The 242,172-nt window shown below is 41.3% G+C and overlaps 6 protein-coding genes and 2 long non-coding RNA genes across 13 annotated transcripts; 4 read left to right on the top strand and 4 right to left on the bottom strand.

The window, feature by feature from the left end:
• Positions 1 to 13,182: 13,182 nt before the first annotated feature.
• On the bottom strand, positions 13,183 to 30,673 carry LOC134299993 (cysteine-rich venom protein triflin-like). Its single transcript, XM_062984478.1, has 8 exons — positions 30,514 to 30,673; positions 30,071 to 30,135; positions 29,225 to 29,335; positions 27,789 to 27,879; positions 23,851 to 23,996; positions 21,621 to 21,715; positions 21,282 to 21,370; positions 13,183 to 13,427 (listed from the first exon to the last, which is right to left on the bottom strand). The coding sequence occupies exons 2-8, from the start codon at positions 30,131 to 30,133 to the stop codon at positions 13,306 to 13,308; spliced, it is 717 nt and encodes a 238-aa protein (XP_062840548.1). The 5' UTR covers positions 30,134 to 30,135; positions 30,514 to 30,673; the 3' UTR covers positions 13,183 to 13,305.
• Positions 30,674 to 52,222: 21,549 nt separating this feature from the next.
• LOC103280619 (cysteine-rich venom protein Cau1) lies at positions 52,223 to 79,689 on the bottom strand. Of its 2 annotated transcripts, XR_010007256.1 has the most exons (8): positions 79,635 to 79,689; positions 78,892 to 78,953; positions 77,439 to 77,552; positions 73,566 to 73,656; positions 67,725 to 67,870; positions 65,942 to 66,036; positions 54,652 to 54,740; positions 52,223 to 52,510 (listed from the first exon to the last, which is right to left on the bottom strand). It is a non-coding gene; the product is annotated as a cysteine-rich venom protein Cau1 (long non-coding RNA). The 2 variants fall into 2 exon arrangements; XR_507437.3 differs by lacking the exon at positions 77,439 to 77,552.
• An 11,517-nt stretch (positions 79,690 to 91,206) lies between these two features.
• LOC134299987 (cysteine-rich venom protein ophanin-like) lies at positions 91,207 to 116,568 on the top strand. The gene is made up of 8 exons (XM_062984452.1): positions 91,207 to 91,336; positions 94,874 to 94,935; positions 101,683 to 101,796; positions 103,631 to 103,721; positions 105,569 to 105,717; positions 110,540 to 110,637; positions 113,237 to 113,325; positions 114,936 to 116,568. Exons 2-8 carry the CDS (start codon positions 94,876 to 94,878, stop codon positions 115,067 to 115,069), a joined length of 735 nt encoding a protein of 244 aa, XP_062840522.1. The 5' UTR covers positions 91,207 to 91,336; positions 94,874 to 94,875; the 3' UTR covers positions 115,070 to 116,568.
• Positions 116,569 to 129,578: 13,010 nt separating this feature from the next.
• On the bottom strand, positions 129,579 to 148,696 carry LOC100556950 (cysteine-rich venom protein ENH1). 3 transcript variants are annotated; one of them, XM_062984438.1, is made up of 9 exons: positions 148,678 to 148,696; positions 148,410 to 148,502; positions 144,652 to 144,713; positions 142,432 to 142,536; positions 139,659 to 139,749; positions 138,834 to 138,979; positions 132,579 to 132,673; positions 130,832 to 130,920; positions 129,579 to 130,036 (listed from the first exon to the last, which is right to left on the bottom strand). In XM_062984438.1, exons 2-9 carry the CDS (start codon positions 148,438 to 148,440, stop codon positions 129,909 to 129,911), a joined length of 747 nt encoding a protein of 248 aa, XP_062840508.1. In that variant the 5' UTR covers positions 148,441 to 148,502; positions 148,678 to 148,696; the 3' UTR covers positions 129,579 to 129,908. The 3 variants fall into 3 exon arrangements, with proteins under 3 accessions (XP_062840508.1, XP_062840505.1, XP_062840510.1); XM_062984435.1 differs by lacking the exon at positions 148,678 to 148,696 and having other exon boundaries at positions 148,410 to 148,658; XM_062984440.1 differs by lacking the exons at positions 148,410 to 148,502; positions 148,678 to 148,696 and adding an exon at positions 147,437 to 147,519.
• A 1,762-nt stretch (positions 148,697 to 150,458) lies between these two features.
• Positions 150,459 to 183,422, top strand: LOC103279911 (cysteine-rich venom protein pseudechetoxin-like). 2 transcript variants are annotated; one of them, XM_062984423.1, is made up of 9 exons: positions 150,459 to 150,627; positions 154,312 to 154,410; positions 156,730 to 156,791; positions 165,158 to 165,262; positions 167,535 to 167,625; positions 173,024 to 173,169; positions 173,797 to 173,894; positions 176,466 to 176,554; positions 182,657 to 183,422. In XM_062984423.1, the coding sequence occupies exons 2-9, from the start codon at positions 154,335 to 154,337 to the stop codon at positions 182,782 to 182,784; spliced, it is 795 nt and encodes a 264-aa protein (XP_062840493.1). In that variant the 5' UTR covers positions 150,459 to 150,627; positions 154,312 to 154,334; the 3' UTR covers positions 182,785 to 183,422. The 2 variants fall into 2 exon arrangements, with proteins under 2 accessions (XP_062840493.1, XP_062840498.1); XM_062984428.1 differs by lacking the exons at positions 150,459 to 150,627; positions 154,312 to 154,410 and adding an exon at positions 153,239 to 153,472.
• A 2,458-nt stretch (positions 183,423 to 185,880) lies between these two features.
• LOC103279866 (gallinacin-7) lies at positions 185,881 to 197,869 on the bottom strand. Its single transcript, XR_010007247.1, has 3 exons — positions 197,807 to 197,869; positions 187,680 to 187,778; positions 185,881 to 186,161 (listed from the first exon to the last, which is right to left on the bottom strand). It is a non-coding gene; the product is annotated as a gallinacin-7 (long non-coding RNA).
• A 4,581-nt stretch (positions 197,870 to 202,450) lies between these two features.
• Positions 202,451 to 215,802, top strand: LOC100564897 (cytochrome P450 2K6). Its single transcript, XM_003215329.4, has 9 exons — positions 202,451 to 202,718; positions 203,539 to 203,701; positions 205,271 to 205,420; positions 205,677 to 205,837; positions 207,090 to 207,263; positions 208,578 to 208,722; positions 211,944 to 212,128; positions 213,020 to 213,161; positions 215,304 to 215,802. Exons 1-9 carry the CDS (start codon positions 202,536 to 202,538, stop codon positions 215,486 to 215,488), a joined length of 1,488 nt encoding a protein of 495 aa, XP_003215377.2. The 5' UTR covers positions 202,451 to 202,535; the 3' UTR covers positions 215,489 to 215,802.
• A 1,955-nt stretch (positions 215,803 to 217,757) lies between these two features.
• On the top strand, positions 217,758 to 240,607 carry serpine3 (serpin family E member 3). Of its 2 annotated transcripts, XM_062984400.1 has the most exons (10): positions 217,758 to 218,564; positions 225,619 to 225,686; positions 226,204 to 226,502; positions 229,576 to 229,809; positions 230,818 to 231,015; positions 233,466 to 233,664; positions 235,247 to 235,347; positions 237,039 to 237,125; positions 238,786 to 238,869; positions 240,411 to 240,607. In XM_062984400.1, exons 3-10 carry the CDS (start codon positions 226,238 to 226,240, stop codon positions 240,452 to 240,454), a joined length of 1,212 nt encoding a protein of 403 aa, XP_062840470.1. In that variant the 5' UTR covers positions 217,758 to 218,564; positions 225,619 to 225,686; positions 226,204 to 226,237; the 3' UTR covers positions 240,455 to 240,607. The 2 variants fall into 2 exon arrangements, with proteins under 2 accessions (XP_062840470.1, XP_062840473.1); XM_062984403.1 differs by lacking the exon at positions 217,758 to 218,564 and having other exon boundaries at positions 225,344 to 225,686.
• Positions 240,608 to 242,172: the final 1,565 nt, after the last annotated feature.

Here is a 242,172-nt window from a genome sequence, read left to right as displayed (position 1 = left end):
CCCAATAGTTTTTGTAGTGCCTTCCAAAAACGAGAGGTGAATTGAGATCCACGGTCTGTGACTAAACTCTTGGGCAATCCATGTAGTCTGAAAACATGTTGAAGGAATAGATCTGCAGTCTCTTTGGCCGTGGGGAGACCTTCACAGGGTATGAAATGGGCTAACTTGGTGAAAAGGTCCACCACCACTAGGATCGTGGTGAATCCACAGGAAGGTGGTAGGTCAGTGATGAAATCCGCAGAAATTATTTCCCATGGGCGAGATGGGGTAGGAAGGGGATGTAGAAGCCCTGAGGGTTTCTCCCTTCTTATCTTGGAGCGCTGACATACTGGGCAGGTGTTGACATATTTTTCCACATCCTTGCGGATCTTGGGCCACCAAAAATCCCTTAGGATCAGATGCATGGTTTTAAATAGTCCGAAATGCCCTGCTGGTTTGCAGTCATGACACAGACGAAGCGCTTTTTCCCTGCCCGGTCCGGGTGGGATATAAACATGATTTCTATAGCAAAGCAGTCCATCTTTAAGCGAAAAGGGAAAATGCAGACCTTGACGAAGTTGGTCCTGCGCCCAGGTATCTGCTTGCTGACTAGCCCTGATTTCTTGAGCACAGATGGGTCCTGGAGTAGAGGAAGTTGAACCAATGGGAGTGGATTTGGTGTTCCCTACTGTGAGCGTGGCAAAGTTCTCGGGTTGTAGTAGTTGGGATTCAAAGGTCTCCTTGCGTCCTGCAGCGTATTCCGGTTTACGTGACAGGGCGTCTGCTTGCTTGGTTTGGGCTGGGGTCACATAATGAATCTGGAAGTTGAAACGTTCAAAGAATAAAGCCCAACGTTGCTGCCTCTGATTTAGTTTGCGGGCAGTTCTTAGATGTTCTAGATTTCGATGATCAGTGTGGACTTCAATGGGAAATTTGGCCCCTTCTAGCCAATGTCTCCAAGTTTCAAAGGCTGCCTTTATGGCCAGTAGTTCCTTTTCCCAAATGGTGTAATTTCTCTCTGGTGTGGTTAGTTGACGGGAGTAAAAGGCACAAGGATGAAGGTGATCTCCCACCGGTTGTAAGAGTACAGCCCCAATTGCCACATCCGAGGCGTCCGCTTGCACAACAAAAGGGGTTCCAGGATCTGGGTGCTGTAGAATTGGCTGAGACGTGAATAATTTCTTTAGTTGCTGAAACCCTTTCTCTGCTTGATCAGTCCAGCGGAAGGGCTGTTTTCCACGGATGCAGCTAGTGATTGGGTCAGACCAGCGGGCAAAATCTGGAATGAACTTGCGGTAATAGTTCGCGAACCCCAAGAAACGCTGCACCTCTTTCTTGTTAGTTGGCGCCCGCCATTCCAATACTGCTGAAACCTTGGCTGGATCCATGGAGAGCCCTAGAGGCGAGATACGGTAACCAAGGAAATCTACCTCTTGTAGATCGAAAGCGCATTTTTCCAACTTGGCATAAAGTCCATGATCTCGCAAACGTTGTAACACCATTTTGACGTGGTTCTCATGTTCTGATTGTGATCTAGAAAACACCAAAAAATCGTCCAGGTAGATTATCAAGAACCGATCTAGATAGTCCTGAAAAATATCATTGACAAAATGCTGGAACGTTGCGGGGGCTCCGCATAATCCATAATTCATAACTCGGGACTCGAATAATCCGAATTTAGTCTGAAAGGCAGTCTTCCACTCGTCCCCTTCTCTGATGCGAACTAGATTATAAGCCCCTCGAAGATCCAGCTTGGTGTAGACCTTGGCTCCTCGAAGTCGGTCCAGTAGATCCGAGATTAAGGGCAGGGGATAACTGTTCCGCTTGGTGATATTGTTCAATGCTCTGTAGTCCACCACCAAGCGTAATTCCCCTGACTTCTTCTTCACAAACATCACTGGGGAGGCGGCTGGGGATTGAGAGGGTCTGATGAATCCCTTGCGAAGGTTTGTCTCTATGAATTCCCTGAGAGCTTCTTGCTCCGGTTCAGTCAGGGAGTATAGGTGCCCTCGCGGGATCGGGGCCCCCTCCACCAAGTCAATGGCACAGTCATAAGGTCTATGTGGGGGTAATTTCTCGGCTTCTTTTTCATTGAATACATCCCAATACTCGGAGTACTTCTTGGGCAGGGTGATGATGGGCTCGGTCTCTGTGGCATGGCAGACCTTGGCTACGAGGCAATGGTTTTGGCAGTACTTTGAAGCAATCTGCAGTTCTCTGTTGGACCAGGAGATGTTTGGGTCGTGGAGAGTCAGCCACGGGATTCCCAAAATCACAGGGAAATGGGGAACCTCGGTAACAAAGAAAGAAATCTCTTCCATATGTTCCCTTATCCACATCCTGGTGGGTTCTGACCACTGGCTTACGGGCCCCGTCTTGAGGGGGCGGCCGTCTATGGCTTGCACCACACGGGCATTCTTGAAGTCATGATATTGTAATCCCAGAGAGTCGGCATACTCTCTGTCAATGAAGTTGTTGGTGGCTCCGGAGTCTATCATGGCGTGGATCATGACGGGTCCCCTTTTTGCTGACCATAAGGTGACCACTAGAAGGAACAGGACCCCGGTTGGCGGCTCTTGAATGGGTTTTCTGACCGGGTTGGCGAGCCTCTCTACGCCCGGTCGTTGGCTTCCCCCGCCGGCTGTGTGCCAGCCGGCTCAGACGCCTTCGTCTCCGTGGAGGACGCCGCCGCAAGACGGGCGGCGGGCTTCCCTTTGGCTGGACACTCTCTGGCGAAGTGGCCCCCATTTCCGCAATACCAGCAGAGATTTAAGCGTTGGCGACGGGCCTTCTCGGCGGCATCTAACCTGGGTCGCACGTTGCCCAACTGCATCGGCACCTCCTCGCTCCCTCTGGGGTATGGGGTTGGTGGTGGGGGTCTCCACACTGGACGCGGCTGGACGCTGGCGGGAGCGGGGGGTTTTGCCCCAGTTCTACCGCTCTGACCACGTACCCATTGTTTCCTGTTGGCAATCAAGACTTCAGCCCGTAAACATTGGTCAATGAGTGCTTCGAGGGACTGGGGAGGGTCCACCTTGGAGATTTCTTCCAGCATTTCAATGTTGAGACCCTCCCGAAATTGCCCCCTGAGGGCTACATCGTTCCAGCCGGTGCTGTGGGCCAGCACTCGGAACTCAGCTATGTACTGAGACATGGGTCTGTCTCCTTGAAAGAGGCGCCGGAGTTTATGGCCGGCTGCCTCCAAATTGTCCTCGATTCCCCAGGTCTCCTTAAGGTGATCCAAGAAGCGTTGCGCTGTTCTTAGGTGGGAAGAGGCTTGATCGAATAGGGCCGTCGCCCAGCTGGCCGCTGGTCTGTCTAGAAGGCTGTAAACCCACGCCACCTTGATGTCTTCTTGGGGAAACTCGGCGGCACGGGCCTCTAGGTAAGCCTGGCACTGGCGGCGGAAAACTTGGACCTTGGAAGCTTCTCCAGAAAACTTAGTTGGCAACGCCATGGCCGGGAGGCGGACTCCGCGCTCCCTCAATCCTTTTATTTCTCCATCCTGCGCGTTGAGTCTGTCACGGATGCGATCCACTTCATCTTTGCTGATGGTGTAGCTGAGCGGCTGCCCAGCCGGCGCGGCTCCGGTCGACATTCTGGCCTTGGTTAATTGGTGCTTATGGGTGGCGGAGTCAAACTGTCAGGACCCAGGCTGCAAAGGCACCAATAACCAAACACAGAGGCCAGAATCTAACTAATATCTTTATTGAAGGAATATATAAAGTTAATAAAAGCAAGTATATGAAATTGTCCAAAAGCAGACCTTTCAGGAAAGGTCTCAATTAGCCCAAAAAAGCGATGTCCAATATGAAATATTAAGGTCCAAAGTTGTAATCCAATAACCGAAACACTCACTTTGCCAGGCAAAGTGAGGGGAGATGACAAGGTCCTTTAGTCCATAAACTTGAGCAAGGCTAGGAAATAACTTGATACTTGAAACAAGGCTTAAAACGCGGAACAAGGTAACAAGGAACAAGAACAAGGTCCGTGGAAAAACTTGGTAAAATCCGTGATACAAGGCAATGTTTAGTCCTGGGAAGCAAGCAAGGTCCGTAGGTAAACAAAGGCAAAACAGGAGCGAAGGCTGGAAAGCAGGGCAAGGCTTGAGCAGGAGCGAGGCTTGAAACGGAGCGCGCTGTCCAGACACAACTCGCTCCGGAGGTTGACGAATTGACTCCGCGAAGTTACTTCGCGGGTAAATCACCTATATAGAGTCTAACTTTCCCGCCGAAACAGTTCTCTGGGAACCAGAAACGAAAGCTAATCTTTGAGACCAGATGTTTGACTCCTTAAGGATTCTCACGAAAAAGGAGACTTAATTGGCTGAATTCTTGGCTGCTATCCTCGCACTCCTGCGCGAAGCAGCTTCCAAACCTCTCTGTTGTTTACAAAACTCATGGCGGGAGAACACAGGAGAAGTGGGCTCCGGAATTGTTTGACATACTTCTGGGTCACAACTTTCTTGCAGGTGCAAGGTTCCCAGATCTGCCTGGGAAAGATCTGGCTGAGAAGATTCCAGTTCAGACTGGGAAGGTAAAAAACCCAAGTTTTCTTCATCATCAGGTATTACAGTGTCATAAGCAGGACTACAAGGCCCATGAGTCATCACACTAATCTGATCTCTTTTTTCGATAGAGTTGGGTCGATACAGGGAATGCCGTGGATGTAGCGTACCTAGATTTCAGTAAGGCCTTCGACAAAGACCCCCACGACCTTCTGGCAAACAAACTAGTAAAATGTGGGCTAGACAAAACTACGGTTAGGTGGATCTGTAATTGGCTAAGCAAACGAACCCAAAGGGTGCTCACCAATGCGTCGTCTTCATCTTGGAAAGAAGTCATGAGTGGAGTGCCGCAGGGCTCCGTCCTGGGCCCGGTTCTGTTCAACATCTTTATTAATGACTTAGACGAAGGGTTAGAAGGCACGATCATCAAGTTTGCAGACGACACCAAACTGGGAGGGATAGCTAATACTCCAGAAGACAGGAGCAGAATTCAAAACGATCTTGACAGACTAGAGAGATGGGCTGAAACTAACAAAATGAAGTTCAACAGGGACAAATGCAAGATACTTCACTTCGGCAGAAAAAAATGGAATGCAAAGATACAGAATGGGGGACGCCTGGCTAGACAGCAGTACATGTGAAAAATATCTTGGAGTCCTTGTGGACAACACGTTAAACATGAGCCAGCAATGTGATGCGGCTGCTAAGAAAGCCAACGGGATTTTGGCCTGCATCAATAGGGGAATAGCGTCTAGATCCAGGGAAGTCATGCTCCCCCTCTATTCTGCCTTGGTCAGACCACACCTGGAATACTGTGTCCAATTCTGGGCACCACAGTTGAAGGGAGATGTTGACAAGCTGGAATGCGTCCAGAGGAGGGCTACTAAAATGATCAAAGGTCTGGAGAACAAGCCCTATGAGGAGAGGCTTAAAGAACTGGGCATGTTTAGCCTGCAGAAGAGAAGGCTAAGACGAGACATGATAGCCATGTACAAATATGTGAAGGGAAGTCATAGGGAGGAGGGATCAAGCTTGTTTTCTGCTGCCCTGCAGACTAGGACACGGAACAATGGCTTCAAACTACAGGAAAGGAGATTCCACCTGAACATCAGGAAGAACTTCCTCACTGTGAAAGCTGTTCGACAGTGGAACTCTCTGCCCCGGACTGTGGTGGAGGCTCCTTCTTTGGAGGCTTTTAAGCAGAGGCTGGATGGCCATCTGTCGGGGGTGCTTTGAATGTGATTTCCTGCTTCTTGGCAGGGGGTTGGACTGGATGGCCCATGAGGTTTCTTCCAACTCTACTATTCTATAATTCTATGATTCTGTGATTCTATTATTTATTGACGCTGAAAAAACGTTCGATAAAATAAATTGGGGATACCTATTCATATTACTTCAAGAATTGGACATAGGACAAAACTTTCAAAATGCAATAAAAGCAATTTATTTCAACCATGAGGCAACAATTATATTAAATGGTAAAGAAAGCAAATTGACAATTAATATAAAAAGAGGCACAAGACAAGGCTGCCCCCTGTCTCCTCTACTATTTATAATCATAATGGAAACCCTAATAAAAGAAATAAAAGAGGACAAAACTTTGGAGGGATTAAAAATAAAAATCAATGGTTATAAAATTAGAGTGTATGCAGATAACGTGGTCTGCATAATTGAAAATCCACTTAAAAACCTGAATTGCTGGATTGAAAAAATTGAAAATTTTGGAAACTTGGCTGGTTTTAAACTAAATAAGGGGAAAACTAAGATAATAACCAAAAACATGGAGAAAAAGAAAAATAAGAAATTACAAAAGATATCAGGACTTACAGTAGTTAAAAGTATTAAATACTTAGAAATACAATTCATGGCAAATAATTCAAAATTACTAAAAAAATAACTACGAAACAACATGGAAAAAAATACAAACAGATCTAGAAAAATGGAAATTCCTAAATATTTCCTTAATGGGCAGAATCACAATAATAAAAATGATGGTCCTACCAAAATTATTATACTTATTTCAAGCCCTGTTAAATTATTATACTTATTTCAAGCCCACTTCAATGGCCTCCACGTTGCACCGGGCCTGTACAATGCCTATCAAGTTTCAGAATGTTTCATTTATCCACTGAGTTTTGGGGAATTTTCAAAGTTTTTTTTAACAACATTTATAAAGCTATTCCAGCTATCTCCTTAAATTTTCCATACAATGACACAAGATAACAGGGAATTATTTCCCCCAACTTTCAGAAATATTCATACATCTACTGATTTTAGGAATTTTTAAAAAGTTCAACGCAAACCTTTTTTTAAAAAAGCCACAACTACTATCTCATGTCTGTCATATTAACCAATAGAAATCGATATTAACCAATGTTACATTTTCATAGAACCCTAAAGTTGGAGGGGACGGACCCAAGGGCTATCTAGTCCAACTCCCTTCTTCCAGGTAGAAGGGCACTTAATGGGCGAAGATTCTTTCTCTTTCTACTGATGAGGCAGAAAGAAAAAAACGGAAGCAATGGCGGCACCTGCCCATTATATACCATAAGGATGGTAGGTGGAACTACTACCAAAAAGTATCCTTTAGAGCTCTAGAAGGTTCTAAATTGCACTGTATGAGAACAGTTAACCCTCCGGTGTGCATTTATAGAAACCAAGAAGAACTGTCTTTTGCAGTATATCATTTATTTATTTATTTATTTATTTGCCCCATTTATACCCCGCCTTTCTCACCCCGAAGGGGACTCAAGGCGGCTCACATATGGCACAATTCGATGCCCCAAAACACATATAAAATCAAAGCTTAAAATATTAAATATTTAAAAATAGACATAAAAATGTAAACATTACAACAGTTAAAAATCATGCCAACCAAAAAATCATGGTCTAAAGCCATTCCAAGGTCATTATACATTTTCGACATCCATTCTTGCACTGCACAGTTATCCAAAAGCTTGATCCCAGAGCCAGGCCTTCACTTTCCTTCTGAAAGCCAAAAGGGAGGGGGCTGACCTTACATCGCTGGGAAGGGAGTTCCACAGCCGAGGGGCCACCACCGAGAAGGCCCTTTCTCTCGTCCCCACCAGCCGTGCCTGCGAAGCAGGCAGGACCAAGAGCAGGGCCACCCCAGATCTTAATCTTAATCTACGAGGTGGTTCATAGGGACAAGTAAGCTGGGCCAGAACCGTTTCGGGCTTTGTAGGCTAAAGCCAGCACTTTGAATTGTGCTCGGTAGCAGACTGGCAGCCAGTGGAGCTGGTGTAGCAGGGGGGTTGTGTGCTCCCTGTACGCTGCTCTGGTGGCCAACCTGGCTGCTGCCCGTTGGACCAATTGAAGCTTCTGAACAGTCTTCAAAGGCAGCCCCACATCGAGCGCGTTGCAGTAATTTATTTGGGATGTAACCAGAGCGTGGACCACTGTGGCCAAGTCAGACTTTCCAAGGTACGAGCGCAGCTGGTGCACAAGTTTTAAATGTAAAAATGCTCCCCTGGCCACTGCCGAAACCTGGGGTTCCAGGCTCAGTGAGGAATCCAGGAGAACTCCCAAGCTGCAAATCTGCATCTTCAGGGGGAGTGTGACCCCCGTCCAACACAGGCTGTAACCCTATACCCTGTTTGGCCTTACAACTGACCATGAGGACCTTTGTCTTTTCTGGATTCAATTTCAATTTGTTCGCCCTCATCCAGTCCGACACAGCGGCCAAGCACCGGTTCAGGGCCTGTACAGCATCCGTAGTGACAGGTGAGAAGGAGTGACAGAGCTGGACATCATTTGCGTACAGATGACACCGCACCCCGAAACTCCGGATGATTTCTCCCAGCAGCTTCATGTAGATGTTAGACAAAATGGGAGACAGTACCAAATCCTGCGGGACCCCACAAGACAATGCTTGCGGGATCGAGCAGGTGTCCCCCAATGACACTATCTGGGACTGACCCTCCAGGAAGGACTGGAGCCACTGCAAAGCAGTACCTCCGAGACCCATCCCTGCGAGGCTCCCCAAAAGGATACAGTGATTGACGGTATTGAAGGCTGCTGAGGGGTCCAGCAGAACCATCAGGGACACACTCCCCCTGTCCAGCTCCCGGCGAAGATCATCAACTAAGGCGACCAAGGCTGTCTTGGTAGCATGCACCCGTCTGAATCCAGACTGTGCCAGATCTAGATAATCAGTGTCTACCAAGAATGCCTGGAGTAGTGCGGCCACCACACATTCTACGACCTTGCCCAAAAAGGGGAGATTGGAAATAGGGCATTACCTGTCCAATTGAGTGGGGTCCAGTGATGGCTTTTTCAACAGCGATTTGATCACAGCCAATTTAAGGCTCATTTTTCTGTTCAGCAAACTGACTCTTTAGTTGTATTGGATATGCTATCCTTTCAGATAATGAAAAGAGTTTAATTTTAAGAAGTCACATTTATGCATCAAATTGAACACAAATATACTGAAATTGCTTCACTAGGAACTCTACAATCCTCACAGCTCCCTTCATCCATTTCTGGAAGTGAACTTGCTGATTGGGGCTGGTATACGTATTGTGTAATTCCATTGCTGAAATTCTGGCAAAAAGTGGTGGTTATGAACGGAATGTGGATCCTAATCCTTCCCATGTAGTGAAATACAAAACTGTAGAACATGATCAACAGGAACTAGCCAAACAGCACTATCGCCTTCATGTGCCTGAAGATGTTAAAGTAGTGAACTGCATGCATGTAGGCCTTCTTAGTGCTTGAAGTCAGTAACAAGCCAATGACTTTGATTACTTCATTGTGCCAAGATATCTTGCTAATAATAATTCACAAAGATTGCTTATTTTATCCCCGCACAAGTGTACATTCTGCCAAGTACACTGCAGTCTGTTTTTCCTGAACATTTACTGGTTACATGGCCTACCTGAGGACATTGTGTTGGCAGACCCTGTTATGTCTTCTGAAACTCAATCTGCACCCACATGTATCCCCACAGATGGGCAGACAAAACATACCATCCTGGAACAATATCTCAGGTACTACCAACAATATAACTGGATAGAATTGCTATCCTTGGCTAAATTTATGACCGTTCACAACACTCGTCAACCATACAGATCCCATTCTTTGTGAATTATGGGTATCATCCCAGATTCTTCCCTTCAGACTGTACATTCATCGCAGATTAGTTCAGTGCCCACCACAGACTACTTCTTGCATGAACTACAAGCAATGTATGCCATCCTCCAAGAAATCCTTGGGTATGCCAAAGAGGCCTCCAAACAATTTCCCAATGAGAAGTGGCACCTGGGACCTCCTCCCTATACAGGTTTCTCAGCAGGATGAAGTAAGACCACCAAGCCCCTGAGAAAGACTAAGACAGTGGCTAGCACAAACCCTCCCTTACAGATTCAGCAAAAAGGATCTTCACTTTCAGCTCTGAGCCATACATATTAAATATGACCTGGAATGTGGCTATTGCCTGAACTGTCTGTCCTTAAAAACAGGGAATTATTGCTCATTATTCACTAGAAGCAACCTTTTAGTTTACCTCTCAACCGGACCTAGCTAGTATAGGTATCTGATTTATGGACTGTCACTGACTGCCATTTTGACTGTTCAGACTATGGATTTATAGCTTTTGTCCTTGGACTCTTGGATTCTTGGATATAAGGCACCTCTTGTTGCCATGGTTCCTGAACCCTGGACTGATTCAGTGTGAGAACAGGATAGAATAGGCTTGTTTTCTTGAACCGTTTTGAATTCATATAACATATTTTCTTGAATGTAACAGCATACTTTACAAAAGCATAAGGTCCCAGATTATTATGGGGTGCAGAGCTTTATTTCCCTATTCCTTTGTTTAATTGCTAAGTATACAAAATCTTTAGATCAGACTGTGGTCAATGCCATCTAGAATACCACCTAGATATAATAGTTGGATCTATATATTTTTGGGCATGGTGATTGAGAAGGCAGTTGTCCTCTAACTCCACACAGTCTTCTTTGACCCATTTCTAACTGGCTTCACAGCTGGATACGGAGTTGAGACTGCTGTGGTTGCCTTAGTGCAGGGCTGTCAAACTTATTTTAACTGAGGGCCACATCAGCCTTATGGGGCTGTTTGTAATTGTAAGAATGTATTGTAACTATGTTGCTCTGGCATTGAAAGCCTTGTGAACCACGTAAAATGATGTGGTGGGGTTGGTATTTGTCACATGCTTTAGTGCAGGGGTCCCCAAACTAAGGCCCGCGGGCCACATGCGGCCCATCGGAGCCATTTATCCGGCCCCCGGGGTGGTGGCTCCCTCCTCTACCAAGAAAGTGTGGTGTGGAGAAGGAGGAGAAGTTTCTTGTCAACCTCTCCTCATGGGCACTTTTCCGGCCGCTGCCGCTGAGGAAGGGCCTCATGAGGCGAGGAAAAGGTGTGCGGCTTTCCTCCCTCACACCATGGGCAGCTTTCCTGCTGCCACCACTAAGGAAGGGCCGCACGAGGCGAGGAAAAAGCATGCACCTTTCAGCCCTCGCCCCGCGGGCAGCTTTCCTGCTGCTGCCGCCGAGGGAGGCAACGGGAAAGGTGCGCGCGGGGTGAGGGAGGAAAGAAAGGTGCACGCCTTTTCTTCGCCCTGCATGCACCTTTCCCGCTGCCTCCACTGAGAAAGAGCCGCACTGGGCGAGGGAAAGGCATGTGCCTTTCCTCCCTCACCTCGCGGGCAGCTTTCCCGCTGCCGCCGCCGCCGCCGAGGAAAGCAGCGTGAAAGGTGCGCGTGGGGTGAGAGAAGAGAGAAAGGCTCATGCCTTTTCCTCGTCCCACACACACCTTTCCCGCTGCCGCCGAGGAAGGGATGCACGGGGCGAGAAAAAGGCATGCGCCTTTCCTCCCTCGCCCTGCAGGCATCTTTCCCGCCGCCGCCTCTGACGAAGGCCTGCACGGGGCGAGGGAGGAGGGAAAGGTGCACGCTTTTCCTGCCTCCTTGCTCGCCTTGCATGCTCCTTTTCCGCCTCCTCCCCCACCTGGGATGGAGGAGTCAAAACAACAATGGAGGCATGCCTGTGGCAAAAGGTAGAGACCTCCCGTTTTATCTTGCCACGTAGACTCCCTCCTTTGCAACCCTGTCATGGATTCATTTTTCTTGAAGGCTAGCACTCTTCCAACCCCGAACATTACAGTATTATTATTATTATTATTATTATTATTATTATTATTATTATTGCCATTGTTGGTCAGGGGTGCTTTATGTTTTGGTTCACAAAGGGAGAAGGGGGTTGGACTATATGGCCCAAGGGGTCTCTTCCAACCATGTTTATTATGGTGTTGTTGTTGTTGTTGTTGTTGTTGTTGTTGTCATTGGGTGGCTATCTGTCAGCGGTGCTTTGATTATGGTGTGGTGCACAAAAGCAGAAGGAGGTTGGAGTAGATATCCCAAGGGGTCTCTTCCAACCCTCTATTATTTTTATGATGATAATGATGATGATGATTAACATTGAATCTGTATTTGTTCCCTTTTTGTTTTGTTTTTTACTTCAAAATAAGATATGTGCAGTGTGCATAGGAATTTGTTCATAGTTTTTTAAAAAACTATAATTTGGCCCTCCAATGGTCTGAGGGACCGTGAACTGGCCCCCTGTTAAAAAAGTTTGGGGACCCCTGCTTTAGTGGATGATCTCCATCTTAACACTGATAGGGCGAGTGTGTCTCTGTTGGTTCTTCTTGATCTCTCAGCTGAATCTGATACCATCAATCATTGTATCCTTCTGGTACACCTAGAGGGGCTGGGAATCAGAGGTACTGTATTGCAATGGTTCCAGTTGCATCTTTCAGATAGGTTTCAGATGGTTGTACTTTGGGATAGTTGCTCTGCAAAATGGGAACTGTTATGTTGGGTTCCTAGATTGGGAAGACCTAAATCTCATAGTGCACGTGCTGGTAACCTTAAGGTTGGACTTCTGCAACGTGCTGCACATTGGGCTACCTCTGTACCACATTCGGAAAATCCAAGTACACTAGTTCAAAACATGGTAATCAGACTAATTACAGAAACACCCCAGAGTGAGCACATCACACCCATCCTAAAGTTACTTCACAGGTTGCCAATTAGTTTCTGGGAAAAGTATAAAGTGTTGGTTATAACCTTTAAAGCCCTACATCAGGCATCCTCAAACTGCAGCCCTCTAGCTGTTTGGGCCTCCAACTCCCAAAGGTCCTAGCCAGCTTGTTCAATGGTCAGGAATTCTGAGAGTTGAAGGCCCAAGCAGCTGGAGGACCACAATTTGAGGATGTCTGCTCAGCGTCCTGAAGCAGGCTGGCTTCCCTTCCCTCAGCTGTCATGTGCTGCGCTCAGCTTTCCGCTAATTGCTCTTTTGTTTTGCAAATGCTTGCAAGGAAGGTTTTTTGGGACAGGAAAGGTGTGCTTCTTGCAAAATCTTAGAAGAGCACCTTCCTTTTCTATGTAGATGACCAATTTTCTATGTAGATGACCAATTAATGCCAGGTGTTGCTGGTGATGTTTCAGAGGAAGGGACCGGCAAAACTAACTCTAACAAGAAAACACTATAAAAGTCATGCAATTTCTATTAAGTCCATAGGCAAACTGAAGACACACACATAGACACAGGTACACCTCATAATATAAAATATTTTAGGTTGGAGAGGGATTTGTTGGACGTGTACCAAATATTTTCTAAATCAGAACAATAAAAAATAAACAAATAGTCAAACAATACTCTTTTCACATGCTTTATTTTTGTACTATTTCAAATGCACATTTTCAAGTGGAAAATCATTTTAAATTCTTAATTTTCATTCTTTCTCTATTTTTCTTCTTCTATTCTTGTGTATATATTATTTATTTCTGAGGACAGTTGCAGGTGGCTGGACATCTTTCTTGAACAAATGGATATGAACATGTGAAAATTTCTATTAGGGTTTCACAGTCATCACCTTTATCTATAAACTGGCAAGAGCTATCTGAAAAATAAAACAAAAATTAAATTTGAGAAGAACTAACCACTTTCTTCTTTCTCCCTTGGATTTTATCCTTCCTACCATCAAGTTTGCTTTCTGAATTTCAGAAACAAAACTTTTGCTGGTCTGATTCTGAAGCATTGTGTACTGGAAAACGGGAGGCTTATCACTGTCATTTAGACCAGCGGCTCTCAACCAGATGTTTTTGGCCTTCAACTCCCAGAAATCCTAACAGCTGTAAACTGGCTGGGATTTCTGGAAGTGGTAGGCCAAAAACATCTGGGGACCACAGGTCGAGAACCACTGATTTAGACCCTGGAAAGGTTTTTTTTTAAAAAAGATTTCTATACATTTTATTTAGCAATATTCTTGAAAGTATTCAGAAGCTGGAGCACATGTGCAATTAGAGAAATCGATGTGGAGTATGTATGTATGATATATATATATATATATATATATGTTTATACAGTAGAGTCTCGCTTATCCAAGCTAAACGGGCCAGCAGAAGCTTGGATAAGCGAATATGTTGGATAATAAGGAGGGATCAAGGAAAAGTCTATTAAACATCAAATTAGGTTATGATTTTACAAATTAAGCACCAAAACATCATGTTATACAAGAAATTTGACAAAAAAAGTAGTTCAATAGGCAGTAATGCTATGCAGTAATGACTGTATTTATGAATTTAGCACCAAAATATCATGATATATTGAAAACATTGACTACAAAAATGGCTTGGATTATCCAGAGGCTTGGATAAGCGAGGCTTGGATAAGTGAGACTCTACTGTATTTACATATTTATTAGGAATTGGGCAACTTGCAAGTCTCATCTCACCCTAATTCTTGCATGAAAGGACTATTTATGCACATCCAAAGTAAAGACATCTTTAGGGAGTGCTAACTAGGGTTGCCACATTCTAGTTCTTCAAAGCTGGGTAACTGATTGGTATATTATGAAAACAGTTGTAATTATGCATATTCTTCTCATTTGCATTATAACTGGATTTAAATATAATACAGTTTTATTTATTTTCAGTAGCCACACATAAAACATAAGTAATCAGTCAAGTATACTATATAGAGACATTTGGAGTAAATTCAAGGGATAAATCAAAAATTGTCACCAAAAAAGAAAGAAAATTTCATTTTATATTAATAAATCATTCCACAAATCTGAGTTTATTAGATATGAGTGTGAATATGCCTGTGTATTGGTCTTTACAAATAAAATATAAGATTACCATGTTGTTTAAAATTTCAGAATTCAGTGCGTTATTTATCTGACAAGTAATCTTTTCCAATGAAACTAAGGAATGCAACACACACACACACACACCCCGCCCACCACCACTACCACCATTTCAATAATAATAAATTGCTATTTTCCAGTTTTGTGCTATCTGCAGGCAGGCACAGGAAATGTTTGTTTTCTGTATAACAAAACATTGCCATACAACATAATGGACTCTATCTAAATTTTAGATATATTTGTGGCATTGTATTGAGCTCAAATGGCTGAGTTATATTCAGTACATGTATAATATAATTAATGAATATGCACATTTAATTGATTTTGGCTGAAAAAAAACTGTTGAGCCAACAATCTTGGTTCCAAGGAAACTGTAAGTTATAAGAAAGAGATCTTTTCTTTGTGGAGGGAGCCCACCTAAATAAATAGATGAGGCAAGGATTCATTGGGATTTATCCAGAGAAAAACAATATTGAGTTAATTAAACAGATCCCCTGGGAAAAGGGGCTAAAGAGTAAGAGACTACAATAAGGAAATAAATTAACTAAGTAAAATTTAAGAGATTTAAAAAATTGGAAAAGAAGTGTCATATTGGTAACAAAGAAACCAAACTGACCTCGAATAGAAATTGTTTCGTCTAAGTTGGCACACTTCTTCTAAACAAAGAGGATACCATAGAGAGCAGAGAGGGACAACAGAGAAGAACCGGAAGTCACATAGACACAGAAGAAGGAAGTACCAAAGAGAGGTACAGAAAGAGAGACTGAATTGGAAACTGGAAGTGATGAGACCAGAAACATAGATAGACTTAATTATAAGAATATAGAGAAACCATAGCCAAGATGATGAGATAGAGTGACTGGATAGAAACCATAGAAATGAAGGAAGTTATGGAAAAGAGAGATGGGACTGAAATAAATAATGTCCAAAAACATAGATTAAAGCCCAGAAAATACAGAGAACCAGCAGAGACCATGGAGACAGAATCGATGGGATAGGGATAAAGAAACAGACAAAGATTGCTGAGAGAATGGTAGGAAAGAGAAGTGATGACATGGACTGATGACTAAGGGACAAAACTATAGAATTACAGAAATTAGAGAGGTAGATTCATGAGACAAAGAAACCAGACGAAGAAATAAAGAAAGGGAGGAAGCCAAGAGGAGAGGAGGAAGAAGACTAATAAGGAACCAATGGGGAACAACTAAAAAGGTGTATTGAAGGCAGAACCAAGAAAAGAAAGTAGATACCTGACCACAGCTATAAGGAAAGTATAGATGGTAACAACTGACATCAAACAGCATTAACACAGGGAAGGAATAAAGAAAGGGAAGGAAAAAGGAAAAAAGGCAATAGAGATAAAAAGAATTGCCTTCTTAGCAAACTTATTTCAAGAATAAATTTAGAAATAAGGTAATCTGAAAGACATGACCCTTCCCAAAAGCAAAGACATTAAAGATATCAAAGGCCTACCAAGAAGAAGCTCTGTCTCAGAAGAACCAAGCCTGAGAGATGCATTGAAAGAGATACTGAGAATATCAGATAAACAAGACACATATCAAATTTTGCAAAGAGGAACAAAGTAGTTAGGGATATTGTTGTACACTTTTCAAGAAAAAGGGTCAGAGACAAAGTTTTGAAACAAAACAATGAAAATCCAATCTACTATAAAGATAAGAAAAATAACAATTTTAAAGGAATTTCCCATCTTACTCTTACAAGAAGGAAAAAATATGTTACTAACAGAAGAACTGAAAAGGCTTCATATAAGATTTATGTGGGAGCAAATGGGGTGAGTTATGGTGACTTACAAAGATCAGAGATACTGGTTAACTTCAGAGAAAAAAAGCAAAGGACGTTTTAAAAAACTGAAAAAAAGACACGGAAAGCTCTAAACCAATGGATCAAAAATAATTCAAAGACTAAAAAGACACCGGACTGACTCTCCTGAAAAAATAGATACTTATACTGGACTGGCCGCATCAAATTTGGATTCTGTAGAAGAAGAAATAGAAGAAGAGTAAAATGGAAAGAGAAATGATTTGAATTAGATATTCAAATAATGTAAATGGATTAAACTCACCAAATAAAAAATTGCAACCAAATTGGTGGCGCTACAAAAAACATAAGACTGGTAGCCCATCTAATAAACAAAAATTTGGGTAAAGAATTCTATTCATCATCAACTGAAAAAAAGAGGAGTGGTACTTTGTGTCAACAAAGACTTGCCAGCTGAAATGGCCTTCAGAGACCAATATGGATGAATGATTGGAATAATGATTAAAAATAGGAACCCAAAGAATATTAGTACAGTAGAGTCTCACTTATCCAAGCTAAACAGGCCGGCAGAAGTTTGGATAAGCGAATATCTTTGATAATAAGGAGGGATTAAGGAAAAGCCTATTAAACATCAAATTAGGTTATGATTTTACAAATTAAGCACCAAAATATCATGTTATACAACAAATTTGACAGAAAAAGTAGTTCAATACGCAGTAATGTTATGTTGTAATTACTGTATTTACGAATTTAGCACCAAAATATCATGATATATTGAAAACATTGACTACAAAAATGGCTTGGATAATCCAGAAGCTTGGATAAATGAGACTCTACTGTATGTAATATTTATGCCCCAAATGGCCCCAAATCAAACTTTGGGAAAAAATTAAAAGAACAAATAAAAGAAAAGGAATTTGATAACCTAATAAACTTTGGAGATTTCAACGGGGTGATGAATAGTATGATTGACAAAAGCAGGGACAACAAGAAAATCCATGACAAAAAATTAGTACACTCCCAAGCCCTGTCTCCACCACCCAGAAGAAAGGGACTATACATTTTATTCAGATAGGCATCAGTGCTGGTCCAGGATCGATATGCTTTTGGTTACAAATTTTCTAATCACAAAAATTGAAAAAATAAAAATTCTACCCATAACAAACTTGTACCAATTCCCTTTGAAAGTAATACTCAACCATAAAGGTAGCAATTGGTGGTGGAGATTAAATGATAATCTAATAAAAACAGAAGACGACATAAAGAAGAACAAAAGGTTATTGAAAGAATTTTTTTAATTCAATGATACCCCTGAAATCAAACTTCAGACACTCTGGGACACAAGTACGGCTGTAAAGAGAAGCCACTTCATTCAGCAAAACACAACGAAGAAGAAAATGAGAGATCAAAAGATATCAGATCTACAAGATGCAATAGCCACTGCAAAAAAAAAAAAAACTATTGAAGGAAAATCCCAGGGATCAGAAAATTAAACAGGAATTGGAGATACTGAATAAACAGAGATACCATTTAGAGATTGAACAAATGGCCAAACAATTAAAATATATCAAACAACAACACTTCCAAAATGTGAACAAACCAGGAAAGTGGCTAGCCAGGAAAATAAGGAAGAAAATACACACACAATATATTACTAGAATTTGCTCACAATATAAAACTTTTACGATGAACCAGAAATTTTTAAACCAATTTTAGAAATACTATAAATATATATACCAATGATAAAATAAAGAAAGAAGAGATCACACAGTTTTTCTGAAAACAAAAATTACAAAAGATTACGGACCATTGAAGAGAAATCCTAAGTAAAGAAATTTCCAGTGATAAAATACATGAAGCCATAAAAAATTGACTACAACAAAACATCAGGACCAGATGGATTAACAGCAAGTTATTATAAAACAATGGAAGAGAACCTAGCATCATATCTAAAAAAGTTGATGGATCAAATTTTAAACCAACAAAAGCTACCAGAAACATGGAGAACAGCCAACATCACCATGATTCATAAGGAGAATTCAGTCCCTACCAACATGAACAATTATAGTCCAATCTCACTCATGAACACCGATTACAAACTATTCACAATCGTACCGATAGACTGACTAAAATTTTTTCTGAGTGAATGGTTTTAGGAAGATAAACTGGATTTCTCCCGAATAGGCAGCTAAAAGATAATGTAAGAACTATACTCAATGTCATTGAATACTATGAAACAAATCATCAAAAAGAACTGTCCCTAATAACACTAGATGTGGAAAAGGCATTCGATAATATTAATTGGGATTTCTTTAGGATTTTGATGAAGGAGATGGATATGGACCACCAATTTCTGAATGTAACGGATGCAATTTATGATCGCCAAAATGCAAAAATCTTGATTAATGGCCAAGAAAAAAACTATTCAAAATAAACAAAGGACCAGACAAGGCTGTCTCTTATCCCCACTAATCTTCATAATGTCAATGGAAACCTTGTTAAATAATATAAGGGAAGACAAGAAGGGAACCAATATAAGAACTCACGTATACAAACTTAGAGTTTTTGTGGACGATTTGATCTGCATTGTGGAAGATCCAATAGACAACATAAAGAATTGGCTTAGTAGAATCAAAGAATTTAGGAAAGTATCAGATTTCAAAATAAATAGAGAGAAAACCATGATCCTAACAAAAAACATGTCCAAAAAGAACTAAGAAGAACTCAAAGAGATTATAGGGATTCAAACAACAAACAGAATTAAATACTTAGGTCTCTCAATAATGGCAAAAAACCTCCTAATTTATAAAACATAATTACGAAGCCAAATGGAAATTTAAAAAAAGGACTTGGAGAACTGAATAAACTTAAACTTATCTTTAATGGGGAGAATTGCGACTATCAAAATGGATATTTTACCTAAAACATTATATTTATTTCAAAACCTCCCCAAAATTAGGAATGTAAAAATCTTCAAAGAATGGAATAGTGACCTATTAAAATTCAGGGAAAGAAATCCAGAGTTAAAGATTTAATTTTGACAGCCGAGAAAAAAAACAAGAGCCCTAGGTTTACCAGATTTAAAACTATATTATGAAGCCTGTGGACTAACATGGATAAAGGACTAAACAACACTGAAAAAAGAAAAAAAAATCTAACTCTGCGAGGTTTTGACTTGACAACCTTTGGCACAAAATGACAAAAATTGACACAAAATTTGGGAACCATTTTATAAGATCCATCCTAATTAAAATTTGGGAAAGATATAAGCGAAGACTGTATACCAAAACTCCAACGTGGCTATCTCCTCTGGAAGCAAGACAAAGAAGACTATTAGGATGGGAAAATGGCCCAAATACCGAGAAAACAAAATGGAACATACAAGATGAGTACACAGACAGAGATAAACCAATTATACAAAAATGTCTCCTGGTTCCAATACATGCAACTCAAAGAATACTGTAATAAAGATAAAAATAGGTTTCATCAATAAAGAATCCTTTTGGGATAAAATAATACTTACAGAGAAAAAGATTGTAATAAAGATTTACAAAAAAACTTCTGGAATGGTCCACCGAAACAGAACAAATAAAAGAATGCATGATAAAATGGGCAGCCAATATAGGCCACAATATATGTGGAATAAAAAAAATTAAAATACAGATATGCAATGGATTTAAAGGCAAACTAGTACAAGATGATATACCGATGGTATATGACTCCACAAAAATTGGGTGTATTTAATTAAAAAAAACACAGAACAAATGATGGAAATGTGACACCCAAGAAGGTGTGCGAGAAAGCAAGGAAATATTGGAAAGAGATAAAACGAAATATCCCAGAAGATACTCAACATCAAAATACAAATGATGCCAGAATATTTCTAATTAGAAATAACAGATATGGACATGGAAATAAATAAAGATATCCTTTTCAACTATTTAATGACAGCAAGAATCATCTATGCTAGAAACTGGAGAATAAAAGAAGTGCTGATAAAAGAACAATGGCTAACAAAAATTGTATTTTTCTCTATCCCCTTTTCTTATATTCCTTCCCACAAACCCCTTTCCCCTTTTTATGCCCAAATTTGGCCAGCCCTCAACTGTCCACATTCCCCTTTTACCCTTTTCTCAAATACCCCAAGCCCCTCTCTAGCACGCACAATGGAGAGCTAGAGCCATTTAAGAGACTTCCATTACTCTTCCGAAAAGTAATAGGTCATCTTAAATTTTTTGCATAGATGCCCCTTGCGTTCTTTAATATAGTGTTGCATGTACGAATCTTACAAAATAGATACAACAAACAAAGCACAAATGAAATTTTGCACAGCCCTAGTAGACAGCTAGACTTCTCTGGATCATTTTAGTTTCCCACTAGTACAGCAACTGTGATGGATGCTCCATTGGCAATACATTGTGGACAGATCGAAATGGTGGTATTGCAAAAGGAATTGTGAAAAATGTGACAGATATATAGCTAGGCAGGCAGGCAGATGATGGATCTCATCACATTGATGATTTGCCAGCCTTCATGGTGAATCAAGGAGAAGTGGGGACCTCCTGGCAACCCGCAACACCGTCAGCTGATGCTTCCCGATCACACATGGGGAAGCATCGCTGCAGTTTCACCTGTGGTAACCCCATTGTTCCTGGCAGAACACCAGGAGGCTCCTGTGTTGGCAGCAGAGAGTCCTACCACATTGCTGCCCCAGTTTAGCCACGAAGCCCTGCCGGAAGTGAGACTATGTCGTGTGAGGCACAGCTGGGACAGAAGTGTCTTAGGACACTAAAAATTCCCCGTATTATGAGGTTGGATATCACTTACTGCAGAGATTATCCTCACAGCTATCAGCACAGTCGGCACATGGTAGACCTTTTTTGTATGGTTTCTTCTCTTGTCCTAGTATGTTTCCACTGAAATTACAGAAGAGTGTGATAATGTATCTCAGCAGAGTGCAACTTTTAAGAAACAAATAAGATTACATAATGGATCAAGTCTTCCAGATTTCTGGGGGAAGTGCACTTCATGAAAAAAAAAATGAACATAGCAGATAAAAGGGTGACACAGTCCTCTACACTGTTAAATTGGGCCTTCTATATGCTGAGAGCAACCTAAGTGAGAGAGTATTTAAAACACAGTTGGAGCAGTCAAAGCAATACTTACCCTGGACAATAATGGCAAACATATATGAAGGTGTTTGTACTTTGGGGGCAGAAGGCAAGTGCACATCCAATCTGGTTTGAACTATGCCAAATAATCTATGGAACATAAAATGGGTGCACAGTAAATTAGAGTTCATTCAGAAAGACAAAGTACAAGTGGTGGTTTGGACATAAATTGGATAGTTCTGACTTGGACAGAAATGCTAATAACAACATAACAAAAGAATGACAACATTTATTAAGGAACAAGAAGTGTAGCAAATATTTTTTCTGTCACTCTGTGTATTGTTTTATATGCATTGTATGTGTTTCTATCCAAAGTTGGAATATAAATGCTGATACACATGGATGCAATAGGTAGGCATGTTCAGGTATTGATTTGCTAACAACAGGGCTAAAACCTGTGCTTATTCAAGGTCAATGCGTGCAGATCTCTCAGGAAGAAGCACTGCCCCTTCTCCTTCCCTGGCTAAAAGCAAAAAAAATCCTCAACCTTTGGCATACTGAGAAATTTACAGGAAAAGGAAGAAGGGGGTCCCTGCAGCTCTTCCTCATCTCTTGGACAAACTGGAACTATGTCCCATCCTGACCAATGGGAACACAACCTTGCAAATGCTGTTCCTGATGTGGGAAAGGGGAAGATCATCGACCTCATCACATGGAGGAAAATTAGTATCCTAGCACACTGCTAGGATGCTTCTTCCTCAGAGCCCGCCAGCCGTGATCACAGGATGTAAGGCAACTTCAGGCTGGGCTTCATGGAGGAAGCATCCTCCCAATGTGCTAGGAGGCTTCCCTGGGAACATGGGAGGTTTCCTGTCTTCCATAGAGAACAATGGGGGAAGCTGGGCAGCAACGCTTCTATCTGTGGGATGAAGTAAGGGGTGCAGTGGGCGATACGGGGCAACGGTTTCCCCCTGCTGCCTCACGCATTCGCCACACTGTGTGGCGAATCCGACCCCCCCCCCACTTCCTCTTATCAATGCGTTGGGGTCCAATGTCACTTTTCCACCAGGGAAAGACAGAGAGAAATGCACAGAAAGGGGAAGAAGGATGTGCCTGCAGCTCCTCCTTATCTCTTGTACAAGAAAAAACTGGAACTATGTCCCATCCTGAGCCATGGCAACACAACTTCACAGATGTTGTTCCTGAAGAGGGAAAGGGAAAGATAACGTCACTTTCCCACCAGGAATGTTGGGAGCTACTGCATTATCCCTTTAGAGAGAAGATTGATGGGGACTGAGGGCACATTTACACTGACACTATAATGCCACTTAGAATCAGTTTGGGAGGAACCGGTTTCACTGTGTAGCTGAATAGATTGCAACACTTGGAACCGGTTTGAGGCCAGGACAGTGATTACATTGAATATGGAACATAGCCTCAAATCGCTGTCCAGGTTTTTTTCCCCAATTCCCTGCAGAAATGCATATCAGCACACTGGAAGCATAAAGACTTTTCTAAAGGAACATGACCATTATGAATAGAAATAACGAATTCCACGTCCCAGGGGTTCAAGTGGCCCCTTGCTGTCTTGCCATGCACTCCACATTTTAAGGAGCCAATTTCATTCTGGATCTGGGATATACTTGGATCTCCTGCAGCATGTTTTATGGCTTAACTTGGACTTTCCTGTGACTTTTAAAAATGTGCTGTATCCTCTGTAATGAATGCTACAACAAGCATTAGCAGTGTGTATTTTGTGGCTACCATGGCTTCATGTTGTCTTGAAGCCACATTATACTGTCAATGTAGATGGGATCTAAGAGTATCTGAAGTCCCTGATGCCTTCCTTTTCAACTCCCTGAAGTAGATTTATTTTATTTTTTGTTTTCCACAGAGGAAATTGAAGGTAGTACCAGTTGACAACACACGATGTGGGGGTTGGTGGTTGCAATAGACTTTAGAGCAGTGGTTCTCAACCTGTGGGTCCCCAGGCGTTTTGGCCTACAACTCCCAGAAATCCCAGCCAGTTTACCAGCTGGTAGGGTTTCTGGGAGTTAAAGGCCAAAACATCTGGGGACCCACAAGTTGAGAACCACTGCTTTAGTGGATATTAGTGTGTATGATAACTGAGAAGCCATTAACCAGCTTTAGGGTTTGGTCACAATTTTTGAAGTGCTATTCAAGATGTATTCCCAAAATAACAAATATTGTGTTACATAGTGTTAAATCTGCAATGCAGGTCCCTCAGGCACCTTACCACAAATTTATGGCATTTCTCTTCCTACCTGAGTATAAGCATTAACATTTTTTCTTGAGTCAGTTGTTCCAATGCCATACTCAAAATAAATCCGTCCACTTGAGAACATCTCAATTACAGATTGCCACGTAGTAGGATAAGTGGTTTTCAAAGTAAGCTCACCACATGGGACTCCTGTATTCAACAAAATGTAGTTGTATTACACAATGTAACACAATTTTTGTTCTTGGGTTATAAATGTTGTTTCCTAGCTTGTTCTATCATAGAAACATGGAAAAAGTTTATTCAACTGTAAAAGCCTTTTTCTTTTTTTGCAAAATATCCTGCACCACATTTTGATTTGCTATAGTTTTAAATGAATATCTCATAGTCTCAAGCAAGTCAACATAGTTTGTGGCAGCCACAAAAATGAAGTTCCTCAAGTATAACAACTACTTTCAATATTAGTACCACACAATTAAACAGGAAATAACACTTTCAAACAGTTCTTTTCCCAATTTTGTCACATACGACCTCATCAGAAGGGGTACATTTTGGTGGCAACGTTGATTCCTCGTTTTGTGATGGAGACTACTGCTCCCATTCCATGGTGTACAGCTTCTTCCAGCAGGGCTCCATTGCAAAACTAAAGAGGAATCGGTGTATGCCTCTGCGCCAACAACACAAGTCTTTCTGTGTTACATTGGGATAACAGGCAGTGAATACTTCCCTCATGGGATGAGATAGGAGGGAAGCCAGTCAATGTGGTGCATGGGGTGCTGGGTTCCTTCCACCTCCTGCCAAGTACTGCTAGATTTGCCACAATGCGTGGCGGTTCCGTTGGTACATATGATGAAGTCATTAGTGTTATCAAAGGCTATGTGCTCAAATACACTCAAGAAATTTGCATTAAGATTAAGCAAGAAAAAGATCCCAATGTGTGCACCAGACTGATTGTAACATTTTGTTTGATTCAGTTCTATTAATTTTTATACTGATCTGTAGTTACTTTTTTATTCTTGCTTTGGAATCTGACCAGATTTTTAACACCAAATACTCCCCGTCTTATCATTCAACCTCTGATATTTTTACTGAAGAGAATGACTCATTTTCCTTGTTCTGTTCACCTGCCTGATTTCCTCACACTTATTATACTCAGTGAATTAGAACGGTATAAAACAACCATATGCACACTAAAATATAGAAATGAATTATTTGTATCTGTCACAAACTATCCTGGACTATCTATGGATGCTACCTGTTCATCATCTTCATCTCACTGTCTAGAAACACATTATTAAAATGTACTGATGGGCTTTTTGCAAATGTGTTGGAGAGAATAAGATGCTTCGAGAAACCCTCTCCCCAAACCTTAAATTTATAACCCAACTGAAAGTAAAAGCCATCTGACTGTTATGTTTAACATTTTTTTTCTAATTTGGAAGTTTTACTATAATAAGAATGTTATCATTATTTTATATTTTTTGATATTAAGTAAAGTAGTTGTGACATTGAATGTTTGCCATTTTATATGTATGTTAACAGCCCTGAGTCCCTCTGAGGAGAAGGTGGTCTAGAAATACAGATTATTATTATTATTATTATTATTATTATTATTATTGCTATTACTTAATTGGGCAATAAAAAAATCAACAGAGACTCTGGGCCCTTCCAGACAGGCCGCATATCTCAGGATCTGATTCTAGGTTTCTAAGATTCTGAAAAATTGGAAAAGGAAAAATTTGGGCACCCTACACGAAATAAAAGTGACTAAAATGTTTCTGATACCAAAATTATTATACTTATTCCAAGTTCTCTCAATGGAAAATGAACAAAGACAATTTAATAGTTGGAACAGGACTATAAAGCAATGGATCTTAGGAGAAAAGAAATCCAAAATGCCCCCAAAAAAGTATACTTTACACACCAGGAAGAATTGGCGTGTGGAATTCCAAACTTGGGGCTATATTATGAAGGGTTTCAGATAAAACCACTATTTGAAAATTTGAAAAAACGGGAAATGGTTTAGGATAGAAGAAGTCAATAAGGGAGAGGCAAGTTTCGGAGTCTTCACAAGGAATCTGGGAACAAACATTAAAAGAACAAGAGGCCCCAGAAAATCGAAAATCTATTTAAAAAGAAAAAAAAAAAGAAAAGAAAATGGGCATTTAAAATGGCAGCCCAAATGGATGCCAGGAACATCGAAACTGACTCCTCTAGAGAGTTTTAATGGGATGGAGTTTATTCTAGCTGGTGGAGAGAAATTAAAGATAAAGAATACTATATGATTAAATATTATTAACAGCCACCTTATCTCCATAAATAGAATAATAGACAAGATGGGAAACAAAAATTGGATTAAGGTACAGTAGAGTCTCACTTATCCAACATAAACGGGCCGGCAGAACGTTGGATAAGCGAATATGTTGGATAATAAGGAGAGATTAAGGAGAAGCCTAAACATCAAATTAGGTTATGGTTTTACAAATTAAGCACCAAAACATCATGTTATACAACAAATTTGACAGAAAAATTAGTTCAATATGCAGTAATGCTATGTAGTAATTACTGTATTTACGAATTTAGCACCAAAATATCACGATTTATTAAAAACATTGACTACAAAAATGCGTTGGATAATCCAGAACGTTGGATAAGCGAGTGTTGGATAAGTGAGACTCTACTGTATTAGGATTATATAATAAATTGAAACAGGGAAAATATGGAGAATTTATAGGCAGTGAGACTATGATGGAGGATATAATCAGAAAAGCCGGAGAAGGGCTGGCAGGAGTAATATGCAAAGGGATGATCAAAGATGAGAAACATGCCATAAGAACATTGCAAAATAAATGGCAAAAAGAGGGAGTACTTACAAGACAAACTATAGAGGATTTAAAGAGAGAGGCTAGGAAAATCAAAATAGAGAAGTATAAAGAAATGGAAAGGAAATTTATTTGGAAATGGTACTGAACCTCAGGACAACTATCAAATATGATTACGGGGAAAAGTTCAACATGTTGGCAAAGGATGGTATTCTCACATATGGTGGGAACGTCCAAAAGCAAAAGCCTTTTGAAAACAAATAATGAAGAAAATGGAGACATTATTTAAAATAAAACCTAAAATGAATATGGAGTTGATACTGATGGGAATATTAGGGAATAATAAGATCAATGTAAAAAAAATCAAGATTTATTCAAGGTGATTCTTGCAGGAAAGGTGGTAATAGCATGGGGTTGGAAAGATGGAAAATGGAATATGGTAAATTGGAACAACTGGAATCATATGGGGTGGGTTAGGAAAAAAAGAGTGGATAGAACTAAGATATGTATGTATAATATAGAAAGGAGGAAGAGAGAGAAATAGGAAGAGGGTGGGGAAATGTAAAAATAAATGACGTGTATGGAATAAATGTACTAAATCTACTCACATAACAAATAATAATACTGACAGCGCCACATATTTGCTTTTGTGATTGCGGGGGGTGGGGGGGGCAACAACAGCTGGCAAGAGGGGGGCAGTAGAGCACATTTCAATAATATTAACTTTAAAAAGTGTTAATTTCTAGTGACACTAAATACCCTAACAGCATTTGAATCTGTCTAACCTTCAAAGCTAAGCAGGTTCAGCCCTGGTATTTGAATCAGAGAGCACCATTGAATTCCAGCTGGTGTGGTCTGTGTTTCAGAGGAAGGAATTGGCAAAACCAATCCATGTATCCTTGATTTATTTCTTACTTAATTATAGAGCAAAATATAAGACAAACACATAGAGAGGGCTCCAAAAAGATTCAAATGAGGCCCCAGAAGATACCTTTTAAAAAAATATTTTTAAAGAAAAACTAACACCAAACCCCACAAACATGGAATTACAAGTCCAGATCTTTTAATGATGAAAACAGTGATTCCCCCTTCATATCAGCAAAGATCTGCCCTCCTCCCTTTAATACGTGAAAGAGGCTGTAGTTTATTTGCCGCCACTTACCATCCAACATTCGGTCCTCTTTGGAACTACTTGTTCCCAGACATTTACTGGCCCAACTTCCAGCACTCATGGCAGCATTGTCATTCCACACCTTAGCAAAATAAAACAAAAAGGGGATAATCAGCCATCAGTATGAATACAACATCATTTGAATATAACACCTATTTACTCATCAGTTACCCTGATGCAACTTCATGTGTGCAAACTCTATGTTAAAATTCCTGCTAATTAGACTGGTGTCAGAACATTTAGTGCTGAGGGCAAACTGAAATGAACATTCTTGTTTCAAAACCTGATATCTGATTTGCTTTCAAACTCTATGTTCTAATGTTTAGCTTTCTGTTGAACACTTCCCTTCCTGAAGAACGAAAGGTGAAGAATTAATTTAGTTTGGACTTTTAGGTGAGATTACTCAAATCTGCATTTTTAAGAATTAAATGCATACCCATGTTAAATCTGTGGGCAGAACTTCAGACAAATCTGTGATATTCACAAAAAATACACATCTTAGCAGTTTAAGGAGAAATCTTAATGAATTTCTGGGCAGAAATAAAATCTCATACTCTGGGGAACTAAAATAGGACAAGTTTGGTGATGAATAAACAGAACCTCAAACTTCACTGATACGCCCATCCTCATTCTGAAGTTGTACATGGTTTCTTCTGGGAAGAACACAATGTGAGTTTTGCTGACTGATGCAAGAATAACAGAAAACCATCACTGTATGCCAACAAACACCAACATAACAACTATGAAAACTTTCACTAATATAGAATTACTTATAATTTAATAACCAATAATACAGGCAAGTTACAAACAAGATAAGTTCTGGAGGTTTGTTCATTGGTTGAATTTGTATGTAAGTCAGAGCAGGTGCATTTTTAAGTGTAACTCCAGCCATATATATGTATACGTGTATCTATCTATCTAAACTTTGAATACCATAGGGAAGGATTAACAACCCTGTGGTGTGTGTTTTGCGGTCTGTATCCTGTTCAGAAGATTTCATCACACTTTCTGTCTCTATGATACTTGGATTCCGAAAAAAATGACTTGTTGTGGAAACAAGGATTGGTGATAAAGCTTCAATTGAGACACCTTTTCTCCATGCTAATTCTTTCTGAGGAGTAAATTTCTCTAACTTCCTGTTGTCTCACTGTGACTGTGAGTCATTTGTAAGTTGGATGTTTGCAACTCTGGGACTGCCTGTACAAGAAATCATTTAGTGATATGTTTTTTATTATAAGGCCAGCCCCAATATGTGAATCGTGAACTGACAAGAAAACAAGATCCACTTTTACAAGTGGAGTGTCTCAGTAAGACTTTAACAAACTGAAGATATCTGTACATATCACCTTGGAAATTTTGGGGAGAAATATGTCATAGCCAAGCCTTATAATGATGTTAAGGAAGAACATCATTGAATTGCATCTTACCATTTTCATCATATTGCTAGAAGTTGGTTGCACCAGCCTCCTGATTTCATTGTGCATATCAATAATTTCTTTCTTCTGTATTTCAGAGAGCTCACTTAGCAAATGGTCTGCCTAAGGATAAAAGAAGTTGAATGTTTATTTATCCTGTTTTTATCAGTCATGAGTAGTAAACACAATTCATGTTTATGTATTATTCCATTACATTGCCAAAGGTTGCTGAAATCTTCATCTTTGACATTGCCTAGATTTACCAACATGAACTACAATTCATCTTATACATTTCAAAAGTCAGAGACTGGGCATTATGCTGGAAATGGAATAGGCCCTCCACTGTCTTCCTGGATGTTGTCACTTTTCTTTTTCCCATCTATATACTACATTTCTTACTTATTTCCATCTCAACCGACTTTCCTAACAAGAACTGAAAGGGGCTGACTTTTTTTTTAAAAGAGAAAGAAATGGAACAAAGGAAGAGTCAATGAAAGATCGGTCTCTCTACTTTTCCTACAAAGCATTAGGCCAGGAATGGAGCCCAACTGATGAAAACTGAGAACTGGATCTCCTACTTGGTTATATTTGCAGATTCACCTAGGTTCAAAGTGGCTGGATATGGTTTTTAGAAGAGAAAGAGAAATTCTGTGGGATCCACCTATTTTAGTCACTATTCAACCAAAGAAGAGGAGCTAAGTGCTCCTTCCGAAGGAAAACAGCAACATATACGGTAGCCTGACTGCACATATTTCCTCTCTATAGATTAAATTACACCTCAAAGAGAACATTAGGAATTGCAGTTTTCTGACCAGACCATGCCTGGCAGATGTTCTTGACATATTCAGGTGCTCATACCTGTCCTGGGGATTGCTGGAGAACCACGGCCATCAGTAGTAGGAACACATTCTGAAGAGACATTTCTAAACAAAAAAAAACCCCTGTTATTACAATCCCCCCTTTAAAAAAAAGTCAACAAAATCCTGCACAATTGGTTCATATTTCTCTATACTGAAAACAGAAGCAAATACATGAGTGAGAAAGCCAGAAAACCTCCTATTGAAATCTTATGCCTGTGCTGACAAAATATTCACCTAGCATCAAATAGTCAGTCAAGGAGCTGGATGAATATGTTCAGAGACTTCCATTAGATATTTTGTTTCCTGTAACAATTTTTCTGACTTTAAACTTTTCTTTCTATGGTTAATTCAAAGACAGTGAATTAATGCTGAAGCTGTTTTGCAGAAATCTACTTCAATGTCTTCCCACTGCCCTAGGGAGTAGTGATTGGCCCCCAATACCTCAGTTATCTCTTCTTTTCTTTGTCTTCTGATGATCTGCTGGAATTTCACAAAAGTTGAACCAAAGATGTATTTTATATTGCAGGAACTCTTTCTGCTTCATAATAAAATGGCACAAACTGGTTTCTATTTAAATAAAAATGATTTCACAGGAAATGTTTCTGTAAAGCTACCTTTTCAGCAGTGATTTGCCAATCCAGTGGTGATTGACAGGCTTAGCAACAAGTCTATAAAGCTTCATTTATTGGGATAAAACAGGACACACCTTTATTTATTACAGCTTAGGAGGCCTTGGTCTGGACATAGGCATTAATCAGCTCATCTGGAAACCCACCCAACTCACTCACTGGGACCCTTTCCACACATCTGAATAAAATCAAAGTAGAAAATGTGGGATTTTATTCAGCTGTGTGGAAGGGGCCAGAGGCAACTATGTTTTATATCATTTGTTTTTTTTAAATGTTATTTTTTATTCAGGAATACAGAGATACAGAAGTGCAGAAGGAAAAAACCTGAAGAAAACGGTAACAATTTTTCATGATACAGTAGAGTCTCACTTAACCAACATAAATGGGCCAGCAGAATGTTGGATAAGCGAATATGTTGGATAATAAGGAGGCATTAAGGAAAAGCTTATTAAACATCAAATTAGGTTATGATTTTACAAGTTAAGCACCAAAACATCATGTTATATAACAAATTTGTCAGAAAAAGTAGTTTAATATGCAGTAATGCTATGCAGTAATTACTGTATTTACGAATTTAGCACCAAAATATCACGATGTATTGTAAACATCGACTACAAAAATGTGTTGGATAATCCAGAACGTTGGATAAGCGAATGTTGGATAAGTGAGACTCTACTGTATACACAATTGATCTACAACAACTAACACAACTATATTTAACACATTCACCCATACCCACAGTAATAAACACAGTCTAAACATACAACGACTAAAACTACCCTAGAAGCGTCTCACATTACCTATGGATTTTTGTTTGTTTTTCTGCTCCATTCCCACTCTTCCACTTTAAATAACACTCTTCTAAATCAGAAAACCAACCGTTGAGATTTGTTGCCATCTTTGCTTTTAAAAAATGTCCCAGTCTTACTTGAAGTTAGCTATTACCAAGGATTCCTCCTTAATCAACATCATCAGTTTGTCCATCTCAGCTAAACCACAAATGTTTGTGAGTCATTCTCCTTACATCTGGATAGCTGGTCCTTTCCATCTCGGGCATAGATGATCCTCATGGCAATAAATATATATATAGCAGTACTCTTCTAATTGATTGTCCAGAATCCCCAAGAAATAAAACTCTGGATTCATTGTGATTTTAACCTTGACAAATTTCTTCTAGCATCATATTTTATCATATGTATTTGAGTTCAATATTTCTGGGCTTTTTTGCAAGACCACCACATATGATAAAATGTCCCAGTATTTTTTCACATTTCCAACATTTAGTAGAACTTCCTTTATTCATAGGTGCCACCTATACATCATCTTATTTTAAAAATCATTTCAAATCATTACTCAAAGAAAATTTCAGACTCCAGGCCTTCTCCCATTGTTCCAATTGGATTTGTGAATCTATATTTTGTGCTCATTTAACCACACAACCTTTTGCTTTTTCTTCCTCAATTTCATATAAAGTGGTTTGAATCTGCATTTATTGTATCATACCAAAGATAGGAATACATCCCAAATTCCAGACCCTCTGCTTCTAATTGTAATAATCCTTTGTTTCTCAAAGGGTCCTTCCACACAGCCCTACATCCCAGCATATCATGGCAGAAAATTCCACAATATCTGCTATGAACTGGGTTATCTGAGTCCACACTGTCATATAATCCATGTGGATTTTATACAGCTGTGTGGAAGGGGCTTGCGACACTAGAGCACCCTATGCCATAATTCACCCCAAGGTGAAGAATGCAAAACATTGGGAGGCCCATCATGGGAAAAGACTGATAATTCTGGCCTAGCCTGAGAAGAGACTGATAATGCCAGCCAGCTCAGACAGGAAAGGGATGATTGTAGAATTTTCATGAACTGAAGAGGAGGAGTCAGGAGTATATTGGACTAGTAGTTTGTCCACATTTTCTTTAGTCATAACTTTGCTGTGGTGTAGTAACCTAGCATGAAATATATTTCCAAGATTCTCTTGTGAGTGCATTATTTGGAGTTCCAACATATTTTTCCATTTAGAATATCCACATTTGTTATGTAAATATGAAATAAAGTTATAAGCTGGGTACACATAGTAATGCGCAATGAAACATGCTGATAGGTACATAACATTAATAGAGATAGCAGTACTTTGATCAGCTGAAGTTGTTCCAGCTAACATTAACATTACAGATATAATCTTCATATCTAGATTTAACTAATAGTCCTTTTTAAAATTCAAATTACAGGAAAAAGGATTTCACCTAAACATTAGGAAAAACTTCCTGACAGTAAGAGCTGTGGAAGATGCTGCCTCAAAACATGGTGGAGTCTCCTTCTCTGGGGGCATATAAGCAAAAACTGGGTGCCCATCTGTCAGGGCTGCTTTGGTTATGTGTTCCTGCGTGGTGGAGGGGTTGGACTGGAAGGCCTTTTCGGTCTCTTCCAGCTCTATTATTTTATTAATGTTCCTGCCAACTTCTGTGAGGTGCAACCTATCCCTTGCCAGAAGCCCAACTTCATTCAATCTTAGATCATGGTCTAGGAAGCCAAATCTGCAAAATTAGTTATTAACTTCTATCATCTCCCCCTCCATTTCTGGATCACACACTTAAAATGGGAGGACAAATGAAATGGTGGCCTGGACATCAAGGCCCTTAAGCTTCTTACCCATATTTTCATACTTTTGTGGGATCTCCCAAAGTGTCAATGGTTCCCACATGAACCAAAAGGAAGAGACAATGCTGTGGGCTCGAAAAACCTTGGCACCCTATTTACTACATCTTGGATATTTGCTCCAGAGAGACAACCTGCTTCTCGAGCCATCCTGTCAGGTCTGCAAACCTGTCAGGTCAGCTTCTGTTCCCCTCTGCTGTCAAAAATGTGTGGCCTAACCATCTGTTCAAAACAAATTCTCACTGGTTAGCACTTGATAACTTTATTGGTATAATCATAAAATCATAGAATCATAGAATAGTAGAGTTGGAAGAGACCTCATGGGCCATCCAGTCCAACCCCCTGCCAAGAAGCAGAAAATCGCATTCAAAGCACCCCCGACAGATGGCCATCCAGCCTCTGCTTAAAAGCCTCCAAAGAAGGAGCCTCCACCACGGCCCCGGGGAGAGAGTTCCACTGTCGAACAGCCCTCAAAGTGAGGAAGTTCTTCCTGATGTTCAGGTGGAATCTCCTTTCCTGTAGTTTGAAGCCATTGTTCCGTGTCCTAGTCTGCAGGGCAGCAGAAAACAAGCTTGCTCCCTCCTCCCTATGACTTCCCCTCACATATTTGTACATGGCTATCATGTCTCCTCTCAGCCTTCTCTTTTGCAGGCTAAACATGCCCAGTTCTTTAAGCTGCTCCTCATAGGGCTTGTTCTCCAGACCTTTAATCATTTTAATCGCCCTCCTCTGGACGCTTTCCAGCTTGTCAACATCTCCCTTCAATTGCGGTGCCCAAAATTGGACACAGTATTCCAGGTGTGGTCTGACCAAGGCAGAATAGAGGGGTAGCATGACTTCCCTGGATCTAGACGCTATTCCCCTATTGATGCAGGCCAGAATCCCGTTGGCTTTTTTAGCTGCCGCATCACATTGTTGGCTCATGTTTAACTTGTTGTCCACGAGGACTCCAAGATCTTTTTCGCACACACTGCTGTCAAGCCAGGTGTCCCCCATTCTGTATCTTTGCATTCCATTTTTTCTGCCAAAGTGAAGTATCTTGCATTTGTCCCTGTTGAACTTCATTTTGTTAGTTTCGGCCCATCTCTCTAGTCTGTCAAGATCGTTTTGAATTCTGCTCCTTTCTTCTGGAGTGTTAGCTATCCCTCCCAATTTGGTGTTGTCTGCAAACTTGATGATCGTGCCTTCTAACCCTTCGTCTAAGTCGTTAATAAAGATGTTGAACAGAACCGGGCCCAGGACGGAGCCCTGCGGCACTCCACTCATGACTTCTTTCCAAGACGAAGACGACGCATTGGTGAGCACCCTTTGGGTTCATTTGCTTAGCCAATTACAGATCCATCTAACCGTAGTTTTGTCTAGCCCACATTTTACTAGTTTGTTTGCCAGAAGGTCGTGGGGGACTTTGTCGAAAGCCTTACTGAAATCCAGGTACGCTACATCCACAGCATTCCCTGTATCGACCCAGCTTGTAATTCTATCGAAAAAAGAGATCAGATTAGTCTGGCATGACTTGTTTTTGGTAAATCCGTGTTGCAATGACCGCATTTGTTTCTAAGTGTTCGCAGACCACTTTCTTAATGATCTTTTCCAGAATCTTGCCTGGTATCGACGTGAGGCTAACAGGACGGTAATTGTTTGGGTCATTCTTTTTTCCTTTCTTGAAGATAGGGACCACATTCGCCCTCCTCCAATCTGCTGGGATTTCTCCCATTCTCCAAGAACTCTCGAAGATAATTGCCAGTGGTTCTGAAATAACTTCCGCTAGTTCCTTCAATACTCTTGGATGTAGCTGATCTGGCCCTGGGGACTTGAATTCATTTAGAGAGGCCAGTTGTTCCTGGACAATTGTTTCCCTATTTGGGGTTGGATTTCCCCCAATCCTTCGTTCATTCCATGTTGCTGAGGTTGAAGATGGCTTTCTTTTTGTGAGAAGACTGAGGCAAAGAAAGCATTAAGCAGTTCTGCCTTTTCCCTGTCCCTTGTCACCATCACCCCATCTTCTCCTCGCAGTGGCCCTATCGCCTCCTTGTTCTTCCTTTTTCTACCAATGTAAGCAAAAAAGCCTTTTTTGTTGTTTTTTATGTCCCTGGCAAGCCTGAGCTCATTTTGCGCTTTAGCCTTGCAAACCTTTTCCCTACAGGAGTTGGCTATACGTTTGAATTCTTCTTTGGTGATTTCTCCCCTTTTCCACTTCTTGTGCATGTCACTTTTGAGTCTTAGCTCAGTTAGAAGTTCTTTGGACATCCATTTTGGCTTCTTTGCACTTGTCTTATTTTTCTTCTTTGTTGGCACTGTTTGCATTTGCGCCTTGAGTATTTCACTTTTTAAAAACTCCCATCCATCCTTAACTCCCTTGTCTTTTAATATTGGCGTCCATGGAATGCCAATCTGTAATTCCTTCATTTTTTGGAAGACAGCTCTTTTAAAGCCCAGAATGCATGTTTGACTTGTCTTAGTTTCAGCCTTCCTTTGTATTGCAAACTGCAGGAGCACATGGTCACTTGCCCCTAAGGATCCAACCACTTGAGTTGGACTTTGTACTCTTGGCCGAGTTTGTTTTCCAGCAGATATCGGGATAGTTGAAATCGCCCATGACTACTATATCTCTTCTTTGTGCCTGTTTGGTCAGCTGTTGACAGAAGGCTTCATCAAGTTCTTCATCCTGACTCGGAGGTCTGTAGTAGACACCCACGACAAGATCTTTTTGAGTCCCGGTTCCCTTGATTCTTATCCAGATGCTTTCAAGCTGGTTTCCCGGATTACAGTCTTGCATTTCTTCTGCAACGTAACTGTTTTTGACATATAAAGCTACTCCCCCTCCTCTCCCCTTTGTTCTATTTCTGTGAAAGAGGTTATAGCCCTCAATGGCTAAATTCCAGTGATGGGAGTCATCTCACCAGGTTTCAGTGATGCCTATGACATCGTATGTGTGGTGCTGTGCTAAGAGTTGGAGTTCGTCTTGCTTATTTCCCATGCTCTGTGCATTAGTGTAAAGACATGTAAGCCCCCGTGACCTCCCCTCGAGCTGTTTATTTGGGATTATTGTGCTCTCTGTACTTGGTCCTTGCTGTGTTTGTGCAGCCCTCCGTTTAGCCTTTTGGCGGTTCCCTGTGGTCGTGGGTAATATAGTGTTCGCCAGGCTGTTGTTCCCCTCCCCCAGTGGATCTAGTTTAAAGTGCGCCTGATGAGGTTTGTGAGTCTGTGTGCAAAAAGATGTTTTCCTACTTGTGTGAGATGCATCCCTTCACTTGCCAGTCGGCCATCCTCCCGGAAGAGTAGGCCATGGTCGAGGAAGCCAAAACGCTCCTCCTGACACCATTTTCTGAGCCAGTTATTTACCTGCACTATTTTTCTGGCCCTTGTAGAGCCGTGTCCTACAACGGGGAGGAGGGATGAAAAGATCACATGTACATTACACAGTTTTAGCTTTGTTCCTAGAGCTCAAAAATCGTTTGTGATCTTTTGAAAAGTATGCCTAGCGGTGTCATTAGTTCCTACATGAATCAACATAAGGTGGGGAGGGTGATGGAGCTTTAGGAGCCTGGTGAGCCTCTGAGTGATATGGTGCATTTTTGCATCCGGGAGGCAACATATTTCTCGAGCCATCCCATCCAGTCTGGAAATGATGGCTTCCGTTCCTCTAAGGAGGGAGTCACCTACTGCCAAGACCTGTTTCCTTTAAATAACAAAAATAAATAACAAAAGCAAGCAACACACACTACATTATTGTCAAAAATGAGCAGTCTTTGAGAATCAAAGTAACTATTGCACATTCCCACATCTCTGGTATCTTGTTTGTGTTTAGTATTGAGCTGAATAATTCTACCATTGTTTTTTTAAGTTCCTTCTCTTTTTTGTAGCATAAGATGGGGAAACCATCTGGTCCTGGAGTTTAGTTTGAGTTTGACTTTGCTATATTTTTCATAATTTCACCCATAGTTATTGGGGCATTCATCTGTTGTTGAATGTGTTGTCGAAGGCTTTCATGGCCGGGATCACAGGGTTGTTGTATGTCTTTCGGGCTGTGCGGCCATGTTCCAGAAGCATTCTCTCCTGACGTTTCGCCCACATCTATGGCAGGCATCCTCAGAGGTTGTGAGGTATGGAGAAAACTAAGCAAAGAGGTTAATATATATCTGTGGAAAGTCTAGGGTGAGAGAGGTCAGTGTGAATGTTGTGTAGTTAATCACTTTAATTAGCATTGAAAAAGCTTATCTGCTGTCTTCTTCCTGCCTCTGGGGCATCCTTTGTTTAGAGTCGTTAACTGCCCTTGGTTGATTCATGTCTGGAAATCCTCTGTTTTCAGAGTATTGCTTTTTATTTACTGTTCTGATTTTTGAGTTTTTTAATACTGGTAGCCAGATTTTGTTCATTTTCATGGTTTCTTCCTTTCTGTTGAAGTTGTCCACATGCTTGTGGATTTCAATGGCTTTTCTGTGTAGTCTGACATGAGAGTTGTTGGAGTGGTCGAGCATTTTTGTGTTCTCAAATAATATACTGTGTCCAGGTTGGTTCATCAAGTGCTCTGCTATGGCTGATTTCTCTGGTTGAATTAGTCTGCAGTGCCTTTCATGTTCTTTGACTCTTGTTTGGGCGCTGCGTTTGGTGGTCCCTATGTAGACTTGTCCACAGCTGCATGGTATCCGGTAGACTCCTGCAGACATCAGAAGAGCTGCAAGGCCAAGAACAAGCCATGAGAGTCAAGACAAAGATACACCCAGAGGAAAGGTGTTCTTACCATACATCAAGGGAACTACTGACCGCATAGGCAAATTGATGAAAAAGCACAACCTACAAACTATCTACAGACCCACAAAGAAAATCCAACAAATGCTACGGTCAGCGAAGGACAAGAGGATCCTCTCTCCTCTGCAGGAGTCTACTTTTATTGCTATCCCACACTGCAGCAGCACTCTAATTCCCATACACAGACATCTGGCCAAATTGTCTACGCGTAAAACTGTAGCACCAACATTTTAATTACAATACAACATATTTTTGGACAAATGTATATCACTCTCTATCCCATAACAGAACATTTCCATGCCTTAATGGTGACACTGGAGCCCTCGGTTGCACAATGCTTCAAACCCTTGTGCCAGTAGGACTGCTGACTTGAAGGTTAGGTTGCTGACCTGAAGGTTGCTGGTTCGAATCTGGGGAGAGCACAGATGAGTTCCCACTGTCAGCTCCAGCTCCCCATGTGGGGACATGAGAGAAGCCTCCCACAATGATAAAACATTAAACATCCGGGCGTCCCCTGGGCAACATCCTTGCAGACAGCCAATTCTCTCACACCAGATATTTAGTTTGTTTATTTATTTATTTACAGTATTTATATGAATTACAACTTCTCAAGTCCCTCCTGACACACAAAAAATAAATTGGTGACAGTTATGGCATGACTTCTAAGGACTTCAGCAGAGAATTCCCTACTACCACCTTTTTGGAGGTTTGGCAGGGGCCATTCCATGTACTGAGTCTTCCAGGGGCAGCTGCACAATCCCGAAGGACAAGCACTGTTGCACTTCTTCTGCATCATCATTGTTGATGGAGAACACTTCACATTGATTGCATAGCTCCAAACTTACACAGTGATTCCTGGTCCTTCTACTATAGGCATGGGCAAACCTTTTGACACTAATACTATACCATGGCATGATATAAATATTGAAATATGGCAATTAAAAGCAAATGAATACTTTTAAATATAAGCCACTTTGAGTCTCCTTTGGGAGAGATAAAGTGGGTATAAATAAACAGAATAAAAGACCTTCTCTCTATGGCCTAATGGATCAGTCACCCTTGAAGGGTGCAGAAATGGGTCCAACCTGGAAGCAGAAGTTGGGGGCAATTTTGGCTTCCAGTTCTCTTCTGCAGGGAAAGCCCTGCTGGTATTACAGTCACATCCAGCCACTTCCAACCTCCAAGAAGGCTGCAGAGCGAGGGTGGGAAGAGCAGCATTTCCTGTACTGAGAGCCCCTCACCCTGCATTGCCAAGGCAACGGAGGAGGCTGGGGTGGAGTTCTCAAGACGAAGTCAGGCTGAGGTTTTTCTGAAAGCAGCAGGAGTCATCTTGTCTGCCGCTTTTCCTCTCAGACTGGGATCCTCTTGGTTTCTGAGGCAGGGTTCCTCTTTTCCCCGTTACCCTCCACGGGCCGGAGGAAAAGGCCCAAACCTGACTATGTGTAACATTCTTTCATGTGTCCATCTCCTGTTTTGAACTGGATTATATGGCAGTGCAGACTCGTATAATCCAGTTCAAAGCTGATAATGTGCCTTATCTGCTTTAATAATCTGAATTATATGGCAGAATAGATCCAGCCTCAGTGGAATGCAGGGTCACCAGTAGATGTGAACGAAAGACCCACTAAAACCCTTGCTGTTAAAGCAATGCCAATTGCTTATTTTAATGAAGAAATTGAGCAGATTAAATGCTAATAAAACTGAAGAGGCTGGATAAGGCCTGCACAACAACCAGCCTGCTGAGTACCAGCCGTTGTTCCCACCTGCCTGCTGCTTTTCCCTGGCCCTGCTGCTTTCCCTTGCTTCCACTGTTGCAGCTTTCCCCTGCTACTGCCCCCACCACTGCTCCCCCCCCCACTACCGCTGCTGCTCTCTCCCACAACTGCATTCCCCTGCTGCATCTGCTTTCCCCTACTGTTGCCCCTGCCCCCGCTGCATTCCCCTGTCACTGCACTTACCACTGCATTTCCCCACAACCATCCCTGCCACCACTGCTTTCTCCTGCCACCACCCTCACCCCATAGCTTTCTCTCGCCACTGCCTCCACTGCTTTAACAGCTCTGCTCCCACCACTCCTATTGGTTCCCCCCACCTCTGATTCTTGGGGAGTTTCCTGCTGCCTTGCAAGGTGATTCTAAGGCAGTGGTTCTCAATTTGTGGGTCCCCAGATGTTTTTGGCCTACAACTCCCAGAAATCCCAGCCAGTTTACCAGCTGGTAAGATTTCTGGGAGTTGAAGGCTAAAAACATCTGGGGACCCCAGGTTGAGAACCACTTTTTAAGGAGATTCTATTGAAACTCCCAATGACCTGTAGAATGGGGAAATGGCAAAAATGGTGGAATGATTACTCCAGGCATCCCTTACTTCAAAGTCAATCCAGTTCCCTGTTTTCCAGGCAGTAGCAGTGAAGAAACAAGTGAGATAGCTAAAGGAATGACATAAGTAGAAAAGTCCAATTGAATATAGACTAGAAGCTATCTGAAAGATAGCAAAAACAATGTTCTTCTCTGGCATTACCGTATCTTTAAGACCAGCAATACTATTTCAAGGTATTAGAGGTTTCTTTACCAATCACTGTGGACAATTTACCTTGCACTTTGCAAATAAAATCACTGCTCTGAGAAACACAACAAATGTGTTAAATACTTGCCCTTCAAGCCAGAGGAAGAATGCTTGGGCAGTGATTTGAGCAAGTGACAAATGCCTGACTAAACAAGGCGGGGTACTAAAATGTCTTAAGAAGGCACTTATAACACAACTGTAAAAATACATAATAAATTCTCAGTCCCATCATATTGGACAACTATCAACCAGCATCCAGCATTCCATTTTTGGCAAGGAATCTGAGGGATTTTGCGTAAAAACAAATTAGCTAGATCTATTTTAATCTGGTTTAAATACCAGTTAGACAACTCTGGTTTAATTGGTGGATAATGCATGGGAAATATACTTTTGCTGGATCTCTTCTCAGCTTCCGAAACTGTCAACTATTCTTCTGGACCACCTTTCTGGGTACATGTTCTACTCCTTTCCTTTGTCCTGTATGCTCTGGATCTCATTAGACCCCCCACAGAACCCATCATATAACACAAAATGACTTCCACCTGTTGTCCATGGTATTTAGTTGGTGAACCATTTTTAAAGTGTGTAGAAATGGCGGGAACTGGAGCCAGGGAGAAATCATCTTTTGAGAACCTGTGCAGAAGGTGCTTATTTACACATGGGGTGGGATCTGTCCGATTTGTCCAAGTTACATTGTTTTAATGATGTTGAGGAATGGGTGTTCCTATGGGTGGTCTCCAAATGAGCATTGATGCTCAATATCTCACCCAAAATCCTGTTACATGATCCTTTTATGGTAAATTCTTTTAATTAATTTAATCATCAGGAATTGCGTAATTTCAAGATATCACCACTTAGCTCAGTGATGGGCAACCTTTTGAGCTTGGTGTATCAAAATTTGCCAAAAAACCAAGTGTCACTTCAAGAAAAAAACCATACTTGCACGATATTTATAGTTTGAATAACAAAAATGTGCAATTGTAATATATAACTGTATTTAATAAACCAAAAACTAATGATTTGACTTACCTGCTTTGTGACTTCTTTGGTCATCCGTTAGTCGGTTTCTTTTGTTGGTCTTGACATTATTTAACTTGTGTGATGAGCAATGCTCAAACTTACAGATGTTAAATTTGTAGAGCCTTTTACAAATTTAAGAATGGAATTAGATTGGCTCTTATAAAGGTGTAGCTGCCTGGAAATGTATTCCTTCCTTTCATCCTCACTTTTTTTCAAGAGCTGGGAATGATTAGTTTCAAAATGTCTATTTATATTCCACGTTCTGCTTACTACCGTTTCAGTACATAGAACGTAAAATGATCTGCCATTTTTTCTATAATGCCATACATCTCGGTCTATGTCTCTTGAAAGCGTTGGCTACTGCTACTACCAGTTCCTTTACTTTTTTTTTTCCGTGTCAGGAGCAACTGGAGTTGCTTCTGGAGTGAGAGAATTGGCCGTCTGCAAGGACGTTGCCCAGGGGGCACCCGGATGTTTTGATGTTTTTACCATCCTTGTGGGAGGCTTCTCTCATGTATGTCCCCGCATGGAGCTGGAGCTGATAGAGGGAGCTCATCCACGCTCTCCCCGGGTGGGATTCGAACCTGGAAGCTTTCAGGTCAGCAACCCAACCTTCAAGTCATGAGGCTTTTATCCCCTAGGCCATCGGAGGCTCCTAGTTCCTTTACTTAACTTTGTTTTTTATTTTTAGGGTTCTCCATTAGGGGGAAGTGACAGAAGATAGAATTATAGATAGCCTATTAGCCCTGCAGGCAATTAGGGGTTAATTTGCCTAACTGACCACAAGATGGCACATGTAACTGTCTTTTAGGAAAGGGCAGGGTTAATAAGCAGAAATAGGTGTTAATAAGGATGCACAACAGTAATAGTGGTGAAATAGAGTCTGCACTATGCCTCAAGATGGTGCTCATTATGTAAATTAAGATGGCTGCCGCTATTTCTAGTGGCACCCATAGCACAGACCCTCACCTCTCCCTCACTCCCCCTCAGTAATGATGGTCAATTAGAAATCCACGACACCCCAGAACAGTAGATAGGATTATGCAGAGCCGGCCCTAGGTATTTTTCAAGTGTAGGCGAACAGAATTTTGGTGCCCCCCCCCCCCCAAAAAAAACCAATCACTGAAAAATAAAAGCATTGGATAAGTGGAAATGTTTGATAATAAGGAGGTGTTCCGTCCCCCAGGACGATGGTTTGCCTTACCTATTGGTCGTTTGTTTGTTTTCCCTCCTTTGCATCTTGTTTCAGCCTCTGGCTGCAAAGCCCAGGAAAAGTGGCTTGGAATCTGCAAAAGCTGGCTGCAGTTTTCTTTGCAGTGATTGGTCAAAGAGTGCAACATCTTAGGACCGCCCTTTTTACCAGGGTCTAGTCTCCATTTTGGAGCTTCATTCTGGCTATAGTTTTCCAACGTGCTGGAGCTGTGCAAGGCTAACTGGGACAAATCATCCTCAAAACCAGGCCAATCTAAGCCTATCCAAATTAGATAAGTATTGAATTATACTGATCTGGAATAGGAATTCTAGTTAGAGGAGCAGGGTTATTCCATCGCTTCTAGAACTAATCTTTGCTGTAAAGATAGGGAAGGAAAGAGTTTCTCCTTCTAATATAGACAGCGTGATTAGGGTATAGTGGTTTTATAATCACCTTTGCCTTCTGGAACCAGGGATAATTCTGCAACTAAAACCTATAGAAATTTGTTTCATTTTTTGCAACTTTAAGATCTGTGCCAGGTTTACAACCTTGTATGAATAAACATCCTTTTTTGAAGTTATCCAGACTCAGTCGTTCAATATCTATAGGACAGCTTATAGGGATTTGCAGTTCGCCCGGATAAAGGACAGCACGTTTCAGTTTTATAGTTTTTTATTGTCCGGCGGACGGCACAGTTTTGAGGTAGATCAGCGGTTTTTCCGCTTGAGCTAGCTTGCACGGCTTATAGTTTTTTATAGTTTAGGAAGTTTAGTTTAGGCCGCGGCTTTTCCGCCTGAGCTCAGTCTGCATACCTAAAGACTCTACCAGCGTCTGAGGCAGTGGAGCCCGCTCTCAGACCTGAAGGAGTCAAATAGTGGGGCTCTATTTCCTTGCTATTTGGCTCGCGTGTGCACACGTGGCCCAGTGGCTTTCTGGGTTTGCACAGGCTGTGCAGTTCCCAGCAACGTCCAGGGCTCCCTCGGCGGTAGACCTCGAGCTGCGGAGCACCAGCGACAGTTCTTTGGCTGGCTCTGAGGCGTGAAGCCCACCAGAACCAGGCTAGAACCTGGACAGGCCTGGCAACGCTGCTACGAGTTCGGCCGGAGCACTCGGCCGGCTTCGACCTGCCTCATTGTCCTGCGGTGGTGACCTGCCTCATCGTCCTGCGGTGGTGACCTGCCTCATCGTCCTGCGGTGGTGACCTGCCTCATCGTCCTGCGGTGGTGACCTGCCTCATCGTCCTGCGGTGGTGACCTGCCTCATCGTCCTGCGGTGGTGACCTGCATCATCGTCCTGCGGTGGTGACCTGCCTCATCGTCCTGCGGTGGTGACCTGCCTCATCGTCCTGCAGTGGTGACCTGCCTCATCGTCCTGCGGTGGTGACCTGCTTCATCGTCCTGCGGTGGTGACCTCCCTTCACAGCGGGGAGGAGGCGTCTTTTCTCTCCTCCTTTCCAAAGCCAGCCTCGGTGCTCCTTCGGCGGCAGGCCTCGAGCCGCAGAGCACGAGGTGCTTGAAAATTTGGCGAAGTCGCCATTTTGGCAGTTTACGTCACTCGGGCAAGGGAGGTATCAAGTGGCAAGTTGCTGTCAGTTGGCATTTTGCAGCTTGCCCACTAAAATCTGGCGCCAAAGGTCACAATCTTTGTAAAGTATAGTTACTTAGTGATATATATTGCTATGGTTAAGTGTTGTGCATTGTATTATATATTGTATTTGCTTTTGTTGTAAATTTACTTGCTACTAAGAATATATAATGTCTATGCAATTTCAAGATGATACAGATGGTATACCTCCTTCTGAGGCTGAAAGTAGGAATGAAAGGCCCCAAAGGATAAAGCACCCTTCAGCCAAAATGCTAGCCCATCTAATAGACGAAAAGGAGTTCCTCCATGTGAGGTTAGGTTCGGCATGGGAGCGCATCACAACATTGATGGGCAGAATAGAGAGCTTGGGTATTACAAGGGTGCCATCCATATTACAGACAGACCTCGAAGAGACCTTCGGTCTTTGGAGGGGTTTAGTGTCTAAGATAGTCCAGGTCCTCGAGCGCATTAACGCCAAGGATTCAGAGTTAGAAATAGTGAGTGTTTTAGCTGACACTAATGAGAAAGAAAATAGGGTGAGGGCAATCCTAGCTTCCTTATGCAGCCATGAGACCAATCTTTTAAAATCACCTGCTGTGGCACTTAGTCTTAAGTCCAACCGGTCTAGCCAGGTATCTAAACTAAGGGAGCGTGCATCGTCTAAACACAGCCACTCTAGCAAGTCTTCTGCTGCTGGGAGTGCCATCTCTTCCCTAGCTGCCTTGCACATTAAGGAGGCTGCACGTCTGGAGCTACAGAGCAAGGTTGCGGAGGCGGAAGCTGATGCAAAAGCAGCTGACCACACTTTCCACCTTAAAGAGGAGGAACAGCGACTCCAAATAGAACAGACCCAAAGGCAATGTGAAATAGAAATGCTTAGAATAAGGATGGATGCTACTGCCAAAAAGGTAAAAGCTGAGACTTTGGCCAAGGTCCTAAGTGGGCAACTCACAGAAGAAAATGTAAGTCAGTTGCCAATGCAGGACCCTTCCTCCAAGGTGCTTGTGCACCTTAATAGTTTAAACAGCCAGCTTTCTAACGAGGAACATGAAGACTTCTCTCTTCGGTCAGAACAGGGCCCTAAAGTTGCCTTCGGGTTGCCTAAAGTTCAGAGCATCATAGCGGGGAGCTCGTCTTTGCTCAGGTTGCCTGTGCCTCCTACTAAGATTCCTGAACAGTCAGCCAAACCATCAAAGCCTACCACCAATTGGGCCCTACAAGCAAGTCCAAAGGGAACCATCGGTCCATCTACAGACGATGTCATCCCTCCAAAAGACCAAAGGTCGACGCAAGGAGTATGGTGGGATTTCTCCCCACAGCAGCCAACGCCACACTTGTTCCCGTCGACGCCAGAATCCCAACTCGTCTCGATCCTTAGAAGTCCCAAAAGAGACCTCAAAGACAAGGGAGTTGAAAAGTTTTCAGACAAGCCTGAAGAGTTCCTTCTCTGGAAGGTTACCTTCAAGAGGGCAATTAGAGACCTAAAGTTGTTGCCTGAAGAAGAGCTGACCCTGCTAGGCGCCTGGTTGGGTCCAGCATCATCTTCTCAAGTTAAGAGAATATATTCAGCCCACGTAGCTGATCCCAACAAAGCCTTGGAAAAGGCCTGGGACAGATTAGACCAGCGGTATGGAGCTAGCACGGAGATTGAAGCATCTCTAATGGAAAAGCTGCAAAGGTTCCCAACCTTAAAGCTCAAGGACTGCAAGCTCTTGTGGGACCTCAGTGATCTTCTTGCAGAGTTAGAGTCGGCCAAGGAGAATCCAGAGTTGCCTGGACTGCAGTGCCTCGATCAGCATCTGTCCCAGCGGCAGATTCTGGACAAACTTCCCTTTGCCCTGCAGGAAGACTGGGGGAAACAGGTTTTTAACTACAAGGAGGCCCATTCTCAGGCGTACCCACCGTTTTCCCATCTGGTCCAGTTCATCACCAGAGCGGCCAGGGAAAGGAATGATCCACAGACGGGCCTGCCCACCTTATATCAAGGGATCCATACAGGGAAGGCGCCTGAAGTGGACAAGAAACCACCTAGAGAGGCCAATAGACCTGTCAGCGTAAAGGCAGTCGAAACTCAACACAAGACTGACGAACCCAGGTCAGAGGTAAAAGAGTTGCTTTGCCCTATTCACCAAAAGCCTCACAGCTTGGCCAACTGCAGGGAGTTTAGTAGGAAGACATACAAAGAAAGGCAACAGCTAGTTCAAAAGCAGGGAATCTGCTTTAGATGCTGTGGAGCAACTCCGCACTTTGTATCCAACTGCAAAGAAATTGTCAAGTGTGAGAAATGCAACAGCCTCAAGCATTGCACCGCAATGCACAACTCCAATATCATCTCCCACCCCAAAGAGAACGCTTCACCAAAAGAAAAGTCAGCAGTCGAAGACACCGACAAGCCAGCCGCACCAGAGATGCAGGTGGAGGTCTCAGCAGTCGCCTGTACAGAGCTGTGTTCTGACTCGCAACAGTTAAGAGTTTGTCATCCTATCTGCCTAGCGGATGTATATCCAGCCAAGAGCCCTTGGCTTAGAAAGAGACTCTATGTGGCCCTGGATTCACAGAGCGACGCCTCCCTGGCTACTCCAGAGTTCTTCCGCATGTTTGACCTTAAAGCCAAGATGGTCGACTACACTATGACTACGTGTGCAGGAAAAAAGAAGTTGCAGGGTCGCATAGCATCCGGCTTTGTTGTCTCCTCTTGTGACCAGAAGAGACTGTTCAAGTTGCCAGACCTGATTGAGTGTTCCTCCATCCCTCGGAACAAAAAACAAATTGTAACTAGAGAAGTTGTGGAGGCTCATCCACATTTGCGACGGTTAAAGAATGCCATACCAGCCTTTCAGCCAGATGTGGACATTGCCCTTTTGCTTGGCTCGGACTGCCCGAGCTTGTTCTGTGTGAACGACCAAGTTAAAGGACCTCCAGGTGCACCTATCGCACAACAATTGCCATTAGGCTGGACAGTCATAGGCCCAGTGTGCATAAACAAGATGCACCCACCATCGTCGTTGGACTCCAATCAAGCACAGGTGCTTAAAGGTGGACGTCCTACACTTGTGCGCAGTTGCCTAAGTCACATCTCAGTCTACTGCCAAGGAATAACTCCAGAGTATTCCTCCACCTTCAAAGTCTCTGAGAGAGACGAAGCCATAGCGCTCTCGAAAGATGAGCAAAGGTTTTCGGACATTATGAATGCTCAAGTCTCACGAAGTGCAGAGGTGAAAGTTTGCAAGATGACCACAGAAATCAAGATGGGCCAAAGATCTTGCCTGGAACCACACCGTTTTGAATGTTTTTCGGAGTGGCACAGTCTTCTTAGAGCAGTTGCTAGGCTTATACATCGTTTAGCTTGCAAAGATAGTGAGCCTTTACAGGTCCAGGATATGATAAAGGCTAAGAGCGTCATATTCAAGTCAGTACAGAGATCTGCTTTCAAGCAGGAAATAGCTAGGCTAGAGCAAGGGCTCAACATCCCTAATCAAAGTCTTCTAAATGAGTTAAACCCATTTCTAGACAAGGAGGGTATTTTGAGAGTTGGAGGAAGGTTAGCCAAAGCTAAACTCAAGGCGTGCATAAAAAACCCCATCATCATACCCCCTAATAGTCACACTGCATTGCTGCTCGTTCGGCATCACCATGAAAGGATCCATCATCAGGGTAGAACTCTGACTGAGGCGACCCTTAGAAATGAAGGCCTGTGGGTGGTAAATGCTAAAAGTTTGGTCAGCAGTGTTATTTTTAAGTGTGTCAAATGTCGGCGACTCAGACGTAACTGTCAAAGTCAGTTAATGGCAGAACTACCTCAGGATAGGACTTTGACAGACCCACCCCTTTCCCATGTGGGAATCGATGTGTTTGGTCCTTGGGAGGTTGTCACTAGGAAAACCAGGGGTGGTGTTGTAAATAACAAAAGATGTGCGGTTTTGTTTACTTGTTTGTCAGTACGAGCTGTCCATATAGAGGTTGCAGAGGGAATGGACACTTCATCATTCATAAACGCATTGAAAAGGTTCATAGCCCTCAGTGGGCCAATTAAGTCAATTCGATCGGACTGTGGCACCAATTTTGCATGTGCAGACCTTAGCCAACCACTTCTGGAAGAGGTGGAAGGCCGAATACTTAAGCCAGCTTCCAACCAGAAGACTCTGGCAAACCCCAGAGGACAATTTCAAGGTGGGAAACCTTGTGTTGCTAAAGGACAAAGACTTGCCCCGCTATGCCTGGCCTATGGGCATTATACTAAAGACCTTTCCTTGCCCTGACGGTAAGGTTAGAAAAGTTCAGGTAAAGACTCATAGTAAGGACAAAATGTCTGTCCTGGACAGACCAACCAGCAATTTCGTGTTGCCTGTCCAAAGTGTGTAAGTTTTATACTGTTTTATTGTTGTGTATACAAAGGTGTTTGTATGTTTTTGATTGGTAAATTCCCACATCCTGGGAATTTAGCGGGGAGTGTTCCGTCCCCCAGGACGATGGTTTGCCTTACCTATTGGTCGTTTGTTTGTTTTCCCTCCTTTGCATCTTGTTTCAGCCTCTGGCTGCAAAGCCCAGGAAAAGTGGCTTGGAATCTGCAAAAGCTGGCTGCAGTTTTCTTTGCAGTGATTGGTCAAAGAGTGCAACATCTTAGGACCGCCCTTTTTACCAGGGTCTAGTCTCCATTTTGGAGCTTCATTCTGGCTATAGTTTTCCAACGTGCTGGAGCTGTGCAAGGCTAACTGGGACAAATCATCCTCAAAACCAGGCCAATCTAAGCCTATCCAAATTAGATAAGTATTGAATTATACTGATCTGGAATAGGAATTCTAGTTAGAGGAGCAGGGTTATTCCATCGCTTCTAGAACTAATCTTTGCTGTAAAGATAGGGAAGGAAAGAGTTTCTCCTTCTAATATAGACAGCGTGATTAGGGTATAGTGGTTTTATAATCACCTTTGCCTTCTGGAACCAGGGATAATTCTGCAACTAAAACCTATAGAAATTTGTTTCATTTTTTGCAACTTTAAGATCTGTGCCAGGTTTACAACCTTGTATGAATAAACATCCTTTTTTGAAGTTATCCAGACTCAGTCGTTCAATATCTATAGGACAGCTTATAGGGATTTGCAGTTCGCCCGGATAAAGGACAGCACGTTTCAGTTTTATAGTTTTTTATTGTCCGGCGGACGGCACAGGAGGGATTAAGGAAAAGCCTATTAAACATCAAATTACATTAAGATATTACAAATTAAGCACTAAAACATCATGTTTTACAACAAATCAACAGAAAAAGCCGTTTAATACCTTGCGGAGGCAGGCCGCAGGAGACAGGAGTTGCCTTGATGGCGCCCCCAACAAGAAGGCGCCACAGGCAACTGCCTAGTTGGCCTGGTGGTTGAACCGCCTCTGGGATTATGGTTGCTGTGGTTATATAGTTGCAGGTAATGGCGATCACAGGGCCCCCAGAGATGCATCCCTTGCGCCATTCTGCTGCTCCCTGCTCTGCCACCCGGAAGTGAGGTCAAAGATCCCCTAAAAGCCTAACCGGAAGTCCCAGAACTAGACACTCTGTCCCAGAGTTCTGTTGTTTTGGCCTATAGACCTCCGGCAGGGAGTGTCTACACTATACTACAGCAAATGTTTTATCTTCGGCTATTGCACCTGGCCTGCTGGAGCCAAGGATGAAACATCCTTCTCGGTATTCAGCCCCATAGTTCTCCACATGCAGCCGCGTGCCATTAAAAATGGCTACGCATGTCAGTGCTGACATGCGTGTCATAGGTTTGCCATCACAGACTTAGCTGTTGCTTTATTTTTTCCTTCCTTCAAACCTTGGCTTTCCGAATTGCACCATAGCTAGCTTGTTAATACTTCCCCTTTTTAATACAAATTAAAGGAAGTACTAGTATCCGTCTTCTAGAAAACCCTGGAACAATTTATAATAACCTAATTCTGCCTGAAATTTGAGCATACCTTACACATATCACATTGGTAACAAAAGTTATACTTTTAAGATTGATAATGTAATTCCTTATTTTCCCCCAAAAATAAGACATACCCATAAAATAAGCTGTAGGAGGATTTCTAAGTATTTGTGCATACCCTGAAAATAAGTCATAGTGATAGGTATGGCTATGCAGCGTACAAGGTCAGCTCCCCATCAGGTCCCAGTTGTTATGTGTGTGCATAGAGGGAGAGATAGAAAGTGAAAGTAAAAGTCTCCTCAGTGAACTGAGGAGCAGGACGCTCTGCTTTAGGTATTGTATATCCTCAAGGGGAAGAAGTAAAGCTGTGGCTGCTGCTTTAATCAGCACTGTGAGTCTCTCTCCCCCAGCACCAACCAGCAACAGTCTGTAGGTCTCTCTCACCCCCCACAAACACCAGTAAGACTGCTGCTCTCCAGCACTGACCAGCAACAGTCTGTGGGTCTCTCCCACCCCACACAAACACCAGGGACAGGGGAAAGGCTTCAGCAAGCAATCTGCTACTGAGCCCAGAGAGATGATCCCATAAATGCAGATTGTTATACCATACTTAATAAAAAATAAGACATCCCCTGAAAATAAGCCATAGTGTGTCTTCTTGAGGAAAAATAAATATAAGACAGCCTTATTTTCAGGGGAACACAGTAATTTAATATCGACATTTTTATTATTATATAGGTAGACGTTATTACTCCTTTAAAATATTTAATGAAGTCCTTCCTTGTATTTTTTTAAAAGATTGTGTTTTTGAGGTTTCAAACTTCTGCAAGTTTGAAGTTTCCCCTTTTCAAAAAGAAAAAAGTAAAAAAAGAAGAAGAATGTGTAATGGGCTTCCTTGTGTAATCTCAGAATGCAGATGGCAAAAAATAAGAGCGTGTGGTGGGGTTGGAAATATTATCCAATTTTATTTCAAATGCATTGGGATGATACACTATGGTAAGAAGATGATCCCCCAACCGCTTTCCACAACTCATGGGATGAGGTCCTCAGTTTTGTCTCCCATGATATTTTAACAAATACTTTAGACTACTAAGTTTGTCTGGGCCTTGGCATTAGTATGTGGATGATATAAAAGTTTATTCCTTCTTTCCATATCTATGCAAAGAAAGCATCTCAGGGCTTGTCTACACTGGCAGCCAGCTCCTCACCCCCCCCCCCCCCCCCAATACCCCTGAGTGGATCATCCGTTGCCCCCATGATGCACAGACTTTCAGTAAGTATAACTTATTTTGTTGCTTTAAACTGACTTTGTCCCCACTGAGATTGTTGGAGGATCTCACAGTTTTAGGGTTATCTGGAGAACAGGACTAGGTCTGATTGGCCCAATCAGATGTTTATTGCCCCTACCGACTACTGGGCTCTATCTGAGCTCCTGGCTGGTAAAGGGGCCTCTGATGTCAGAGCCCATGTGACCAGCAAAAGGAAGGAAGGGATTATGTTTCTTCTGAAGACACAGATTTATATGTGATCAAAGTTCTGAGCCTAAAAGTTCAAGTTTCAGAAATGGCCAGAACTGTTTTTGTGCCAATTGTTCCCATTCCTATAAACATCAGATGTGGCCACAGTAACACATGCTTGTTTGGTTTCTACTTGTTTTGTTTCAATAGGCCTTTGTTCCAATAGGCTCAAGGGATCTTGCATAATATGATCCATTGTCTATTGTTTTCTTTTTAGAGGTCAAGTTTTTAACTGTTTTTAATTTCACCGAAAGTTTAATTGTGTTTTAAAGTAAATGTTTAGCTGTGTTTGTTTTAACTGTTGTAAGCTGCCTTGAAACTGAAGGGAAAGGCAGACATGAATCCATTGTCACTTTTATTATTATTTCACACCATTACTATTAACTGCAAAATTTTGACCAGTCAAATCAGGAAATGGATTTATTTTTCCTAGTCAGTTTCCATCATTGGCAGTGAAGAACAGTTTTCTTAAGAATATTTGTGGTCTTCTTATATATGTTAGTTAATGCCAGGTTTGCATTTACAGGTTGCTTGGCAGTTATTTTGCATCAAATCTTCATCACATTTGGACATTTGTAGCAGTTTATCACATCCCTTAATATGATCCACATAGATACATGAATGGACTGTAATAAATCAAAACAATACATAATTAGATCCAAATGAAAATAATGCACTTATTTAAATCTTTATTACTGGCTTCATTCTAGACATCCTGCCTTAAATGACATGGGTTTTAGTATTGTTCTTTATGATTTCATATGTATTCTGAACTGCCTTTCAAAACATTTAAAACTAGGTCTTGTGGATAACATTATGGGTGGTCCTTTGTGGTTTGATATTATATGAATTTGGACTTCCTCCAGGGGATTTAAACCTCCTCCTAGCCTTTATTTCTTACATCTTCCTACTTTAGAGGACAGTGTAACTTGGGATCTCCCATGTGTTCTTGTTAGAGTTTTGTTTCTAAGAGAGGTTTGTGACCAATAGGTTTTATTAAAAATAAGACCCTCTTTGAATATCTACTTCTTTTGTAAACAATAATCATGTAAATCCATATTCAGAAGTTGGTCCTAAGCTCTCTTGAGAATGCCATCATATACATACGTATATGTATATGATGGCATCTTCAAGAAAGCTCAGAACCAACTTCTGAAAATGCCTTTACATAGCTATTGTTAACAAAAGAAGTGGACTGGATATGCAAGGAGGGCCATTTTTTAGTCTTGCTGCCCCTGAATATAGAAGTCATATGCCTTACACTTTAGATCAGACATGACAAACCCAGGCCCACAGGCTGAATGCCTCCCCTTTGGGGCTTTCCTCCTGCCTTCCTCTTTTTCCCTGTCCTATCAGCAAGAAAGGATGACTAAGGCCATGTGGCTGCTGAGAGTCCTCTGGAGCTCTTGGGAGCCGCGTGTCTTCCCTGCCTTTCAGCATAAGGATGTGGTGAGTCATCACATCCTTACGCTGAATGGACAACGTGGCAGAGGGAGGCACATGGTTACCTCCCTGTCACATGTCTCCCTGTCCTCGCAGCTTGAGGACACAATGGCCATACTGAGACGAAGACTGGGGTAGACACCCATGGCTGCCCAGGGCTCTCCTGAGAGCCCTAGATAACCAGGTGTGAAATCCTCTTGGCAGGCAGACACAGCAGGACATCATATCCTCCTGCCAAGAGGAGGACCTTACAGGCACGCATGGCTGTGTGGAACTTTCCTGAGAGTCCCACACAGCCACTTGTCAAGCTCTCTGGTTCTCCTGAGAACCCCGCAGTTAGGTCAGACCCCCCCCCTTGCCAACTGTCTCCCAGCCTCCCTCCCCCCCCCCACACACACACACCAATTGGAGCCCGACAAGCAGCCCCATCCAAAAAAGTTTGCCCATGCTTGTTTAGATCATTTGAAATGTATGTGTTCGAAATGCATGCAAAATTATTTTAGCATTGGGGAACATGGTTTTAGCCCTTAAAACCATGTTCCCCAATGCGATACATATTTGCAGTGAAAAAAAAAGTTTTGAAATTTGGTTGTTGGGGAGGAGTCTTTGTCATTGATCCTTGATTCTTATTCCTGGTCTGATTCCCCGGATAAAACTCTTTTAGCAGCCCAGTTTTGTGAATTCATCTCTTGTTTTAACACTTTATTTTGTATGTTGACCTTTTATGACTGTTTTTATCGATGCTGATGTTTTATTGTTGAGTAATTTGTTTTATTGTTTTGCTTTTGGTTCTATATTGCTGTGTCTGGGCAAGGCCCCATGTAAGCCACCCCGAGTCCCCTTGGGGAGATGGGGCGGGGTATAAGAATAAAGTTATTATTATTATTATTATTATTATTATTATTATTATTATTATTATTATTATACCAAACAATGACCCTTCCTTTGGCATAATAACAATACAGCAATTATCCAAAACGGTTGTGAGGAGCCACCTCTATAAAAGCAGAACTAGCTTTCCAAAAGTGTTAGTGTTGAACTCATTATTTCAGTGCTAATATTATCTCAATGCTTTATGAAAGTGTGGTCCAACTCGCGGGCTGCATTTTTGTTGGCCCTTGCCCTTCTTACTGGAAAATAGTCAAATTTAACATTTGGGGAAAAAATCGTTTACCCTTCTTACTGCTTTACATTTCTAAATTACAATATGTAATTTGTTTTTGTTCTGGAATGTCTCTGGCCCTCACATTCCTATACTAAAGTTTGATTGGCCCTCGGATAACTAAAGGTTGGACTACACTGTTTTATATAATCAGTAACTTACCACAGAGGTTATTTTCACAGCTATCAGGGCAGTCTGCACATGGTTTGCCTTCTTTGTAAGGCGTTGGAAGAAATTGTACTATGTTCCCTCTGAAATCACAGCATAAAAACTTTATTTATTTATTTATTTCCAGCATTTATACCCCGTCCTTCTCACCTGAAGGGACTCAGGGCAGCTTACAACAATTGGTAAAATTCAATGCCTACAACATAGTTATAAATCAAAAACAGTACATACAATCAATTAAAAAACTATTAAAATACAATATAAAAATTTAAAACATGTAATTAGATCAATTCATCCAGAAACCTCATGCTTTAGCCTTAAATTGGATCATGTCGACTTTGCCATTTATTCATTAAAAGCCTGGGCACATAACCATGTTTTTACAGCTTTTCTGAAGCCCAGAAGGGTTGGGGCTTGTCGAATATCGCTGGGGAGGGTGTTCCACAGCCAGGGAGCCACCACTGAGAAGGCCCTGTCCTTCGTTCCCACCAGCCGCGCTTGTGAGGAAGGTAGGACCAAGAGCAGGGCCTCACTAGATGGTCTTAGGGATCTTGCTGGCTCATAGAAGGATATATGTTTGGACAAGTAGATTCGGCCAGAACCGTTTAGGGCTGAATTGGGCTCGGTAGCATATCGGCAGCCAGTGGAGCTGACTTAGCAGGGGGGTGGTACACTCCCTGTATGCCGCCCCAGTTATAAATCTGGCTACTGCCCATTGTACTAATTGGCACTTCCAGGCCATCTTCAAAGGCAACCCCATGTAGAGAGCGTTGCAGTAATCCAAACAGGATGTAACCAGAGTGTGGATCACAGTGGCCAAGTCAGACTTCTCAAGGTACAGGCGCAGCTGGCGCACAAATCTTAGTTGTGTGAATGCTCCCCTGCCCACCGCTGAGACCTGGGGCTCCAGGCTCAGTGATGAGTCCAGGAGAGCACCCAGACTACGAACCTGTCTCTTCATGGGGAGTGTGACCCAATAATAATAATAATAATAATAATAATAATACTTTATTTATACCCCGCCACCATCTCCCCGTGGGGACTCGGGGCGGCTTACATGGGGCAGAGGCCCAAACAACATAGAACAAAACATAAGCAACATAATACAAATCACACTATAAAAAGATAAAACAGTAATACAATATAACAATTAAAACAAAAATACAGGATAAAAAATTGCATTTAAAACACATAAATGGTAAAATTGTAATAAAAATGGGATAGATTATTTATTTATTTATTTATTACAATATTTACTTATTACAATATTTATATCCCGCCCTTCTCACCCAACAGGGGACTCAGGGCGGCTTACAATAAAACACATATATAAAAATTATACAGTGCAATATAAATCAGTTAAAGAATTATTAACTTACATCAGTATTCATAAAACACATTATAAAATATAGGTAGGCGTGTTCAGTCAAAAAAAAACCTGGGTCTATCGATTGAGTTCAGCGTACATGATTATAATTAACGCTGCCAATTATTATTCATAAGCCTGGCCCCATAACCAAGTTTTAACCTTCCTACGGAAAGATAGGAGGGAGGGAGCCTGCCTGACTTCACTGGGGAGGGTGTTCCATAGGCGGGGAGCCACTACTGAAAAAGCCCTGTCTCTCATCCCCACCAGCTGCACCTGTGAGGCTGACGGGACTGTGAGCAGGGCCTTATCTGATGATCTTAAGCTTCGAGGTGGGTCGTAGCGGGAGACACGTTCAGACAGATAAGCTGGGCCGGAACAGTTTAGAGCTTTATAGGCTAAAGCCAGCACCTTGAATTGTGCTCGGTAGCTAATCGGCTGCCAGTGGAGCTGGCGTAACAGAGGAGTAGTACGCTCCCTGAACGCCGCTCCAGTTATTAACCTGGCAGCCTCCCGTTGGACTAATTGAAGCTTCCGTACAGTCTTCAAAGGCAGCCCCACGTAGAGTGCCTTGCAGTAGTCTAAACGGGATGTAACGAAAACGTGGACCACCATGGCCAAGTCCGGCTTCCCAAGGTACGGTCGCAGCTGGCGCACAAGTTTTCACTGTGCGAAGGCTCCCCTAGCCACCGCTGGGACCTGGGGCTCCAGGCTCAACGATGAGTCTAGGATCACCCCCAGACTGCGCACCTGCGCCTTCAGGGGGAGTGTGACCCCATCCAGCACAGGCTGTAACCCTATACCCTGTTTGGCCTTCCGACTGACCAGGAGGACCTCTGTCTTGTCTGGATTCAATTTCAATTTGTTGGCCCTCATCCAGTCCGACACAGCGGCCAAGCACCAGTTCAGGACCTGAACAGCCTCCTTAGTGACAGGTGGAAAGGAGTGACAGAGCTGGACATCATCTGCATACAGATGACACTGCACCCCGAAACTCCAGATGATCTCTCCCAGCAGCTTCATGTATATATTGAATAACATGGGGGACAGTACTGACCCCTGCGGGACCCCAAAGGTTGTGGGGCGAAGCAGGTGTCTCCCAGTGACACCATCTGGGAATGACCCCCCCCCCCCCCCGGAAGGACCAGAGCCACTGCAAAACAGTACCTCCAAGACCCATTCTGGCAAGGCACCCCAGAAAGATACCGTGATCAACGGTATCGAAGGCCGCTGAGAGGTCCAGCAGAACCAGCAGGTATACACTCCCCCTGTCCAGTTCCCGGCGTAGATCATCAACTAAAGCGACCAAGGCTGTCTCAGTACCATGTCCAGGCCTGAAGCCAGACTATGCCGGATCTAGAAAATCAGTGTCTACCAAGAATGCCTGGAGTTGTGTGGCCACCACACGTTCCACGACCTTGCCCAAAAAGGGGAGATTGGAAATAGGCCGATAGGTGTCTAATTGAGTGTGATTCAGTTAATGCTTTTTCAACAGCGGTTTGATCACAGCCAATTTCAGGCTCGCTGGAAATATGCCTTCCCGAAGGGAGGCATTCACCACCACCTTCAGCCAATCCCCCTCTGGCTTCTCTCACCAGCCAGGATGGGCAGGGGTTTAGGATGCATGTGGTAGCTCTCACCTCTCCAAGCACCTTGTCCACATCCTCAGGCTGAACCAATTGAAAAGAATCCATCAAAATAGGACAAGCAGGTGCTCGTTCTACATCCTCTAAGACTGCCGTTCATATGGAGTCAAAGCCAGAGTGGATCCAAGTGACTTTGTCTGCAAAGAACCGAGCAAATGCTTCACGGCGGGCTGCCAAGTTGTCAGGGATCCCATCTTGGGAGACGGGATATAACAAACCTCTGACAACTCAGAACAGCTCCGCCCGACGGTTCTTTGCAGACACAATATTAGCTGCAAAGAAAGAGTTCTTTGCAGCATCTATTGCCGCGGCATATGCCCTAAGGTAGGAACATAGCCGTGTTCGGTTTGACTCGTTTGACTCTGAATGCTACATGCTCTCTAGTTCCCTCTTCTTTCACTTCATCGCTGCCAGCTCCTTGGTGAACTAAAGAGATGGTTTAGCTCAGGCACTCAAGAGGGGACGTTCTGGAGCGATTGTGTCTATTGCCCTAGTCGCCTCCTTATTCCAGAGGGTGACCGAGCATTGACAGGGTCACCAGCCGAGGTGGTGGGAAACTCCCCAAGAGCCATCAAGAATCCATCCGGATCCATAAGTCTCCTGTGGCAGACCATTTTAGTAGGCCCTCCATCCCTGCGGGGGTTGGGGGGCACAATAAGTCTAAACCTGATCAGGTGGTGGTCGATCCATGGCAATGGAGCGATGGTAAGCTCCTCCACACCGCCACTTTCCTCCCATCCCTGGCAGAAAACCAAGTCAAGTGAGTGCCCTGCTCTGTGGGTAGGACCAGATACTAGTTGGGAAAGCCCCATGGTTGCCATGGCTGCCATGAAGTCCTGAGCTGCCCTGAAAAGAGTGGTCTCAGCATGGACATTGAAATTCCCCAGCACAATAAGCCGCTGGGATTCCAATGCCAGGCCCAAGACCACCCCGGCTAGCTCAGGCAAGGAGACTGTAGTGCAGCAGGGTGGTCGGTACACTAACAGAATTCCTAAACTGTCCCGGCCACCTACCCTCAGATGGGCACATTCAAACTGCGGTATGGGGCACCTGGTCAGGGGGATAGACTCCTTATAGACTATTGTGACCCCTCTTCCTTGCCCTCCAGATCTTGGTTGGTGCTGCACGGTATAACCTGGCGGACAAAACTGGGTGAGATTGGCTCCCCCCAGCCTCATCCAGCCAGGTCTCCATTATGCACGCCAGGTCTGCCCGCTTTGAGTCCCATTTTACCGTTAGCAGACCTGCCGTTCAACAGCATCACCTTTAGATCGGAGGGTCCGCCAACCTGGGCACCCAGATTTACTGTGTCAGGAGGCCTTTTTAAATCTACAAGCTTTCATTTCCCTAGGCCGAATTAACTTATGCCTCCCTTTCCCGTGTCTCCCCCTCCCCTAGATTACTTCAATGGGGGCCCCCAGGCCGCTAAAAGTCCACCTTCCCCCTACATGGTCCACCATAGTGGTATACTCACTTCCAGTATGAGGATCTTGTTACTACTACTTCCTACTCCCACCTCCTGCTCCTATACTACAGTTGGTATAACTCTATAACTCACTGCCTTATTGCCTTATTCTCTCATGGATCTTAAAGTAGCATGTGTTAAGATAAAACAGGAGGCTAAAATTAAAGCAGTAATATACTCATACTGATGGGGAGAAAGCTTTTCCCCAAAAATGGTAAAACCCAGGCACCTTCCACACTGCCCCATATTCCAGTTTATGATCCCAGATTATCTTCTTCTCCCAGATTATCTGGCGGTGGAGACTCATATAATCAGATAATCTGGGATCAGATCCTGGGATATAGGGCAGTGTAGAAGAGGCCTCATTAGTATCTGTTAAAATAGGAAAATTGTGGGGATGATGTCTGGATCCAAAACAAATCATCCAGTATGTACCTGAGGAGGCAGAAGAAGGTGAGCTTGGGTTTAGGGTATTGGCTAGCAACTACTATGGCCCCTTTTACACTGCCGGATTAAATCCACATTATCTACTTTGAACTGGATTATATGGCAGTGTAGGCTCATAATCCAAATCAAATCAGATAATGTGAATTATCTGCTTTGACAATCTGGGTTATATGGCAATGTAGATGGGGCCTATGTCTATATAACAGCTGCCTCAGGCCCCTTCTGCACTGTCATATAACATCCAGATTATCTGCTTTGAACTGGATCATATGGCAGTGTAGACACAGGCCACTTCTACACTGCCGTATAAATCACATTATCTGGTTTGAATTGGATTATATGAGTTTACACTGCCATATAATCCAGTTCAAATCAGACAACCTGGATTTTATATGGCAGTATAGAAGGGGCCTCATATAATCCACTTCAAAGCAGATAATGTGAATAATCTGCTTTGATAATCTAGATAATATGGCAGTGTAGAAGGCAGTGTAAAATCTGGATAATATGGCAGTCTTTAGAATTCAGCAAAAAGGAATAGGGAAACAGGCATTTTTTGCAAAAATATTGCAAGGTACTTTAAGGGAAAAGTTGTACTGCTACCGTGTTTCCCCAAAAATAGGACATCCCCATAAAATAAGACCTAGTAGAAGTTTGGGGGGATTGCCAAATATAAGACCTCCCCCGAAAGTAAGACCTAGGAGGAAGGAGCGCTGCTGCTGATGAAGGCGCTCCCTCCTCCTCCGCCTCTCCCAACTAAACTCTGGCAGAGTGCGAGAAACACTGCCGCCGCTTGCGAGTGTCTGCTTTTGGTCAGCAATAGGGAAGTTCCGCGCTTGCTGACGAGGAGAAGCCAAGCCCTGGGCTCCTCCTCCCCCTTTGCTACAGGGGGCTTCCGCACTCACCAGTTCACATGAGGGGTGGTGGCAGCGAAGACTCCTTGCTGAAAAGTTCTCCAAAGTTGCTATGGCTACAGTGGTGGGAGCCCCGTGCTGGCTGCTGCTGCTGCTCTTAGCCTCTTCCTTCACCCCTTCAGCAGCCCTCCTCGGAGCGGCCCAGAGACAGTTCTCGGCAGAGGAGGAGGCAGGAGTTGGGGCTCTCCCTCCCTCCACACCCGAGACCCAACTCCTTCCTCTTCCTCTGCCAAGAACTGTCCCTGGGCTGCTCAGAGGAGGGCCGCCAAAGGGGCGAAGGAGGAGGCTAAGAGCAGCAGCAGCAGCAGCCAGAGCGGGGCTCCCACTGCCGGAGACATGGTGACTTTGGAGAACTTTTGCTGCCGCCGCCCCTCTCACGTGAACTGGTGAGTGTGGAAGCCCCCTGTAGCAAAAAGGGGGAGGAGGAGCCCAGGGCTCGGCTTCTCCTCGTCAGCAAGCGCGGAGCTTCCCTATTGCTGACCAAAAGCAGACACTCAAGACACAGCTTTGGAGCCTCCTCCTCTCTTCCCTCCAACCTGGCCCAAATCTGCCCACCTTTGGAGTGGAATAAGAGCGGTTGGAGGAGAGGAGCCCCTGGCACAAAGCTTGGCCTCCCACCTTGGCGCCTGCCTCTCTTCTCAAGTGGTGCTTGTGGCCCCAGAGTTGGGCAGCAACCCCTTCAGCCCCTTCTCGCTTACATGGGAAAGGTGTGTGTTGTCGAAGGCTTTCATGGCCAGGATCACAGGGTTGTTGTATGTTTTCCGGGCTGTATGGCCATGTTCTAGAAATATTCTCTCCTGACGTTTCGCCCACATCTATGGCAGGCATCCTCAAAGGTTGCCGGCCATAGATGTGGGCGAAACGTCAGGAGAGAACACTTCTAGAACATGGCCATACAGCCCAGAAAACATACAACAACCCCAATGTGAATTCTTCTTCTTAAAAAAATAAGACATCCTCTGAAAATAAGACCTAGTACATCTTTGGGAGCAAAAATTAATATAAGACACTGTCCTATATTCGGGGAAACAGGGTACATAGCTAGTATCTGTGCTTTGTTTTCTGGTCAGAGAATATGTCAAACTGTTCTCCGTACCTTTAAACACAGATTGGATAGGTATCTTTCAGAAGTGCTTTACTTGTGTGTTTCTGCATGAACCTAATAACCCCTAAGATTTTTTCTATGATTTAGAAGTAAAAATTTTTAATCCCTAGAAGAAACAAACTTTTAACATCTAAAGACTTTCCCACAAGTTTTTGGTATATACTTCCAGCAATTTGGAAAGTACCCTTGGACTAAAAAGGTACACAAGTATGTAACTCAACAAACCCTTTGGAAAACAATACTGTCTACTGTATCATCTCCCCCATTATCGCCAAGTAGAACAGTGTTTACCTTTTGGGAGAAGACTGAGGTAAAGAAAATGTGAACTAGTTCTGCCTCTCATTCTTTTGCTATTACTTGTAGGCAATGGCCCTAAAATTTCCTTGTTTTTTCTTTAGCTGTAAACATAACTAAATATTTTACCCAGATAACCTGGCTTCCAGGATTTACATCATGGAACTCCTCACAAGTGTAAACATCTTTGATATACAATGCTGCTCTTCCTCCTTTCTTGTTTTATCTATTTTTCAGAAATACTTCTTCTTCTTCAATCACTCAGTTGTTTCCGACTCTTCGTGACCGCATGGACCAGCCCACGCCAGAGCTCCTTCAAGGTCAAGGCAGTCACTTCAAGGATACCATCCATCCATCTTGACCTTGGTCGGCCCCTCTTCCTTTTTCCTTCCATTTTCCCCGGCATCATGATCTTTTCCAAGCTTTCCTGTCTTCTCATTATGTGGCCAAAATACTTCATCTTTGCCTCTAATATCCTTCCCTCCAGTGAGCAGCCGGGCATTATTTCCTGGAGGATGGACTGGTTGGATCTTCTTGTGGTCCAAGGCACTCTCAGGATTTTCCTCCAGCACCAAAGTTCAAAAGCATCTATCTTCCTTCGCTCAGCCTTCCTTATGGTTCATCTCTCGCATCCATAGGTTACTATGGGGAATACCATTGCTTTAACTATGTGGACCTTTGTTGCCAATGTGATGTTTCTGCTCTTCACTATTTTGTCAAGATTGGCCATTGCTCTCCTCCCAAGAAGTAAATGTCTTCTGATTTCCTGGCTGCAGTCTGCATCTGCAGTGATCTTCGCACCTAGAAATATGAAGTCTGTCACTGCCTCCACGTTTTCTCCCTCTATTTGCCAGTTATCAATCAGTCTGGTTGCCATAATCTTGTTTTTCTTGATGTTTAACTGCAACCCAGCTTTTGCACTTCCTTCTTTCACCTTGATAAGGCTCCTCAGCTCCTCCTCACTTTCAGCCATCAGAGTGGTATCATCTGCATATCTAAGGTTGTTAATGTTTCTTCCAGCAATTTTAACTCCAGCCTTGGATTCGTCAAGTCCTGCATGTTGCGTGATGTGTTCTGCATACAAGTTGAATAGGAAGGGTAAAAGTATGCAGCCCTGCCGCACTCCTTTCCCGATCTTGAACCAATCTGTTGTTCTTTGATCTGTTCTTACTGTGGCTACTTGGTCTTTATACAGATTTCTCAGGAGACAGACATGGTGACTTGGTATCCCCACACCACCAAGAACACGCCACAATTTATTATGATCCACACAGTTGAAGGCTTTAGAATAGTCAATAAAGCAGAAATAGATGTTTTTCTGAAACTCCCTAGCTTCCTCCATTATCCAGTGGATATTGGCAATTTGGTCTCTCGTTCCTCTGCCTTTTCTAAACCCAGCTTGGACATCTGGCAACTCTCACTCCATGTATTGCTGGAGTCTGCCTTGCAGGATCTTGAGCATTACCTTACTGGCATGGGAAATAAGTGCCACTGTACGGAAGTTTGAGCATTCTTTAGCATTTACCTTTTTTGGTATGGGGATGTAAAATGATTTTTTCCAATCTGATGGCCATTCTTGTGTTTTCCATATTTGTTGGCATATGGCATGCATCACCTTGACAGTGTCATCTTTCAAGATTTTAAACAACTCAGCTGGGATCCTGCCATCTCCTGCTGCCTTGTTATTAGCAAGCCTTCTTAAGGCCCATTTAATCTCACTCCTCAGGATGTCTGGTTCTAATTCACTCACCATACCATTGAAGCTATCCTCTATATTATTATCCTTCCTATACAGATCTTCTGTATATTCTCACCACCTTTCTTGATCTCTTCAGCTTCTATTAGGTCCTTGCCATCTTTGTTTTTGATCAAGCCCATTTTTGCCTGAAATTTGCCTCCGATGTTTCTGATTTTCTGGAAGAGGTCTCTTGTCTTTCCTATTCTATTGTCTTCTTCCACTTCCATGCATTGCTTGTTTAAAAATAATTCCTTGTCTCTTCTGGCTAACCTCTGGAATTGTGCATTTAGTTGGGCATATCTCTCCTTATCACTGTTTCCTTTCACTTTCCTTCTTTCTTGGGCTACTTCCAGTGTCTCAGCAGACAACCATCTTGCCTTCTTGGTTTTCTTTTTCTTTGGGACATATTATTTTTTGCTGCCTCCTGAACAATATTGTGGACTTCTGTCCATAGTTATTCTGGGACTCTATTTATTAAATCTAGTCCCTGAAATCTATTCTTCACCTCCACTGCATATTCACTAGGAATATTTGTGAGATCATATCTAATTGGTCTGTGTATTTTCCCCATTCTCTTTAGTCTGATTCTAAATTGTGCAATAAGAAGTTCGTGATCTGAACTACAGTCAGCTCCAGGTCTTGTTTTCACCAACTGGATGGATGTCCGCCATCTTTGGCTGCAAAGGATGTATTCGATCTGATTTCAGTGTTGACCATCTGGTGAAGTCCATGTATAAAGCCATCTTTTAGGTTGTTGGAAGAGAGTGTTTGTTATGCACAGTGAGTTTTCCTGGCAAAATTTTATCAGCCTATGTCCTGCTTCATTTTGTTGTCCCAAACCATGCTTGCCTGTGATCCCGGTTGTCATTTGACTGCCCACCTTAGCATTCCAATCTCCTATAATGAAAATAATGTCTCTTTTTGGCGTATTATCCAGTAGATCCTCATAGAACTGACCCAATTCTGCTTCTTCAGCAGCTGTGGTTGGGGCATATATTTGGATCACTGTCATGTTAAACGGTTTGCCTTTAACTCGAATTGAGATCATTCTATCATTTTTTGGTTTGTATCCAATCACTGCTTTAGCAACTTTGTTATTCATTATGAAGGCTACTCCATTTCTTCGGTGTTCCTCTTGTCTGCAGTAGTAGATCTGGTGAAGTGGCCCATTCCAGTCCATTTCAGTTCACTGACTCCCAGAATGTCTATCTTTAATCTTGACATCTAACCAACAACCACATCCAATTTGCCCTGGCTCATAGATTTTACATTCCACGTTCCTATAGTGTGTTGATCTTTAGAACATCGGATTTGTCATTCACCTCCAGCACCGTCGGCTGTTAGCCTTCCTTTCAGCTTTGAACTAACTGCGTCATCACATCTGTGGCTAGTTGGACTAGTCCTCTGTTCCTCCCCAGTAGCATTTTGACCATCTTCCCACCTCGGAGTCCTATCTTCCAATGGTATACCGACATTTCTCTGGTTGTACTGATCCATGTAGTTTTCATGGGAAGAATACTGGGGTGGGTTGCCATTACCTTCCCCAGGGATTGTATTTAGTCTTTAGAAATACTTCATACCCCACTATTACCTCTATTATTACATTCCAATCATAAGACTTGTCCCATCAGGTTTCAGTGATACCACTGATATCATATTTGCTTTGCTGTATTAAGAGTTCAGGTTCTTCTTCTTTATTTCCCATGTGCTATGTAGTTTAAGTACTTGTCTGTTTGGAAGCATGAAAATGCCTTCATATCCCTATAATTTAAGGTTCCAGTGAAAGAAATTGAAACTACATACTATATTCCTTCAGACTTCCAATACTTTTGAATAAAATTATGAACTCCATCTTCTTAATAGTATAAACTTTCATGTAAACAGCTTTCCTGAGCTAGATTACAAGCCTCTCTGATTTTTCAGTTTTGCTGCTACAGAAGATTTGATGAGTCTTTCTTAGTTATACCTACCCTTTGATTTTATGAAATTATAAGTTATTTGGTATAAAACAAAAAGAAAAAACAACCCGCAGATTTGAGAATAATTTCAAAAACATATTTGATCATTTAGCAAGAAAGCATTTTCAAGTCCTATAATTTTGCTGCACTATCACCTTAGAATGTAGTTACAGAATTGCATCTTTGAATTTCCCCACACATAAATACCTCTACATATAAAACACTTCACAGAGTATTGTTTAGAACAGCTATTACATGTATTTCCTTATGTATTTTTTATTTTAGAAAACAAAGGACTGAGAATATCCGAATTTGCATGAAATGGCACATTAAACGAAAAATTATACTTACACAGGGCAATAGTGGCAAACATATATGAAAGGGATAACTTGTTCTGGACAATGAGCAGTTGCACATCCAACTCGGTCTGAATTATGCCAAACAAGCTATAAATACAAAGCAGAGAAAGAGATTAAATTTTAATCCAAGATTCTAGTCTGCAAAATTATTGTAATCAACACAATCAAAGAGTAATTCTAGTTTGGTGAGATTTGTAGTGTGGTGGGGCACTGGCATTCTTTGGCAGAGAAGGCTAAAGATCATATAAAACCCCAACTCCCAGGATTCATAGCATTGAGTCATGGTAGCTAAACTGTATTAAACTGTAGCAACCTGAGGGATCCAGAAAGATCAACAAGGTAGCATCTCCACCATCTTTCTCCTGAGTGGTCATCAGGCATAGCATCTAAAGTCGTTTTAGTGCCATTCCCATCATGAAGGCAGACCCAAAAGGGTCCAAATAATCTATTTCCTCCAAAGTTATCTCATCTTTTCCAGCTATCAAAAGCTCAAGCATATAAAGAAAATATTAGAAATGGGTCAAGGGAGGTCCTAGGCAAGTACCTTTAAAGAAATTCCAATGTGAGAAGGGAAATTAATTAGGGTGAATCTTGATACTGCAAAAAAGGTGATGCTGATCCAGAGTAGGTTGTTCTGGATAAGCATCACTGGAGGCTAAACTTCCTCAAGCTGGTTTGGGAGCTAAACTGCAGGCCATCAACTACCCTGGCGAGTGTGTGACAGCTGCATGGCTGATCAACACTGGAACCAGCTTGCCACCACTTACCTTGTCCTCTTCGACAATCTAATCTGACCCCGTATTGGATTGTTTGCTACACAACTTGTATTTCTCGTGTATAATATTGAAAATGATTCCCTTTTTGTACTCTTATTTTTACATTCTTATACTATTCAGGATTTTGATTCAGTTAAAGTATTGGGGAATTAATTGAAGTTGAAGTTTGTCAGCAAAAGAGAGAGTGGATTTCTGAACATTACTCAGCATTCCCATTTCTGGCCACATAATGCTACCTGATTAAAGCTCACTTAAAGAAGCTTCTTTTGAGCATAACAGGAAGTCAAATAACTTATTATTGCAGAGTTCAAAAATTTCCAAATCTCCACTGTTGGGAGGCTTTACTGTATCCCTCTATTATCAAATGGCCCAAAAATCTCTAGGGCCCCTTATTCAAATCAAGCACTAGAGGCAAGAAGATTGTTCAACAGGTTTATTTGTTCAAATCACCCTGCCAGGTGAACAAAAGGAAAAGGTGCCTCACAAAACTGAGACAAAGCTGTTTTATAGTCAACACTTTGAGCATACACATAGGCTACTTTCTCCCATTTGTGCCTCATCTCTATCTCTTCCTTTTGTTCCTTTCTGGTGTCAGATCTTATCAGGATTCCTGCATCTGCTTTTCCTCAGCAGCTGATTCCCCCTCCTGCACCTCCCCTCCTGCGCTTGCTTGTTACTGCATTTCCCTTTTGAACTCTCTGCTTTGGCTGGTAATTTCCCACTCCAAGTCCCTTTAGTCCTGGCTGGCAGTTTTCTATTCCAGGCCCTAGTCCCTTCACCACACATGGTTTGATTCCCTTCTGCCCTAGCCAGAATAACCACGGGGCAATGATGGAGTTTGTAGTGTAACACCTGGAAACACTTTGTTTCCTACCCCACTTTAAAAGCTGACATGTACATTTCAAAACCTGCTGTAGGATAACACAAGGATTGTTGAAGTGCCTTCATAAGGGCAAATCTTTTAGGGACTATAAACAATTTGGACAGTTTTGTTCATACCTGGGTATAGACATCACTTAAATTAATGTCATTAATTGGCCCATGACCATATTCGAAATTCACTGATGTAGCAGACCAATCTTGAATTATCTTTGACCAGGACACAGGTTTATAAGAGCTTAAAAGTATTTCACCACAGTAAACTCCTGAAACGGGAAGCAGAGTAAACTTGAGCTATATTTGATCAGAAAGTGGATTTGGACATTTTAAGAAGTGCTGCATCACAATAAACTCCTGCAATAGAAATATGCCCAGAGGTTCAAACTCCAAATTGCTTAATATAGTGTACAGTGCTTATTAATTAATTTTCAGCCCATATAGTTATTAAATTAATTAGAGTTTGCGCAGAAATGTAATGATACAGTGCAATCCTAATTCAAAGATGTGCCTTCTGTAGTTAGAAAAAAACAGCATCAAAGTTCTGGCAGCTAAACTACTTTTCTGTCAGATAATATTATGTCACAACTATTCTGTTGGTTGAACCTCTAGACTCTTTTAGTGGTTCAATGCACACTAGTGGTTCATGCACAAAATAAATGAAAATATTACATAAAATTACCTTCAGGCCATGTATATAAGGGGTATATGAAACATAAGATATTTCATTTGGTGTGTATAGTATATGCAATACTAGGTATTCCAAAATTTAAAATATCTCAGTTCCAAAACACTTCTAGTCCCAAGTATTTTGGATAAGGGAAACTCAACTTGTCATTACTCATAATGTCCTTAATTCACTGAATTTTTATATGGATTTAACCTGACATCCTAGATTGTCTAATTATGTGGCCTTCAAACTGGAAAAACAATTCAGATTAATGGACAAGCACTAAAGAAGGCCACCCAATTTGAATACCTAGGGTCACTGGTCTCCATAGATGGAGTCACAATGCCAGGCATATGGTCACCAATTAATGCAGCCTGGTTGACTCAAAAATGCCAGTGCTAAGATCTACACTACAAAGCTAAGATCTACACTACAGTTGTTCACCCAGTTGCCCTGTATGGAGCAGAGTGCTGACCAGCAACAAAGAAACATGAACAAGCCTTTAACACAATGGAAATGGAAATGCTGAGATGGGCACTTGTCTTGACACTTCTTGACCATGTGCTAAATGGGGTTGTTGTATGTTTTCCAGGCTGTATGGCCATGTTCCAGAAGTATTCTCTCCTGACGTTTCGCCCACATCTATAGCAGGCATCCTCAGAGGTTGTAAGGTACCTCACCCTGTGACCTCAGCCATGAAAGCCTTTGACAACACATGTGCTAAATAATGACATCAGTCAAAGACTAGGAATAAAAGTGATGAGCAAGAAAATGCAGGAAGCAAGACTGCAGTGATACGGCCATGTCATGAGAAGAGAACCAACATCAGGACAACAACAGCACTGCATTTGGAGACTGCATAACAATGACTGCGTGGATAACCAAAGAAAAGATGGATGAACACCATCAATGAAGACATACATGATGCCAACCTGAGACCTGAGGATGCCAAAACAAAGCCCTGGGGAAATGGCAGCCACAATGCTAACCCCGCTATTGGGAAAATAGCTTAGAAAAAAAAGAATCCTAGATTGTCCAATTAATGCTGAAATTTAAAATGTGGTTTGATGAATTAAATTGTTAGAGTATGTTAGGCTGGGTGCCATGTTCGCTACTAAAACAGGAAGACTTGCTGCCGCCAGGGGTTTTGGAGAAATGCTAGAATTTGGGGAAAGATGTTTCTAATTCTGTTGGTGAGTTGACTAACAACAGACTATGGCCCCTTCCACACTGCCCCTATATCCCAGGATCTGATCCCAGATTGTCTGTTTATTCCAGATTGGAGATTTGACTTTGGCTTCTTTCTCATCCTCCCCACCCTTCCCTTTTTGTTTTTCACCTAATCCTATCCCTCCTTCTTAGTAAAGGTAAAGGTTTTCCCTGACATTAAATCTAGTCGGGTCCGACTCTGGGGGTTGGTGCTTATCTCCATTTCTAAGCCAAAGAGCAGGTGTTGTCCGTAGATGCCTCCAAAGTCATGTGGCCAGCATGACTGCATGGAGCGCCATTACCTTCTCGCTGTAGCAGTACCTATTGATCTACTCACATTGGCATGTTTTCGAACTGCTAGGTTGGCAGAAGCTGGGGCTAACAGTGGGAGCTCCCCGGATTTGAACCACCAACCTTTCGGATAGCAAGTTCAGCAGTTCAGCGGTTTAACTCACTGCACCACCAGGGCTCCCTGATTTCTTTAGCACCCCCTTTTAATTATACAATTAAGATTTAAGTTTAAAGGGATCAAGAGATATGCCCTTACAAATACCACAAAGTGTATTCAGGATCTCTGGCTCCCACATGCCAAACCTGTCCTAACTTATCTTTGCAGATCACATTTCTTGACTGGGATTGAAAAGGCAGAAAGGATGTAAAGAAACAGTATTTCTTTTCTTTTTTTAAACATTTTATTTACATAAATAAAATACATAAAAAAGTGTGGGAACAAATACAGTAAGTAGGAAAGAAAAAGAACATAATAATAAAAATAATTATACGAAAAATTATAGAAAAGCAGAAAGAAAAAAAGAAAAAAAGAAAGAAAAAACATATGTATATACATATATATCTATGTGTATATATGTATATAGATATTAGCTGGTACCCACTCCCTACCTTTCCAGATCCTCTGCATAGCTAGATCAATTTCCTACTCTTCTGAGCATTGTATCTGCCGATGCCCTTATTTCTTATGATTCGATAATTGTTGTTAAACATGTCCAGTCTGTTTTTTTCCTTGGTGGAATGGTCTGAGAGATTGTTTGTGTTAGTAGGTCCATGTGTCTAATGTCTAAAAGTTTCAGCATCCATTTCTCCATTGTAGGAGTTTCTTGTTTAGCAAAAATATGGAAGACGCAAGAAACAGTATTTCTTTGTGCTGTCTACAGTGGTCAACCTTCCTTGTGTGGCTGTCCCTACACTGCCATATACTCCAGTTCAATGCAGTTAATCCCCATATGGCAGTGCAGATGGGACCTTTGTGGCATCCCTTTGACTCTGGAACTCTTGTCCAAAGAAAGCCTTACTGACTTTTTTTTATTCCAATGGGCTTTCGAAACAGAAGCTTTTAAAAGGATGCTATATTGCTTTAAACCAAACTGTTTTCAACTGCCTTTTTATCTTTTTAATTGCATTTTATTTTTAAGTGTAGATTTAAATTTCTTAAAACTATGAATAATTTAAGCCAAAATCGTTCTCTTTACGTGTAAATGTTTTTATTTTTATGGCATTGAATGTTTGCCATGTTTTCATGTTATATTTGGTTGCCACCCTGAGTCTCTTCAGGAAGAGAGGTGCAGATTAAATAATAATAATAATAATAATAATAATAATAATAATAATAATAATAATAATAATAATAATAATAAGTCAAAGAAGAAGAACATGCCCTGGCAGAATATGTAAAGCAAAGTGAAGAACCTGCTTTGATTGAAGTCAAAAATCAGAAACTCCTCAAAGCACAGCAGACAAAAAACCAGTACAAGAAAACCACACTACAAACTAGAGCTGACAGCTGGCACAACAAAACATTGCATGGAAAGTTCCTTGACAAAATTGAAGGAAAAGCTGATAAGGAGAAGACCTGGCTATGGCTCACGAATGGGACCCTGAAGAAGGAGACAGAAGGCCTGATCCTTGCAGCCCAGGAGCAAGCCATCAGAACAAATGCAATTAAGGCCAAGATCGAAAAATCTGCTGATGACCCAAAATGCAGACTGTGCAAGGAAACCGACGAAACCATGGATCATATCCTCAGCTGCTGTAAGAAAATTGCACAGACAGACTACAAACAGAGGCACAACTATGTGGCCCAAATGATTCATTGGAACTTATGCCTCAAATACCACCTCCCAGCAGCAAAGAACTGGTGGGATCACAAACCTGCAAAAGTATTGGAGAATGAGCACACAAAGATACTGTGGGACTTCTGAATCCAGACTGACAAAGTTCTGGAACACAACACACCAGACATCACAGTTGTGGAAAAGAAAAAGGTTTGGATCATTGATGTCGCCATCCCAGGTGACAGTCGCATTGACGAAAAACAACAGGAAAAACTCAGCCGCTATCAGGACCTCAAGATTGAATTGGAAAGACTCTGGCAGAAACCAGTGCAGGTGATGGGCACACTGGGTGCCGTGCCAAAAGATCTCAGCCGGCATTTGGAAACAATAGACATTGACAAAATCACGATCTGCCAATTGCAAAAGGCCACCCTGCTGGGATCTGCACACATCATCCGAAAATACATCACACAGTCCTAGACACTTGGGAAGTGTTCGACTTGTGATTTTGTGATACGAAATCCAGCATGTCTATCTTGTTTGCTGTGTCATACAATAAAATAATAATAATATACATTATTATATAGTATATTATACAGGATGTCAACACCTTAAATCAAGAAATAGTTTTCTAAGATGTACAGAGGTACTCGCAGGAACACCTCAGCAAGCGAGAGTCCAAAAGTGGCATGCTAAAACCCAGAACCTCAATCAGTGGCTGATGCCAAATGAGTGGCTACCTCCTGGACACACAGAAGACTGGGCGAGTTGGAAGGAGCTGAACAGACTGCGCTCTGGCACCACAAGACACAGAGCCAATCTTAAAAAATGGGGCCACAAAGTAGAGTCAATTACATGTGAGTGTGGAGAAGAGCAAACCACAGACCGCCAATTATAATGCAGTCTGAGCCCTGCCACATGCACAATGGAGGACCTTCTTATAGCCACACCAGAGGCACTCCAAGTGGCCAGCTACTGGTCAAAAGACATTTAGTATAATGCCAAGTTTTTAAAACTTTGTTTGTGTTCTCAAATACATTACAACTTGTACCTTTGGTTTGCTTCTGACAAGATAAATAAATATTATTATTACTATTTTAATGCTTATTTCTAGATGTTTCAGCTGTATTGCTCTTTTTTAAATTGTAAGCTGACTTGGGTCTTGGTTTTGAGACAAATATGGAATCATCATCATCTTCAATAAAGCCTAGGTATCAGGTCCTGTATAGGCTGTAAAGCAGGGGTCCCCAAACTAAGACCCACGGGTCATATGCAGCCCCCACCCTAAACTTGAGATTTAAGGTCACACTAAGTCTGAAACAGCTTGAAGGCACACAGCAACAATCCTAATTAATATGACTCTCTCATTAGCCCAAAGCAGGCCTATACATCCAATTGAAATACTGGTAAGTTTATGTTGGTTAAAATTGTTCTTCATTTTAAATGTTATATTTTTCTTCCAAATAAGATATGTGAAGTGTGCATAGAAATTGGTTAATTTTTTTTAAAAAACTATAGTCCGCCCCCCAACAGTCTGAGGGACCGTGAACTGGCCCTCGGCTTAAAAAGTTTGAGGACCTCTGCTGTAATGGCTTGATGCAATTTACAAAGTGTACAGTGTTCTAGACCGTCTTTAGCTTTCTCAACCCATTTCAATTGTTTGTCATCTTTGTTGTGCTGTCTAGTCTGTGTTATAGGCCACAATATAAATATTTTAATGAACAAAATATAGAAAACAACATTACGGACTGCAATAAATATTGCATATAGTTTGGTTCTTAGAGAAGGAGAAGGAGTGATAACCTGAAGGCGTCTTGTTATCTTTCTATGGAAAATGGTACTAGTTGCATCCAGGGGCAGCGCCAACAAGAGACAAGGAAAAAGAAGAGGAGAGGTAGGAGCACTGAAGGTGGGGAATCCCGGTGAAAGCATATTGCCCAGCAACGCCTAGCATTTGGCAAATCCATCCCCCCTGTATAACATGTGAAATGTCCTTGATCATATCATTTAACTCACCATCCACAACTCGCTCTTCTGGTGGACTTATTCTTCCTTTACATTGCGCAGCCCATTTTTTAGCAGTTTCACTTGCTTCCTGATCCCATCTCTTTAAAAAGCCGATGAGGAGGTGTGAAAACATTGAAGTGTACCATGAAAAGCGAAATATAGCCGATCACACAAAGAAAATAAAATTAAAATCTCATCATCCTGATTTTTGAGTAGAAGAGATTATTTACTGATTCCTTACCATTCTCCGTCACATACCTCATTTCAAATTATGCTAGGTAAACAATATTCAAATACAGATTCTTGTACTAAATATCTATATTTTATCACTGCAGACTGAGGAAATGAAGTAAAGAAGGGCTCATTAGTGATCACTAGAAAGTTATAAAATGGTACAAGATCGAGATCCCAGATGCTTATTGTAAAAATGGCATAACAATTATGTAAAAAGCAAAACAAAAACACAAGAGAAATGAAAAAATATGTGAAATTCAATTTGGGTTGAAAACAATCAAACCATTTCAGCTCAAAAAACATTTTATAAAACCTACATGTTTAAAAGCTTTGTTCTTTCAGCTTAGAAAAAAAATTATGCTAGAAAGAAAAGGATCAAGATCTGGGCTATTAAACATAACTAAGGGTTATGTGAGAAATTGAAGGCACCATAGACAATAAAATAAAATATGAAATTAAAAGGAATAGTTATATTTTATGCTTGTTCATATTTTTATTATTAAATTATCTAGAATTGTCTTGAATAATGTCTATTACAGTTAGGCGAGATGGCAATGTAAAATATCCTGTTCTAAGGGTACAAGGTGATGGTTTTGACCTTTAAAGTCCTACATGGTTTGGGTTCAGGTTATTTGCAGGTTTGTCTTCTTCTGTACAGTCCGCCCCTAACACTGAGGTCCTCTGAGGGGCATTTGTTGTTCCAGCCTGACAAACCAGACTGGTGACCGTCACCCAGAAGACCTTTTCATTGGCCACCCCAAGACTATGGAACAACCTACCTGAAGAGCTCCAATAGCTAAATAAAGTGTCGAAATTTAAAAACCAACTAAAAACCTATCTCTTCTTGCAAGCATACCCAGCCAGTTATAAGCATGAATTTTAAACTCGTGTCTTGTGTTTAATCTCTGTTCTGTGTATTTTAATATGTATTTTATTAAAATACATTTTAATATGTGCATTGGTAGAATTTTTACAATATTTATGTGTTTTAATTATGCTGTAACCCACCTCAAGCCATGAGGAGAGGCGGGTAAGAAATAAAATTATTACTATTACTACTACTACTACTGCTACTATTTGGGGGAAATTCATTTCAAATGCTTAAGAGTTAAAATGTTACAGAAAATGTAGAAACCATCATCATTACATTAAAAGTAATTGAAATTTCCAGCCTTTTAGGGCCATTTTTTAAAGCAATCTGCAAGGCAGCCAAGAATCCTCTCCCTATTTTGGAAGAAGATGAGGGCCCCATCTATACTGAACATTTAATGCCATTCAAAGCTGGATGCAAACTGCAATGGCTAGACAACAAACTCCCATGAAAGGGTGCGAATCAGTAGTCTTAAGGTTTGTGTAATCACTACCTGGGCCTCAAACTGGTTCCAGCATTTGGTTCTGCATAGCAAAACCACTTTCTTCAAAAACAGTTTGAAACTGACTTGCCAGAGAAAGATATGTGCTACGCAGGTGAACAATAAAGAACAAGTGGTTTATTCTTCTTAAACCCAGAACAACATATGTACAATGGACTCAGTTGCACCAACTCACATAATGTCCTTTTATGAGAGATCTAAAATAGTCTTTCCTTTGCCCAGGTGAATAAATTCCTTGTTCATGAAGCTAAAGCACACTTTCTCTCTCTCTCTCTCTCTCTCTCTCTCTCTCTCTCCCCTCCTCCTCCCTCCCCCCTCTCTCCTTCACTCTTCCAACTGAACAAATTGCAACAGTATCAAAAACTCCCAGACTGAACAGCTCTCCAGACATGGCTCAACCAATCAGCTTCATGCATCTTATTTTGCAGTTGACACACACACACACATTAACTGATTTCTTCCATATTGTAACAAGCTGGGCTGAGAAACATTAATGCACTCTCTCCAAAGGCAGCCCACATATTTGGGGCCCCTCCTGCTCATTTCTCAGGTTTGAACATTACTGGCATAACAGCTAGAAAATAACTGGTGGACTAAACAGTATTCCAATAATTAATAGATAAAGGTGAAAACATCACTGAGTAGATTGGAAAAAGAGGACGATGGGGAAATAATGAGGAAAGACTGATAACTGGGACTGGCTACAGGGAGCGTAGAACTGCTCCATAGATTATCAACATGTTTCTGGGCCCAATTCAAAGTGTTGGTTTTGGTCTACAGAGCCATTTAGAGCTCCGGTCCAGAATATCCGAAGGACTGTATCTCTTTCTATGAACCTAGTAGAGTCAACAGGGGAGGACCTTCTTCTCTCTGTCCCTCCACTCTCTCAAGTGCGCTTGGTGGCAGGGCCTTTTCGGTGGCTGCTCCCAGGCTGTGGAACTCCCTCCCAAGAGAGACCAGGATGGCCCCATCTCTGCTGGCCTTCCGCAAGCAGGTCAACACCTTTCTCTTTCAGCAGACATTCGAGGACAGATAAGGAGCACACTGCTGGGGCGGTTGTGGGATGGATTCTGGTGCAGGGGGATTGGGAGATATAAATGCATTTTCATTGTATTTATTGTATTTTATCTGTCTTTTAAACTGTGTAATTGCTTTTAAAAAAGTGTATTTGCTTTGTTTTAAATTGACCGAAGTGTGTGGTTGTTAGCTGCCTTGAGTCCCTTCACGGAGAAAGGTGGGGTATAAATAAAGTATGTAATAAACTGTGGAATTGCTTTTTAAAAATTTGTGTTTGCTTTGTTTTAAATTGACCGAAGTGTGTGGTTGTTAGCTGCTTTGAGTCCCTTCACGGAGAAAGGTGGGGTATAAATAAATAAATAAATAATAAAATAAAATAATTGGCGGTGAACAATTCCGTGGGCAATCAACAGGGACTGCAGGGAGGAAGGTGATGGCTGATAAAATGCAGACCTTAGCTCAGTGGCTCTCAACCTGTGGGTCCCCAGATGTTTTGGCCCTCAATTCCAGAAATTCTAACAGCTGGTAAACTAGCTGGGATTTCTGGGAGTTGTTGGCCAAAACACCTGGGGACCCACAGGTTGAGAACCACTGCCTTAGCTGCAGAACTTTAGAACCTTCCAACCAAAACCTTTTAAACACACTGGTCTATTACGACATGTAAGAAATCAGTTAATGTGTGTGCGTCAACTGCAAAATAAGATGCATGAAGCTCATTGGTTGAGTCATGTCTGGAGAGCTGGCTAAGTCTGAGACTTTTTGATACTGTTGCATTTTTATTTAGGCTTGAGCTATGCAGGCGCAAAAAGAGAGTTTTGAAGAGAGAAGCAGAGAAAGACACAGATTTTGAAGTGTGCTCTCGCTTCATGAACTGCTGAAGGAATTTATCCACGTGGACAAAGGAAACACTATTTTGAATCTCTCATGAAATGACATTATCTGAGTTGGTGCAACAGATCACATTGTACATATGTTGTTCTGGATTTAAGAAGAATAAATTACTTGTTCTTTATTGTTGACCTAAGTGGCACATATTTTCCTTCTTTGGCAAGGCAGCGTGTGGGCTGACCAAACGTGGGCTACACATTTTGATTTTTCATTCCGTCATATGGTCCCCTCATGAACATTACATTTTGGTTAGATCCCTCAGGTAGACTCCCTTCTTATTTTGTACATATGGAGGGGACAAGCTGTGTTTTTAAAAGCCACAGTGAAACTTTTCAACAATATCTAACAACATGGGAGAATTGTATCTTACCATTTTCATCATGTTCCTGGCAGTTGGGTTTACCCCTGCCCTCACAGCATTGTGTGCGTCAATTATATCCTTCTGTCTCTTCTTAGAGATGTTAGCCACGAAAACCGACTTACCCTGCAATAATATTTTAAGTATGTCAGATATGTATTTGATTTTAAGTATTCCTGATTTAACGTGATCTTGTTGATAGCAATATCCTATTGCTTTTGATATAATTATCCTCTGGACACCACAGAATGCTGCTTAAATTCAGCATGACGTTTGAGCTATGAAGAATCTCTAGCTCTGCAGAAAGTTCATTATTATGAATATAATACAATATGTTACAGCAGATCTTTCCAAACTGTGCTGTGACGCATTAGTGTGCCAGCTGCAGTGTGTAGGTGTGTCACACAAACCTCATGAATCTATGTGAAACAAGCAATAAATTATATATTTTAAAAATATTAATGAAATGTTTCCATGAGATATGTTGCTATTACAATTTATGTATGTTTCCTTCTCTTTTATACGGGGTTGGTTTGACTTCCATATTGCTTGTAAAACTGAATAACTGTCGCAAAATGATGGATGCCTAAAAATGATATGTCACTAACATTAAATGCTTGGAAAGATCTGTGTTATAGCATCAATACATTATTGAGGCCTCTCAATGGTAATTCATACAACTAATTTTCAGCCCTGTTGCATGTGTATAATAAATCAATATGGCTGCAAAAGTGAACATTTCACTCTAGAATTCAAAGTGTTGCCGAAGGAAGGTTACTCAATGTATTCTGTGTATTAACGCAGTGGTGGACAACTGCATGGGGCCAGAGGGCAATTTTGCCAACTCTGCAGTCTCTCCCACAATGATATTGCCGCTTTTGAAAGGGAATGCAGATAAAAGCAGAGGTATCGGGATAACATGAAGCTTGAAGTGGATGTGTGGAGTAAACCTTTGGAGGAGTTTCTGTATGGGTTGAAAGCAAAAATTGTTCAATACTCTCGCCAGTTTTTCTTTCTTACCAAATTGGGATGGTGGGAGGCTTTGAGTGGACTTTGGGAGTTATAAAAGTGTGGTCCAGATTCTGCATGTGGTCCACTGGTGGCAGTTTGCCCCCACACCTCAAGTAACGTGTGAATCTATTAACTGTAATGTGGCTCCGCATGAGTGACAAAAGAAACTGCCATTTTTAAAGGCAGCTATTATTTGAGTTTCCTCAGAGAAGTGATGTATTATTATTTATTTTATTTACATCATTTATATTCCACCCTTCTCACCCCGAAGGGGACTCAAAATATTTTTAAAACATATTGGCAGCTGCTCCAATTCTCTTCTCATCTGAAGAATTTAATCTCATCCTCAAATTATAAGCACAACCAAAAAAGCAGATTTTAATATTTAACAGTTGTTAAATCTTAAACAGAACCAATCATTGGTAGTTCAGTACAGCCTTTGTGCAACACATACCTGTTCCAGATATTGCTGAAACACAACAGCTAAGACCAAGAGCTTGATCTGAAAAAGCATTTCTGGGAAAACAAAAAGAATCAACAGATCTGATTAGAATAGCTTATTGCTTAACTTGGGTTTGGAAGTACAGTGCATGTTTGATAAGCATGTTTCTTAGAACAAAGGATTTATTTCCCCAGCAAATATGTTTATGACACCCTCAGTGTGGTTTAGGTTGGTCTTTGCTTCAGAAATACTGCATTTGAATTTGGAAAAAAAATGAAAGCTCATGCATACAGGGGACGGGGAAGCCCTATCTTGATCAGGGCAGCAGGAGTGAGAAAAGTGTTAAAGACTGCTTAACTTGGACCAAACTTTTTATTCTGAATAATTGTGAAAGAAAAACCTTCCACTCAAAAGCAAAAAATATATACACAACATAGCCTTAATCAAGTAGGACAGTTCTTTTAATATGCTGGACACAATAACCCTTTAACACGCTAATACTAAACACATTGATTACAATGATACTTTATATATAAAGTTGTAAATATTTACTATAAAGGAAATAAATCAAAACTGCTTTTGTTCTATTGTGTAATCAACTCTCTTGAGAAGCAATCCTTATTATAAGTGCCATTGGCCACACTTTTTATTTTCCCTTTACTAATCAAAGGAAACTTCACGTGAAATATATACGAAAATATCAATGTGAAAGTATTGCTTCAGGAAGCAGTTTTTCCCATAATAAAGGATTTTACCTTTCCAAGTCTTAACCGTTCTAAGGATATTATTTTCTGTCCTTTCTGGTCACCAGGAAGAGTTTGGTCAAAAATGCAGTGGAGAGGTGTATATATGTAACAGACTTACTTCCTGCTTTGTAAATTACTATTATTCATTTCCTAAAAACCCTGCATCAACATCACACACACACATATATTATAAAAATATAACTTACACCTTAAAAAGGTGTAATGATAAAACTGCCAGTTCAGTTCAGTTCCAGTCTTCTATCACAGCTTTCCAAACAGTGTGTTGTGACACATTAGCAGTACACAAATATAACGAGAAATGACAAAAATCTTGGAAATATGCTATTAGTTTACAAATAATATATTTTTACAACTATAAATGAAAGTTTTTTGTGAGATATGTTGTATCCCAATAGATTTTGTTACTACTATTTATTTATGTGTCGATATCTCTTATAAGGGGTTATTTAACCTTTGGTTTGCTAGTAAAACTGAATTCTGTGTCACGAAAGGATGCATATCTGAAAAGTGTGTTACCAATATGAAATGTCTGGAAAGCTCTGCTCTAAATCCAATGATATATTTGTTAAAAATATGATATAGAGACCCTAAATATAGTGACAGTTGTATTCACCAGCAACAGATTAGTTGCTAGTGAATAAATAATCCACAACTTTACTCAAAACCATGTGTTCACATAGAAAATGTTAAAAATTACTCAAAACCTCAGTCTTGTGACTTGGATCTGCTATGCAATCATTAGACAGATCCACTATGCAGTCATTATATGATACATGGAGCTGATCCAGAGTAATGGACCTTGATCCACTTTCCCTGAAGCCACTAGATCAGGGGTTCCCAAAGTGTGCTCTGTGGAGCCCTTGGGGCTCTGCAAGTGATTGTGAGAGGCTCCACGTTAGGCACCGCTGTGTTGCTTTCCTTCTGCTCCTCTTTCCTCCTCCTCTTCCTCCTCATCCTCCAGCAAGCACACAGATGTGGTGGTGTGTTGCTTCTCTCCTCCTCCTCCTCCTCCTCCTCCTCCTCCTCCTCTTCTTCTTCTTCTTCTTCTTCTTCTTCTTCTTCTTCTTCTTCCTCCTCCTCCTCCTCCTCCTCCTCCTCCTCCAATTGTTAGCTGCTAAACTTTCATTAAAATGAAATTGTAGCTTAAGAGGGGCTCTGTAAGACCTGAAAGTTGTCGGCTATCAACCGCTGCTGTAAGCTTACTTTCAAAGAAGATAGTGTGAATTCCTTTGGCTTGAGTTCAGAAAATGCTGCGCATGATGTTGCTTCAGAGTCTATGATGCCTAGTGAAGAGGTACTGAAAAGAAGTAAAAAATAAAAATTGCAATTCATATTTGGACATGAGATTCATGGAGTTTGCTGATACATGTCCAGAGTGTGTGATATGTAACAAAGTTTTGCCCAATTCCAAAATTCATCCTGACTTCACAAATAAAACTATAGACTATTTCCAAAGACAAAATGACAAATCCTTTCAGTTCAGACAAAATCAGTATCTCATGCAAAGACAAATAATTAGAAAGAACTGAAAGCATTATACTTGGTTAGTCATGACATGTCTCTCATTTTAGAAGAAAATAACAACAATGAATGAATCGTTGCTAGCAATAACAAAAGAACACCTTTACCATTTGCATTAAAATCTGAATTCATATTTTCCAAGAGACACTCAAGATTCAATTCAAAAGAATTATGAGTGGATTTTACATCCATTTTCAGTGACATCAAAGCCAGCAGCTCTCACTGCAGCAGAATATGAATTCCTTATAGACATGGTTTCGGACACCCACTGTCAGGCCTTGGAGTTGTGTGGAGATCCCGTTTTCCTTCATTACATCCATTCTTTCTTTACTTTTTGCCTTCGGGAGCACGTAACGGGAAGCCTCCTCTGGGTACAAAAATCAGCTCGACACGAAAGCAAGCGGGAGTCGATCCCGGCTCCTCGCCTGCTTTTCATGAGCAGCCTTCTTGCCTTGGAAAGTGCATATGGCGTGTAGTCCCTGAAAGCATGTGCGCCTGCCTGCAGCCAAGCAAGCGCCTCCTCTGAAGTAAACTTGCCTCCTTGCCTTCACCTCCTGGTCCATGGGCAAACCTCAAGTTCCTGATCGCTTGCCTTTCTGAAGGTCATCTCCACCGTGGAATGAGAGCAGTATGACACCGCCTTCACTGCCGGCGTTGTGAAAGCCTGGAATGTGTAGTTTAGTGAGGCACCACCACTCTTGGCTCAAGATCTTGCAAAGTTATAATTCCCAGGATAATTCACAGCAGTTCAAGCGGGGTCAAATGGCATTCATTCCACGGTGGAGATGTGCCCCACGCTCCACACATCGGTGCCAGAATGAAGCACTGACCTCACTCTCCCAAGGCACATTGGAGTGGCCCTCCCTCACCCCATTCCCTCTGCCCTTGGGGACTACAATGGGGTCCAGGGGGCTTTGCTGCTGCTGCCACTGCTTACCTAATAGAGGCATGAAGGTGTTGAGCCCCCCTCTAACTTACTGTAACTATGCCCACCAGGCACCAAAATAGAAGCAGACACTCCTCGGTGCCTGGAGCAAAAATATCCAATACGTGGGGAAGACCAGAGAAAGGAGGGATTGCTTTGGATAGCATCATTTCAGGCGCCTCCATTTTGTCTGCCTCCATTTTGTTGGATCAATATCGAGTTAACTTCCTTTTCAAGATGCACCCTTGGAAGCTCCACAACAGAGGGGAAAAAGGACAAATAAATGTTCAGGTTTCTGCAACCAACTCATCTGAATCTTGTACAAGCCACCGTGGATCTTGTACAAAGAGAAAGGCGAGATGCAAAATAAATAAACAAATATTTTTAAAAGGACACAGGGTAGGGCAATTCATCAGAAAAAATACCTCTGGAACATTCTGCAGTGAGAGCGACAACCAGAGCTGGTCCAACAATGAGGTGAATTAAGCGGTTGCTTCGGGCGCAAAACATTCGGGGGCACAGTCGAGACTGCTTTTTCTGTTAATTTCTTGTAAAACATGATGTTTTGGTGCTTAATTTGTAAAATCTTAAGTAATTTGATGTTTAATAGGCTTTTCCTTAATCCCTCTTTATTATCCAACATTTTCGCTTATCCAACGTTTTTATTTTTCAGTGATTGGTTGGGGGGGGGGACAAAATTCTGTTTGCCTACACTTGAAAAATACCTAGGGCCGGCTCTGGCGACAACATAGTGGTTTGAACATTGGCCTATGACTGCAGACAAGGGTTTGAGTCCCTGCTTGGTCATGGAAGTCAGTTGGATTACCTTGAGCAAGTCATGCTCTCTCAGCAAAACCCCTCTGAAAAAATATTGGCAAGAAAATCCTGTGATAGGGTTGCCATATATCAGAAACAACTTGAAGGCACACACAGCAAACAACAGCCATTCAAAATATAAGTTCAGCTGACACAGAAAAAAAAGTCAGTTTGTTCTATCGGAAATAGAACTGACGAAAGCAGATAGTAAAGCTAAAGGTCTAATAAGGTCTCAGCAAAAGAAAGTGAAATTGTTGATATAAGATGCATCAAATACTACTATCTTTACTCATGTAATTCTAAAGTAGCAATCTCTGAATTATAGTTATCTCATGTTAAGGGAAATCTAGGCTACACTCGTCAAATTATTGCAAATCCTTCAATAAAACAATATCCACATAATATTTTTAAGGAATTTGAATATAATATTTAACCCAAATATGCTAAATAAAATAACATTATATAGGACCCTCCCACACAGCCCTATATCCCAGAACATCAAGGCAGAAATCCCACATTATCTACTTTGAACTGGGTTGTCTGAGTCCACAGTGCCATATATCCCAGTTCAGGGCAGATAATGTGGAATTTTATTCAGCTGTGTGGAAGGGGCCATAGAGTGCTGGAAAATATTCCAGTTCTGCTTTTTCAGAAAGCCACAACAGTGGTGGTAGGAAATGCTAGAGTGCCTGCCTACTGAACACTTCTAATATAAAATATTTACTTCAGTTACACAATAACCTCAGTGTGTCTTATTGTAGTGTGCAGAAAAATCTGAAACAAAGGGCCCTTCCACACAGCCATATAACTCAGAATATCAAGGCAGATAATCCACAATATCTGCTTTGAATGGGATTATCTGAGTCTACACTGCCATATCCATTTCAATGTGGATTTTACACAGCTGTGTGGAAGGGGCCTCAGATTCACTGCCCTGCTACTAACAACTGCACAGTTCCAAGGAAGTGAATCTGAAAGGACATCCAAATTGTGTAAAGAATGTGTCTGTTAACTTAAGAGTGTGAAGCCTAACAATTCCAGTTTCTCAGAGTTTTGGAGTTATTGTGAAAATGAAAATAACATGTCTCAGTTGGATTCAGGATACCTGACTACTGAATGGAACAGTGCACAGAATTCCTTGACTTATTTTGTGTTTTACATTTGTCCCGTTAAACTGTAATTGACCTTTAAAGATCTGGGAAAGCTAACCCTTATCAAAACTAATAATACACGGATGCAGTTGTCCAGGGATAGATTTGTAGTATATGATGTAAACATAAAAATAATATTTTGTCAGGCATACGATATAATAAAGATGCATTATCAGATACACTGCTTGCTAATATTTCTTCATAGTATTGTAGTCTATAATTATGGTTTCAGGATTTTTGAAAATTATTTATTATGCTGCACGTTGTGTACATGGAAATGATAAACAGTGAAGCATGTTGTGATGTATATAATTTTGTCCTCCCATTTGTTCCAGTGAACAGTTATATGAGTGGGTTATAAAAACAACCTCACTGATTCGTCAGTGGAACTTAATAATGGTTTTCCTTCTCTTGCAGAAGTAAGTCTTTCTTCTAATGCAGACCTACACAACCTGATCCTTGTAAAGGACAATTTTTTTTTAAAAAAAAATGTGGACCACTCCTCCATCGTTTTCATGCCTGCCTCACCAGAAAGGCGGCATGTGAAGGGCCGAGCAGCAAAGGGGAAGCTCCACCCCGCTGTGGGCTGCAGGAAAGTTCTTTGCAGGCCACATCTGGCCTGTGGGCCATATGTTGTATAGGCCTGAAAAACACAATTGTTTTGATCCCTAATAACTCCCCTGATAGAAAAATTAGGACCTTTGTGTGCAAACCAGTAAGCAATAAATTAAGGGAGGGGTGAGGAGAAAAAGTATCACCGCTCCTCTTTCCATTCTTTTCCGGATCGCCCCATTGTCCCATCCAACATCACTGCATTTAATGGCCAACTGGTAGGACCTCTACTGTGGCTGGAAACATGGAGAATGAGAGGGGGTGGTCAGTGCCATTATATATCCAGGGAGGAGATGTAATTCGATCTCAAATATAACACATCATTAATATATCTTGTTTAAAAGAAGTAGTAGTTTACAACTGCTGGAAAATCCCTCCCTGCATCCCCTGGACCATAATATTCAGGGAAATGTAAAGGTTTTCCCCTGACAATAAGTCTAGTCCTGTCTGATTCTGGAGATTGGTGCTCATCTCCATTTCTAAACCGAAGAGCCAGCATTGTCCATAGATACCCTGAAGGTCATGTGAATGGCATGACTGCATGGAGTGGCATTACCTTCTTGCTGGAGCAGGACCTATTCATCTACTCACATTTGCATGTTTTCAAACAGCTAAATTGGTAGAAGCTGGGGCTAAATGCAGGAGCTTACACCGCTCCTCGGATTCGAACTGCCGACCTTCCGGTCAGCAAGTTCAGCAGCTCAGCAGTTTAACCCGCTGCGCCACTGGGTTACAAACCAGTAAATATTGGGCAAGGTGATCAGGAAGATAGTTGCCCTCCAAGTACGGATAGCCTTAGATGACACACACTTCCTTGACTCATTTCAAAACAGCTTCAGAGCAGGATATAGTGCTTTTCTCACTACATGGTTTTATCGAGATAACAGTGTGAAGTCAAAGGAGATATCTTACATACACTCTTAGTTCTCTCCTTTTAAAGAACCCATGCCTGAACAAAGGAATTCAATTTCCTTTATAGACTTCTGCTCACAGGCAGGTAACATTGCATACCCCGTCATTCTACATTGTAAGAATATCAAATTCTATGTTTTAACATATATGTAGTGTGTGTGTGTGTGTGTGTGTGTGTGTGTATGCATATACCCCAGCATTTCATAGAATCATAGAGCTGAAAGAGACCTCGTGGCTCATCCAGTCCAACACCCTGCCAAGAAGCAGGAAAATTGCATTCAAAGCATGCCTGACAGATAGATTTCTCTATCTAAAAGCAGCTTGTAGCAAGTTACAGACACTAGGGTCAGCTACAGAGATCAGTCAAGGGGCTTCCCTGTACCTGTCAAGGAAAGAGGTTCACTCTCAGTCCATGAGCTGTACCGGGAACTGTCTAACTCTGGAATGTTTTGGTGACAGGTCCGCCTTGCCTGCCCACAAGCACAGGCCACATTCCTGTGTCTGCCTTTGGCTGTCTCTAAGCTCTGAAATGGAGAAAGTCTGATTTTTCTGATCAGTGTGCTTATGTGCATACATTATATAGGTGTGATTATATTTATTTCTAAATGCATCCTTATTAATAGAGAACAATAGTAGGGAATTAAAGTATCATGGAAAGGACAATGTCATTTTCTGGACAAAGTAGGACCTCTATTAGCTGATCATTTAGTTCAGAATTTTTCAGATCCTTTGTAATAATTCACTTGAACAATTTATGCTGTGCTTGTTGAACAGAATGCTTGCAAGTTTTGTTACATAAATGTTATTTGCTTACCAAGATGCTTCATTATATCTATCCACTTTGTGCCCAATTTATGACCTTTAATTTCTGCTCAATAAATATGATTGTCCTAAAGGATAAAACCTTTTTGTTGCATCAGTGGTCTAACATGGTAAAAGGCAATTTCTTATGTTCTTGTAGTACCAATTCTGTAACCATAAAAAGCACTCAAGACTGACTGGAAGTCATAGAAAGTATTGCTTTGGGGATACAGTGCGTTCAGCACTGAGAATTCTTTTCCTAATTCATCTTTAAACCTGGGCTTTACAAAGCCATTCAAAATTAACTATGCTGAGATAAAAAACTGACGAATATTCAGCATATCAGTCAAAATAAATGGCAGAGCTCCTTCAGTAACATAACCTATTCTCTGAAACCAGTTGATTCAAGCTGAAACATCGTATTGATCTGCATCTTGATGGTCAGCGGTTCTGTCACAGAAATAAAGTATTTCAAAAATCGATTACTGCTCATTAATCAAAATTGATATGTATTAACTGTTTACAGTGCAGCCATATAGATGTCTGTTCAGACATCTGGCTCACTGAAGACCTATGATCAACTGGGTAGGTGAGTGTAGGATGAAAATTTCCATGCATCATAGATGATCCCTTGTGACTAAGGATGATTATCTTACAGATGTAGAGTCTTGGAGATAGATCTGTAAAATATTTTGAAGATCTATTCTGGGTCCAGATTATTTTTCTTATTGAGGACATAGATTTCCAGATGAAAAGCAGTATGACAAGATTGCTTGACATGCCTTCCATTTGGCACATTTCTTCCTCTTCAAAATCCATAGCACCACTGGTAAAAGCTAACCTCCAGTTGGACCACTTGAGTGCCAGGGCTTCCCAGTTCTTGGTATTTATACCACATTTTCTTAAGTTAACTTTAAGCCTATCTTTAAACCTCTTTTGTTGCCCACTGACATTCCATTTTCCATTTTTAATTTGAGAGTAGAGTAACTGCTTTGGGAGACGGTGACTGGGCATTCAGACAGTGTGACCAGTTCTGTGAAATTTATGGTGGAGAGTCATTGCTTCAGTGCTGGTCATTCATTCTGTCATCGTGAGAGATTGGCAGGATTTTTTGAAGTAAAGAATGATGTTTATAAACTGTCTATGTTTTGCAGGCATACAATAGAGTTGCAAGGACAATAGTTTTATAAACAAGCATCTTGGTATCCCTACAAATGGTCTGATCATTGAACACTCTCTGCTTCATTAGGAAAAAGGCCGTGTTTAAAGAGCTCAGACAGTATTATATTTCAGTGTAGATGTCAACATTTGTAGAGAGGTAGCTGCCAAGGCAGCAGAAATGGTTAACGTTTGCAATGCCAGCAGAGGGATTGGTTGGTGCTTGCTGGTAGAGCACTTTTTTATGTGAGGTGAAAGGCCAAGCTTTTCATAGGTTTCTACAAAGGTGTTTAAAGTGCTTTGTAGGTCTTCCTCTGAGTGAGCAGGCTGCATTATAACGCTATACAACATGATTTTTGTTCCTGGCTTATAAATGTCATTTCCTAATTGGTTCGGTCATAAAAAACATGGAAAAAGTTTATTAAACTGCAAAAAAAATTATTGCACAACATTCTGCAGCACATTTTGCTATAGTTTTTCAATGAATATTTCATTCAATCTCAACCAATTCAACATAGTTTGTAACAGTCACAAAAACAAAGTTTCTGAAGTATAACAATTATTTTCAAAGTAAGCACTGCACAATTATAACATAAGTTGTTGTTATCTTTCTTTTGGCGTGCTGAAGTTAAAAAACTTTCTGTCTGTCCTATATATGATTTTCGCATCAGTGGGAAACTTCAAATCACTGGATCATTTCAGCCAATCTTGCCCCAGGTTTTTAAAAAGCTTTGAAGACTCCATAGGACTTGCTACAAAACAACCTGAAGAAGAAAGTGGATGAAATAATTGGCTACAGAGGCATCTGCAATCCAGCAAAAGCAATAGAAATTGTATCATGAGAAGTCCCCCTGTTTTACATCAATTTGGAGGAGCCTGAAGTTTGCATAGGCCATTTTCCCTCTCTTTGAAGGGTTTGTTAAATATGTTGTGGCGGGGAGGGGCTAATCAGAGTAAACTTAGTTATCATCCTTTTGTCTGAGCAAGGCATCTGGCTATTTATTGCTCTATCAATACTATATGAATGCCAAACAAAGCATATTTTGTCTAATACTTCTCTCCAGATTTCTCTTTGCTATATACCAGGGGTCCTCGAACTTTTAAAGCAGAGGGCCGGTCCACAATCCTTCAGACTGTTGAGGGGCCGAATTAACATTTGAAAAAAAAAATGAACAAATTCCTATGCACACTGCATATGTCTTATTTGTAGTGCAAAAACAACAACAATAGCAACAACGATAGAAAAATACAATACTTAAAAATAAAAACAATTTTAACCAACTCAAACCGATCAGGATTTCAATGGGAAGTGTGGACCTGCTTCTGGCCAACAAGATAGTCAAGTTAATTAGGATTACTGTTGTTGTGTGCCTTCAAGTCATTTCAGATTTTGGGCGAGCCTAAGTCAGAAATTTATTTATTATTTATTTATTTACTACATTTATATCCTGTCCTCACCCTGAAGGGGACTCAGAGCGGCTTACAATTTATATGTATATACAATATATTATATTATTAGCATAGAACAATATTAGCATTATATATTGCTACTTTGAATTATACCACTATACTGTAATATTATTATTAATATTACATGTAATATATAATATATAATTAATATTATTATATGGTATTATTATTAGTATTAGATTGTATTACATTATAATATTACTATCAATATTATATGTATTATATTATTAAAACTGATATAAAAATATTATATTATAAAACTGAGAGCAGGGGCCAGATAAATGACCTTGGAGGGCTGCATCCGGCCCCCGGGCCTTAGTTTGGAGATGCCTGCTATATACCTTGCAAACCCAGAAGGAGAAGAAAAAGACTTATGATATCTGCCTGTGTCTTGCCAGAACAGAGTCTCTCTTCCTACACAAGCTGCTTCTATGTGATTTCCAAATGGAAGGGAGCCCCCTTTGAATAAATAGCAGATGATGTACTACTTTCAGTACAACTGCTTGCAGTCTTTATGAAATAAATTTAGATCTTGCCATCCTGTGAGAACTAGGGGTGTACGGTGCATTTTACGTTTTTCAAAATGGGATGCAGGAAATCCAGCAGTTTTGGACACCAAATTCTCAGAAACAGAACGGCTTGGTTTGACTTGGCTGAAACGGCTGTCGAAAATGGCTGCTTTCAGTTGCACTGGGGCAGCAGTCATGTGTGTGTGGGGGGGGGATCCCCCCTGAACCTTGCCTAAGCCAATCAGTTCAAGAAAGCAGATCACGTGTCTATTTGCCAAGCTGGTGTTTGTTTAAATATTTTTTTTACCTTTGGGGGTGGTTTAGTGAAGGGAGGGGATAGCCTGACTCCCTTGAAGTCCCCACAGGGAGAATTCAATCTCTCCGCAGCCCTATCTTCTTGCTTCTGTACTCTGTCCTGCATCTTCCCCCCTCAAATTTATTTATTTATTTTACAAAAAAAGCTCTTTCTTATTTTTGTTCACCTCTTTGACAGACTCATTTATTTCCCTCCCCTGCCCTACCTTTTGGTTTGTGTGTATTCCTGCCCCAGTTCACCCGGCTTAACAATCATGTAGAAATGCGAAAGCTTAGGAACAGCATTTCTTTTTATTAGTTAAAAAAAATAACAAATTCCTATAAATTGTGGGATGTGTGGATCTTTATGAAAGTTGGCAGGAATGATGCCCTGCTGCTGCTCCTATACTGTCGCTGTAGAGAAATTCTAAGGGATACCTTGAGGGGGGTTGTAAAGGAGATTTTATTTCTAGAAACTTTAAGAATTTCCTAAAAAATTATGGATGACCCAAATATTCTGAAGCTTGGTGGGCTTGCAGTGTTAAATGTGTTCTCCGAGTATGGCCATTTTTGTCCTGATAGCCCTAAAATGATGGAAAGGGGAGCCTCAGAAGTTCCTCATTGCCCACAATGGGCCAGAAATGAAACTACCAGCTGACAGATCAATAAATGGTATTTTACCCCTCCCGAATTCGGGCAGTTCCTGAAAAAAATGAAATGGCGGCACCAAAAACAGCACAGGGTTTACCTGAATTGCACACATCTAGTGAGAACCCAAGCAAGATGGGTTGCAACAAATAACTTTAAAATATGAGGTTGCTTTATAGAAGGAATTAAACTGAAACCTATTTTAAAACATACTGTAGGTGAAGTTTTTCCCACTCCTACAGTTTTGCTTACAATAGTTCTGCCAAACATACTGTAATCAAGCTTCACTTCAATTTTCTCTACAAATATAGACATTTACCAAATTCTGGATTTATATAAACTAGTTCCAGTTTTTTATCTTCCTTCATCTCAAGATAATGCTATGTTAACTTCTCGCTCTTTTGTGAATGCACAATCTTATAAATAATCACTCAGCAATCACATCCAGTTAAATATGTTCTATAATTAGATAAGAGGTATAGTGCTACAATTTAATGTTGTATATTATTTATTTATTATTTATTTATGATATTTATACCTCGCCTTTCTCTACCCCGCAGGGGACTCAAGGCAGATTATATCGCAACACAGGGAAAAAAATTTGAACTCAGGTGGTAACCTTAAAACATGTTAGCTGAAATGAGAATAAAAATTATTCTTGTTGATGCTTAAGTAGAAGTTTGGCCTGTTTTTGTTTATTTGTGTGTGTGTGTGTGTGTGTGTGTGTGTGTGTGTGTGTGTTTTTGTTTTTTGGGTTTTTTTTTTGGCAGCTGTCATTCATGAAGCCGGAACTGTTTGTCCTATATATACACTGTTCCAGTGCAATTACTAAACTAACTCCGGCAGCCCTTCGGAAGAAATATTAAAGAAAGGGTAATGTAAAAGTTTAAATTTGGGGGCAGAAATCATATTTCCTAAAGCAGTGTTTCTCATTTGAATAAATGGTTTTCAGAAGCACGTAGGTAGGATTGGCATGATCACTTAATGTCAACAAGGGTTTCTTAAAAATATGCCAGGCTTACCTTACTTTATTTTATAGAGTTACAAGCTTGGTAGATGATGTTAATGAAGAAGAAATGAAATGCACAGGTATAGGATGGGTGATACCAGGCTTGAAAACAGTACATGCAAGAAAAATCTAGGAGTCTTGATAGAACACCAAATGAGACTAGTGTTTATTCAGCAGCTAAAATAGTCAGTGTAATTGTAGGGTACATCAATAGAAGCAAAGTATGTTGAATGAGAGAAGAAATAGCCCCACTCTATCCTGCTTTGGTCAGACCTCGCCTGGAATACTGTTTGGGTACCACAATTCAAGAAATATACTGACAAGCTGGAATGTTTCTCAAGAAGGGCAACAAAAATTGTAAAACCATGCCCTATGAAGAGCAGTTTGAGGAATCTGTGTGTGTTTAGCCTGGAGAAGATGAGTTGACATGATAGTCATGTTTAAATATTTGAAAGTCTGCCATATTGAAGATGGAGCCAGCTTATTTTCTGCCTCTACACAAACTAGAACAAGGAGCAATGGATTCCACCAAGTATAAGGAACAACTTCCCTATCGTAAGTGGCAAGCACTATTTGGAATATGCTGCCCCAGAGTGTGGTAGAGTGTCCATCCTTGAACGATTTCAGATAAATGTTGGATGGCCATCTGTTCAGTGTGTTTTGATTCCTGCATAGCAGGGGGTTGGACTGGATGGCCCTTGTGGTCTGCATTTCTAGTATTCAAAATGTAATAGATATTTAACATATATGAAATTGGTTACAAGGAGCAGAACAAATCAAGTTAACAAAGATTGTCTCAAAACTTTAGGTGGGACTGGGTGTCAGAAGAGGCAATATGTAGATGAGCTCAATGACAGGTTGTTGAGAAAGATATATCTCTGTTTGTATGATAAAGTACCACCTGGATTGAGGGGAGATAAGGAGGAAGACTTGTAAGTGAAATATCACCAGAATATCAGAGAAGAGGTAAGGGGGAAATGAAATCATTTATGACTGAAAGTAAACAGTATCTCATAGTAGTTACTAGTTATACCTCATATGAATGCGATGCAATTTATCTTAGAACAAATGTTTAAAAAGACACTGAAATTAATAAAAACGACATTGAGTCAAATAATAAAGATACACAGATGTCAAAACAACAAATTGAAGTTCTAAATGTAGAATTAGTCAAATAACTCGACCATCTCACTCTTTTAGAACAAAAGCCGTTGGAATCCTTCTTGAGAATATGTTGCTTAAAAACACTTAGGAAATATTAGAATATGGATTGTAGATATACTGGTTAAAGTTCTAGTTGGGAAAGAAGAAGACCTGGATTCTGAGGCAGAAACCATGTACAAAGTAAGCTCAGCCATTGTTATCAAAAAGCAGCATCCAAAAGGTGTGCAAATATAGTTCACAAAGAAAGGTATTCCTGGTAGGGCATTAGAAGAACATAACAAAACTTCAGTCAAGAGTGATGGAAAATCTTTGATTAATCGAGACTCCATTTAGCTGCTGGGGCAACTTGGTTCTACACAATGTGGACACCTGCCACCACTGAGCTAGCTAGGCAGTCGGCTGTGTTGACTCCCATGGTGCTGATCTGGACTACTCCACTCCGTATCAGAACTGACATATGGCACTCAGGAAAAAAAGACGGAAGAGGGGGATATTAGAATTAAAAGAAGGAATCATCAGATTACCAAAGAGAAAGACATTCAAAACAATTGTGTGCATCGACGAGCAGGTGTTAGGGCAGTAGCATCTGGTGCAGGTTTGTGGAGCCTTTCCGGGAGTTGGCCAAGATATCTGGCTTCCCTCCCATTCTCTCAGCGACTACTCCTGATCCTCTTTTTTTAAAAACAAACAAACAAACAAATACATAAATCTAAAACACAAATCTAAGATGCACACCTTTCACTGTGGAGGAGAAAAGCGAAAAACTTCATTTTGAGGCAAAGCAGTATGAAAAGATAAGAGAAATTGTACTTGGTGCACAATCGATCATACAAGCTGCTTTATTTTTGTATCAATCCGAATTGAAGATTTAGAAGAAATCAAGGACTTGATTGTACTTTTTAAAAAAGAACAAGTTGGTACGTTGTGGAAAAATGTGTCTTATAATTGGTGGAATACAGTATAAAACCCACTCTGTAAAGGAAGACGATTTCAGAAACTATCTGAAATCCAAGGATCTTCCTGTGGTATCTTTGCACCAGAGAGAAGTATGGAACAAACCAAGTACCAGATAGGAAATATTGTGAAGCTATTACTAAATTAAAGATAGATAAGATACCAGGACCTGGGAGACTACTGACGAAGTACTTCAAATGTTTTAAAGAAGAATTAGTTAATCCATTACAAAGAATAATTAGTCAGGAATGAGTTTCCCACCAGCGTTATAGAACGTCTGCCAATCATCTCAGATTTCCTGCAGAATATGGCCTAGAGGCAACACTTACTTCTTACACAGAAGTTTAGAACTATATTACCAATATACAGAAGAAGAGGTGGATCTGGGAATTCAAAATAAAGTAGTAAAGTATTTATGGATATTAAGATCTGATGTCATTTACAGTGACTTAGGGCTCTTCCACACAGCCATATAACCCAGAATATCAAGGCAGGAAATCCCACAATATCTGCTTTGAACTGGAATATATGGCAGTGTGGACTCCGATAACCCAGTTCAAAGCAGATATTGTGGGATTTCTTGCCTTGATATTCTGGGTTATATGGCTGTGTGGAAGGATCCAGAGTAGGATTCTAACATAGCTATTTTGTGGTATGCAACATCACCTGGCCTGCTTCAGGCCTTTAAAATGAGCTCTGAAGACCATTTGCTTTCTGAGTCTAGCCTTTTTTGTGCTACACTTTATGTGCATCATTATACTGAATTTTTCTTCAGCTACTTTGAATTAACTCAATGGTGGACTACTGTGCTAGCTTCACCCATGCGATTCATAAGAATCCACACTGCAGTTTTGATTTGGAGAGGGATTGTCCTACATTTTTGAAAGGACCAGTCTCCATTACTTTTTCAGTCTGGTTGAACTGATCAATAACCTATGCTAGAAAATGGAGATGAAATATGCATCTCTGTTGTTTTGATTACACAAACCAGTTCTTTCAATACCCTTAGACATGGTGTTAGATGGAGCACTTGGCTGTGAGTTGAGTTGGAGACATTCTTAAAAGAAGCCTTCACTCCTTATGTTGGTAGGAAAGTCCCAGAAGGTGGAGGATGAAATATGAGTATTACTACATACAGTGAAGGATAGAAAAATGAGCCATTTTAGAGCACCTTTCCTTGAAAGTGACCCCTGTGTGGGACTTACATCTAAGTAAATATGTCCCCAAATAATTTAACTAGTGAATATACCTAATCATATTTTCTATTGTTTTTGTTTCCCCAGAAATGCTTCTTCTTATTCACTTCCTGCCCTTGGTTGCTGTGCTGCAAATATCTCTAGCAAAGGTATGAACCTGATGAGATTATCCTAAGATTTACTATTAGAAGGTCATCCAGAGATAAACTTTATATCAGCATAACCACCTGATAATCTATGCCCAGCTGATAACATTGCTGGGGCTATAGTAGAAAACAGCAAAAATATGTGTGAGCTGGAGTAAACTACAGCAGTTGTCTATCAAATATACAATTCCTGACACATATATGAAGAAACCAGTCAGAAATAGTAAATTGGGAACACATAAACAATATAACATGACCCATTTATTCTGCTTTCTACTAGATCCAAGATAAAATTATTCTATGGGAAGGAGATTTATTGTGGCAGCATATGCTTTGGGTCATTTTATACCCTGCCTTTCTCCTGGGACTGCCATCCAAAGCCATAAAAATGAAAAGAATTCAAGAACCTACAAAATAGAAACATTAAAATAGAATTAAATATTGCAATCATTATCAATTATCAAAACAAATTAAAACCTGTTGAAATAATTCCTAACCCCGTGCAGCACCCCTTGGTCCATTTTCTGCTTTAAAAGCTTTCCTGAATTAAAAAAAATCAACCCATTTTATCTTATCACCAGAAAGATTCTAGTCCTTGTGGGAAGGGAATCCCAGTGAAAGCCACTAAGATCGCCCTCTCTCACATCCCCACCAGCTGTGGTTATAATGGTGGTGGGACTAACAGAAGGGCCTCATCTGAGGATCTCAGAGTCCAAGCAGGTTCATACAGGGAGATGCAGCCTACAAATAGCTTTATAAGTTCTAACCAGTACTTTGAAGTACGCCGAAACAAACTGACAGCCAGTAGACCTGTAGCAAAAAAAAAAAAAAAGAGTTGTCCATTCCCCTGTAGCCGTTCCCAGTTACCAATTTGGCCTTTCTGGACCACCAAAAGTTTCCAAAACTCTACAAAGGCAGCCCCAATGAGACACATTACAGTAATCCAAATGGAATGTAACTAAGGCATGAATCATTATGGCCAAATCCAGTGTCTCAAGGACAGCTGGCATACAAGTTTTAAATGTGCAAAGGCACTCCAGGCCACAACAAAAACCAGGGCTTCTGGGTTTAGCACTGAATCCAGGAGTACACCCAAAATGTGAACTTCCATTCTCAGTGGGAGTGCACCCCGTATAATACTGACTAAATTCCTATTTTCTGCTCTACCTTTCCAACTGACCAGAAACACTTTTCTCTTGTCTGGATTAAGTTTCAATTTGCCTTCATCTACTTTACTGATGACAAACAATGGTTTAGGACCAGGATAGCCTCCTTGGCTTGGTGTAGTAGCATTGGATATCAGTCACACGCCAAGGACTGGGGGTTAAAAAGAAGTTCCCAACACTGCCTTCTGGGGCCACCCCTTCAGGAAAGAACACAGACATTGTAAAACAGTGTCTCCAAGCCCCATCTCAGTGAGGTGGCCCAGAAGGGTTTGATGGCCGATGGTATTGAAAGCTACTGAGATGTCCAGGAGAACCAACAGGAACATACTCCCTCTGCCCAGATCCCTGCTTAGGTCATCCAGCAAGGTGACCAAAGCTTTCTCTTCCTCGTAACAAGGCCTGAAATCAGAGAGAAATGGTTTAAATAATTTGTTTAATCCAGAATCTCCTGGAACTGGGAGGGCACCATATGGTCAAATACCTTGATCCAAAACAGGTTGGACACTGTCCAGTAATTGTCCATTACAGAGGGGTTTGGGGATGGCCTTATAAAAATAGGCCTCACAGCTACCCCTTAGACAAGTGGGAATTCTGTCTTGTTTTAAGGAAACATTGACTCTTCCCTTCACTAACTCAGCCAGTCCTCCTCTAGCTTATTTCATCAGTCAGAGGCCAAGGATCTAGAACACATCCTCAGACTGCACATATTGAAAAGTATGCAATGACACTGGACAAGTAGAAATCAAGCTTACATCTACTGGGACTGTACAGTAGCCAACTTGGAATAAATCTGAGCCATTTTACCTACTAAGTGACATGTAAATTCTTCACAGCAGGCTGTTGAATGGAGACATAATACTCTAGGTTTATGTGTCATAAAATATATAGTCTCACTAGCTGTGCCCAGCCACGCGTTGCTGTGGCTTAGTCTGGTGGTGTTGGTCAGTCTACATTAGGTTGTATTTATGCTGTGACCTCCACCCTTCTTTATGCTCACATTAGTAGTAGTATTTGAAGTCTGTTACCTTCTTCAATTTTTGTGTTGATTGATAATTGCTTGAGATCCCTGTTGTCTTTGGTTTGTTGTTAATTGTAATGTCTGATTCTGCTGAGTGCGGTTTATATTTTTATTGTGGTACAATAGTCTTTTTTTTTTTGCCTGTGTAGGTGTTTATTATTATTGTTGTTGTAGTGGTCATGAAAGTTGGATAAGTTAGATGCTACTGTATTGTTTTTTGGAGGCCCACTGTAGCACTGACTGGCCTCTCAGCCTCAGTGCCTGGCTGTTTCTTGCCTGTGATGGTGTTGATTCTTATTGTTGTTGTTATTGTTATTATTGTAATTGTTTTTTTGGAGGCCAAGTGTGAATGTAGGGATTGGGGAGGTGGATGAGTTGTGTTGTCAAATTTTGTATTTGTTATAGTCACAATGCGTTGTTGTAAGTATTGTGGGTCCGGATTGTGGTTTTGTGGTGTGGTTGTGTTGTTACAACCAGGAGAGGCAAGGCTTTTGTGTTGTGTTGTCAAGTGTTGTATTTCTGGGGCGTTTAGTTGTATGCCAAGTTTTGTATTTCTGGGGCGTTTAGTTGTGTTGTTATAGTCACTATGCATTGTCGTGAGTTTTGTGGGTCCGGATTGTGGTTTTGTGGTGTGGTTGTGTTGTTACAATCGGGAGGGAATGCTTTTGTGTTGTGTTGCCAAGTTTCGTATTTTTGGGGCGTTTAGTTGTGTTGTTATAGTCATGATGCGTTGTTGTGAGTTTTGTACGTCCAGATTGTGGTTTTGTGTTGTGGTTGTGTTCTTACAAACTGGGAGGCAAGGCTTTTGCATTGTGTTGTCAAATTTTTTATTTCTGGGGCGTTTAGTTGTGTTATAGTCATGATGCGTTGTTGTGAGTTTTGTGGGTACAGATTGTGGTTTTGTGGTGTGGTTGTGTTGTTACAACCAGGAGAAAAGGCTTTTGTGTTGTGTTGTCAAGTTTTGTATTTCTGGGGCGTTTAGTTGTGTGCCAAGTTTCGTATTTCTGGGGTGTTTAGTTGTGTTGTTATAGTCACGATGCATTGTTGTGAGTTTTGTGGGTCCGGATTGTGGTTTTGTGGTGTGGTTGTGTTGTTACAACCGGGAGGCAAGGTTTTTGCGTTGTGTTATTAAGTTTTATATTTCTGGGGCGTTTAGTTGTGTGCCAAGTTTCGTATTTCTGGGGCGTTTAGTTGTGTTGTTATAGTCACGATGTGTTGTTGTGAGTGTTATGGGTCTGGATTGTGGTTTTGTGGTGTGGTTGTGTTGTTACAACCTGGAGGGAAGGCTTTTGCGTTGTGTTGCCAAGTTTCGTATTTCTGGGGCGTTTAGTTGTGTTGTTATAGTCATGATGCGTTGTTGTGAGTTTTGTGGGTCCTGTGTGGTTTTGTGGTGTGGTTGTGTTGTTATAACTGGAAGGCAAGGCTTTTGCATTGTGTTGCCAAGTTTTGTATTTCTGGGGCATTTAGTTGTGTTGTTATCGCATGATGCGTTGTTGTGAGTTTTGTGGGTCTGGATTGTGGTTTTGTGGTGTGGTTGTGTTGTTGTAACCTGGAGGCAAGCCTTTTGCATTGTGTTGCCAAATTTCGTATTTCTGGGATGTTTAGTTTTGTTGTTATAGTCACTGCGCAAACAACTTTATCATTTTATATATATAGATATATTATGAGCTTCATTATAGTTACATGAGTATATCATGACTGACAATGAAATTTTTCTTTCTGTCTTATTGGTGGCTGAGCGTAGCAGCATAAGGTCTATTGTATTTACGCATTTTAACTAATTCTTATTTTAACATCATTATCATCAGAGATTATTGTTTTGTTACAAAATAAGTTATTATTTTCTGTACTGTGGGGCTTGATGAATCCAAGGCTGGAGTTAAAATTGCTAAAAGAAACATTAACAACCTTAGATATGCAGATGATACCACTTAGATGGCTGAAAGCGAGGAGGAACTGAGGAGCCTTATAACAAAAGTGAAAGAAGAAAGTGCAAAGCTGGGTTGCAGTTAAACATCAAGAAAATCAAGATTTTGGCAACCAGACTGATTGATATCTGGCAAATAGAGGGAGAAAACATAGAGACAGTGACAGACTTTGTATTTCTAGGCGTGAAGATTATTGCAGATGCAGACGGCAGCCAGGAAATCAGAAGACGTCTACTTCTTGGGAGGAGAGCAATGGCCAATCTTGATAAAATAGTGAAGAGTAAAGACATCACACTGGCAACAAAGGACCGCATAGTTAAAGCAATGGTATTCCCGGTAATAACCTATGGATGCTAGGGCTGGACCATAAGGAAGGCTGAACGAAGGAAGATAGACGCTTTTGAACTTTGGTGCTGGAGGAAAATTCTGAGAGTGCCTTGGACCACAAGAAGATCCAACCAGTCCATCCTCCAGGAAATAATGCCCGGCTGCTCACTGAAGGGAAGGATATTACAGGCAAAGATGAAGTATTTTGGCCACATAATGAGAAGACAGGAAAGCTTGGGGAAGATAATGATGCTGGGGGGAAAGGAAGGAAAAAGGAAGAGGGGCTGACCAAGGGCAAGATGGATGGATGGTATCCTTGAAGTGAATGGCTTGACTTTGAAGGAACTGGGGGTGGCGACGGCTGACAGGGAGCTCTGGCATGGGCTGGTCCATGAGGTCACGAAGTCGGAAGCAACTGAATGAATAAACAACAACATATGTTTATTAATGTGTTTTTAGCTATATGGTGACCCACCTTGAGCCATGAGGAGAGCCAGGTAAAAAAATCATTATCATCATCATCAATAATAATAATAATAATTTCAAAGGAACATGTGCTAGGTGCTAGAATTAGCACTGGAGTATTAAAACTACAGATGTATACAGAATGCATTGCAGTTAATGTATCATTACTCCTGCTAAAAAGAGTAATAGAATGTGGTATAAAATACTTCAGAGTCAAACTTTTTAATGAACATTAAGTGCATTCATTTTACAAGAGTTGAAGCCGCTATTACAATATGCAGCATTCAATTATACAAAATAAAAGCTGTTTGTTGTAATTAAAAATGTTCAGATAAAGAAACTATTTAAACACAATATTTGTTGTGTTGGCTGTCACTGGGGGCAGCGACAGCCAACAGGGAGCTCTGGACCGGGTTGGTCCATGAGGTCAGGAAGAGGCGAAAGCAACTGAACTAATAAACATCAAGGCAGGAGGCCACTGGAAATTTCTAAATGCTATCAGGGATTTTGCAGTTGATGGGGATGTAATTTAGGCTAGGTCATTCAGATTATGTAATCATGAGAGGGAAAAGGCTATTGATTCTGGGCACCACAGTTGAAGGGAGATGTTGACAAGCTGGAAAGCGTCCAGAGGAAGGCAACTAAAATGATCAAGGGTCTGGAGAACAAACCCTATGAGGAGAGGCTTAAAGAGCTGGTTATGTTTAGCCTGCAGAAGAGAAGGCTGAGAGGAGACATTATAGCCATATACAAATATGTGAGGGGAAATCATAGGGAGGAGGAGCAAGCTTGTTTTCTGCTGCCCTGCAGACTAGGACGCGGAACAATGGCTTCAAACTACAGGAAAGGAGATTCCACCTGAACATCAGGAAGAACTTCCTCACTGTGAGGGCAGTGGAACTCTCTCCCCCAGACTGTGGTGGAGGCTCTTTCTTTGGAGGCTTTTAAACAGAGGATGGATGGCCATCTGTCGGGGGTGCTTTGAATGCGATTTTCCTGCTTCTTGCAGGGGGTTGGACTGGATGGCCCGTGAGGTCTCTTCCAACTCTATGATTCTACGATTCTATGATTCTATGATATAATAGTTAAGTACAACATTTAGCAAGAACACAACTTGTCCACTGAGGGGTCCAGTTTGTATAATTCTCTACCATAGATGGCACAAGCCATTTATTCTCACCTATATGTATAGCACACACCAAATCTTTCCCACATTATGTAAATTTAATAAAGTTGGTAAAAGAAATCAACCTAAACTTTGTGCAATGCAGCTGAGCAGCTATCTGGGTTGCTAAGTAAAGATAATATTAAGAATAAGCATTTAATCATTCTGTTAAAGCCTAAACAGGATGCTTATAATTTTGACTAATTTCGGCACAATTGACGGAGTCCTTTTACCTCCACCTATACCCAGCCACTGCACTTTATTACTGGCCATCATATTAGTGACCTTGCAATATATTGCACATGTACAATTTATGGCCTTGCCTCCAATTTTTGAACACGGCCATTACGCCCGGCTATTGGTTATTATTAATTATTGTTGTTGAGTTTATGCTTTTATGATTTTATATGGTTTTTTGTATTAATTCATTGCAATTGAATGTATCTTATGTTGTATTTTACTGTTGTATTACTGGCCGTGATCCCAATGTATGCCACCCCGAGTCCCTTCGGGAGATAAGGCGGGATATAAGAATAAAATTGTGGTTGTTATTATTATCATTATTATTATTATTATTATTAAATACTCAATCCATATTAATTTTCATCAGAATAATGAAAGGCAGTTGAATATTTCGTATCAGAAAAATCTATGGAAATCTTCTTTTTTTTCAAATTACAGGAGGAAAAAGGGTTTGTAATGAGCCTCTCCGAGGCTCAACAGCAAGAGATTGTTGACATGTATAATGCTGCCAGGAGATCGGTTCAACCAACTGCTAGTAACATGCAGAAAATGGTAAAAAAAAATCTCAACACCAGTTATTGTTTAAAGTCCTTACTGTGATCCTGCAAGTCAACTCCCCCCAACATTAGTTAACAGTTATATAAATCAAAAACATAGCATAGCTGAAAAAAAAAGTGTGCACAGAATTTTTAACTGAAAAAAATTCCAAGGGGTCTAGTCCCAACTTCCAAAATTATAGTTAAAAGGTTTTTTACGGTGAGCCTCCTGAATCTGAATGCTCTGGATCCGCAAATTCAACTGACCATGGATTGTCATGCCTCATAGAATTAAATGGTTGCAACATGAAAGCGGATTTCTTTCACATTCACATCACTGCTAGTTAATAATATGGGGCATGATAATCCATTAATCAAACTGCTGGAGATATGATGCACCAACTGTATAAAACTGCAAATATCAGAGCTTTTTATTAAAAAAATTATTGAATTAATGCAAAAAGGAGTTATGACTGAGCATGCTCATATAACACAGGGAAGTATTATCTGTTTAACACGATGCACATTTCATGGTACTGACCCATTTTTGTCCAAAAAAATATAGCATTGTTCAATGTAGCAAAAACATCAAGCACAAATATTTGGAATTCCAAAGTTTTAAAATAATGATTCTCATGTCCAAGTTTGCCAACGAGCAGTGGGTGAACCATTGAATTAAATTCTGAGTTCACTCAGTTCACTCAAGATTCCTTAAGGCACTTTCCATATTTGTCATATGCTGTCTTTTAAAAAAGGTATTCATTAAAAGTAATATTGCCAAATCTGCTTCCATAAGAGATTTCCATGAAGGACACCAAGGTGCCATCCCCCTTCTTATCACCAATGGAAAGAAAGAACAGAGCATGCTCAAAACACTAGACTTAATTAGATTCTTCTTATTTTCCTTTGATGACTTAAAGTAGTGCTCTCCCAGTAGACCTGATACAAGGGACCAGCTATCCTTTTCAGTGTGCCAGGGACTGGTAATAAATTATTTTCTTCTGAGTACAATTGTTTCTTTCTTTGTGTAAAACTTGCCAGGGATTGACATTGATTTAAATGACACTTTCCTCTTCACTCCATCTAATGCCCATTGCCCAGCTTCCCCCCTACCTCATCCCATGGGGGATAGTGTTCGCTGCTTGACTTACCCTGTTGATCCCTCCTGTGTTGAAGCCTCCAAGGCAGTATACACTGGTTCCTTTTTAGTTTTGCAATGGAGCCCCACCGATGTAGATGTACATCATAGGATGAGAGCTGGTAGGCTCCATCACAAAACTAAAGAACCATTGTATGCCACTGAAATTTACACCTTCTGATGAGGGCTGTCAGTATGTAAAGAGATACAGCAGCAATTGCTACCTTGGAAAGATAACTCCAGACTAGAATAAACCAATGTACTTTCAGTAGAGTAGAGCTGATCTAACTGCAGCAGAGTGTGATGTGAGATTGCACTGTTAAATATTTATAGAAATTGTTACTTGTCAGTGAATTTATAAAAGTGTGTATATTTTTAAATGTTAGAAAAACACAGGGCATTTAAAAGAGAGGGAAGTATTTACAAGTCTTGGGCCTCTTTCTGTATTCAGACCTGACTGCAGTACAAGCGGGGGCAATGCCCTCCTTCTATGAATATACCCAAATTGGCTAGGGAACCACACATGCCCTGGATTGGCAGGACACTCCAGTTCAGTAGCTAAGTTCTGACTGGTTGCTTGGAAAGGGAAGTTGAGAGCCTGATCCTTTCACTGACTGGTGACATTTAAGCTTTTTTCTGTGTGCTCCATTGTATAATGGGTTCTGTTATATCTAATAAGAAATGTACTTATTTCTTTGTTTGCTTTATGAAGAAATGGAGTGAGAAAGCTGCTGAAAGTGCAGAAAAATGGGCTGCAGAATGCCTAGCAAGATCCAGCCTCCTGAAGGACAGATATGTGGATGGTAAATGATATGATGTAGATAGCCCAAAGGTCATATGCCAGAAACAGGAACTGGCTTGCTATCTCCACATCTGCAGAAATTGCTGCTTTCTATTGTTTTGAGGATGTTCACATATTTATCGTCACCATTTTTAATTCAAGGATGCTTATGTAGTTTTTTTCCTTAGGTAATAGGACTATGGACCTTATCAGATGCAGTCTTCTCTGTGTCTCATCTTCATTTATCCAGGCTGCCAAAATAGAGTCCCATGAAGCCCATCATATGATGCAGGGCAACTTCCAGCGGCACTCTGAGGGACTCCCTTTTGGCAGCATTGAGAAATGTAGCCCAAAGTGCCTTTGGAGGGGTTGGGTGTTACCTGATTCTGAATGGCACAAAGTGGGGGAACATTGGGGAAAGATAGGTCTGAAGGAGGAAAGGACCAGAGATGGCAAAAGAAGAACCTCGACAGGGGAGAACAGGGTAAGATGATGCTTTCCCCTGCTTTCCCGCTGCTCGAATGATGAGGCCCTACCACATTTGGTCTAAAATGCCTTTGAGACAATTGACATTTTTACAAATCATTACATCATATTTATTATCATACGCATTTTATAAATGTAACTAGGCAAAATTTTGAAAAAAAAATGGGATTATGTGAAATTTGTGGAAAAATATTGTTTAACCGCAAAAATTCCCAAACCATTGTGACCATGCTGCTAGAGAGATTTTGGGAATTTTGATCCCAAAAATAACCTTCTCAGAGAAGTAGCAATTTGTGCCAGTCAATGGACATGTTTTTATTGAGTCTTGGTCTGAGTTAGCTCAAATCACTTGTGTGTGTCATTTAGCTACACCTTTTGGGATAAGTGGTCAGTGTAGATGTGCCCAATAGGTCCTGCCCCCATGTGCCAGTGGGCAAGACAATGGGTCCTAATTTGCAGTGATAATAGAGTTTACTGGACAGTGTGCAGTCCCAAAGTTTCAATTGAGGTTGAGCAGGAATGTCAAAGTGGAGTTACTTCAGAAAAAGAGGTTGTCTTTGAGAAGCACCTGAAATTGCCAATTTAGGATTTAACTCGGGTTGAGTAAGTTGGCCCATATGGAGTAGCCTGAGTGAAGAAGCCAACATTGGAACAGTTTGCTACCTATTTTGTTTGAGGAGTACATTGTGCTGCCTTCAAATATCCTATTCATTCAATGGGAACCATTTGGGCCTTGCTCATTTTGCAAGCTTTACATGATTTCCATAAGATTCGGACCAGGTGGCCCAGGATTACACTGGTTTGGTAATCCATTTTGCCACACTAAATTTAATATGGTAAATGGGATCTGTAATGTCTGAATAGGGCCCATAGAAGGATTACCAAAGAGTCTCAAAATGCTTCACACCAAAAGTTGACTCATTCTCTTGGAAATCCTAATAATTCGTTTTCATCTTCCAAAGCAGAATAGGGCCTTCATTGTCAAAATGAAACAATTTGATTTTCCTGGGAATGAGCACCTTATTGGCTATTCTGATGGGGGAAAAGACTCAGCAGACACTTGTCCCTTTTCTATAGGGGGGGGGGAGGGAGGGAGGGAGGGGAAATGTAAGACCTTGGCATGCAGCAAAAAGGGGTCACGGGTTGAAAAAGCTTTAGAAGCCCTAGTCTAGGGTACATGCTTGTCACAGCTAGACCTGCCTCAGGTTGCTACCCACACTTCCTCCTTTTTTGATTCAATTAACTTAAATAGGATATTGGTCAACAAAATTTTCTGAATCTGGTCTCATTATTTCAGAGTTTGTTATCAAATACAAAGTTCATCAGCTGTGAATACCAGTTGAATTGAGGCATTAAATACAATCATTATTTTTTTTTCCACAGGTATCCTTTGTGGTGAGAGTATATCACAAGCAAATTTTGTTAGAAGCTGGAAAGAGGTAATAGAATTCTGGAAATCTTCACAGCCACGTTTCGTGTATGGCAAAAATACATCGGAAGAGGTACGGAGTGCAGCTTTGGGATATACTCAGGTATGAACACAAATTATTTACCTACTTATTTAAAGTATTATTTCTAGATGCACATTCTTATGTTCCGGGGTAAAATCAAATTCAAAACCTTACACAGATTAAGAGCACAGGCGAAAGACTAACCAGTTTTCACCATCAATAAAGCAATTTTCTGAAAACGAACAAAAATGTTGAAAGCATGTTCATAACAGGAAAAGGTTAGATGTGTAATTTGATATTTTGGGATCAGAACTGTGGAAATAATATACAAAATATTATCTCTTTTGATGTTGTGTAAAGTAACTCTCATACTATTCTTCCTGAATTAAGATTTATGATACCTATGGCTTGAGCTTTAGACCTGGTTTGAGAAGATGAACTTCTAAGCATAAATCAATCAGAATTGCAGCCTTTACAACAGTATTTTAATTATGTGGAATTAGGTTCTAATTTCTAGAATGCCAAATATTAAATCATGTACAGTAGAGTCTCACTTATCCAACACTCGCTTATCCAACGTTCTGGGTTATCCAACGCATTTTAGTAGTTGATGTTTTCAATATATCATGATATTTTGGTGCTAAATTCATAAATACAGTAATTACTACATAGCATTACTGCGTATTGAACTTCTTTTTCTGCCAAATTTGTTGTCTAACATGACGTTTTGGTGCTTCATTTGTAAAATCATAACCTAATTTGATGTTTAATATGCTTTTCCTTAATGCCTCCTTATTATCCAACATATTTGCTTATGCAACATTCTGCCGGCCCGTTTATGTTGGATAAGTCAGACTCTACTGTACTTGTAATATTTTGCAGACCAAGAGTTTTGGCACATTAGTATGTTTTTGAATGATGTTGTTGCGGTGCTAATTGGACACTCCCATTGTGTATTCCAGTTATACTTTGGGTATCAGAATCATCTTCTACACTGCCATATAATCCAGATTATCTGCTTTGAAGTGGATTATATGAGTCTATACTGCCATATAATCCAGTTTAAAGCAGATAATCTGGATTTTATATAGCAATGTAGAAGGGGCCTGACAGTCCTGATTCAGTTTGTTCCCCTGAAGCTCAAATGAATTTTAGTATTTTATAGGAAGGCGTTTCCCTAAAGTGAACAAACAAACAATAACAAACACAAATCTTTATCTGTACTCATACCTTCCCAAATCTTTTAATGGACAGATAAGAAAAATTCTCAAAGTAAAAGAGTGCAATGAATGAACACATTTGATGGAATGTTGTTTCTCTTTTACATTTGTTGTTGTGTGCCTTCATGTCATTTCCAACTATGGGTGGTCCCAAGGCAGGCATCATCAAACTAAGGCCTGCATGGCAGATGTGGCCCTCCAAGGTTATTTACCTAGCCCCACCCAACTTTAGATTTAGGCCCTTTCTACACTGCCATATAATCCAGATTATCGAATCTGATAATCCATTTTATCTGCATTGAACTGGAGTATATGAGACCCTTTCTACACTATATAAAATCCAGATTATCTGCTTTGAATGGGATTATATGATAGTGTAGACTCATATAATCCAGTTCAAATCAGATAATTTAATCCAAAGATTTCTGTTTCAATTTTTATTTTATTTTGTATGTGTGTTTTTCTCTACATGTTCAGGTCTGTCCACCCCCCACCCCCCAATTTTATTCCAGACTCTTTCCATTTGCAAAACACTCTTTTGATTTTAAAAAAGTTCTTAACTCTTTCATCTTGTCCAGTTAAATCAGTCTTGTGTTTGTCATGTCTTGTGTTTATCTTTTCTTTGTCCTTTGTCCTTCTTTCTTCCTGTACTTGGTCCCTCTTTTCATCTGATCGAGTCTCATTTTCTCCATATTTCTTCATAAATTCTTTCACTTTTTGCATCGTATTTACTCTAAACCACTTTTGGTTAAGTCAGCCCACTTCATAGAAAAAAATCAGCAATCTTAAACTCAAACCCAATAACAAACTGATCAGTTTCAATATGATTTGCAAATTCACCAAGGTCCCCATAGAAGACACCATTGCACTTATTAATCAGAATTTCCCAAAAGACATCACAACCCTGTTTCAACATTGCCTCACTACAAGCTATTTCCAGTGGGATAATTACTTCTATGACCAGAAAGATGGGGTAGCCAAGGAGAGCCCTCTTAGTCCTGTAACAGCAAATTTTATATGGAACATTTTGAGAAATAAGCCTTGAAAAAAGCACCAAAAAGCCCACTATATCCTTTCTTTATGTGGATGATATGTTCATTATTTGGAGCCATGGAGAAAAAGAACTAAACAAGATCCACCCCAAACATCCCATTTACAATGGAAAAAGAAAATGAAGAAAAACTTCTAGATGTCAGTCGTCTGCAAACCAAACCAAAAAGTGGGCCACACAGTGTACAGAAAACCTACATACACTGAAAGATATCTACATAAAAACTCCAAACAACATCCAGGACAAAAAAGGAGCACAATTAAAACTTTGGTAGATTGTGCAAGCAGAATCTGTAAACCCCACCTCCTTCAAGATGAACCGAATCACCTAAACCGTTCTCTGCGGACTAATTATTAGTCTACTATGAACAACAGAAGAGCTGCAAAACTAAGAACAGGCCATAGGAATAAAAATAAAGAGCCATCTGGAGAGAAAGTGTTCTTACATACATCAAGGAAACCACTGACCACATAGTGAAACTGATGGAGAAACCTATAAACAATCTACAGATCCATTAAGAAATTGCTAGACTCAACAAAGGATAAGAGAGATCCTCTAACTCAGGCATGGGCAAACTAAGGCCCGGGGGCCAGATGCGGCCCTCTGGGAGCTTACCTCAGACCCTTCTTATTTTCCTTGTCCTCTTGACATAAGGACATGGTGGCCCACCACATCCTAATGCCATAAAGACGAGTGAGGAAGGCATGCAGCAGTTGAGAGCCCTCTGCAGTACTCTCAGCCACTGCATGTCTCATCTTCCTCCTGGCATAAGGATGATGTAAGCGGCCCCATCCTTATGCCAGGAGGATGGCTCAAGGAAGGCACGCAGCAGCTGACAGCCCACTGGAGCACTCTCAGCACCACTGCTGTCTCGTCCTCATCCTGGCATAATGCCAAGAGGACAGCCTGGGGATCGGAGAGAAGGATCGGGGCAGTCGTCGGTGTCTTGCCTTTTTCCCAGTATGATGGAGTGAGCAGCCCTATACTTATGCTGGGAGAACAACTTGAGGATGAACTATGCCCCTTCCTATCCTGGCCCTTCCCATCCAGCATGTGCCCAGCCCCCTCTCTCCTGACCAGGCTTGCACTATGGCCCCAAGGCAAAAAAGTTTTCCCATGCCTACTGCAGGAGTCTACTGCATACTGTGCAGCTATGGACAAGTCTACATAGGGACCACCAAATGCAGCACCCAGAAACAAATCAAAGAACACGAAAGTCACTGTAGACTAATTCAGCCAGAAAAATCAGCAATAATAGAACACATGATAAACCAAGTTGGGTACAAAATATTATTTGAAAACACAGACATTCTAGACCACTCTGAAAACCACTATGTCAGACTACACAGGAAAGCCATTGAAATTCAAAATTACATGGACAATTTCAAGAAAAAGGAAAAAACAATGAAAATAAACAAAATTTGGCTACCAGTATTGAAAAATACCAGAATCAAGACAGTAACTAATGAACACCTTCCAGACACAGGAGGTCTTCAAGCAGTCAGCAATCAAGGGCCAGTGAACACTACCCAGACAAAAGAGGCAGTAAACAAATCAAAGGAAGCAAAAGCCAGGTTACTCCTAGGCACTAATTGAATATGCGATCTTCATGCAAAAGTAATCACTACATCTCTAGGGATACGAGTTACATGTATTATACCTGACTATGGACCACATCAGACACAAGATTCCCCTGGTTTCTACACATTTTAAAAACATTTTAAATGGAGTCTCATGGAGCCCATCAAGGGATGCAAGAGTACTGCCATCCCTTGCCCATGGGGCTCCTTCTTTAAAATGTGTAGAAACAGGTTTTTGGAGTTGGAGAGCAATCATCTTGAGAGCTCCTAATTTACGCAGAAACGAATAAAAGTACTTATTTGAATGTGATATGGGAACTGTCGGATTTTCCCATTTTAGATCACTGTAGTGAACTTAAAGAGTGGCTGGTCTTGTGGGTAGTCTGGTAATGCTCATTTTGTTTTCATTGGTTGTTTAAAGACAGTGTGGGTCGCTTCTTTAGTCTAAGGGGCCTGAGGGTTAAACGGTCCCAGGGAGCGTGGTATCTCACGAATGGTACTTTGTATCTCCTCTAGTATAAAGGGCTTGAGGGCAAAGGATCTCAGGGAAAGTCGTTTAAAAAGAATGCTTTTTTTTTTTAAGTGTGCTGGTAATTTTGAAATGGGAGGAGACATCACCTGCCCATATGATGGGAATAAAGTGGATGGTTGAGCTAGAAGCAGGAGAAGGAGATCCTGTGTGATTGTGTGTGTGGGGGGGGGGGGGGAGTAAATTTTTCACCTTCTTTAAAGATGGAACACTATAGGACACCACAGAAAGGAAACTATTCCACCACCACCCCCAACACTCACACACACACGTTTGTGGGATAAAGTTCATAATAGTTTCAACCAGCTGCCCTCACCAGGAAGATAGGACTGACAGCTGGTACAATGTATAAAACTGTTATCAAGGTGACACAGTATGAAAACTCTTGCATAGCTAATTATAAAGTGTGAAAGTAGATACACTTCATATTCTTTGAATAGTCATACTGTTTTGTGATTGTACATAGCAGTTGGAATATTAATGTTAAGATGTATCTGTTCTTCAAAATATTTTTCCCTCATAGATGGTGTGGTATAATTCACATGAGATTGGATGTTCATTTGCCTTCTGCCCAAAGCAGCCTAATTACTCATATTTTTACATATGTCGCTTCTGTCCTGCGTGAGTATCAATGTTCTCAATTTACCCTGAACAAAAATCCCACTTGTTCTCTGCACAAGCACAGAGCTTCTTGTATGCTAGGGCTCCTTCATTTCATCATGTAAACCCAGGGCCCTTTCATATTGGACAATAGTGGTGCTATTTGCAATTTAAAGGCTGTGGCTGTATCCTGTGGAATCCTGGGATTTGTGGTTTGGTGAGAAGCACCAGATGAGTTCTGTGGCTGAGAATTCAGAAGTCTCCTCCTTTCAACTGGAAATCCAGGAATTCCATAGGATGTTGCCATGGCAAGTGGAATTGTTTAATGATGTGAAAGGACCCCAAATCTATATGTGTAGAAAGGAATTTATACGGCAGCCGATTGTTCCAGCAAATGAATGGAGAGAATTTTCTGACATAAGAACTGTATTTTCACTTGTTTCATATTGGATCTCCTATCCCCCGAAACATCAGGCTCAGAAAAAATATATCTCGAATGCACAGGACAGTTTGACATATTTGTACAACAATATAATGTACATGTTTCTGGACAGGGCTAAGCCCACCATTTAGGGACCCTCTAATGGGGGGGGGGGAGGACCTCAAGACAGCGAGGCGGATCATGATGTGTACTTGCATGGGTTTTGCTGTTTTGTGCTTCATTTTTGATAAGTGACAATCTTAAAACAAATCTATCATAGATTTTCTTGGCAAGTTTTATTCACAGGGGATTTTTCCATCTTGTCGTTTGTCCCACAGTACTTTATAACTATATTACTGCACTTTAGGTCAAATATCCCCTCCATACCATTCCCCCTCCATTAACCTGGTGGTTCATTCCATTTTACTTTGTTTTTATTCATTTTATGCTTTTAATGTGTTTTTGATCATTGTAATATATTGTTCTATAATGTCGATTTTATCGTGGTCTATTTATTGTAATATGTTTTAACTGTTCTACTTGTTTTGTTAGCCGCCCCGAGTCCCTGTTGGGAGATGGTGGCAGGGTAGAAAAATAAAGTTACTTACTTACTTACTTACTTACTTCAGGTCTGAATGAGTATGGGTGTCCCAGGGGTTTCCATGTCTAAGCAGGGGCTCCAACACTCTGAGCAGTATATCATGCTATATTTCAGTTATGTTTTTACAAAACAGTAAAATCAACAATAATACCAACTAAGAGTTAACAATGTGTTGTCGAAGGCTTTCATGGCCGGGATCACAGGGTCGTTGTATGTTTTCAGGGTTGTATGGCCATGTTCTAGAAGTATTCTCTCCTGACGTTTCGCCCACATCTATGGAAGGCATCATCAGAGGCTGTGAGGTTAGGTTGTCCTCACAACCTCTGAGGATGCCTGCCATAGATGTGGGTGAAACGTCAGGAGAGAATACTTCTAGAACATGGCCATACAGCCCGGAAAACATACAACAACCCTAAGAGTTAACAATTTGACAGCTATGAAGACAATGACAAATAACAAAATTAAATATTATATATGTCTTTTAGCATAAAGGAGAAGGGAAAATATATAACACCCTACATAAAGACCCTATTAAATGGCTAATTGCTAAGACCTTTCTGATTGTAATTTCCCAGGGGGCTCATTTACCTACTGGTGATCATTTCAAGGGGGAAACCTGCCAGCCTCACCTTACTCCCCATAGTGGGGGATTTTGTTTATTTATTTATTGCATCAGAAGCAAACCAATGGTACAAGTTGCAATGTATTTGAAAACACAAAGTTTTGGGGGTTTTTTAAAGATGAAGTGGCAAGTAGCAGATGCTGATTTAGCAACGAGTGTTGTATTTGTGGTTGAAACTATGGGTGCCTTGAAAGCTGTCTCTCGTCATCTGCTCCCTCCCCTCACAGTAACCTATTGTCTTCAGGAGTTCTGAGAGATACTATCTCTTTGCTACTGTTGATGTAAAATTCAGCTATCCGAATGGAGAATGGGTGACCCCCCCCCCTCCCAATCTTACACCTGCATCTGGACATTATAGAAGAATGGTGAAATAAAACGCAAAACTCTGGAATGTTTTGTATATTTATATTTTGGAAGAATTGCATGTTGATCTTTAAAAGCAAGAAAACACAATCTTTTGGAGATCAAAATATTAGGTTAAAAATGAAATATTTAAAATTGTCAGTCACATTTTCCGTAAGAAAAATATAACTGTATTATAGTCAGAAACATTTAGTTTGGTCTTGATTTTCCATCTCTATCTACTTTAATCTGTTTGAAGAAGGAGTCTCAAGAGTGCCAACAGTCAACTTCTGGGCCGAATTGAAATTTTAAACCTCAATTCTGAAGTGATCAAATCTATTTTTAATCACCGTTATGTCGTATGTAAAGAAGTGAGCAACAATGTCTCTCTATATGTTGTCTTGTAGCTTTTAACAACCCAACATGTAAAAATATATAACGGCACACATTAATTTATCCCGGCGCAAAATGCTGTAAAGGTACATGCATGAAAATTATTTCTTGTGCTTTCTGAAACCAGTAATAAAAAACACACAGTTTGGGTTAAATCAATGGTGCTATAGTATGCGCTATCAAAGCATTTTGAAGAACTGCATTTGATGACTGATATTCTCATATTCCTGTTTGTTTTCAGAGGTAACCTATTAGACACATTACCAAAGCCCTACAAAGAAGGTCAACCATGTGCAGACTGTCCAGACAACTGTGACAATAAACTCTGCAGTAAGTATTTGATTATATAAAGGAGTTCTTCTTCAAGCTTTAGAAGTATTAATTTATTCCAGAAATTCTCACATAGGTTGGGTAATCATTGTTTATTTCTACTAGACCAGTGGTTCTCAACCTGGGGTCCCCAGGTGTTTTGGCCTACAACTGCCAGAAATCCCAGCCAGTTTACCAGCTGTTAGGATTTCTGGGAGTTGAAGGCCAAAAACATCTGGGGAACCCAAGTTGAGAACCACTGTACTAGACCAATAGTGATTAATGCTATATTACAGTTTTCCAACAATTAATTTTACCAAGACAGCTCGGTTTTCAGAATCTACTGACTGAAAGTCAGGGGAACGAGTGCCCTTCTACACTAAACTGAAACCTGAGAATAAGCAGGTTAAAACCCCGAGCTTTCCTGGCAGGGGTGACTAAATGGAATCCTGGGTCAAACAAAAGTTTACCCAGGATGCCATCCAACCCCCATCTCGTCCCCTTCTGGTAAATTTGGGGGGGGGGGTAAAATGTGGAGCTTGAGGGGAGGTGGTGGGTGCCATCTTGCTCCTCCAGGCTTCTTGGAGTCAACAGAAGCGGAGTGGCAGTGGGGACTGACCCTCAGATCCCACTGGCTGTTTGAACACCTCAGGTAAAAAGTGAGACAGGTGCTGCATTTTGGACATGTCTGGAAGGGCCCTGAGTCTCATGTGGAAATAGAAACTTTAAGCCAGTGGTTCTCAACCTGTGGGTTCCCAGGTGTTTTGGCCTACAACTCGCAGAAATCCCAGCCAGTTTACCAGCTGTTAGGATTCCTGGGAGTTGAAGACCAAAACATCTGGGGACCCCCAATTGAGAATTCGTGCTTTAAGCCAATGCTAGTCAGAGTGGTAGTATGTAAAAGGTGCAGGTCCATGAGCTCTTCATTGTTGATAGCCCTAAAGACACACTGCCTTCGATGTTTAATTCTTTTGTTCTTGCCAATAAGAATCAACTTTTTGAATGTTCTTAATGCTGGGCAAGATTATGGAATTTTGTGCATTTTTATGTATGCATTTATTTATATTGGGACATTTTAGTAAAAATACTTCATTTCCCCCCAAAACTTTAAGACAAACCTGACAGAAGCATTATTCAGCTGTTCTTTAGTAATTGGACCTCTTTTTCCTCATACAACTGAGGCCAAATAATTGGGGGGGGGGGAGTTACAATCATGGCAATAGTGCCAAAAGCATGACCAAGTGGTGATTGTGAATATGAATGTTTCCAGAGGGCTATTCTGCCAGTGATTGGCACATGGGTGAATGATGTTTCTATCAGGTTTGGGGAATGAGGTCAGGTCAGGAGAAGTCATTTAGTTAGTACTAAGTGAAGTATAAGATGATACAAGATTCTGGCCATTGTTTGAAACAGAAAAAAATGTTTTCCTCATCTTTTTATGAAAAAAAACCTGTTTTATCTTTATTCACCTTTTCTTATCAAGGGTGAGAAAATTTGTGACTATTCTTTAACATCCTTAGTAAACAATGCTGTAGACATTTCGCAAACTGCTGGAAAAAATCATATCTTAAAAATGGATTTAATCTTCCATCTCATCTAATTGTCTTTTGAAATATATTAATTTCTTTCAGCCAACGCATGCCACTATGTAAATCATCTGAGTGCTAAGGAGTGTACAAACATAATCGACCAATTTGAATGTGAGAGTGATTGGGTTCAGGAAAAGTGCAAAGCTTCCTGCAATTGCGAAACAGAACTTGCATAATACATATGGGTTTCATAACTTCGGCCTTTAAAACGCTCTTCATATTGAAAAAAGATGAAAATTGAAATGGAACAATCCCACCCCCAACTGTTCAACATTAGAATTGTTGTCTAACCAGAACAGGTATATCTATTTTTTTTTAAAAAAAAGCAGTTGCCATTAAAAACATATGTTTAGTTCTAATTGGAAACTAATTCCACGTTAACTACAACTACCCAAATATTCCGAAACCTTCGATCACACATCAAAGAAAATGCAATGTGGCAACGGCAGTGAGGATGACCGTGACAATGCAAATCACAACGTAGTGATAGCAGTTATTCTACAGTTGTCTCAGAACAGTTTCAAGAATCCTCTTCTGTCCACTTGACTACGGAACTCTTCACCACCACTAATTCCCTTTACAGTTGCACACAGAAGTCTTCCTTCAAGTGTGCCCCAGCAACTTAGTGCTAAAATAGAGCACAAACTACAAGAGTGGAAGGCAGCACTGATCTTCGGTCTCCATCCGTCTTTTGTGCCAATCTAAGGTAAAACTGAAGAGTCTCAACTGGCATGGTTAGCCATTGGTAATGGCAGACACATAACTATCAAGTAAGTTCAATTTCAGGACTTTTACACTAAATTGGAGTGAATTGATTCAAGCAACGAAGAGCATTGAAGACCAGGTAATTTTACAGGTTTGCCTGCTTTTGTAAAAACCAAAAGTCCCTCTTAAAGAGTCTTAATATCTAGAGACTCAAAATTAACAGCAATTGTATTAGGAATATAGATGATATTGTTGATGAGAACTTGGAACAATTTACTTCTCATGAAGACTTCATATCAAAATTAGAACAAGAAAACAATTTCTTAATAAGGTCAAAGACCTTGAGAATCAAAATTGATATTTCAATATTGAGTTTAGAAACATTTTGGACTGATTAGAACAAGCAAATTTATCTACTGGCTCAGCAACATAGATCCCAGCATATTAATCACTTGCTTTGAACACAAGACAGAATGCCACCAGAAAAGACATTATTCTTTGTTTATTCTCTCTCCACCCCCACAAAAAAAACCTCAAGTAATAAAGAAACTCAACGCCATCCACAACCTTAAACATCTGGACAAGAATATTAAAATATTTCAAGACCTTTCCTCAAAACGCTTTGAAAATGCTGATCTTTCAAACCTTTCACAACACTTTTGCAACAAGCAAATATAAAATACAAGTGGGAATTCCCCTTCAAACTACTGACTATCTGAGGAGAAAATGTTTTGTCTGCTACATCTAAAACACAACTGATTACTCAAAAATTGAAAATTGAAGCAAAAGAAGATGAAATCAGCCCCTCAACATACACCAAAGACAGCCAAGACAAATCAGACTGGACCATAGTTGAAAGAATAAGAATCAAGCAATAGGAAAACTCTTCTATCTCCACATGTTGTATGATGACTGCACCTATCACAAGTGTAACAGTTCCATATATTAATAATGTTTTGTTTATAACCCACATTGTTTATCCATTTTTTTCTTGCATCTACATACATTCCACCCATTCTTTTTGCTTTTACTATAGGAGTGGTCCCAGAACTTCCCATATTGAACCCCTCTCCTTCCCTTTGCCTTTCTGTAATAACCTCTTTGTGAGCACACTGTCATTTTCCCTAAACTGTACTGCCCTTCATGACACCCGCACAGACTACTAGTCCCCCTACACACACACACACTTCTACTCTTACAGTCTTCTCCGTCAGGGCCGGCCGGAGATGATTTTTAATGTTAAGCGGGGGTGCTGAAAAGCGCCCCCGCAACCGGCCCTGCCTCCCACGCCCTGGTCCCACCCAGCGTGCCCTGGCCCCGCCTCCCACGCTGCGTGGGAGGCGGGGCCAGGGCAAATAGTGCGGGAGGCGGGGCCAGAGTTGGCCCCGCCCCCCGCCCAGCGTGCCCTGGCCCCGCCTCCCACGCTGCGTGGGAGGCGGGGCCAGGGCGAATAGCGTGGGAGGCGGGGCCAGAGTTGGCCCCGCCTCCCACGCTATTCGCCCTGGCCCATCTGGCCTTTTCTAGCAATCGCGGCCTGGAGGGACCTCCGCTGCAGTCTGGCCAGCTAGAAAAGGCCAGACGGGCGAGCGGGAGTAGCGTGGGAGGCAGGGCCAGGTCTGGCCCCCCCGCCCAGCGTGCCCTGGCCCCGCCTCCCCCGCCTCCCGCCCAGCCTAACGGCGCCCCCCGGACCTGCGCCCGAGGCGGAGGCCTCACGTGGCCTCCATAGTGGGGCCGGCCCTGTTCTCCGTTCATCTTCACCAATAGTCAGTATCATCCGCTCAGTTTCCTCCCATATCAACATCTGTTTTCCTTCCCTTTGTTTTCACTTGAATCTGGCATCTTCTTCCTCCCTCTCAATTTCTGCCTCTTTGTAGGCATGCTGCACTCCCCGCCGTGGCACTTGCATAGAATACCAGCCACACTACCCCCCCCCCCCCCCCGGCCGTTCATTCATGCCAATATGCTTCTTCCTTTCTCCCTCTAATGTATACTCTCAAATTGCATACTATATAAGCCTGAGATCTCTTCACCTTCCTCCCCAACATACTTCTGTAATGTTTATCCCCAAGCCCACCCCTAGAGAAGATTGATGTTTGTTGGATTGGAACCTGAGAGTTATCTTCCATGTGGTCTTTCTCTGTTTATTGTTACTATGTTTATACAATATTTTACTTGGGCTATTTCACATGAACTACTCTTTTGTTACCTCCTCTTTCAGCCCTCTCTTTGAAATATACACCACTGGTGAAAAATACACCATTTTGGGCTAGCATTCAACCATCTAAAAAGCTTAGGATCCCCCTTCAAATGGGCTCACAACATCAAATAACTAAAAAAGCTTAAACCTGACATTGTACTTCTTCAGAAAAATCAGAGAAAAAGTATGGTTCATACTCTAAAAATCCCTTTATGAAACACATGAGTCCCTTTTGAAACAAGTGGAAATTCCAATAAATCCTGAAGGGTTGCTATACTATCCAATAGAAACTGCCCACTTCAGTCTACATAAACAGTTGGTGCTCCTTATCATTGCTTCATCCTTTTCATAAAATGTTCATCCTAGCAATACTTCTCCCCAAACTCCCAAAGATTGACTCTATGTATTCTTTAATAACCATACATTAAATAGTAGAAGAGAATTGCATTCTGGGGGGGGGGGGGGAGAGGCATGCAAATTAAGTGCCCAACTTTACAAATCCCATCAACCAAATAAAAAGAAACATCAAACCCCACATCTGGCAAGACTCATTTCCAATGCTGATTTTATTGACCCATGGAAGATTTTAAGCCCACAGAAAAGAATTACACCTTTTATTCCACTGCTCATCATCTGTATTCCATAAAAAGACTATTTTCTTGTACCCAGATCACTACTCCCAGATATTTTAGATGTTGAAATAGAATCTATTATCTAGTCTACTCACTGTCTCAAAATATTAACTTGGCAAATAGGCCCTGATACAAAGAAAAAGCACATGGAGATTTAATCCCACTCTCTTAACAAATGTGGCATTAAAAACATATAAGATGGAGCCTTTATAGCCATACAACCAAACTCCAGAGACATCAAATGACTTTTTATGGGGCACTCTAAAAGTGGTCCTGTGAGGAATCCCTATTAAGAGGGGGGTGAACAGAAGCGTCTACAAAAAGCAACTAGATAATTGTTGTTCTGTGACACAATAGACATTACTCTGATTAGTTCAAATTACGACCCATGGTCTTATTGGTATGAAGTGTGTGGTGGAAAGCTTAACAATGTCTTTATTGAGACATCCTCTGAGTCCTGAGTCCTCTGTCCACAACTGCCCCCTTTCTGCCAGAAGTGAGCACCCGGCGGGACAATGATCACAGATTGTTATTGGGGCTGGGGTGGGGAGACTCCCTTGATTGAACAATAGATAACAATCCCAGGATGATTGGTTTAATCATCTCAGTGTGCATCTTTCGTGTCCATCTTTCAAAAGGACCTTAAAACATGGTTATTTCGATGTGCATTCAAATAAATAGTCCCGGTTAGTTATTAGTTGCCACAACTATTGCACTTTATCACACTCCACTCTTATTGATTGAACTGTGTAATGAGATCCTTAATTCCCTCTTGTAGAGTCTGCTGAATTATTATTATTATTATTATTATTATTATTATTATTATTATTATTATTATTTAAATAGTCAGATTCTGGAAATCATTAGAACGTAATACTGGACAACTGCCCCTAATTCTTCCCCAAATGCTTGCTAGCAGATGAAGATTTCTACCTGCTTGCTGAAGGCAAGCAGGGATGGGGTTATCCTGGTCTCTCTTGGGAAGGAGTTCCACAGTATAACACAGGCATGGGCAAATTTCGGCCCTCCAGGCATTTTGGACTTCAACTCCTACAATTTCTAACAGCTGGTAGGCTGTTAGTAATTGTGGGTACTGAAGTCCAAAAAACCTGGAGGGCCAAAGTTTGCCCATGCCTGGTCTAGCAGCAGTCACTGAAAAGGCCCTGGTCTATGCAGGTGTTCTTATAAAGCAGGCCTGCACAACCTGTGGTCCTCCAGGTGTTTGAGATAGACTCAATAAGGCACAGATATCTATATCAAAATGATATAACAATAATATTGCTAGAAAAAAACCTTAAATATATATGTTTTCTTACAGCTTTAAATGTGCGTATTCAAAAGGCAGTATGCTTATATAACTGAGTATTTTCATTACAGTCCCAACTGGGTACTATCTTATTATGTAACACATAAAGCAAAACATACATAAATCTCAAATGAAAAACAGTGCAAGAATATGGTGTATCTACAAACTCAAGTATATAACATACAACAAGTAATCCCAGGTACAATGCCTTGTTTCGGGGATCCTTCTTCAGGTTGTGTTTGTTTGTAATCAATCTTTAACAGTCTTTAACAGTTTTGTGATGCAAACTGTGTTCTTGGAATGTTCTCATAGATGTCTACGGTATGTTCTTGTGGATATATTGATGTCTCACTTAATCTTAATTAGACTTGCTTACTCCTGCTTCCATTCAAGGCCTTTCCATGTTGTTAGTATTCTAAACATAAACATAGGTACATACTTATAGTAGCAATGATTGTTGTACCAAAATAGATATGTGTAAACACCCCATCTGTTACCCAATTCTTTATCTAGTATATACAGAAATATAAAACACAAATATAAAGCAATTTGCATAAATAAACTTGACTTACATGTTGTTGCACATGCAGGGCTCTGAGCGTTTTTTAAAGTTGCAAGTGCTGTCTGGCTTGCATCATCGATACCATTCTTGTATTGGGACAGACTCCCAAAAGCCCTACCAAGCTTGTCAAATGGTCAGGAATTCTGGGAGCTGAAATCCAAAACACCTGTGGGGCTGCAGATTGTGCAGGTTTGAAAAAGCTTGTTCCCATACAACATCATTTATATGGCATACGTTAATTTCTCAGGGCCTGCTTGGTTGTCTTATGACAATTTTTTAGGATGAAGGTGGTCAAGTACCCTTCCATTTGTTGGGACATGATACATCCACTGATCTGGATGCAGGTTATGACACCTGCATATCCCACTCTAGGCAATATGGCAGGTATTTGATTCAGAATTCCAAGTGTGCTCCACTTGCCCACTCACTTCTCCAATATACCTGTGCAGATTTAATAAACTTTCCCCATGTTTTTATGATAGAACCAATTAAGAAATGACATTTATAACACAGGAACAAACATAATTTATTGGCTATGGAGGGGCAAATCTCTCTGATGGTGAGCAATGCACTCCATTCTGGGAAATGTAGTTTAGGGCAGGGCCTTTTGAATTATCTGGCATAGGGCTCCACCCTCCCTAAATACATTTTTCAGAGTTTTGTGCTGTTCCAGAAAACACTGGCTTAGCTGCCCACAGGAAAGATTTTCACCAAATTAGATATGAGATGAGCTTATTATTGAGTAAGAATAAAAGAAGGGTATGAATAAAGGTGGCTTTCAATTGTGCCCCTGGGAAATTTGCATACCAATTATGCTACTTGGATTAACTGGAAGCTCAGCAATTTCCAAAAACCTGATAAATGAAGTGTTAAGAGAGCAGCTGTATAAAGGAGTGCTGGTTTATTTGAATGATATCCTTATTTTTTCATGCATCTTGTTAGGGATTCCTCATCTTCAGAAGAGGGAGGGAAAGTGTTAAGAAATTAGAGGCGGAGTTGGAATCTGAGGAGGAGATTTTGCAAGTACTCACATTTCAGGAAAGGCGAAAGGAAACAGAGCAGAGACGCCGTTCAGCTAGATTAGCTGCAAGAAATGCTAAAGTAATTGGGAACCACCCTAGCAACTGCAGCATGGGGGAACTCAGGGCTATAAATCAGAAGCAGCTATAGTCAGCTTTTGCTGGTAACAAACTGACTCTAATGCTTAAGCCTTCGCTCCCCTTGTGCCTGCCTCAAGTATGCATTTGGGAAAATGCTCCTAAGGATTTATTGCTGTTTCTTTGTCTGAAGTAAGACTGGTGCTTGATTTGGGAATTTACCAGAGACTTAAGAACTGTGTTTGCATTGAGACTTCTTTGCTTTCTTTTGCATTATACAACTGCTTGTGCTGTTCTTTATGTTTACTGAAGTAAAGCAGTTTTCATTTAGTTAACATGTTGTTTTAAGGCTGTTCTTGAGAGACAAATCAGGACACATCTATATAAAAATGTAATGTCAGTTTGTGAGGGACCTCATATCTCCCAAAGTACTTCACCGATTGCTTTGAAATTTGGACACAATGTAGCATTCAAACTATTGAGTGTTTAAGGTATCCACATACCTATTATACACCTTTCACACCTGAGACAGGTAAAACCATGCCTAGATTCACAGTGTTATCTGCTGGACAAACTGAGGATGACTAACTGACAGGGAAGTGAGGCATTTAGGAAGAGCCTCCTTCTGCTTCGGGAGGGTGGGCATTGCCTCCAAGGCAACGGTGGAGGCGGAAGAGGCCTCCAGGGAGGCCAGAGGCCTTTGGGTGAGTGACTGAGAGGGAAGGGAAGATATTTAGGAAGACCCTCCTTATGCTTAGGGAGGGGGGCATCTTTGGGGCCCCACATGCCAACAGCAATAATAGGAAGGAGAGGGCACTGGAAAATAACATGGGGCATGGCCCATGAGGAAGCCACGTCCCCTGTCATTCTCCCCAAGGGGAGGGCAGAGAAAAAGATCTACATCCATTTATGTATATTTACACTCAGAGACAATCTTTAGAATCTCCGACCCTTCTTATAATTAGGGAGGGGGATGTCTTTGGGGCCCCATCCAACTGCTTACAAGAACTACAACAACAGTAATAAGGAGAAGGGGGAACTGGAGTCACTCCCTGGGAAGGACCTTTGCCCTCTACCAGCAGGAAAATAATATGGGGGCATGGCCTACAAGGAAGCCACACCCCCGTCATTCACCCCAAGGGGAAGGCAGAGAAAGAAAGAGATCTATATCCATCCATCCATCTATCTATATTTACACTCGGAGGCAATCTTCAGAATTCTGTGGTTTACATCTAGACACAGATTGCTTCTCTCATGGACAATAATATCTTGTGTGTTCCAGAGTTGCCAAACCACATGATCTCTATATCTCCACAGACAATGGAACAACTACAAATATTGTCTACCCAAAAGCATTGTGAAATTACATATATCTGAAACCTTCTCTTTCTCAATCCTTTCTTTCCCGTTTAACCAGACTAGGCCACAGCAAGGCATGGCCGGTTACAGCTAGTCCCATATAAAATTGGTGAGGACTGCGCTATAAAGAAACTTGGCAAAGATGTTGTTTGTAAACTGTCCAGGGGGTTGCTGGGAGCTGAGCCAAATGAAAGGAAAGCCATCATCCAGTGAAAAAGCTTATGGCAAAACACTTAGGGCCCTTCCAGACAGGCTGATGTCCCGGGACCTATCTCGATTTCACCTGAGGTGTCTAAATGATGCCCTGGGTAAAACTGAATTAATCTAGGGAACACTGGGATTTCCCAGTTTGCTCCAGATTTATAAAACACCTGGAAAGGTCCAGGCCTTAAGCCAAGGTCTGGATCTTTCCAGGTGGGCCTTGTGGGGATCAATCCCCACAGCCATCCCAGTTCTTTGGGCTCCTGGAGCCCGAAGGAGTGGGATGGTGTCCACCCCCTATCATCCAGCTCCCAATTTCCTTCTGGATTGAAACTGGGCCAGCATTTCAGCCAATCAGGGAGGGGTGCAGGTATTTTAAATGGCTGTCAAAGTAGATAAAATGTTCTGTACTTCAGTTCTTTTGGAGCAGAGAACTCTGTACTAGGTTGCACATTTGTATAGAATTACTTACCATTTCTGTTTGTTCAATTTGTATGGCCCCATTTACATTTTTGTCTGCCACTTACGGAAATGGGTGCCTATACAAATGGGCTTTTCCATCCAAGGTCCAAAAAAAACAAAAAACAAAAAAAATCAGACTTTGGGTGGCAAAGCACTAGGCCCTGCGAACTGGGCCTATGAGCTATTGGCTCATAGGCCCGGTTCGCAGGGCTTACAGTTGAGCGCTCGATGGGAGGCCCGGAAGCCAGAGCCTACATGCATCGAGCACTCGATGACTTGTAGGCCCTGGATGCTAGGCCTACAGTCAAGAACTCAACTGTAGGCCCAGCAGCCAGGGCCTATGAGTATTGAGTGCTCGATGTCTCCTAGGCCTGGCTCGCAGGGCCTAAAGGCAAGTGCCAAGTGCTCGACTGTAGGCCCTGGCTGCCAGGCCTACACGCCACCAAGCACTCAATGGCTCATAGGCTTGACTTGCAGGGCCTACAATTGAGCATTTGGCACTCGACTATGAAACATTGAGTGCTTGATACTCGTAGGCTCAGCAGGCAGGGCCTACAAGCATTGAGCACCCGGCGCTGGGATGAAAGCTCTGCAAGCCAGGGCGTATAGTCAAATGATGAAAAGCAGCCGACCAAATGGCTACCGTTCCTTTTCTTCATTGGTTTCCCAGTTTCTTTTGTTCCCATGGGGTGGTGCCGTTCTGTGCAATCCGAATGGACGAAGTGGTACAAAACCACAAATGAAACAGATGAAGCAGGATTCAAGCCCAACCCTACTCTGTACTAACATCCTGCCTGTCCCGATTTATTAACTTCTGTTTGTTGCCTTCAAACTCGATTTGTTTCTTGAATGTGGCTCATTGAAAGTAGTGGAGTGCACAATGCTCAAACCTGCTTTTTGCAGTTAGCTCAAATCATCATATTTTACTAAAATTTTAATCCTACACCCACCTAGCCAGTTGACTTTAGTGAGCCATAAGTCTTAGCAAACATTTATATGGCTGCACTGAAGTTGAATCATTGGATTCAGTTTTGATTAAGGAGTGCTCCTTCTACCTCAGCGCACAGAACCACTGATAGATCAATTTGATGTTTTAGCATGAGTCAACTGGTTCCAGAGATCAGGTTATGTTATTGAAGGAACTCTACCTTATGTTTTGAAGGATATGCTGAATATTTTCCAGCTTTTCATTTCAGCATAATTAACATTGAATGGCTTGGTAAAGCCCAGGTTTAAAGATGAATTAGGAAAAGAACTCCCTGTGTTGGACACACCGTACCCCCAAAGCAATACATTCTATGACTTCCTGACAGTATTGAGTGCTTTTTATGGTTACGGAATTGGCGCTAAAGAACATAGGATACTGCCTTAGACCATATCAGACCACCAATGCAATAAAAGGTTTTATTGAGCAGAAAGAACATTATAAATTGGGTACAAAGTGGATCAGTAGATACAGTGAAGCATCTTGATAAGCAAATAATGTTTTTGTACAACTTGTAAGCATTTTGCTCAACAAACATGACATAATTTGTTCCAGTAAATTGTTACAAATGATCTGAAAAATTATTAACTACCAGGCATGTAGCTGGGGGGGGGGGGGGGGGGGGGCTTGAGGGGCTTCAGCTCCCTCCCCCGAAATTCTCAGGGTGGTCTGCGAGAAGGCCTTACATTTATTATTTAAATTGTTATGTTTATTCTTATCATGATCTGATCACCATGCTCAATATATCCCATATGGGGGGTATTGGGATAACAATACAAAAGGTTTGCTAGAGTAGATCCTCTCTCACTCAGACTCAGCCCCCCCCTCCCCCCGAATCAAAATCCTGGCTAAGGGGCTTTTAACTACATATATTTAAATTCTTAACCAATAAAGAGATGGTTTTCTTTGCTTAGAAAATGACATTGTCCTTTTCATGATGCTTTGGTTCCCTACTATTATTCTCTATTACTATCAGACTGAATTCAGTTCATATGCCTTGATAATGAGGAGCATGCTGCTGTTCAGCTACTGTTCAGCTTAGGCTGGGCACAAATTCTGGATCATCATGAGACTTCAGCAAAAAAACATAGCTATAAATCATTTCACCCTGGCCATGTTGGAGGCACAGAAGTGGTTTCTTGTGGGTGGAGGGAAAGAGGACTCCAAAAGTGGGCAGAATATTTCCGGAGTGAAGAGATGAGTTCAAAGAGCACCTACTTGAACCTGCTTTGTTGTCTTGGTTCTATCCTAGCCTTACTGATGAGAAGCTGGCTGGGATTCTTGAGAGGAAATGACTCCCAAAGCGGGTGGAAAGGCTTGTGAGTGATTAGGCTTGTGGGTCCAGATGCACACACGACTCCACTTGACTGCCTTAGGCTTACCACTTCGTCCCTGGAAAGGCTGGACAATAAAATGGTTTTTTTTAAAGAAGGAGATAACCAAGAATGTATGCAAGATATTTCACTTGACTCTACCCTGCTAACTTGGTAAAACCATGTAGTGAGGAAAGCGAGTATAAAGAACGATAAATAGTTTGTTACAATACATAGCATATGAATGTGGTGAAATGACACATTAGTAAAGAAAGTATTTACAACCAATAGAGATATGGCATTTATCTCACAGGGAATCAACACATTACACACCTAGAACTGGTACATATAAGAGGAACGAAGGACATTACCCCACACATGGGGAATTTGTGCCCTTCTTCTTTCTATGGAAAATACCTGCCCCAGTATAAGAAGAAGCTTGAGAAGAAGCAGGAAAGATTCAGGTGTACCTGGTAATTGGCAACTTCGATTATTGCAGTATCTATTGCCTCCTCTGGAGCCGCAGTGGTGCAGTGGGTAAAACTGCTAAGCTGCAGAACTTGCTGATCAGAAGGTTGGCGATTCAGATCCGTGGAACGGGGTGAACTCCTGTGGTTAGCCAACCTAGCCATTTGAAAACATGCAAATGTGAGTAGATCAATAGGTACTGCTTTGGCAGGAAGATAACAGCACTCCATGCAGGCATGCCGGCCACATGACCTAGGAGGAGTCTACAAACAATGCCGGCTTTTTGGCTTAGATATGGGGATGACCACCACACTCCAGAGTCGGACTCGACTAGACTTAATGTCAAGGGGCAACCTTTACCTTTACTTATTGCCTCCTCTCTTCAGTCCTGAAACATTTATTTCAAAGCATTTGCAAAATGAATGTTTTTCACTACCGTACATCCACTATCTACCACTTCCCTCTGACTGAATTATTATTTTCAAAATGCTCAAAACCAATTAAAATGTTAATAGCACTTTCCCAAATGTTGCAGTCCACAAAGATCTTGTGTGGCAGCCACATTCTATTGTGAAAAGGTGTTGAAAAGCCTATGACTCTGTAAGGGAAAAGGGTAAAAAACGGATGCAACAAAAAGTCATGAATTTGAAGCCCACATTGGAGTGAGTACCTGACCATTTAATAGCCTAGCTTACTGTCCACCTAAGAAGTTCAAAAACAGCTGCAGCTGTGAGCAGAGGAAATTAGGAACAGCTTAATGCAGGGAGGTTAATTTAATTTATGACACCATAAAGCTGCCAGCAAGCGAAGAGCAAGGAGGAAATACTACGATCGAAAAGGACTCAGCGTCCTAGTGGATAAAGAGACAGCTCCCCCTGTGGCCGAAATCAAGTATAACCTCCTGAAGTCAGAAGTTGGAAAATATTGAATTACCTCTACTGTTTGTATGTGTGTTGTATGTCTAATAATGGCATTGAATATTTACCATGTATATGTGCATTGTGATCTGCCCTGAGTCTTAAAGGCTTCCAAACCCTTAACCATCTTTCTCTGGATAGTATTGTAGATTAGGTCTAACCAAAGCAGAATAGAGTGGGATTATGACTTACCACAATCTCGACACTATACTCCTAGTGCACAGTGTGGTCCATGATACTCTGTAGCAAAATAGGTTACATCTGCTTTCTGTTGATGACCTCCCCGCCCCCCTCCCGCCATCTCACTGGCGACACATTCATGGCTCTTACCACCTGAGGGAATCCTAGCTCTGAGAACTCAGCCATAAGGGTTGTGGGATGGAAAGAAAGGTTTGACAATTAACACACGTATGTGCACATTTGCACTAAGGACCACCTTAAATGCTATGACTAGTGGGAAGCAATATGGAAAAGAATGCATGCTCATTGCTAGATACATGGTGGGGCATCGCAGCGAGTACTTGTATGGTTGTGGGAGATGCAAATGGATGGTTGTGAATGAAACTTCTAAAGTGCATGTCTGGTAATGTAATGAAGGCACAGTCTGGTGCTCCCAAATTCAATGCATAATCCAGGAGTAGCCCCAACCTGTGAATTTGTGTCTTCAGAGGGAATGTAAGCCCATCTAGCATAGGCTGGATCCCTATTCCATGGCTGGATTGCCTTCTGACTGACCAGGAGCACCTTTGTCTTGTTTAGATTATGTTTCAATTTCTTTGCCTTCTTCCAGTCCATTTGATGACAAACATTGGCTTAGGACCAGGGCAGCTTCCTTGGCTTTGTTTGGAAAAGAGTAGTAGATGGGTATCATCTGCAGATAGGTAGCACCATACTCCCAAAGTCCACCTGGCTTCCTCCTGTGGTTTCATGTATAGGTTAATAAGAATGGGGAACAAAATAGAGCCTTGAGGAACCCCATAGGCAAATAGCCAAGGATTCAAACAGGAGTCCCCTAGCACCAACTTTTGGGTATTTCCCTCCAGAAAGGAAAGGAGCCATTGTAAAAACAGTGGTGCCAAGTCCCATCTATATGAAACAGCTCAGATAGATACTATGGCTGATGGCATCGAGGGCCATTGAGAGGTCCAGTACAAGCAATGGGGATCCACTCCCCCTGTCCAGTTCTCTGCACTGGTTATCAAGGTAACCAAGGTTATCCATATCCAGGGTCTGAAACCAGTTTGAAATGAATCTGTTTCATCCCGAAACCCTTGGCATTAGGAGGCCACCTTACAATATAAATGGAAAATTGGAGACTCGTCTATAATTGTTGAGTATAGTGGGATCCAGGAAAGCTGGCTGGGACTTCTGGGAGTTGAAGTCTAAAATACCTGGAGTGCTGAAGTTTGCCCATGCCTGCTCTAGTGTGATAAAGTCAGTGTCAGCACAAATAATCCATGTTCAAGACAGAGAAATTTGCCCCAAAGCTGTCCTGGATTAATTCTACTAGTGCCACACTAATCAAAGTGATTTGACATCATGTTACTACCTTGCTACTTGCCACCTTTTCCCTAGGCAAGCCCAGCCATTTCACAGGGGAAAAAATGAACAAGCTTTACAGCTTAGAGCAGGATTCTTCCATACAGAAAAGGACATTGCCTACCAGCACTGATCTGTTCTAGTGGGCGCTTTTGACTTTTGGATAACTGAATTGCCCCAAATTAAATTTGATCCACCTGCCCATACTTCAAAAACTTTCCAGAAAGTTCCAAAGTAGTTTTCAAGTTTTATAAAAACCTAAAAGATGTGGAAATGGCCATACTGTGTTTCCCCGAAATTAAGACAGTGTCTTATATTAATTTTGGCTTCCAAAGATGTGTTCGGTTTTATTTTCGGGGAATTTTGCTCCCTCCACCGCCGCCAAAGAAGGCGTATGTGGTGTGAAGGAGAAGGAAGAAAAGGCGGCGCCTTTCCTTCCTCCTCCTTTGCGCTGCACACGCCTTCCTCAGCAGCGGTGGCTCCCTCCTCCTAGGTCTTACTTTCAGGGGATGTCTTATATTTGGTAATTCACCAAAACCTCTACTAGGTCTTATTTTCAGGGGATGTCTTATTTTCAGGGAAACACAGTACATTGTCTGGCCTGATTTGAGGTGAGTCTGTGGTTTTTTTCCCTTTCCGTAAACAAGTCCTGCCTATACTGAGCAGTCTTTCCAAATCAAGCTAATGTAAGAACATGGGTGCATTCAACTATGAACTGCTTTAGATTCAACAGTTTCCTGTTAACAATTTATTTCTCCATGATTAGAATAAGAACGGGAAATATGCGATGGGGGGCATATTTGTATGCCTTGCAGAAAAGAGTTCAAAATAGTGCTTTGTACAAAAAACCATCAGCACAAATCACTCTAGAGGAAAAAAATGAGATGAATTTATGAAATAAAAATGAAAACCTGATGAATGTCGGATTGGTACACACAAAAATTCGGTGGATAGCTTTTAATGCATAATAAGACAAAATTACTCATATCTATACATTTGTATTTGTATAGATACAAATTCTGTTACAGACTACATCTGCAAGAAAAGTGTTATGTGTAACTTTAATTTACTGCAACATGTTTTCTTGTTGTGTTTTATGTGAAAGATCTTTTTTCTTCATTGTAACTTTAAAACCAGCAAAATACATTAGAAACAATTTTCAGCTCCTTCCTTTTTGCCAGTTAAAGAGATTTTTTTAATCCTGAATTTTCATCCTTCTCGGTGAAGTACTGTTGTTTTAATAAGACCTTTGTGGTGTCCATGTATTTATATTTATGAAACTTGATCTGGGCATCTACATAAGGCTTGGCAGTTGTCAACCATAACATTTGACTCACAACTAAAAAGGTTTTTCATTTTTTCACATTCACTGTATACATTTTTGTATGGACATGCATTGGCTGAAAGAAAACAAACAAATGAAAGTTAGATATATCATTATTATAATATTATCCTACTTTTATCTCTCTTTTCTGTCCAGCTTACACATTGCATTATTCCAGCCTTGCAATAGTTGAACTGATTTACCTGTAATGATCTAAAATATTAGCTGGTATCATTTTGATTTTTTTTACCCCAGAGGACAATTTTTGGAGCATTATTACCACATATTCTTGAATTCGTTTTTCTAATACTTTTCCTTTAAAGATATTCTTGAAGTCATTTGAAATTTACAGCCGATGCATCATTCTGCGGCATGATACATCATGCTATGGCCATATTGTTCGATTCTTGCTATCAATAATAGCATGCATGTAGACTTGTTCTCCTTTTTAAGTTAAGAAACAAAATATTACATGTGTGGTAGCAACACAGTAAAACAACACTACAGTCATGGAAATGTAGAGAAGCTCGGGGGTGTTAGGTGTAGAATGGTCTATTATCTTGCTCCACATTTGAATATCTGCTGATGGATTAAATATAAGAAGTAAGCCTTACTATCTAGAGTGGTCTCAATGTCATTGGCACAGCCTACTTTGGAAAGTCAATAGGTCATAATGATCTCTAAGAGGGATTGCTTCACATTCTAGTCAAGTATTAAAAGGAAGTTAAGAGACAGTAGACCAGTCTCTAATGCCTTCTGGATATCATGGACTAAAAAGATCATTATCTCCCAGTTCAGCAAGATGCATGGATCTTTATCAAGCTAGGATAAAGGTTTCCCAAAGAAGAAAAATAAGTCATCAGTAACTTACTACATAGTTTATCATCACAGTCAGAAGGGCAGTCTGCACAGGAAGGGCCTTCTTTGTAGGGTGCTGCTATTTTGTCTTGAATGTTCCCACTGAAATCACAGATCAAAACCATACTTTAATGATTAAAAGTGTAGTTCTTAAACAAAAGATACATGATAACCATGTAAACAGACTACATAGTGACTTCTCAATGCTAGGCAAGAACTACTGATTGTGGTTCATGTTTCTACCAATAGCATACTGTACATAAATGTATGTGTATAGGCCTGGAAATCAGAACTAGTATCCATGGTGAAGTAACAGATTAGTAACCTGGAGTTATGGATGTATAACTGTTCTGTATATTCATTAAGAGCATTATCACATGAAGTTGATAAGATGCAGTCATGGCAACATAAAATTGACATTGAATGGTGCTTACTGCATGACATCCTTTCTCTTTCATAGTAACATAGTGCTTGAATCAATTTTGGATCATCTCTTTTCCCTGAAGGGAAAAACTCATCATTGAATCAAAAATTGCTGCTTTTCTATTACTCTTCCTTATACAATCAGGTCCTTCCACTGAGATCCTGATACTGCAAGTGGACAAAGGTTTGTGAGAATGCCTCAACTGTACCAAAATGGTGGTGATGGTGGTGGGGAGAAAATGTGAAGGTAAATACAGTAGGAAGCAAGACTGTTCAGAAGACTGATTGCAGGAATTTGCATCAACAAAGTGCCAGTTTTACACAATTGTGTAAATGTTCAAGTGCTCATGCTAATTCTAAGCACATTTCTGTTTGCTTAAAAAGTTCAACTTTTATGAGGCAATAGGCTGATGTGATAAAGTCATAAGAGTACATTTGTAAATGTTACCCCAACCCACTTTAACAGCCCAACAGCTGGATTGGGCAAAGTCTGTTCAGTTGGCAATCTGGGTGCAAGGAGGATAACATTTCTAACCCCCTTCCACCAGTGAGTGAAGCTGTGACAATCAGAAGCAGGACCCCTGTTTTAATTCCTCATCACAACTTGCTGTCTTGTGAGAACGGACTGGAGACAGCCACCTCTTTGAGTCCAAGTGCATGACTGCAAGTCACTTCTGGCATGAGAAAATTGGCCGTCTGCAAGGATGTTGCCCAGGGGACACCCAGATGTTTGGTGTTTTACCATCTTGTGGGAGGCTTCTCTCATATCCCTGCATGGGGAGTTAGAGCTGACAGACGGGAACTCACCCCACTCCCCGGATTTGAACCACCGACCTTTCAGTCAGGAGTCCTATCGACACAAGGGTTTAGCCCAGGAAAAAAATGAGATAAATATATGCATTTTTCAAAAAATACTGAGAGTTTACACAAGAAAAACTTTTGAGGACTATGAGCAGATTCTCACAGTGGCTGACCCATATCATTACATAAGCATGACACTTTAAAAACCTCTGACTACCAGTGGAGGTAGCATGATCTGTACTGTTTCATGCAGTACAGTATAATGAACTATACTCCCAGACTGCTTGCTTAAAACAGCACAAAGCAACAATTTCAGACAGGAGCTAGGGATCCCTCTACCATATCCTTACATAAAAGATATCCCATTCACTTGCCATTCATCATTCATTTCCCAGAGTGGTAGATTCACAAATGCACTCCTTAGCACTACCAGATATCTTTCCTTCTATTGAAATGGTTGTATCAAGCTCATGTCAGAAAATGTTTGTGGATCTTTTCAATAGGGTAAAATGTAGAAGGATATATTCAAAACTTACCTAGGGCAGAAATGGCACGAATATAAGTATGGATAACTATTCCCTTTGCAATAAGCAAGTGCACATCCAACCATATGTGAATTATACCATATGAGCTATAAGCATAATAGAAAACATATGTATTAAATTGAATATGCATTAACTAGCTATAATTTTATATATATACATCAAACTAGAGGTGCATTAACTATAATAAAAAAACCTTTCTTAACATCACAATTGGATGGAAACCTATGTGATGTAGCAGACTGAGTATTGGACTACCACTCTGAGAGACCAGGTTTCAAATCCCCATCTCAGCCATGACCTTAGAAAAATAAGTAAGAGACTTTGAGCACGTCACAGTCTTTCAGCCTTAGAGGAAGGCAATGGCAAATGTCTTCTGAATAAATCTTGCTATGAAAACCTTGTGATAGACTTTAGGGCTACCACAAGTCAAAAAATACTAGAAAGCACACTGTGGCAGATGATACTGTAATCCTCCCATGGCATTAACCCATAACTGACTCCCCATCTCATAAAATCATAGTATCAGAGTTGGAAGGAGCCCTATGGGCCATCACATCTAAACCCCTGTTCAGTGGAGGAATGCCATCTAGATCACTCATCATCATTATTGGCGATCCCTCACGGCCGAATAGGATGGCCTTCCAAGTGAAGGGTCTTGGTGATGGGTCCATAGGTGACTGTAGAGACCTATTCTCAGATGGAAGGTGGTCCCTGTCAGGGTTGGCTTGACACACCTTCCTCTCGAAACATTTCTCCCTTTTGCCCTCCATTCATGCCTCTTCTAATTCCAAGCCCATCTTTAAATCACTTTTCCATTTTCCATTCTTGAGTTGAGAGTATAGTAACTGCTTTGGGAGACACTGATCGGGCATTCAGACAATGTGGCCTGTCCAGCAAAGTTGATGGCAAAGGATAATCGCTTCAGTACTGGTGATCTTTGCTTCTTCCATCACGTTGACATTTGCCTGCCTGTCTTCCGAAGAGATTTGCAGGATTTTTCAGAGGCAATGCTGATGGAATCATTCCAGAAGTTGAGTGTGAAGTCTTAGACAGTCCACGTTTCAAAGACTTATAACAGGGTCGGGAGGACAATAGCTTTAGAAATATGCATCTTGGTCTTCCTACAAATGTCCCTATTCTCAAACAATCTCTGCCTTATTCAAGAAAATGCAGCACTTGCAGCGTTCAGACAGTGTTGTATTTCAGTGTCAATGTGGACTTTTGTGGAGAGGTAGCTGCCAAGGTAGCGGAAATGTACAACAGTTTCTAACGTTACAACGTTAAGCCGTATTTCTGGCATTGCAGTGGAATTGGATGGTGCCTGCTGAAAGAGCATTTTGGTTTTCTCTATGTTCATTGAGAGGCCGAGCTTTGCATATGCTTCTGCAAAGGTGTTTAGAGTAGCTTGTAGATCTTCTTCTGAATGAGCACAGACTACATTATCATCAGCATATTGGAGTTCTATAACATGTTGTTGTGACTTTGGTTTTGGCTTTCAGTTCGATAGATGATTTTCACACTGCTGAGTAGCTTCCCATCAACAAGGTACAGTATCATAACAATGAAAACAGAGAATAAGGTTGGGGCAATAATACATCCTTGTTTGACCTGATTCCACCTTAAATGGGTCACTTTGGGAGCAATTCCTGTCCAAGACTATTGCCATCATGTCATCATGGAGGAGTCGCAGGATATTCACAAATTTGTCAGAACATCCAATATTTAGGAGGATGGTCCAGAGAACACTGCAATTCACTGTGTCAAATGCATTTGCCACATACAGAGGTTGAATTTGTTCCTTGCATTTTTCTTTGAGCTGTCGTGCAGTGAAGATCATATCCATTGTTCTTCTGGAAGGGGTGAGGGAGCCATTCTGAAATTCAGGAGGATGTCTTCTGAGACAGGTAGAATGCGGTTTGCAAGGATTCTTGTGAGGATTTTCCCAGTGAGGTTAGAAAAGAGATACCTTGATCGTTTCCATTGTCTGTTCTTTCCCCCTTTTTGAAAAAGGGGGAAAGAATTTGGAAGTCCCACAGTATCTTTGCGTGCTCATTTTCCAATACTTTTGCAGGTTTGTGATCCCACCAGTTCTTTACTGCTGGGAGGTGGTACTTGAGGCATAAGTTCCATTTGGGCCACATAGTTATACCTCTGTTTGTAGTCTGTCTGTGCGATTTTCTTACAGCAGCTGAGGATATGATCAATGGTTTCGTCAGTTTCCTTGCAGAGTCTGCATTTGGGTCATCAGCAGATTTTTCGATCTTGGCCTTAATTGCATTTGTTCTGATGGCTTGCTCCTGGGCTGCAAGGATCAGGATTATTATTATTATTATTTTCTTATCAATTAACGGTTGGATCTCATTATCATTTTCATCAAACCAGTCTTGATGTTCCTTAGTTTGGTTTCAAATGGTTTCTTCACAGGCTGTGATGACGGAATTCTTCAGTTTATTCCAATGTTCCTCAACATTTTCAGGGTGTTCATCATGTTTTTGCTAAAGACATTATTTCTAGTCTTTGTGAGGTGTAACCCAGCTGTAGCCAGTAATCTTTCATGTAAGATGTGAATATAAAGGTCCCAGAAGTCAAACCATTAACACCATCATTCACCTGCAATATCTTCCTCTCTTTCACTAGTAGAATTGGGAAGAATATCACCTGTGCTGCTAAGCTCTTCACTTTCCTGTCCAATGCTTCATGCTCCAAGTTGATGTGTTCAAAGTGTTATTCTCAATGCTATTGGTGCCTATTTGAATCAGAAGAAAGGGGCACTGCTCTATGTTTTTGATGAACTTCAACAATTTGTTTGTGATATCCTGGATACACTTCCGAATTCATCTTATCCTGCTGGCACAGAATCATAGAATCATAGAATCATAGAATAGTAGAGTTGGAAGAGACCACATGGGCCATCTAGTCCAACCCCCTGCTAAGAAGCAGGAAATCGCATTCAAAGTACCCCCGACAGATGGCCATCCAGCCTCTGCTTAAAAGCCTCCAAGGAAGGAGCCTCCACCACGGCCCCGGGGAGAGAGTTCCACTGTCGAACAGCTCTCACAGTGAGGAAGTTCTTCCTGATGTTCAGGTGGAATCTCCTTTCCTGTAGTTTGAAGCCATTGTTCCGTGTCCTAGTCTGCAGGGCAGCAGAAAACAAGCTTGCTCCCTCTTCCCTATGACTTCCCTTCACGTATTTGTACATGGCTATCATGTCTCCTCTCAGCCTTCTCTTCTGCAGGCTAAACATGCCCAGCTCTTTAAGCCGCTCCTCATAGGGCTTGTTCTCTAGACCCTTAATCATTTTAGTCGCCCTCCTCTGGACGCTTTCCAGCTTGTCAACATCTCCCTTCAACTGTGGTGCCCAAAATTGGACACAGTATTCCAGTTGTGGTCTGACCAAGGCAGAATAGAGGGGGAGCATAACTTCCCTGGATCTAGACGCTATTCCCCTATTGATGCAGGCCAGAATCCCATTGGCTTTTTTAGCAGCCGCATCACATTGTTGGCTCATGTTTAACTTGTTGTCCACGAGGACTCCAAGGTCTTTTTCGCACACACTGCTGTCAAGCCAGGCGTCCCCCATTCTGTATCTTTGATTTCCATTTTTTCTGCCGAAGTGAAGTATCTTGCATTTGTCCCTGTTGAACTTCATTTTGTTAGTTTCGGCCCATCTCTCTAGTCTGTCAAGATCGTTTTGAATTCTGCTCCTGTCTTCTGGAGTGTTAGCTATCCCTCCCAGTTTTGTGTCGTCTGCAAACTTGATGATCGTGCCTTCTAACCCTTCCTCTAAGTCGTTAATAAAGATGTTGAACAGAACCGGGCCCAGGACGGAGCCCTGCGGCACTCCACTTGTCACTTCTTTCCATGATGAAGACGACGCATTGGTGAGCACCCTTTGGGTTCGTTCGCTTAGCCAATTACAGATCCACCTAACCGTAGTTTTGTCTAGCCCACATTTTACTAGTTTGTTTGCCAGAAGATCGTGGGGGACTTTGTCGAAGGCCTTACTGAAATCCAGGTACGCTACATCCACAGCATTCCCTGTATCGACCCAACTCGTAACTCTATCGAAAAAAGAGATCAGATTAGTCTGGCATGACTTGTTTTTGGTAAATCCGTGTTGACTATTAGCAATGACCGCATTTGTTTCTAAGTGTTCGCAGACCACTTCCTTAATGATCTTTTCCAGAATTTTGCCTGGTATTGATGTGAGGCTGACCGGACGGTAATTGTTTGGGTCGTTCTTTTTTCCCTTCTTGAAGATAGGGACCACATTCGCCCTCCTCCAATCTGCTGGGACTTCTCCCGTTCTCCAAGAACTCTCGAAGATAATTGCCAGTGGTTCTGAAATAACTTCCGCTAGTTCCTTCAGTACTCTTGGGTGTAGCTGATCTGGCCCTGGGGACTTGAATTCGTTTAGAGAGCCCAAGTGTTCCTGGACAACTTGTTTCCCTATTTGGGGTTGGATTTCCCCCAATCCTTCGTCCATTCCGTGTTGCTGAGGTTGAAGATGGCTTTCTTTTTCTGAGAAGACCGAGGCAAAGAAGGCATTAAGTAGTTCTGCCTTTTCCCTGTCCCCTGTCGCCATCACCCCATCTTCTCCTTGCAATGGCCCTATCGCCTCCTTTTTCTTCCTTTTTCTACCAACGTAAGCAAAAAAGCCTTTTTTGTTGTTTTTTATGTCCCTGGCAAGCCTGAGCTCATTTTGTGCTTTAGCCTTGCGAACCTTTTCCCTACAGGTGTTGGCTATACGTTTGAATTCTTCTTTGGTGATTTCTCCCCTTTTCCACTTCTTGTGCATGTCACTTTTGAGCTTTAGCTCAGTTAGAAGTTCTTTGGACATCCATTCTGGCTTCTTTGCACTTGTCTTATTTTTCTTCTTTGTTGGCACTGTTTGCATTTGCGCCTTGAGTATTTCACTTTTGAAAAAATCCCATCCATCCTTAACTCCCTTGTTTTTTAATATCGGCGTCCATGGAATGCCGCTCAGTAATTCCTTCATTTTTTGGAAGTCAGCTCTCTTAAATTCCAGAATGCATGTTTGACTTGTCTTAGTTTCAGCATTCCTTTGTATTGCAAACTGCAGGAGCACATGGTCACTTGCCCCTAAGGATCCTTCATACAGTTTCCTTCATACCTCTGATAAATAATTTTTCTACAACTAGCACCTTTCTTTTCTTTTTGCTGTCATTGGTGGCTAGGTTTGATTCCTCTGGCATGCAGTGTCTCCTGTTGCTTGCTTCTCTTCACCACCATTATTCTCAAGAAGATATAGAAAGGGATTTCTTAGTCTTGTGTATACTCTGCTCCTCACAGTGACTGTCCTCCAGAGTGCTCCTTCAGTGTTACAGCCTTCTTCATTTTTTACTTGGCAGTTTCTTCCTGTTGTTTTTGGAGGATCAGTTCTCCCTCTGTTCTATCCATGATGCCCTCCTATTCTGTCATTTGTTGAAGAGTCTCAATACATAACTGCAGTGCATCAACCTTTTTTCCCCAAGAGAACCATCAGTTTACATTTTCTGCAAGTCTTGTCAGTGATGTTCTTTTGGCAAGAAAACAAACATTGTACACACAATGAAGCAGACAATAGCAGATCCTTCATTTGCCATCCCTACAGTTTATTTTTCACACTTTTCAGACCGCAATAAATCTTACTGATATTGATGCCATTGAACCCTGAGAGACTGAGTTCAGAGACTAAGCTCCAAAGAACATAAATAGACCTAGTGGATGTTAACTCTGTCCTGAAGCAAGTCTGATTCAGCAGAAGCGCATGTGCTCAGGCATAGCCCATATCCAAAACGACAACAACAACAGGCCCTACACACTCCCTCAAAATGTAGTTAGAATCAAGTATGACTCCTCATACACAATGCACCTTTCTCTCTCTCCTCACATCTATTCTGGTCTCAAAAGATTATACATTTACATTCTGACTTGTTACTTAATTTAGTTATGCTTCATTTGGTTGATATTCATTGTTCTTAAACAAATTCAATTTTTTAACATCCTGTATTCCAGACTCCCCCTAGAGCCCTTTGATCTATAGTGTATAGTTTACATTTCTTTAACTGTATAAATCTATATATCTTTCACGTAACTTATTCAACAGGTAGACTAGTAGAAAAGTTACTAAAGTAGATTCAGAAGATCCAATATTTACACAATTTCCATTATTTCATTAGTGTTATCCATCTCTCAAACTCATGCTAGCAACATGTTAGAAGCATATGATATTTCTGATCATACCTGAGTATAGCTATAGATGTTTTTCTTTGGGTCAATTGGTCCAATGCCATATTTGAAATTATGCTTTGTACTGGCCCATGACTGAATTACATCTGGCCAGGAGCTTGGTGTCATTGTTTGGGACAGTGTCTCTCCACAGACAACATCTATAAAAAGAATCAGAAATTAGAGAAATGGGAAAGTAAGACCTGGAGATTACAGAAAGATTAAAATTCAAGATGCAGTGGCACTCCAGGATGTAAAGGAGAAGGACAAAGCCCTCCAAGTTCAGGGTATGCCAGAACAACAGGTAAAGGAAATTTGCACTAACATTAGTGAAGCCCTTGGTGATTTTATGGAAGTTCCACATAAAAATTTCAGTTGACCAGATGCACTGACAAAATTCTTATGTGGCTAGACAGAAGAACTTTCCCAGAGATGTTATGGTTAATATAATAGAATTATACAGCTGAAAGAGCCCTCACGGGCCATCTAGTCCAACCGTCTGCCATGCAGCAAAAGCACAATCGAAGCACCCCTACAGATGGCCATCCAGCCTCTGTTTAAAAGCCTCCAAAGAAGGTGCCTCCACCACATTCCAGGGCAGAGTTCCACTGCTGAACAGCTCTCACTATCATGAAGTTCTTCCTCTACTTTCCTGTAATTTGAATCCATTACTATGGGTCTTACTCTCCAGGGCTGCAGAAAACAAGCCTGCTCCTTCTTCCTTCTGACATCCCTTCAAATATTTATACACCCTTTTCTCCTGCAGGCTAAACATGCTCAGCTCTTTAAGCCACTCCTTGAATTCATTTCCATGTCTCATACAGTGTAGTGTTAACTTACTATTTGAAATGCGTTCTTCTTTTGGACTATTTCTAAAATGACATTGGCTGACCCATTTTCCAGCACTCGCACTAGCTTCATCACTCCATACCTTAGCAAAAAAAGAAAAAGAAAATGTTTTTGCTGTAGCATTATCATCAGCTGAAGTATAGTAAATGCTACATTCTATGGCAGTACTAAAATGCTAAGGAACCCTGGTGGCGAAGTGTGTTAAAGCACTGAGCTGCTGAACTTCCAGACCGAAAGGTTGCAGGTTCAAATCCCGGGAGTGGAATGAGCGCCCGCTGTTAGCCCCAGCTTCTGCCAACCTAGCAGTTCGAAAACATGCCAATGTGAGTAGATCAATAGGTACCGCTCCGGCAGGAAGGTAACAGCGCTCCATGCAGTCATGCCGGCCACATGACCTTGGAGGTGTCTACGGACAACACCGGCTCTTCGGCTTAGAAATGGAGATGAGCACCAACCCTCAGAGTCAGACATGACTGGACTTAACGTCAGGGAAAACCTTTACCTTTATCTTACTAAAATGCTATTGCAACCAAACAGCATTTCAGGATAGTCCAATAACAATTACAAGACAATAACATTTACAAATAATTTTACATATTAATAGAGCTGCACCAAAGACATTAAACAATCAATTAATAACTACTATTTACTGCACATTCATCAAATGTTGTCATGTGTATGTACCTTCAAGTTGCTTGTTGACTTATGATGATCCAATGAATTTTGCCAGGTTTTCTTAGGAAAGGTGTATGCAGATATAATTTGCCATGGCCCTCCTCTGAAATACAGTCCTAGTACTCCCCTCCAAATACTAACCAAGTTGTTGCTTCATATTTTCATGGCAAATTGAGATAATGCATTAAAGGGTAAAGTCATATTCCTACTAAAGGCCTCATCTATCCTTTACAATAGCTCATGTCTGTAACTATTTAGGACACTGAATCATGAAAAAAGCAGTAAGATATGAATAAGAAGTAACAAAAGAGTATTGTTATTCAACTTCAGAAATTGACAAAACGTAGGGTTTTTTTTTAGGTTTTTTTCTTTTTTCTAGGCATTTTTTGTGTTTCTGCTCTGTATTTCTTTTCTTGATTTATTTTATTTATTTACAACATTTCTACCCCACCCTTCTCACCCTAGGTGACTCAGGGCGGCTTACAACAACTGGCAAAATTCAATGCCAAATAATAAAAACAGCAACACATCTAAAATCATTTACAATAATCCATAAAATACAATAATCAAGCATAAAACATATAGTTACTTATTACCATTCTTCCAAGGAACCATTGCACATAAACCTAAGTCCAGACCATGTCAATACAGTACTTATTCATTAAATGCTTGCGCACAAAGCCATGACTTAACATTCTTCCTGAAGCCCAGAAGACTTGGGGCCTGCCGGATGTTACTGGGGAGGGCGTTCCACAGCCGAGGAGCCACCACCAAGAAGGCCCTGTCCCTCGTTCCCACCAGCCACGCCTGTGAGGCAGGTGGGACCGAGAGCAGGGCCTCTCCAGACGATCTTAGTATTCTTGATGGTTCATAGGAGGAGATACATTCATTTTTTACTTTTAATGTAATGGAATGGACAAACAAGCAAAGTTCAGACTTTCTATGGTCCTTAGCTTCTCTCTCCTGTCTGTCAGCACTCGCTTGTGGAAACATGAGAAAAGCCTCCCAGCAGGGAGGTAGCACATCGGACATCCCCTGGGCAATGTATCTGTAGATGGCCAATTCTCTCACAGCAGAAGCGACTTGCAATATGTTCTCCAGTCGCTTCTGGCATGATTAAAAAAGCTTTTCTCTGGATATCTCTGAGGGCGCTTCTAAACAGGACTAAAAAAAAAACTACTTTAGTGTGGATTTCACTCCCCATACCACCCAAAAAAAACAGGCTTTCCTTGGCGGAGGGTGGGGGTGGCAACATCCCATTCTGATTAAAATCAGGATGGCATGCAGTGAATCTAAGGCCAACTTACCCCTGAAACTAAAGTTTAAAGTACCTGGCTGCCATAAATTCCCTCCTGGTGCAAGGAAATGATGTGCCAGGAAAGGGGCAAGGAGAAAACTTATGGTGGCCAGGTACTTTTTACTTTACCTTTAGGGGTACTTTGGGGGCTTGTGGGGAGAGGGGTGGGTGCCCTCTTGGTCTTTCAGGCTACAGGAGCCTGAAAAACTGAGACGGCTGTGTGGATTGGGCCCAGGAATTATGTGTCCAATCCCCACAAGACCCACACCTGGTAAGACTCAGACCTTACCTTAAAATTTGGATCTTAGCAGGTATTTAATTAATTTGGGACAAACCAGGCCCTGGTTTGTTCCAAATTAATGTGCTTTTATCGGAGGCATTGTTTAAATGCCTCCAGTAAAAACGAAGAAAGGTCTCGGGATATGGGCTTGTCTCGATGGGCGCTGAATGCCCTTTCTCTACTCAAGATGAATTACTCCTGGAGGTCCCTCGGAATGACAACTTACACTTTAAATAAATAACAGAGCTTCCCTGCACTACTCAACATTTTAAAAATCTATTTTTTCAAAATTACAAATGAACTTCTTGGTTTTAAGGGGACATCAAGAATGGGAGGGCATGTGTAATAAGGTTGCAGGAAAAGGACACTGATATACCTCCCTTGCACTTTGAGTCTTACCAATAAAAGCATTTGGATGCACCGTTTCACTAAATTACTACTGCACATTATCTAGGTAAATGTACATGCAAATTGAGCTCTTGAAAAAACATTCAGTAACAGTGATATCTTACCATTTTCATCATATTGCTTGCAGTAGGTTCCACATTTCTCCTGACATCATTAATATGATCAAGGATTTCCAGTTGTTTTTTTGGAGACATTTTACTCACTATAGTCTTTTAAAAAAGAAAGAAAATGTTAGTGAGAGATTTTCCACTTTAAAAATGCCCCCCTTCTGTCATTCAGTTGTCATCTGTACAAACTCCCAAAAGCAAACTTCTTTGCCCATTGCACTGTACTTTCTTAAGTGGCATCAGGGCTGGCTGTATCCCAGAGCTTGTAAACATTTAACAATAAGATGTCTAAACTGTGTTACAACTAGGAGTCTTAAAACAAAACTTTAAGTGAACTATCAAAACCCCTTCTCTTGCATTCATGAAAAATTAAAAGTTACATCTTCAAAACACAAAAATGTAGTAATTAATTCACATATACATATCATACAAAACGTATTTGTACAATTCATATATCAACTGATTTTAATTCAGTTCTTCCTTTTTCCCCAAATGACTGTGTTTATTCTTGATGAGACCTTTGCCTGTTGTGGATCACAACAGGGTGCTGTAGAAGGATTCAGATGATAGCTTCAAGAGGCCTAGAGTCAGATCAATGGCCAGATCATCAGCTGAGCACTGAAGCCAAAATGATGTTGGACTTCCTACTAGGTGAATATAACTTCTGACCCTCCCTCCTTTGACTCATGCCTTCCACATTCCTTCATACAACAGTTCTTGGTGGTGTTACGTGATTTCGGCTCTGCTAAAATCATGGGTTCGGAAGCCCAGACTTATTCAGAGGCAAAAACAGAGGCTTTTATTCTTCCTGGCCAAAAAAGATGTCAGCTGTCTGTGCTCCCTAAGACTGACATACCCTAACTGTGACCACAGGGGATTATTTACAGTACATTTGAAAGAAAGAAGCAATACAGTACAATTGAAAATTGCCATGCTAGTTTCCATTAGTCCTGGAGGCTGCTAGATAGGATCTGCAGCTTCATTGGGCCAATCAGAGGTAAGATGGGAAATTTAATAAATTGTTAGAAACAGGGTGCACTTGAGTTTCATACAGTTTGATGAGTGGTTGTTGGGTCCTGATGGTCCAATGCCAGCTAGACAAAGCAGGTGCTGACCAGTGGGCAAAACGTTTTTAAGGTGCTGTTATATACAATGGAGAATTCATAGAGGGTGTCCAGATAAGTGCTAAAAATGAGGCAATGTTCCCAGGACTAGTCTAGGGGCCTCATCATAAAGGCCTGGCATCATGAAGGAAAGAAAAGGACAGCAGGGTGAATCTGTTGCTCCTCGTGCAGCTCCCTCCCCATCACAAAGGGAAAGCATCATCCTCCTGGCAAGGCCTTGTAATGAGTCCATTGGAGCCAGCACAATATGGGAAGCCTCCCATGTTAAAGGGAAATGTCTGGCGATGCTTTCACCCTGGTTGAGAGCAGGGCCTCCACCTGACATCACACGACGTCATGTGATATCCAGCATGGGGCTCCGTCTATTAGACGGGTTGAAAGTGTCCTAGGCCACTAAGTTCACTCCATCTGATGAGGTCCTAGTTCATATCATGCCAGATAGATAGAAAAAAATTGGATTGTCAGGTGGGGTGGGGTGGGGTGAGGTGAGTTCACTTTCTGGGGTATTTTCAAGGAATTTCATAGAATCGTTATTTTTTAGGGCCATTAGAAATAATCATCTGGCTGGCTATATTTCCCAATGGAGCTTTTTTATATAACTTATATTATTGGGGTGTCTGATATCTTGATAACAATAGTTTAAAGAAAATCTAGGATCAATGGATTAGTGGGAAGATATTTCCCAGCATTGAAGTCTGAAATTGTCAAATAATTCCTTTTAGAATATTGCCATTGACTTAGTAGTAAATGATCAGAAAATCACAATTTTTTCTTTTTGTGTCTGAAATAGCTATGGACACATCTATACTGCCTGTTTAAGTCAGTTTCAAACTGGTATTAAAGAAAGTGATTTCAGTGTATAGATGTTACTTAGAAAAATCTAGAACCAGTTTGTGGCCTGGATGGTGACTGCACAAACTGCAAAACACTGATGCTCATTAAGGGCTTTTTCACAGTTTTTTGTGGGAGCTTGTTGTCATTAAAAGCTAGCATTTAATGATCAGTATAGATGAGGTCTGTGTGAACTGATATTTGACTGTCAATGAATGCTTGACTGATGATCTTAAATCTTAAGGCTCATATGAACCAATACCTTTCCCAAAGCTTGTTGTAGTACAGCAGCCAAGGGCAGAAGCACAGACAGAAGAAGCATTTCTAGAGAAACCGAAACAGAAAAAGAGATTAGAATCTCCACTGGCTAAAGGTTGCTTGTTGAAATATAAAAGAAGTGCAAGCATGTTGACTAGTGCTTCATACTTGCTGTATTCAATGAGTTTTCCAGACTGAAACGGAAATGTAGGTTCTTATATTTGTTTCTCTTACCTCCTCTTCACATGGGGCAAAAATGCCTCGTTTGGCAGCCTTCGTGCATGGCTTTAACTAAACCTATCACAAGCCATCACATTACACACGGCAGGCCCGGCCCTCTTTCCCCCCAAAGTGGAGGCAAACTATGGAGAGGAAAGTGTCGTGCGTGTAACTCCAATGGAGCTACCTGCACTTTTGACCCCAAATGTCCATGTGATGGCAGAAAGGGTGGTGGGACAACTTGAGTTGCTGCACGTTGCCACCCTTTCTGCCATGCGATGGGGAGGGGGAAAGGGTGCCATTGCTCCTTTTTCCACCCTCCATGTGTGATGAGGGGCGGAGTGAGGGCATGTGGGGTGCCATGTGTCGCCCCATGCGCCTTCCCTTCGCTGGCAAAAGCCGGTGAGACAGAACGGCCCAGCTGTGACAAGGTCCATAGCTTGAGTCATCACTTTAATCTTACTCTTATCCATAGTTCTCTTTGTTTTGTTAATATGCCAACATACATTTGGCAGACAGGACTTGTAGGAAAAAGGGCTATATGAATTAGGTACCCAAACAGAGGTTAGTTCAGTTTTAACTGCTAACAAAGAAACCAGAAAATAATGTCAGCTTTATATCTACCCTGTTTCCCCGAAAATAAGACATCCCCGAAAAATAAGACCTAGTAGAAGTTTTGCTGAATTGCTAAATATAAGGCCTCCCCCGAAAGTAAGACCTACCAAAGTTTTTGTTTGGAAGCATGCCCGCCAAACAGAACACCAGAGCATGCAGTTGTACATGGAAAGAATGGTAGTAACAAGAAATTCTTGATAGGATTCACAGTTTGTCTGGTTATGCTGGTTTGTTATGACAACTACTGTACAGTATATAATAAATGTTCGTTTTTTGTTCAACAATAAATGTGAATTCTTCTTCATGGAAAAATAAGACATCCCCTAAAATAAGACCTAGCACATCTTTGGGAGCAAAAATAATATAAGACACTGTCTTATTTTCGGGGAAACACAGTATGACATGATTCTTGAATATCTTCACTAAGAGCTCTTCTACACTGGCCCAAATTTGCATGAAATCAATGTTTAAAACACATATTTTACGTACATTTAGAGGCCACACAAAGGGACAAAAACCCAATTTTGGGGTGAGGGGGTGGCTAGACACCCACCTGTGCTGAACATGCATAATCCCCTGCTCCCTTCCCACTCTGGCGCCCGTTTCCCCATTTGAAATGTAAAGGAAGCCTCTTCACTGAAGCTAGAGGTTTCTGAGGACTCCATGTCATGTCTAAATGATGAGACAGAGTTTTGAAGAAGGGAGGGTGAGTTCCCTCTCCAGAGTTGTGCATGTCATTTCAACACGACACAGAGCCCCCAGAAGCCTTGAGCTTCAGTCAGGAGGCTTTCTTTACCTTTTAAATGAGGAAATGAGGTTCAAAGAGGAGAAGATGGCACTGCCATACCTCCTCTATGGGCTATTTGAATTTATAAAGGCGGTATCTCTGTTTGGACTCCTTCTGGGATTGCAGATGGTGATCCCATGAACAGTCTCCACACATCCCACACTTGCAAAGATTCAGATGTTACTGAAAAGTCCATATCTTTGAAAGTGTTTTTTAAATCCAGAACAAACCTGGATTTCCAGGTTTAGTCTGGGATAAAGTACATTGTCATGAGGCATTGTTTGGACACCTCATGATAATGCAACTTTCAGACATATTGGTACTCTGCCCTGCTTCAGTGAGATACTGGCCACTTCCCCCACTAGTCCCCCTCTGGCCTAAGGATTTAACATACATGTGGTGGCTCTCACGTCTTCAAGCATTCTGTCCATATTCTCTGTACAAATTGAATTTTGCTTGCCATCCTTAATCAATAGTTCTCTGACCCATGCCATTTTAGATCTATTACTAAGGGATCCAATGAAAACATTGTTTTCCATATTGTGTACAACAATTGATTTCAGTAAATGAGAGTGAAGCATGAACTTTCAACTTTCCATCTAAAATATGAAGGATTTAAGATTACAATATCTTAAATAAGACTCCCTTGTGCCCTTGATGTTTTAATAATGCAAAGGGTACATATATGACGTATCATAAAATTTTAACAATTGAATAAAAACAATACCTCAATGTATTAAATATTCTTTTCTTTTAAAAAAAACATTGGAATGAGAAAATCTTTGACTTTTGATGTCAGAACAGCAAGGATAAGGCCATTCTAGCCTTGGTGTTCCAGTGTCCAAGACAGCCATTCAAATGGCCCCAACATGAATGTATGTCTAGGTTTAACTTTTTAGCCATGCCATATAAGCATGAAGCCTAGCAATACATACTGATGCAGTTGTCTATTATTATTTTAAACAACTGGGAACATATAGAGTCTAGTATGTATCTGGAAAAATACCACAAGAACAGGTTTTCTTTCCCCGTTTTTGCTATGTTTCTGTCTTTAGGGAATGCAAATACATATGTTAATTTTCAAATCAGTTATCAGAGCTTTACCTGGATGTGAATAATAACTCTGGAAAGTAAAACTGTGGTCTGAATAAAGGATTGTTCACGTTACCTTTCATAGGTTAGCTGTTTGTCAGTCTTTGAAGGGCTGGAGGATTTAGATCTAAATTAGACTACAGATATACTGTATGTTTATATATGAGGAACAGTTCCTTCTTTGCAAATGGGAGTAACTAAAAATATATTCTTCAGAAGCAAGCTGCACTTTTGCAACTTCAAAAGCAAGATATATTTTGCTTTCTCAGAAATATGTGGGTGTAATCCTGCCAGTTCAATTTTATTTATTTATTCTTTACTTATTTACTTTATTAATACCCATGCCTTTCTCCTCACGGGGACTCAAGGTGGCTAACAGTCAAACACTTTGGTCACAATATAAAACAAAGTGAATACAAAATTAAAAAACAAAATTAAAAAACAATTAAATAGCAATGTGTGGTTTTTGATTAAAATAGTTAAGCTATGCTTAAAATTGCATTTAAAACTCACAATACCCCCATGGCCCTCAAAAAACCATCTTAGTGTCTTGGGCTTTAGACCTGTTCCTGGGGTTATTTGAGGTGCTGATTCAGAAAATTGCATTGGATAGATCACATCAGCTGTAGTTTCTTAGATATGCATATCGTGATTTCTTATGGGTGAGCAGATAAAGACTAGTAGTCAGCATCTGTATCTCAAAAACTAGAGCTGATAGGGGAAAACTGGTACCATTTTTTGGAATCAGCAGGTCAAATATACCCAGAAACATTTTGGTTTCAAAAATGTTGGCCAGTGTAATTCTTCACTTTATTGATCTCACAGCTCTTCCCTCAGGAAAAGGATATAACATTGCTCAACCCTAAAAAAATTTTTACATTAAAATGGAATTCCTGAGACAGGAAAAAGTGGGGAAACTATTGTTAAGATTCCTTCGACAAAAAAATCTTGGGAAGGATAATAGGTGGCTCTTGAATTTTATGGGTATAGGCAGCACTTGTTTCTCTCCCATCATCAAAATTAGAAAAAAGACATGTATAAAAACTTACTGTGTCCATTGATCCTAACAGACTTGTTCATGTTCAGATCTTCAGGCAGCCTAGTTTTCTTCTTGCTTGTACATTAGCAAAAGTTTTTAAAAACTGTAAAAGATATAGGAATTTTTATGCTATGTGATCAATATTGCCCTAAGGATTATCTCTTCCACCAAAACAATAGTTTTGAGCAGGGCAATTATATTTCTCTTTCTCATATCCTCTATATACAAATGATAACTCAACAGTCATTACGAGGGAAAGGGAGGACCCAAACACTTACTGCCCAGTCAGCCTAACATCAATACCAGGAAAGGTTTTTAAGTAGATCGTTATGGGAATGCTTACAAAATTTATAGACGACAACATTATCAGGTTTTATTAGTAAAGCCAGAATTTCTGGTAGTCAGGTAGATGATTAATTTTTTATAGTTGCAACTCAATGTTACTAACAGAGGACATGAGAAAAGGAAAAAAATGGATCAGATATGAAACTTGGATTTTTCCCCCCCTATGGATTATCTTATTTTAGGGCTTAAAGATGCTTGGACCTCAGTATGTAAAATTTTCCAGCCAGAAGTTGTTCCAGAAGTAGCATGTCCAAGTACTACTTGTTTTGGAGTGGTCCTAGCTTCGTTACTTTGTTACTTGACAACAGCAGAAAGATGCTCAAAATTCTGAAATCAGGATTAGAAGAAATCAACAGTATTCTGAAACATATGAGCGAGAAAGCAGCTCACAGAAGGCAATGTCCCACAGTCTTTGTTCAATAGGTTTAAGTGCCATGTCAAAACCCAGATGAGCTAAGAGAGATGAAGAACGGCCGATAGAAGAAGCTCTTTTAGAGTTTAGTATAATAACACCAGTTGTTCATGTAATCATCCTGGGCAAGTCTGAAAACACTGACCTTAAGCCAATATTTAAGGGCTGTTTTAGACATTTACATGCATCGTTAGCAACAATGTGCTGAGTGTGACAGTGAACTCTGTAACAAATGCTTCAGCTGCACTTCATAAAAAGAAAAAAAATCAGCTACTTTATTTAGAAAGTTTTGAAAAATGCTTGCTTTGTTTGATTACTATCTTTTCAGTTACAGAAATACTCCTCTACAGATTTTGATTCCAAAAAACTAAGGACCTCATCCCGTGAGCAGGGAGAAAGCAGGGAAAAGCAGATGGAACCATTTTATTTTGTTCCTTACCACTGAGATCTGTCTTCTGTGATGGCCAGCCATCCCATGTCCTTTCCCCATTTTCTCCTATATGTTCCAATTTGGAGTTGGGTAACACCTGGGCTCTGTTTTTATGCACTGCGGAAACAGAGTCCCCCAGAGTCTCGTCGGAAGTGCCCTTACGCCATGTAATGGTCTCCATGGGATTCTGTTTCTGAAGCACATGGAAACAGAGCCCAAAATGCATGTGATGAAGTCGTTCAGTTGGGTTCATGAACCATGCTCAACAAAAAATCCAAACGTCCGCCATCTGCCATTAAAAGAATTTGCTGAGTTATCAAGTAACATAGTTTAAAACTAGTTTCTTTAAAAAAAAATCATTAAATGAATGTTTGCTTGGGATGAGGGCAGGATTTTCAAAAATTTCTGAAATGGCGGTAAATATTCTTTTGTCATTTTGTACTATGTTTTCATGCAAAGCCACATTCACAACTTTGAAAAAAGTTGAAAATGTTCTACATCTCGCAGGATCAAATATCCCACTATAATTTAATTCTCCCTTCGGGGAGATGGGGCGGGATATAAGAATACTATTATTGTTGTTGTTGTTGTTGTTATTAAATATGTAGTTTGTACATTTGTTTTATATACCTACATACCCATGATCATGTGATACAGAGCTGCGAGTGGGAAACATTTAAGAAACCCTGGTCTAAATAAAGAAAATCAATTTGTTTCACATATGCTTTAAAACTAACATTTTAGCCATTAACTAGAACACCTGAAGCATCTAAGACTGAACAAAGCATTCATATCCTCCTACTTAATGTACTACTAACCATCATGGTTCATTGCTTCTTCCCTATGTGTACCCAGTTTATCTGCCATCTCTGTCATCATTACTTTTCAAATGTTGTAATCTAAGACTCAACTGTAACGAGGAACTTTTCCCTCACTGAAGAAGAATTAGCCGAAATAAAAATGATCAGAGTCTTTAATTGATGTATGAACAAGGTGAATCAGGCAGCTTTTAGACTCACATTTCAAAATGCATCAAAACAGGTAATAAACTTTATCTGTGATTTTCTATTACATACATTTGTGAAATACCTTTTCAGTGATGACAAAACACTGAAAATGCTTGATGATGAAATAAAAGTGCCTTTATCAAATATTCCACCAAATGTTCGTCCTATCAACTTCATACATCTTGTTAAAATAGTAAATAGTTATTTTATTAGTGTCATACTTTTTTGTAATTTTTGCACATATTTACATACTGTTACTCATAAATGACATAAATCCTGGAAACATATGTTGTTATAGGGTTGTTGTATGTCTTTTGGGCTGTGTGGCCATGTTCCAGAAGTATTCTCTCCTGACGTTTCGCCCACATCTGTGGCAGGCATCCTCAGAGGTTGTGAGGCATGGATAAACTAGGCAAGGAAAGGAATATATATCTCTGTGTGTGTGTGTGTGTGTGGAGAGTCCAGGATGTGACAAGAGTCCTTCGTCAGTTGGAAGCCAGCATTAATGTTTCAGTTAATCACCCTAATTAGCATTGGAAAGTTTTGTCTCTTGCCTGAGGGGCATCCTTTGTTCAGTCATTAGCCGTCCTTGGGGCTCCTCTGCCCTCAGAGTGTTGCTTCCCATCTACTGTTTTGATTTTAGAGATTTTAATACTGGCAGCCAGATTTTGTTCATTTTCATGGTTTCCTCCTTTCTGTTGAAGTTGTCCATGTTGTTATCTTACAAATGATGTATTTTTTAAAATATAGCTGAAATTTTTTAAGAGATACATTGTGTCCTCATAGTTTTTGCTATCACAATATCTTTTATAAGAAGTTAGTTTAATCTCCGGTTTGCTAGTAAAACTGAATTACTGTGTCATAAAATGATGCATGTCTAAAAAGTGTGTCACCAACATTAAATGTTTGGGCATTATTCACTTATCACATTATGTTCCTTTTAGAAATCTTTGGTTGGTGAATACAATTGATGCTTTATTAAACTGTGAACTTTATAGGGTAAGGAATAAAATGAGAACTTTCTGTTCTGGAAGGAAAAGACAGACTCATACAGCTGAAAGAGACTACACGGGTCATTCGGTCCAACCCCCTGCCATGCAAGAACAAACAACATTTCCCCCTGGCAAATGGCCATCCAATCTCTGCTCACAACCTCAGGGAAAGAGCCTCCACCACACCCCGAGCCAGTATAATCCACTGCCAAACAGCTCTTATGTCAGGAAGTTCTTCCTATTGTTTAGGTGGAATCTCTTTTCCTGCAATTTGAATCAATTGCTCTATGTCCTAGCATCTAGAACAGCAGAAAACAAGCTTGCCTCCTCCTCAATGTGACACCCTTTCAAATATTTAAACATGGCAATCTGCCCCCCACCCCCACCCCATCCTTCTTTTCTCCTCATGGGACCTGGCTTCCAAATCTTTGTTTATATTTGTAGCCCTTCTCTGGATGCATTCCAGTTTGGTGATATCCTTCTTGAATTGTGATGTCTAGAATTGGACATTGTACTCTAGATAAACCATGACCAAAGCAGAATAGAGTGGAACAATTACCTTCCTCGATCTAAACACCGTACTTCTAGAATTGCATTGGCTTTTTTTAGCTGCTGTACTATTGACTCATGTTCATCGTGTGGTCTACTAAGGCCCCTAGATCCATTTCACATGTACCATTTTCAATCCAGGTGTCACCCTTCCTATATCTGTGCATTTCATTTTTATTGCCTAATCGTAGTCCCACCCTCCCTGCTCCCATTCCCACCCCATGACAGAAAATCCCCCCCCCCCTTATCAGAGCTGCCTGCTCATTACTTCCTGATTCTACATCATTCAAGAGGCAAAGGAGCTTGGGAAGCGTAACCCCCCAAACTGCTTTGTTCCCTGAATAGGGAAAAATAAGAAAGTAAAGAGCAGGCAGCACCAGTAAAGAGGAGGGGGCTTCTGTCATTTGCGGGGGGGGGGGGGGGGCAGGGATGCTGAGATCAGGAAGGCACTGCTATCCCACCTTCCTTAACTGCCCGAGCCTGGGGAGGATGGGGTGGCTATGGGACATGATCCTGGATCCCGCATGGGGATCTAGAATAGCAGAGTTTTGTAAAAAGGAAGAAACCATGAAAATGAACAAAATCTGGCTACCAGTATTACAAAACTCTAATATCAAAACAGTAGATGGGAACCAACACTCTGAGGGCAGAGGACAGCTATGACTGAACAAAGGATGCCCCCAGGCAAGAGACAAAAACCTTTCAAATGCTAATTAGGGTGATTAACTGAAACATTAATGCTGGCTTCCCAGTGACAAAGGACTCTTGCCACACCCTGGACTCTACACAGATATATATTCTTTCCTTTCCTTACTTAGTTTATCCATACCTCACAACCTCTGAGGATGCCTGCCATAGATGTGGGCGAAACGTCAGGAGAAAATACTTCTGGAACATGGCCACACAGCCCGAAAGACATACAACAACCCAGCTTACAGATTGTCTGTTTAATCATCCACTTTAAAGTCCTTCCAAGTTTCAATGTCAACTGACTGGGTGGTCCTCCTTTTCTCTCCTTTTAAAAGATGGAGACATTTGCCTTCCTCCTGTTTGCTGGAATTTCTCCTATTTTCCAGAGATTGCCATTAGTCCTGAAATTACTTCTGACAGTTATTTTTAATGCCCCTTGGGTGTGGTTCATCTGATTCTGGAGACTTAAATGCACCCATTCTTCATCTTTCCCTTCCTTTTCCTCCATTTACAAATCAGGTAGTGTTCCTACTCATTTACATTTACATAACAGGAAGAGTTCCAGTATATACATATGTTTATGCAGCGTAGGTCTTTCATACTGAGATCCTTTAGAAGAAACAGAAAAGACTTAGCATACGAAGGAAGGTAATGTAGGAAAGCATTCGTTTTTTACTCTTTTTGCGTACATTTCCAATAGACATCTCTCTCTCTCTCTCTCTCTCTTTATATATATATATATATACATATACACACACATACAGATAGTTCTTATATATAAAGACATGAATTACATTAGAAAATTAATCTACTGTTAGCCATACTATTAGAAGTCAAAGATTATACAGATAGCTGCAAGAAATATGACATTTTGTGTGGTAATCTGAGCTCTTTCATCCAGCTTCTTTTTCAGTGTTTTTAGGTTCCTGGTGAAATCTTCCTTTCAGTCAAGTATCTGCCCTCTTACACAGACTGATTGCTTGTCTATGCAGTTTTACACACAGCTTAGCATTGGGTTTTTTGTATTAATTTCTTGACTTACTGTTTTACCAACTTATTTTTAATATTATTATATGATTTTGGCTATCCACTTTAAGGTTTATGCATAATGTGCGGTATAACTCCCTAAAACCATTCGAATTTATACAATCAATCAATATTATCTTGATGTTATGGTATTTGATAAAAAGAGGCAACGATCATTCTGTTGTATAATCAGCAGAATTCACAGAGGAAATGGAATTAATGGAAATTATTTGTAAATCATTTGACTAGTATTAAGGTATATTTTGTTCATAATGGGGATGACCAGTTGAATACAAATGACACAATTATCAAGAATGTATTCTTTAAAATAATGGTAAAATGTCCCATTGAAGACAAAGATAAGGTAAAAGCAGAAGGTTGGCTATTAGCTGTTATTGACTACAACTTCTATCATTTCTCACTATTGGCTACTCTGGCTGGTGTTGATGGTTGGATTGCAGTCCAGTAACATTTGAAGGATTGTATGATTCCCATCCCTGAAGGAAATAAAGCAGATTGTCTTTGCATGAGTTATTCTAACATCAGAGTTTCTATTTCAGGTAAATAATTGAGAATGCAATTACCATCCCTCATATTATTGAATTATTAATATTATAATAATAATATACAATTTATTTATATTCCACTCTATCTCCCTGAGGAGACTCAGAGCAGATTACAACATACATGGACAGGCAAACATTCAATGCCTTCAATACAGTGGAATAACAATGGACCTCATCACATTAGAGCTTGGATCCACTTTAAATCCATTTAGGGAGGGGGCTTTAAACAGCTCAGCCAGACAGGCCCTGGGCCTCACCAAACTACAAATCCCAGAATTCTGCAGGAAGCAGAAACAGGATTGAAAGTGGATTCATGCTCTAGTGTGATGAGGCAAACAGAACAAAAGTAAAGGCTTCCCCTTTCATCTCCGGCTTTCTGGAGGCAGTGCTCAATTCTGGCCAAGGGGAGGTGCTCTTGTTCCATTTCCAAGCTGAGGAGCCTGTTGTCCATAGACACAGCCTGGTCATGTTTTGCTGTCATGGCTGCATGGGAGCCTTTATCCTCCTACCAAAGTGGTACCTATTGACCTACTCACATTTATATGTTTTCAAAGTGCTAGGTTGGCAAGAGCTAGGACTAACAACAGGAGCACACCCCAACCCACAGTTTCAAACTGTCAACCTTTAGGTCATCAGATCCAACAGTTCAATGGTTTAACCCATTGCACCAAGAATTAAGCTATCCAGTTTATGATTCTGGAAAAACCAACTTCTGCAATGAGAACATAACATGCAATACATTAGTAAAATGCAGCCTGCCATAGTATTAATGCTTATTATTCAGTGGTAAACCTATGATTAAAACTCTGTATCCACTCAACAAGAAACATTAGCCAGTCACTGATTATTCATTAGTTTAACCCTGTGATACCACATACCAGTTTAACCCTTGTGTATACCACATTCATATGGCGAGCACCGTGAGTACAATCAAATGACAGAGATATTTAAAGGCGTGTTTAACTATATCTCCTATTGAATTCAGTGGGAGTTTTAGGCCACAATCCTGTATACATTTATGTGGAAGTAAGCCCCAGGACTGCAAAATTCTTAATTTTTATTCACAGAGGCATATGAGCATATGAACAACTGTCTATGAAAAATGCTTCATATATTGCATTATTATTATTATTATTATTATTATTATTATTATTATTATTATTACTATTAGACACAACCTTGAGAGGACATTCCTATGAGAAACGATTGTGGGAAATGGGTATGCTTAGTCTGAAGAAGACAGAATTCACACTGGTGGAGGCATAAGCCTGTATACATTAATGTGGAAGCAAGCCCCAGTACTGCAAAAAAAATAATTAAAAAATTCACAGAGGCATATGAACAATTGTCTATGAAAAATGCCTCATGTGTTGCATTATTATTATTATTACTACTACTACTACCACTACTACTCACAACCTTGAGAGGCCATTCTTATGAGAAACAATTGTGGGAAATGGGTATGCTTAGGCTGAAGAAGACAGAATTGACACTGGTGGAGGCATAAGCCTCTGTCTGCTAGTTATTGCCTGGGAGACAACAGCCTCCTGTAGTGTGGATGCCCCTCCATCAACTCCATCTGGAGATCGTAGCTGTTCTTCTTCAGAGGGCCCATATTCTCCGTTTTCTGAATCACTGGCGTCTTCTCTCTCTTTATATATTTAGATGACATTGTGCAGAAGATGGGGCAAGCTTCATTTCTGCTGCTCTAGGGTAGGCCCTCAACCCATGGGCTGACATTCCAAGGAGATTCAGTGAAGCATGTTTCTGCTGAAGGTGCTGGGCTTTCTGATAAGGGTTTTAAGGTTGAGGCATATTTTAACTGGAGACATTTTGCACCAACCAGTGATTGGAGCAGATAACTCTTGGAGAGCCTTCAAACCATACGTCTGCCTGAACACCATTTTCAGAAAGACCTATTTTTCCTGGCAGTTTAAACTGACACATAACATGGACATTGTGAGCCATGAAAAGGATCAAGTTCACTACAATGTGAAACCAAGGGCTCTTCCACACAGCCATATAACTCAGAATATCAAGGTAGAACAACCCACAATATCTGTTTTGAACTGGAATATCTGAGTCCACACTGCCATATATCACAGTTCAAAGCAGATAATGTGAGATTTTATTCAGCTGTATAGAAGGGCCCCAAGAAAGTCACTTCACAAAGAGAAAAAAATGATGTATAAATCCAGCATAAGAGTTCTTATAATGGATTTACCATGGGATTGTAACAAATAGAAGTAAACATCGATAAACAATTGAATTAAAGATTCTGACTGCATCTGGTAATGTTTTTTGTTTCTCTAGAAATGCTTGTATCAATTTTCATTCTGTCTTTGGCAGTTATGGTGCAGCAATCTCTAGAACAGGTATGTGTTTTAAGACTTTTTTGGAATGTCAGCCAAACATAGTTTGACCAAGACCTATATTTACATATATAAAATATCTTTGGAAATATTTCTATTCATACTGTTGACTATGATGGGGCAATTATTTTAATCATTTTATAGGGATACATTACTGTATAGTGAGAAAATTGCTGGTACCACTTCTTCCTGTTATGCATTTTCTGGGATCTCATATCTACATTATAGGCCTGCTTTTGCCCCACTGCAGCCATTATTGGCCCTATATGCTTAAACCATGATGTTGGCAGGTAGGGTTGCTGATATCGACTGCTAACGCAAACAGGCTGTGTTGATGGGACAGCGACTTGGCAATTGTTGCTCTGCTTCCCTCAATTTCATTTCAACTATTAGTAAGACACTGATACATTTCCCCTTTTGGACCAATTGATGTTCATTTTGAGCAACTTTGGAAGGTTAAAGGGCTATTTTTTCACACCCTCCCAAGAAATTTGACCCACCTGCTATGTGGACAAATTGGAATCAGAATTAACTTTTAAGTCCATTTGTAACCAGTTTTTATAGTTGTGTGTGTAGTAGTAGTAGGCTTGTGCATTTCAGGTGAATCGCCATCTATTTCTGCTTCCCGGATACCGGAAGCCCCCCATGTCCGTTTTCCAGTGCCTCCTGAAAACGGGCACACTGCCGAATTGGCATTTTTGTTCCTCATCCAAAGAAAAAATGGTTCTTTTCAGCTCATTGGCGTCAATGGGGAACTTATGAGGCTTCCCTTTCCCCTGGAAGCCTTTCCTTTCTTCCCTTCCTGGGAGCTTGGGCTTCAGCAACAGTGTTAAGAAAGCACCCTATATCTAGCCCATTATGGCAGGGGGTCTTCCCACAGGCTCCCCTTCCATATCCTTCATTTAAAACAGCATCAGAGTTACCAATCTCTGGATCCTTTCCCTTCTGTTTATAGAGGACATGGGATTTAATGCTTCTCTCCCAGGGCCAGTGCCAGCAGCACACTATGCAGCTTTCCAACTTAGGCATTTTAAGGATGCCTAGGGAAGGAAGAGCAATGACTTGGAGCTCAGTGGAGCTATTCTCCCCTAGACTACCTTAAAAATCCCCTCTCTTGCCTGCAAGGCTGAATCTCCCTTCTGCTTGGGGTTTTGCTTCCTTAAAGCTGTTTCTACTCTAGAGGAGAGGAAGATGTCTCTTGTTTGCTGGGATTACTTTATTAATAATAATTATTATCTTTTAGAAGTATTTTCTGAAGGAGATGAAGGGAAAGAAAAAAAGAAGCTAAATGGGTGAAAGCCCCAAACATGTGCGCACCCCACCCACCGTTCCTCAGGTCCCCAACTCCCAGCCGGTCCCACTAAATAAAAAGAATCAGGAAAATAAAGGAAAATCAAAAAGATTCCACTGTGATGCTGAATAAGGGAGGAATAACCAAGACCAGCTCCCACTTGCTTTCACTGCAGGCAGGTTTTTGTACCGGGAGAGCCCTTACCATTAGGAGCTCCCAGAGGTACCTAAGGAAACATAATCTGTGCACAAGTCTAGTGTATAGGTCTAGAGATAAAAGTTTAAAGAAGAAAACTGTAGTGGGGTAACATTTCTGAGAATGATAATTGCTATGAAGCTCCCACTGGGGTCCCACACAGCTGAGTAAAATCCCAAATTATCTGCTTTAAACTGGAATATATGACAGCGTGGACTCAGATCTCCCAGTTCAAAGTAGATATTCCGGGTTATATGGCTATGTGGAAGGGCCCTGTGACATAGGAAAAGCTAAAGAGGATTCTATTTGCCTCCGAAATAGTATCTGATAGTGGATGTGGATGTGAAGAAATTAACCTAAAATAATTGATTTCCAGTTGGATTAGATAACTGATAATTGCAGACAATATCAAAACTTGGCATCCTGTAATCACCAAGTAGGAAATGTGTTATGATTGAGCCTCATGGCTCTGCTTCTGGCAGACGTGGACGTAAGACTCCTCGAGAGTCAGATACTCTCGAGGAGCGAGAAAGAAAGAGGCTGCGAGATATCTTTGCAGAACCATCTGACGAAGAATCTTTTAAGGGGTTCACGGAGAGAATGGAGGAAGAGCTGGTTAGCTCGGAAGAGGATGAGATGGATTGGACTCGGGTAAGGGAGGAGTTGGGTGCCACTGGCAATGATGGGATGGAGGATGATTGGGGACCTTCAGGATTAGACCCATGGACAAGCTGGAGGGATGGGACGGGATCCACAGCTGGGGATGCTGTGGGGCGTAGTCAGAGGTGTTCCAGCTCTGATGAGGAAAGTGATGAGGAAACGCCCGGGTTAAGGAGGGCAGCTGATAGTGATGAGGATTTGTAACTGGCATAAAATGAGGCTTGGGAGCAATTGCAAATTGCGTTGGGCAAGGTAATCTGGACGAACGCTTGGGATCTGTGTGGGACGCTTTCCTGAAGACTGGTGTGTTTTCGTGTGCTGATACGTAAGTTGTTTTGGAATTTGGGTTCAGACGGCGGGAGGAATTGTGTGGGCTTTTGTTTGTGCAAAACCTCTGCTTAATCTCAATAGCTTTGACCTTCCGTCGTCTTCTTGACGGACGCCATCTGCTACTCTGGATTTACGGACTGAAAACTGACTACGGGCTCGCTTTCTCCTATTGGACTTGGAAAACTGCAAACGTCTGATTCTGCCTCTCGACCTTCGGAACGAACTGGGACTACGCTACTGCTTCAATCCTTGGCTGCTGAGTTTGTATTGGAAATTTGCCTTGCTGTGTGAAGGAGTGACTCCTAGTTACTCAAAACATAGTGCTGGCAGCAGAGAGGCATCTGCTGCCAATTAGTTGCATTCTTTTGAACTCTTTGTTTCCCAGCTTCTGTTTGTTTATCCCCAGGCTGAAGCAAGCTGTTTTGATTTTACCCGGATTAAACTCCGGTTTAATCCGGTTTATCTTTTGAACGTTTTTCTTGCCCCTTTTTGTTTTTAAAGGCTAAAGTTGCCTTGCCCTTGTCTTTTACGGGCATTTTGAGTTCTGTAAATCCAATAAACTCTGTTATCTTTGATCTTGTGGCGTTCTGTCCTTGACAGATTGCCCAACGCCCATAAAAAAGTTTACTGCAGTAATAAATCTCGTCAGGAAGACGATGGATGAGTTAAAGGCTAAGTTTGACCAATTACAGGCGGCCTTTAACGTCAGTCAAGCAGCCCATGCTGTTAAAGGACATGTTTTGACCCCTGAACGCTTTGACGGATCCAGGTGCAAACTGCCAACTTTTTTGGCACAAGTTGAGCTTTATTTTTCTCAGCTCAGTGCTCATGCTTACCCTACGGACACTAGCAAGGTGGCATTTATTTTGAGTTTGTTGACTGGTCCTGCAGGACAATGGGCCACCAATTTGATTTTGGGAAATGACCCAGTCAAAGACAATTTGAATAATTTCAAGAAGCTTCTAACTGACACTTTTGGGGATCCCCTCCGTACGGAGAATGCTGGGTGGGCTCTGTATCGGTTGAAACAGGGAAAGGGGACTGTTTTGGATTACTTAAATAAGTTTAATTTGTACCGTCACCAGCTGGATTGGGGGGAAAATGCATTCATGCTTTTGTTTACTGCTGGTTTAAGTGATTACCTCCAGGACGAATTGGCACGCTTGGAGCCGGCTGAAAATTGGGATGCCTTAGTAGCTAAAGTGCTGCGTTTGGACGCCAGGTTCGAGTCCCGTAAGCACTCAAAAGCAATGTGTGCGCCACCTATGCATGTAACCAAGGCACCTGTGGTGATGGGGGAAGAGCCTATGGAGCTTGGGGTCTTTAAAAAGCTGTCTACTGAAGAAAAGAATCGTAGGAGGCAGCTGGGGTTGTGTTTGTACTGTGGGAATGCTGGGCATTTTGCCAAAAACTGTAATGTGAAACCTTCCCAGCTGTCGGGAAAAGGCCAGCCCTAGTGCGACGTGAGTCCAACGCATTAGGGCTTCTAAAGCAGTCAGCTGAGGGGAAGAAGCATGTTTTCGTACCCATTACGTTATCTGTTGGGGGAAAGGAACTTGTTTCTACTTTGGCACTGCTGGACTCAGGGGCTACGGTCTCTTACGTAGATATTGAGTTTGCTAGGAAGCATGGCATTCCTATAGTGCGCAAGGCATGCGACGTGTGGGTGGAAGGTGCGGATGGGAGACTATTGGAGACTGGGGTGGTTAACCATGAGACCTCAGCAGTAATGTGGGAAGTGCAGGGAGTAACGGGAACGTTTGTGTGGGATATTACGAGCTTGCCCAGATACGATGTGATCTTGGGGATGGATTGGCTAGCCGTAGTAAATCCACAAGTGGATTGGGTGGCACGTAAGCTGACCTTAAAGAGGCAGGGTTGTTGCACTCTGAATACTACTCAGCCTGATATGGAGGGAGTGCCTGATGAGTATGGGGAGTTCGCTGATGTATTCTGTAAAAAGGAAGCGGACAAGTTACCGCCGCATAGGCCGTATGATTGCGCCATTAAACTAGCGGAAGGTGCAAGATTGCCAGCGGGAAGGCTGTACGCCTTGACTGTACCGGAAAGGCAAGCTTTACGAGAGTTCCTAGATGAGAATTTAGCCAAGGGGTTTATTCGCCCATCTAGCTCTCCAACTGCGGCGCCGGTATTCTTTGTGGCCAAGAAGACTGGGGACCTTAGGTTGGTTTGCGACTATCGTATCCTTAACAAATACACCATTCGGGATAGGTACCCGCTACCTTTAATCTCGGAACTGCTATCAAGGGTGCAAGGGGCTAAGGTCTTTACCAAACTTGACCTGCGGGGGGCGTATAACTTAATCAGAATACGGGAAGGTGATGAATGGAAGACGGCATTTAACACGTGTTTCGGATGCCACGAGTTCCGAGTCATGCCTTTCGGACTTTGCAATGCGCCCGCGGTCTTCCAGAGGTTCATAAACGATGTGTTTAGGGACCTAATTGATCAATTTGTGGTAGTTTATTTGGATGATATCTTGATTTTTTCTAAGGACGAGAAAGAACATCGTCAGCATGTCAAGCAGGTTCTGCACCGCCTGCGGGCTAGTGGGCTCTTCGCCAAGGCTTCCAAGTGCGTCTTTCATGTGCCTGAAGTGGAGTTCCTAGGTCATGTAGTGTCAGGTAGGGAACTTAAAATGGACCCACATAAGGTTGACGCAGTCAACTCATGGCAGGAGCTCAAGACCAAGAAGGATGTGCAAAGGTTCTTAGGGTTCGCTAATTACTACCGGGAGTTTATCCCGAATTTTGCCAAGCTCACGGTGCCTTTGACGCAGCTCCTGCGTAAGAAACAGCCATTTGTGTGGGGGCGGGAAGCTCACGACGCGTTTTTGCAACTAAAATCTAGCTTTCAATCAGACAACATACTAACACACCCTGATGTAGACAAACCGTTCGTGGTAGAAGCGGACGCTTCTAGCTACGCGTTGGGGGCTGTATTGTCTCAGAAAGATTCTTCAGGGACCTTGCGTCCCTGTGGATTTTATTCGCGGCAACTAACACCATTTGAGCAGAACTATACCATATGGGAGAAGGAGTTGTTGGCGATTAAGGTGGCGTTTGAGGTGTGGCGGCACTGGCTAGAAGGGGCGCGACACCAAATCGTGGTCAGGTCTGATCATAAGAATTTGGAGCACTTGCAAACAGCTAAAAAGTTAAACCAGCGTCAAATCCGATGGGCTTTGTTTTTCTCCAGGTTTAACTTCAAGGTGCAATTTGTGGAAGGGAAGGCAAACTTGCGGGCCGATGCCTTGTCCCGCAAGCCGGAGTTTAAGACCAATGAGCAGGTAGTATGTCAAACCATCTTGCCTACTGCCTCTCTATGTGTTGTAGATAATGAGCCCGGGTTACATGACCAGATCATTGAGGCTCAAAGAGAAGATGTGTGGACTCAGGAACAACTCATGCTGTTGTCAGCAGGTAACTGTACAATACTGCCTCACCTACAAGACCAAGACGGAGTATTGGTACGCAGGGGGCAGGTCTATGTACCAGTGGGGGCCCTCAGGTTAGAGGTAATTAGAGCCCACCATGATGAACCCATGGCTGGGCACTTTGGCAGATTCAAGACCGTGCAGCTCATTACCAGGAGCTACTGGTGGCCAAAGATGCGGCAAGACATTCTGCGCTTTTGTGACAGCTGCGCTGTTTGCCAGCAGAGTAAGACGCCTGTTGGGCGCCCTAGAGGGTTGTTGTCGTCTCTACCTGTTCCTGAGAGGCCATGGCAAATCATTTCCATGGATTTCATTTCAGATTTGCCTAAGTCTGGGGGTTATACTTGTATTTGGGTGGTGGTGGATTTATTTAGCAAGCTGGCTCATTTTATTCCTTGTTCGACCATTCCGGCGGCCCCTACGTTGGCCTTATTGTTTACTAAGCACATCTACCGTTTGCACGGAGCTCCTGAGGTGATTATTTCGGATAGGGCTCCACAATTTGTGTCACACTTTTGGAAACACTTCCATGAGTGCTTAGGTACTAAGTTAAACGTCTCTTCAGCATTTCATCCGCAAACGGATGGTCAGTCGGAACGGGTTAATGGGCTCTTAGAGCAATATTTACGTTGTTTTTGTTTAGATCAACCCACTGCTTGGGTGAAGTGGCTACCGGTGGCGGAGTTTGCTTACAACAATGCGGTGCACACGTCTAGTCAGCATACGCCATTTGAACTGACTTATGGTTTTCACCCACGGGGAGGTGTGGCGCCGTCGACCAATGTGGTCTCTTCTGACCCTGTGTACCGCTCCTCGGAAATGGCTGCGTTGCATGATGTTGCCCGTCGCTTACTGTTGGAAGCTAAGGCAACGCAAAAGACTCAGGCCGATCGCCGCAGGCAGGCAGGGGAGGAGTTGGAAGAAGGGGATTTGGTGTGGTTGTCTTCCAAGCATATTAAACAGGCTGGGGGAAAGTTTGCGCCTCGGTATTTGGGTCCCTTTCCTATAGTTAAAAAGATCTCTTCCGTTGCGTTTCGTTTGCGTTTACCGTCTAGTTTAAAGGTCCATCCAGTGTTCCATCGTTCGCTGTTGAAATTGGATACCTCCAGTCGTCGTAATGCTATAGCGGAGGATATCACTGCCACCTCTCCGCCTTCGGGGGAGGAGGCCTTTGTGAGAGGGGATAGTGTTATGATTGAGCCTCATGGCTCTGCTTCTGGCAGACGTGGACGTAAGACTCCTCGAGAGTCAGATACTCTCGAGAAGCGAGAAAGAAAGAGGCTGCGAGATATCTTTGCAGAACCATCTGACAAAGAATCTTTTAAGGGGTTCACGGAGAGAATGGAGGAAGAGCTGGTTAGCTCGGAAGAGGATGAGATGGATTGGACTCGGGTAAGGGAGGAGTTGGGTGCCACTGGCAATGATGAGATGGAGGATGATTGGGGACCTTCAGGATTAGACCCATGGACAAGCTGGAGGGATGGGACGGGATCCACAGCTGGGGATGCTGTGGGGCGTAGTCAGAGGTGTTCCAGCTCTGATGAGGAAAGTGATGAGGAAACGCCCGGGTTAAGGAGGGCAGCTGATAGTGATGAGGATTTGTAACTGGCATAAAATGAGGCTTGGGAGCAATTGCAAATTGCGTTGGGCAAGGTAATCTGGACGAACGCTTGGGATCTGTGTGGGACGCTTTCCTGAAGACTGGTGTGTTTTCGTGTGCTGATACGTAAGTTGTTTTGGAATTTGGGTTCAGGCGGCGGGAGGAATTGTGTGGGCTTTTGTTTGTGCAAAACCTCTGCTTAATCTCAATAGCTTTGACCTTCCGTCGTCTTCTTGACGGACGCCATCTGCTACTCTGGATTTACGGACTGAAAACTGACTACGGGCTCGCTTTCTCCTATTGGACTTGGAAAACTGCAAATGTCTGATTCTGCCTCTCGACCTTCGGAACGAACTGGGACTACGCTACTGCTTCAATCCTTGGCTGCTGAGTTTGTATTGGAAATTTGCCTTGCTGTGTGAAGGAGTGACTCCTAGTTACTCAAAACATAGTGCTGGCAGCAGAGAGGCATCTGCTGCCAATTAGTTGCATTCTTTTGAACTCTTTGTTTCCCAGCTTCTGTTTGTTTATCCCCAGGCTGAAGCAAGCTGTTTTGATTTTACCCGGATTAAACTCCGGTTTAATCCGGTTTATCTTTTGAACGTTTTTCTTGCCCCTTTTTGTTTTTAAAGGCTAAAGTTGCCTTGCCCTTGTCTTTTACGGGCATTTTGAGTTCTGTAAATCCAATAAACTCTGTTATCTTTGATCTTGTGGCGTTCTGTCCTTGACAAAATGTGTTTGGCTCCTTAAGCCCATATTAAAGTGGGACATGGGAGAAGTGGAGTGTTTCAAATCGATGAAATATAACTATGTAATATATATTTTTTAAAAATTAGGGTAGAATGAGTAAGATATCTGCAAAGAAACAAGAGGAAATTCTTGATAAACACAATACCATCAGGAGAGAGGTTTGGCCAACTGCCAGCAACATGATGAAAATGGTAAGATACCAATTCAATGACATTGTTGTATATTACTGAAATGTTGCATTGTGGCACTGAATGCAAGCATCCACCCCCATGTTTTCTTTTGCCTTGTCATAAAAGCATAAAATAGTTCAAAGCAGACTTCTCACATGCTGAATAAACATAACGCAAAAAGAATTTGTTTTTTTATAAATTGCATATAATCCATGATTTTAAAAAAAACCAAACACTTTGCAATCAAATCCTTTTTGCGTTATGTTTATTCAGCAAGTAAGAAGTCTGCTTTGAACTATTTTAAGCTTTTGTGACAAGGCAAAAGAATACACGAGTGGGAAATTTTGCAAAATGTTGCCTTGCTAGAAAAGCAAATGTTTAAATAATAGGCAATATTCATATTAGTGAAGGAAAGGACTACAGAAGTTCCTTTCTTTATTTTAATTTCTAAGAAAGCAATCAGGATTATCAGGGAAGAAAGGTTACATTTTTGCTTTGCAGCTGAGAAGAGCAGCCTTCAATGGGCATCATAGCCTCCCAAACTCATGGCTAAAGTAATTGTAGAACCTGCTTTCTAAACCTCGTTGAAAGTGTGTTCAAAAGCCAAAAGATGAGGAGAAAACATTTTCATTTAATATAGTGGTTCTCAACCTGCATGTGCCCAGATGTTTTGGCCTTCAACTCCCAGAAATCCTAACCGCTGGTAAACTGGCAGGGATTTCTGGGAGTTGTAGGCCAAAAACCATCTGGGGGCCCCAGGTTGAAACCCAACTTTAACTAAACTTGAAGATTAGTTTGAGATGAGGTTAGGATGACACAATGCAGGTGTTCCTATTCAGGTCTAGGAAGTCTCCAACACAGTTTATAGACTGTGTTGGAGACAATTTAAAACTCAAATTTAAGTTGCCTAAACCAAGGCTTCTATAATGTTTCTTTGAAAACCTACAAAATCAAGATTTGTTTTGAACTGACAGTTTGGAAAAGCCTTGGTCTCACCCATGTTTTATGAGAAAGTCCTGAGGTGCCTTGTGGAAGGCCTTGCTGAGGAACAACTTTAAAAAAGCTGTTCACCAGAGGAATATAATGCCTGGGGCCCCATCTATACTGCCATATAGAATTCAGATTGTCAGCACTGAACTGGATTATATGGTAGTGTAGACACATATAATGCAGTTCAAAGCAGATAATGTGGATTATCTTATTTGATAATCTAGATTAAATGGCAGTGTAGAAGGGGCCTAGGAGTGTCTCAAGGCCCTTCTACACTGCCCTGTATCTGCTTTGAACTGGATTATATGAGCCTACACTGCCACATAATCTGGGATAAACAGATAATCTGGGATCAGATCCTGGGACATAGGGTAGTGTAGATCCAGCCTACTTCTCTGTAGTTTTTTAGGACAAGGTTGGATGGCCATCTGTTGGGGGGTGCTTTGGTTGGGTGTAACTGCATGGCAGGGGGTTGGACTGGAGGCCCTTGTGGTCTCTTCTAACTTTAACCACCTCATCATATGGAGCAGGAATCGGCGGCAAATGCTGATCTAACCCTGTTCACTCATGGAGCTGGCTGGATCCCATCAGACGATATCATGCTAGCTCTGTGGGTGAAGGAGAGTGGAACGGCCATGCTGCTGCTACTGTGGCAACACTGGACGCTTTTTGTGTTGCCTGTATCTATGGGGGGAAGCTGCGTACTCACGGTTCCCCCCATGTGATCACCCTCCTGGCAGGCGATGCAAGGTGAGGCATGGGGCACTGGATTCCCCACGCCTCATGGTGTAGAAGAGCACTGCCGCCTCCTGCCGCCGGCCATCTGATAAGGTTGTTGATTATCTGATTCAGGTTGCCTTTCCTCAGATAGCTCAGGTCGGATCAGGTCAGATGGTTGTACCGGCCATCTGCAGTCCTGACACACACCTACCACGTTCATGGGCTCTCCAGATAATGTCAGCAAAGCACTCGCTTGCTGGGAGAGGAGAGAAGACTGCCCCCCTCCAAGCTGTCTTAGCAAGCAGGTGCTCTGGCTGACATTAACTAGAGCACTACCCAGGTAGGTTGCATGTTGCAGCCTATCTATGATTTGTAGCTGGATTGTTTCAAACAAATTGAAATTAAATCAAGCCACTGCTGTTGGATTTTTTAAAAAAAAATTTAAAAATGAAGTGAAAACTTGAAATCAGTTCATTTTGTCTACACTGAAAGAGAAGAAGTTATGGGGGAAATTTACTCTCATCATGACAAACCATACTGGCCCAAAAAAGTGTGTGTATGTTTGTTTGTTTGTTTTCCTAAGACATGGAGTGAGAAAGCCAGTGAGAGTGCCAAAAAAAGGGCTGCAAAATGTATGCCAAAAGTCAGTCCCAGAGCTGAGCGAACTGTGAATGGTAAGTGACATGAAGCATTATAGCCTATTAAACTGCAAAAATGGTTTGGCCCATTCATTGTCCAAATGTATCTATCAGTACACTTTAGGAAACTTTGGAACTTCACACTCTACATTTCCCACAATTTTGATTAAGGTTGCACACTTTTGCAATACTTAATCAAATTTTAAGAGAATCCTTTAAACAGGCTTATTTAGAGTTTGCCTGTGGATTAAATATCGATTTTGGTGGAAATTATTGGGTGAGTTAAATGGATAATCTTTATAAACTTTCACTAAGAGCCTATCAATGTCTACGCCTGCCACATATCTTGAAGTGAGTCAGAGGTCACTCTTGAGCATCCAGATGATGTCTAGGGTCTTCTGGCCCATTTAGACAGGCATTAGCAAACATTGTGGAAAGCTCTGGAGAAACCCAGAATTTCGGCATGTGTGAACAGCTTGTTCAGTTGTGATTTGGAACAAGTCCCATTGTTCACATGGGCCAGTGCTGCCATCCTGTGTTTTGGTGTTGTTGTTGCTGTTTGTGTTGCACAGCATGGGGAAAAGAATACGGCACTTATCCCACAGTGGTGGTCACAGAGCTCCAGGCAGCTTCTGGTCACTGGTGGGCACTTCTGCCAATTTCAGCAAAGGCAGCCATACAGCTTATAGAGAGGAGGGGTTTTGCATGGGCATCTATACTCTCATCAGCGTGCCCAGCAGGGCCGGTCCAATGTGGGACGCCGATTACTCCTGGGCGTTGGGCGCAGGCCAGCAGGGGGCGCTGTCAAGGCCTGTTCCACGTGGGTGGCTTCGCCCCTGGCCGTCAGTCATTGAGGCGGCTCCGCCCCCTTCCCTTCCCGAATGAGCCCTTTGCAAGACTATTCATTCACTGAGGGAGAGGAGCCCCGCCCAGGGAGCGCATCACGGGCAGGCCCCACCCCCGCCCTGGAAAGATGGCTGCGCCCTTGTGGGGTGTCTGGCTGTGCCTGGCCTTCGGCTGGGAGGCAGCGCAGGGCCCAGGGGTGGTGTGGAGCAAGAGCCCCTGCGGGAGGAGAAGGAGGAAATCATGCTGCACGTGAGGCCCAAGTGGAGCCTGGTGGCTTGCATGTCTATGGAGGTGAGCCCGGCCACATCCAAGCCCTCCCTACAGATGGCCATGCAGCCCTTGAATACGAAATCTTGTTTGCTGTGTCACAATAATAATAATAATAATAATAATAATAATAATAATAATAATAATAATAATAATAACAGAATCCCAGAGTTGGAAGGGTTCCCTAAAGGCCATCCAGCCCAACCCCCTTCTGCCAGAAAGGAAAGAACCATCAAAGCCCTCCCTGTAGACGGCCGTCCAGACTCTACATAATAATAATAATAATAATAGGATCCCAGAGTTGGAAGGGTTCCCCAAAGGCCATCCAGCCCAGCCCCCTTCTGCCAAAATGGAAGGCACCATCATAGCCCTCCTTGCAGATGGCCGTCCAGACTCTGCATAATAATAATAATAGGATCCCAGAGTTGGAAGGGTTCCCCAAAGGCCATCCAGCCCAGCCCCCTTCTGCCAGAAAGGAAGGCACCATCAAAGTCCTCCTTGCAGGTGGCCGTCCAGACTCTGCATAATAATAATAATAATAATAATAATAATAATAATAATAATAATAATAATAGTAATAATAATATCCCAGAGTTGGAAGGGTTCTCCAAAGGCCATCCAGCCCAGTCCCCTTCTGCCAAAAAGGATGGCACCATCATAACCCGCCCTGCAGATGGCCGTCCAGACTCTGCATAAGACTAATAATAGGATTCCAGAGTTGGAAGGGTTCCCCAAAGGCCATCCAGCCCAGCCCCCTTCTGCCAAAATGGAAGGCACCATCATAGCCCTCCCTGCAGATGGCCATCCAGACTCTACATAACAATAATAATAGGATCCCAGACAGGGCCGGTCCAACAATGGAGGCCGCTGACGCGGCCGCTTCATGCGCATGTCAAGGGGGGGCGCTGTCGAGGCTCCCTCTCACACTCCTCGGCCCACTCGCGGCTTTATCACACTCGGCTCAATCGCGCCCCTCTCGCACTCGGCCCACTCGCGCCTCTCTCGCACTCGGCCCACTCACACCCCTCTCGCATTCGGCCCACTCGCGCCTCTCTTGCACTTGGCCCACTCGCGCCTCTCTCTCACTCGGCCCACTCACGCCCCTCTAGGCCTCTAGGCCCGCTGCCCCACCTGCACCTTTCCTGGATTCCTCCCGCGACGCCCGGCAGCCCTCCGTGGCTGGAAGGAGCTCCTTAGATGCACGGAGCTCCGGCAGGTCGAGTAGGCCTGCGCCCCTGCCATGCACCTCCTTGGGGACCCTCTCAGCCGTGAAGACGGGGCAGGTAGGAGCCCGTCCCTGTCCCCAGCATTTCGCCAGGTATGTCTCCTTGGCCAACCTGGCAACTGAGGGGGGAAATGGAGGGGCCTGAGGCTGGGTTGCTGCAGGTTTTTCAGCTGCCTGGCCATGTTCCAGAAGCTGGAACATTTGGGCCTACTCCTAGGATTTATAGTTTCCGAAGGCCCCTTCTTCACAGCCATAGAAGACAGATAATCCACATTTTCTGCTTTGAACCGGATTATATGCATCCACACAGCCATATAATCCAGTTCAGAGCAGATAGTCTGGATTTTATATGGCAGGGTATGGGTTCTTCTACATAACCATATAATTGAGATTATGAAGGCAAATAATCCAGATCATATGCGTTGAACCAGATTATATGCATCCACACAGCCATATAATCCAGTTCATAGCAGATAGTCTAGATTTTATATGGCAGGGTATGGGTTCTTCTACATAACCATATAATTCAGATTATCAAGGCAGATAATCCACATTATCTGCCTTGAACTGGGTTATCTGAGTCTACACTGCCATATAATCCAGTTCAAAGCAGATAACCTGCATTTTATATGGCAATACAGAAAGGGCCTAAAGGTATATTGTAGTGTATATTGTAGTGGTGTACTTCAGAGGGATGCATATATCTCACCAAAGGGCAGCTGAACTTTGGAATTAATGCAGTTTGACTCCAATTTCATTGCCATGGCTCAATGCTATGAAATCCTGGGAATTGTAGTTTTATAAGGTCTTTAAACCTTCTCTGCAAAATACTTTAGATGCCTCACCGAACTATAACTCCCAGGATTCCATAGCATTGAGCCGTGGCAGTGAAAGTGGAGTCAAACTATGTTAATTCCACAGTGCAGACACACCACAATGCCTCACTTCTTCCAATGGAGAAATAAAGATACAAGTGCCAGTTAAGTCCAGTGGATTTCTTTATTCATACCAGGGGTCCCCAAACTTTTTAAACAGGGGGCCAGTTCACGATCCTTCGGACCGTTGGAGGGCCGGACTATAGTTGGCCACCAAGCAAAAATAAATAAATAAATAAATAAATAAATAATAATAATAATAACAATAACAATAAAAAAGAGGGTTGGAAGACACCCTTTGGGCCATTGAGTCCAATCCCCTTCTGCTTTGTGCATCAAAAGCACAAGCAAAGCACCCCTGACAGATGACCACCCAGCGTCAATGTTAAGAAGAAGAAGAAGAAGAAGAAGAAGAAGAAGGGGAAGAGGAAGAAGAAGAAGAAAGAGGGTTAGAAGAGACCCCTTGGGCCATTTAGTCCAACCCCCTTCTGCCTCTGTGCACCAAAAGCACAAGCAAAGCATCCCTGATAGATGGCCACCCAGCCTCAATAATAATAATAATAATAATAATAATAATAATAATAATAATAAAAATAATAATAGGATTGGAAGAGACCCCTTGGGCCATTTAGTCCAACCCCCTTCTGCCTCTGTGCACCAAAAGCACAAGCAAAGCATCCCTGATAGATGGCCACCCAGCCTCAATATTAATAATAATAATAATAATAATAATAATAGTAATAATAATAAACAAGGATTGTAAGAGAAGAAGAGACCCCTTGGGTTACTTAACCCAACCCCCTTCTGCCCTTGTGCCGTGGGGCTGGATAAATGGCTTCGATGGGCCCCATCCGGCCCCCGGGCCTTAGTTTGGGGACCCCTGATTCATACCATATGGAGAGGGGCAGATTTCTTGCCCTTTTCATGATATTGTTTAAACTTCCACTCTATGTCTAATTTTTGTTTTGTGTAAGGTAAAGGTAAAGGTTTCCCCTGACGTTAAGTCCAGTCATGTCTGACTCTGGGGGTTGGTGCTCATCTCCATTAAGCCAAAGAGCCAGTGTTGTCCGTAGACACCTCCAAGGTCATGTGGCCACTGGCATGACTGCATGGAGCGCCGTTACCTTCCCGCCGGAAGTGGTACCTATTGATCTACTCACATTGGCATGTTTTCGAACTGCTAGGTTGGCAAAAGCTGGAGCTAACAGCGGGTGCTCACTTTGCTCCCGGGATTTGAAACTGGGACCTTTCGGTGTGCAAGTTCAGCAGCTCAGTGCTTTAACACACTTCGCTACCGGGGCTCCTTTTTGTTTTGTGTACTTTATGGAAATATGTTTCCATATGTATATTTTACGGAGTGTTTTTAAATTATTATGTGTTCTAGCAATGTTGTCAACCGTCTTGAGTGGGTAAGAAATAAAATTATCATTATCATTATCATTATTGAGTTGCTGTGCGTTTTCTGGGCTGTCTGGCCATGCTCCAGAAGCATTCTCTCCTGACATTTCACCCACATCTATGGCAGGCATCCTCAGAGGTTGTGAGGTCTGTTGGAAATTAGGCAAGTGGGGTTTATATATCTGTGGAATGATGTCCAGGGTGGGATAAAGAACTCTTTGAGGCCAGTGTGAATGTTGCAGTTGGCCACCTTGATTAGCATTGAATGTCCCTCACATATTCAAAGCCTGGCTGCTTCCTACCTGAGGGAATCTTTGTTGGGTGGTGTTAGCTGGCCCTGATTGTTTCATGTCTGGAATTCCCCTGTTTTTGAGTGTTCTTTTTTACCATCCTGATTTTATTTATTTATTTATTTATTTTCCATACTTGTGTCCCGCCCTTCTCACCCTGAAGAGGACTCAGGGTAGCCTCTTCAACTGCCAACAATTCGATATCCAATTGGTTTGGGGGGGGGGGGGGGCGCCAAAATTCTGTTCGCTTACACTTGAAAATTACCTTGGGCCGGCCCTGGTGCCCAGCAAGGGTCAGGTCCTCACCTGCAGCAACAAACAGCAACAATGGTAAGGGTGACCATCCAGTGGGGCCAAACATGGCTCAGCCCCACTGGATAGTCAGGACTCCACTCCCACTGCTGTCATGGTTCAGGAATAGAAATCTGTAAACAATGCAGCACTGCTTTGGATGAGCCCTGGCTTTTGTGGCCCTGTAAATGGGCCCTTCATTATTTGGAATATGCAAAGTACTATTTTTCTTATAATTGCAGGTACTATCTGTGGTGAGAATGTACTGCAATCAGCATCTTCCTACCCTTGGTCAGATGTAATCCAAGTGTGGCAAAAAAAAGTATCCAACTTCCAGTATGGTCTTGGAGCAATTGACCCTAAGAAAGATATATATAGTTATACTCAGGTATGAACAGAAAGGCTTGAAGACTATAACACAATGTTTAGAGAAGAAAACCTTTCAAAAAATCCTAAAGGGTCTTGCTCATTTAGAGCCATTTATGTAAGCCTTAAGTTTTCTAATTCATATAAATCACAACTGAGGATAAGCTGAGACTTAAATGAGTACTGGAAGAAAGGAAAAATCACCAGAGGAATATAACTGAGTAGTCAGTACTTGTAAAGAGAAAGTCAGAAACATGAAGGTTCAGATGAGGTTAAAAATAATAAAAAGTGTATATGCATGTTTTTCAGCTAAGTTTCACAGCAAGCAGAAGAACTAGAAGGTGAAATGCTAATAGGGGAGAGAGAGAAGGCTGACCTATTTAATGTCCTCTTGTCTCAATCTTCTCCCTTAATTAAAAAGTGTTCTAAATGGTGAAACTGGAATAAAACATGCGGTTAGAGAATTATATTTTCCGACATTGCAAGGTATTAGATTGGATGGCCCTCATGATCACTTTCAACTCTAAGATTCTGTGATTTTAGATTCAGAATTTCTTTACGTTTAAAGAATGCATTTAGTAATTAGAAGAATTAGAAGAGTATGAACTCTGAGATAATTTTTAGAAAGGTTTTATTCTTTGGTTGATAGCTCATTTGGCATCATACACATGAGATTGGATGTGGACTTGCCTACTGTGACTCAAGCAGCCCTGCCACGTTCCTCTATGTCTGCCAGTACTGCCCTAGGTAAGCAACTGCCTTAACAAAATATTCTTCATTTCCCATGTTAAAGGTCTTCTTTGTCAAACTTTCTTGTAGAAAATATAAATGTCTGCTGAAATGTACATCAGATTAACAGATGAAAGGAATTATCCTTGCTCTCCCATCCATTAGAACATATGTATCAAATTCAAGGCCTGCGGGCCAAATCCAACCCACCATATCATTTTATGTGGCCTTCCAGATGCTGGACTACAATTTTTGTATTCCTCATCATTAAACATCATGACTAGATCAGATGGGATTTATGATACAGTAACACCTGGGAAGTTGCAGTTTCTTCTGTTTAGTCAGGATAGTGGAGTTTGAATTTAATTACAAGACTTATGGATATGATGTCTGACTTTAAAATATCCTTTAATCTTTTCCCCATCCTCAGAACCATGAGGGCTGTTGGATTGCAATTTCCATTATCAAAAGTAATGGGAGTTGTCATCCAATAAAATTGAGTGACCCAAACTGGGTAAAAACTAAAGCACCTTGACCACTATGTAAAAAAATTCTAGTTGATTTGGCCCTTGATAAAAATGAGTTTGACAGTCCTGCCCTAGAACATCAATTCCACCATCCATGTTCTGAAGACACCTACTGGACTCAACCCACACTTGCTCTGTGCTTACTGCTATGAGGCATAAGAATCATAGCAGGGGTCAATTGCAAAGCTGTGCTGTTCTAAACAAAATCATTCAGTAACAGCTGGATCCAAATATCCCAACAATAATATCTCCTTTACTGGCAGATGTGAGTAATTTTGTCACTGAAAACAAGTCACAGCTGGTTTGCAGTGCTCCATTGTTCCTTCACTGAACCATAAGAGACATACAGAAAAGTTCTGCTGGATGGCACTGAGGAACTATGCTGGTGCTAAAGAATGGTAGACCAACAAAATATGCTCTGTTATAATGTCAGTAACCGAAATAATGTCAATTTTGTACAGAAATGACTAGGGCTCAAGAAACATCCCAGTCATAGCAAGCAGAAACTCTCTGAGAACACTCAGAAATCCATTTGACTTCATTGCCTACTAAGGGAGGACTATTCCAAGGACTGCAGAAATGAACAATCTAGGATTAGAGAAGGAACAAAAGGGAGAAAAGGCATGTCTACATAGAAATGTCTGCATTCTTCTATGGACCCTTCTACACAGGCCCTAAAATGTGGAAGAAACTGGGATAAAGGGTGTGGCTGGCTAAAAGATATTTGCCGAAAATGCATGCTGGATCCCATTAACATCTGAAAAACACGTGTTTAAAAAGTGCACTTAATTTTGGCCAAACAATGTGCATATTAACATCACTGTATATTCCTGCACTCAAGAAAAATACGTGACTTCATTCCTACACACTGGTGTGGACTGCTCCAGCAAATGCACACATTTCAAAACAGCTGCTGAGAGATGTAAACAAATGGAGCCACGGACATACAGGTGACTAAATGGAAGCACAATTGGAAAGCATTTCCCATGAGAACTCTCTGCAAGCATTCCTTTGTTCTGATGTTTATGAAATTAAACAGAGCTTGAATTTACAGTGGGCATCTGCATGGCAGGCAAATGACCCCAAAGAGAAACACGGTTCAAGAAAGAAAAAGTAAAGGCAACAGTAAAGTGAGGAGAGATAATGACAAGAAATCTACTTGTGTGCACATTCAGATATCTGCATCAGTGCTTATAAGGTCCAGCACATCTCGGAGGGTCAATTAAAAAAAATCCAGTGAATGTCCCCATCCATCTTGCGGATTTCTAAAATCTGCTACAAACGTGTCAGGATGCTGCAGGAGTATTTACCGGTTATGACAGCTCCGTGTTTGGACTTGCTGTCAGGTACTGCGATTTATTGCCCCACTTCTTTGGTCCTGTGGGGCAATAAATAAATTATGAGGCTGTCTGGAAGACACTATGTGGCAGTTGGGAGCCTGCCAGGAAAAAGGTGGTTTACATAGGTAACTCTAATTAAGACAGATTAAAAGCCAAACCTTGAAGAGCTGCCCAAATGGCCTGATGATTATGACATGTGATGATTATTTATTTTACAAGAAACCTAGCAAAATCCCCTGGTTGTAATGGAAAAGGAATCACAATGCAGGGGAAATGCTTTGGATGAATGATGATGATGACATAAAATGTGCATGTCTCAGTCTTTAAATATATTTGCCCAACAACTGCCTTATAAAATAATTTTTGGGTGTGGTAAACTAGGACATCAAAGTGCCCACTATCCAGTCTTTGGCCCCTTCTACACTGCCATATAATCCAGACTAGCAAAGCAGATGATCCACATTATTTACTTTGAACTGGATTATATGAGTCTGCACTGTCATATAATCCAGTTCAAAGCAGATAATCTGGATTATATGGTAGTGCAGAAGGAGCCTTACATTTCATTTTCTACATGCAACTCACCATCTGAAATCTAAAATTGTATAGTCCATGGTTCCATTGCATTGATTAGCATAAGGTGTCAATTTGAAGCATCACCAACATGATATCATTCAATTCTGTCTGTTACCATGCTTTTTAATGTTCCTTTGTGATTTCAGGGGGAATTTGGTAAAAGAAATTGAAATGCCATACATAGAAGGCCCACCGTGTGGAGACTGTCCTTATAACTGTGAGGATAAACTTTGCAGTAAGTTCAGATAATATGGCAAAAATTCCCTAAAGGCATCAGATCTTAGCTGGTCTTGAAAGCTAAGCAGGATCAGCACTGGTTAGTACTTGGATGCAATACCTAAAACTACCAGCTATTGTAGGTTATATTTCAGAGGAAGCATTTGGCAAAAATATCACTGAGTATTTCTTTCCTTAAAAAATCCAATAAAATTTAGGAAATCCCCTAACACTGACAGGTGAACTTAAAGACACATATACAGTGTTCCCTCACTTATTGCGGAGGCTACGTTCCAGGACCACCCACAAAAAATGAAAATCTGTGAAGTAGGGATGCTATATTTGTGTTGTTTACAATCTCACTGGCAAGTAGCGTCTCTGTCCCCATCTCTCCTCTCAAGCACGCGCATGCCTTGTGAGGTGAAAACAAAGCTGCTTCAGCCTCCTTTTCTCTCCCTTTGGCTTCTCCTTCATTCCTTCCTTCTCCTTAGGAAGGAACTAGAAAGAGGGATTTATAATATTATTTTACGATTTACACTATTATTTTAGTGTTTATTAAAAAACCGCGAAACAGTGAGGGCATGAAAAGCAAATCGTGAAGTACTGAGGGAACACTGTACACATATTCTAATGACCATAAAGTAATAGAGCCATAAAATTGAGAAAGATCAGAAGGGTCATCCAGTCCAATCCCCTGCCAAAATCAAAGGACTCCAGATAGATGGCCACCCAGACACTGATTACAAATATACAAAGCAGCATATTCTACTTTCAAATAGCTCTTACCATCAGAAAGTTCTACCTAGTATGTGGGGAATCTCTTTCCCTGAAATTTGAATCCATTGCTCCATATCCAAATCTCTGGAGCATCAGAAAACAAGTTTACTCTATCTCTAATATTGTTTCAATTGTTAATCTGAATGGAGATTGCAGTCAAGAAACTGGAAAAAGACGACAAGGGTATGGACAAGGGTAATACAAAGGAACTACACAAAATACTTAAGTGTAAAGCTATACCACTGAATATTAAGGTTGGATTGTCCAAGGCCCCTTCTACACTGCCTATATCCCAGGACCTGATCCCAGATTATCTGTTTATCCCAGATTATATGGCAGTGGAGACTCATATAATCCACTTCAAAGCAGATAATCTGGGATCAGATCCTGGGATATAGGGCAGTGTAGATCCAGCCCAAGTCACTGTATTTCCTATTTTTATATATGGTTGTAAATGCTGAACAATGAAAAAAATGAGGAAATCAACTCATTTGAAATGTTGTGCTGGAAAAGTGTTATATGGTAACAGTGGACTTCTAAAAAGACAGGTTTAAATTAAACTTGAACTCTCCATAGAAGCCAAGGTGTCATACTTTGGCCATACCATGAGAAAACATGTAAAAAACAATAGTGCTAGGTAAGTAAAAGCTAGTAAAAAAAGGGAAGACCCAATTAAAGTTTCATGATTTCAATCAAAAGAAGCTATAAGCTGCAAGACCTAAGCAGGACTTGGAAGTATCCCATTCATACATTTACTATTAAGCTGAAGTCATCTTGAAGGCAGTTAACAACAACGATCATGGCCCCTCTTAATCTTTTCTTCTCCATGATAAACATATTCAGCTTCCTGAGGCTCTCCTTACAGTGCATGGTTTCTTGGTCTTTTTTCATTTTGGTCACTGCCAGCTTGGCAATATACTGCTTGAATTCTGACATATGAAACTGGTCACAGTATTCCAGGGGATGTCTGACCAAAGCAGAATATATTGGTACTATTACTGACTTCAGTCTAGGCCAGGGGTCCCCAAACTAAGGCCCAGGGACCAGATGTGGCCCTTCAAGGTCATTTACCTGGCCTTTATACTTTACCTAAACTTTATACTTAGGTCGCCCTATATCTGAAACAACTTGAATACACACAACAACAAAAATCCTAATTAACTTGGTTATTTCACCAGCCAAAAGCAGGCTTATGCTTCTCACTGAAATACTGGTAAGTTTATGTTGGCAAAAATTATTCTTTAATTTAAATACAGTGCATTGATCTTTCATGCTTTTTACACTACAAATAAGATATATGCAGTGTGCATAGGCATTTCTTCATGTCTATTTCCAAACTATATAGTCCATGTCTGCCCTCAACAGTCTGAGGGACCATGAATTGACCCTCTACTTAAAAGTTTTGAATACTCCGCTCTAGACACTAGACCAGGCATGGGCAAACTTTTTTGCCTTGAGTCCACATTGTGGGCCCAAATGAGAGGGCCGGGCTGGGAGGGAGGGGGCCTGTGAGAGGAGTCATTCTCAGGTTGTCCTCCTGGCCTAAGGACAGGGCTGCTTGCTCCATCCTTAGGCCAGGAGGAAAACGAAACATGTGGCATCTGCCCCGATCCTCTTCCTCCAATCTTCAGTCTGTCCTCTCAGCATTATGCTGGAAGAAGAACGAGACAGACAATGACCGAGAACACTCCGGAGAGCTCTCAGCCACTGCATGCCTTCCTCGGGCTGTCCTTTTGGCTTATGGATGGGGCCGCTCACACCGTCCTTATGCCATGAAGAAGGCAAGACATGCGGTGGCTGAGAGCGCTCCAGAGGGCTCTCAGATGCTGCATGCCTTCCTCCCCCATCCATTTTGCATAAGGATGCAGCAGGCCATCGTGTCCTTATGCCAAGAGAACAGGGAAAATGAGGGCCTGAGGTAAGCACCCAGGGGGCCATATCCAGCCCCCAATCCTTAGTTTGCCCATGCCTGCACTAGACCCATATTGTCTTTTTAGCTGCTGTGTCACACTGTTGACCTATGTTCAACCTGTGGTCTACTAAGATTCATAGATATACTGTTGACAAGCCAGGTGTCACCCATCCTATACATGCCTAAGTGTGGTACCTTAGATTTTACCCCACTGGAACTAATTTTTTTTTAGATTTGGCTTGACTCTAGAATTTACCTAACAATAGCAGTTTTTGTCAGTGACATTGTTGGTCTTTGTGGGACTGAGGCCCTGATTCAGCAGCAAGATTGATCCCTAGATAAACCAGGGTGGAGGTGGGCCCCTTTAGTCTTTTCCTGTGTTAATGATACCCTTAGCCACATGACAGAAGGTCTTTAGCAATAGGCTACCGCCCTGGTCCCCTACCCTGCCTATCATCAGAAAAATATCCAGCTAATGAATGATATATGGGGAATTAGATCTGACTTTGACTGCCCATTCTGGGAATGTGCTGAACATCTCAAATGCTAAACAGCTGATAGAGCAAACCATGGGCATGGTATTACCAAAATAATATACCTCCTGAAAGCTGAACCCGAAGAGGCAAAAGTCATCTGTAGTGAATGAGCCAGTATTCTCTTAGTGTCATGAGCCTTGACCGCAAAAAAAAAAAAAAAACAGGAAAGGAAAACAGTTGAAGGTGAAGCCTTAGTCCAGCCCAGAGTCAAAGCCAAATACCACAACTCCAAGCAATGCGGTTGTGTCCACAAGTCAAGAGCTGAAGTCTAGGAGCAGTCCAAATTCCAAAACGTGCATGAGAGACAAAATTCCAAGGTCCAGGCATGGATGCAGAAGTTGCACCCAGCAATTAGGTAACACACTGCAAACTGTTAAATGCTGCTTTCACAGCTGATCTCAATTGCCAGCCTTCTCAGAAATCATTGTTGATTGCAGCTGAGCCTTTTTTCCTCCTTACTTCCACAAAAGAAGAACACAGTTAACTCTTCCTCAGCCTCTGACTGGGGTGTAGTTCAACGGCCCAGCCCTCAATCAGCAAACCCTCATCCCTGCTATCCATCACACCCAGGGTCTTCTTGGGCACCACACCCAAGGGAGACACCAAAAGTTTGTTAACAGGGGGAACTGCCACCCTCCCCACTGATACCTCCTTGTAGATCTTGGCCACAACCACATCCGGCAGCTCCCTTGCAGATCTGAAGACGTCCGCTTCAAATGGTAGCCAACTACAGTTCCACAGCTGGAATGCAAAAAAAACCCTTAGGAAACCCTCCTTCAGGTAAGGTATAGCCACCCTGTTGGAAAACTGGGAAGGTAGGAGCCCCGGTGGCGAAGTGTGTTAAAGCACTGAGCTGCAGAACTTGCAGACCGAAAGGTCCCAGGTCCAAACCCCAGGAGCGGCGTGAGCGACCGCTGTTAGCTTCAGCTCCTGCCAACCTAGCAGTTCGAAAACATGCCAATGTGAGTAGATCAATAGGTACTGCTCTGGTGGGAAGGTAACGGCGCTCCATGCAGTCATGCTGGCCACATGACCTTGGAGGTGTCTACGGACAACGCCGGCTCTTCGGCTTAGAAATGGAGATGAGCACCAAACCTCAGAGTCAGACATGACTGGATTTAACGTCAGGGGAAACCTTTACCTAAGGGCAGCAAGGTGACCACATTTACTGGGGAGTAGGTCATGTACCCCTGGCCGACCAACTGGACCATCCCATCCCTTGGCTTTTCCTTGCTGGCTGGAGGCTGCAGAGACACTGCTGCCATCCTTCCTCCTACCACTCCCCCTCCCCCCATGGAGAGGCATCCGTCTCAAAAGGGCTGGTTGCTACCTGATCCATGAGTGCAATTGATCCTTGGATAGGTCCCCAGACATGACTTACAGTGGTGGCCAAAGCAGCAGCATGCCCCTGGTCACAAGCCCATCTGAGCCCATCCTTTTTTGCCCATCCACTGGTGAAGTCTGCCAGCTTCGCCCCTGTCTCTCATATTTGGGTTGACCCCCGCAAAAAAATAATAATATAAAATAAACTTTATTTTTATCCATGAGGGGACTCAGGACAGTTTACAACAAAAAAAAATGGCAAACATTCAATGCTGACAAATAACAAAATGGATTAAATCATAAACAATAAAATAAACAGCATTGAGGTGTACTTATTGATGATAAGATCCCATCTCGCCTTGATATTTTATTTAATCATTGTATTAAGTGGCTGCCATCTCACTTGTCAATATCCAAGCCCTCAACATATGTATCATATGGTTGAGCAAGTATCAGCCTTTCTCCAGATACCTCACCGCAGCCAATGCCAGCACATACTGCAAATCCTTCTAGCCTCTTGGAAAATGTGTAGTCAGCTATCTTCACCTTCCTTTTCTTCCTCTTCCTGCCTGACATGGACTCCTCTACAACCAGTTTGATGTGTGCAAAGATATCTACATCGTACCCATCCAGTATCTTCTCCCTTACCTTCCTGGACAAAATGTAGCCCCAGTGGGTCCTTGTAGTCTTCATACATTGCAAGGAACACCTTTGTCTGTCCTCCTTCCTCCTCTTCCCAGGTCCTAGCAGGCCCAGAGGCAGGGAGGAGGGGCATTCAGTGTAAAAGAACCAGGAATATAATGTGAAGAGGGTGTTGGGGCATGAGAGAGCTCCTGGCTGGTGGGGAATGGCTACAATGGTGGATGGAGTAGGATGTGTGGGTGGCCAGTGCTTTTGGGGGATAGTGTTGGATTGGGGTTGGGAGACCGGGGGGAGTGGGGCTAGCAGCATCCATGACAAGCAAGCAGTAAGGTGAGGAGGAGAGGAGACATAGGAGACAGAAAAAAAAGAGAAAGACAAGTAAATAATAAGTTGGGAAAATAATAAGTGCTGCCCTCAGTCCACTCAGGAATTTACACATCCCATGTAAATCAAGGCTTCTTGGGTATATCTGAATAGTTAGGGAAATTACCTGAGTAATAAGTTGTTAAAAAACAACAATTAGCACTTTGAATTAATACAGGAGCAAAAAAACAACAAAAACAAAAACCAGTGGAGCAGAGGAACAGTTGATGTAAGACAGGTCCCATGATCTATTGCTATTAGTAAATGGACTTTAGCTCTGAATGTTATAGAAATAAATCAGATGACTCACCAAGGCATTAATTTGCACCTAAATGGTATTAAGAGTTTCCTGAGAGAGCAGTTCAACAGTGAACAGTGAAATACTCTGCCTTGGGGCGTGGTAGAGCCTCCTTTTATGGAGGAATTTAAACAAAGGCTGGATGGTCATCTGTTAGGAATGCTCTGATTATTCCTAGGTTGCAGGGGATTAGACTATGTGAAGGGAGACAGTACTATTTGTAAGTTTCCTCCTGTTACTAACTGTGTTTTGGTTTGATTTTTTTTCCAGCCAACCCATGCCAATATGTGGATCAGCAGGCAGACTGTGAATCTCTTATTGACTTGTTCTCATGTGATGTGCCAGAATTTGCAGAACTGTGCAAAGCCACCTGTAAATGCAAGACAGAAGAGATGTAGATCCGCATGATAAGATCCAGCTTGAAACTGCTGTTCTCATTAGACAGGGCAGAAGTACAAATGAGAGGCAATACTCAAAATTTTTCCTTGGTTGACATATGAAAATGCTCTGCAAACCCCCCAAAGAAATATTTTCAAAATTCCCAAGTCTCCAAAGAGATGTACAGGAAATAATCTGTCCCTGCATTGTCTTTCTTCCTTCATTGAGTTGGGTGTTATCTTTAATGACTGTCTATTTTAACCCACTGCAGTGAAGAAATCCACCAAAAAAAAAAACATCTCTGGGAGATGGTCTTCTAATCTCTGTTTAAAGCTCTCCAATGAAGGAGCGGTTATTGCCTATTCCATGTTATGAAATATTTTGAACACTTCAATGTTAAACATTTACATTTTGCAAATTGCTCACTGTTTCTTCCTCTCCATCCACAATACAATTATCTTACATTTCAGTTCTGGCAAAATAGTAATGGATGTTTTATTCTCAACTATAGTAATGCCAAGTTTCCTCCTTCAGTTGTCTTTTAACTTGAAAACTGTTTCCAGTAGTTTATGATGGTTATTTTTTGTATCCCTAAGCATACCACTCCTCTTCTCTGGAAAACAGCAAGTGGCTATAATAAATTTTAACATACAATTAAGCATTCTTCCAATTTGTTTTTATTGCCTCAAATGTCTTTATTGTTCAAAAATGTGACAGTAAGTTTGAAAAATAAAGGCATTCAGCTTTTAATTCTCTCTTTTGAAAAAAGAAGAACCACCCATCTCCAACATGGCCAGCTTTGAATACTGGCAAGGTTTGTGGGGAATTGTCTCACAATGGTGGGAATTCTAGTTTGCCTCTACCCAGAGAGCACTGTGAACCCCAACAACAATCAATCTGGACCAGACTGGGCACATGTAGCCATCATGACCAACTACTGGTGCAATGACAGGTGATGGGGGTGGCAGTTTATCCATATCCTTATGGATTTAAACCACTGAGCAGCTGAACTTGCTGATCGAAAGGTTTGCAGTTCAAATCCAGGAAGCTGGGTGAGTTCCCACAGTTAGCCCCAGCTTCTGCCAACCTAGCAGTTTGAAAACATGCAAATGTGAGTAGATCAATAGATACTGCTCTGACGGGAAGGTAATGGCACTCCATGCAGTCATGCCGACCACATGATCTTGGAGGTGTCTATGAACAACTCCAGCTCTTCGGCTTAAAAATTGAGATTAGCACCACCCCCCAGACTCGGACATGACTAGGCTTAATGTCAAGGGGAAACCTTTACCTTTTTAGTATAATAAAATCCCTAAACCAGGCATCTCTGGGTATCTAGGCTAGTAGATACAGATAGATATGCATTTACTTTATCGATAATTTAAATTTCTATTTCAGTGAGGGAGTGGGCAGGATCTAGTACGCTGCTTTTCCTGGGGGACTATAATGCTGTCAAGATGACCCTACATTGCATGGGTTCTCACTGTTGAAACCCCTACCACCACCACCACATATTTTTACAGCCTCCATGCTGTATGACAGTGGTTCTCAACCTGGGGTCCCCAGATGTTTTTGGTCTACAACTCCCAGAAATTCCAATTGGTTGCTCCCAAGTAGTGGAATTCCCAAGTTGTTGGAAACAAGCTCTGTGCTGTTTCCAACAACAGAGAGCTTGAAAAAATAAGTGTAATTGGCAAAATGAAAGGAAGATATCTCTTGGTAGCTTGCTAGCAGATTGCATAGTAGATTGCATGTTCCATGTTGGATTTATCCAGCTCCATCTTGGGGCACAGGTTAGACAGCCAGGTGACCCTGAAGTGCAATTTGTAGAAGATGGAGCAAACTTGTTTTCTCCCATTCAAGAGACTACAATACAAATTTATTCAAATTATAAGAAATTTTATTTTACTTACACCAGGCATGTCCAAAGTCCAACCTGGGGGTCAATTGCAGCCCCTATTCAAATTTTCACCAACCTTCAGGACCCTGGAAAAGGCGGGCTCCTCGGGAGGAAAAGGGGATTGTGGCTTCTTGCATCACTTCCCCCCAATTAAGAATTAAGTGTCGCCTTCTCCCCAGGTGGCTTTGACCTCGGGTGGCTCTGGCTTCGGGCATCCCGTTCCAGTGGCCCTTTATGTCTCTCTCTTCCCCCACAACTTTTTCTTTATTTCTATGCAAAGGAAGGCTCTCCAATTGCCTTGCTTACCCTAGGCACTCGCTGTTGCCTCTGCTGCCACTCCTGCTGCTGCGTGGCCTGCCTGGCTTCCCTCCCTCCTTTCTCTGCCCTGGCTTCATCCCGCATCACCACCCCGAGTTTTCCAAAAAGGCTGGTCTTCACTGCGGCTCCTGGGAGAGCCAGATGACAATTATAACCCCGCCACAGTCAAAGCCCTCTCAACAGATGGCCATGCCACCTATGCTGAAAGACCTCCATGAAGGAGACTTCACCAGACATTAAGGCAGCATATGCCACTGTCACAAATGAGTTGAAGGCACACAACAACAGCAACCCTAATTAACTTGACTCTCTCATCAGCCAAAAGCAGGTCCACACTTACCACTGAAAGACTGGTATGTTTATGTAGGTTAATATTGTTCTTCGTTTTATATATTGCATTGTTCTTTCATGGGGATTATTTTGCACTACTAATAAGACATATACAGTGTGCATATGAATGCATTCATGTGTTTTTCAAACTATAGTCTGGCCACCCCAATAGGCTTAGGGACCGTGAACTGGCCCTCGGCTTTAAATGTTTGGATACCCCTGACCTACACTTTATGGAAAACTTTTTACTATAAGAGATATTTGGCAATGGAATAGATTGCCTTGGAGAGTGGTGGACTCCCCATCTTTGGAGGTCTTTAAATGGAAGCTGGATGGGCATCTTTCAAGAATGTTTTAATCATGTATCTTCGCATGGCAGAGTGGGGTTGGATTAAGTGGCTCTTGCAGCCCTTTAAACCTTATAATGCTATGGTTCTATTATTCTTATAGTGACTTTCCTCCAGATAATGTTCCATAAAATTTCTGGGGTGTGACAGTTATTTTTGCCCCTGCCCCCCCCCCCCCATTTTTAAGAATTTTTTTTAAAAAAACTGGACAAATATATATATAAGTTCAGAACGATTAATCATATTTATTTTGATAACATAGAATCCAATATTTGCTTTCTCTCTTGATCAATGGAGTTCACAACCATTGTTTTGGACTGTTTATCCCTGCTTCTTCACTGGCATTGCCAATTGGGATTCTACTGTCTGTACTTCCTAATGTCTTCAGCATCATCAACACAGCAATTTCCCATTCCGTTGTTGCATCGGCCAACATAGACTTCCACAGGATGACAAAGTGTATGTCGGCAAACTCCCTTTAATCTCCTACATCGCCCCGTGCCTTCAAAGACAATTAGGAGAGTTTGTGATTCTTATTTGCATTTGTGTTCATGCCTCTACAGAAAACTTTGCACAAAACTTGAAGAAATTAATGCATGCATATACATTTGATGGGAACGCTAACATGAGGGGGGGGGAGAGAGAGAGCAAGGACTAGTAAGGTTCAGAAGAGCTGTGAATGTGTTCTAATACAACAAGACAGTATAATAAAAATGAGCAGGTCAATATATCTGACACTCTCTAAAATCATTCTCGATTGTTTATATCAGTGGTTCTCAAACTGTGGGTCCCCAGATGTTTTGGCCTTCAACTCCCAGAAATCCTAACAGTTGGTAAACTGGCTAGGATTTCTCGGAGTTGTAGACCGAAACACCTGGGGATCCATAGATTGAGAATCACTGGTCTATATAAATAACATGTTGGAACTCAGCAGTTATTCTGGATGCCTATTACACCCATAAAATGAAATAGCGTAAACATTCATGCTCATTACTTCTTGACTTTAACAGAAAGTAAGGCTTTATATATCTAGGTAAGCCCTCACAGATAAATCACATTGCTTTGCCTGTCATCTTATACCAGCTCAAAAATAGTTTTCAATATGGATCGCTCAAATATTCTGCTAAATGTCACTGAATGTTGAGAGATCAAGTAACGGATATTAATATATGCGCTAACTTCAAACATTATTGCATGTCATTTTGTATAAGTCATTATCCTTGCAACATTTTTCATAAAGAATACTTTAAACATTATAACCAACAGCAGCTACCAACAATATTGCATGATGTTTTACACAACTTACAAGTGTGCATATTACAAAAATGGTGCACAAAAGATATGTGCATTAATAGAAATGAGCATGAAAATTTTGGATAGACTGAACATATTACTGGAAAAATAAACATTGGAAAAAATTAGGTTTGATGGATCTGATTATTACTTCTTAGGCCTGTTCCAAATCAACACTTTACCAATATGAAAGGCACTTCTGCATGGGAGAGCATTGCATACATATATCCCAAATGTGTGGTGATTAGCAATGGCTTTCTCATAAATGTGCTCCAATATAAAACTGACAGATGCAGCATCATGTGCCAATTTACACTAAGGCAGAAGTTGTGTTTCAGGTGTTGTTGGATAATGACTGTCAGCAGGTTCAGTCAGCATAGACAGTGTTGTGGAGTGTTGGATTTCATCATTCAGCAGTATTCCAATCCCTGATCTACATGCAACTTTTGTTGCAGCTTGGTTGCTTTCTTTAGAGTACTGGGTATAATATGTCATAACGAGAGAACCAGAAAGAACTTTGTTATAATGTCAGCATCCAGTTCAGTAGATATATTTTGGTAATGTTTGTTCAAATGATTCAGTCAAGACATTCTAAGAGAGGAAGCCCTAGTTCTATGATTTTAAAACAGTATGTTGAAATTATATTAGTGGAAGCAATACAGAAGAGTAAAATGAGCATTTCCCCTTAAGGAACAGTGAATGTTCCCTACTCTTTTGAAATTCTTACCTGATTTGTCCAGGTAGACCTGGTGGAACAATAACATGACAAATAGGAAAATATAAAGAAACTTCATTCTGCTCAAGGTACTACTCAGTCTGGTTTTGCCTATGGGAAAAAGGCAGAAAGATATAACAAGACAACAATTCTTACATCTATGTATTATATTTATGATATTTAGGTTTTCCCCTCACATTAAGTCTAGTCGTGTCCGACACTGGTGGTTGGTGCTCTTCATTTCTTATCCGAAGAGCCAGCGTTGTCCATAGACACCTCCAAGGTCATGTGGCCAGCATGACTGCATGGAGCATTGTTACCTTTCCGCCAGAGCAGTACCTTTTGATCCACTCACATCTGCATGTTTTCGAACTGCTAGGTTGGCAGAAGCTAAGGCTAACAACGGGCCCTCATTCCACTCCTCGGATTTGAACTGGCAACCTTTCGGTCAGCAAGTTCAACAGCTCACCGGTTTAATCCGCTGCGACACTGGGGGCCTCCATATTTATATTTGTTCAAATAAAGACCAATTTACTTGCATTAGACAAGGCATATCTTGGAAGAGGACAAGTTTACTTAGTCTTTTTACTTGAATCACAAACTGCAACCCAGTAGCCACATATCCAAGAATAAGTCATTCTGATATCAACTACGGCTGGTGAATTACAGGTGAAGCCAAGAAGTTGCCAGAGGCATCTAACATCTAGTTTTACTGTTTATTCTCTTTCCTCTCATAAAATCTGAGTAGATTTTGGTTCATTCTGTTTCTTTGGTCTTATATGTATGATGCTTTATCTATCCAGATGGTCTGACCACCAATACAGTAAGTTTAATCAATTCACCTACTTCAGTGTATATACACCGAGGTCAATCATGCAACCTTGGCCGATATTATCACGGGGCCAATATGCTGTGGCACCTACTGGATCAGCCCTGGAATTGATTACACAGCTATACCCACTCCAGCTGCTGAGGAGGTGGGAGGGAATCCTGACCATCCAGCAGTACCAAACCCAGCTGGGATGCCAGAGCAATGAGGGAGAGAGGAGTCACCCTCATCCCCCTTCCCAGATCACCTGGTCATCCCAGCTGACATTACTGTGGAAGATGAGCGACTTGCAGGACCCAAGCTTTGCCTGGAGACTGCTAAGACACAAAGAACAGTAAGTGCCATCTCTGGGCTGCCAGAGCTTGGTGGACATCGGATGATTATAATAAGAGTTATGGCCAGTTTTATCTAAGAACCAGCTTACTTTGTTCTACCCTTTTGTGCTTTTTTATTGCTTTGCATGGATTATTATAATAATTATCACTGTGTTCGGGATTCTGATCTTTTCACTCTTTATATTTGTTTCTCCCCTTACATGTTGTCCAATAGGCTTTCTTTCCTTTTGACAGCAGATAATTTCTTTGGGTTTTCTTCTCTGATTGTGTTCTTGGTTTTCGTCTAGAGTTTTTCTGGATCCTTTTCTATTGGGCTTAATAGCATAAATCTATTATTTACATGGTATTCAAATGCTTCAGGATGTTCCTTAGGTTGGTTTTAGCATGGTGATTTGTTTAGTGCACTTTTTAAAACTTTTTTTTTTACATTAACAGTTTATGGTCTGCATCATAATCTGCTCCTTCATCTTGTTTTTGCAGATAGGAGAGAACTTCTCCACCGTCTACTTCCAATGATGTAGGCTGCTTGAATTGGCATGAGATGTCCATGTCAGTCTCTTTGATTGCCTGAAGCTTGTGTTATCAGTGAACAAACTATTGACATTAAAGAATTTGGTAAACCACTCTTCTTTTTTTGTGATCTTAGGCCAAATTCTGCAACAATGTTTGAATCCTTCTGATTTTCAGTGTGTCCCAGCTTTCCCTGTATTCTCTGTATTATCCAATCAAACTGAGTTATATAGCCTCACAACGTTTGCTACATCTCTCCTCACTATTAATGCCACCCTAAATTCATTTTAGGTTTTTATTGACTGAATAAAACTGTATAATTAGCTGGTAGAAAATGTTTCCTTCTTATTCCCTTTGGCTCACTCACCCCAAATATTGCAATGTTTTGCATTCCATTTCTTGTTTTACATGCCTCTCTGATTTATGCCTCTCACATTCTCTGTTTCTGTTTCACATTTCCTTTTTCATATCTGAAAATATCAGCAGCTGAACATCCTTTTGACTTGAATCCAGTTTCATCATTAGACACATGATGAAACTTTGAGAGATCCTTCAGTATTATTCCCCACTACTGTTGTCCAGTAGCTATTTGGCACATTTAGTCTCAATCCTAAATCTAACACTGGGTAATTTGAGAGACCCTATTTGCAACACATAACCTCTTGCCTCATAGGAGCACACAATCTTACCATCATGAAACTGTGGCACTAGAGTTTCATAGTAAAGCATTTATCAGGTTTAAACCTGTCATTAGTAAGAATAAGATAGCTTCATGGGAAACAGGTATTAGTGGAATGGTAGTGATAGCAATCCCTACTTTTTCTTATCTTTTTGAGCTGATGCCTTAGCAGTAACTAGACTTGATAACTGCTGATCTGGGGGGTCCATCTCATCTAGCTTTTCTTTCTCACTTCATTACAGACTTTACTATTGGGAAAAGTTCTCCAAAAATGTGGTGTGCAGTATTTATCCCTATTTAATACTTTATTAGCATAAGAATTAGACACCCATTAAGTATGTGAGGCATACGGGTTTCACTATTGATACATTTCGCCATTTACTGAAAGTGAAATTATATGAAAAAGCCACATAGATTTGCATTTGTCCTTTGCCACAGAAAGCAAAATATCCAGTACTAATATTCAGCGTAATGTGAAACATTGCCTCTTTCTCATTCCTGTCCCTCAGGCTGGATATACTAATATGCTGTTGAACCGGTTCCAGCAATTTTGCGATGACCTTCTGTACTTTGATGGGGTACAAAAGTTAAAATTTTGTTACTGCTCACCTTTCATTGGCAGATGAAAACATTTTTCAATTTGAAGGAGATTTTAAGGAAGGTATAAAGTTTTAATACATGTTAATATTTTAATACAGTAGAGTCTCACTTATCCAACGTTCTGGATTATCCAACACATTTTTGTAGTCAATGTTTTCAATATATCGTGATATTTTGATGCTAAATTCATAAATACAGTAATTACTACATAGCATTACTGCATATTGAACTACTTTTTCTGTCAAATTTGTTGTATAACATGATGTTTTGGTGCTTAATTTGTAAAATCATAACCTAATTTGATGTTTAATAGGCTTTTCCTTAAACTCTCCTTATTATCCAACATATTCGCTTATCCAATGTTCTGCCGGCCCGTTTATGTTGGATAAGTCAGACTCTACTGTATTTGATGCTTTTAATAGCAAAACTATTTTAAAAATACATTCAATTTTTTAAAAAATTCACATTGTTTTATATTTTTGTTAGCCACTTTGGGCATATCAGGAGAAAAGCAAGATAATAATTAAATAAACAAACAAAACCTTGTGTCCTGTGTTGGGTACCACAACAAGGTGGGACATATCAAGAGCAGGGTGACAAAAATCAAATTAATCAATCCTGATGAGGAATAACCTAGGGAGCTGGGTATGTTTTAGACTGGACAAGACAAAACTGAGAGTAGACATGATAACCATCTTTAAATGTCTGAAGGAATGTCATTTGTAAGATGAAACCAGCTTGTTTTCTGTTGCTGAAAGGACTAGAATACAATTCAGTTGATCTAAATGTAAGAAAGACCTTTTTAAATTGTAAAAACTGTTCAATAGTGGAATAGATGGCCTTATTGGAGAATCTGGGTTGCTGTGAGTCTTTTAGACTGTATGGCCAAGTTCCAGAAGCTTTCTCCCCTGATGTTTTGCCCACATCCGTGGCAGGTATCTTCTCACAACCCCTGAGGATGCCTGCCACAGATGTGGGTGAAACGTCAGGAGAGAAAGCTTATGGAACATGGCCATACAGCCTGAAAGACTCACAGCAACCTAGTGATTCCGGCCATGAAAGCCTTCGACAATTATTGGAGAATGTTTGACACTCCATCTTTAAGAAATCTTTAAATAAAGGTTGGACGTCATCTATATGGCAGGAATGGTTTTTGTCATGATTTCCAATGCTATGATTCTATGACATAAATTATGTGTTACTGCTGTGGTAATTATAGAAGAAAAAGTAATTTGGGAAGAGATTCAGAACTAAGTACTCTATACCACAACAATTAATTGCAACAGTAAGATTGAAATGAGACAATGGGGGAGTTATAACACTAGTAAAATGACAAAATTATTGTGTTGTTTTATCATCTCTTACCATATTTGGCCAATTTATAGTACAACTTTATCGATGCCAACTCAGGAATAAATATCATTGAACTTAATTGGATACATGTGTATAAAACTACAGTGTTAACAGTACATAAAAATCTCCAAGAAGTAAACAAGCAACATTACTAACAATCAATGATGTTTTGATGCTAGACTGTGTTTCATTACCTTTTCGCTCTTTCCTTTAAGCCTGTGAAATGAATCTATAAGAAACTAGAGTCTTCGTGGACTGTGGTGCTGCCTGGTTGGTATATAATACAATATTTCTCTCCCCAAGTGTTGCTACCAACTTCTGCCACTAGTCCCAGCCTGGCCACAGATGGATACAGAATAGAATCTTCAACAGAGCATCCCTATGACATCATTGTTTGTGACATTCTAGTTGGACCCTTCCTCGACTCTCTCCAGTCACTTCCAACACTCAGTGTGCTTGTGCTTATTTAATCCATAACCATAATGGAGTGATAGCCTTATCTTTTTATGTAGTTTGAAATTTTGTGGACCCTATGTTTCCTCCTCCTTTTGAAATCAATGAAATCATCACTGCAAAAAACACGGCCTTTGCCAATAACAATGTTATCTTGTGAAGCACTTACTTTCAGCCATCCCACAATTGGAAACTGTGATGGCAGCATGGCATCGCCATTTTTATGTGCTTTAAAATCAGGCTTTTCATCCAATGTGATCAATTAAGGTCTACTTTAAGTGACAAGGCTATATACTAGGATTGTGCAAAATTATTGTTAGTCCTCGTAAATTGGATCACATTAGATAAATTTGTACTTACGATGTGATATCGGACATATGGGCATGGCCTGTGCCAAAAACTTGAGAATCGAAATTTACCCAATACTTTTTCGTTTAAATTTTGTAAACCTTGGAAGCCTCCCAAAGTCAATTTCATTTTCAGCACAAGCAGGCAAAACAAAGCCAAAAAGGCTGCCATTCCTCTTTTAATTAATGACCTCTGGCCATTAGGAGAGAAACAGTGAGGGAGAAAACAGAGTTTTCTGGGAAAGAAACTGAGAAATTACAGAATATTGGGAAATGTAGTTTGGGAAGGCAAGGAGCCCTATACCAGAGAATGCAAAAGGCTCTGCCCTAAACTACATTTCCCAGAATTCTGCTCAGCATCAGAAAGCCCCAATCAGGAGAGGGGAGAGAGGGATCCCTCCATAGCAGCGGCCAGCCAGAGTTCCAATAAATTGTTTTATCTGCAAAGAGGAGGACTGACTAGTACTTCTAGTAAGTAAATCTCTGTTTTAGGTTGGGAAGAAATCCCTAAATGGAAGTTCTATTGGTTAAAATGAGAGACATCCAATGAGATAGTTGTTGTGGGTTTTTTAAAAAATGTTTTTGCCAAAACTGTTTTTAATCCCTAAAATCAGTAGATATATGAATGTTTCTGAAAGTTGACAGGAATGATACCCTGTTATCTTGTGTCATCGCATAAAAATTCAAGATCACTTTTGATGTTTTCTTTTTTAAAAATGTTGTTTATAAAATGTTGAAAATTTCCCAAATCTTTGTGGATAAGTGAAACATTCTGAAACTTAATGGGCTAACAGTGGTAAATGTGTTCTAACATTGTAGCAAGGTTCACCCCAATAGCTGTAGAAGGGAGCCCCTGAAGTTCCCCCACTTGTGCAATTACTATAACAAAAAAGTAACAAAATGTCGTTAATCTTGTTATAGTAACAAGATTTTCACTAACGAACACTTTAGAAAATGCCAGTGCCCTCTAATTTTGTAATGAATTTTGAAACATTTTTTTTCATCAATCGTAAAGTTCTACTATATACATTTGCTGCCTCTTCTCTATTTCACTTTTCTTAAAAGGGAAGTTTATGTATGAGTGGAATGGCAAATGTGCTATGGTCCCTGCAAAAAAAAAAAAAAAGAAAGAAAGAAAGAAAGAAAAGAAAAGAAAAGAATTCCAATTTTCTTTCAAGGACCTTTTGGCTTAATAAGAGTTTTACTCATCCCTTTCTAACATGCTTTTTTAGAGGCACAACAACACAAAGTCAAGAATGCCTCAGAGAAGGCAGGTAGTTTGAGTGTCCCAAACTGACTTATTTACCTGTCCCGATTCCTCAGAGATATAAATGTCTTTAGGGGTGTTTTCCTACTTCTTTTCTCTCAGTGCTTCCCTAGAATGAAGCTAGACTAGTTTGTCAACACTTATTGGATTTATTTGCTCTGGATCTGCTCCAATGTAGCCAGGGACCATCCTCAGAGCCCTTTGGCATCCGCACTGCTAATCAGGCCAAGGGCACATCAGGGCTGCCAGCAACGCCACTGCGTCAGTGCCAGCAAGCAGGTCCCTCCCAGAGGCTAGCTTGTGATGTTGTATTTCTAGTGACATTTAGAGTAACATATTGAGAGGGGTTGAAAACTGTAATTTTAATTAAAAACAAGCTAAACATTAAAATATTTTTAACCAGCTGTTTGTTGAATCAATAGGTCCAGAGTCCATAGATATGGAGGATTCACTGTATTCTTTAAAATGAGCCTGCTTAAAGCGTCTTTCTCATCTGATGACACAAAAAAGAGGGACGTTTCAGTTGCTGCTCTCAGGCTCTGAATGTCTCTTTTTAGAGAGGTCAGATTGACAGCCTCCCAGCTCTTCTTCTATAAAGGGATGAGAAACCTCACTCTTGACTTCTGGAACCATTCCATCAGCATTGACTTGAAAAGATTCTACAAATCTTTTGGAAAGACGGGCAGACAAATGCCCGCATTTTGGAAGAAGCAAAGCAATAATTCCTTTATCTCGCCTTATCTCTTTTCCCTTATCTCTCCCAAAGAAAAAAGATCCTTCTGTCCCACCTGTCATCCCACTGACTGTGGGGACTTCCTAGATGCCCTCAAGGATCCAAGACAGCTCTAAAGGCTGGCTCTTTCTTTCCTATAAGGCTCAGGGGGAGTTCAGGGAACCAGGGCAGTGAGGAAGACGGGCGAGTGTGAGTGTGCCTCCGTGGCACTACATGTCCTGGATAGTTCTTGCTCCTCCAAGTTTGGGGGAAGAGCAGTGTTAGAACTGTGTAACACCATGATGTATCATGTTTCATTGAGCATGTGTGTATTTCCACAATGAAAGGGGACATGAACAATGTCTTGGAAGAAATAGTGGTTGAGTAGTCCAAAAACATTGCCATCTATTATTATGAATAGGGGAAATAATTTTCTTTAAAAATAGGATGCATATCAACCTGTCCCTTGAGTGTTCTAAATGTCTTAAAAGGACACTGCTATTTTTTTACAAAACTGAAAATGGATTTCTTTGTGATAGCACATACACCCACAAGATGACAGCCATAGGTCATGGGGCACCAGCAATAATGATCTGGCACTGTTCCTCTTCATCTGGAGAACTTCTGTTGGCTGGATTCCATCCCATGTTGTGCTTTAACCCCATCCACATTCTTCAGCTGCCCTTGCCTCACCTTATGCCTTCATTGCATCCCCCTGCTGTATCTCCCATCATCCCTTTCATCTTTGATTCATGCTATGGCTCATCTTGCCATAATACCTCCCTCTGCTGGGCACATGAGGTAGGTAGGTACCAATCATACTTCTTGCACCTCATGCCTACATCTCTTATATTCCCTTCACTCCTTTCCTCTTTCTTTCATCTTCTGATGACTTCTCAATGCTTTCCTTTCTAAATTTTTTTGCTCCACCATTGCCCATGGTTTCCTCCTTTCCCCTCTCTTGCCTCTTCTCACACCTTTGTTCCGCATCCTACTAAATGTACTTCTCATTTCCTTTGTACCACACCGCTCTTCCCTTGTCCTGGGCAGCTGGGCTAAGGTGATCCATGCTCATCTCCCCATATCAGAAGTCATCCTTCCACACTTACTGCAATCGCTGCCAGCGGTCTGCGCATCCATTGATGAAATTATGCTTTTCAATGCTTTTCTTTCACACTGGCTTTCTTTGTAGCCACACAACTTAGGGCCCTTCCAGACAGGCCCAAAAATGCAGGACCTGTTCTGCTTTTACCTAAGGCATCCAAACAACACCTCAAGTAAAGATAAATTAATTTGCTTTGTTCCAAATTAATTAGATACCTGGTAAAACCTGTATTTTAGGTAAGTTCTGGGCCTTACCAGGTGTGGACCCTGTGTGGATTGGGCCCGGGGACTGTGCCATGCGACTCCTGGGCCCAATCCACACAACCATCATTTTTGGGCTCCATGAGCCCAAAAAACCAAGAGGGCACCCACCCCCTCCTCCCTCAAAACCCCAAAGTAAGCCCTTAAACGTTTTTAAAACTTACCAGGCTACCATTACAGCGGCTCTTCAGTCCTCCTGCCATGTAGAAATGGTGCACCAGAAGACAGGGGCGAGGAGAAAAATCACTCCCCCCCCCCCCCGGGTGCGTCATTTCAACTCACTAGGAGGACTAAAGGACCACCGTAATACCAGCCCAGTAAGTTTTTTTAAAATTTTAAGGCTTGTTTTGGGGGGCTTCACGGTGGCTGTATGCCATCCCGGTAATTCCTGGGATGGTATCTAGATACACACACACAGGAAAGTCTGGGTTATTTGGGGGGGGGGGGTTTGCTTCAAAGCGGGTTTCTTAAACTCAGGCTGGGCTTGGGATTTTGGTATGTAATATCTGGACAGGATCTGTTCGTATGGATGATGAGGCAGGAAGCATGGCACACAACTCCCCTGGATCAATGCAGCACCTGCTTGATGTCATTGGCTTCCATTTGGATGAGAACGATCTACTGGTAGTTAAAACACCTAGATTCAATTCATTGGCATGGTGACATGCAGAACATTCTGTGCCTATTCTAAGGTGTACACATTTTATGGACAAAAATGTTACCAAATCAGGTGTGAATGGGCACTTCTGCAACATGGTTTGGTAAGACCGGTTGCAAGCAGGGCTGGTCTCTCATGTGCTGGCTGCTAGAGGAAAAATATACTAACCTATGTACTCAGCGTTGCCTGGATATGCATTTTCCAAAGCTAAAGTAGGTAATGAACTTTGCCTCTGTTGAGCACAAGGAAAGGCCCTCGCCATCCCCAAAGTGCAAACCTACTTTGGTGTCACCTTTCGGTGGCAGATCCACCCAGGGCCCGCCCTAGGTATTTTTCAAGTATAAGCGAACAGAATTTTGGCACACACACACACCCCCCCCCAACCAATCACTGAAAAATAAAAGCGTCAGATTAGCAAAATGTTGGATAATGAGGGATTAAGGAAAAACCTCAAACTCCATTATGATTTAACAAATTAAGCACCAAAACATCATGTTTTACAACAAATCAACAGAAAAAGCAGTTCAATACATGGTAATGTTATGTAGGAATTACCATATTTGCGAATTTAGCACCAAACATTGAACTGGGATATAGGACATTGTAGACTCAGATAACCCAGTTCAAAGTGGATATTGTGGATTATTCTGCTTTCATATTCTGGGTTATATGGCTGTGTGGAAGGCCCTGAGGGTCCTTCCACACAGACATATAACCCAGAATATCAAGGCAGATAATTAAAAAGCCACCAAAAGGGAGTCTGGCACCCGGTATTAAAAAAAACTCTAAAATCAGGACAGTAAATAAAGAACAACACTTTGAAAACAGGGGAAATCCAGACAGGAAACAATCAGGGCCAGGTAAACCTCCCAACCAAGGATGCCCCTAGGGAGGAAGCAGCCAGGCTTTGAATCTGCAAGGCCAGTAAATGCTAATCAAGATGGCCAATTGCAACATTCACACTAGCCTCAAACAGACAAGAGCTCTTTCTCCCACCCTGGACTTTCTACAGATATATAAACCCCACTTACCTGGCTTCCAACAGACCTCACAACCTCTGAGGATGCCTGCCATAGGTGTGGGCCTGGCCCCGGAAGCGGCCACAGGCCATCTCAGAAGATAGTTCCCTTATGTAAAGGCATTGCACTCCAAAATTGTCAACTGCAACAGAGCTTCTTAAACTACTTTCACTCGCAACCCCTTTTGCCCCAAGAAATTTTACATGACTTTAGGTACATATTTGTATGACAATCAAACACTTCTTGAGAACAAATAAAGGATTACTAAACAGGTTGGTTTTTCCTTTTTGTGGAATACAGATGAAGCATTTTGTCAAAGGTCAGACGCCAACTGAGAGCCAAAATATAGTTTATTAAAGTAATAGTCCAAAAATAGTTCAGTAAATTAACAAAGACTTGAAACACTTAATCTTCAGTGTTATTAGGCAATCAAAGCAGGAAAAACGCCAAAAGCATTAATTGGCATATAATCCGGATTAACCAGAGATATAATCCAGATTTAACATAGAATACTTGAACTCAGCCCAAAAGCTCAAAACGGGCTTAAAATGGCAAAACAAACAAAGGCAAATAGTTATGAAGCCCCAAAAACTTTCCCAAAACAAAGAAGTACAACAGCAATTCCAAACTGAAACAAGAACCCAAACTGGGCTAAAAAGCTCTTTGCTGTGAGCGGCAAAAACAAGCAAAACTGAAAGACGCTGAAGAGTTAGTGGCAAACCGCTGCAGAGACAAACGCCGAGCCAGGAATTAAAGGAGCAGAACACTGTAACGTAGTCAAGCCGGTCCAAAGTCGGGATAAGGAGAATGTGTCAGGGTCAGAAACAAAGCCAGTAGTCAGCAACAGTAGACAGCCACAAAGACAGGAATGACACCAAGCCGAGTTTGGGAGCGAAAAGATAAGCCGAGTTGAGTTCCAGTCCAAGGTCCAACGGTGAAGTCATCACAAGAAGGTCCACGTCGTGGAATGGCACAAAGAGCCAAGACAATGGAGGCGAACAGCAGCTAATGCAAAATAGTAATAACAGTGCAGTCCAGGGAACCCCACACAATTCCAGCCCTCCATTGCAGAATTACCCGGATCAAACTTATATCTGTTGCAAAGTCCCAAGCCAGTCTTCAGAATCACGTACAGGAAACCCAATGGCGCCCAGCAACACCTTGCCACACGCAAAGCATAGTGACCCAACATCCCCAATTTATTTAGGTTTCCTTGGGCGTCCAAACCTCTAATGCCCTTGGATCAGGTGTCCCAAACTCCTCATCAGAATCTGAGCTCCAAACAGCCAACGCCCTTGGATCAGGCATCCCAAACTCCTCATCAGAGTCAAGATCACCCTGCCCACACCCAACTCTATCCACACCTGTGGAACTACCCTCATTCCTCCAGGCAGACCATGTGGGATCTGCTTCTGAAGATACCCAAGTCTCTCCAGCATTTACAGCATCCATGGACCCAGATTCCTCCCCAAGATCCTCCGGAGCCCGTGCCCAATCTATGCCAACTTCCTCTGTCACCAGTAGTTCCTCAGCATCCATTTCCAGCTCAAGATCCCCTCCCAAGTCCCCACATGAATCTTCCTCAGAAGACTCCTCATCAATCTCCCTGATTCTCTTCCTGTATAAATCTTCTAGTGAGCCCTCCTCGCGAGGTTTCTTCCTTCCTCTCCTGATCCCTCCATTATCACTCACAGCCTCAGAAGACTCATTCACAACACATTTTCTCCAGAGTCCACTGTAAACACCGCACATTGTTGTTAACCAGGCCTGTTTGGGGGGGGGGGGGGGTAAAGTTTCAACCCCATTTGAAATGTTTTGGGTTTTGGGGGCAGATTAAAACATAACCCTCCATCTACTAACAGATTTATGTAAATAGGCAGCATTGAGATACCTTGCACCCATGGTTCCCAATCTTTGGGCCTCCAGGTGCTTTGTACTTCAACTCCCAGAAATCCCAGCCATCTTACCAGCTGTTAGGAATTGTGGGAGCTGAAGCCCAAAACACCTGGAGGCCCAAAGGTTGGGAACCAACTGACTGTTGCAGATTTTTTTGGAGCGAAAAAAACCCTATTTGAAACTATAAATCTCTGCAACTGCAACTCCCAAATGTCACGGTCTATTTTCCCCAAACACCACCAGTGTTCATATTTCGGCATATTGAGTATTTGTGCCAAGTTTGGTACAGCATTTGAGTCCACAATGCTCTCTAGATGCAGGTGAAATACAACTCCAAAACCCAAGGTCAATGCCCAGGGCTGTAGCCAAAGGGGTGGTGGTGGTCAGGGGTTCAACCCCCCCCCCCCCCAAGTTTAAAGTATTTAAAAAACCTGATTTACTCATGAATTTTAACTGATTAACCAAATCCCCATGAGTGTCCACTATGGTTTATCTGTCTTGAGTGTCCACTGTGGTTTATATGTCTTGAGCGTCCACTGAACTTTATTGATGGAGCCTGATTTTTAAATTATTTTGCGTTATGGAACTACTCTTCATGATTTGCTAAAAAAGGTTTCAAACTTCCCTGTAATTTTTTTTTTTTTTTTTTTTTTTTTTGCTATGGCTCTGTCAATGCCCACCAAACTTTTTGAGTATTTTCTGTCGGTCATGAGAGTTCTGTGTGCTGTGTTTGGTTCAATTCCATTGCTGGTGGAGTTCAGAATGCTCTTTGGTTGTAGGTTAACTACAACTCCCAAATGACAAAATTAACGCCACCAGTATTCAAATTTGGGCGTATTGGGTATTTGTGCCAAATTTGGTCCAGTGAAGGAAAATACATCATGCATGCCAGATATTTACTTTTTGATTCATAACAGTGGCAAAATGACAGTTGTGAAGTAGCAAGGAAAATAATGTTCTGGTTGGTAGGTCACAACAACATGAGGAACTATATCAAGGGGTTGTGGCATTAGGAAGGTAGAGATCCCTTAAGGCAGGCATGGGCTAACTTGGGGCCTTCCAGGTGTTTTGGACTTCAACTCCCACCCTTCCTCACAGCCTCAGGCCCTTTCCTTTTCCCCCTCAGTCGCTTAAGCGTAGTTTCCTCCCCTCCCCCTGTGGAAACGGCACCAGCACATGTCCACTTTTTAAAAGCCCAAAACAGCTGATCAGCTTGAATAAACAATTGAGGAAGAGAGAAATCCGGCGGAAGTTTTTTTTTTAATCCCTCTGTTATGTGCTGAACCTCATATGCGCATATGCAAATCTGTTTGTATTTATATTAAGATATTATCATGTGCGCATGTAAGGTCCTTCTACCAGATGTTCCACATCCACCCTCCATCTTGTTCTGATACAGAGGAAGCCTGGGAGGATTGTGGGGGGAGAAATCCTGGGACCACAGATCTGTGTGGGGACATGTTTTCAGGTGCTGGGCTTTTTGTCCTCCATTAAAAACATGTTTGTGCTGTCTGGAAGAATCCCTAGATCCCTCTCTCTGTCTTGGTGCAATCCTTCTCTCAGGATCTCTTTCTCAGGCCCCTTCATCACTGCCATATAAAATCTAGACTATCTGCTTTGAACTGGATTATATGGCAGTGTAAAAGGTAAAGGTAAAGGTTTCCCCTGAAGTTAAGTCCAGTCATGTCCGACTCTGGGGGTTGGTGCTCAACTCCATTTCTAAGCCGAAGAGCTGGTGTTGTCCGTAGACACCTCCAAGGTCATGTGGCCGGCATGACTGCATGGAGCGCCGTTACCTTCCCGCCGGAGCGGTACCTATTGATCTACTCACATTGGCATGTTTTCGAACTGCTAGGTCGGCAGAAGTTGGAGCTAACAGCGGCTGCTCATGCCGCTCCCGGGATTTGAACCTGGAACCTTTCGGTCTGCAAGTTTAGCAGCTCAGTGCTTTAACACACTTCGCCACCAGGGCAGTGTAGACTCATACAATCCAGTTCAAAGCAGATAATATGGATTATCTACTTTGATAATCTGGATTATATAGCAGTGTAGAATGGGCCTCATATTCTCTGTTTTAATTTCAGAGACCTCACACCAATTTCACAAGAAAAAGCAGGTCTTTTCAGTCTCTTTCTTCCTCCCTCACATTCCATTTACTTTTGGGCCAGTCTTGGATTCTTTACATATTAGCAACACATTTGTGGGATTTGGGCAGTAATAATAAACTTCATTTATACCCTGCCACCATCTCCCATTGAGACTCGGGGTGGTTTACAAAATAACACACACTGGTGCCATAGAACACGTAAAATGCAATACAACAACATATAAAATCAAAACACATTACATAAAACCAAATATATCAAATTAACAAAAGCAACCTCTATTAAATAGAGTCAGTAAAATATGGCTATAGCCACAGTAGAACAGTTAAGGAAGTTTTGATCCAAGTCCAAAGATCTCTCACTAGTTGCTATTTAATAATTACCCAAGATTATAGTGCAGTGCTGCTCTTATAGGTCACAGAATTGTTTTTAAGAAATTCCAAATAATGCCAAGTCAGTGGTTTTAAGAGTTTGAAACCATTTGCACTAGTTTTCTTTTGGGTAACTATTTCAAACATTCAATAGCTGGAGGAAAAAAAAAACAAGATTTGGGGGTAGGGAAGTTGGACATAGTTTGTTAAACCTGATAAATAAGACAAGTAAATGATTTGCCAGAGGCAACCTATCACCTAGTCTAATGCATTTGTACAAAATAGAAGTACACCCTATTTCAGTTGTCCTTACTTAAATTATACTGAAACCTTCATTTCAGGTGCTGCAGAAAACTGCTTCCTGGAGAAATGGATTGGATACATCCGATTACAATATTTTTCCTAATTATTCTTATAATTATGCTGGTTTTAAAAATGAGCAATTTCCGGAATTACAGTACTCAAAATCTTCCACCGGGTCCCAAGCCTTTACCAATTGTTGGAAACCTCCACATAATAGATCAGGAGAGGCCTCACAGAACAATGCTAAAGGTAATGTTTTCTCTTCTTTCTGTGTCAGGCAAAGATGTGGTTGTGGGACCAATCACTGTAACACAGTGCAAAGAATAGTGAGGAAATATGTGCAATGACCATCAGAATGGCCATGGTGTACGATTTTGGATCATGTGATTTTAATATTTATATTAGGATGTTTTAATGCTTTCTCTTAATGTTTAAATGTTGTATATGCCTATGCTAATGGTTTTAATTATTTTAATTTATAGTTATATGTCAGTGTCTAGTTATTATGTTTTTTATTATATGTATGTTGGCATTGAATTCTTGCCATTAATATGTTGTAAACTGCTTTGAGTCCCCCCAGGGGTGAGAAAGGAGGTATATACATATATGAAATAAATAAATAAATAAATGTCCACTAAATTTTCGCTTTTTTGGAGCCACATTAGAACAAAATCTAAAACTTGTACACCTGGCAATGTTAAAAGCCTGTATCCCATGTTATTTTCTCATTGTTTATTTAGTGCTCTGCCATTGTTATTCTTTTTAGACTGAGTGTGGACTCAGATAATCCAGTTCAAGGTGGATATTTTGGATTATCTGCCTCGATATTCTAAGTTATATAGCTATGGGGAAGGGCTCGTAGTTTAACTACTCCAGCTCTTTCCATGTCCTTTATAAGTCATCTCTTAAGGTTCTCTGGAATTTTTCTAGATGTAGAACTCTAATGAATGACGATATTCCAGGACTGTGTTTTTTTTAACACAAGATAAAAATGTCTTAAATAAAAAAACAATCGGTAGAACCACAATAAAGATCTGCATGTCAACTTTGAAAATATATTTCATTCCAGTTGTCAAAGATTTATGGCCCCGTCTTCAGCATCCAAATGGGATTCCAGAAAATGGTAGTGTTGACTGGGTATGAGATGGTGAAAGAAGCTCTGGTGAACCAGGCTGACGCATTTGCTGAGAGGCCCGTTATCCCATTGTTTGAAGAATTTGCACAGGGTTTTGGTGAAGTATTTTGTTTTATATAGTTGTTTTGATTGCTTACATGGAACTTGTCATAGTTTTGGCATAGTGGAACACATTTACCACCAGAAAGAACTCCTCATTTCTTGTATTATCTGAAGGACAGCCCAAAAGGTGAAGTGTTTCCTGATCAATTACTTGCCCATTGGCTTGTTGAGTCCCTCAGGGTTTTGCTTTGTCCAGGTTAAAGCTGGAATTGTCCGGCAGCAACTTCTGACTCCACTTGTCACTTCTCTCCAAGATGAAGAGCAACCACAGCTGGGAACTCTGAATTTGATCGGTTAACCAGTTACAGATCCATCTAACAGCCTAGTCCACAGTTCACCAGCATGACTATAATGGAATAGTCTGATCAAAACGCTTTACTGAGATCAAGTTCTACTGCCTTCAGGAAATTCCCCTAATTTATCAAACTTGTATTTCAATCATAAAAAGATAAATGTTTGACATGATGTTTCTAATAAAGCCATGCTGATGTTAATGACCTCATCGGACAGGCTAATTTGCCCGTTGCACCCTGCTTCACCTCCCTTTATGGCATGGAGACCTTCACCCGAAGTAAAGGGACTTCCAGACCGACTCCATGCCGAAAAGGGAGGTGAAGCAGCCCTCATCGCCACCACAGTAACACAGGAGCCTTCCTGTGTTGCCTTCTCTTCAATGGGGGGAAGCAGGGCGGTGACCCCTTCTCCCATGGGATAACTTGAAGGCCCGCAACAACAAATCAAGCAACAAAGAAAGATCATATTACTAATGCAACTGACTCAACATTTCTTAATTATCACTACAGTTGTTCTCCTCGATCATTTTAGGGCATAACCATAGTTTTCAGTTCTACAAAGCTACACCTTCCCTTCTAGAACTCCATACAAAAACAAAAAAAAATCTTATTGCATATCAGTTTGGAGATCCTCTAAAGATTTTGATTGGCTAATCCCCTTTGGTATTCAATAAAATGAACATAAACAACCATATCATTGTTGCTAATCCCTTCCTTCCATTGAACCAAGTACAGTAGAGTCTTACTTATCCAACATAAATGGGCCAGCAGAACGTTGGATAAGCGGATATGTTGGATAATAAGGAGGGATTAAGGAAAAGCCTATTAAACATCAAATTAGGTTATGATTTTACAAATTAAGCACCAAAACATCATGTTATACAACAATTTGACAGAAAAAGTAGTTCAATGCGAAATAATGCTATGTAGTAATTATTGTATTTATGAATTTAGCACCAAAATATCACGATTTATTGAAAACATCGACTACAAAAATGCGTTGGATAATCCAGAACGTTGGATAAGCGAGTGTTGGATAAGTGATCTACTGTACATTTAAAGTAAGAGTAAAAACAAGCTTTGCTTCACAGATCACCACAACTGAAATGACTGAGATAATATAGACAATGAGATGATGGACAGATTTTTAAATGGGAAAACAATTTATTTTGTAGATGGTTTTTGAAAATAAAAAGTTACATTTTCAGCTCATTATAATATTGAATAAATGCCAGCAGAACTATGAATTGAACTTTGAATCTTTTTTTCAGGTATTATTTTCTCTCATGGTGAGAACTGGAAAGTGATGCGGAGGTTCACCTTATCCACACTTCGGGACTACGGAATGGGCAAGAGATCCATAGAGGACAAAATTGTTGAAGAGTGCAGCATCCTGACAAAGAAACTGGAATCTTATAAAGGTTTGTTCCTTTTGATGCTCTAGAACAGGGATTCATTTTAGGCCATTGAGCCCTTTTTGAAGCAAAAGTTTCTCATGGAGTCCCCGTTGGGGAGATGGTGGCGGGGTATAAATAAAGTTTTATTATTATTATTATTATTATTATTATTATTATTATTATTATTATCATGGAGCCCCCCAAAAAGTTTGTATATTATATTATATACTAGCTCTTTTCCTCTAAGCATTTTTGTTCTAATTTTCTATTTGCTGTATAGGGAGACCATCTGAGACAACTACAATCATGAATGCAGCTGTTGCCAACATTATAGTATCAATATTACTTGGCAGGCGATACGAATATGAAGATCTTACATTTAGAAAATTACTGAAGTTAATCAATGAAAATGCTCGGCTTTTTGGAAGCCCCTCAGTCTTGGTAATCTCACTTTTTTTCACCCCCAACAGTATTGCTCTTCTTGATAGCATGGGCTGGAAGTGAGCATTTAGTTTGGTTTAGCAATTCTGAAAAATCCAGAATCTGAAAGTTGACAATGACAATTCAGTAGCTTTGAGTAGTGTCCCAGTCCAAAAATGAATTGAACCAATTCTGACAGGGGTTTCTCTTATATTGACAGCTTTGGGTCTAAGAGTACTGCTTGATCTTACACTGTTTCTGGACTCCCAAAGCTGGCAGTGGTTCAGTGGGTTTTGTGCAATTTAATTTAGTTTGGCAGAATGTCCATTGAAGAGTATCTGGGACCTTCACTTGGTAGAATGTCAAGGAACTGATGCCCAGAGTTATGATCATATTACTCAGATTATTGATGCATCTGTCACAGCGCCCTTTGCAGTGGGAAGATTGAGACACAGAGGCAGATTTCCAGGAATCTACAACTTTTGATGACAGCATCTGGGTTTGAAGCAAAGGGGGTCCCTACTCCCTAGCAGGAGGTGGAAGATGCTGAGGTCACATTACCATCATTTGCAGAGTGATAGAATCTAGAAACAATAATGCATTACTATTAAATAGGAAATGTTTACTAATTAGGCATCTGATGGTTTGAGATAGCTATCTATAAAGCTCTCAACAGCTCCCTGGTGGCTTTGTTGCTTACAACAATTTTATTATGATGACTGACAGTATTCATATCTTCTTGACGCTGGACTGGTTGGATTTATTAATCTATTTTACTCCTTGTTGGCTTTTTTATTTGGACTACTGAATTACTATATGAATTCTGAATTACCATCTTGCCTCTCCCCTTAACCTGCTGGATAACTTACCTGGACTTATTATCTACTCAATACCTTGTGCATTTGCTGATTGAAGCATAGGACAGATTGTAAGCAACAAAGCTGCCAGGGAGCTCCTGGGAGATTTATAGAAAGCTTGCTCAAGGCACCAGGTGACTAATTAAGTAGTGTCTCTTATTTAATAGCTGCTGAGATCACCATAATCTCTCCATCGCTCTGCGACCCCAACTCTCAGACTCAGGCCCCTTCTACACTGCCATATAATCCAGATTATCATAATAGATAATCTATATTATCTGCTTTGAACTGTTGCTTATCAGTTTCTTGAGAATTTGGGTTCCTCAAGATACTACTATATATTAAAAGTATTTAAAATATTTGGCTGAAAGAATATGTTTTTTCAGGTAACATTCTTTTTCTTTGTCACGCTTCAGTTCTATAATATGTTTCCGGCACTTGGCTTCCTTTCTGGTGGTCGAAAAACTTGTCTTGATAACAGAAAGGAGTTTTTTGCATTCATAAATGCTACATTCATGAAACACCTCAAAGAGCTGGATGAAAATGACCAGCGGAGCTTTATCGATACCTTTCTTATCCGACAGCAAGAGGTAATGAAGTCTTTTCAAGGGAAGGGATGCTGACATTTTCATATAAACAAGCCCAACATTTTCTAAATGTTCTGTTCACAGTAAGGATTTTCTGCAAATTCAGCTTGATCCCAAAAATATAGAATATTAAGGATGACACCCTATTAACAAGATATGCATGTATGCATGTGTATGTATATGTGTGTTTGGTATTCACCTCCTTCCTCCTCAGTGCCCAACCTTATCTCACTTATTATGACCTTATCGGAAAGGCCCATGAATTCACCCTACATCGGGGTGAATCCATGGGCACCCGGTGGGGGGAGTGGAGAAGCCACCATTCCATGCCCCACATTGCCCACCTGATCTTCTTCATCACATAGGGGGAAGCTTCACTGCCCAGCTGCCCCCCATTGAAGGCAAGGCAATATGGGAAGGGGGCGGGCGCTGCTTCACTTCACCTCCCTTTTCGGCATGGAGCTCGGCCAGAAAACCCTTTATGTCATGTGACAGAAAAGGGAGATGAGCCAGTATATGATGACATTGGGGCTGAGATTGGTTGGGGTCCTCCTGGGATCTCAGGATTACTGGCATAGTTGAATATCTGGCTGTAAGACCATAGTCACATTCTTCTGTGATCTTGTCTGCTCCTCATGAAGCATGGAAAGATGAGAAGGGTGGGCTTCAGAGGTTGATCAGTAAATTGTGGGGGAGAATGCTGAATAGTTCAGCCTAGTCCAGGTTCCATACAGACATATGCTAAACCATACAATATAGTGGACAATAATTAAATTTTGTTCACTTATCATAACCAACGACACTTCTTTACAGTGGATCAGAAATGCTTTAAATGTACAGGGTGAGCTAAAGGTCGTGAGAGCACCTGACATTTTCAGTAACTTTTTATTTTAAAAAAATTACATGCAATTTTCTTCTTCTTCATTCACGCAGTCATTTCCGGCTCTTCATGACCTCATGGACCAGTCTGCGCCAGAGCTTCCTGTCGGCCGTCGCCACCCCCAGTTCCTTCAAGGTCAAGCCAGTCACTTCAAGGATACTATCCATCAATCTCACCCTTCCCCCCCAATATATTGTATATAATGCTATAGTATTGTAAATTAAAGACAAAAGATAAAGGAATTATTAAATATTGAAACCCCTTTGTGACATTCAGCCCACACAACAAATATATAATGCAATCCATTCAAGGTCTCTGCTCTTTCCATCTCCATGAATGTCATGTTTCCTCCTGATTCTCGGTATATATTTTGACATATGTACATGGAAGATTGTCACTCCTTTTGTTTTAAGCCATTATTTCTTTTTTATGCATAGGAGAAGAGCAACAATGGTAATGGATATTTCCATAATGAAAATCTAAGAAGTGTTGTGGGTAATTTATTTGCCGCTGGCATGGAGACCACTTCCACCACCCTGCGCTGGGCCCTTTTGCTAATGATGAAGCACCCAGAAGTTCAGCGTGAGTTTCCTTTGTTGACATTATTCCAGTAGATCTTTATTTCCATTCTGCATAGGAATTAGGACAACTGAAGTAAATTTGAGGAAAGGTAGATAGAGTGAGTATTAGTGCAATACAAGAGGAGACAGTGAAAAGATGAGTGGCAGTTTCTGCTCATGCTCTGGATGGAGCCAGATTTATTAATGTTGTTGTATATGCTATTTCCACATCTCTCTCACGCACACACACAGTCTCAGCATTTCATCAGTACCAACTAGCATTTTAATTCATATTCTGAGTCACCATGGGTCCTGTATGGAGAGAAAGGTAGGAGATCAATTGAGCAATACATGAATTAATATACCCTTCTCAGCACTGAAGGATATTGTGGAAACTTATTTGCCTAATGTCATGAAGGGATTTTAGGATCTGAGATAGTTAGCAGTTTCTCAGTTGTCCCATTTTCAGGTATGTGAAGAGTACAGCTCCATGACTTAAAATAGCATGTTCTCATCATTTATTTATTTATTTATTTATTATTTAAACTTATATGCCGCCACTCCCCTAGGGCTCGGAGCGGCTTACAAGAAAGGCTAAAATCTAACAATTTAAAAACATCTTTAAAATATCTTTTAAAAAAATCTTATAAACACTCCCCCAGGGCTCAGAGTGGCTTGCAAAAACAAGCTAAAATCTAAGCAATTTAAAAACAGCAATAACTGAGATCAAAAGCCTGCCAAAACAGGTGTGTTTTACATGCCCTGCGGAAGACTGATAAGTCCCGCAAAGCACGAACTTCAGGTGGCAGAGTGTTCCAGAGTGATGGCGCCACTGATGTAAAAGCTCTACGTCTAGTTGCTGTTAGACGCAAGGTCTTAAAACTGGGAACTTCCAATAGATCTTGGTCCTCAGAACGGAGGGATCTCTGGGGTTGGTAGGAAGTGAGACGGTCCCTCAGGTACATTGTCCGTAGACCATGTAAGGCCTTAAAGGTAAGCACCATCACTTTGAAAGTGATCCGGTGCTCAATTGGTAACCAGTGCAGCTGTAGTAAGATTGGTGTTATATGACATTTCATTGGGACTCCCGCAAGAAGTCGAGCAGCTGCATTTTGTACCAACTTGAGCTTCCGGATCACCGACAAAGGAAGGCCAATGTAGAGGGCGTTACAGTAGTTCAGTCTTGAGATGGCCGTGGCCTGGATCACTGTAGCTAGGTCGTCCCTTGACAGATAGGGGGCCAGCCGTCTAGCCTGCCGCAAGTGAAAGAAGGCGGTTCTACTAATGGCGGAGACTTGGGCTTCCATCGTCAGCAGAGGGTCCAAAAGGACTCCCAGACTCTTTACCAATGATGACGGGCATAGCACCTCACCATCTAGGGTAGGCAACTGGATATCCCCACTGCCCGGTCGACCCAGCCATAGGATCTCCGTCTTTGCTGGATTCACCCTCAACCTGCTGGCACGCAGCCATCCAGTAACAGCCTCGAGGCATTGATGAAAGTTATCGGGTACAGAGTCCGGTCGGCCTTCCATCTTCAACATAAGCTGAGTGTCATCAGCGTACTGGTAGAACTCGATCATGAAACCTCAAACTAGCTGAGCAAGTGGTTGCATATAGATGTTAAACAACAGAGGGGAGAGAATGGCTCCTTGAGGCACCCCACAAAGTAGAGAGGACCTTTCAGAGACCAGGCCTCCTCTCTCCACTCGCTGTCCATGGTTGTGAAGAAAGGAGGCCAGCCAGTTTAAAGCTGTTCCCCGACTCCAACAATGGCAAGGCGGTGGGTCAAAAGATTATAATCGACTGTATCAAATGCTGCAGTGAGGTCCAATAATACGAACAGGACCGACCCGCCCTGATCAAGCTGGCATCGAAGATGATCCGTGATGGAGACCAGCACAGTCTCTGTCCCAGGCCCCGCACGATAGCCGGACTGGAAGGGATCTAATCCGGCTGTGTCGTCTAGGAACCGTTGCAACTGCTCCGCTACTGCCCTCTCAATCACCTTGCCCAGGAACTAGAGGTTCGAAACTGGGCGACAGCTGGAGGGAACCGAACGATCTAAATCTGGTTTCTTCAGCAGGGGAGAGACCACCGCCTCTTTTAAACCCTCTGGAAAGACTCCTTACTCAAGGGAGCTGTTTATTATCTTCAACAGAGGGTCACGTAATCCCTCTAAGCAGGATTTAATCAACCAAGAGGGACACGAATCGAGGGAGCAACTGAAGACTTGGATGTTTCGGCAGGCCTTTGGAGATACAGTCATTAATTAATCCTCCCCAGAGGGTTTTTAATAATCTATGCCGTTTTTATTACGATTTTACCATTTATGTGTTTTAAATGCAATTTTCTATCCTGTATTTTTTGTTTTAATTGATATATTGTATTACTGTTTTATCTTTTTATAGTGTGATTTGTATTATGTTGCCTATGTTTTATTCTATGTTGTTTGGGCCTCTGCCCCATGTAAGCCGCCCCGAGTCCCTGCGGGGAGATGTATAAATAAAGTTTTATTATTATTATTATTATTATTATTATTATTATTATTATTATTAGTCTAGCTGCAGCTATGAGCCTATCGACAGCCTCTGCGTCCAGTGGGTCGAGGGTGGGCCCAGCAAGTGGCCACGGAGTCTCAAGTTCTCTCATTTTATCAATTGTGACGGGGAGGTCCCAGCGTAGTAGTGAGATCTTGTCAGCAAAATAGCTTTGAAAAGCCTCGGCTGAAGGGGCCTTATCATCACTTTTTGGGTTGGTAGGAACCGTCATTAAAGATCTAATTATTTTGAACAATTTTGCCGGGCATGAGCTGGCGGACGCTATCAAAGCGGCGTAATATACCCGCTTTGCTTCGATGATAGCATGCTCATAGGACTCCATAAATGCCCTATAAGCTGATCTTGAAGCTCTGTCATGAAGTTCTCGCCACACACCCTCTAGTCGTCTCTCTTGCCGCTTCATCGATCGAAGTTCCTCGGTGAACCAAGGAGACCGATTTTGGCGGGGTTGGAGAGGGCGTCTAGGGGCGATCTCGTTGAGATCATGGTGATAATTTCCTTCCCATGCTGCATAAATTTGTGAATTTTAATGAAGAATACCTAGAAACGAAATCATAAATGGATGTAGTATGCAGTGATTCTAAACTACTAGTCATTGTTTACGGAACTGTGTGGTGTTGAACAATGTTGCTGCAATGTAAAATTTCATAATCTTACTAGAAAGAATTGTTCTGTTTTCTAGGTAAGGTCCAAGAAGAAATTGCTGTCACTATTGGGTCTGCTCAGCCACGGGCTGAACACCGACAAAAAATGCCATATACAGATGCAGTAATTCATGAAGTTCAAAGATATGCTAATATTGTCCCAACCAGTGTGCCACGTGCAACCACTATGGATGTTACTCTTAAAGGCTACTTCATCCCAAAGGTGATTGGATTACTGTACTTACACTAATTCGTTTGCAGTTTTAGCCAGTGGTTTGTTTCTAAATATATGTTATATGTTCAAGCAACATATCATATTTCATTGTATAGTAGTCACAAATTTCTTCTATTTTCAATCAAAAAAGGGGAGTGTGCCTATTACACATGGAAAATATCTGCTTCTGCTTCTGCTTCTGTCTGTCTGTCTGTCTGTCTGTTCGTTTGTTTTTAACTTCAGAGCCATTTGGGGCTGATTGTCCCTTCCTTCCTCTTTTCTTTGAAAGCAAGGCAGTTTAGAAACTATAAAATGGAGGTCTCCTATCTCATTTCTCATTCCTCTTAAACCTTAGGACAGTTTTAAAAATCTGGAACTCAAATAGTCCCACCTTCCTCCCATCTCTAACTATCTCCATTCCAGGTTTTGTAAATGTCCATAAAGCTCCTAAGGGAGGAAGGAGGAGGGAAGAGAGAAGAGTGGAGCTTCGAAGACCTCTATGTTATAGTTTTTAAATGAAAAAAGACAGAAAGAAAGGAGAAACCAGACACAAATGGGGATGCAACTACTATGCAAGGAAATCAAAAATATAAATTTTGGCACCCAAAACATAGCGATGCAACTATTATTTGGTGGCAACTATTACGCAATGAAATACGGGTAATTTTTAAAAAAACGTTTGAGCACCAGATTCTGCCAGTAATAGATAACTAAATCTAATTTGTTTCATATTGTCTTGAAGATTTTCCAGCTGCAAAATCATCTATCTAACTCAGATATTATTTCTTTTGTACTGAGACATTTACCTCTGTATATGAGATGCCAATTTTAGATTGTAAGGATTACAGCAGAGCCTTGTATGTAATTGTATCAAAATAACCAACAGATTTGACCCTACAGGGAACCCACATCATTCCATTGCTGTCCTCTGTGCTCCACGATGATTCTCAATGGAAGAAACCACTTAGATTCTATCCTGAGCATTTCATTGATCCTGAGGGGAAGTTTATTAAGAGAGAAGCCTTCATGCCTTTCGCTGCAGGTAGTACCTTTTATGTGTCCAAAGTGGACTCTATTCATTCATCCACACTAAGCATGTTCCAGAGGACCCTCTGTAGGGAATCCTTTCCTTCCTTAGACCAGTCATTCAGTTCTTCAGTGGGATGCCCAAGACACTTTATTCCCAGCAGTGCCAAAGAAAATATTTTTTCCCCTGCGGGTCAATGAGGTCTCATTTTCTGTTTTCATTCTAGTGGGCAACCAAACATTACCTGAGGATCTTGTTCAAAATTCCATGTTATAAAAAACAATAAAATCTTTGCCACTTAGTTCAGATGGCACATGCGACTCTGGAAAAGTGTAACAAAATGGAGAGAGAGATGAAAGAGAACAATTGGAAACATGATAAATTGAAAGAATTTCATGGAAAGGAAGAAAATACAATTGTCACCAAGCACAAGTTAGAAGGATGGTTATATGCAAAGATTATGCCATACATATTAGACCACAATTCCATTCTTCCATCCATTTTCTGAAGTTTTCAAATTGAATAATATCTGAAACAAATGATATAAAAGCCTCAAATGTCACATTCAGACAACTGTTGGGGCTTAGGGGCCTTTGTCTGTCCCTGGAGGACCTTGGGGAGGTTAACTCCTTTGCAGCACCCTACCAAAAATATTTTTTTGAAAATTTATTTTGCCTTCAAATATTTCCAGGGGATTCAAGAAAACTCCAGATAGCAAACCTGAGAAAAATAACTGAAGAGATTTTTTATATAAAAAATAAAGTAGTGTAGCTATAATATGACTAGAAAAAAATGGAAAGAAAAAAAGTTTCCCAAGACTTCTTAAGTAGTACAAAAATAGAAATCTTCTATACACGTAAAAAGGTGAAAATATGTATGTATGTGTGTAGCTGGGGTGTCCACTTATACAGACAATCCCCCACTTCCACAAATAACTATAGCTCCCATTTCTCAGGAGGCACCAACGGCTCTCCCTCCAGTGTCATTGCAGGTTATAGAGAGTGCCATGAACATGTCCAAGGGTCTTGCCAATGTCCTCCACAAACATTATACTGCCCACCACCCAAGTGAAAGCTTTCATACAGGGATAATTTCATCCTAGATTTTCTGTTTTTGCTCAACCACAGACATCCCAGTGTTCCTTACTCTTTCCATTGATGTGGAATTTGCATGACCCTGCCCACTGCCTTTCCCATAACCCTTTCCTGTTCTTTTCTATGGCACACGGTAAACAGAGGAATTGATCAGAAACTGAACATACTAGAGAGGTTTGGGGAGAATTCACCATGATTTATAGGAATTGTACGTACTGGGATGTATAGTTCACCTGCAATCTAAGAGCACTCTGAACTCCACCAATGATGGACCTGGAACTCAATTGGCACACAGAAGCCCCCTGACCCAACGGAAAAAAAAACCTGGAGGTCTTTGGAGGGATTTATAGGAGTTGTAGTTCACCTACATCCAGTGTGCTATGAACCCAAACAATGATGGATCTGGACCAAACTTGTCATGCATACCTGATATGCCCACATTTGAATAATGGTGGGTTTTGAGGGGAATTGGCCTGAACCTTTTGGAGTTGTAGGTACTGGGATTTATAGTTCATCTGCAATCAATGAGCACTCTGAACTCCACCAAAGATGGAATTGGACCAAACTTGGTACATAGAGCCCCCATGACCAGCAAAAAATTCTGGAGGCCTTTGGGGAAAATTCATCTTGATTTGGGGGAGTTGTAGTTCACCTACATCCAGAGAGCAGTGTGAACCCAAACACCAATGGATCTGGACCAAACTTGGCACACATACCTGATACGCTGAAATTTGATTACTGGAGGGGTTTGGGGGCAATGGACCTTATTTTCTGGGAGTTATAGTTCACCCACAACCAGGGAAACAGACCTCCACCGATGATGAACCTGTACCAGACTTGGCACACAGAACCCCCATGACTAACTCAACCTACTGGAGGGGTTTGAGGGGACTGACTCACTATATTCTGCAGAGCACACTGAAACCCACAGATGATGGATCTAGAGCAAACTTGTCCATCATAACAAATCCGGGGGGGGGGGGGAAGAGTTCAAAGGTCTACTACTCAAGAAGCACGGTCTAAGATTTTTGTATTGCAGCTAATTTGTGATTGTTGCTTACAGGTCGGAGGCAGTGTGCAGGCGAGAACCTTGCCAAAATGGAGCTTTTCCTGTTCTTTACAACTCTTATGCAGAGATTCACCTTCCAGCCAGCCCCTGGCACCTCTAGAGAAGACCTGGACCTTACCCCTGCAGTTGGGTTTACAACACCCCCAATGCCCTTTGAAGTCTGCGCTCTGCCCCGTTGACAAGGCTGAAGCCTGCTATGTGTCCATCTCTACACTTCTTCTGCTGTCTTATTCACCAAGAAAATGTATTGTACAAACTATTCTGTGCAACTAGCCCATGCTTGCTTACACACTTAAACTGTTCAAGATAATATTGTGTTATTTTGAAGTTTACTCTTTCTCAAGGGAAAACCCGAATTAACAAATAAATGTAGCAATGGTGGTGCTTGGGGTGTGGAGAGATGGGTGTCTTGTTTTGTGGTGTCTGCTGAGAAGACATTTAATTTCATTGTGTAATAGTAAAATGACAATAAAGCTATTTTATCCTAATCGAACATGCTCACCCTTCTGGCATCTGCCTGAGCTGTCGCACTGCCTTGACACAAGTATTCCCTGGGAAATATCAGTCAGACAGAAGATTATGAAATAGTTTAGCAGATCCAATTCCTTGTATGTATATTTGTAATTCGAAGCTTCATTTTTCATTCAGAAATTCGGATAATTCAGAAATATGAATTACTAATTGGAAAGGACCCCTCTGAAGAAACTTTCAGAGATTCGTAAAAAAATGTGTTGTTTTGGAGCTTTTTTTTCAGTTAATATATTCCATCACCCCATTGTTTGTGATTGTCTAGGTTTCGAGGGGGAGGGGGCTGGGGTGGGAGAGGGCTGATGTGATTGAGAAGGGCAGTTGAATGCTGGTTTTTTTTTCCTTGTCAGCCAATCAGAAGAAGAAATCCAAATCACGTGGCTTTCTGAAAAATTAGTTTTATACATACTTTCCTCAGCTTCTCCTCTGTGTGGCATGGTGTTTGCAGGAAAGCAAGATAAGACGTGTTCTTTGCAGTTCCATTCTGTTTCTATGTGTTTCTTAAAACTATAGCCTTACTCTGTTGAAATTATCCAATCCCCCTCCAAACTTAGATTTTTTCCAGATTCCCATAACTGGCTAGCTAGTAGTTATAATTCCTCCCTAACCTTTACCTTCCCCTGTTATCAGTTTACTATGCCCTGAAATAAAAAAAATTGCTGGCAAAGGTAATGCACCAGCAAATACCATATTTTTAGGCTTGAACACATCATACAGACCAAGCCATGTCCCTCTTGTGGTTCTGAACTGGCCTCATTCGCTTCTCTTCCTTTTTTTATTCTACCTGCCCTTCTTCATCTTGTGCCTAAGATCCCAAGAGACCCAACCAACCCTCTACAAAGAAGCAGTCCGCCCCCTGCCCTTGACTTCAGCAGACTCCTCCCTTCCTCCCCCCTTTTTCTTCTCAGAGACAAGGCTCCTGTTAGCACTCAGGGCTTGAGAGCCAGTCTTGAAGAATGGACTCAGAGCTCTCCTCTCCCATGGGCCCAGCCAAAAGGAGGGAGCACACCCAAGTGCTTCCATCCCTTCCCTTGGTTCCTCAGGAGGGGCCCGTGATGACGGAGATATCCTTGGCCCCCACCTTCTCTGACTTGCTGTATTTGGCTGCCTCCACCTCCGTTCAAACCAGGCTTTAAAAGGGGCTTCCTTCCTTGCCTCAACAGCAGGCAAGGAATGAGGGATCCAACACTGCCATCTAAGTCTTTTTCCGTTGCCTGGCATTGGATCCTTCCTTTCCTGTAGCCTGTGTGAAGTGGGGTTGATGGGGGTGGGGTGAGTGTTCTGGGTTGTAAAGCAGGAGAATGTAAGTGCAAATGGTCTTTTGTAGTAACAGCCTCCTGAAGAGCAGGTAAGGAAGGAAGAGTCCAATGCTGGGAAAAGGCAGGGAGCAGGAAAGGCAGCATTGGAGGCAAGATGTATCGCTAGATTGGCTGGCATTGCAAAGAATTGTAAATATGATGGTTGTTTAGGTTTGTGGTACCCAAGACTTGGTCATGTGAATGAAAGATCTTGATTTGAAGCTACGCAATTCTACAGTGGCATGGATTGGCAAACTTGCTGTGGCAAAGAAGAAGACACACTTTGCACAGAATCGAAGGGACAAGCAAACACGTCCCTCCAAAAAAGTCTTATGTTGGTGACTGAGCTCATTCACAGAAATATTTGTGGATCTATGAGAGTCTCATCAGTTTCTGGGAATAGATATTTCCTGGACTTTACTGATGATTGCAAGAAGTTTTTCTCTGTATATCTGCAAAGTTGAAATTTTATGAAAAGCCACAGGAATTTTTGTCAGCTAAAAGTGTTAAGAAAGGATGCCAAATTCTAAGCAAACACACAGGAAGAGTTACACTAGGAAAAGTGATCTACTGGGATGAGAGGTTGAATCAACAGAATGTTCTATCAAGTCATCTACAGGCTTGAAAACCCTCCTGCTCAATTCATTGTACCTAAGATTTCAGAAGGAGATGTGGGAATGGCACCTCCCAGTGACCAAAGAACAGATGACATGGTGGAAGCTAGGAGATGAAAAAGAAAGAATCAACATTTGACTTCTTTTGCTAATGCAAGAGCGACTCATGAACCATCAACTTGGAATGAAGTTCAGAAATTGGCAATGAGTGAAAGAGAAATGGAGAAATGCAGCACTAGAAGAAATAGGTTGTTTTCACAAGAATGACACTTCAAGAATTGTTATCAGTCTTCCCCTTGCGACCTAACTCCCTGCCGCCTGGGCCTGGAAGTTGGGTTCTGGCATCAGAAGCGGCCTCAAGCCCAGGCAAGGAATGAAGGATGCAAGACTGCCATTCCTGCCCACTGTTTTTGCCAGAGGTGGGATGCTTCCTTCCTTGAAGGGCCGGACGGGAGTGGGTGGATTGCAAGGAGGAGACTGCAAGCGTCTCTGACCACAGCGTTCTGAAAAGCAGCTAAAGGAGGAAGAGTCCAACCCTGGGCAAAGGGGGTGGGGGTGGGAGAGGCAGCCTTGGACCCTTCCTTCCTTACCTGCTTTAGAGGAGGGTGGTATCAAGTCCTCATTTGCAGTCGCCTCTTTTACAACCCAGCCCAGCCTGGGACTGCAGGGAAGGAAGGATCCAATGCCATGCAAAGGAAGGGGGCTTGGATGGCAGTGTTGGATCCCTCATTCCTTGCCTGCTTTTGAGACAAGGAAGGGAGCCCTTTTGGCAGCCTGGATTGCGAGGAGGAGAAGGAGGCAGCCGAAGCCAGCAGGTTGGTGAAGGCGAGGGCCGAGGGTAGGTCTGTCATCACTGGCTCTTCTTGAGGAAGCAAGGGAAGGGAAGGGAGCCCGTGGGTGCGCTCTCTTATCTCCCTTTTGTGGGGCCAGTGGGAGAGGAGTGATCAGAGCCCATTCTCCGCAGCTGGCTGCTAAGCCCCAAGTGCGAATAGGAGCCTGTGCTCCGATTTGGGTCCACTGATGGAGGAAGGTAGGAGACGGCCCAGGAAAGGCCAGGGATTCAAGCCAGGCCTGTTTTCTCCCGGTTGCTCCTGTTTTCTCCGGTCCTCCTCTGATCTAATGCGCACCCTATTTTGGCTGGCGAAAGTTAGCCAACAAATTTGCTCATTGAACTCGAGTAAATACAGTATCATCCTATAGTATTACTAAAAAAAAAATCCTATGTAACCAACATTTCAATTGAATTTTGAGCCTGAAGATTTTTTGGGATGTTTTTGGGATCCCAAAACAAAGTCCATTACAATAGAGTCTCACTTATCCAACATAAACGGGCCGGCAGAATGTTGGATAAGTGAATATGTTGGATAATAAGAAGGGATTAAGGAAAAACCTATTAAACATCAAAATAGGTTATGATTTTACAAATTAAGCACCAAAACATCATGTTATACAACCAATTTGACAGAAAAAGTAGTTCAATACACAGTAATGCTATGTAGTAATTACTGTATTAACGAATTTAGCACCAAAATATCACGATGAATTGAAAACATTGACTACAGAAATGCGTTGGATAATCCAGAACGTTGGATAAGCGAGTGTTGGATAAGTGAGACTCTACTGTATTAATATAGACAGCAAATTGCAAGATTGGCACTGTCACTATTAGTTCCTTTCTTACTTAGTCCATGCCCATTCATTCCATGGTATCAATGCAGAGTGTTTAAATAGTGTGATCTCCACAGGTGTTTATCCCTGCAACCAAATTGGAAAGGAAGATCCTGAATAATGATATTTTCTAGTTTTCCTTGGCTTTGTCAAAGGTAAAACTGGGAAGCTCAGAACTCATTCATAAGGCAGAGTCATGTCTGGTGACTAGAGGCACCAGTTTTATACAACACTTCCCATGCTTTGGGAGTTTGCAGCCAAATTTTCTGTGGATCATTCACAAAAATGAACACTAGACCTCACTCTGGGAAGCACATGCATGGGCAGATAATCCAGCTCACTTTACCTCTGTGTACCTGGTAGCCCGCTACTCTGCAATGAGCAAATATCAGATGTGTGTGGTTGTAATTAGAGTCGGATTAATTCAAGCTGACTGCCTGTCTCTGTGTGTAAATAGGGCGCCAGAGGTCAGAAAGTACTAAGTACCTTAAAGGTTTCCTTGCATAATGTGAAAAGCTATGAGGGATTGATGACCTTTGTGTGGACAAAAGAATTAGGAAAAAAACTGGATAGTTGTTATTTGGTACCATTAAGCCCAATCTCTTTAGTTATGCAGAAAATTCATTTTTTAAAAAAATTGTGATTATAATTCTTTGGTCCCAACTGTCTCAAAGAGTCAGGCTGCTGCTGGTGAAAGATCTTGCTTATCAGCTTTGAATCAGAAAGGGGTGTGATAGTTTACAATGTACAGACAAGAAAATAAAGAAACCAGAACTGCAATGTCTGGTGATAGCTGCTACAATTGTTCCCATATTTATTGAGAGGTTTTTTTTTATTACATCTCCCAGAATCCACTTTTCCAAACTCTGACTGAAAAACCTGAATTTCTACTCCTAGGGTTGAGGTACAAATGGGTAAGATATAAAAAACATTCCAGAATAGTCTCAATATAAATTTATACAATTTTTACAAAACTGTATTAAGTAATAGAACACTACAAGATCGAGGCAGACTTCAAATATATCTCTATGTGCTCACTTTCATTCAATAGGGTTTGCTATTACCCCTGGCTTCACGTATTTTTGTGAAGTCCTCAAACATATCTCCTGGGGTTGTATTGTAACACCTACTACTACTACTACTATTTGCTCTCCTCATGGCTCGAAGCAGGGCACAGCATAGTTGAGAACACATAATCATAAAAACATTTAGTAAATTGCATACATTGAAATACAAAATACATGTATTAAAATACATTGTTGAAGGATTAAAATACAATACAAATACATATATTGAAATAACAAGTAAAATCTAAAATTAAAATTGACTGCCTAGGCCTGCCACAAGAGATAAGTCTTCACTTCTGTCTTGAATGCTGACAGGTCGTTTAGCTATTGAACCACTTCCAGCAGGTTATTAAAGTCTTATGGTGATGGTTGCCAATCAGTTCTGGCTGGTTTGAGTAAGTGTCCTCCAAAGGATCTAAGAGTACAGGGTGGACAGGGCCGGTTGATTCTACGAGGCCGCTGATGCGGCCGCCTCGGGCGCTAGCCGCTAGGGGCGCTGTCGAGGCGTCGACAGCGGCCCGTAGCGCCACCGACGCCTCCGGTGTTGGCGCGGGGCTTCAATCCCCGCGCCCACGCCAAACCGCGCATGCGCACAGCCAGATAGGCCTTTTTGCCCTTAGTTTGTAGACTAAGGGCCAAATGGCCTATCTGTGCTGTGCGCATACGCACAGCACAGATAGGCCATTTGGGCCTTACTTCCTGGTCGCGGCCGCCGATCGCCCGGGCGATCGGCGGCCGCGACCAGGAAGTAAGGGCAAAAAGGCCTATCTGGCTGTGCGCATGCGCACAGCACAGATAGGCCATTTTGCCCTTACTTCCTGGTCGCGGGCAGGGCACGCTGGACGGGGGGCGGGGCCAACTCTGGCCCCGCCCCCAGCACTATTCGCCCTGGCCCCGCCTCCCACGCAGCGTGGGAGGCGGGGCCAGGGCATGCTGGGCGGGGCCAGGGCGTGGGAGGCGGGGCCGGTGGCGGGGGCGCTTTTTAGCACCCCCGCTTAACATTTAAAAATATCTCCGGCCGGCCCTGAGGGTGGATTATACTGAGGGAGTTGATTCTGTAGGTAACCTGGCCCCAAACCATGTAGTGCTTTAAAGGTTATAACCAGTACTTTGTACTTTGCCCGAAAACTAACTGGTAAAGTGTGGAGTGACTTTAATGTGAATATACAGGCATTCCCCAAGTTACAAACAAGATAGATTCTGTAGGTTTGTTCTTAAGTTGAATTTGTTTGTAAGTCAGTACAAGTACATTGTTTAAATGTAACTCCAGACTAAACAATATATTATTTAGCTTTAGAATGCATAGGGAAGGGTTAGCATCCCTGTGGAGTTTGTTTTTCTCTTTGTCTCTGTGATAATTGGATTTTGAAAAAAAAATGGCTTGTTGGGGAAACAAGGTTTGGTGATAAAGCTTTAGCAAAGACAGCTTTTCCCTGTGAAAGCTCTTTCAGGAGTGAATTTTCCTTTCTAGATGTAGATTTCTTTTGCTTCCTGCTGTCTCACCCCCATTCTTAGCTATGAGTTTGTAAATCAAATGTTTGTAACTCAGGGACTGCCAGTAATATGCTCACTCCTAGATGTTCCCAATAAGCAATCTGGCCTCCATGTTTTGAACAAACTGGAGTTTGGTACAAATGTAAAATGCATTGCAAGTCCAACCTTGAGGTTACTATTGCATGCACAACCATCTTTAGGTCCACCAAATCTAGGAAGGGGTGCAACTGGTGATCAGCAGAAGCTGGTAGTAAGCACTCCTGATGGTCATATCTACCTGGGCTGATATTTGGGGAGACGGATCCATGAGCACTCCCACACTGCAAACACAGTCTTTCAGGTGGAGTATAACCCCATCCAGAACTGGTTGATACACCCCCATCCCCAAATTAGGACCCTTGATGGCAAGCATCCCTGTTTTGTCTGGACTCAGTTTCCATTTGTTTTTCCTCATCCAGCCCAGTTTTTCCTCTAAGCATTCATTCAGATGAGACATGTTATCCTTAGCTAAAGCTGTTTTTGAAGGCACAAAGAAATACACTTGGGTGTCATCAGCACACCTCAGGGAAATGAAATAGGAAGTATGACTACTAAAGCACAGACGGCAAAAAACTCAACTTTCATGAAACAAGACATGATATAGAAAACATTCAGTTCCTATAAGGTGGCAATACATGCAGGTGTGATGACTCACGGGCCTTGTAGTCCTGTTCCTAGTACTATTGTGGCAGACGAAGAGGAAAACATGGGATTTTCGCCGGTTCAGCAAGAGCCGGAGTCTCTTCACCTGCAGGATGTTGACGTTTCCCCCCAAGAATTCAGCCAAACAGGCCTTGGGCAGAACTCCCCCCCGTTTTCCCGGAGGGACAATTATACCAAAGATAGGGGAGCCAGGGAGGCTAATCGCAGAAGCCTGAGAATCGCTGCCAAACAAATGGCTGATTAGGTCTGCTTTCCTTGGGAAATTCTAAGGAGTCATGCATCTGGACAGAGTTGGGTTTCGCTTCTCGTTCTCTAGGGAAAGAGTTCTGTTGGCAGGAAAACGAGACCCAATATAGGTGTTTGTTGCAAGGGATACTTTGCGGAGTCAATTGATCAGCTTGAGGAGAGAGATCATGTGTGGACTTCGTAATCCCAGTTCCTTGCTTCCCGGATCAAGTTTCAAGCCTTGCCTTGTCTCACGTTTTTACCACGGACTATGTTTCATGCTTCATGTTCGTCTTGCCTCCAGTCAAGGATCTAGTCGAGAATCAAGTTTATTCCAGCCTTGTTGTCAAGCTTCATTGGACTTTAAAGACTCTGTTATTTCCCCACACTATTGCTTGGCTAAGTGTGTGTTTCGGTCAAGTGGATTAAAACTTTGAACTCTAATATCTTATATTGGACAATACATTTCTGGACTATATTTGACCTTATCTGAAAGGTCTGCTTCTGAACTATATTCTTCACTTGTTTTTATTGATTTTATATATTTCTTTAATAAAGATATTAGATAGATTCTGGCCTCTGTGTAAGGTTATTGGTGCTCTGCAGCCTGGGTCCTGACAGCAGTGAAGAAAGCTTTCTTCTCTGCATGCATTGTGCCTGTCAATTCAGTTCTAGCTGAGCTGTTCAGAGTGATGAGAGGTTTAATTTAGGTCCCCTCCCCTCCAAACCCACTATTAGAACCTTCAGTAGTTCATTCTGACGCCTTTAATGACCATTTTGCTGTTAAAATCTATTGCATAAGAACTGACTTGCAGCAGAAGCCAACAATGAGGTGTCCAGCAATTCTGGGAGTGGGATTACACTGAATCAATTTCAATTGGTGAGTACTGTTGATGTGGACAAGCTGCTGGGGCTAGTAAGGAGGATAACTGGCTTTCTCAATCCCTGCCTCTCCTGGCTGTTCATCGGGGGAGGCGATGCAATTTGATCTCAAATACAACAAATTATTAATGCGTTTCTCAATGAGGTGAACTTTTCATCTTGTTTAAAAGAAGCAGTAGACCACTGCTGAAAAGGCCCTCCCTGGATCCAATGGACCCTAATAATTACAGACCAGTGTCTAACCTTCCTTTTTCAGGCAAAGTGATTGAGAAGGTAGTTGCCCTCTGTTTCCAGGCAGTCTTGGATGACACACACTTCCTTGACCTATTTCAAACCGACTTCAGAGCAAGATATGGAGTTGAAACTGCTATGGTCACCTCAGTGAATTATCTCCGTCTTAACACTGATGGGGAAGTGTATCTCTTTTGATTCTTCTACATCTCTTGATGGCTTTCAATCCCAACAACCGTGGTATCTTTCGGGGATGCTTGGAGGGACTAGGAATCAGAGACACTGGTTGCAGTGGGTCCGGTTGTACCTCTCGGGCAGGTTCCAGATGGTAGTGCTTGGGGATAGCTGCTCCGCAAAAATGAGCTGTTATGTGGCATCCCAAAAAGTGCCATTCTATCCTTGTCACATCTACCTGGGATAACGTTTGGAGACATGGACCCAGGATCACTCCCAAACTGCAAACATAGTCTTTCAAGTTGATTGACTCACCTTCATCTTTAAGTTAGGACCCTTGATGGCAAGCACTTCTGTTTTGTCTGTATTCAGTCTCAGTTTGGTTTTCTTCATCTAGCCCATTACCTTCTCCAGGCATTCGTTCAGAGGAGACACACTATTCTTAACTCAGATTGTTTTTGAAGTTAGGGAGAAATATATTTCGGTGTCATCAGCATAGTGATAACACCTCACCCTATATTTCCAGATTATCTCTCCCAGCAGTTTCATGTGCATGTTAAAATGCATTGGGGATAGCTGTTTTTTTGTTGTTGTTTTTTTTGGAGGAGGAGCTATCCCCAAACATCACTATCTGGAACCTTCCTGAGAGGTACAATTACATTGTAATTGTAACTATTGCAACACAATGCCTCCGATTCCCAACCCATCCCCACCCTCCAGTGTTTCAGAAGGCTACCATGGTTGAGGGATTGAAAGCCATCCAAGATTAGTGGAGACCATCCACTAAGGTGACCATAGCAGTTTCAACTCCCTATACTGCTCTGAAGCGGATTTGAAATGGGTCCAGGAAGTGGGTGTCATCCAAGACTACTTGGAGCTGTAACATCTTTGGTGGATTGTCTTTCTTCTTAGGTGTTCCCTAATTCTGCATGGCAAAACTAAAATTAAGCATTAGGGTGAGGGACCATGGAAATAATTATATCTACAGCAGCAGTAGCTTCTCCGTTCCCTCCACCCCGTTCATATAGATTGTGCCTAGTACATAGCAGGCATAATTTCTTGTTTCTTTCCTTCTTTTCACTAGCAACTTAGAAATCTATGGAATGTTTTGAAAAGAGTACGCCGAGGGTTGGGGGGGAGGGGATTGGAGGAGAAGGAGGAGGAAAGTGATGCCAGTAGGTGAACTGAAGGAGGTCACACGCCTATTGAGGCTTGCACTGTGCTTGTACTCTTTCTCCATCAGTACCTTTGTGTTCCATGCTTGGGATTTGCTGGAGTAGCAACATGCCTTGTTGCCTGACTCCCTATAGAGCCCACAGGAATTTGGACAGGGTGGTACAGACATCGCCGACGAGGGACCATGATCACGGACTATCCCTTTCACTGTGGTCTTATGACTAAGACCCTGCTTTATTATATATTATAGAACGGGATAGACCAAAAGCAGACCTTTCGGGACTCTGGCACAGCATCCAACCCAACCCAGCTTACCCAGTAAGTAAACTGGAGGAGTTTATTTTGCTTTGTAAAGAAACAGGCACAGATGGTAGACACTTACCAAAAATTCTGAGATGAAACTATTCATTTCGGAAAACATGTGCTTCAGGTATGTAGAGGACTGTTTTATCTGATTGGTGAGAAACATTTGATCTTTTGACTGAGAAGATTTTAAAATATTTGCATTGGCAGTAACCCTGATGCCTGTAGAACTGAGAAGTAAGTTAAGGGGATTAGGTTTTATATCATTAATGCTTGTGTATTTGTGTTCCAAAAATAGAGCTGGCTTTTCAAATTTTTACATTCCATTTTTCTGGGACCACACTAGTATGTGTATAGAAAACATTTGATTATCTACTCCAAGTTTTCCAGGATGCATGGTCTCAATAGGTGGGTGTGCTGGGAAATCATATCCATGGGCGAGACTATGAGGAAGGAAGACTTTTTGTTAGGTCAGAAGATGGTTCCGTTTTTATTTGACTCAGGAACCCAGTATCTTCTTTGCTGGTTGCAGGTGTGATCATCTGGCAGCACAACCTTCTGCCTTCATGCTGCCTGCCTCTGACACAATCCTTCTCCTTCTGTCACTTTGGTCTTTGAACGTTGGAAGCTGTGACCACCACTACAATGACCCAAAGAACCTGAATACCGAGTTTGCACTCAGCCTCTACCAGCGCTTGGCAGAGCTGGATAACGGAACTAACCTTGTTATTTCTCCGGCAAGCATTTCTCTTTCCCTGGGACTTCTGCAGTTTGGTGCTCAAGGGAACACCTTTGCTCAGCTGAAGCGAGCACTGGGATACAACACTCGTGGTAAGAGACCGTGTGTATGTGTGTGCCTTCAAGTTTCCTGTCCATTTATGGTGACCTCATGAATTTCATAGTTTTCTCTCAGGAAAAGACTACCCAGTTTTGCCCATTCCTTCTTCTGAAAATTTGCTCAATCACATTTCATATTTTAAAATTATTTTTAATTTTCTAAGCACACAGTACACATACAGTGTAATGCAGAAACAATTACAAGACATTACTTATTATTATTTATTTATTTATTTCTAGACCGCTCTCTCTCCCCAAGGGGACTCAGGGTGGTTTACAGACACAAAAAAGACAAACATTCAATGCCTCAAATGAGTACAAACAAATCAAAAAGAATACAGGATAATGCACAGTAACAACAATAAACTAACAGAAGAATTAAAAATTGAAATGAAGATGAAACAGATACAATCCAATAAGATATAATAATGAACTAAAGCATGAGTAAACATGACAACATATACCCTAAAAGCAATTAAGATACAATTACATTTAAAAATAGCTAACATTTAGTGCCTTGTTATAATACAATGGAACGCACATACACAGATAAAGGCAAAGGCTTTTCCTTTCATTTCCGGCTTTGGAGGCGGCGCTCATCTCTGGCTCTGGGGGAGGTACTTTTCTCAATTTTCAAGCCGAGGAGCCTGCGTCGTCATCTCCTGGTCGTATGACCAGCATGACTGCTTGGGGTGTCTTTTTGCTTTTTCCTGCCAAAGCAGTACCTATTTATCTACTCACATTTGCATGTTTTCGAACTGCTAGGTTAGCAGGAGCTAGGGCTAACAGTGGGAGGTCACCTCATCTGATAGATTCGAACTACCAGCCTTCAGGTCAGCAGTTTAGTAGCACAAGGGTTTAACCCATTGTGCCAGTTTACAAGATATTACATATAATACCAATATAATGCTATACCTTAAACTACATTGCTTATCTATTTACCTAGTCACACTTATCCCACCACCCTCAACCTAACCTATATACCAATATGACTTCCTACAGCACCTTTCATCCAAGTACTAACCAAGTCTGATCTTACTTAGCTTCTAACATCTGATAAGATCTAGTGCCTATGGGCTATTTAGGCAGCCAGTGAAGACTGTACATCATTAGAATTTATCTTTCACTTTTGCCTGATTCAGGAAAATCTGTCAAAGATTTAACAGTATGTTTGTTGGGTCTAACATAATAATCTCTTCTTATATTTGATTCAAGTGTTATTTGTACAATTGATGAATATGCATATTTTATCGTTGTTTTTCATCCATGCCCAACATAGTGCCGCTTTTCAAAACTAACCTTAAAAATCTCAAAATTGAAACATTTGATTTTAAAATATTGAACTTCATTAATGATAAAAAGGATATTTCCATCTTTGATGATATCCTGAAAGATTATTTTCCCCACAGAATTTACATGCAACTTTTAAAAAAACTTTTAAAAAAGTTTTCTATAGTATGATGGCAAAACATGTGTTCCTATACTAATAGATGATATAGAACAGTGATCTTCAAACGCTGTAAGCCAAGGGCTGATTCATGGTCCCTTAAATTGCTGGGGTGTGGACTATAGTTTGAAAAAAACATGAACAAATTCCTATGCACACTGGCCATGCAAAAAATTGAAAGAACAGTGAAATATTTAAAATAAAGAACATTTTTAACCAACATAAAACCAACATAAAACAGTATTTCAATGGTAAGTGTGGGCCTGCTTTTGGCTGATAAGATAGTCAAGTTAATTAGGATTGTTGTTAGCATGTGCCTTCAAGTCATTTCAGACTTAGGGCGACCTTAAGTCTAAAATTTAGGAAGGGGACTGAGTTAATGACCTTGGAAGGTCACATCTGACCCGTGGGACTTAGTTTGGGAATCCCTGATATAGAGGAATCTGAGGGAAAGCTTGCCTGTTTTATTATTTAATTTGGTTCTCAATCATGAGATGTCTGCATTGCTCAAGTAAACTCCACAGCTGGAAATCCTAAGTCACTGATGCACCATCACAATATCTACTTGTTGGTGTATTTTAACCTTTCTGTTTGTAAAGAAGCTGATGAGTCTTGAAACAAGGAATTAGAAAATTATCTCAGATAACTGGCAGGAATAATAATAATAATAATAATAATAATAATAATAATAATAATAATAATAATAATAATTCCCTATCTTCCTCAGAGGGACTCAGAGTGGTTTCCAACATATATGGCAAACTTTCAATGCCAGCAAGGAGAAACATACAAACAAATCACATCAAACAATATATGATCACATCAAACAATATAGTTGAGTTAGAGAGTTGGAAGGAGTCTCATGGATCTTTATGAAGACATCCAGTAAAAGAGGCCCCACCAATTCTCTTGATAATTGGTTTCATTTCCAAACTGTGTTTACTGTCAAGAAATGCATTTTAATGTTCAGTAAAAATCTACCCTCCTGTCACCTAGACTTATGCTGGATCTACATTGCCATATAATGCAGTTCAGTGTAGTTCATACTTTATTGTGTGGGTTTACGCTGATCATATAATGCAGTTCAAACTTCATCTTACCCTCTAGGCAGCGGGGAACAAGTTTGTTTCCTCCTCTCTGTGACAACCCTTGAGGTATTCAAAGACTTCAATTGTGTCACCCCTCAATCCTCTCTTCATCAAGCTGAACATGCATAGCTCCTTCAACCCTTTCTCATACGATGTGTTCTCCAAACCTCTTATTACCTGGTGTCTATTCTCTGAACTTGAAGAGCCAAGACCCAGTGGAATCAAAAGGAGGCCTTTAAAGCTGCACCGTTAAAGGATCTATCCAAGGTGCTGAACCCTATGCCCACCATAGGTTCTATGTCTGCTAGTTCCTTTAAAATTTGGAGTAAAACCAAAGGTCTGCAAGGAGAGGGGGAAGAGAGGAAAGCCACATCATACTAGTCCTCTAAAATGAGCTTCTAGAACTTATAAAGGTGGAATTCAATAGTGTTTGGGGGCACAATTTATTTATTTTTTGCAGGTGGGAAGGAATCACAATGTGTGTTTCCTGTTTCCAAAAAAATTATAACAAAATATTGTTGCTTGTTCTTAGATCAGGACATGCAGGAGTTCTTGCACAAGGTCTATAAAGAAGTAAGCAACTCCAAGCAAGGCCCTGTGGCCCAGTTGGCCTGTGCTCTTTTTGTTCAAGCCGGGATTCGTCTTTTACCTCAGTTTGTACAACATGCTGCATTTTGGGCAAACAATGCTGTGCAGCAAACTAACTTCAGTGAGCCCAACAGGACTGCGGCACAGATAAATGAATGGATCGCCACAAATATTGGAGGTAAAGTGAAGACAAGGACCCCATTTGGTGATTTGATTATGCAGACTTTAAAATCCATGCGTTCAGCACAAGATAACTTGAGCCATGCACACTTAAAACTGATTAGCCTTGGTAAGGAAAATACATGGAATAATCTGAGTTTCCAGAATCTCCCGAGCTTAATAGTCTTTAACTGTCAGTTATTCATCTCAGCTTAGAAATCTCTTCCCAAGAAATAGCTCACAGCTAATTGGTATGGGGCACATGCTTTGCAAGTGAAAAATCCTTTGTCTAGTTTTTGGTTTCTCCAGTTTTTTTCGTGTCAGGAGTGACTTGAGAAACTGCAAGTCACTTCTGGTGTGGGAGAATTGGCCATCTGCAAGGACATTGCTCAGGGGATGTCTGGATGTTTTACTATTCTTTGGGAGACTTCTCTCACGTCCACACATGGGAAGCTAGAGCTGACAGATGGGAGCGCACTTCCGTTCTCCAGATTCGAACCACCAACTTTTCAGTCAGCAGTCCTGCTGGCACAAGAGTTTAACCCATTGAGCCACCGGTTAAAAGATATGTAATAAAAGGCATCTTTCCTAACTACAACTATCTCTAAGACTCCGGTCGATGTTTGAATGTGGAAGGAAGGTTGCATGCTGGAGCAATAAAGTTAGGCTCCTGAACCCTCATCATACTGACTTTTGAGCTGGACATGATCTTCAGACTTTCTGGATCTGCTTTACTGATGTTAGGAGATTGCCATGGGAACTGCTCTTTGTTGGCTGTATTTGAATTATCAGAGGCATTCAGATATCTTAATGTCACATTAAACACACCCAATAAATGAGGTTGCATTCCAGATTGTTAGAGAACTGTTAGGAGGGTCAGTCAATATACAAACTCAAACTCTATTGAGTTAATTCCTTGACTTTTTAAAAATGTCTTTTAAAATTCTGGACCAGTTCAGCTCTGGCAGAATAAGTATGTAAAATTCAAATTCAAATAACTTCCATTATTTGGGTCTCTTTCCTTTAGATGGAGAAGAAAATTGCCTGTCCTTGCAGAGTATTGAGTCTCCCCTCAACCAGGTAGCAGTGGTGAGCACCATGTATTTCAAAAGCACTTGGCAACGGAAATTCACCTTCACAGATACTCAGTCCTTGTCCTTTACTACTACAGAAGGCATTACTCTGAAAGTGCCTACTTTATACCTCAGTGCAGAAGTCAATTACGGTAATTATATCAGCTTTGTCTGGAAAATGTGGGCCTCCCCAGATGATGCCAGTGAGGCCAATGGCGTCTATGTCAGCAGGACAATGAATCCAAGTTTTAGGCCAAAATAGTTTCAGCACCATAGAAGCATCCTTTATAGTTTTGCCTGAAATATAGAGTACTTTCACTGCCCCACTGACATGGAACCAGTAGATTCTACATAGTAATATTGGACTGCAATACCCATCAATTCAAACTGGTAATGAAGGAGGGTGGTACTTGTAGTCCAAGAAGAACTAGACAGCCATGGATTCTCCACTTTATTGGACGAATTGGTTCCTATATATACATCTTCTATGCAGAAGGAAGCCGGAAGGGAGAGGAACCATCAAAGAATGGTTCTCTGCCAAATGCAGGGGAAGTTCCACTATTATGGAACTTTAGAACAACCAAAACATTAAAATCAGGTATGCTTACTAATTAAAACTTTTGAAATTAACATAAAATGAAAGGGAATGAACAACTGATGCAAATGATGAATATATGGAATGTTCACTGCAAATTTGTGTGTCTTTGTACAGCCAGCCCTTCATATTCAAAAATTCAATCATCCACAGCTTGAAAACATTTTTTAAACTCCCAAAAGCACACTTTGATTTTTCCTGCTCTATTGTACAATTGTATATAATAGAACAAGCACCCAGGTATTTTGATATCCGTGTAGCTTCCGTGAACCAAGTCCCAGTGGATACCAAGGGACCACTATGTTTTGATTTGAGAGAGAGAATGAGAGGAAAACTCCCCCTTCTCAACCTAGCTTGCAGTTGTTGTAGAGGGAGCTTTTGGGGAATAGCTTGATTTACCTCTTTGTGGCCTAGCTATATCAATCAAATGTTGTCTTCACACTGAATTGCCATCTAATATTGTGGGAATGTGACATTGTCCTTTGGCAACATGCTCTCTGATTGATTGAATCATATTGCCTCCAGAACTTCGAAAACCAAAAAATGCCATTAAAATACATTTAAAAACCATGAAAAAAATAGGCTTGGGGAAAATTATTTCATATTCTCCCCCACAAAACTCTTGTTTGGCAAAAAATATTTGGCACAACAAGGGCAAAAAAGCAAGTTGGTTTGACCAGCTTGCATGTCAAAGAATTAATGTCAGCTAATAATATATCTCCTCAAAATTTCAGAGGTGGATGTACTTGGAAGTACAAGCTTCTTAAACATTTAATCTTGTATGGATTACCAAAAGGAACAGAAACTTGAATTTTAAAAGTGAAAGCCAAGGGCTAATTTTAGCATGCATGTTTCAAGACAACGCAGTCCTCACGTGGGAACTGTTTCAGTTCAGTTCTCACATAGTTTGGGAAAACGTCCATAGTAAAGCATTCAACTGAACAATTGCATCTCATTTGAAACTTGTACAAGTATGGACTTTATAAGGGAGAATAATAATAGACAGGGCCAAGACACTTGTAGCATCTATATCAGGCATGGGCAAACTTCGGCTCTCTAGATGTTTTGAGATTCAACTCCAAGAAATCCCAGCCAACTTACTGGCTGTTAGGAATTGTGGAATTGTGCCCCGGAGTGTGGTGGAGGCTCCTTCTTTGGAGGCTTTTAAGCAAAAGCTGGATGGCCATCTGCCGGGGGTGCTTTGAATTTCCTGCTTCTCAGCAGGGGGTTGGACTGGATGGCCCATGAGGTCTCTTCTAACTCTACTATTCTATGATTCCATGATTCTGTGAAGTCCAAAACACCTGGAGGGCCAAAGTTTTCCCATGCCTGATATATACAGGTTTTGTGTTGCAAAAATTCATGAATAAAATGGTACTATGGAAACATACATTTAAGAGTGCATCTACATCCCTTTTATCAAACTCTGATTCAGTGTGTATCTTTTAGCTAGGATGACCAGAATTCAGGCTATATTGGCCTTAGGAAGCCACTCTGTCTTAGACACAATTCTTAGCTATGTAGTATGGCAGTGGTTCCAAACCTGTGGGTCCCCAGATGTTTTGGCCTTCAACATCCAGAAATCCTAACAGCTGGTAAACTGGCTGGGATTTCTGGAAGTTGTAGGCCAAAATACCTGGGAACCCACCAGTTGAGAACCACTGCAGTATGGCTTGGGAAAGCTAATAATACTTTAGAACATGGTTGGACTTATGTAGCCCTTTTAACTTTGTTGAACTGTATCTCCCGGCATTCATATATGCACTAGAGATTCTGGGAGTTGCAGTTCAATAACACATAGAGGGCTACAAGACTCTCACCCCTGATTCAGAGAACTGTTCTGAGGACTAGAACCTTGGATAAAACATGCAAAATACTTTGAATATTTTGAATTCCTACACAAATGTTATGGATTATTACTACAAAAAGTTCTACCTAATCTAATGTGCTCAAATAAAATTCAACATACTTGAAAGCTAAGCACAATATTTCTTTTTCAACATGCAGGTGAATTCCTAATAGATTCTCTGGAACGGATCAGTGTGGTTGAATTGCCCTATTTGGGGGAAACTGTCAGTATGTTTGTAGTGCTTCCATCCAGTCGAAGGACATCTCTAGCTGAAGTTGAATCTTATCTCTCAGTCCAAAGCTTCCCAGTGTGGTCCAATAGCTTAAGAAGAACAAAGATGGATATCTTTCTTCCAAGGTAAAGAGTTAATGGGCATATAGCTGCAGGACTTATTTTTGTCTGAATGCTAAAATTAGGGATTTGGTTGGAGTGGTAGACAACATTCTCATTCTCATCATTTTATTTCCTACCCACCTCTCTTTGTGGCTTGAGGTAGGTTGCAACACAGCTAAAACACATAACTATCATAAACATTATATAAAATATATTACAACATATTTCTACAAATACACATATTAAAATACACAGAACAAAGATTAAAATATAGTGAACACAAGATGAGAGGTTAAAATTCATGATTAAAACTGACTGGATTCTGCGAATACAGCTGGAGTAAGGAAGAGACAGATGTCTAAGGTACACAACCTACAGTGTCTGCCACCTAGACACTAAAGATGATATTGCAGGATATAAACATAATTTAATGAATTGATATTAATCACTTCTTTTAAAAAGCAGATATGCAATGCACACACACACTATTATTATTATAGATGATAATAATAATAATAAGAAGAAGAAGAAGAAGAAGAAGAAGAAGATGTAAAGCAAAGTGAAGAACCTGCTTTGATTGAAGTAAAAAATCAGAAACTCCTCAAAGCACAGCAGACAAAAAACCAGTACAAGAAAGCCACACTACAAACTAGAGCTGACAGCTGGCACAACAAAACATTGCATGGAAAGTTCCTTGACAAAATTGAAGGAAAAGCTGATAAGGAGAAGACCTGGCTCTGGCTCACGAATGGGACCCTGAAGAAGGAGACAGAAGGCCTGATCCTTGCAGCCCAGGAGAAAGCCATCAGAACAAATGCAATTAAGGCCAAGATCGAAAAATCTCCTGATGACCCAAAATGCAGACTGTGCAAGGAAACCGACGAAACCATTGATCATATCCTCAGCTGCTATAAGAAAATCGCACAGACAGATTACAAACAGAGGCACAACTATGTGGCCCAAATGATTCATTGGAACTTATGCCTCAAGTACCACCTCCCAGCAGCAAAGAACTGGTGGGATCACAAACCTGCAAAAGTATTGGAAAATGAGCACGCAAAGATACCGTGGGACTTCCGAATCCAGACTGACAAAGTTCTGGAACACAACACACCAGACATCACAGTTGTGGAAAAGAAAAAGGTTTGGATCATTGATGTTGCCATCCCAGGTGACAGTCGCATTGACGAAAAACAACAGGAAAAACTCAGCCGCTATCAGGACCTCAAGATTGAACTTCAAAGACTCTGGCAGAAACCAGTGCAGGTGGTCCTGGTGGTGATCGGCGCATTGGATGCCGTGCCAAAAGATCTCAGCCGGCATTTGGAAACAATAGACATTGACAAAATCACGACCTGCCAAGTGCAAAAGGCCACCCTGCTGGGATCTGCGCGCATCATCCGAAAATACATCACACAGTCCTAGACACTTGGGAAGTGTTCGACTTGTGATTTTGTGATATGAAATCCAGCATATCTATCTTGTTTGCTGTGTCATAATAAAATAATAATAATAATAATGTAGGTTATATTGCAGAACAAAATATAGACAGGAGAGTCTGTGAGTGGCTTAAATGTTTTTAAATGTCCATCTAATATCTTTTCAGATTCAGAATTCAAAACCACTTGGACCTAAAGATGGTTTTACCCGCATTAGGAATCACAGACATGTTTGATTCAACTCAAGCAGATTTCAAAGGCATTTCAGGTATGTCTACTGCTTATCTCATGTTTTTGATCGAAGTATTGGGGCATCTTTTGTGTCACCAATTAAGCACAACAGATCCAATAAGTCAAAAGTGAGGAACCATTGAGACTTCCACACATTTTGGGCAATAATTCTCACCAGGCCTTCAAGCATGGCCAGTGGCAAGGGATTTGAGAGTTATGGCCCAAAATATCAGAAAGGTCAGAGACTCTCCCGCCTTACCCTAAAGGGTTCCCAGAGCATCATTTGTCAGAGTATGGGAAGGTAGCAAGTGGGAATGGAGACTCGGGCCCCTTCCACACAGTTGAATAAAATCCCACATTTTCTGATTTGAATTGGAATATGGAATCAAATAACCCAGTTCAAAGTAGATATTGTGAGATTTTCTGCCTTCATATTCTGGGTTATAAGGATGTGGAAGGGCCTTCAGTCCTCAGCACTAGCCACAAATATATGGATGCACTGGAGGATAGAGTCCAACTAGTGATAGCAGCCCTCTTGATGTTTTGAATTACACCCCAGTCATTACAACCAACTGTTTGAGATAATGCACACGGTAGCTCAAAACAATTGACAGGCACCAACCTGTGCAAGATTGTGCCATAGGATACACTTTTTATTGATGAGTAAATGCCAGCAGAATAAAAACTCTATGGGGAACAGATTTCACTCCTTTTCCGGCTCCCTGCATGTTTCTCCTTGTAAAAAAGTTTCAGATTTTGAGGAAATTGTCTGGAGCAGAACTGGGGCAGAGGAGAAAGAAAAACATTGGAAGTCCAGTTGCACAATACTGGATGCATCCCGATGGGAATAGCTCTTTAAACAATCCTCAATACAACCCAATACAGTAGAGTCTCACTTATCCAACATAAACGGGCTGGCAGAACGTTGGACAAGCGAATATGTTGGATAATAAGGAGAGATTAAGGAGAAGCCTATTAAACATCAAATTAGGTTATGATTTTACAAATTAAGCACCAAAACATCATGTTATACAACAAATTTGACAGAAAAAGTAGTTAAATAGACAATAATGCTACGTAGTAATTACTGTATTTACAAATTTAGCACCAAAATATCACGATGTATTGAAAACATTGACTACAAAAATGCATTGGATAATCCAGAACATTGGATAAGTGAATGTTGGATAAGTGAGACTCTACTGTACCTCATACATTCCAGGAAAAAAATCTGTAATTTCCACAGCCCATTATTCTCCACCTCTTCCACCACCTCCTCCTCCCCTTCTTCTTCCTCTTTCATTTTTGTCCCACCTTTCTCCTGATACAGGGATGCAAGGCAGCTAACAACAAATAAAACAATGCAAATACTGTACACACACACACACACATATATACATACTTATATATAAATCTGGACAGTATGCACACACACAATTAAATAATTAATGATATTAAAACCATTAACACTAAAATATTAACATTTATTGTTCTCCTAAACCTCAACAGGCAACTGTCTCTTTAAGTCTTGACTGAGCAATCTAATGATCAGTTTCCAGACTTTGAAAGGTGCAATGGTGAAAAAAAAAATTTTTTTGATACCATTACACTCTCTGCTATTCCATCTTCTAATCTGTACATGATGTACCCTAATCTCTATTTATTAGGTAAAGTTGTATTGAGTTTGCCCTGACAAATGCAGTAATTATTGATGGTTTTGTTTACTAGAACAAGGAAGCCTTTATATCTCAGAAGCCATCCACAAAGCAAAGATTGAAGTGACAGAAGATGGCACCAGGGCCTCGGGTGTTACAGGTAAATCAGACAGTGATTGTTCATGCCTTCATCTGGATGACAGCAGATTTATTGCTTAAATGGTGTTCATCCACAAACACTTCATTGCATTGCTCATATCTGATTCTTTGCAGAGGCCACTCTGCAAAAAATGCACAGGCCTCCTGGAGTAACAATGGAGGCATTGAAGTAGGGGTGCATTTGCTACCCCATATTTTGTCACCCAGTTGCCTCACTGGGTCTCCTGATTGTGCCAGAATTGCTGGGCATATACATGGTTACAAATGAGTTTTTAATATTGTTACTTTGTGTGTGAGTGTGTGTACCATATGTACAATTATTCTGCCTTTGCCAGCACTGGACCTAGGGTATCTTCCTTTTTTTTTGTTTAAACAAGTTAATGTTTATTCCTAAACCAACAACTTCCTTAGAAAGAGAAGCAAATATCTTAGTTCCGTAATGCAAATTGTGCTATAATTTAACCGAATTTAAAAGGTAAACCTGTTACATCTCAGAGGAATTTAGTATGTGTATTGGCAACCAATCTGTTTCACCCCTAAAAGTATTACCAGAAAAGTAATCATTACACAGAATGTAATGGAATGAGAGAGAAATGTTAGTGCTATGTTCCATAATTATTGCAGCTGTAAGTTCAGTGGTATCATGAATGTCTCAGATTTCATTTGTGAAATATTGAAGAGCATAGGAGTGATGGGATATGAAGAAAAGGAGCAAAAGTGCTTACCCCTCTATAGCCAAAATGGCACTGTTTCCACCAAAAAAGAAAAAAGTGGAGGGAGGAAGCATCAAAAAGCTAGGAGGAAATCTGAAGATGTCTAGAAGTAAACACTGAAAAAACAAAATGAAGACTGGAAAACCAGAGACAAGGGAAGAGAGAATGATGTGATGCAATATCCAATAAATGGCCATTGCCATTCAGCTGGAAGGCAGAATAGCACCACTGCATACAATATTCTTGCTGAAAGAGGAATGGATATGTAATTGAAATGTAATTAATTTTGTTGTCGAAGGATTTCATGGCTGGAATCACTGGTTGGCTGTGAATTTTAACATTTCGCCTACATCTATGGTAGGCATCCTCAGAGGTTGTGAGTCCACCATGTCGGACTACACAGAGAAGCCACTGAAATCCATAAGCATGTGGACAATTTCAACAGAAAGGAGGAAACCATGAAAATGAACAAAATCTGGCTACCAATATTTTAAAAAGCCTCTAAAATCAGGACAGTAAATAAGGAACAACACTCAGAAAACAAAGGAATTCCAGGCATGAATCAGTCAGAGCCAGCTAAAACCTCCCAACAAAGGATTCCCCCAGACAAGAAGCAAACAGGTTTTGAAGCTGCAAGGCTATTTAATGCTAATCAAGGTGGCCAATTGCAACATTCACGCGTGCCTCAAGCAGACAAGAGTTCGTTCTCCCAACTTGGACTTTCCACAGATATATAAACCCCACTTGCCTAGTTTCCAACAAACCTCACAACCTCTGAGGATGCCTGCTATAGATGTGGGCGAAAGCTCAAGAGAGAGTGCTTCTGGAACATGGCCATACAGCCCAGAAAACTCACAGCAACACAGTAATTAATTTTGATTTTGCGTATGTGTGTTAAACAAAAGGAAATAACGAAACCAATCAGTCACAGATGCTATTATGTTACAGCTATGGTGTTGCTAAAAAGATCCCGGGCTCCTGTCTTCAAAGCTGATAGACCTTTTAATTTCCTCTTATGGCAAGCCAGTACAGGTAAGCACAAGTTAAAATATATTCGTAAGATGTCACTATTATGATAGTAAATTATTGCTTCTCTCTTTACTACACAGCTTGAAGGTCTATAAAACAAATTATTTTAGAAAACGAGGAGATCATAAACCTTTTTATACATCAAAAAGATATAGATATGTCCCCTGTTCTTTCCTTTTAAATAAAGATTTAGTGTGAGCAGCAAAACTGAATATTTTTGTTATCTCTATTTAGTTTCTTGTTTTTGCTTAATTATACTGCTGCTAGAAATATTATTTTATACATATTGAGCTGACACTGAGGCGGTGAAGAAGAAATACACAGAAAACATCACACTTATTCAGTTATGTATTTTGTTACTATATTCTCTCAAGCAATGAGAAAAAAACCACACATTAAGGGTGCTTCCACACAGCCCTATATCCCAGAATATCGAGGCAGAAAATCCCACATTATCTGAGTGTAGACTGAGATAACCCAGTTCAAAGCAGATATTGTGGGATTTTCTGCCTCGATATTCTGGGATATAGGGCTGTGTGAAAGGGCCCTCTGGTGAAAGTGTACCTATTCCCTACTATTAATTTTTTCCTTTCCTCAGAGATACATGCCTAAACTTGGAGATTAAGCCTGAGTTTTCCTTCCAATGACCAATCCTAAAATAAAGTATTGTAAGTGCAGGGTATTGTAGGTGAGGAAAATTGTTTGCCATGACCAAAGAATGGTTTTAGCACACACACACACTAACACATAGTTTGACCCATTTTAATTCATTCAGAAGCATATGTGGTATAGTTTTCTCAGGCAAAGTTGACACATCAAAATAAAAGTAATTTTATTCATTTTTAAGCATTTACTTTATTTTTATCCAGCCTTTCTCCTAATATAGGGACTCAAAGCTGTAACAGAATGTATTCTTGCAAAACCACTGTACATATGACCACATGTCAGGCTTTCATATAAAATCTCAAAACCTAGGTTTGACATTTTCCAAATAAACAGTTTCAGCCTAATGTATTGTAAGCCCTATATCCAGGAGCACAGTCTTGTCTTCCTGAAGAAATAAGTCACTTCTCTTTACCTGTTTAAAAATTGGGCTACTATAAGTAAACTATTACGGTTTGAGGCAATAATTCTGGAATATATCTAACTCATTTTGAATACCCTGCCCAAAACTGCTTGCTTGCTCTTGTAGGAGTATCTTTTTATTGTTAACTCTATTACATAAATAACTATGGCCCCTTCCACACATTATCTGCTTTGAACTGAAGTATATGGCAGTGTGGACTCAGATAACTCACTCCAAAGCAGATATTGTGGGATTTTCTGCCTTGATAGTCTGTGGCTGTGTGGAAGGGCCCTAAGTTCTAATTCATAAACAACCAGTTTCTACGTTCCAGGTCTAAAGGTGCTGATGTGCCCTAAATTTAACTCCTGGTTCACTCACACATGGTTATTCATTGAATAAGTATATAGAAGAACTGTTACATTAGAGATAAAATATTTCTAAATGAAAACTTAATAAAGTATAATTTTCTGTTTCACAGGTTCAATTCTCTTCATAGGAAGACTTACAAATCCTACTGAATAAGTGTGCAAAAGCTCCATGTCCATTTCTTTCTGCTTTCTCAGATCATTCAGTCAATGCTTTAAATTGCACATTTCCAGTCTTCTGAACATCAAGAGGAAACCAGGGGTGGAGGAAGTCCTAGGACTGTAAATAAAAAAACAATGCTTTTTGCCATTTGTAGGGTGGCCTTGTTTTGTTCATAGTAGTTATCATTTTATGAGCAAACACCTTAAGACAGAATGACATGTGCTGTCTAGTCCTGTTATTCCATTTATTGATTTTTTTTTCCCTGACAATACATTCAGTGAAGTGGAGCAGTGAAGAGGAAAATGGGTTTTTAAGGTTTTCTCTTAGATCTTTTGACACTATCAGTGGTTCCTTCCTAGCTGCTTTTATATCTACTGAAGAAAAGATGAGTGAATCTTCTGAGGAAGCACTTCTTACAAATCTTCCTCCTAGCATCTCCTGGAAAGATGTTCTCTCCAAAAAATAACATAGCTCAACAAAAAAATATTCTTGGTTGCTTGGTTTTTAGGCCTGTTCCTAGGGTTATTTGGGGTCCCGATTCAGAAAATTGTGTTGGATAGACCACATCATCTATAGTTTTGTAGATATGATTCTTACAGTTTTCTATGGGCAAGCAGATGAGGACTGGTATATGATATATATTCTGTATCTCAAAAACTATAACTGATAGGGTGCCATTTTTGGAATCAGCAGAAGCAGGTATAACATTTTAGGCATCAAAATGTGTGTTGGCCAGTGTCGAAGAATGGGACACTAAATCTCCAGGATGTCTGCTTTTTGCTTTGAGACATCAACTCAAAGCCCCACAAGGAGATCGTTGGAAATTATCCTTGGCACAGCATCTCCTTGGCATGCTACAAAGAAGACACTGTGATCATAGAGTGATCTTGGGAACACTCTCTGAGCCTCAACAGGACAAATCGTACCATGAAAATCCCATGCTAGGTTTATCTAAGGGTCACCATAAGTCAGAAATGACTCCAAGGTTACAACAGCAACACAACTGACCATATAATGTGTGTGTTTAAGTCGCCTGTTGACTTATGGTGACCCCATGAGTTTCATAAGACTTTCTTTGCCAAGGGATAGTCAGTTCTTCCTCTGAAAAAATATCATCACTGCTCCTGGCATCATCATTGAGCAATGGCTCAGTGAGATGAATGTAGGTTGGTATGAATATTATGTGATAAGACGCCAACCAACATATTCAAAATATTAAATATCAACACAGCATCTAATTTAAAAACAAAAAAAGCCTGCATGGTCTATTTACTATTTCAGCCTATAAGATTTGGAAGACGAAATTTAATTTCATTAGGTTTCCTTAGATAAAGTATCAGAAAATTGTTGAGATATATTTGACAAGACATAATACTGTATGTCTAGAACACATGCAAAGCTACAACTTTCACCATGGAGAGGGAGAAATGACTTACTTTGTTGTGAATGTGTGTTTTATTGGAAATTTTCCTGAGAGGGTTAATAGAGACAGAATGACTATTCCTAGTCTAGGCCAAAGCTGGGATCTTTTGTTAGGGAGACTTCTGAGTAAAGGTGCCCAAAGATGGAGAACCCCTAGCAAAACCAATTGAGAGACGTGTTCTTTTCCTCCTTGTGGCCCTTTCTAATTTAATAAAATAATATGAATAAAATTACTTTTTTTGTGGAAAGAAAAAAAGCTTCTGGGTTTCAGTTCATCTCTATATTATTTA

Source organism: Anolis carolinensis, chromosome 1 (assembly GCF_035594765.1).
Source record: "Anolis carolinensis isolate JA03-04 chromosome 1, rAnoCar3.1.pri, whole genome shotgun sequence".
Classification (NCBI taxonomy): Eukaryota; Metazoa; Chordata; class Lepidosauria; order Squamata; family Dactyloidae; genus Anolis; species Anolis carolinensis.
Note: the sequence above shows the minus strand (reverse complement) of the source record. Positions and strands in the feature narration are given on the sequence as shown.

Coding starts and splice junctions, on each gene's coding strand:
- LOC134299993 (XM_062984478.1), bottom strand. CDS start 30,133: ATGTCTCTTCAGAATGTGTTCCTACTACTGATGGCCGTGGTTCTCCAG. Junction 23,997..27,788: donor AGAGGACCGAATGTTGGATG/GTAAGTGGCGGC, acceptor TGTTGAATACAG/GAGTCCCATGTGGTGAGCTT. Junction 13,428..21,281: donor CTGTGAGGATAATCTCTGCA/GTAAGTGATATC, acceptor TTTATTTTTCAG/ATAGCTCTTGCCAGTTTATA.
- LOC134299987 (XM_062984452.1), top strand. CDS start 94,876: ATGCTTCTTCTTATTCACTTCCTGCCCTTGGTTGCTGTGCTGCAAATA. Junction 101,797..103,630: donor CTAGTAACATGCAGAAAATG/GTAAAAAAAAAT, acceptor TGCTTTATGAAG/AAATGGAGTGAGAAAGCTGC. Junction 103,722..105,568: donor GAAGGACAGATATGTGGATG/GTAAATGATATG, acceptor TTTTTTCCACAG/GTATCCTTTGTGGTGAGAGT.
- LOC100556950 (XM_062984438.1), bottom strand. CDS start 148,440: ATGAACAAGTCTGTTAGGATCAATGGACACA. Junction 132,674..138,833: donor ACATCTATAGCTATACTCAG/GTATGATCAGAA, acceptor TTATGCTTATAG/CTCATATGGTATAATTCACA. Junction 130,921..132,578: donor TCGTGCCATTTCTGCCCTAG/GTAAGTTTTGAA, acceptor CTGTGATTTCAG/TGGGAACATTCAAGACAAAA.
- LOC103279911 (XM_062984423.1), top strand. CDS start 154,335: ATGATTCCCATCCCTGAAGGAAATAAAGCAGATTGTCTTTGCATGAGT. Junction 156,792..165,157: donor TGCAGCAATCTCTAGAACAG/GTATGTGTTTTA, acceptor TTTAAAAATTAG/GGTAGAATGAGTAAGATATC. Junction 173,170..173,796: donor ATATATATAGTTATACTCAG/GTATGAACAGAA, acceptor TTTGGTTGATAG/CTCATTTGGCATCATACACA.
- LOC100564897 (XM_003215329.4), top strand. CDS start 202,536: ATGGATTGGATACATCCGATTACAATATTTTTCCTAATTATTCTTATA. Junction 202,719..203,538: donor CTCACAGAACAATGCTAAAG/GTAATGTTTTCT, acceptor ATTTCATTCCAG/TTGTCAAAGATTTATGGCCC. Junction 207,264..208,577: donor TTCTTATCCGACAGCAAGAG/GTAATGAAGTCT, acceptor TTTTATGCATAG/GAGAAGAGCAACAATGGTAA.
- serpine3 (XM_062984400.1), top strand. CDS start 226,238: ATGCTGCCTGCCTCTGACACAATCCTTCTCCTTCTGTCACTTTGGTCT. Junction 226,503..229,575: donor ACTGGGATACAACACTCGTG/GTAAGAGACCGT, acceptor GCTTGTTCTTAG/ATCAGGACATGCAGGAGTTC. Junction 238,870..240,410: donor CTTATGGCAAGCCAGTACAG/GTAAGCACAAGT, acceptor TCTGTTTCACAG/GTTCAATTCTCTTCATAGGA.